Source organism: Homo sapiens, chromosome 5, assembly GCF_000001405.40.
Source record: "Homo sapiens chromosome 5, GRCh38.p14 Primary Assembly".
Taxonomy (NCBI): domain Eukaryota; kingdom Metazoa; phylum Chordata; class Mammalia; order Primates; family Hominidae; genus Homo; species Homo sapiens.
In genome coordinates, this window is record NC_000005.10 from 147,545,591 (window position 1) to 147,833,948 (window position 288,358).

Below are 288,358 nucleotides of genomic sequence, written 5' to 3' on the forward strand. Positions count from 1 at the left end.
AGCCCCACCTTCATGCTCTTTGCTGAGAAAGCTGCCTGGGTGGGTCAAAGAGAGGTTCATGAGATGGAGTTGACATTTTCTCATAGTACTTAAAAACTATTTTTATTTGGAGCATGCTGGATAACTGGCAAATTCTGTTCCAATTAAACTCCTTTTTCTGTCTTCAAGCAGTTGAAAAATTTGTCAGCCAGTTCATTCCCATTTTCACTTTTAAGCATTGAGTTTCTCAGTTTATGAGTACGCTATAATTTATCTATAGACATTTACTCTTTTTTCATGTTATTAGAGAAAGGAGCAATAAGTAGATGCAAGTAGGGAGTGAAATGTTTTTGTCATTTAGCTAGTGACATTTTCCCCTCACTCAATTTATTGACTATTTATAAAGGTAGAGAAAAACAAGGGATAGTTTGAACTACATGTTGGAAAGAACAAATACACTGCTGAATATTAATACAATATGGACAGGTGTCCCTTCACCTATATGCATTTTTATCTGAGAAATATTTCCCCATATTGAATAGAAAATGGAGAAATCTATAACTGGTACCTTTGTGATGAAGAGAGAACAATCATGTTAGGATTAGAGATTACTCTGCTGATAATTTTTTTTTTTTATTTCAAAGGCAATTAGCTAAGAAGCTAAATATTGGTTAAAGAAAAAAATGAGATTCTGAGTAAGTTATTTATCTGTGACCCACTTTTCTCATTCTTAAAATGGGATTAATAATAATAGCAATAACCCTTCAGGTATTTGGATGATTAAATGAGTTACTGAATATAAAATGCTTAGTACAGTAGTCTGGCACAAAGTTGCCCATTCTATAATGGGAAAAGTGATATCCTGACTGATAAATTCTAATGTTAAATTTAATTCATTCCAGTTGGGTGCAGTGGCTCATGCCTGTAATCCCAGCACTTTGGGAGGCCGAAGTGGGCGGATCATGAGGTCAGGCGATCGAGACCATCCTGGCTAACACAGTGAAACCGTCTCTACTAAAAATAAAAAAAATTAGCTGGGCGTGGTGGCGGGCACCTGTAGTCCCAGCTACTCGGGAGGCTGAGGCAGGAGAATGGCGTAAACCCGGGAGGCAGAGCTTGCAGTGAGCTGAGATTGCGCCGCTGCACTCCAGCCTGGGTGACAGAGCAAGACTCCATCTCAAAAAAAAAAAAAAATTTAATTAATTCCTCACTCCCTTACACACACACGCACACACATATACATGCATATAACACACACTGTCTTACAATGCAGGCATATGAGTGTAGTTTTTATCCTACCAAGTTTCTATCTTTGTATATATACATATGTGCATGTACATATTCATATACTATTTATGCTTTTTTTATTTAGTAAAAATTTAAATGAGATCTAATTAATAATCCTGTTCTGCAACTTGATTTTTCTTCCCACTTAATGTTTCCTGGCCTTTATTCTAAATCTATTATAAAAATCTATTTTTAATGTTTTTCTTAGGATTCTGTTGTGTGAACATGCCATTAACTTAACCAATCCTTTATGAAAAGGTATTTGAATTCTTTTAAATTTTTCACTTTACTTCACAGAATAATAAGCCCTATTAGGATTTTAGAAGCTTCTGAAATACTCAAGAAAATGTAATGAAGCAAGAGCCCACAAATTCTAGTCTTTGTCAAGGTCATTTGTTGTCATTTTAAGGGTATGGAAACTGAGTCTCTGAGACTACCTAACTTGTCTAAGCTGACAAGTACTGAGATAATAATCAAACCCAAGTCCCTTACCTTTTAGTACAATAAGTATTTATGGACCAGGCGTGGTGGCTCATGCCTGTACTCCCAGCACTTTGGGAGGCTGAGGCAGGTGGATCACCTGAGGTCAGCAGTTGAGACCAGCCTGACCAACATGGAGAAACCCCATCTCTACTAAAAATACAAAACTAGCCAGGTGTGGTGGTGCATGCCTGTAATCCCAGCTACTCAGGAGGCTGAGGCAGGAGAGTTGCTTGAACCCGGGAGGTAGAGGTTGCGGTGAGCCGAGATTGCACCATTGCACTCCAGCCTGGGCAACAGGAGCAAAACTCTGTCTCTAAATAAATAAATAAATAAAGTATTTATGGTAGGGTTAGAATTTTGGAAGAGGTACTGGATTTGGAAGAATTCGATTTCAATCCTAAAACTGAAGGCTCAGAGATGATATGTGACTCACCCAGGATTGCACAGTTAAAAAGAGCTAGAATAAGGCTGCCCTTTCTAATCTTGAGCTCTCACAATGAGTTCCAGGATGTTATCTTCTGGGACACCAAAATCAGTATGGAACACTACTACTATCAAGTTGGCTGAGTCCGATGACTCAGGCTGCTGGGAAACTGCTCCATTTTCTCTAGTTTTCCTTTCTGGAAAGTACAACTTAGCCCTGTGACTGATGGTTTCTATTCTCGTTGGCAGCTAAAGAGAAGAGCCGATGGGCAGTATTTGGTGTGTCTGCTGTGACAGTTATCTAAATATATCCTCCTTATTAGTCTGCCAGGTTTTCTGGACTTCACACATTAGCTTAAGTAGCAGAGTTTTTTTTCCTAATATGTGTATTCATAGAGATAGTCATTAGGCCTTTAAAAAATATAGATGCATACCATATTAGTTTTAAGACAGCAGAATGAGAAAGAAATAGGACAGAAGATAGTTAATTTTGTTGGGGAAGAAGAAAGCAATTTGAATTTTTGGACATAATGAGAAAGAATGTTATGGATAGCCAAGATCATTGATTACATGCCTAAGTAGAGGGATTGTCAAAAGGCAAAGGAAAAGAGGTTCTTTTTTCTTCTAATATAATAATTTTTTGAGATACAATTCAAATACAATATGTCACCCATTTAAAGTATACAATTCATTGGTTTTTAGTATATTCGGAGTTGTGCAACATCACTGCTACATGGGAGGAATAATGCAACATCACCACTGTACAAGAGGAAAAATTAATTTTCCTCAACGACTTCCAGGTTCATGGCTGAGGCACCTGTAAGAAAAAGGCAGATCAACAAGAAAAAGGCACACAAATTTATTTAATGTGAGCTTTATGTGATATGAGGAGCTTTGGAAATGATAATCCAAAGAAAAAGGGCACGTGTATGTTTATGGTTAGGTTTGATGAAGAGGGGAGAGTTGTGGAGAAATATAATTAGACAAAGAGGGTGTGATCTAATGATAATAAGCTGGGGGGAACTTAGCAGGGCATGTTTGTTCAAATTCTTCTGTGTTCATGTCTTTCCGTGATAAGGATGTTCCTTTTCTCTACATATAGAAGGGACACCTCTGGAATGAGGGTCTTATGACTTGCTTCAGGGAAGAAGGGCAGGAGAAGGTGAGAGAGTGGCTTTCCTGCTTCTGCTACTTTCTCAAATGCCAAGCTGTCATATTTGAGTGGCAGTATGCCCAGAACCCCATCACCACAATCAATTTCAGAATGTTTTCATTACCCCCAAAGAAACACTATACTCGTTAGAAATCACTTCCTATTTTCCTGCAGCCCTTGCATATGTAGGCAACTACTAATTTACTTTGTTTCTACAGATTTGAAGCCAAAGTTCTTTTTGTTTTGTTTTTCAGTAGAGTCTTGCTCTGTTGTCCAGGCTGGGATGCAGTGGCACAATCTTGGCTCACTGCGACCTCCACCTCTTGGGTTCAAGTGATTCTCCTGTCTCAGCCTCCTTAGTAGCTGGGATTACAGGCGTGCGCCACCGTGCCCAGGTAATTTTTGTATTTTTAGTAGAGACGGGTTTTGCCATGTTGGCCAGGCTGGTCTTGAACTCCTGACCTCAGATGCTCTGCCTGCCTCAGCCTTCCAAAGTGTTGGGATTACAGGCGTAAGCTACCCTTTTTCCTTCCCTTCCTTTTTTCCTTCCCTTCACTTCCTTTTTCCCTTCCCTTCCCTTCCCTTCCTTTATTCCTTCCTTTCCCTTCCTTTCCCTTTTTCCTTCCTTTCCCTTCCCTTTTTCCTTTTCTTCTCTCTCTCTCTGCATTAACTAATTTTAACTGACTACCTTATTGTCAATAGTTGCATGCACATTGCTGTAAATGTTCTGTCTCTATGAGTTGGACTACTCAAGTATCTCATATAACTAAAATCATATAGTATTTGACTTTTTGTGACTGGCTTATTTCCCTTAGCGAAATGTTTTTAAGGTTCATCCATGTAGCATATATCAGAATTTTCTTTCTTTTAAAGACTGAATAATATTCGATTGTATGTATATACCACATTTTACAAATCTATTCATCTGTCATTAGACACTTGTTTTTTGCTAAAGAAGATAATGCTGCTATGAACAAATATTATTTGAAATCCTACTTTTAGTTATTTGCAGTATATACCCAGAAGTGGAATTGCTGGACTATATGGTAATTCTATCTTTAATATTTTGAGGAACCACTGTACTGTTTTCCACGGTTCCAATTTCTCTACATCCTTGCTGATACTTGTTATTTTCTGTTGTTGTTGTTGTTTTTTAATAGCCATCCTAATGGATGTGAAGTGAGATCACATTGTGGTATTGATTCATGTTTCCCTAATGATTAGTAATGTTGCATCTTTCATCTGCTTATTGGCCATTTATACAGCATCTTTGGAGAAATGCCCATTCAAGTTTTTTGCCCATTTTTAATTTGGTTGTTTATTTTTTTATTGTTGAGTTATAAGAGTTCTCTATATATTCTGACTATTAATCCCTTATTAAATATATGATTTTTGAGTATTTTCTCTAATTGCGTGGGTTGCATTTTTACTCTTTTGATATTGTCCTTTGACATTATAAATTTTTCTTTTTTTTATTGAGATGGTGCCCTGCTCTGACACCCAGGCTGGAGTGCAGTGGCACAATCTCAGCTAACTGCAACCTCTGCCTCCTGGGTTCAAGCAATCCTCCTGCCTCAGCCTCCTGAGTAGCTGGGATTACAGGTGCATGCCATCATGCCTGTCTAATTTTTGTATTTTAATAGAGATGGGGTTTCTCCATTTTGGCCAGGCTGGTCTGGAACTCCTGACCTCAGGTGATCCTCCCACCTCGGCCTCCCAAAGTGCTGTGATTACAGGTATGGCCCACTATAGCCAGTCCCTGATATTTTATATTTTGATGTAGTATAATTTGTCTGCTTTTCCTTTTGTTGCTGTGCTTTTGGTGTCATATCCAGGAAAGCATTGCCAAATCCAATGTTATGAAGTTTTACCCATGGGTTTTCTTCTAGGAATTTTATAGTTTGAGCTCATACATTTAGGTTGTGGTCCATTTTAAGTTAATTATTGTATGTGGTGTAAGGCAATGGTCCAATTTCAATCTTTTGAATGTGGATATCCAGTTTTGCCAACATTATTTGTTGAAAGCAAAAGAGATTCTTAAAGAAAAATTTGATGTCTTATTTTGAGTTCCATTGAAGCAGAGCCTGAGACAACTTATTTACAGATAGTTTATTTGGGAGGTGATCTCAAAAATAGGATGAGAAAAGAATGAGAAAGAGAACAGCATGCAAAAGGATAAAATTTCAGGAAGGTCCATTATGAAGGTCACTGCCACAGGTGACAGGGGCTTAGTTCTGCCAGAATATTTGAGGACTCTCTAGAATGTGTCTCAAATTGGCCCAGCTAAAGACCAGAAAAATGAGGCACTTATGTCCAGTTTCTGTCTCCACTGGTTGACCATTACCCTTGTAGAGTGCTAGCTCTCTGGCACCTCTGAAGGGTATGTGTGTGTGGCGGGAGCGGTGTGGGAGCGTGGAGTGGTCTGCTGTTACTCCAAAGAAGGTTCTTATTTCTGGTACCCACCTGGAGATCCTGTTGATGTGGTTTGGATTTATGTCCCCGCCTAAATCTCATACTGAATTGCAATCTTCAATATTGGAAGAGGGGCCTGGTGGGAGGTGATTGGATCATGGGGGCAGATCTCCCCTTGCTGTTCTTAAGATAGTGAGTGAGTTCTCATGAGATCTGGTTGTTTAAAAGTGTGTAGCACCTCTCCCTTTGCCCTCTTCCTTCTGCTCTGTTCATGTAAGACAAACCTACTTCCCCTTCACCTACTGCCGTGATTGTAAATTTCCTGAGGCCTCCCCAGCCAAGCTTCCTGTGCAGCCTGCACAACTGTGAGCCAATTAAACCTCTTTTCTTTGTAAATTACCCAGGTAGTTCTTCATAGCAATGCAAGAGTAGACTATTACACCCAGCAATGATGCTTCATCTCACAAAGAATTGTTCTCGATAGCTTACACATGAGATGGCAGCCAAGGACTGTGATGTGAACCACTGAAAAGATATGCTATAATTAGTAACCAAGAAATAAACTTCCTGTGCTTCAACATTAAGTAGAGGGACAGCTCTAGGGCCAGGCCTGTGCCTGTGAGCTATTGTAGGGTAAGAAGCAAAACAGTGATATTTGTTAGTTGAGCACCTCTGATATATAAAGATATAGGTAGTAGGTTATAAAATGGGTCACACATTGCTTAAGAAGTTATAGTTTAATAGAGAAGGTATGGCAGCTGTGCACATCAGTCCTCTAAAAGAAATGATCATCGCTGTGCAGGAGATTTGCACGGGAGAGGCACTTTCTAGTAATGGGTGATAAAGGCTTCACCAGAGAGGTCATATACAGACTGGGTCTTGAAAAATGGGATTTATTTATTGATTCATTTATATATATATATATATTGAGACCGAGTCTCACTCTGTCGCCCAGGCTGGAGTGCAGTGACGCGATCTCAGCTCACCGCAACCTCCACCTCCCGGGTTCACGCCATTCTCCTGCCTCAGCCTCCTGAGTAGCTGGGACTACAGGTGCATGCCGCCACGCCCGGCTAATTTTTTGTATTTTTAGTAGAGACGGGGTTTCACCGTGTTAGCCAGGATGGTCTCGATCTCCTGACCTCATGATCCGCCCGCCTCGGCCTCCCAATCAAAAAATATTTTGATTGATTTCCATTTGTGCCAAGCCTTTGTGTGGTGAGCCAATCAGAAATGGTTACTGCCCTCCTTATACTGTAATGGAGACACTCAGACAATGAAGTTATCAAATAAATAAGCAAGATAACAAGGAAACATAATAGAACAATTTGATAGCATGCTGAGGTGGGATGGGGTAAGGGAACTACAGATGGAGTGGTCAATAAATTCTCTAAAACATTTAGAGAAAACATTTGAGCTGAGGCCTGAATGGCAATGAGAAGGCATCAACCCCATAAAATCAGAGGAAACTGTTCCAGGAAGCGTAAGAGAAAATGCAAAGGCCAGAAGCAGGGAAGGGCTGTACACGTTTAAGGAATGGAAAGAAGGCCAGTGATTCTGGAGGGTAAGAGCCAGAGGTGAGAGAAGGGATACAAAATGAGGTAAGATAAATGAACACAGGCCAGGCCACTTAGGACCTGATAGGCATTATAAGGTCTTTGGACTTCATCTATGTGCCAGGAAAGTCACTGAAGAGTTTTAAACAGGGGAGTGACCTAATACGATTTATGTTTTTAAAAGATCATTCTGACTTCTGTGTCAAAAAACAGACCATGCAAGACAACAGTGTAAGCACCAAGCCCAGTTCAGAGACTCTCGGAGATGTTATCTAGATTGGCCCTGGGGATGGCTTGATCCAGGCTGGCGGCAGTAGAGGCCAGATTGGGATTCCGTGTTGCAGATGGACTTGAAGTTTGCTTTGGTTATTGCTTTCCTTATAAGACTCTTTCTCATCTAACATTAACATCCTTTTTCTTTCTTTTTTTTTTTTTTACGCAGAGTCTCACTCTGTCCCCCAGGCTGGAGTGCAGTGGCACAATATTGGCTCACTGTGAACTCCGTCTCCTGGGCTGAAGCGATTCTCATGCCTCAGCCTCCCGAGTAGCTGGGATTACAGGTGCCCACCACCACACCTGGCTAATTTTTGTATTTTTAGTAGAGACGAGGTTTCACCATGTCGGTCAGGCTGGTCCCAAACTCCTGACCTCAAATGATCCACCCGCCTTGGCCTCCCAAAGTGCTGGGATTACAGGCATGAGCCACTGCACGCCCCGTCCAACACCCTTTTTTACTATCATAGCTGGGAGCATGGACAGGGGTGTTAATGTCAGATGAGAAAGTGTCTTATAAGGAAAATAAGCCTTTTTCTCCTTGAATGAAGCTTAAGGTGTCATTGACAATGGCGTAGAACTGGCTTTGAAAGAGATCAAGTGAGGCCAGGCATGGTGGCTCATGCCTGTAATCCCAGCACTTTGGGAGGCCAATGTGGGCAGATCACTTGAGGTCAGGAGTTCGAGACCAGCCTGGCCAATATGGCAAAACCTCGTCTTTACTAAAAATACAAAAATTAGCTGGGCATGGTGGCAGGTGACTGCAGTCCCAGCTGCTCAGGAGGCTGAAGCAAGAGAATTGCTTGAACCCAGGAGGTGGAGGGTGCAGTGAGCCAAGATTGCGCCACTGCACTCCAGTCTGGGCGACAGAGCAAGCAAGACTCTGCCTCAAAAAGAAAACAAAGAAAGAAAAGAAAGCGATCAAGTGAACTCTGAATACTGTGCAAAGGAAACAGACTTAATTCTGTAGATGACAGTGAGTAGTTGAAGATTTTTTTAAACAAAGGAGTAACAGAAACCAAATTCAAAATGGATCAAAATCTAAATGTAAAAGCTCAAACGTCATCACCGGGCTAAAAAAGCACATAGATTTAGGAAGGAGAACAATAACAGTGTGTGTGTGTCTTTAAGCAGAGAGAGTGAGAATAATTTAGACAGCAAAGCCAACAGACTTGTTCTTCAGAAGTTCATTTATTTCTCTGTTTATTGACGTTGCTATGGGGATGCTAAAAGCTAGCCAGGAGGACAGAGAACAGTCGACTGTCTCTGCACTTAATAATCTGATTTTATGTAAGACATCGAGAAAGAATGCAATAACTCAGGCTCTTTGCTTCGAGCATTAAAAGAAACCAGATGAGGCTGAGCTCACATTCTTCTCAGCCATACCAGTCCCCTCCTTAGGTACAGGATTTCAGGCCCAGCTGTCCTGGCACTACCCAGCCTGACATTTGGAGGAACTCACCCTGCATTTTCCTCCTCTTTCCCTTTTACTCCCTCAAACCAGAATATTGCAAACAGCCCGCAAAGTGAAATAAAACCCCAAGGAAATGGAAAAGGAATTCTGCCTATAAAAGGGGCTTTGCAAAGGGAAGCTAGTTCCATTGGTGGACAGAAACTACTCCCTCCCGGAGTATTAGTTGATATGGCCTGGAGCGTGGGTCTTGGAGAAGCTGCAGATTTTTATTTAGATTTGGATTTTTCCACTTTCTTTCAGGAAGTCAGTGTTTGGAAACTGGTGGTCAAGGTATTTTTTTCCCTAATGAGAAACATATTATTTGTGTTTGTTGTTTAGGATAAAACCATTGAAATTTTCACTTTTCTCAGTGTCAGAGTAAGATTGTGGAGTCTAACTGGATTTTTTGATGTGATGAGTGAAAAACAAAAAGAGATCTTTCATTATTCTGGATTCTAAGCCCTGGAATCCTCGATTTTTAATAATATCCTTACTCTTTCCATAAATTTTGAACCTCTTCTATGCGCTGGACACTGTAATAGGTGCTAAGAATATAGTGATGAGTACATGGCCGCTTCCCTAACTACCACAAAAGAGTGCTAATAATGATGGCTAGTATTTAAAAATCTTTGCTACATACAAGTAATTGCGGTTAAATCTGTTACATGCATTGCCTCGCTTAAAACCTCTGGCAATTGGTGAAAGTTAGCATTATCCTAATCTTATAGATGAGGAAGTTGAGGTTTCACTGTCTGGCATGGAGATTGACAGATTATTATGGTATTAGGAGTGGTGTGATTTGAGGAACAAGAAGAGAAGCCACTGACATTCTGAAATAGCCGAGCCTGAATAGTGTGTTCTTTGGGGCTAAGAGTGAGATAAGAAATAAACCACCGGGCACAGTGGCTCACGCCTGTAATCCTAACACTTTGGGAGGCCCAGGTGGGCGGATCACCTGAGGTCAGGAGTTTGAGACCATTTTGGCCAACATGGTGAAACCCTGTCTCTACTAATAATACAAAAATTAGCTAGGCGTGGAGGTGCAAGCCTGTAATCCCAGCTACTCAGGAGGCTGAGGCAGGAGAACTGCTTGAACCGGGAGGCGGAGGTTGCAGTGTGCCGAGATCGCGCCTCCAGCATTGAGACTCCATCTCAAAAACAAAAAAACAAAAAACAAAACAAAAAAACAAACACAAAAAGGCCGGGTACGGTGGCTCACACCTATAATCCCAGCACTTTGGGAAGCCGAGGCGGGCGGATCACCTGAGGTCAGGAATTCGAGACCAGCCTGGCCAACATGGCGAAACGCTGTCTCTACCAATAATACAAAAATTAGCCGGGCGTGGTGGTGCACGCCCCTAATCCCAGCTACTCGGGAGGCTGAGGCAAGAGAATCTTTTGAACCTGGAAAGCAGAGGTTGCAGTGAGCCAAGATTGTGCCACTGCACTCCAGCCTGAGTGACAGAGCAAGACTCCGTCTCAAAACAAAAAACAAAAAGAAAAAAACAAAAAACAAAAAAAACCAATTAAACCACCATTAGTCCTTAATATCTTTGGCCAAATATCTCTCTAAAATTATTCCCAGCATGGCAGGTAGCAGAGAACCATTCTCTTTAGGAATTAAGCAACCCTCCCTCAGTTTTCCAGTGTGGGCTTTGCTTTATGTACAGCCCTCACTCAACAATTGCCAAGGGATTTTGCAATGGCTGAGTCTTATTTTACCACTTCTCTACTGTTTCCATGATTACATTCACTTAGGGCTCATTAGGGTATTGCCAAGGTCCTTGCTGATATTGATTTACTTTATATGATATGCATAAAGTTTTCTTTTCCTCAAACATTAGAAGATTTCAAGGATTTTGCAAAGTAAGTTTAATTCAACTTTGTAGCCTTGACAACCATAATTTTAGAAAATAAGAGCTCCCTTCCCCCAATCTGACCTCTTAAAATCACCTTATCCACAGCACATGCTAAAACTGGGTTCTGAATCAACTCTCTCTCTCTCTCTCTCTCTCTATATATATATATATATATACACACACACACACACACACACACATACATATATATACACTTGTATATATATACACAACACTATATATGTGTATATATATACACACGTATATATAAACACAACACTATATATATGTATATATATACACACTTAAAATCTGAAAAAACATTCTAAGAATCAAAGACTAATAAATTTATTCAAATATAGTCCAGAGTATTTTTAAAGATAAACTAAGCAAATACATTCACATTTCATCCACTCTGGGTTAATTTTCCAATAGTAAGGAAAAATACTACTCATCATAATGAAACTTCTACTTCACCATCCTCTGTTACAATCTAGCACGAAGGGACTTTTTTTTTTTTTTTTGCCCAGACTGGAGTGCAATGGCACGATCTCGGCTCACTGCAACCTCTGCCTCCCAGGTTCAAGCAATTCTCCTGCCTCAGCCTCCCAAGTAGCTGGGATTACAGGCGAGTGCCACCATGACCGGCTTTTGTATTTTTAGTAGAGACAGAGTTTCTCCATGTTGGTCAGACTGGTCTCAAATTCCCGACCTCAGGTGATCTGCTCCCCTCAGCCTCCCAAAGTGCTGGGATTACAGGCGTGAGCCACCATGCACAGCCCATGAAGGGCCTTAAGATTAGCATCTTGAAAAATACATGCATGGCAAGAAGCAAAATGCCCAGTTTTAACAAGAGTTGAAAGGAATATATTGACAATTTTAAGATGCTCATTTTAGAGTTCTTTCTTGCCTAAGTTCAAGAGCAAGACATTGGGAAGTTACTGAGCAGTTTGCATAACACCAGCTGCAGGAGACACTTGTTGAAGTCCTGGGTGGTGTCCACTGGCTTAGTGAAGAACAAATTATGGCAAAGTGGCTTCCTTCAGTGGTATTATTAAGTCTCAACTTCAATATTGTATCTCTTTCTTATTGACTAACACTTTAGAATGGGCTATGTCCCCTAGTATATCTACATTCTCAGCCTATAACTTCGATTCGTAGCATTTGTCACAAATTTAATTTAAGCAAATATTTGTGTAATAATTTGTATGATGAACTCCTTTGTCATTAGAACATAAGGTCCATGAGTTGATTTTTTTTTTTCACTTTTGGAAGAAATACAAATGTTTAGCTCAATGCTAAACATATATGAGGATCTCACTTAGTTTTTGTTGAATGAATCAAAGGAAGGGAAAATAATTTACCTGAAATGATGAACAAAAACAATAAAAAGTTTGATTTCATTAGAAGTGAACCTAGTTGTTTCCAAAATTTGTAGATTAAAAAACGGCCCTTTTAATTACTGCTTATTGAAAAATTATGCAATGAGTTACAAGCCCCCATGAATTCTGTCGTGCCTTTCTAAGACCTTGCATTTTGTTGTAAGTCCATTTACATATACTTGGAAAATAATAGGGAGTTTCTGTATGTGACACATGATTTATTCCACCTGCAGGCAATGCCGCAGACAAGCACACACACTTGGTGTTCTGTTCCACCGTTCTTTGGATACCAGATGACTGTCACTGTAGTTTGGAAACTACTAAGCTAATACCCCAAATTGCACCCTATTCTAACATTCTGAGGTTTATTCAGTGTTTGGCAACAAGGTGAATAAGAAAACCTGACATTTAATAATTAGCACAAAACAACTGTAAAATCTCAAGCATGCCTTTTAGCCGTCAGCGTTGCGTAATAAGTTGGTAGTGCTATTCTTCTGGGGCTTCTTTAAGATAACATAGGTATCTGGCAAGGAAGTGTCTACCTCTGTCTTCTCCTGTTCTCTAATCTCTTAATTGTTACTTCCCAACAGATGCCAATGGGCCAGAGAGCCTGTATGACACAATCCAAAAACATCAGCATCTCAAGGCACAGACTAACTCAGAGAAGGGGTTAGAATGGATCCAGAGGGAAAATGTTGAGCAACCAGCACAGCAAAGAAGCTTATCTTTGCACACTTCACAGTTTTTAAAGCACTCAGAAAATCTTCAAGGCTGCAGATTGAGAAAGTGACAATGGATGAAATAGAGGAGCAGAACAGTTAAGTGACTTGCCCAAGGTTTAACAGATAGTAGGAGGTATTAATAGAAGCGGACCTTAGCAATCTGAACCTTGTGTCTAATGTCTTTGTTGTGTATATCCTTCCCACCTTTGCCCTCCCTCCCCAAACACAAGAATGTTCTTGTAGATGGAAATCTTTTGGTGCTATGGCTGAGCAATGTGGGTGGTTTGTGTTCTGTTTCTTTTCTGTTTATTTGGGGATTTTGCCTCTGTTTATAAAATATTATCTCTCGGTGTCTATAGTATTTTGCTGTTGTTGTTAAAGTGCCCAGAATCTCTCAGACCTTGGTGTAGCTGAGTTGTGGCCAATATGATGCCTGATTATTCACACTGTGGGGGAAAAAGAGTAGGCTTTTGTAAACTTATGGAGGACTGCCCCCTGGGGGCCAGAAGAATGAACCCCTCCCTGGACATGAGTAGAGTAGGTGCAGGAGGCTGATAAACACGGTGAACCCTATGTGCCCATTAATATCCAAGAAAACCTCAGTAGTGGCATTCTATTGGGATCACTCATGCCAATTCCCAGATTTCTCATGCATTACTTTTCTCACCCCTTAGCAAGCCAAATTTAGTAAAGATTACTGTAGAAAACCTAACTTTTCAAAATTAACAGGTGTTTCTAAAAGAAAACTAGAACAATGAAAAAAAAAGTAAGGAGACAAGATTGCCTATCATCGCATCACCAGAGACAACATTTTCTCCTAAATCTTTCTAGCCTTTATTTTCTGCATGGATATATATACCTATTATATATATAATTTATTGTAACACTTTGGGAAGCTGAGGCAGGTGGATCACTTGGGTCTAGGAATTTGAGACTAACTCGGGCAACATGGCAAAACCTGGTCTCTAAAAAAATACAAAAATTAGCCGGGCATGGTGGTGCACATCTGTGGTCCCAGCTACCCGGGAGGCTGAGGTAAGAGGATTGATTGAGCCTTGAAGGTTGAGGCTGCAGTGAGCCATGATTGTGCCACTGCACTCCAGCCTGGGTGACAGAATGAGATCCCGTCTCAAAAATATATATTTTAAAATAGAATTATTCTGTACCCTCTGTTCTCTGGCTTGCTTTGTATCCTCTATAGTGTCTTAATGGCATAGATTTTTTTCAAGTTCACACAGAGCTTTTCTCAGCTATTTCATAGCCAGAATAAAGCTGTGGCTAGAGAGGAATGCCCTCTAGCTGGAGAAGGCAGTATGATGGAATGCCAGCTTCCCAAACCAAAACGTGCTTATGAACCACCTGGGGGCCTGCTTAACATGCAGATTCTGATTCAGGAGGTCTGGGGTAGGACTTAGGATGCTGTATTCCTACTGTGCTCTCTGAGGATGTGGATGCTGTTGATCTGCGGACCACACTTTGAGAAATACACAGGTGACAGCTGTGGTGGAAAGAACTCCCATCCAGGAATCAAAACATGTCTTCACATTTTGGCCATGGAACTTGGGGTAAGTTTCTAAACCTCTTAATCTTTGTTCTTTTACATATAGAAAAAGAAATCATAAACATCTGAACATGCTAAGCTCAAAATATGGGTTTATTAAAGTATAGCTGAACTGAAATCCAGTCATGATAGAAAGACTAGTTGAGGAAAGAATAATTCTATCTCATATCCCCTATTCTCCCCTGTCACTCCAGCAGAAGAAAAAATCTGCCATCAGAACAGGAAAGAAAGCTCACTAAATAGCTTATTTGCTAAAGAAGTCCAAGGTACTGAATTTAGACAGGTAAATTGATCTATTTTGCCTTTTCAAAGCATTAAATAAAAAAAGAACTATAACCCTAATGGACGGGATCCCCTAGCTGTCTCTGCCCACCCTACAGCAGCTTGAAGGCTGATTCGTTTCTTTTACAAATACATGAACATCTCAAATATATGTCCAAACTTCGAGAAATCTACTTTTCTTATTTCTGTTCTTTTTCTATTTTTTTTTTCTGTCTAAGCGCCAGACACACACTGTCTCTCTCTCTCCCAATCCTCCTTTCCATTGCCTCCCCATCTTGCTGGTTTCAACTTCTTTTCCCTCCTAGACACAGTATTCCCCTCTGGATCCCTCCACATTCCTTCCCTTTCTAAATTCTTGGCTTCTCTAATTCATGTGTTCACATACATTTCCCTACTCAACACAAAGGCTCCTTTCCAGGAGTCTGGTGGGACCTTGCTTTTTCCTTGACATATTATTATTATTTGATTTTTTAAAAAACTGTGATTCAAAAGCAGAAGAGCATAAAAATTAGACTTGCGTGTTTCTCTTTTCAGCTAGGGAAGTTGCCAGCTACATCATCTTGTAATTCCCAACTCCTTTTCTTACAAGGGCAGACTCTTAATCACTCAGCTTGGCTTCTCTTTCAAAGGTAGGAACAGAGGGAACCATGAGAGAAAGGACTGATAGAAAGGACTCGCCCACTGCCTGAGGAGCCACCTGAGACAAGGATAGTCAGTCTAGTTCTGTGAGGGGGAGTAGATGCTGGGCTGAGCCAGTATGATGCTTCCTTGTGTTCCAGGAAGTTCTTTGTATAAAAACTGAAAGAACTGCTTTTTAAGGGCTGTTTGATTCTGGACTCCTGTGATTAAGTTCTGAAGGCCTCACACTGAGACCAAAATTCCCCAATTATATTCTCTTGAAGAATCACCCTGGGTGGGCTCAGCTTGGGGGTAGAGAGTTGTAACTAGGCAAAAAAAAAAAAAAGAAAGAAAGAAAGAAAGAAAGAAAGAAAGAAAGAAAGAAAGAAAGAAAGAAAGAAAGAAAGAAAGAAAGTGAACTAATATAGTTTAATTTATTGCCCACATCAGGCCAAGATAAAATTTCTGAGATTTACATGTCCAGATATTTAATGAGCAAATGCTTTCCTTTACTGAGATTTTTTGGTAGTTGTATGTAATTCACTTTGTTGCAATTTCCTTGTTTATTCCCATGGAGCCTAACATAGTCTCCAGCTTCTTAGGGTAAGGGCAGCAAATCCTTCTCTGCATACCCACAGCAATAGAGTAGGGGAGAGGATGGAGAGTTTCTTTGTTGTGATCTAGTCACCTTTCTCTCAGATTCCTGATTTTATGTAATAATTGTGTATGCGTGCGTGTGTGTGTGTGTGTGTGTGTGTGTGTGTGTTGGAGACATATGGTTTAGTGTTAATTTAAATTAATATGAGATTACCCAAATACTTTTTAGAATAATTTGAGTATACTTTATTTATTTTTATTTTTTAAGACGGAGTCTTGCTTTGTTGCCCACGCTGGAGTGCAGTGGTGCGATCTCGGCTCACTGCAACCTCCACCTCCAGGGTTCAAGAGATTCTCCTGCTTCAGGCTCCCCAGTGGCTGAGATTACAGGCATGCGCCAACACACCTGGCTAATTTTTTTTGTATTTTTAGTAGAGACAGGGTTTCACCATGTTGGTCAGGCTGGTCTCGAACTTCTCACCTCAAATGATCTGCCCACCTTGGCTTCCCAAAGTGCTGGGATTACAGGCGTGAACCACACTGTACCTGGATGTTACTTTTGTTTTGAGACAGGATCTTGCTGTGTCACCCAGGCTGGAGTGCAGTGGCATAGTCTCGGCTCACTTCAGCCTGTACCCCCCAGTTCCAAGTGATCCTCTCACCTCAGCCTCCTGAGTAGCTGGGACTACCGGCATGTGTCACCATACTCAGCTAATTTTTTAAAAGAATTTTTTGTAGAAACAGGGTCTTACTGTAATACCCAAGCTGTGCTTCTGATATAAATTGTAAGTAGAGTCCACTTATACAGCAGGGAGTATAATGCAAGAGTGAGAAGAAAATGGACTAATGGGAGAAAGCTAGCCCAGAAGACATGTTGGTATATTTTGGAAAATAACGAGTTAATTTTGAACCAGATTAAGGAGTTTGGGTTTAAAGAAAATAAAGTTCTGGGTGAAATTGATGGAGATTACAAGACATTTCATGAATGGTGAGGACAATATTCTGCAGTCATCTGGATAATAATCCATATATAGTTAGAAGTTCTTACCATCTTGGAACGAAGCTTCTCACCCCCCGAGTCATACTTTGCATTTATAAAGTAGCTTCCACTTATCAAGCACTTGCTATGTAGGAAGTACTGTTTCTCAGGGGTGCAGGGTTCCAATCAGTGAGCAGGTTTATTCCCACCATCTGGTAACTCCTCTTGGTTACACAGAGAATTGAATGAAAGGAAATTCAATTGGCAACACTGCAGACATAGGCTTTGCTAGTTGGACAATAGCACTCCTGCCTGGAGAAGTGTGGACCTCAGTAACCAGTCTCCATCTACAGGAACAATATTCGGTGACCATTGTTTACTGGGCAGTTCCGAGTTTTCTTTTTCTTTTTCTCTTTTTTGAGACAGGGTTTCACTCTGTTGCCCAGACTGGAGTGCAGTGGTATGATCATGGCTCACTGCAGCCTCAAGCTCCTAGGCTCAAGTGATCCTCCCACCTCAGCCTCCCAAGTAGTTGAGATCACAGGTATATGTCCTCATGCCTGCTTAATTTATTTTATTTTATTTTATGTAGAGATGGGGTCTCCTGATGTTGCCCAGCCTGGACTCAAACTCCTCGGCTCAAGTGATCCTCCCACTCGGGCCTCCCAAAGTGCTGAGATTACAGGCAAGAGCCATCATGCCTGGCCTAGTTCTGAGTTTTCTCTGCCAAGTTCTTTCTGCTGGAGGCCAGGGAAGTATGTATATGCCTCTATAAGTTAGAATATCAGGCTTCCAGGTGCACCAGGGATAGTTGTCATGTTTGATACATGGTCGGTAGCAACTACTATACTGGATTTTAAGCACTACATGCTCCTGGATTTTTTGTTTTTGTTTTTTAGTGTGGCATATGGCTAAAGCAGGGAGGAGGAGAGTTTAGGGCTCTTGGATGGGAGCGGAGATGAGAAGAGTTAATGCATCATCCATGGCTTGATAGTGAAGATTCTGGCTTCCAAAGATGAGCAAAGTTTTTCCACTTCCACAGCCCTTAGGCAGAGTAAGTCATTTAATCTTCATAAAACTTGTGGCTGTATTTTCTCCACTTTTTCAGCTGAGAAAAACAAGTCTCAGAGAAGTAATAACAACTTGATCAAGGGCACATAATGTGAGCAAAGAAGAGCTAGGCCTCAAACCTCAATCAAATAACAGCAGAAGTCCTGTTCCTTATTCCTGCACACTTCTGCCTTTCCAAAATACATCACTCACCTCCACTCCCAACTAGGGAGAGTAACAGGATGGGAATAACACTGTTCTGCCATTCTGATAATTACTCCTATGTGGTTAGCAGTACTCTCCATCCCACTTTTCAAAATGTATTTATTTATTGGAGATGAGGGGAAGGTTCTGTTTGTCTGCCAACTTTTTGTTCTCCAAAATTGATAGATCTTGGGATTTCAGTTCAAACTTCAGAGTGGGGAAATCTGAGCCCAGTGAACCATGCCATGGCCATATCAGGGTGGGTTTTTTTTCTTTCTTTCTTTTTTCCCCCCTTAGCCAAGCTGAGGCTGAATGACCAGGCTCTTGGCAACCTCATCGTATCTATTATGTTCTGATCATTATTTAAACAAATGGTATTCACTGGGGTCCAAGTCAGAGGAACAGGACACAGAGAAGGCTTTCTATCAGTCAGCTGGACTGCTCTTCCCCTTTCACAGGTCTTTTGTGCTTCGTGAGGATCCTTCAAGTGTGGAACAGCTCACAAAGGAAAAGATGGACACAGCCTTTGTCTGGGAAGGGACATTCAGTCAGCCCCCTTTCCCCGTGGAGATGTCTTGATCCTTTTGGGTATTTTTTTTGTCTCTATTCAAATCAAAAAGTGCTAATAAAATACCCAACACAGTGTTAAGGCACTATGGCAGGAGGAGTAGAGTGATATGCAGGTTTTATGCATGCCCAAGTATGATAAAGTATCAAGAAGGGACAGGCAAGGGTGGGCTTTAGGACATGCACAGCTGAGAAGGAATAGTTGTGGAAAGATGCTGGCTCTGCAGACAGTGTGCCTCGGTTCCAGTGATTATTCAAGTGATCTTGAAAAACACCTTAACCTAGCAAGACTTAGATCTTTTATCTGCAAGTGGAGATAGTCATCATAGTTATTTTACAGCTTTGACTTGTGGATTAAATGAAAGATTGCATGCATTGTGCTTATTGGCAAATTTTTGAGTTTTTATTAAATTTTCACTCGTATAATTATAGTTGAGAGTGGATTTATAGAGGGAGGTCGCTTTGGGTCTTGAAAAGGAGAAAAATTACAGAATGTGTTAGACCCAACTCCAGGGAGTCATGGTTTTGGAAAATAAAAAAATACATCTACAATTTACCTTTTTCACTTTAGGGTACAAAGTTAGTAAAAAAAAAATAAAAAAAAAACCAAAAAACATATTTGCCAATCTGAATTTGCCAATCTGAAATGTCTCAAGTAAGCTATCCTTGTTAGCACATTGAGGCTTGAACATAATTTCCCAAACCACAGATCCACAGGCAATAGTCTAGGAATTTTTTTTTTTTTGAGATGGAGTCTCGTTCTGTCCCCCAGGCTGGAGTGCAGTGGCGCGATCTCGGCTCACTGCAAGCTCTGCCTCCCAGGTTCACGCCATTCTCCTGCCTCAGCCTCCCAAGTTGCTGGGACTACAGGCGCCCACCACCACACACAGCTAATTTTTGTATTTTTAGTAGAGACGGGGTTTCACCGTGTTAGTCAGGATGGTAGTCCAGGAATTTTTTATTTTAAGTTGCCTCTTTAAACCCTGTAAAAAGAGTTTTTTGGTCAAATACATTTGAAAAACTCAGCATATTTGGAGATTCATAATGACCATTTGGATAAAGGTACTAAGCAGGCCTCTATGAAAATAACATCTTCCAGTGTTAATCAAATAAATGTGAACATAACGCATTTTTGTCATTGTTTTTGCTGCTGCTGCTGTTTGGAGTACAGAAAGGTGCACATATCAATATCCTGAAGAACACAGGTCCATGGATGCAGTTGACTCTAAGCTGACTCACCCAGCTGTCTGCTGTTAGCTCTAGTAGTGTTTGCATGCTGGGTGTCTAGTCATCAAAGAATGTTCTTCACATCAATTATGCTGACACCAGGCATTGTTCTAAAATAGTGACTCTAAAGAGAAGTAATTCTGTAGACCAGGAACTTAGTAGTTGTATCTGGTAGAACTAAGGCTGACTTATCTTGGGGGAAGCACTTTATCATGATATTGGGAACTTGCAGCAAAGTTTTGACTGGCCTTCAATCAGCTGAGTTTCCAAGATGCTTTTGTTATCAACTTGCTTCTGAAAACTTATTAAAAACTTCATTCCATCCTTCTTTCCTCTCAAAGTGTACAGAGTATATGAAAGGCAGAGTATTGGTGGGACCAAGAGGATACAGGTGTATGAAAAGAACGTGAGGGAAGGGAGAAAGAGAGGGAAAGAGAATGGTGAATGGTGATGCTGTGGTCTCTCAATTTGAATCTACATAATATGCAATATATAGATTAAAACATTACCCTTACCTGTATCTATACATATAGTCCGTTTTTTTGTTTTTGTTTTTTTCCCCGAGAAGGAGTTTCACTCTTGTTGCCAGGGGTGGAGTGCAATGGCACGATCTCGGCTCACTGTAACCTCTGCCTCCTGGGTTCAAGCAATTCTCCTGCCTCAGCCTCCCAACTAGCTGGCATTACAGGTGCCCACCACCACGCCCAGCTAATTTTTGTATTTTTAGTAGAGACGGGGTTTCACCATGTTGGTCAGGTTGGTCTCAAACTACTGACCTCAGGTGATCTACCTGCCTCGGCCTCCCAAAGTGCTGGGATTATAGGCATGAGCCACTGTGCCCAGCCAATAGTCTGTTTTTTGGAGAGTGGAAAAGCACTATACATAACCGATAACATTTCCAATTTTCATTTATGTATTTGCAGCTATATATGTGTAAATTTTGCCTTAATTTGGGTATGCCTAAATTTATGCCTTCTGTGAATTCCTTAGTATCTCACAGTTTGTGGCACTGTGTGATAAGATCTTCTGAATGCCTAACCTTTTTGGCCTGAGCCCACCCACTCTGTCTAATGCACTGTGTCTCTGGAAAATCTCTTTACCTTTAGTATTTGTCTCTGTAAACTGAAAATAATATCTCTGTTTCTGTTTTTTTTCTTTTTCTTTTTTTCTTTTCTTTTTTTTTTTTTGAGATGGAGTTTCTTTCTTGTTGCCCAGGCTGGAGTGCAATGGTGTGATTTCGGCTCACCACAACCTCCACCTCCCAGGTTCAAGCAATTCTCTTGCCTCAGCCTCCTGAGTAGCTGGGATTACAGGCATGCACCATCACGTCCGGTTAATTTTGTATTTTTAGTAGAGACAGGGTTTCTCCATGTTGGTCAAGCTGGTCTCGAACTACTTACCTCAGGTGATCCACCCACCTAGGCCTCCCAAAGTTCTGGGATTACAGGCATGAACCACCGCACCTGGCCCTGTTTCTGGGTTTTTATGAAGTAAATAATATAATGAAGTCATTCTCCAATACTTATCCATACATATATATGTGTGCCTGTATGTGTATGTACGTGTGTGTGTATGTGTGTGTATCTGTATACTGGACTAGGCACATAACAAAGTTTTTATAAGCCTGTAGTAAAATAAGAAAAATAAGATAAGTGTGAAGAGTGTTAAGTTTTACGCAGTTAGAAAAATGAATCCCAGCACTTTGGGAGGCCGAGGCGGGTAGATCACGAGGTCAAGAGATAGACACCATCCTGATCAACCAACATGGTGAAACCCCGTCTTTACGAAAAATACAAAAATTATCTGGGCATAGTGACGCACGCCTGTAGTCCCAGCTACAGGCTGAGGTAGGAGAATCACTTGAACCTGGGAGGTGGAGGTTGCAGTGAGCCAAGATTGCACCACTGCACTCCAGCCCAGGTTGACAGAGAGAGACTCTGTCTCAAAAAAAAGGGGGGGGGGAGTTTTTTCCATTCTTTTTGTTAAAAAATGTTACTTTACAAAACACCTTTTTGAGTTTTTTCCCACTATTTTACTAGTAAGGGAAATCTCAAAGTCCCAGAACCAGTGAGCTGATGATACAGAAATACTGGGCTCAACACAGATGTGAGTCAGTGTTCTTGTGAATTTTGCTATCTTTTTGAAGTTATCCCTCTTTTGATGTTAGTGGCATGTTGGTTTGCAATTGTTTGTCCAGCAACAAAGATAGAGAGTGTTCTTCAATTGTAATTATTTTTGGTGCCAGTCCCTCTTGAAAACAGTGTTTTTGAATGGCTGCCTTATAAATGCCATTGGTGCCTGTGGATCCAAGCAAGGTGAATTGCCCAAGGGTGAGGACCTCCTGGCTGTGGTCTCATTAGCACTGAGCTCCTGCAGGTGGCAACAGCCAATAGAACCGGTAGACAGCCACGGAATTTTCTTATCCAGATGTCTCTGGCCACATCACAAAGCCAAGTATTACTGCTCTCCTGTGAGTCATTGTTTGGCATTTTCTGTCTCTTCTCTCCCCTATTTATGTTAATTGTTACAGATTCATTTCTTAATTCATTTGACAGGCATTCACTGGGGTTCATTGTTTGTTAGGCATCATGCTGAGCACTTTAAATACTTTATTATCTCATTTAACTTACACAACAATTTAGTGAAGCAGCATTATTTTAATCCCTAATTTTCACAAATGAGGGACCAAGGCTTGAATGGCGATCTGGTTTGCAAGTGCCATTTCGCAAGCGAGTCACCTAGTTAGGTTCACATCCAGGTGTCTCATTTTCCAAAGGTCACAGTATTGATTATGGAAATACAAGGCGATTAGCAGACCCAGGAAGCCTTACGGTGGAAACGTTAAGAGCAGGGACTTTGGAACTATAAAGACCTCAGTTGTTGTTGCTTACGTTTTTAGTTTATTTGGAAAATCAGGATAATAATTGTGCCTAATTTTATGGTTCTTGTCACGATTCAATTATATAACGTATACAAAGCCCTAGAAACATACTAAGTTTTTTTCTTGTGAAGTGGTGTCTGTCAGTAACAATGTTAACAATAGTAATTGGACTGTGCTGTGGGCTGTATGAGACTTTGCCGAAGATGAGAAAATAAATCACAATGTTAAGTAAAGCAGGATGTTGAGGAGGAGGGTTCAGAGTTGGGTGGAAGCCTTGAAGGGCTGTAATGAGAGGCATGAAGGTATCTGGGCTCCAGTGTGGGAAGGGCTTCCTTGTTGAGTCCGTTTTGCCTGGTGGGCCCGGGCAACCTCACTGATGCAGGGTCCTAGCATGTGTCTGGCTGCCAAGTACATAGGGATTTGTACTTTTACACCTGCCAGGGAGGGATATGACCAAGTGAAGAATGAGGTTCATGCAGCCGAGACCCTGAGAAATGAGTCTGTACCGAAGAGAAGCTGGACTTGGCTCTCAAGGGGAAGCCCTCTACCCTGCCTGTCTGGCTCTTGTTGAGTAGTGGAGTCGGTCTTTGATGACCTTGGCCTAAAACTCTTCATAATAGTCCAAGAACTGAAAAATTAGGATCCTTTGGCAGCTGCTGGCATGTTCTGAACCATAAAGTTTGCATTTACTCCATGGCTGGAAACCAGCTGCCCCGTGGAGTGAAAGAGGAGGGGGTTCTCTATGTGTAAGAACCTGAAAGGAGAAAATTACTGTGGAAGGAAATGAAGTAATGACATAGCCTTTCTGCCAGACTGGGGGATCTTAGCCACGATTTAGATATTTCCAGAGACTAAAATCCACCGTTACGGTGAATATTTAGAAGCTGGCAAAATTTAGGGAGTGTGTCATGTTTATTTATCATTTACTTACATACATTTTCAATGTAGACAAGATGTCTAAGGAATTATAACTTCTCTAGAAGATGATTCATTTCTCTTGTTTTTCTTTGTTTGTTTGTTTTTTTGAGATGGAGTCTTGCGCTGTCACCCAGGCTGGAGTGCAGTGACGCAATTCCTCTTCGTTTTTATCTTGGGTGCTTATGTCTGAGAAGTCTGAGCAACAATGGGCTTAATTTGAGTGATTTTTTGTGTAGTTCTTGTTCATCTATACGTATACATATTCCCCACTACCCTTTTACAGTTACGCCCATCCCTTCCCTCCATAACCCCTGGCAACCACCAATTTGTTTCCCATCTCCATAATTTTTGTCACTTTGAGAATGTTATTGTCAATGAAATCATACTGCAGGTGATTTTTTGAGATTGGACCTTTTCACTCAGCATAATGCCTTTGAGATCCAACCAAGCTGCATGTATCAGTAGTTAACTGTTTTTTGTTTATTTGTTTTTTGAGACTGGGTTTCACTTTTGTTGCCCAGGCTAGAGTGCAATGGTGCCATCTTGGCTCACTGCTAGCTCCGGCTCCCAGGTTTAAGTGATTCTCCTGCCTCAGCCTCCCAAGTAGTTGGGATTACAAGTGCAAACCACCACACTGGGCTAATTTTTGTTTGTTTGTTTGTTTGTTTGTATTTTTAGTAGAAACAGGGTTTCACCATGTTGGCCAGACTAGTCTGGAACTCTTGACCTCAGGCGATTCCCCTGCCTCTGCCTCCCAAAGTGCTAGGATTACAGGCGTGAGCCACCGCCTGGCCAGTTCACTGTTTTTTATTGCCAAGTAATGTTCTATGGTATAGACCAGTTAGTTTAAGAATTCCTCTCTTGAACAGACATTTTCGTTGATCCATTTTTGGAAATTACAAATAAAACTGTTATGACCAATTATGTACAAAATTTGTTTGGATATAAGTTTGTATTTCTCTAGGATAAATGCCCAGGAGTGTGGTTGCTTGGTTGTATGGTAAGTGTATTTTCTTTTAAGAACATAAGACCACATATTTCATGATTTCATTTATATAAAACCTTTCCTTTTGGTCAGGCATGGTATGTTCCCGCCTGTAGTCCCAGCACTTTAGGAGGCCAAGGTGGGAGGATCACTTGAGCCCAGGAGTTTGAGACCAGCCTGGACAATATAGTGAGACCCTGTCTCTACAAAAAATAAAGAAAAACATTAGCTGAGTGTGGTAGCAGGAAGCTGTAGTCCCCGCTACTCAGGAGGCTGCAGTGGGAGGATTGCTTGAGCTAGACAGGTCAAGGCTGCAGTGAGCTATGAGCACACCACTGCACTCCAGCCTGGGCAGCAGGGCCAGACTGTGTCTCAAAAATAAATAAATAAAAATTTTCTTTTAAGAGAGTATCATACTGTTTTCCAGGAGACATATCATTTTGCATTGCTTCCAGCAATGTATAAAAGACCCAGTTTCTCCAAATCCTCATTAGCATTTGGTATTGTCAGTATTTTTTATGTAGTGATCTCTCAATCATAGTTGTTTTTTTTTTTTTTTGAAACAGAGTTTTGCTCTTGTCGCCCAGGCTGGAGTGGAATGGCACGATCTTGGCTCACTGCAAGCTCTGCCTCCCAGGTTCAAGCGATTCTCTTGCCTTAGCCTCCCCAGTAGCTGGGATTACAGGCACCTGCCACCATGCCCAGTGAATTTTTTTTGTATTTTTAGTAGAGACGGGAGTTTCACCATGTTGGCCAGGCTCGTCTTAAACTCCTGACCTCGTGATCCACCCGCCTTGGCCTCCTAAACTGCTGGGATCACAGGCATGAGCCATCGCACCTGGCCCAAGAGTTCTTTATGTATTTTAGATACACATGTTTCTTATCAGATATATGGTTTTCCAAATTTTCTCCTAATGTGTGGGTTGCCTTTTCACTTTCTTGGTAGTGTTCTTTGAAGCACAAAAGTTCTTAATTTTAATGCTGTCTAGTTTATCTATTTTTTTCTTTTGTGGCTTTTGCTTTTGGTGTCATACGTAAGAAACTGTTACCTTATCCACAATCATGAAGATTTAGACCCCCTTTCTAAGAGTTTTAGCTTTTACATTTAGGTCTGCGATACATTGTGAGTTGATTTTTGTATAGAATGTAAGGTAGATGTCCATATTCATTCTTTTACATGTAGGTACACATTGTCCCAGCAGCATTTGTTGAAAAGACTCTTTTCTTCCTATTTGATTGTCGTGGCACTTTTGTCAACAATCAGTTGACTGTATGCCATATTTTTTATAGTTGTTTTTTCCTATCTCAAATTTCCGGTTCCTGAGAACTGAATAAATGAACCTTCCAAATGATTAGCTAAAGCTGGATCTAAAGCCCCAGGGGCAATGGTTGTTTTTTTTTTTTTTTTTTTTTTTTTTTGAGACGGAATCTCTCTCTGTGGCCCAGGCTGGAGTGCAGTGGCGCGATCTAGGCTCACTGCAAGCTCCGCCTCCCAGGTTCATGCTATTCTCCTGCCTCAGCCTCCCGGGACTACAGGTGCCCGCCACCATGCCCACCTAATTTTTTTGTGTTTTTAGTAGAGAAGGAGTTTCACTGTGTTAGCCAGGGTGGTCTTGATCTCCTGACCTCGTGATCCACCCGCCTCGGTCTCCCAAAGTGTTGGGATTACAGGCGTGAGCCACCGCGCCCAGCTGGCAATCGTTTTCAATGCTGTGAAGAGTTACTTGTTCTTAACCTTAAGCGAGATCCAGACACTTTTTAGAGAGCAACTTTGGATTTGGAAGAGAAAAAATAGAATCCATTGGCTTTGGCAGTTGGAGGGGAGAAGGGGACTAGGAGGAAAAGGTAGAGAATATATGACAATCCTAAAGGTTGATTTTCCTTCTTTTCAGTTATATTTTTAATTATTCTTGGGTTTCGTTTGTTGGTGTGGCCTTCCTCTATTCTCCAGAGAGTATAATATAGCCTCACATTAGACAAATACAGGTTCAAATTCTAGATCTTTTTTTAACCTGTTTGATTTTTCAATCTTCAGTTTCTTCTTTTGCAAAATCAGGATAATCATAATATATACCTCAAAGGATTATTATGAATTTTAAATAATAAAAATAAATCACTTGGCATAGTGCCATGACATATTAAAAATATTAGCTATTATTATTTTTCCTATCCAGTACCAAAAGTTATATGTTGTGTGTTCCATTCCTTTAGTTCTTGTTGCATGAAATAAAATAAACTGCTAATCTGATTTTTAAAAAATCCTTACTAATCTCTTAGTAGGTATGAAATATTTTTCTTTTGTGGGAGTAGGGAAGATTTCAATTCCTTTTAAGCTTTAATTTCCTGAGTGTGTTACAAAGTGCATTGAATTATATTTGACATATGGAGGTTCTAAAGCCATGTCAGGCTTCTATTAACATATGATAATAGAAAGCAATAGGAAGTCCAGCAATCTGTGAGATCCCATGGCCCTTCCACTTCCTCCCCATGGCTGTAGGCACACCGCCCATCTTCTGTGAGCTTCACTTTCACCACTCCTAAAATGGGGATGAAATATCAGCCTGGACTGTTGTTCAGATTGCTATGACACTCAAAGGAGGTAAAAACTGTGCTGAGTTTTTAAAATTATAAAGCTGGCTAGATCTGTAATGTGGTTTAGCTCATTACTGAAATATTTAGCAAAGTAAACCCTGTGACAAAACATCAAAATTAACATTTTAATTTTTTATTAATACTGTATTATCATATTGGTGGCCTCGAGATATAGATAAAAAGAGGACAGTGTGGTCAAAAGCTTCAGCTAATGAAACAGAGCAGGAAGTCAAATATAAAAAGCCTAGTTGTCAATCAAGGTTCTAAGGCATTTTGAAGTTAATGTTCAGTGTTTTTGCATTTTTTTTTTCTGAAACCTTAGTGGGCTGAATCTCTCAATGCCTCCTTTCTTAGCGCTATGGTCTCTGAGAACAGGAAATACAATAACTCAACTTATAATTTTAAAGGCCTTAATTTTAGAGCCAAAACATGGTCCCACAGGCTCTGGTCTCATCATCTATGAAATCTGATACTCCACTGTATGGGTATAAATATATATGTGTGTGTGTGTGATTTGAAGTTTACTGATTCTTACAGTTTAACATCAGGTTCTTCTGTTAAGTTCAATTAAATTATTTACATGTATTTAAAAATAGAATCTATTTTGGAACTCTATTTCTCTAAAAGTAGCATCAACTCTTTCCTTTTCTATCTGTATATGTACACCAAAAGATGTCTAGAATGCTGTCCACCTAATGATAATCACGATTATTTCTGTGTGGTATGATTTTGGGGCAAACTTTGCTGTCATCTACGTATTTTCCTATATTGCTTGAGGGTTTTTTAATATAGCTTTTTTATCTTAAAATAGTTATAAACTCTACAGTAAGTTGGCAAATTAGCACATAGTGCACCATACCTTTCACTTAGCGTCTCCCTATGGTAACAACTTAAGTAACTAGAATAAAATGGCAAAATCAGGAAACTGCCATTGGGACCGTGCAAACTGCAGACTGTATTCAGATTTCACCAGTTTTTCCATGCACTCATTTGTGCTGTTACTCCACCTTAACTCTACGTATTCCTTTGTAGCCCTGCTATGAGGGGTGGGGTTGGGTAGGGAGCATATTGAACTTGACAGGGATAAACACACACCTGCTTTGAAAAGTCACACTGTTTGTCATTGGCCGGAAGTAACCTCATCCTTCCAAAATTATTGGTAGTGATGTGCCTGAGCTGGCTTGTGTCAGTCCTGGAGGCCATTTGTTAAATATTTAGGAATTTTGTCATTGGTAGTTTGAAATCAGCTATGGTGAAATAATTACCTTGAAGAAATCTGCAGAGTATAAATCAAGCCCCCCACCCTCGCTTCCTAGAGCCTGTTTACCAACACAATACTCTTGGTACGACATTTACAGTTGTCCTGGTTAATCCCCGTTCCCCATGTGCCTCTCATCTGGGTCTCTCAGTAAAACATATTTCCCTAATAGGACATTCCCTTATCATACATGATGCTTCTTTTCCTTTCAGGGTTTCCAAATAGAGCAGCTAAATAATTTAGTAAAAAGGCAAGGCTTTCTGTTAATGGATTCTAATATCTTATTATATGATCCTTCTGGGTAAATTACCTCCATTTTGCCCAGGGACTTCCTGGAATATAGATACATATTTAACTCCAAGACGACATTTGAGGATGTGTGTGTTTGCGGGGGTAGCGATTGGGTAGAATCCTTTCAGCCCCCCTCAGTTCCCACCAAGCAGGCAGCTGTTGATCTCACGCACACTCAGGGGCCTTCACTCCTCCTGGTCCTGTCCCTTTCCTTCTAGAAATGCCAGAAATGCAGGGACTCACTGAGTCCCTTCTGTTGAGGCAGATCACGGGAACTGGGAAAAGAACCTTGGTTTAAACTTGAAAAGGAAGTAAAAAACCTTAGGGATTCTTTGTGGATAACAGTGTGGATTCATAACCTTCTAGGTAGTGAAGCGCCATATCCTTTTGTCTTTAGTGAGAAAGACAGAGCAGTGAAAAAGAGGGAAGTGAGCTATGTTCCCTCTTAATCCTTAGTACATTAATTGGAACAGAAAAAGAGGAAAACAAAAACAAGACAAAACGTTCCTATTCTCTATCCTCCCCTTGTCTAAAAGTGTTGCTAACATTTAATAGATGTGTAGATTAGCTCTTACATGTGTAGCCTATTCCAGGTGTAGCCTGTTCCAGGTGCATGGAGGAATATTAAAGACATTTATTAAAGACATTTATATTAAAGACATTTATGTCTGGAGGCAAAATTACACTGGCAACATAATAGTGAAATGAACATAAGCTTTGGAATCAGATCTGAATTCGGATTCTGACTTGGCCACTTATTGGCTGAATAAATCTGGGCAAGTTACTAAACTTTTATTTGTTACTTTCTTCCTTAGTAAATGCAAATTTGTTAGGAGCATGAATGATAATGATTGGGCTTCTACCCTGTACCAGGCATTTTATGAATATTTTAAATAATGTTTTAATTTAATTTAATTCAATCCTTACCATAAGCCCAGATTATATTATTTTTATTTTATGGATGAGAAAATTGAGCCTCAGAGATGTTCATTAAGTCGATCAAGGTCATATAGCTAATGGGGAACAGAGCTGGGATTCAAACATAGTATTCTAAAGCCTATATCCTCAGATCACTCTAGAGGCCATATAGCCAATTTAAAAATGCATGAAAAATTTTTATACATCGTAGGGACTCAGTCATTGTTATATTGTTATTTATTTAATATATAGTGAATTATATGTTAGTTATATTGATAATTATATTAAGATATATTATATAGGATTATATAATAAACTTTAATTATTAGTAGTAGTATTATTTTTTGAGACTGGGTCTCACTCTGTCACCCAGGCTGGAGTGCAGTGGTACGATCTTGGCCCACTGCAACCTCTATCTCCCGGGTTCAACTGATTCTCGGGCCTCAGCCTCCCAGATAGCTGGGACTACAGGTGCCCACCACCATGCCCAGCTAATTTTTGTGTTTTTAGTATAGACAGGGGTTTCACCAGGTTGGCCAGGCTGGTCTCGAACTCCTGACCTCAAGCGATCCACCTGCCTCGACCTCCCAAAGTGCTGGGATTACAGGTGTGAGCTACCGTGCCTGGCCGGATTATATAATATAAATTAATTTTATTATAATATAAAATAATTACATTGTTATTTTTAGGGAAAGTTCACTAAACTTGAAGTCAGATGATCTGACCCAGGTCTTGGCTCAACCATTTAGTAGCTCCACCAGTAGGCAAGTCACTTACACAGTATTCTCTCTCTCTGTTTTTGAGATGGAGTTTTTGCTCTTGTCACCCAGGCTGGAGTGCAGTGGAGTGATCTCAGCTTACTTCAACCTCTGCCTCCCGGGTTCAAGCAATTCTCTGGCCTCAGCTTCCCGAGTAGCTGGGATTATAAGGCTGTGCCACCACGCCCGGCTAATTTTTGTATTTTTAGTACAGACAGGGTTTTACCACGTTGGCCAGGCTGGTCTCAAACTCCTGACCTCGGGTGATCCACCAGCCTCGGTCTCCCAAAGTGCTGGGATTACAGGCATAAGCCACTGCACCCATTTTTTTTGTTTGTTTGTTTTGTTTTGTTTTTGTTTTTGTTTTGTTGCTCAGGCTGGAGTGCAGTGGTGTGATCTCGGCTCACTGCAACCTCCACCTCCCAGACTCAAGTGATCCTCCTGCCTCAGCCTCCACAGTAGCTGGGATTATAGGCGCTTGCTACCATGCCTAGAGACAGGGTTTTGCCATGTTGGCCAGGCTAGTCCAGGCTGGTCTCGAACTCCTGAGCTCAAGGGATCCTCCTGCCTCAGTCTCCCAAAGTGCTGGGTTTACAGGCTGAGCCATGGCGCCTGGCCCACTTACATAGTTTTCTCATTCATATTCAGGCATGCCTGCCACATTGTAGTTGTTCAATAAATGTTTGGTAAAAAAAAAAAAAAAAAAAAAGAAAGAATGAAAAAATGAATATTCTTAAGGTCCTTTTCAGGTCTTAAAAAATGACTCCTGTTGTGATAGTGACACACGAAAAATTAAACAATTGATGATCAAATGAAAAGTTAATTGTCAGTGATGTCTGAGAGGCGCCCCAAACCACAGCGGTTTTTCTACAGCGACGCCCTGTGGTGTCGGTGAGTACTGCGAGGGCTAGCTACTGCAGGGCCTGGTTCTCGGCATTTTTGCCTAAGATTTGTTTGTTCTTCCTCTACAAACTATTAAGCCAATCCTGAACAGGAAGACTTTTTTTTTTTGGTTATTTAAATAAATCACTGCTTATTTACTCAACGTTGCAGTGCTCTTGGTGATGATGTTTTGCTTAGCTTTTTCAGAGAGCACCAGGAATCAGGGGAGGATGATGAAGGCAGGGTGTCTGGGTAAGAGGCATCCTTTCATGCTCCTGTTTTTTCAGGCTTTATACGCTCGTATTATCCTTCTGCACTTTATCCCTTTATACTAACAGATGAACTGAACAACATAATTAATAAAAGTGTGATTTATTGAGCCTTTACTATATAGCACACATTGCAACTTTTTGTGTGAATCCTGTTACATATCTTATTTAATTTTCTCAACAGCCTGACAAGGTAAATGGTATGATTATCCCATTTGGGGGCAGATTTAAAATGCTCAAGTCGCTTCTTCAATGACACATACCTAGTGGCAGAGATAGAATTAGGACCCAGTCCGTATGTCTCCTATATACATATTGCCTCTTGTAACAGAATAGAAAGAAAAATAGATCAGAAGGAGTAAAAGCCAGCATCACTGGATCTCTGCTTAATTTCCATTTGTAATTAAAATAAAATTAAAGCACCTGGCTTATTTTGAATGGCGCTTTCCCATAGCAGCCCCTAATAACTGAGGAGGTACAGCACTAAGAAGCAGGGATCCTTGGTCAATTACCGAGTGACTTATAAAATGCCGTTTATGGTTAGGAATGGCAGACTAATGAAATAAAAGCTTATCTAGCTAATGTTTTGTAAGAACAAGAAGAAATTATTGCTGTTTTTTCATTCTTGGGATTCTTGGGCGGTAACTTTTTGTTAAATTGTCTTTTTTTTTTCTTTAAAAATCCCTTTAAGAAACATAAAATGTTCCGGCAAAAATATTTAAAACATTAACAATATTATTTTAAAAAATCAAGGTCATCCACACAATGGGAAAAACTCTAGACACAATAACATACCTTTGCTTGTCGGTTCTCTGGGGAAAACTTGTTTCAGAGGTGGGGAATTAGGGAGTGAATCTGATGAACTGCCTTGACCTCTTTTATCTGGCGTCTGACCAAGTCTGAAACTATTTGGAGGTCGCTAAGTTTCGCTGGGTCTTTGTATTTGGAAATGAATTTGCTGCCTGCGGCGAAGAAAGCAATCCAGCCTCCCTGAAATAAGGAGAGGCTACAAAACCCGAGATAGTGAACAATCATGCCGGAGGAATGGACAAAGCAATGCTTATGTTTAGGTTATTACTTTCATATGGATGTGGGGAATTGAAATGCAAAACCAAGGGGCATCAAAATATCACATAAAATCAGCTTTAGGTTTTCCTTGAGCTCACACTTTTTTCCCTGGACTTGTGGAAAAATGCTACCCTCCTGTGGTCAGACAGTAGAATACAGAAAAACAGAGACCTTTGACCAGGAAAATAAGGTGAAATTGAACAGGGAATGTGGTGATCTATTCGTAAGTGTTTTCTGAAGAGCTTATGGCTTATCAAAAAGACACCTTCAGAAAAGAAAAAAAAAAAAAGAACAACAGAAAGAAAGGAAAGAATAACAAAACAAACAAAAAGCTAAGAATAACAACAAAATTACTTTCCAATAAAATGGCCCAGTTAACCTATTTCCACCTTCATGGGGACTTCTCTGAGCATTCAAACAAGAAGCAATTGCTCCCTCCACAATTCAATACATAAATACTAGAATTAAAATAATACACCAAGACTCTGCTGTGTGCTAGGACCTGTGCTAGGTGCTGGGAATGAAAAGCTGACAAAGGAATATCTCTTCCCTCAAATAACTCAGATTTCATGGGGCATTAAGTGGAAAGGGACAGAACAAGTAACTTTATTTATTTATTTATTTATTTATTTTTGAGACAAAGTTTCGCTCTTGTTGCCCAGGCTGGAGTGCAATGGCACGATCTTGGCTCACTGCAACCTCCACCTCCCAGGTTCAAGCAATTCTCCTGCCTCAGCCTCCCCAGTAGCTGGTATTACAGGCATGCGCCACCATGCCCAGCTAATTTTGTATTTTTAGTAGAGATGGGTTTTCTCCATGTTGGTCAGGCTGGTCTCGAACTCCCGACCTCAGGTGATCCACCTGCCTCGGCCTCCCAAAATGTTGGGATTACAGGTGTGAGCCACGGTGCCCGGCCTGTAACTTTAATATACATGGTAAATAGCATGATAGGTACACATAGAGTGCGAGATCAAAGAATATTTTGTTCTGCTCTTAAAGAAGATGATGGCTGAGTCTTCCAGTAGCAATAAGATTTAAACAGGTAGCTGGGCACGGTGGCTCACGCCTGTAATCCTAACACTTTGGGAGACTGAGGCGGGTGGATCATGAGGTCCAGAGTTCGAGACCAGACTGACCAACATGGTGAAACCCCCATCTCTACTAAAAATACAGGAGTTAGCCGGGCATGGTGGTGGCACACTCCTGTAATCCCTGCTACTTGGGAGGCTGAGGCAGCAGAATCACTTGAACCCAGGAGGTGGAGGTTGCGGTGAGCTGAGATCGTGCCACTGTACTCCAGCCTGGGTGACAGAACGAGACTCTGTCTCAAAAAAAAAAAAAAAAAAAAAGAAAAGATAAAAAGATTTATCTAGACAAAAAAATAGGAAAAACATTTCTAGACATAAAGAGCAGCATATAGCAAAAAATCCACAGCATGAATTTGCCTCAAAGCCTGCATAAATACCAGCTCTTTTGACCTGCCAAGGTCTAAGTGTATGTGTGTGTCTGTTTGTGTTGGAGAAGATGGGACAGTGTCACCTGTGTGTTGCGGGAAGTCAGGGACCCCAAACAGAGGGATCGGCTCAAGTCGCAGCAGAAGAGCATAATTTGTGAAGATTTCATGGACATGTACCAGTTCCCAAAATTAATACATTTATAATTTCTTACACCCGTCTTTACTGCAGTCTCTGAACATAAATTGTGAAGATTTCATGGACATTTATCACTTCCCCAATCAATACTCTTATATTCCTATGCCTGTCTTTACTTTAATCTCTTAATCCTGTCATCTTCGTAAGCTGAGTATGAATGTCACCTCAGGACCCTGTGATGATTGCATTAACTGTACAAATTATTTGTAAAACGTGTGTTTGAACAATATGAAATCAGTGCACCCTGAAAAAGAACAGAATAACAGCAATTTTCAGGGAACAAGGAAAGATAACCATAAGGTCTGACTGCCTTTGGGGTTGGGCAGAATAGAGCCATATTTTTCTTCTTGCGGAAAGCCTATAGATGGATGTGCATGTAGGAGGAATATCGCTGAATTCTTTTCCCAGCAAGGAATCCTGGGGAAGGAATGCATTCCTGGGGGTAGGTCTATAGATGGCCGCTCTGGGAGTGTCTGTCTTATGCGGTTGAGATAAAGACTGAAATACGCCCTGGTCTCCTGCAGTACCCTCAGGCTTACTAGGATTGGGAAATTCCAGTCTGGTAAATTCTAGTCAGATCGGTTGTCTGCTCTCGAACCCTGTTTCCTGATAAGATGTTTATCAAGACAATGCATGCACAGCAGGACATAGAACCTCATCAGTAATTCTAATTTTGCCTTGCCTTGTGATCTTTATTGCCCTTTGAAGCATGTAATCTTTGTGACTTACTCCCTGTTCATACACCACCTCCCCTTCTAAAATCTCAAACAAAAACTTGCTGGTTTTGCGGCTCGAGGTCACCATCACGGTCCTACCAATATGTGATGACACCCCCGGAGGCCCAGCTGTAAAATTTCTCTCTTTACACTCTCTCTGTTTCTCAGACCGGCCGACACTTAGGGAAAATAGAAAGAACCTACATTGAAATATTGAAATATCCCTCCATACCTGTGTAAGGTAAGTGTCCCAGGACATAAATGGTCATGCTGAGGAGAGAGTTTGACTTTATTTTCTAGTGCTGGATTAGATAAAACAGTATGCTTGTGTTTCATTTGGCTAAAGTCTCTTACTCCACTCCTAAATCCCATATTTATATTAAATGCTTAGTTCCCATAAGTATCTGAGAGTCAACCACAGGTGCTAATGGGAATGGGAAACAAAGAAGGAATTTTAAAGAGGAGAACAACCTGGTATGATTTGCACATGAAATCAAGCTGAAAACAATGAGTAAGGTGTATTTTAAGGTGGCAAAACTTGAGTTAGCTAATTTAGGAAGTTGCTGCAAGAGTTGAGGTGAAAAACTCTTGGAAGTGATGAAGAATAGAGGATAGATTGCAGAACTAAAATAAATAGGACTTCGGAAGAATTAGTTGTAGAGGGTGAGGGAAAAAAAGGAGATGACAATTAAGTTCACGAACCCACCATATTTCCATCTAACATCTCTCAGTGAGTTGGGGAAGGTAGCAGAAGGTGCAGGTCTGGAATGAAAGATTCATTCAGGATACTTAGTAGCTTGTGGTATCCTTATGGCTTTAACCATCCTGTGCTGAGTTCTACTTTATTGTTACAGCTTTATCTGTCTGACTTTACTGTAAGGTCACTGAGAGCAAGGACTAAGTCTTCTCTATCTCAATATTCCTTAAAATACATTTTGAAAAATAACTCATTAAGTTATTAAAAATATCATTCTCAAACAAACATGTATCCAAATGTCATATACCTTGTTAATTAAAGGAACCAGTAGAATGACTGAGCTGGTTTGAGAAGAAATTGAAGGATGGGGTAAGACCTGCTGAAATGAAAGCTGTATGTTAGAAACAAAAGTAGTTAATGTGCTTATAGGACAAAAACTCAATCTTTATTTGCATGGTTTTATTTTTTCTATCAAGTTGAAAAACGCATCATACCTTATCATTTTTCTATGAATTAGCCTCTACCTTGATAGAATTGTAAAACTTCTGAGCTCTCTTGAATCATTGTATTTCCCCAATTGGAATATTATAAACTACAGAGAAACTATAGAGACATATACTTCTTATTTGCCTTATGTCTAAGTTTTGAATATTTTTTTCTACACACATTTCTGTGGTGGCTCTAAGAATATTTAATGTGCATTTTTTATATTGAATACATATCTTATGACTGTACAAAAAAGATTTGAGGTAATGTAAATTAAAGGCAAAATCAAAGCAAATGAAAGGCAAAACAATAAGGTCGATAAAATAAAAAAGGCTGGGTGCAGTGGCTCACACCTGTAATCCTTGCACTTCGGGAATCTGAGGTGGGAGGATTGCTTGGGCCCAGGAGCTCAAGGTTGCAGTGAGCTATGATTGCATCACTGCACTCCAGCCTGGGCGACAGCAAGTCCTCACTGTAAAAAAAATAAATAGGCCGGGTGCAGTGGCTCATGCCTGTAATCCCAGCACTTTGAGAGGCCGAGGTAGGCAGATCACATGAGGTTGGGAGTTCGAGACCAGCCTGACCAACATGGAGAAACCCCATCTCTACTAAAAATACAAAATTAGCTGGGCATGGTGGCACATGCCTGCAATGGGCTGAGGCAAGAGAATCACTTGAACCCAGGAGGTGGAGGTTGCAGTGAGCCGAGATCATGCCATTGCGCTCCAGCCTGGGCAACAAGAGCGAAACTCCATCTCAAACAAATAAATACATAAATAACAATAAAATAACAAAGAAAATAGAAAAAATTGATTAGATGTCACGATTAAATATAGATATGTTTTTGCATTTGTTGGCAGTCAGGGCAAAATGGGAACATAGTAAATTTTCTCTTATCACAAGGGAAGAAAAATCTGGCTCCTGAGGTGGTTGTTATTTTTTTTGTGTTTTTCTTCTTCTAAATTCTAAAAGAAAGTGTCATGTGGGGCTTCATATAAATGACACAGATGTCATAGCCCTTTTTTTCAATATTTTTATGGTAATTACAGGCACAAATTACCAATGACTATTTGTTATAGAACTTTTTGACCAAAAATTTACTTCATATTTATAAATATGTGTATGCACAAACATGTTTTGGGTTAAAAACAGAATTTTTTTTCTCTAGAGGATTTTCAATGAGGAAAAAAAGCCTTCACTATTTACTTTTGTATTTCATATGTAGCTACAAATTTGCTTAAATAAAATGAGCATTCTTTATCAGCCATTTGGCACAAATCTTAACCCATGGGGTAGGTAGGAATTTGACTATATCTCTGCACTTCTGCGACTGTACCTGTAGATCAGAGGCAGGGCTATGTCATGAGCTGGTGGGAGGAATTCCTTTGTGTGGGTTTTGTATGGGCCTAGTAAATGTTTCCTTGTCTCACTAGCACTGTGGAAGGAAGTGCCTGCCGCCCACTTTAGCATCTCCAAAAAACACTGGGGTAATTTTCTCTGGATCTAGAAGAGGCCAGTTGAGTTGTTGACATAACACATTTGAATTATATACCAAAACTGGAGTTAATCAAAACAGAGCTTTTCTTTTATAAAGTTATACAGGACCCCATAATAACTGCCTGTTTTATGGCATGCTGATACGTAAGGTACCTTTCTCATAGAGACTCAATTGTTGTAAACCATCATCAAATAATGTAAATTGTGATGTCTTGAGAGGTGGGCCTATGTGTTATTCTTCTCTGTGTTTAGAATTTGATATAGCTCCTGGCATATAAGTGCTTCCTATGAATGAGTGACAGAATACAAACTGATGAGTGACTTTTTTTTTTTTTTTTTGCTAATAAAGATGAAGAGGTTACAATTAAAAGAGGAAACCTTCTTGACATGGATCTTATTGAGCCCATTCCAAAATACTAATTTTTCTTTGTTTCTTTGAGACAGGGTCTTGCTCTGTTGCCCAGGCTGGAGTGGAGTGGCATGATCATAGTTCACTGTAACCTTGAACTACTGGGCTCAAGTGATCCTCACCCCTCAGCCTCTCAAGTATCTGGGACTATTGGCACTCACCACCATGCCCGGCTAATTTTTATTATTATTTTTTAGTAGAGACAAGGGTCTTGCTATGTTGCCCAGGCTGGTCTCAAACTCCTGGCCTCAAGTGATCCTCCCGCCTCAGCCTTCCAAAGCACTGTATTACAAGTGTGAGCTACAGTATCCTGCTTAATATTACTTTTGATAGTTCTTTATCTTTTTTGTTTTGAAAGTTGGGGGTCTTGCTCTGTTGTCTAGACTAAAGTGAAGTGATGGGATCACTGTAACCTTAAACTCTTGGCCTCAAGTGATCCTCCTTCCTTAGTCTCCCAGTAGCTCTGACTATAAGCATGTTCCACCATGCCAGGTAATGGCATGTAAAAAATTTTTGTAGACATGGGTTCTTGTCACGTTGCTCAGGCTGATCTTGAACTCCTGGCCTCAAGGATACTCCTGCCTTAGCCTCCCAAACTGCTGGGATTACAGGTGTAAGCCACTGCACCTGGCCTATTTTTAACAGTTCTTCATGGTGACTTACAAAGTTGTACCTCTATTGTGTCATATTGGTTTCTTATTTGGTTCATGGATACAGGGATTGTTTCCCACATGAGACTGTAAGCTCTTTGAGGGTAGATCCACATGTACATAAGACATAGGAATGTGCACATGATCAATGCTCACATAACACACACCTGTTAATTTGCTATATCTAGTGGGTCTACAAGGTAGAAAAAAAGGTAGATGGATAGAGTAGAAGAAGTAATATTCAGAATAAGGATGGAAAATAGCAGGCAAGATTCTCTCCCAAACTATGTTCAGAACAGAGATGCTAATGATGATAGTTTTTTCCTCAGGGGTGTAAATTCTGCTTTGGCCTCCTTATCATAGTGCCCATAGCACACACAGTAACAAATGCAGAATGGGAAGACAAGAATAAATCTATTTACTGTCCTGGATATAGAGTTTATTTCCCTACATTACACTGATAGCCCTGATTTGCCTCACCCTGTTTTTCAAAAGTAGATTAGAGGAAGGGCGCTGTCGCTCATGCCTGTAATTCCCAGCACTTTGGGAAGCCAAGGCTGGTGGATTGCTTGAGCCCAGGAGTTCGAGACCAGTCCGACCAACATGACGAAACCCCATCTCTACTAAAAATACAAAGAAATTACCAGGTGTGGTAGTGCACGCCTGTAGTCTCAGCTACTTGGGAGGCTGAGGCAGAAGAATCACTTCAACCTGGGAGGCGGAGGTTGCAGTGAGCCAGTGAGCCGAGATCGCACCACTGCACTCCAGCCTGTGCAACAGACCAAGACTGTCTTAGAAAAAAACAAGTGGAAGAGTTCATTAAACAAACAGCTATAAACAATGAAAGATAAAGTTTTTAAAAAATGCAGCTTGTTTTATTTTTATATAAACTAAAACACCAGAGTTCATCGATTCCTATATTAAATACATAAATTATAAAATAACCATTCATAAAACTTTACATACAGTAAGTTGATTCCAATCTCTACGGTAATACATACAGTACATGTACATATTCGGTGTACTTCAGAGGATCATTCTGGTGAAACTCAGTCAATTTTTATTTTTCTTTCATTAATAAACAAGCACTGAAGTGATATATGGAGTCATGCTAATGAGATGGAAAGAAAGAACCCCAATTGAGGCAGTTGATTGAATGAAAGCTCTGTGAAATTGGACCCTTGGCTACATTAACACAGTAAACACCTGGGGAATTATGTATTCAAACACATTAGCTCTATACTTGAGTCCCCAAAGTATTGGATCTTGAAGGCTAAAACATGCATGAACCCTGTTGAGATGGAATTTTTAGCTAATAAAGATATGGGACTTTTGGCTAATTTTAATACTGTAGATTGTGCTGAACTTTCTGTTGCTCTTTCAAAAAAAAGAAACATCAACCAACCAACCAAACAAATAAAAAAAACCTATTTGCTGGTTTATGGGCCTGGATAATTGAAAAACCGAGTGGTCTCTGCCTCAGTCAACAATTGGAAATAATAGTAGTGAACAGAAGGTGGGGTAAGGGAGAGAAGAGGTAGTCAAGGATGGGAAGAGTTCAAACACTAAATGCTCGACAAAAACATGAGTTCCCAGCAGAAGCAGCAGCAGCGCAGAAAAAACCTTTCTTGAAGTCCTGCATCCTAGAACAGAAGTACACGTTTAGTAAGCGCTCACACCATCATACTATGTACAGAATATATCTGTGCATATATTTACATCACATATTTATAAAAATGTTTGGATTTTGATCTGCCTCATTGTGGGAAGTTGCTATGGTTAATGGCTGGTATAGGCACAGTCTGTGAGATGTCAGTCAAATAGAAGTGTTGTTACTAACAGATGCTGGGGATCTGTTTTAGTTGGAAAATTGCATCATCCACTCTTTAGTAAGTTCGTGGGATCTTGATTGTGGGCAAAATTGGGCTCAAAGTTGTTTAACTTTACCATTCTCACCCTACAGAACTTTGCATATAACAAGGATGAAAATATAAGCATGGGTACAAAGACCGTAATGCAGAAAAAAACAAAAACAGGAACCCTCACCAAATCAACCACGTGTATCTCTGCCACATTAATTTGAATATAGGAAATTATAATCCTATTTTTGCTACATTGCCCCTATAAGTATATCTTTAGTAGTTTTTTTCCTCTCTCCCTCTTTTCTTTCTTTCTTTTTTTTTTTTTTTTTTGAGATGAGGTCTCACCATGTTGCCCAGGCCGTTATGAAACTCCTGGGCCCAAGCTATCCTGCCACCTTAGCCTTCTGAGTAGCTATCTTTAGGAATTTTGATTAAGCATTGGACTTGGACTCCCAGCAAGAGATTTATTTAGGAAGAACTAAACCGCCAAACTAATGACAGCAAAGGATTGTGAATCTGCCCTGCCCCATTCTGAAATGGAATAATAGAATTTGGCACTTGAAGAGGCCTTACAGGGATTAGCTCCAACTTTCCATTATGTCTGTATCTTCTTGCCAATATGCCTGAAATTAGATCTCAAGATACTACATTATATAGAAATGACAAGGCAGTAGAACACAATGACATCTTTCCTCACTTAAGACCTAGAAGTCTGCTTAAAGAGGGGCTTGGGTCCATATTGGAAGCATAAACTCATGACATAAACAGTCATCTAAGATTTGCTTTGAATGTTTATCATTCAAAAGTTATATTGAATTTTTTCAATGTAATAGATAAATCTAAATTAGTAAAATGATAGAATTAAACTGCCAAAAGCTGTCATTAATTACCAAAACACTGTTATGAAAATTTCACAAAAGGCAACAAGCAATGCAACTCCCAAATTACAGAGCAAATTTCTATTGCTCTGTGTGTGTGTGTGTGTGTGTGTGTGTTTGTGTGTGTATTCTGTGCCACTCTTTGACAGATTGAAATAATGCAATTAAATATTTTAAAAATAAAATTTCTATGCTGTCCATCTATCTTGATGTAATATAACACAGATGATCCAATTATTTAAACATCAACACAAAACCAATGAATATTCTTTTTACAGTTTCTACAAAAACCTAGGCAGGTTAAAAAGACGTGCTTCATTTTGAAACAATGAACTTGTGAATTATGTTAAAGCAAACATAAGAATTACACAATGGGTTTACAGGAAAATTTGACAGTCAATGGGCAAAAAGGAACAAGTTTGCCAGAGATTTATTTAAAATTGAAAGCAAAGTTGAAACAAAATACTGCAGCAAAATTTATTTGGCAAACTTTATTTCTCCTATTACTAGTGGAGAACACATTTGCTCTCTACCTAAGTGATAACCCAGGCCTTCTATATCAGCTCTACCTTATGGACTTGGGAAGACACATACAACCTGTATGAGCAGTTATTTGTGGGCCAAAAAAAAAAAAAAAAATTAAATCAAGATCTATTCTTCCACCCCTAAAACCTAACTGTTGGTAATAATTTAATTTATATAGCATAAGTCAGAAGGGTTGTAATTTTTTTCAGCAAATTCTATTTCCTAAAAGTAGGGTGGCATTAAAGAAAAGTTTGACATTCAATTTAGTAATAGATGCTTTTTAAGTATGATAGTCAAAGATAGTCTCTCTATGTTTTTCCCCTCTTTCATGAAATTTTTCTATCCTGAATAACTATTTAAATTGGGTCTTTTATTTATCTCAAATTATCTTTAGTAGTCAGTTATGTTTATTTTCCAGGGTATGAATATTTTATTGAGAAAAATTAAGTTAATGAACCCGGAAGAATGCTGTTCTGACTGCTACAAACTCAGTAGCCAAATGCATCTCGGTAGTACAGATGCAGAAGTGGGGCCACAGGAAATCTCAGTTATTGATAACTTTTTTTTTTTTTTTTTTGCTATTGCTGAACATCCCATCCAAGGGAAGCATTCATTTAAACACGGTCCATTTCCATGGATCCATGAGTGACTGGAACACATATCCACAATTTTGCTGATGCTTTTATAATTGTGAAAATGGATAATAGAGAGATGTATCTATTGAAATATTTATACTTTATTCAAGGATATATTCATTTTGAGGCTCATGAGCAAGAGTTGGTAAAAATTACAGTTCAGTCTATAGTCTTGAGAAATTTGCTAATCTCCCAGATCTTAAGCAAAAAGAAAAAACAAGCAAACCTTTTGCCTGGCCCTAAACACATCTAAAGCTGCTTGGACAATCATCCTAGCTGTTGTTCTCATATGACTTATAGCAGATAAGCAGATTAGGTATATAAACCATACCACTTTTTCAAAAATTTTCAATCATTTAGAAATAGTTACTCATGGAAATAAATTTTGACTTACAAATTTCTTGGTGGGTGGGAAAGCAAAATTAAGAGAAGGAAGGTGTGTGTTGGAGCAGACGGAATATAGATTTACTCATATGGGCCCTGCAACAGAAAGTGAAGAAAAATGGAAAAGTCTTAGATATGTGAGAGTAATTTATCCTCTTCCATATTTTCTGACTCAAGTTGGCTAGTGTTGGGTCACCAACACTGTAGAGGCACCCTCTTTCACATTTCTTGCCTAATGAGCATATGGCTCATATTTAATCTGGAACCTACCTAGTTGAATAAAGAATCCAGCAGGAGGCCGGGCACAGTGGCTTACACCTGTAATCCTAGCACTTTGGGAGGCTGAGGCAGGCAGATCACTTGAGGTCAGGAGTTCGAGACCAGCCTGACCAGCATAGTGAAACCCTGTCTCTACTAAAAATACAAAAATTAGCCAGGTGTGGTGGTGTGCACCTGTAATCCCAGCTACTAGGGAGGTTGAGGCAGGAGAATCACTTGAATCCAGGAGGTGGAGCTTGCCATGAGCCGAGATTGTGCCAATGCACTCCAGCATGGGCAACAGAGCAAGACTCCATCTCAAAAAAAAAAAAAAAAAAGAATACAGCAGGATAGTCTGTTTTGTATCTTCCCAGTAGGGCATACCACCTGGCTTTCCTCCAGAATAAAAGATAATCAAGCTAATTATGTGATACTGTCAGTTTGCTCCAAGCCTTTGTTTAATGACTGGCTCTCCTGTGGTAAAAGTGGGGTTCTGTATGATGGCATGCATATGCAATCAAGAGAGCTGGGAGATGCTTATCATAGAAATGACACACTCTTCTATCTTGTTCAATAGCATGAGATGATCTATTTCCTATAGATTATTAAAGATCCTGGTTTTGAATCTCTCAATTTTTATTGCTAATAATGTCCCAAGTAGCTTGATAAGCAAGCTTCAGTGCTATAGTGCTTAAATTTAACCAAACTGAAGCACTATTTTATTACATGAGGGAATCTTTTTGTCAACAACACAAGAAAGTCAAATAATACAGCACTTGTAATAATTACAAAGCACATTGTGCTACTTTAAGCACCTCTTGTTCTAAAATTGCAAATAAAACTTTATGAAAAAGCATTTTAACCCCATTTTGCAGATGAGGAAACTGAGGCACAGAGAGGTTAAGTGACTGGGCCAAAGATACCTGGGTCAGCAGTAAATGTAAGAACAAAAAGTGGGACCCCAGCATTCTAGTTTTTATTGTACATTCTTCAGTTATTGTTCTGGCTTTGCAAATGCCAGTGCTAAAACTGAAGGATGATAGTGAACCCACATATGGAAAGATTTGTATAGCATTTCATAGAAAGAGTTTCTGGCTCCCTACACATATTCTCTATGCATGGGAATTCTAGCCCCATAAATAAAACTTCAAAAATTTGAAAAATTGAGGTTGTTCTGTTATCTACAGTAAATGAGGTGTAAAATTAGCTTTTCAGGAACATACATTTGCTCTCAGAGATGACTCCAAGACTCAGTAATACACAACTTAGGAAAAGTACCAGTCCTCTAATTGTCTCTGGTAGAAAATGACCTTGTCAGTAACATAATGTTATTTCCATATAAAAAAGTAGAGCTATCTTGTTGCTGTCATCTGTCTGGGAAAAAATGTTATCACTCTAAACAAGAAGAGGTCAGAATGCTCTAGGCATGTGAGGATTCTTTAAAAAATAATAGTTTAGTTTAATATTCACATCTCTGTGGCAAACCCGACTCTTGGTAGAAATTTACTCATTGATTCTGCTGTGTTTTTGCCCAAATCATATAGCATATTCATTTGCAGGCAATTTTAAGCAGCCATTTGAAAAACAGTATTTTGGAAATGAAAGATTCAGAGATGCTCTCTGGCCCATGTTCCCTATAGATGTTGGCGTTCTAAACAGAACTAAGTCAGGGAGCATGTGATTTACAGTATCATCTTCTTAGTTTTCAATATGAATGAGATCAGTCCATTGTTGATAGAGGAATGCAGATGTGAGAGTAGGACAAGGAAGCATCGAATCTGCTTTTATTTCACATGTCACATTCGCTCGGGTCCTTTGACTTCGTTACCAGTTTTGTTGTGGTCACTGTGATCCACTTCTCATCTGTCGTCTGTGGAATGAATTCCACAAGCTCCACCTTTTGCAGAAAAACAAAACAGAGAGTGTTTTTCTTCCCATTTACGATGCGGATGTCTCTGTTCCTGAGTTTAAAACAATCATAAAGACAGAAAAGCAAATCCCTGTAGTAAGAAACCAGACTTTTCAAATGAAACATTTTATTGTAAATAGCTCTTCATAGGTATTCCTCGTGCTTCACTCCCCACCCACCCTTGTTTTTTTTGTTTGTTTGTTTTGATCTTTTAAAATGATGTTTATTATCAGGACTAGTGTTTCCATGGGGTGTGGTGTTACATTAAAATGACCCCCCTGCACAGCAGGGGTTGAATATTTCATTGTAACTTTGGTTCCATGCCCAAGACACATCTTTGCTTGATCTGCAGAAACTAGTTCCATTGCTGAACTTTTTCTTTACACAATATATGTTTATAGTTCTTCTCTTCTGATTTGACATATACATGTTTCATTAAATGCAGCATATATTGTAGATTTTCAACAGGGTTGTGTAGGAACTGTCAAGTAAGAAACCTTGAATAATGGCTTTAAAATACACAGTTGTAGTCCTGGCTACAGGGTAGTTCTTAGCTTTTGATCTCCCTCTCACTGGTGTAAACAATTTTGCCATCTTTGAAGGTTTAGAAGCACTTGTCTTCCTGGGATCTTATCCATGTTTTCGGTTACTCTGCAAAACAGAGGAAAAAAATTATTTATATATCAATTTTGTTAATAGCTGAATCATAAAAAACAAACTTTAAAAAAAGACACAAATTTTTTATTCTTTACCACTGCTTTGATGTGTATGATCTTATGCAAGTTACATCTCTAAGCTTAGTTACTTTAATTTTAAGGGAGAAAATAGAAGTCTCTATGTCAAAGGTTGTTGCAACACAATGCATATAAAACAATTAATGGTTCTTGTCTCAAAGTAAGTTGCCTGAAATATTATTATCATTACTGCTTTTTCCTCTGAGGCCTTCCAAGGTGATAGCTAAGAAGTTAAATTGAATAATCATGCCCCAACATATCCATTTAAGATGTTATTTTATTTTTGAAACTTATTTTAGATTCAGAAGGTAAATGTGCAGGTTGGTTACATGGATATATTTCATGATGCAGAAGTCTGGGCTTCTATTGAACCCATCACACAAAAGTGAAAATAGTACCCAATAGGTAGTTTTTCAAACACTGCCACTTCTCTACCTCCCCACTTTTGAAGTCTCCAGTATCTACTGTTTCTGCAAGATGTTATTTTAATAGCAGACCTGTCTATTCCCTTCAGTGACTTAATTCTATGTCACATTTCCTCCCCAACAAAATTGTAACCATTGGCAAATTGTCTCCACCTAAAGTCCTGATTGAAGAACTCCCTGGGAATTCTGCCACACAGGTTTCTTGGTTGGCCCAGAGATGTCCCTGAAAAGGTGCTACCCTGGGGATGTGCCAGTCAGGACTCCTAGCCCTGTTCCTCTGTAAGTCCATATGTCTGAGTTTTCACTTGTGTAGAAGTCTAGGTCGTAATGCTGTCTTCCAATGAAAGCCAGAAATAGCACAGAAGATGTGCTATGAGGTTGTGCTATCATGTCCTACTTAAGGGAATGGCCTTTAGGGTCTGAACAACATGGATAGAGAAAATGGGATTTCTATTTTCTTGCTGTATGCCCAAAGCTAATTTATTTAACTTCTCTAAGCCTCAATCTCCTCATCTATAAAATAAGGATACTGATTCTGTAGAAAGACTTTACTATTATTCCAGAAATGTTAAATCCAAAGTTAAATGTTAAAACCACAATCTAAAGTGGAGGAAAAGGAGGCACTTAGTACCCCAAGGATACTTCTAGTCTACCAACCAGGGGCAACTTAAAGATCCAAAGGCATATTTGCAGAGCCATTTTGCTCCCAAGACAAGGTTAGACTGGGATGGAAGAGTGACAGAGTCACAGAGGAGAACCTGTGGGAAGGAAGTACAGTGGTCGGGGAGAGATCACACTGAGGGAATGAGGAGGAGGTACGAAGAGGCGTAAAGATATTGATGGTGGATTCACAGAGGCATACTTGCCTCCTATTGCTCAGACATAGACTTTCTCATCTTCCCTTGCTTATATGTGAGCAGAGAACTGAAGAGTGATGACAGGGCAGAGACAGGCGCTACAGCGTAGTTGTCTCCTTGCTCCACACTCCATCAAAAAGCTACCTCCTTAGCAAAAAGCTGTGGGTTGCACCACCAACGAAGGGAGCCAGTGAGGCAGTGGAAGAGTCTGGGCCTTGGCCAGACTGGGAATAGGGCAGTGGGCATCCCCTGCACACCCTTCTGAAGAATTCACACATATGTTGCCCAGAATGGCCAGCCTTTGGTCACCTCTCATAGAAAAGATATCAAGTGTTGGTCAACAGTAGCCAAAGAAACATCTGCAATCACTGTCAAAGGAGCTGAGAGGGAGAATCCTTTTCCCTCTTCTTCCTCCCTGCTCTCCAGAACGGCTGAGCCTTGAAGAGGAAGAGAAGAGGAAGAGTTCTCGTAGAGTCAGACCCTGAACTACAGCTCCATGGGGGTACTTGGCTCATGCCTAAGGGAGGATAAGGGAAGAAATGAGAATAAAACAGAGTCTGAAATTGAACTTTTAAACTGGCTTAAGACTTTTGAGGATTGAAAGTGACTGAGAAGTTGGGGGACCAACCTAATATTTAATTAAAAGATGAGAGAGGGAAATAAGACAGAGCCTGAGTGAAGAAAGCTATGATTTGAGAAAATAGATTGAGTACATATTTACATTCCACTGGGATGAGAGCCCCAAATAACTAGTTACAAACACAACATTCTCCTATTCCATGGTAAATAAGAGAGTTGATCTGAATGTATATAAAAAATTCTTCAGGGATGTATTTTTGTTTGTGTGTTTTTAAATATAGAATAAATATACAAACACAAAAAGTCTTTTACTTGCAAACTTTCAATGTATAGCATATCAAAGATTAAATCCTATATATTGTGTCAAAGCATGTATGCATCATTTCCACCTATCACAACCGAGGTAAAACCCCTCATTTGAGTAAACACATGTTGGTTTTAAAAACCAATGGACTTACAGGCAGTCCAGGCAGTCTCCTGGAATGTTAAGTTTCTATGAATTGAGAAGTACTTGTAAAAGGAACTATTATTTCTATAGTGAAGCCAGATTTATTCAAATTAGCATTCTGAGTTATTGCAGTTACCCAGTGGGTAACAGGAGTTCTTTTTAACAGGTTGCATAACAGTGCTACAATTTAGTTTCCTCATCTGTGGAAAACAGCAATTGCCACTATCATTTTTGAGACTTTACTGCATGCTACAAATTCTTTTTTTTTCTTTTTGATACAGGGTCTTGCTTTGTTGCTCAGGATGGAGTACAGTGGTGCAATCTTGTCTCACTGCAGCATCGACCTCTGGGGCTTAAGCCATCCTTGCACTTCAGCCTCCCAAGTAGCTGGTACTACAGGTATGTGCCCCCATACCCAGCTAGTTTTTGTACTTTTGTAGAGATGGGATTTCACCATGTTTCCCAGGCTGGTCTTAAACTCCTGGGCTCAAGTGATCCACCTGCCTCAGCCTCTCAAAATGCTGTGATTACAGAGCCACTGTGCCCAGCTAATGCCACAAACTCCAAGTCTTGAGTACGGTGATGTGGCTTCTGACTTGTGGTTGTAGCATCTGTAAGGGCACCACCGTTTAACCAGTTACACCATCTAGGAACACAAGGGCCATCTCTGACACCTTCCACTCCTCACCCTTTATATGCAATTTGTCATAAAGTATTCAATAAATGGTAGCTATTAATATTACCTCCACAATACAGATGAGTACACTGAGACTGAAGATTATTAAATAATTGGTCCATAAAAATCCTGGTAGGGAAGACATAATAATATTGTATGAAATGTAACTGAAGCTGGAGGATCAGGGAAAGCTTCCCTGATTTTCCACTGAGACGGGAAGGATGAATGGGTATCAACCATTTAATGGTGATGTGGGAAATGTGGTCCCAGAAGATGGAAGCACATCTTGAAAGGCATGATTCAAGACAGAATGCTTGGTATGTCTACAGACTTGACCTTTAATGAGCCTTTCTATGTGCCAACTACTAAACTAGTTGCTTTACCTGTATAATATTACTCAATCCTCAGAAAAATAATGGGTGCTATTACTTGCTAATTTTTTATATTAGAAAATTAACGTTTGGAGAGTGCTATATTTTGAATGTTTTTGTCCCCTCCAAAATTCATGCTGAAAGTTAATCCCCAGTGCAAGAGTATTAACAGGTGAGGCTTTTAGGAGGTTATTAGGCCATGAGTGCAGAATGGATGAGGGATTAGTGCCTTATGAAAGAGCTGGAGAGAACTAACTTAGGCTCTTTTGCCCCTCTGTTCCTTCTGTCCTGTGACACAGCTTTGCCCCCTCCAGGGGATGCAACAACAAGGCGCCATCTTGGAAGTAGACACCAGGCCCTCACCAGACACCAAACCTGCTGGTGCCTCGATCTTCAATTTCCAGCCTCCAGAGTGGTGAGCAATACATTACTATTACTCATAAATTACCTAGTCTCAGGTATTTTGTTATAATAGCACAAATGGACTAAGACAGAGAGTTATAATGGTCTCCATTATGCAGAATTGTTGTAAGTATTACATAAAATAATAAATATAAATGTACCTTTTGAACTGTAAAGCAAGTTGTACTCTCCTTCCTTATTGAAATATCATTAATATTATTTTAAAAGTATTTATTGATTGTTGACTATGTGCTAGACACTGTTGGTTATGTGCTAGGTATTTGGTATACAAGGTTGAACAAAATTATATGGTCATTATCTGCATCAAGCTTATTTACAATGAGAAAGAGTGACATTAATTAAAAAAATGTGTATTTATATATATATTTCCCCAATGTATGTAAAATTTGTTCAGAAAGGAAGTCAAGAAAGATGCCCTTGTGGGAATCACAACTGAACTGAGATCCGAAGGATAGGTGAGTAGTAGGTGTTTACTAGTTAAAGCAGAAGGGAAGCATTCTGTGCACCAAGTCAGCTTGGGCAAACCCTGTGGAAGGCAGGAAGGCACATGGTTCATTAAGGGAAACTGGAGCAACAGGAAGCCTGAGAGATTGCCCGTGTGGTTAGACCATGCAGGGCTTTGTTGGCCAAGTTAAAAAATTCAAATTTGATCTTTTTTTTTTTTTAACTTGTTATCAATAGATTGGTTGAAGGAACTTGATCCTAACACAGTGATATTTTCCTAGGATGGGGGTCAAGGTAAGGTTTGCCTTTCTAAAACTCACTCTAACTGCTGTGTGGAGAATGAGTTATAAGAATGTCTATAGTGGAAGCACTGAGCCCAGTTAGTGGGCTACTTCAGCTGTGGAGGAGGGGATAATATATTTGTTTATGTCCTCTTTCCTTTGTCAATGCATTCTTTAAGGTAGTCTTCAAATGGTATATAAAAAAACAAATTGAATATGAGTTATCTTTGAAAGATACGACAACTCTATTCATGGTTCTGATCTAACATATCCCAAATCTGCTTTCATATTCATTTTCCCAGCTATTCATTCATCCATCTGCCTCTCAGTTCATCTGTCAATCTGAAATTTATTCTGCACCTAGGATAGATAAGGCACTGTTATAGACACTAAAGATACAAAGATGAATAAAACATAACTCCTACCCTATGCTTTATTAGTACAATTTGTGAGACAAATAGGGAAACAATTTATATATGACTGGATAAAGCTAATGGATATATTTACACAAAAAGGAATTACTAACTGGCATAAACTGATTCATCTTAGACTTTCCTTATCCATGTAAAAACTAAGGAGTAAAATTTTCCTACTAATACTTTATTTTTTTGGTGGGGGGATGGAGTCTTACTCTGTCACCCAGGCTGGAGTGTAGTGGTACAATCTTGGCTCACTGCAGCCTCTGCCTCCTGGGTTCTAAGTGATTCTCCTGCCTTAGCCTCCCAAGTAGCTGGGATTATAGGCACGGACCACCATGCCTGGCTAATTTTTGTATTTTTTTTTTTTTTTTAGTAGAATGGGGTTTCATCATGTTGGCCAGGCTGGTCTCGAACTCCTGACCTCAGGTGATCCGCCTGCCTCAGCCTCCCAAAGTGCTGGGATTACAGGAGTGAGCCACCGCGCCTGGCCGATCGTACTAATACTCTAAATGACGAATATAATAGAGACTGGTCATGTGGCCATTTGTTTTCCCCAGGCTACCTGAGTAAATATTTGCACGTTTTAACAAATAATACAGTACTTAATTTTTCTTAAGTTTTTTTCCATTAGAACAATAACATAGTATTATGTGCCTTTTAAAATTTTTCATGTTATTAGACAGGAAGTAAAAATATTGGGCTGTCAAGTTCAAAAATTTATGGTTAACACTGGAGAAATATCATTAAAATTTATATACATATATCTCCAAATGCATGTAAAATTTGTCCAGTGGGGGACAGTAAAAATGAGCTAGGCCAGTGTATGTGGATAAATAATCATGATCACCTGTTCTGTGGTCCTCCCAACTTCATAATGAGCAAAACTGGTGCTGTCATGTTCTTCATTATTTCATCCTTGCTCAGAAAAGGAGGATTTTCAATGGGTCATTGCAACCTGGGTATAGCAGCTAATCTGGTGATAGCTATTTTTGTATTCCTCTAATTTTTTTCTTTCCTTTGTCTCCCTGTGTAACCATGTAATGTGACACAATGAGTCGTTGCTATGGCTTAAATGTGTCTCCCACAAAGCGTGTGTTAGAAACTTAATCCCTAGTGCAACAGTGTTGGGAGTTGGAACCTGATGAGAGGCCATGAAGGTGGAGTGAATGCCTAGTAACTCCAGGTCCTTCAGCCTTTGGACTCTGGGACTTGCACCAGCAGCCTCCTGGGGCTCTCAAGCCTTTGGCCTTTGACTGAGAGTTACACCTCTGGCTTCCTTGGTTCTTGGGTCTTCTTATTCCTTTTTTTTTTTTCTTTATTTTTTGAGATGGGGTCTCATTTTGTCGCCCAGGCTGGAATGCAATGGTGCGATCTCAGCTCACTGCAACCTCCACCTCCCAGGTTCAAGCAATTCTCCTCCCTCAGCCTCCCAAAAGTAGCTGGGACTACAGGCGCCCGCCACCACGCCTGGCTAATTTTTGTATTTTTATTAGAGACGCGGTTTCACCATATTGGCCAGGCTGGTTTTGAACTCCTGACCTTGTGATCTGCCAGCCTCAGCCTCCCAAAGTGCTGGGATTACAGGCGTGAGCCATCAGCGGTTCTTGGGTTTCTGATTTGAACAGAGCCATGTTGCTTCTCTGGTTCTCCAGCGTGCAGATGGCTTACCATGGGACTTCTCCACCCCCATAACCAGGTGAGCGAATTCTCTTAATAAAGCCGCTCTCATTTTCATCTATCTATCTATCTATCTATCTATCTATCTATCATCTATCTATGTATCATCTATCTATCTATCTATGCTATTGGTTACCTCTCTGGAGAACCTGACTAATACATTGATATGCCATTCGTTTGGAAAACCAGAATGCATAGCCAGATAATATCTTCTGGAACTACTTGGAGTCCCCTTGTTTAAAGTAAAAGTCCTGATATAATCCATGCAGTTATTTAGTCAATGCCAGCACTGAGTCCAGTAAGGGTGCCTTCTAGGGAGCGTTCGATGGCTTCTATATCATTACTGACAATAATGACTTAGGCAATTACTAAAAGAAAAAAAGTAGGAGTCTCTCCATTTTAAGGAGGACTTTGTCATTTAAGCTAGTCTTGGGTTTATGAACACAATACAAATCATTAATTTAGTATGGAAAAAAATTTATCGTAATTTGCAGTAAGCTTTCACTACCTACCAATAAAGAAGCACTTTTTCCCTTACTTCTTCCTATTTCTATCTTGCCAACTTTGGAGACATAAGTAGCATTGATCAGTTTTCAGTGATGTTTTATTCCCTAATATTATTTAAAGCCAGATTATTCCCTGAGAAGAGGAGATGAAAAAGCAACTATTTGTTTGGGTTTAGGCTGAAAACTACTTGGCAGTACTAGAGGTTATAATTTTGAATTTAGTATAATTTTGTATACTAGAATACTAGTATAATTTAGTGTAATTTTGAATTCAGTAAATGTGGTAGCTAATTTTTAAATCTAATAATAGCTAAGAGTTACTGATTAATGATTTTCCAGGCACTGTTATGCCTTTGACATGCATAACCTCGTCTCATTCTCTCAACACAACACCCTGCTGTAGGTAACATGATTATAACCATTTTGTGGAATAGGAAACCTAATCTTGGGTGGATTAAATAAACTGCCTATCATCACACAACTAGTAAATGGCAGGACTCAAGCTTTAAATTATATCTGACTTGTAAGCTGTGCACTCTAACCTCTCAGCCATTTTACTGCATATGCAATATATTTATTGCCCAGATTCACTGTCACATTCATCGGCTATATTATTAATTATCATTATAGTCATTCACTTAACAGACAATTACTAAGTGTCATTTATGTGCTACTTTGGAGGAAAAACATCAAATCTTGTACATCCCTCAAGGAGTTACACAAAATGGGAAAAGGTACAGAGACGAGCACACTGTAATTTCAAAAGCCAGTAGCTAAGTAGTACTATACAAATAGATGACGCTTCTGATGAGGATACATATGAACGCCAATGTTGCTTGAAACATGGGAGAAAGGCCCTTTTTTACTTGTGAGGCAGTTTGGTGGTTAGAAGTGGATTCTGGGCTGAGGCTGCCTGGGTACAAATTGGTAGCTGGATGGTCTTGGGAAAGTCACATGCTGTAGTTTCTCCAACTACAAATTAGGGATAAAAGCAATACCTATCCCACAGGGGATTTCATGAGGATTAAATGTATCTATTACTTAGAACAGCTCCCAGGACATAATCAGCTTTGGCCAGCATTGATGTTAATGCTGAAGCCTATCCATTTTCTACCTAGTACTTACAAGGTTTGATATTTCTTCTGTAAACCACCATGTATTACTTGTCTCTTACTGAAATTTATTTTCCCTACTTTTAAAATTTATTTACTGTTTTTTTTTTTTTTTTTTTTTTTTGGTGGGGGGAGGCTGTTTGTTTCCTGATACTCTGGTCATTTTGATCCTTTACTAGTGAATCTCCCTCCACTTCAATTTGGATATTCCCATTCAATTTAAGAGACTTAGTCCTCTTCTTTCCATCCTACAAGGCTGTCATCTTTCTTGACAGACAAAGGATAGTGGTCAATCTGAAAAGAAAATATTTTGGAAGAAAGAATATAGCCAGAGAGTGAGTTATGAGTTCATATATTTTCTGAGCATATCTACTTAACTCTTTGCTTGTATCAGGTTATTCTAAAGCACTTTTACTTGTCTGTTCCATATCCAGGTAACAGATCTCATACCTATGGAGGGAGAAAGTGCCTCTCTTCTGTTTTCCAACTTGCTGTAGAAAATGTTAAATCACCTGAGGTCCAGGAAAGATCTCAGGCTAATATAATTTAATAGGATAATCAGAGTTGACATGAACCATGATAAATGGATTTAGAATAGCCGCTGGCCCTTCTTCTTTTTGAACAGTGGTATTGAGATTTGTGGTTTCCCTATTTGGCCGGCCATCAGAATCACATAGCGTGCTTGTTAAATACAGACCAGTCCTTGCTCTCATCTCTCCCACCCTCTCTCTATCTCCCTCTATCTCCAGTGATCTGACTCAGCAAGTCTGAGGTGGGGCTTAAAAATCTATATTTTTAAGCACTGGGAATCACTAAGATTATTTATGCATGTATTCATGAGACATGGACTTAATAATAGTAATTATAAGACTCTCCTTTTTGTTTTCTATATTGACATTGAAAAGTAACTTATTTGAAAACAAGATCCACTTAGCCTGCTTTCTTGAGTTTTAATGAACTCCCTAGTCTCTACTGGGGAAAAGGGGTGAAAAAAACAGCAGTCATTACTAGCTTGTTAGATTAGCAGAATCAGAATTTTCAAGCTGAACGCAACACTAAAGATAACGTCATTATTTATTCACTTTGCAGATACAGATGCAACTTTCTGCATAATGGGAGACTATGATGAGAATGCTAACAACCACAGACATTGTGACTTCCCAAAGTAATACAGTTAACTGGAACAGATTCTTGATTCCCAGAATATTTGGTTTCTTCACTTTTCTAATAATCACCCAAATAGACTGGATCTATTTCTCAATTTATGGCATTTATGCTAACCAAAGCAAGTGTGTTTGTATTTTAAAAATATAGCATAGTTAAAATATATAGACCAGGCCTGATGGCTTGGTCAACACTTTGGGAGGCTAAGGCAGGAGGATTGCTTGAGCTCTGAAGTTCAAGACTACCCTGGGCAACAAAGTGAGACCTTGTCTCTACTAAAAATAATAATAAAAAAAAATTAGCTGAGCATGGTGACACATGCCTGTAGTCCCAGCTACTCAGGAGGCTGAGGTTGGAGGATCGCTTTGAGCCTGGGAGATTGAGGCTGCCAGTGAATGATCTGATTGTGCCACTGTATTCCAGCCTGGGTGACAGAACAAGACTCTGTCTCAAAACAAAACAAAACAAAACAAAACAAAACAAAACAAAACAAAACAAAAAACTAAAGAAAGGCATAGTAACTATAGGTAACATCCTTTTTATCAAATACCTCTTAGAACCACATTTTGAGAATTAAATGGAATCTTACCTTTAAGAGGCACCTTGACATCAAGGCCATAGAATAAAGGCAAGAGAGAAGAACAAGAATAGAAACAGAAACTGCAGAAGAAAAAGAAGAAGATTATGTAAATCTGAATTTCTGTAGTGCCATTCAGGTAGTACAAAACCTCAGCTTTTCCATATTGCTCAAGTCTAATCACTTCACACATGAACATCAAGCACCTTTTTGTTTAAAAAAATCCACACCTTTTATGTAGCTACTGACAGAGTATCAGTGTTCAACTAACATTGATTCATACATTTTAGAATCATGAGGTGGTCTTACGAACAATTGGTCTAAGCTCCTAATTTTACAGATAAGAAAAATAAGCACAGAGCAGTAAATCAATAGTTTAATTTCATACAATTTTATGGCACAGTGAGGGCTAAAGCTTAGCTAGCCTGAATCCTACTTTATTATATATCACTGTCTCTTTCATGCACAAGAGGGTATTTCAAAAACACAAAATACGATCAGAACATACACTTAATCATGCAGTACTATCTTTTTTGGTTACTATGATAGGTTTTAGGATTAAGGCACAGCTGGGAGAATATTAATCTGTAGGCTAAATATATACTTAATTACTCACAGTGGAACATTTCAGAGAGAGAAATGGACACTGTTAATAATTACATTGGGTTGATGGGTAAAAACTGGGTCTGTCCTAGGCAAGTGGGGACATCTGGTCATGCTATTGGTATAAAACCTGCTTCTGCATCAATGGGCATTTCACATAATAAATGCGTGATGTTGTTCCACCTCCAAGATAGACTTCTTCTTATTTGAGTCATGGAAGTTAAATGGAGTCTGATTTGTTTCTCTTCACCAAATTTTTCACTTGAGAAACAGATAATTGGATGGACAAACAGTGCTTGAGTAGCACAGGTATATAACTAACCGTATACTAACTATAAAAAGTCATGGGTCAGGTCAGTTTTAAAAAAAATAATTGATTTCCTTGGTGGTTTTATTTTACAGAGTAAGTCTTTTACTTGATTATCACACTCCAGGAACATACCGTTGGACACATCTGTGAATAAGGGTTATGTCTGGCATTCTCATATTGTGAATGTTATTAGCATATTTCCTTTAATGCTACTGCTTATAAGGTTCTTGCTTCACTATGGCTAAATTCTATAAACAAGTTATGAGTATGGCTCTAAGAGGCATGTATTGGTGGCTAGTCTATTATTCTGAAAAGCAAAAACTGTTGCTTTTCTTCATTCCTTGAAGGTAGACTTATAGCAGGAGAAGTTCGAGAATGAGAGTAATGGACGAATTCCCATTCCTGCTATTTCTATGAGAAGATCAGATATCAGAGCTACCTCTTTGGGCATGAGGAGATGCCCATCACTTAATCTGTAATGAGAGTCTTAATCCCTGCCGTGTGGTGGGCAGATCATGCCATTTGGAGTCAGACACCCTGACCTCTGGTTTTGACTTGCCATAAATTGGTTATATAATTTTGGGCAAGTTGTTTAATTTCTTTGAGCCATTGTTTTATTATTTGTATAAAAGGGGATCATAACATCTGTAGTGTCTGTCTCATAGAGTAATTATGAGAATCAGATGAAATGATGGCAGTGGAAGTGCTCTAGATATGGTGCATACAGATATTATGCTCTAGATAAGTGCTGCACACAGCTGAAGCAATTTTGCTAGGTTTGTTGTTACCAACTGATTCACTGAAATAAACAATAAAGAGGGGATATTACATGTACCCTGAGTGGGTGTTCACGTACCACAAGGGAAGAATGAAGAGTATCTCTGGCATACAGGATCTTTAGCCTTTTTACTAGACTTAAGGGTGAGGAGAACTGAAGTCCAATGAGTAGAAGGTGAATCATAAACCTCATCTCTAGTCAAATATCTAATCAGAAGTCAACTGGATTGTTTTTGAAGTGGTTGAATTTGCTACCATATGTGAAATATGCAAGGTTGATAATTAGATCCTTATTTTCTTTGAAGTAAGATTATTACCCCATTATCATAAAAGTTCAGGAAGTTCAGACCCGTAAAGTGTACTGAGCAAAAGAATTGTGAAAAAGTTTACATTGAATTCCAACAATGAACATGATCTTAATCTCCCTTCTTCCAAAATTTTTGAGGGTTTTATTTAGAGAATGGCTAGGGTGATGACGTTGATAGATTTTGTTTTCTCCCCTTTTTGTTTTTTTTAAACCTCAGCTGGATGGGGACTGAATGGGTATCATCGAGTTTTGGGGGAAGAATAGCCTTAACTTTGACTTCTTCCTTGAGCCAGCCCTAGGGTAGCTTATGAATTAGCAGAGAGAGAGAGCTAAGAGCTGGCCATTCACAAGTGTGGAAAATGGAAGATATTAAGTGTGGTCTTTGACAAACAGGGAAGCTGAAAGCAATCCCTGCCTTCTGTGGGGCTTCCTGCCAATCACTGGGAAATTTATTGTATGTTATTGTTGCCTCACTCAATCCTGCAAAACTAAATAGCCCCTTCTGAAATGTGAGAAATTCAAATTTAAAATTTTGCAGAGAATGTATACTTTGGGTCAGAAATTTTAAAAATTACACTTTTAGAATTTGACTTACACATTTTTAGTGTTTCCTTTTTCACATAAGTGACCTCATTTGTTCCTCATGGAACCCATGGGAAGAAGAAGGGACAAGTGTTATCATCCCTGTTTTAGAGATATGGCTTAGACAGAGGAGGTGAAGTTATTTACTTAAGGTCAAATGAGTACCTGAAGACCCACCCTATATAAAAATCTGGATGCCTGGTGGTCTAGCTACTTGAGCCCACCAACTCCCTTTAACCTCACATATATGGATAATTATAGAAGCAATCTGGGATTAACCAAATTTTAACCATTATTGCAGGAAGGGCAGATAGTTTGCTACTTTCTTCTTGTGTGCCTATGGAAGCTATTATAAAACAGCCATAACATTTTACCATACAGGGATTCAGGTAGCTACTTTCAGTCAATCTGATTGGAATTCCAGAGAAAAACCTCTTTGGCATCCTTGCTATTTCCCTCAGCAGAATATTCCTGGTGTCTTGGGCCAGACATTTTATTATTATTATTATTATTATTATTATTATTATTATTATTATACTTTAAGTTCTGGGATATATGCGCAGAACGTGCAGGTTTGTTACATAAGTATACATGTGCCATGGTGGTTTGCTGCACCCATCAACCCGTCATCTACATTAGGTATTTCTCCTAATGCTATCCCTCCCCTTGCTCCCCACCCCCCGACAGGCCCTGGTGTGTGATGTTCCCCAACCTGTGCCCGTATGTTCTCATTGTTCAACTCCCACTTATGAGTGAGAACATGCAGTGTTTGGTTTTCTATTCCTCTGTTAGTTTGCTGAGAATGACTGTTTCCAACTTCATCCATGTCCCTGCAAAGGATACAAACTCATCGTTTTTTATGGTTGCATAGTATTCCATGGTGTATATGTGCCACATTTTTTTTTTTTTTTTTTTTTTTTGAGACGGAGTCTTGCTCTGTCGCCCAGGCTGGAGTGCAGTGGCATGATCTTGGCTCACTGCAAGCTCCGCCTCCCAGGTTCATGCCATTCTCCTGCCTCAGCCTCTCCAGTAGCTGGGACTACAGGCTCCCACCACCTCACCCGGCTAATTTTTTGTATTTTTAGTAGAGACAGGGTTTCACCGTGTTAACTAGGATGGTCTCGATCTCCTGACCTGGTGATCCGCCCACCTCGGCCTCCCAAAGTGCTGGGATTACAGGTGTGAGCCACCGGGCCTGGGCCTGTGCCACATTTTCTTTTTCCAATCTAACAATCATGGGCATTTGGGTTGGTTCCAAGTCTTTGTTATTGTGAATAGTGCTGCAATAAACATACGTGTGCATAGGTCTTTATAGTAGAATGATTCATAATCCTTTGGGTTATATATCCAGTAATGGGTTTATAATTTATAATCCTTTGGGTTATAAATCCAGTAATGAGATTGCTGGGTCAAATGGTATTTCTAGTTCTAGATCCTTGAGGAATCACCACACTGTCTTCCACAATGGTTGAACTAATTTACACTCCCGCCAATCATGTAAAATCATTCCTATTTCTCCACATCCTCTCCAGCATCTATTGTTTCCTGACTTTTTAATGATAGCCATTCTAACTGGTGTGAGATGGTATCTCATTGTGGTTTTAATTTGCATTTCTCTAATGACCAGTGATGATGAGCTTTTTTTCATGTTTGTTGGCTGCATTATGTCTTATTTTGAAAAGCGTCTGTTCACATCCTTTGCCCACTTTTTGATGGGGTTGTTTGCTTTTTTCCTTGTAAATTTGTTTAAGTTCCCTGTAGATTCTGGATAACAGCCCTTTTTCAGATGGATAGATTGCAAAAATTCCCTCCCATTCTGTAGGTTATCTGTTCACTCTGATGATAGTTTTTTTTGCTGTGCAGATGCTCTTTAGCTTAATTAGATCCTATTTGTCAATTTTGGATTTTGTTGCCATTGCTTTTGGTGTTTTAGTCATGAAGTCTTTGCCCATGCTTATGTCCTGAATGGTATTGCCTAGATTTTCTTCTAAGGTTTTTATGGTTTTAGGTCTTACGTTTAAATCTTTAATCCATCTTGAGTTAATTTTCGTATAAGGTGTAAGGAAGGGGTCCAGTTTGAGTTTTCTGAATGTGGCTAGCTGGTTTTCTGAACACCTTTTATTAAATAGGGAATCCTTTCCCCATTGCTTGTTTTTGGCAGGTTTGTCAAAGATCCGATGGTTGTAGATGTGTGGTGTTATTTCTGAGGCCTCTGTTCTGTTCCATTGGTCTATATATCTGTTTTGTTACCAGTACTATGCTGTTTTGTTTACTGTAGACTTGTAGTATGGTCTGAAGTCAGGTAGCATGATGCCTCCAGCTTTGTTCTTTTTGCTAGGATTGTCTTGGCTATATGGGCTCATCTTTGGTTCCATATGAAATTTAAAACAGTTTTTTCTAATTCTGTGAAGAAAGTAAATGGTAGCTTGATGGGAATAGCATTGAATCTATAAATTACTTTGGGCAGTATGGCCATTTTCATGATACTGATTCTTTCTATCCATGAGCATGGAATGTTTTTCCATTTGTTTGTGTTCTCTCTTATTGCCTTGAGTAGTGGATTTTAGTTCTTCTTGAAGTGGTCCTTCCCACGTAAGTTGTATTCCTAGGTATTTTATTCTCCTTGTAGCAATTGTGAATGGGAGTTCACTCATGATTTGGCTCTCTGTCTATTATTGGTGTATAGGAATGCTTGTGATTTTTGCACATTGATTTTGTATCTTGAGAGTTTGCTGAAGTTGCTTATCAGCTTAAGGAGTTTTTGGGCTGAGACAATGGGGTTTTCTAAATATACAATCATGTCATCTGCAAACAGAGACAATTTGACTTCCTCTCTTCCTATCTGAATACACTTTATTTCTTTCTCTTGTCTGATTATACTGGCCAAAACTTCCAATACTATGTTGAATAGGAGTGGTAAGAGACAGCATCCTTGTTTTGTGCCGGTTTTCAAAGGGAATGCTTCCAGCTTTTGCCCATTCAGTATGATATTGGCTGTGGGTCTGTCATAAACAGCTCTTATTATTTTGAGATATGTTCCATCAATACCTAGTTTATTGAGTGTTTTTAGCATGAATGGGTGTTGAATTTTATCAAAGGCCTTTTCTGCATCTATTGAGATAATCATGTGGTTTTTGTCATTGGTTCTGTTTATGTGATGGATTACGTTTATTGATTTATGTATGTTGAACCAGGCTTGCATCCCAGGGATGAAGCCAATGCGATCGTGGTGGATAAGGTTTTTAATGTGCTGCTGGATTTGGTTTGCCAGTATTTTATTGAGGATTGTCACAACGATGCTCATCAGGGATACTGGCCTGAAATTTTGTTGTTGTTGTTGTGTCTCTGCCAGGTTTTATATCAGAATGATGCTGGCCTCATAAAATGAGTTAGGGAGAAGTCCCTTTTTTTCTATTGTTTGGAATAGTTTCAGAATGAATGGTACCAACTCCTCTTTGTACCTCTGGTAGAATTCAGCTGTGAATCCGCCTGGTCCTGGGCTTTTTTTGGTTGGTAGGCAATTAATTACTGCCTCTATTTCAGAACTTCTTATTGGTCTATTCAGGGATTTGACTTCTTCTTGGTTTAGCCTTGGGAGGGTGTATGTGTCCAGGAATTTATCAATTTCTTCTAGATTTTCTATTTATTTGCATAGAGGTGTTTATAGTATTCTCTGATCGTAGTTTGTATTTCTGTGGGATCAGTGGTGATCCCCCCTTTATCATTTTTTATTGTGTCTATTTGATTCTTCTCTCTTTTCTTGTTTATTAGTCTGGCTAGCGGTCTATGTATTTTGTTGATTTTTTCAAAAAACCAGCTCCTGGATTCATTGATTTTTTGAAGGGTTTTTCGTGTCTCTATCTCCTTCAGTTTTGCTCTGATCTTAGTTATTTCTTGTATTCTGCTAACTTTTGAATTTGTTTGCTCTTGATTCTCTAGTTCTTTTCATTGTGATGTTAGGGTGGTGATTTTAGATCTTTCCCACTTTCTCCTGTGGGGATTTAGTGCTATAAATTTCCCTCTAAACACTGTTTTAGCTGTGTCCCAGAGATTCTGTTATGTTGTGTCTTTGTTCTCATTGGTTTCAAATAGCTTATTTGTTTCTGCCTTAATTTCGTTATTTACCCATTAGTCATTCAGGAACAGATTGTTCGGTTTCCATGTAGTTGTGTGGTTTTAAGTGAGTTTCTTAATCCTGAGTTCTAATTTGATTGCACTGTGGTCTGAGAGACTGTTTGTTATGATTTCTGTTCTTTTGCATTTGCTGAGGAGTGTTTTACTTTCAATTATATGGTCGATTTTAGAATAAGAGCTATGTGGTGCTGAGCAGAATGTATGTTCTGTTGATTTGGGGTGGAGAGTTCTGTAGATGTCTATTAGGTCTGCTTGGTCCAGAGCTGAGTTCAAGTCCTGAATTTCCTTGTTAGTTTTCTGCCTTGTTGATTAGTCTAATATTGACAGTGGGGTGTTAAAGTTTCCCACTATTAACGTGTGTGAGTCTAAGTCTCTTTGTAGGTCTCTAAGAACTTGCTTTATGAATCTGGGTGTTCCTATATTGGATGCATATATATTTAGGATAGTTCGCTCTTCTTGTTGCATCGATCTCTTTACCATTATGTAATGCCCTGCTTTGTCTTTTTTGATTTTTGTTGGTTTAAAGTCGGTTTTATCAGAGACTAGAATTGCAACCCCAGCTTTTTTTTTGCTTTCCATTTGCTTGGTAAATCTTTCTCCATTCCTTTATTTTGAGTCTATGTGTGTCTTTGCACATGAGATGGGTCTCCTGAATACAGTACACTAATGGGTTTTGACTTTTTATCCAATTTGCCAGTCTGTGCCTTTTAATTGGGGCATTTAGCCCATTTACATTTAAGGCTAATATTGTTATGTGTGAATTTGATCCTGTCATTGTGATGCTAGCTGGTTGTTTTGCCCATTAGTTGATGCAGTTTCTTCATAGCGTTGACGGTCTTTGCATTTTGGGTTGTTTTTGCAGTGGCTGGTACCAGATTTCCTTTCCATATTTAGTGCTTCCTTCAGGAACTCTTGTAAGGCAGGCCTGATGGTGACAAAATCCCTTAGCATTTGCTTGTCTGTAAAGGATTTTATTTCTCCTTCACTTATGAAGCTTAGTTTGGCTGGATATGAAATTCTGGGTTGAAAATTCTTTTCTTTAAGAATGTTGAATATTGGCCCCTACTCTCTTCTGGCTTGTAGGGTTTCTGCTGAGAGATCCACTGTTAGTCTGATGGGCTTCCCTTTGTGGGTAACCCGCCCTTTCTCTCTGGCTGTGCTTAACATTTTTTTCCTTCATTTCAACCTTGCTTAATCTGATGATTATGTGTCTTAGGGCTGCTCTTCTCGAGGAGTATCTTTGTGGTGTTCTCTGTATTTCCTGAATTTGAATGTTGGCCTGTCTTGCTAGATTGGGGAAGTTCTCCCGGATAATTTCCTGAAGTGTGTTTTCAAACTTAGTTCCATTCTCTCCATCACTTTCAGGTACACCAATCAAACATAGGTTTGGTCTTTACACATAGTCTCATAGTCTCATATTTCTTAGAAGCTTTGTTCATTTCTTTTCATTCTTTTTTCTCTAATCTTGTCTTCACACTTTATTTCATTAAGTTGATCAATCTCTGTTATCCTTTCTTCCACTTGATTGATCCAGCTATGGATACTGCATGCTTCACGAAGTTCTTGTGCTGTGTTTTTCAGCTCCATCAGGTCCTTTATGTTCTTTTCTAAACTGGTTATTCTAGTTAGCAATTCCTCTAACCTTTTATTAAGGTTCTTAGCTTCCTTACATTGGGTTATAACATGCTCCTTTAGCTCAGAGGAATTTGTTATTACCCACCTTCTGAAGCCTACTTCTGTCAATTCGTCAAACTAATTCTCCATCCATCCAGTTTTGTTCCCTTGTTTGCAAGGAGTTTTGATCCTTTGGAGGAGAAGAGGCATTCTGGTTTTTGGAATTTTCAGCCTTTTTGTGCTGGTTTTTCCTCATCTTCATGGATTTATCCACCTTTGGCCTTTGCTGTTGGTGACCTTCGGATACAGTTTTTGCATGGTTGTCCTTTTCATTGATGTTGATGCTATTGCTTTCTGTTAGTTTTCCTTCTAACAGTCAGGCCCCTCTGCTGCAAGTCTGCTGGAGTTTGCTGGGGGTCCACTCCAGACTCTGTTTGCCGGTTATCACCAGCAGAGGCTGCAGAATAGCAAAGATTGCTGCCTGCTCCTTCCTATGGAAGCTTCGTCCCTGAAGGGCACACGTCAGATGCCAGCCAGAGTTCTCCAGTAGGAGGTGTCTGTCGAACCCTCCTGGGAGGTATCTCCCAGTCAGGAGGCACGGGGGTCAGGGACCCACTTGAGGAGGCAGTCTGTCCCTTCACAGAGCTTGAGCGCTATGCTGGGAGATCCACTGCTCTCTTCAGAGCCAGCAGGCAGGAATGTTTAAGTCTGCTGAAGCTGCACCCACAGCTGCCCCTTCCCCTAGGTGCTGTGTCCCAGGAAGATGGGAGTTTTATCCATAAGCCCCTGAATGGGGCTGCTGCCTTTCCTTCAGAGATGCTCTGCCCAGAGAGGAGGAATCTAGACAGGCAGTCTGGCTACAGCAGCTTTGTGGCCCTGTGGTGGGCTCCACCTAGTCTGAACTTTCCCATGGCTTTGTTTACACTGTGAGGGGAAAGCAGCCTACTCAAGCTTCAGTAATAGAGAATGCCCCTCCCCCCACCAAGATCGGGCACCCCAGGTTGACTTCAGACTGCTGTGCTGGCAGGTAGAATTTCAACCCAGTGGGTCTTAGCTTGCTGGGATCCATGGGGGTGGGATCCGCTGAGCAAGACCACTTGGCTCCCTGGCTTCAGGCCCCTTTCCAGGGGAGTGAACGGTTGTGTCTTGATGGCATTCCAGGTGCCACTGGGGTATGAAATAAAAACTCATGCAGCTAGCTCAGTGTCTGCCCAAACAGCCTCCTAGTTTTGTGCTTGAAACCCAGGGCCCTTGTGGTGTAGGCACCTGAGGGAATCTTCTGGTCTGTGGGTTGTGAAGACCATGAGAAAAGTGTAGTATCTGGGCCGGAGTGCACCATCCCTCATGGTGCAGTCCCTCATGGCTTCCCTTGGCTAGGGGAGGGATTTCCCCGACCCCTTGCGCTTCTTGGGTGAGGCAACACCCCACCCTGCTTTGGCTTGCCCTCCGTGGGCTGCACCCATTGTCTAACCAGTCCCAATGAGATGAACCAGGTACCTCAGTTAGAAATGCAGAAATCACCTGCCTTCTGTGTTGGTCTGGCTGGGAGCTGCAGATGGGAGCTGTTCCTATTCAGCCATCTTGCTCGGGAATTCCAGGCTTTGGCTTTTTTTGTTGTGCAAGCCTGTGTAGCTCGCTGCTGCTTGTTCAGCATCCCAGCCTGAGCTCTGTCTGTTCTCCCACCCCACACGCATTTCCAAGTGCCCTCTGTAAGAGCCATGTTGTTATATCCCTCAAAAACACTGGCTGACTTGGAAGAAGCAGCCACTCTTTGAGATCACTGGGGAAGTGACAGGACAACATGATTATCATATATCAACCCAAGTTTCTGAATTTACTGTTAAGGTGAAACTGCAGCACAAGGATGAAAGGTCTTTTTATGAATGATAATGGGAAAGGTAAAACAAAGGTGCTAAAAGATTTTTTTAAAAAAAGAGCAAAGTAGGGTAACAAAACTTGAAGAAACTTTTGGAAAGGAAATGAAGATAAGGAAGGGGAAACTAAGGAAAGAAAACACAGAAAAAATAGGAAAGCAACACAAAAGACAAATATGTGAAGGCTGGGTTACTGATGGCAGACGCTTTGCTGGCATTCTGTTTGACTGAAGGTGAAAGCTAGGTTTACTGTAACTATACCTGCCTCTGCAAGACACACAATAACTGAGAAGCCAGGAAGAAAATACAGTGAGCAAAATCAATATTGCTTTCTGATTAAACAAATAATAAGATAGTTATTGAATTTGACACCTACCTTTTCTTCTAAGTCTTTTATTTGTCTTTTCTGGATGTCTGTTTTATCTTCTAAGTCACGAATTCTCTGAAGAAAGAAAAGAAAAGAAAGAAAGCATCAGTAGGTGGTAAGTTGTGCGGAAAAATAATTTACCAAATGAAAACACGAAACTTCCTATACAAACCTGAATATTTGTACAAGCAGCTGGAAACATCGCATGTATGTTTTCCCCACCCAAAAACATGTTGCATGTTTCAGAAATTATCTATGTTTGTGGTAGAAAATCATTGCTACTGATTAACTTTTCAAAAAATATTTGCCACCTTTTCTACTGAGCCTATCCCTGTAGACCCCTTCCTAGTGAGGTGTAGATTCCACACCACTGACATTGAGTTTGGCAAAGAGACTTGTTTTGGCCTGTGGAATGCAAGTTGGAATAAGATTTGGGAATATCAAATCCTTGTAGAGGGTGTAGTATATCTCAGAAGTAGACAGCAAGAAACAAGCTTTGTTATGAACCATTTGGATTGAGATTTTGATTGTTTGTTACCACATTAAAGATGGTTGAGGCTGACTCATATAGATGTAAACAATCCAATTGTTCTTTCTTAACCTTTTTATCTTAACCCCATTTCAACCCTGTTTCAGGATAGAATTTTCTCACAAAATAGAATTGGTAAATTCACAAAACAAAGTAGAGATTACACATCAACAAACATTCCCAGGAGGGAACTGGTAAATTAGGAAAACACCAGAATATAACAAACATAACACAAGTAATCCTAAAGATGAAAAGTTCCAAGACTGTCTTTGAACTTACCTCTCAATTATGTAACAAAATTCCACTAATTTAAACACCGAATATTTGAAATCAACATTACATAACAACTATTTACAAGTAAAATAAAGTCTTCACATTTATATCTGGCAATCTGAAGGTTTTTTTGTGTTCATGTACATGGTTATATAATGCAGGCTTCTTATTTAATACCTCTGTAGGGAATAATTAGAAAATAGAGAAATGGAGTCTATGGAGAAAACACTAGAAGCCAAATGGGATGATAATATAGAAAGAGAGGTTTTTATAATGCAATGGTAGGAGAAAAAAAGGGAAGCTAGAACAAGGGGTACTTGAACTTGGAAAGCATATCTCCTTCTCTTTAAAAGAGTAGATCTCAACTGTTTGTCTCTCCCTGCCCCAGCCAGGGACATTTGGCAGTTCTGCACATTTTTTTAAAGTTAGTTAATATGTTTATTTATTTTAAGTTGTGTAATTCAGTGGTTTTAGTATATTCATAAAATTGTGCAACCATCACCACTATCTAAATGTCTTGACATTTTTGTACTGTCACAACTGGGAGTATGTGCATCTAGCATCTACTGAGTAGAAGCCAGGAATGCTACTAAACATTCGATAAGGCACAGAACAGCCACCCCTCCCCCTAAAAAAGAATAAAGAATTATCTGCTTCAAAATTTCAGTAGTGCTGAAATTGAGAAACTCTTCTTTAAAGTAAGGGGGCTAAGGTTTGTGCAACAAGAGATGGTGTGTTTTGGTCAGAGTGAGACCATAAAGGTTAACCTTGAAATTATACCATAATGAATGCCGGAGAAAGGGATGGAACTGGAATGTTGATGGTGTGTTTATACGTGTATGATTTGTGTGCTGGTGTATATTTCCATAGTGCTGTCAGTGCTCCATAGCTACACAGTAAAAGAATAAATTTGCTAGATATTTCCACCTTGAGTGTTCACGTAATTCCTTGGCATGTCTGCTGGATATGGAGGCAAGTACTATATGGACAAAATCATGAATATGTAAAATTACTGCAGTATCCATTCAGCCATCACATCTATGCTTGTTGGGCACCTCCTTACATGCTCATGACTCTGCTGAATGTAATGGACAATACAGATAAGGCACCAGTTAGTTCCCAGTTTCAAAGAACTATCAGATCCAGATGGAATAGCAAAACTAAATAGAAAAGGTAAACAATGGAAAAAAACTGAATAACTTTGTCACCCATCTCCAATTCCTAGTGCAGTGTTAAGCATGGAGAAGGTGTCCACACATATTTTTTTGTCAAATAAATGTGTTATGCTACATCATATGACGTATACTTGATTTCTTTTTGCTTCCCATCCCTTTGCCATCCACCCAACAGAAAACCTTGCTGGATCTAAAACATTCCTTTTCTACCTACTTCTTTTTATCTCTACTGATACCAAGTTCACCAAGTCATTGTCTTCCCTTGTCAGGGCTGGTGTGGCAGCTTCTACCTGCTCTTCCTGCCTTTTATTTTGACCATCTTACTCCATCAATAGCAGCCATTGTGAACTCTCAGAATGTAAAAATGATCTCCATGGTCCCCTGAGTTTAAGCGGGTGGGGAAGAAAAGAAGGAAGAGTTAGTTGAGTTGTACTCAGAATAAAACTCAAACTCCTGCAAAGCCCTGTGTGATGTGGCCCTTTCTTAGCTCTGCAACGTCTCCTCCTATCAACCTCACTCTGGCTCTGCGTGCTCCTGACATTCTAGCCTTTGCTCTGTTCCTTGACTATTCCAAACTTATTCCCATGATAGGGACTTAGCCCTTGCTGTCCCTGTCTTCTGGGACACTTGGCCAAGATCTTTGTGTGGCTCATTTCTTGGATCGTAGGTATCTTCAGAGAGGCCTCCTCTGACCAGCCAACCTAAAGTGGCCAATCCTACTCCCAAACTCACATACACATTGTATACGTTTCTGCATAGCACTTATTGCCACTCTCAGAAATTGCCTCAGTCATTGTTCATTTGTTCTGTGGCTCTGCCCCTGTCCCTCTGTGAGATAGATGAGAGTAGTGATCTGTATGTCTTTGCTTACCATTATACTCCCAGCACCTGGTACACAGCAGGCCCTCAATAAATGGTTGTGAATGAGTGCATAACAGAATATAGAATGTAGATATCTTGAGCAGTATGTGGTTCATTTTTAAAATTTTCATCAGGGAGAGGATCCTGAATGGGTTGGATCTTAAACTGGGACTGGAAAAATGAGAACACTTGGATCAATGCAATGGAAACTAATGGACACTTTAGGATGAGCAATTATGCAACAAGGGCTTAGAGGTGGAAAATCACAGCACAAGTGGGACCAGGATGTTTTGCATGAGTGGAGAGGGAAGTATGCTCTGGGGTTGGGTCAAATCTGGTTTTGGAGGGCGGGGTAGTCAGCTACTGAAGGACCTGAAGAGACCTGCGTAAGACTCTACTCAACTGGAAATTGGATCATGGAGGCTTTGAGGCAAGAATGTACCATGAGGAAAAATGAGAAGAATCTGTGATGAGATGTGTGTTGGATTGAAAAGGGGAGAGCTAGAACTAGGTCCTCATGGCACCTGCATGTACTTTTAAAAATGCTATTTATTATGATATATCATAATTATTTTTCTTTGTGTTGATCATTTTATAACCATCTATGGGTCCTTCGTTTTGTGAAGGCAGGGTCCACGGTGAATTCTCTGTCTAGCACAGTACTTAGCACCTAGGAAAAACATTTAAAAGTTTGACTGAATAAATGCATAGATGATGGAGTCAGATTCACACAGAGAACATTTGGCAGTACCTGGAAGCTGGTGGAATAATGAAAGGTCCTGCACGTGCCTGGGGTGACAAAAATGAACAAAATGGACCAGTATCAAAAACATTTCAGGGGAAATGCCAGTTGGATGTGGTGCTGTATTAATGCTTACAGGGAAAGAACAGAGAAGACTCCAGTGTTTCTAGCCGGAGTGATTTGAGATATGGTAATTCTACTGACTAAGACAGGCAGATGGGGAGAGAGAAGAGAAGTAAGGATAAGAACGCATCAGTTCACTCTTAAACATTCAAGCAGAACGGTGTAATACATGGTTAGTGATATACTTTAGAAGTTAGAGTGTATTACATAGTTATATATAAAAAATCCTGGCCAATATCTTCTGGAATAATTCTATGAAACTCAGCTATTAATTAAAAGGGAAGAAGAAGAGTAAGAAATAACTGGGAAAGGCATATTCTAATGAACATTTGTTTAGAAGATGGATGGAAAATGTCAATGAAACTCCCTGAGGTTCAGAAATGTACTATCAGCACTACTGGATAACTTAAACAAAACCAACTCTTTCAGAGGTGAAGTATCTTAGCTAAATGGTTAAAGAAATACTCAAATGGAATACAGTTTTTATCATAAATAAATTTAGATAACTATGAGTCCATCTTAAAAGTAAACACTTCAGTGTTTCCATGACATAACTCCCAATTTGTTGAAAGTAATTACATGCTATTGCAGCACAAGAAATTTGTGCAGAGTACATTTTTATCCCCTGCTAGAAGAAAAGAATGCATGAAGCAATGCAATGATGGCATAGAGTCTATTATTAAAGACTTTAAGAAGTCTTTCCATGGGTCAAAACTCAAACTTTTGTGATGGAATCTGAAGGGGCATTAATAGGAACATGTAGGTATTTATCATTTCTGGGACACGTGGCTTCAGAATTCTCCACCTACTTGGGTAATCTATTAGCCTATAAAATCCACAAAGCTCCTGCCTGCATCTGAAGTGTGCTAAGTGTCATGTCCCCCATGAATTGTTTTTATTTGCCTCATAAAAGAACCCCTGCCTCTTTTCCACTTACCTTGATTGCTGATGACCACACGATTCTTACCGCCTATTCATACCATCTGAATTTTGTACCAGTTGTTTCTTATAGCTTCTGAGGATTGAATACTATAACCTGACACTTTCAATGCTGGAATCCTTATTGAATCTGTATTTTGACCAGGACCTCAGCCCTCAACTGTCAGGCTATGGCATGAATAAAGAGTTACAATTAAAAATTTTTGCTGGAAATTAGTAGTGGGTGCCTATTTTGGACCTTGCTGATGAATCACATAAGTCATGGATGACGGTACAATACAGTGGTTAGACACACTGACCTTGGAGTTCAGCAGACCTAGGCTGTCATCCTGACTGTTGCTTACCATCTGTGTTATCTTGGGCAAATCACTTAAGCATTCTTATCTACAGTATTGTTATCTCCAAAATTGAGATAATAAAAATACTTACCTCATAGGGCTATTATGAAGATTAAATGAAATGATGTAAGTAGAGTCCTTAGTTTAGTTACTGACATAAAGCAAATGTCAGTAAGTAAACAGCAGCTGCCAGGCTTTGTTGGTGGTGATGTTTGTAATGTGAACGGTCCTTGCTCTCTTTTACACTATTCGGATTATTATCAGGCTTGTTTACGGACTGGAGTGAGCAATACATGGGAAGCACTATTTTTGCCCTGGAGAGTGTCCTGCTTCCCTGCATAAGGCAGATAATCAGACACCATGAAATTCAAAGGGTATTTCATGAAAACGTAGTTCTAAAAATAGTAGCAGTATTCAGTCCTTCTGAAATGCCAATTTTCTCAAGATTGAATTATTATAAAACTGTCATTTTTGTATGTGCATGAAGGTAGAAAACAATGGTTATTTATTTTACTCTCTGAAAATAACTTGTATCTCCTGGGCTTCTCCGTACCCATACTCAATACCGTGTACCTAGTACTAAGTTCCATTTGCTAGTACTAACCCTACGCAGAGGCAGTGACTCAGTCCTCACCTGATGGGCTTGCTGTAAGAGCTCCATTCTCTCCTGAAGAATCTGACAGTCATACTCTCTGCTCTTCCTCAGCATTTGCCGCCGTAACTTTTCTACTGCCGTCCTCAGCTCCTCTTGCTGTTTTTCACTTAATAATTCACCAAACTTGATAACAGTTTCTTGCTGTAGAGCATTGTACAAAGTAGCTTCTAGTTCCTGGATTCTCTGGCAAATAGAATTAGAAAAGTCTAACTTTGGAACTTGGCATTGATATCTGGTGTGGGAGTGTATGCTATGTATGTATATGTATATGGCTGCCAACTTTAGGCTTATAGGATCTTAGCAAGAAAATAATTTTAAAACTTCTCTAGCCTAATTACACTTCTGAAAATCTCCTTTTATGAGATTCCATAAGGGTCATCTAGCCAATTCATGAACTTCTCTAGTGAGGGAACATTTGTTCTTTCTTGGGACCCTGTCCATTTTATATACTTTTCCTAACTGTAGTTCCTATCCTAAAGTGTAGCTGAGAATAAGTGTGTTCTCACTTCTACTTGACAGCTCTGGCCAGGCACGGTGGCTCACACCTGTAATCCCAGCACTTTGGGAGCCCGAGGCAGGCGGATCATCTGAGGTCAGGAGTTCGAGACCAGCCTGGCCAATGTGGTGAAACCCCATTTCTACTAAAAATATAAAAAATTAGGTGGGCGTGGTGGTGCGCACCTGTAATCCCAGCTACTCTGGAGGCTGAGACAGAAGAATCACTGGAACCCGAGAGGCGGAAGTTGCAGTGAGCCGAGATCACGCATTGCACTCTGGTCTGTGCAACAAGAGTGAAACTCCATCTCAAAACAACAGCAACAAAAAACAAACAAACAAAAAACAACAAGACAGCTCTTCATACATTTAAAGACATCTACCACGGTGGCCATACTTCTGGAAATAAATAGTCTAAGTTAGAACAAAATACTGCCCCCGTTTTATTAATACATGACAAACCTCTGGTACTTGAAGATGGCTTTATGGTCGCCATATTTTTTCTTGAAATAAAATTGAGAAATAAAATCCAAAAAATGACCTAAAGTTTTGGAATTGGTCTGTTTTTAAGTTCTCTGAGATTTATGGCTGCTCTCATTATAATATTTCTCTGAGTCTTTCTTTTGTAGATGAAGGATGCACTGCCTTCATCTTTTTCTTTCTTTTTTTGATATGCTTCAGATAACAGTTGCTAAAATCTACAATCTTATCCCTTCTAAGTTTGACAGAAGTGACCAGACATGCTTTGGTGAGAAATATTTTCCTAGCTCTTGTCCTGGGCTAAGCAGGTCTCATCTTTTTAAGGATAAATATGGTTTTCTGAATGAGTACTCAGTAGTCTCGGGACCCACATAAACACACAACTTAATTTCGTATAGGTAGAAGAGGCAAGGGTGAAAGGTAGAAGTGAAGCAAAACTCACTTCCTTCTCTGTCTCTAATTAGCATCAAATACCCATTCTCTTCTTTCCCCATCAAACAAGCTCAGAATCTCTTACTCATTTTGGAATGCAAAGACAAGTTCATCTTTGTTACAAGCAGGGACTAAGTGCTTCACTCTTTCCCCAAAAGTGACTCAAGCTGCTTCCAGGAAAGCATTATAAAAACCTCTGCTAGGAATTCTTTGAAATGTTCCTTTAACTTGCTCTTTTTCTTTTGATTCATAATTGTGAATTAATGGAGGGTGGAGCATAAGGAGAGAAGAAATGTGAGCTGTAGTTCATTATGAAGAAGCATGCAATAGGAATTTGGTAGAGGGGAATGGATCACATGTGCTCCTTAATCAGCATAATCTTCTGTGGGAGACAAAAAGGCACAGCCCATTTACCATGGAAGCCTCAGTTACTGTGGCTGGATTATAGTAGGCCACAGGATCTGGAGTCAGATCTACACACTACCTATTTATCAACTTGGGCAAAGTTCTTATATTCTCTAAATCTTACTATCCTCGTATGTAAGATATGAATAATAATCTTACCTATACCTCACAGAGTTGTTGTAAGAGATAAATGAATTAAAAATATGCATAACAAACATTAAACACATTATTCCACCACTAGATCAGACTCCCAAATGACTGGATTTGGTTTAATAAAATTTCTCTTTAATCTACACTGCCATCCAAACTGTTCTTCATTTAATATTATCCAACAACATATATTTAATTGTTTTTGTTTTATTTTGTTTTGAGACAGGATCTTGCTCTGCTGCCCAGGCTGGAGTACAGTGGCACGATCACAACTCACTGAAGCCTTGACCTCCCAGGCTCAATGAATCCTCCCTCCTCAGCCTCCTTAGTGGCTAGTACTACAAAGTGCATGTCACCATGATTGGCTAATTTTTGTATTTTGTATTTTTATTTTTATTTTTTGGAGATACAAGGTTTCACCATGTTGCTCACGCTGGTCTTGAATTCCTGGGCTCAAGGGATCTGCCCACCTTGGTTTCCCAAAAGTGCTGGGATTACATGCATGAGGCACCACGTCTGGCCTTTTAATTGTTAAAAAATGAAGTATAATTAAATATTTATTAGGTATTATAAGAATATCTTATAAGAATCTTAGAATAAGTAAAGAGCTAGGAATGTATTTGTTATAAAATTAGATCTGAAAACCAGTAAATGAATGAACTGCATGTCGTGATCTATTCAAGTACATAGCATGGAAAATTAAAAAGGATACTTAATTCCACAGTGCATAACTGTAAATACTGCGGGTGTCTCTATCACTTGTTGTACCTACCATATATGCTTGGTCAAGAGCTTGTTTTCTGTAGTCTAGTTCTTCCTCCAGATAGCCTTTTATTTTGCAGAACTGTTCCTATAACAAAGGGCCATATTGATAGAGTCAGCTTAGTTAACTAGAAAGTGACGTACAAATGGTATTGATTAATGTTTCCTCTAATTCTACCATAAGACAAATCACTAGTATTTGTAGAGTCATAAATTTTGTCTGTTAGGGAAATAGTTCAACTCTCATAGTCTCACACAGGAATGTGAAAATCAATGGAAAGCAGCATAAAAGATATAATGAAAAATCCACATAGAATGCTCTAAAAGATTTTTAATCTGAGAGCACGTGATTAAGTATAGATTTTGACTAGTGTTTAATAATAATAAGCCTATCTATGTAAAAGTATTATGATAATATATTTTTGTAAGAATGTGATAAAATGTAACATAGCTGGGTTGCATAATCAACAAGTTTAACTGATTCAAATTCATCTGTGTACAACTAGCAAACATAAGGACAAAAATAGCAACTTAAAGAGTGGGAGTGATTCCACCCACACTGCTGCTTAATGAGTGGGTGTCTGCTTTTGCCACAAAGCCAGTGTGAGCTGGGAAAAGTCAATCTGATGTTCCCTCTCTTGTTCTCAGTTTCTGTGTGCTTCTCATATTATCAGCATCTTGCCATTAGCACTTAAAACTATATTTTGGGTACAACATAGTCCCAAGCACAAGTCAATTGTTTCTTTGGGTGTTTAACTGAAGGAACAAAGACTTCTTCCAACTCTGAAGAAAAACTCAATGGTGTTGACTTTTGAGAGATCGTGTATCTGTATGGAGTAATTTTGCTGTTGACTTTGCTGGTGACTGCTGAATTCCAGTACCTAGAACAGTGCCTGATACAGACTAATTGCTTAATTAATATTTGTGTTTTTAAAGAGCTTTCAAGGGTAATTTTGAAGAGAAATTGTTCATTTGGAAAGCTTTCTTGGCCAAATATAAAAATAAAATAAAATAACAAACTGTTCTTTTTACATGCTTTGACATTGGAGCCTAACCTCTTAGTAAAATGTGAGCACTGTATAAAATATAAGCAAATTATAAGCTATAATGTGCCACACAAATGCAAGTTGTTTTTATAGGATTCCCTCATCCAATAGGAATCCACGACGTTTTCTAGTTATAATGATAACATTAATCATAATCTTGTTATAAATTTCTGTTTTTTTTTTGAGACAGAGCTTCGCTCTTGTTGCCCAGGCTGGAGTGCAATGGCGCGATCTCGGCTCACTGCAAACTCCGCCTCCTGGGTTCAAGCGATTCTGCTGCCTCAGCTTCCCGAGTAGCTGGGATTACAGGCATGTGCCACCGCGCCCGGCTAATTTTGTAGTTTTAGTAGAGATGGGGTTTCTCCATGTTGGTCAGGCTGGTCTCGAACTCCTGACCTCAGGTAATCTGCCTGCCTCGGCCTCCCAAAGTTCTGGGATTATAGGCATGAGCCACTGTGCCCAGACGAATCTTGTTATAAATTTCTATGCATTGCTGTAAGTTAATAATAACCAATTTTTAGACTTGGTGAGTAAAAAGAAACTTTTAAAATTGTGGTAAAATGCACATAACATTTACAACCTTACTCATTTTTAATTCATTTTTGAGTGTATAGTTCAGTAGTACAAAGTATATTCACATTGTTATCAACCAATGTACAGAATTTTTCATGCTGCAAAACTGAAACTATACCCATTATACAACAGCTCTATGTTTCCCCTTCTCACCTTCTGGCAACCACAGTCTACTGTCTGTTTCTAAGTTGGATTACTCTAGCACCTCACATGAGTGGATTCATATAGTATTTACAATTCTGTGAATAGCTTATTTCACTTAACGTAGTGTCCTGAAAGTACATCCATATTGTAACTTGTATCAGAACTTCCTTCCTTTTGAAGGCTAAATAATATTCCATGATATGTATACACCACCTTTTGTTTATCTGTTCATCCATTGATGGACATTTGGGTTACTTCTACCTTTTGGCTATTGTGAATAATGCTGCTATGAACATGGGTGTATAAATATCTCTTCCAGACTCTGGTTTCAATTCTTTTGGATACACACCCAGAAGTGGTATTGCTGAATCACATAGTAATTCTATTTTGATTTTTTTGAGCAACCACCATACTTTTTTTCATAGTGGCTGTACCAGTTTTACATTCCCATCAATAGTAAAGAAGGGTTTCAATTTCCCCTTATCTTTGCCAACACTTGTTTTATCTTTTTGGTTGTGGGAACACAGGGTCTTGCTCTGTTGCCCAGGCTGGAATGCAGTGGTACAAAAATAGCTCACTGTAGCCTCCACCTCCTGGGCTCAAATGATCCTCTTGCCTCAGCCCCCTGAGTAGCTGGGACCACAGGCACGTACCACTATGCCCACTAATTATTTTTTGTAGAGATGGGTTCTCACTATGTTGTCCAGGCTGGTCTCCAACTCTTGCGCTCAAGCACACTTCCTGCCTTAACTTCCCAAATTGCTAGGACAGGTGTGAGCCACTGCACTAGGTCTTTTGTTCTACTCTTTTTTTTTTTTTTTGATAAGAGTTATTCTAATGGATGTAAGGTGGCTTAGGGATTTTTAAAATCAGAGTTACACCCTCCATTTCTGTAATTTTTCCTTGCTAATTAAATAAAGTGGAAAAATTATTTAGCCTAAGAAAGAAAACATAAGAAAACTCAATTTTCTTCGGCATTAGTTTTGGATATTTTCCAAAAACTAACATTTTTTGGGGGGAGAATATAGCCTGAAATTGTTTGGTACTTCTGGTAATTTTTTTTCCATCTTCTGTACATAAAATAATAATGGAAAGATGACAAACTTTCATCAGTGCCAGATAAAACTGGTAGAGGCAACTTTAATTTTCCATTTGCCTTGTAAGTTTTTCTTAATTTTTACAATATCTCATCTTGTACTTACCATGTCACTTTCCAATTCCATCATTTTCTGGTGTAGGGCAGCCTCAGCTCCTTCAATCTGCTGGATCCACTAAGGGGTTAACAAGACAAAAGTGTTTGACATGGCTGCTTGATATGGTGTATATCTGTGTGCCCCCATGAGGTGCTCCGTCTCCTCCCCTTATATCTCAGGAAGAAGACTGAGAACTGAAGCAAAAACAACACCTTTTTTTGCTTGTTTGTTTGTTTTGTTTTTGAAACGGAATCTCGCTCCGTTGCCCAGGCTGGAGTGCAGTGACGTTATCTCGGCTCCTGCAACCTCCGCCTCCTGCTTTCAAGCAATTCTCTGCCTCAGCCTCCCGAGTAGCTGGGATTACAGGCGCCTGCCACCACGCCTGGCTAATTTTTGTATTTTTAGTAGAGACGGGGTTTCACCATCTTGGCCAGGCTGGTCTTGAACTCTTGACCTCATGATCCACCTGCCTCAGCCTCCCAAAGTGCTGTGATTATAGGTGCGAGCCACCGTGCCTGACCCACATTTTTATCTCATAGTTCAGAAACAAGACTACAGTCTTCCTTGTATTCATTCATTCACCCATTCAGCAAATGCATTTATGGATGACTAGCAAGTGTCAGGTGCTGTACCAGGTCCTAGGGCTGCAGTGGTGAACCAGATCAACAAGACTCCTGCCCTTATTGGAGAACACCATAGGAGGCTTTCTTGTGAGTGATAATTGCACTGGGGTCCAAAGAATGGGTGAGAGATGACTGGGAAAAAATGAAGAGGAAGTTCCAAGTGGAAGGGACAACATGTCCAATAGCTCTATTGTTGGAGGAAGCAGGATGAGAGAAAGAAGGCCAGGTACACTGGAGAATTGGGACAACGGTAATTTTTCAGTATATAAAACTGATTACAGCAAAGTGGGGAAGAATTATTTTTGTGAAGTGGAGGTGTTCTAAATCACATAAAAACTTATCTTTCCCAGTACTCAGAATATATGATATTTATGTTAGCATTGATAAACACTCTGAATGCAGACTTTGAATAATGTGACCCTACCATATACAGGTTTTTATAGAACAAATTATTATAATGAATCTCTAGCAAGTTAAATGTCAGCTTATATTTTAGGGAAGCAATTGGGCATAATAATTAAGTGGGTTCTGAAGACAGACTACCTTGGCCGTAATTTCAATTCCAGCTTTTCATGGGTGGGTGGCATGGAAAGGTTACCTGATTTCTCTAAGTCTCAAGTTTCTTGTCTGTCAAATGGGATTAACAATAAGTAAAGATTAAGGAAGTAAAAAACATGAGGCAGTATCCATTGTGTATTGGATGTACTAGTGGTATCTCACTACAAGGTACTATTTATTTATTTATTTATTTATTATTATTTTTTGAGACAAAGTTTCACTCTGTCACCCAGGCTGGAGTGCAATGGCACGATCTTGGCTCACTGCAACCTCCGCCTCCAGGTTCAAGCGATTCTCCAGCCTCAGCCTCCCAAGTAGCTGGGATTATAGGTGCACGCCTCCATGCCTGGCTAAGTTTTTGTATTTTTAGTAGAGACGGGGTTTCACCGTGTTCCCCAGGCTGGTCTTGAACTCCTGAGCTCAGGCAATCCAGCCACCTCGACCTCCCAAAGTGCTAGGATTACAGGCGTGAGCCACTGCGCCCAGCCCCAGATAGTTCTTTCTAGGTTACCTGTGATAAATTATGCAGCACAGCGAGACTTTTATACACAACAGCCTTGATACTTACAAGGGGATACCATGTTCAACCACTCCTTGGCTGTGGGGAACATGGTGAAAGAAAAGAGGCATGCCGAGACTGGAGAGGTGCTAAGTTCTTTGCACATACACATGGTTTCCCCTTGAAACAAATTTCTGTCAATCATGGGTTTTGTGTAAATAGACTCATATTGCAATTGTACCCATCCAAAACCTAAAATCCTTCATCTTGCTTGCTGTCCATTTGTTATCAAGAAACATATTTTTTAAAATCATGTTTTTAAGAGTACTGTGAACTAAAGTCATTATATCATGAGCATTAGATATAGATTTGTGTGTTGGTTGCTGTTCCTTCCTACTTGTGTAATCCAGGACAAGTTACTGAATATCCCAAGCCTCAGTTTCCTCATGTATAAAATAAAAACAATGGTACCCCAATGTACATTATTTGGGCGGTGGATACACTAACAGCCAAGACTTCACCACTACACCATGTATCCATGTAATAAAAGTATACCTGTACTCCGTAAATTTATACAAATTAAAAAATAGTGACAGCTGTAGAATGGTTGTAAGGAACAGTACATAAGTACATAATGTACTTATGGCATTGAGTGCAGTATCCAGCCCCTAATATGTTCTCACTCAAGGTCACTGCCATTATTTTTAATACAAAGTGACAACTGGGTTTGCTTGTTGGAATTTTGTCTAGGCTCAAATTCTGGCTAAAGATCATACTCCCATATAACAGAGTGCTATTCAAATTGGTAGTCTCAAGACATTCATTGTTGTTGTTTAGAATTACTTGGATGTAGAAACTTTTATCTGTGAATCCCACAGACAAGAGATAAATTTAATCTGTGCTTTGCAAAAGTCTGCACAAAAGGCAGCTGAACAGACCATGAGCACTTTAGGGAAGGCTTGTGTCTTGTTCATCTGGTTCCTAGCTTTCTACCACAGTGCTAAGCACAGAGTCATCACCCTGTATTTGTTCAACTGGTCCCTATACCTTTCTTGCAAAAAAAGTAAGCAGAGGCATGGGCTAATTTGCCTCAGCTCCGACAGCCCAGCTCCCATGGGGTCTGCAAAGCCTATTTCCCACAGGAGGAGGAGTTTGGTGCAAGACGTAAGATCATGGGCTTTAGAACCAGACTCCTTGGGTGTGAATCCTGACTCCATCAACTTCAGGCTGTGTGACCTTAGGCAGTTATCTACCTTTTTTGTGCTTCAGATTCCTTGTGTGAAATAAAGGTCACACTAGTACCTAGTCTCCAGCAGTTAGAAAGTGCCTATCTCAAAAGGAGCACTGCGCAAGTCTTGGTTCTGATAAGCACAGTTGTTGGTTCTGATAAGTACAGTTGTACTGCACCCACACAGGGCAGGGAGCAGAAGATATTTCTCCCATCAGTCTCAGTAAATGTGAGACACACAAGGCTGTATTTCCTTTCTTTCACCTCCTCAATCCTCATCTTCCATAGAATCAGCCCATGTTTTGTTTGTAGCCCTAAACCCAGGCGATTTTTTCTTGCAGTAAAGAATTGCAGCCCTTCATGATTCCAGCTGAATAAGGCTCTCTTGCTATCATTGCCAGATGATAGCAGCACTGGAGGCACAGACTGTGTTTTTTTCATCTTTGTGTTGTCACTGAAATGGTGTCTTATGAGCATTCACAAATTCACACCTTTGCTCCTTCAGTTAACATTTATTCATGACTTACTACATGTGCTGGACTAGTGTGAAAAGCTAGGGCAAAAAACAGGGGGTGGGGAGTGGAGAGACACAACTATTTGTCCTCATGGGCCTTAGAGTCTAGTGGTAGTTAGATGGGGCCATATGACAAATGCAAATGGACAGTGTAATGCAATTGTCAAAAGCCATGGGAGCAGTAGCACAGGCCACTGTGGGAACATAGAGCAGGAACACCTAAGGGGGCTTGGATGAACAGGCAGGCCTCCTCATTATGGGGAAGTCTGATGCTCAAGATTTAGCCAGGCAGAGGTAGAAAGGCAAGATGGGACTATCTTCCAGGTAAAAAGATCAGTGTAAAGGACCAAGAGTGGAGAATGGAGAGAGAAAGAGAGAGAGAATGGAGGGAGAGAAGGGAGAGGAGACACTAGAGAAATAGGTAGATAAGACTCAAATCCCAGAGGGTCTGTATGCCAAATTCTAAATTTGGACCTTCTGTTAGAGATAATGAGGCATTTGCTGGGGAGGGATCAGAGAAAGTGATTAGGTCTGTAATTAAACTGTGTAGGAAGTAAGTTTTTTTAAAAGAAAAAATTCCAGCTTTCATTTTATTTCACATGTAAATACTTCAATGTGTATCTCTAACAGATAAAGCCTTTCTGTAAAAAAAAAAAAAAAAAAAAAAAAAACCCACAAGGTTATTGGTACACTTTACAAAATTAACATTAATTACTTTTGTCATCTGATACCCAGTCCACATTAAATTTCTCCAGTTGTCAACAAAATGTCCTTTTTAAAAAACACCTGGTTAAGTGTCTTTTTATTTCATAGCTATAGTTCTTTGTTCTCCCTGTTTTTTATTTCATTCTTTTGTTTGAGTAACTTAACTGTTATTTGGCCCGTAGAATTCCCTCATTTCAGATTGGAGAGAGCTGATTGCTTGCTCTCATTTTATCCAACCATGTGCACATGACTCTCAAGTATTTACTGGTACTTTTTTTTTTTTTTTAAAGGAGATGGAGTCTCACTATGTTGCCTAGGCTGAAGTACAGTGGTTACTCACAGGCATGATCATAGTACACTATAGCCCCAAATTCTTGGGCTCAAGTGAGCCTCCTCCCTCAGCCTCCAAAGTAGCTAGGACTATAGGTACATACCATCCAGCCAGGCTTTATGCATTGATTCATGAGGTACTCTGAATACACCAATTTATCTGGCCATTTACCAGGTTTAGACACAAGGTGGAGCCAGAGCTCAGTCAGTGTTGATTTTCTCCTGACAGTCTCTATGTCGGACTTTCTGAATGAGAAGGCAATGAGCCCCTACTAAGCCACAGGATCAGTTGGGAGCAATGGTAGGTACACACCCCAGGATAAGTCTATGATAAGAGCAATGCTCCAGTTTATCATCGCCCCGCAGAATTCTTCTTTGTGGTTTCCCAGCTTGGTAGGGATTGTGTAAATAATGTAATCTAGAAGGTTTTCTGTTTTTAAAAAATTATATATATTTTTAAGGAACTTCAAAGCAAAAATTAGCCACCCATCCCAAATCAGTGTATAGACTTTTCGTTTGGGTGTTCTCATTCTATCTGGGTTGTACTACCCTTAAAAATAAAATGTGTATTAGGTATTCACACACAGTCATGTGCAGAGGGAATGTCCTTCACACCCTAGTCTGCTCGTTCAGTATTAAGCCAGACACCGAGATGATTTGAAATGTTTGTACGGCTCATTACCTTCTCTGCCAGGGACAGCACAGTGCTGGCCTGAATTATGGCCACTTGTTCTTCATTTCTTAAATTCTGTAAAAAATAAGAAAGGCCGTCAGCTGAACATACTGACATTATTTACCCCAAAGAAAATACTGTCTGACTGACTGCTACAGAGCATTCTGTATAAGCCTGTATAGAAACTTAACAAATTCCTATTCTGTTTAGTAATAATTCTGAACAAAGAGTTAATCAAAACCCGGAAGAAGTATATTAAACGTGATTTTTTAAATATCTCCTTAACACCGATTTGATTTTGTGTCACTGGAGGCATACTTTATTAATAGTCATGTTATGAGAAAAACAGAAACCAAAATGGAATAAAAAACAGTCTCTTCATAGAAGTTTTGATGTAATTTTACTAATTCTGTTCTCTCCTTTGATAATTTTTCAAGGGAAAAACGGTGATTCTTTCAACCTACAAGCACCAATCACATAGTATCACAATAAATGGTCCTCCCACTGAATTAATGTGCCTTGACCCTGTCTGGAAGATGTTTTCGGAAAGAAAATGCATTATAGCCTCCTGGTCCATTTTTATGGCACTGCCAACAACCCTAGTATTTAGCAGCCTTTGCAAATGCGTGACTGATTAATTTCACACTGGATGCCTTTGAGCTAGAGTCAGACAATAATTAGCTTTACTTATTGGAGATGTGGTCGACATTCAAACCTGAAACCTGCCCGCAAAAAGCACTTTACCAGGTCTCATTTCTGCTACTACCTTCCAGAGATCCTTACAACCCCTTAGCCAAGTTGTTTGATAAATTGTATATTCTTCCCAAGGAGCAACATCCTTAAGTGAAATGGCATCTCACTTGCTCTTACTTTACACATGATGCATTGTTAAGTATCTCTTGCCTCTGTTTAGGCAAATTCATATCTATACTAAATCAATTCTTTACTTACCCCATTATCACCCAAGATATCAAGCTGCTTTATGAGATCAGGGATGTTCACATCCTGCAAAATCAAGCAGAAACTCATGTCAAAGACAAATGTGGCCTCCTATTCCATCAGTGCCTGAACATGAAGTTAGAGGAAGACATTTTAGGGCCTGAACTTCCTTGGGATGTTTTCAATCTGGCACACCTAGTTTTAAGTTTCAATTTTGCTTCTTACATGCTGTGTGAACTTGGGTCAGGTACTTAACAGATCATTCTTAATTTTGCTAGTTGCAAAATGGAGATAATAAATTCCTACTTCATAGGCTGAGCTGATCTTCAGGATAAACAGACTGTGTATGAAAGAGTCTAGCATGTAGTAAAAGACTTGGAATATTCTCATTAACTTTCTTCTCATGACTGCCAAATCTTTTTTTTTTCAATTGTGATAGGCTTTCAGGTATAAAAAAGTAATAGGTAATAAATATAAAGAATCAACCAATTTTATTCTAATTAGCAAAATTCTGACCTGATTGAATTTTGACTGCCATGTAGAAAACTATAGTGCAGTACCATTTTTTTAAAGGTGGTTAGCATTAATTTCATCTATCTTATTTTTACCCTGTTCCTTGAGTCAGTTTGAAGCAGCTGAACTCCATTCGAAAGAGTTCATTGGATTAGGTTGTTTGTGATTTATCTGAGAAAAAATGCATCGAAGGAAAAGGCAAAGTAAATTCTTTTCATTTAATTACAGTGAAATCCAAAAATTGCTTTGGTTGACAAATTACCATGCCACCCAGGAAGGCCAGAAGTTTAAACACCAGGACAATGGTTTAAGATGGAAGGCAAGGAAACACAATATTACCACCAAAGTTTTCTCCACTTTTTACCGTATTAGTACTATGTTCTCCTCTTTCTCATGTTCAAACAGCAGTATAGTAGAGCCCTACCACCAGGAAAGGGAAAGTCTAGCTCAATCTCATAAGTACAGAGAAGGCAACTGAAGCAAGTATATTTGGCAGCTCAGAGTGGGAGCAGGAAGGGCCATGCAGAAGGTAAGGAGAGACCAGGAATAGCAGGCAGCATCCCAGCTTTACCCCAGGAACAGATATTCACAATGTGATTTCACTGAAGGACAATATATTTCCCCGGGGGAAGAGCTACCTCAATTCAACTCTAATACTTAAAATATATCCAGTAGCACTAAAAAGATAATTATATTCTATTTAATATGCAACCTGTTATAAACCCTAAGCCCTTCCAAAAGAGGAATCCTCCCTAAATTAAACACATCAAAAGAGATGTTGGACTAGATGACTTCAAACCTTTTCTAACTCTGCAATTCCATAATTATGAATTCCATAGCACCTAGAATGGCTCAACAAAGGGACTCAAACTTTTCTATCTGGCAGACTTGAAATATATTTCTTGAAGTATTAAATCGAATTCACATTTCTCCCAGGTAATTAAGGCTAATTTTGATGCAGCGTCTTTCTTCATATGACTCTGTTCTAAATAATCATGGATGCCTCTGTTTCTTCTGTTATCATTTGTATATCTGTCACACATTAAAAAACATTCTGTTAATTTTCTAGTAGAAGTGACTATTTTCAATTCCTACATAGTTTGTATCAAAATGATGACATCCAGTGACTGAAAGACAAAATAGTCGTAAGTAACCTCCCCTTTTCCAATTCCCAGTTTTTCTAATTTCTACAAACATAAAAAATGAAATATCTGCCTACCTTAACACCTTCTTTCATACAGTAGATCTGTAGAGCACTCACACCATCTGAGAATGGGTGAATTTGGAGATTAAATGGAGGGGATCGTCTCTCTCTCTCCTTGAAACACAGTGAAGAATATATGGAAATTAAAAACAAAACTGATTAATTAAACACTAAACCAGTGGTCTCTTTATGCTATTTCAGCAGTTTATTACTGTCATTTGGCAAAAAGAAAAAAATTCAATCTCAAGATGTTCATGATTAAATGTGACGGAAAAAGCTGACTAGTCAACTAAGAGATTGAGAAGAAGAATTTATAGATGGTGTCATCCATTCTTCCAAATTTTTTGATCAGGGAAATGCAGGAAGTGGAGCTCCAGTTTAAACTGTATGAATATTTAGAGCTTTCAAATATCTCAGCGTGGTCTTGCCATGAAGTTTTATGGCCGCTAACAGCCTTTTGCATATTCAATCTATTCAAGCATTATGAGAAAGATATGTGGGCTACAAAAGAATGACTCTTCTTCACTGAAGCCTACTAACACCTAACTTTTTATCCAGACCTAATTCAAAATAGCCTAAAGAAGAACTAACTGGCAAAATAACAGAAATCAAATGGGAATTTTTCTTATACTTTATATATCAACATACACTGAACCAGATCCTAAGTCAGATTCTGCAGGATACAATCAAAATCTGATGTTTCCATGTTTTACTTGCAAAATAAAAAACAAACACCTGAAATTTGGTCAGATTAATCAAGGTATTTTCTAAGACAAGTTACCTTGCTTCTTAGTCTTTTTTTTCATAAATGCATTAGGGACTAAAACGTTTACTTATAAATTCACATTTACCTAAAAAATATTTTTTATATAGCACATTTTGAAATATAAGTATTGAAGTAACATGTTTTAATGAGTCAAAATTTAATTAAGGATGGACATGAGTATTTAAAAACAACGAATGTTGAGGATGGTTGAAATCTATTATTTAACTTATTTAAAAATTATTTATTAGTCTTGCTCATAAAAGATAGTAATGTTGAAAAGCACAGTATCTAAGTAGACAGTTTTGAGTTGCATCAGAGCTTTACCACTTACTAGTCACAGGACTTAGGCAAGTTAGTTAATCTCAGTTGCCTCCACTATATAATTTTGAGGGTGATTGTGAGGTCCAAATGAGAGTATGAATCTGAAATGCTTAATACAGCGCCTAGCTCCTCAATGTGCTCTGTGCATGTTAATCATTACGATTATTTTTATTATTATCATCATCATTTCCTTACTTCTAGCTCTAGGTTTCGAAACTCCAGCAGCTCATTCTGGTCTCTGGCGTCCTGTAGTTCTTGTTGTAACCGGTGATTTTCTGCCTCCTGTTTTTCTATCTAATAAAGTAAATCCTGAAGTTAGGTAAGCATTGAGAAAAGCACCTACAACTTTGCAAAGCATGAATAGTGTTCAGTTTACTCAGTGAATAAGTCTTCCAGACCATGAAAAAAAATCCCCAAATAGATGTGAATAAAATAAGTATTTGGCTTTGGCTTTCCTTCTAGTTATCCTTCGGTTGAGTTTTTTGAGTCACAGAGAAAAATGCCAGAAGACATCTCTGTTCCTTGGAATTAAAATCTAGGAATTCTGTGAATAGTGAATCTGAGAATACTCACTTTGCCCTTGTGATGGGTCAGAGACAGTCTACTAGAACCAAATTTAATGGTATACATAAGAGGGACTGATACTTCTCATTTCTCGAGTTATATTTGTTACAGAAATTTTTTTTAACAGCTATCATCATACACAAAACTTTGCTGAATTTCAATTACTACAGAAGAAACCAGCTCTTTAACACTGAATTCAAAAACCTTAATAATCTGATTACCACCTAGCTTTCCAGTTTTAAATATTATCACTGTCATCTCTGCACAAACACACCCACACATGATCATGCAAACACTAGAATCTAGGAACTGTGGCCTACCCAATGAACTGACTACTCCAGGAACTCTGTAGCTACTCAGCTCTGCCTGAAAATGGCTCACTTTATCTCCTTTGCTATGTGAGCAAATTCTACACTTCTTTAAACACCTTAAAGCTAAGCTCTTAAGCATTAGCACTTAAATAAGCTCTAATGTCCATAAGAGCCTTCCCTAGTCAATCCATTCAGAAGTGACACCTCTCCTTTTGTTTTCCTCTAGACTTTCTTATAGGACCTCTAGTATAACTTGAGGAAGCATGGATTTCAGTTAGCTGTGTACAAATGCACCTTCCCCTGTAGACAGGGTTCATGTCTGAGTTATCTTTGGATTTTTTTTTTTTTTTTTTGAGATGAAGTCTTGCTCTTGTCCCCGAGGCTGGAGTGCATGATCTCAGTTCACTGCAACCTCTGTCTCCTGGGTTCAAGCAATTCCCTTGCCTCAGCCTCTCTAGTAGCTGGGACTACAGGTGCCTGCCACCAGGCCTGGCTAATTTTTGTATTTTTAGTAGAGACAGGGTTTCACCACGTTGGCCAGGCTGGTCTTGAACTCCTGACTTCAGGTGATCCACCCGCCTCGGCCTCCCAATGTGCTAGGATTACAGGCGTGAGCCATTGTGCCCGGCTGTCATCTTTGGCTTTTAAGGGATCAGAAAATCTTTATGAAGTACAATGGATGTTGAGCTTCCCTTGATATTAGCTGTATAGGTGGGCATTACATACAGTAACTATTTAAAATCTTGAATTTAGAAATACAAACCAGGGCCTTTTTACCATAGCACGAATCTTACTTTCCCAAGTATTTACATTTGAAGTTACCTATTTAGGTTCATTGTCAGTTCTGCCATCCCTTTATTTTGTTTATTTATTCTTAGAAGCCTGAGCATAAAAATTCCTCCTTTAGCCCAAAAAGATTAAGACTAACGGAAATCAGATAGAAGACGTAATGGGATTTTTTTTATGATAAAGAAATATAATAACACTTATTACTGGGCATCTCTGAAACTAATAGGAAAAGAAAGATAGGGAAATAGTGAGAAATTATGTGACATTAATAAATGTAGTCGAGTTTTCTACCCTAGATATTTGTGGCCTAGTAAACTTTCAAAAGTTTGTAGAAGTTAACTTAACATTATAAAGGAGATTCTACTTCCTAGAATCTTCTACTGAATCAATGGTGGAATATTTCGAGAGATTGCTGGTTCTAGTGGTTAACGAAACAATTAGATCAGTGGTTCACAGACTGTAATTCATTCAATGCCAACAAAGTTTCTTTATAGGGTCGCTTAACCTTCCTGAAAGCACCAGTTCTCGATTTTTGAATACCTGCCCACTCTGTATATAACATATACATCATCTATACATCTATGTGATGAACACATCAGCTCTGTCTCACAGCATGCAAAGCATGAGATAGAATGTCTTCACTTTGCCAGACTAGAGGGGAGGTAGGACAAGCATCTTTTTCCTCCTTCTCATGCTTACCAGCCAGGATGTTGTGGTTAATTTTTATTACTTGTCAGGGATAAGAAATATTCATAAAAACAATTCTAAAATAATTTCTGCATAACTTTGGATTGACCTACACAATTGTTTCCCTTACACAATTGGGCTTTCAAATTCTGTTTTTGTCAAACATAATATGAGATTATTTTGTAATTTAAATTAGTCAGATGTGGTGGCACATGCCTGTAATCCCAGCTACTTGGGAGGCTGAGGCAGGAGAATCGCTTCAACCTGGGAGGCAGAGGTTGCCGTGAGCTGAGACTGTGCCATTGCACTCCACCCTGGGCAACAAGAGTAAAACTCCGTCTCAAAAAAAAAAATTATTTTGAAATCTTTCACTAGATTTGTAGAAGGTAAATATCAAAGGAAAAGCCACCTTTGAACTGAAAATGTGTTATGTTTAATTGACTCTATGTTCAGATAACCAAAATTAATTATATCTATTCAAGCCTAAGCCATGTTTTTGTTTCTTAATTTGTTGAGTAATTTCCAGGAATACTGTTTTATGTTTTAAAAACAGTATTCATCTAAAAAAAATCTTTCATTAAAAAAAAAAGAAAGACTCAAGCTTAATAAAAAGACTAAAAGTGGGAATCTAAGCCTATGCTAGGTTTCGGCATGGTCTTGGAGTCATACTCTGTCACTTCTTCTCACAAAATAACAAGTTCTATTCATAGAGGTTTCTTTGTTTTGTTTTGTTTTGTTTTTTGGAGATGGGGTTTTGCTCTTGTTGCCCGGGCTGGAGTGCAATTGCGCAATCTCAGCTCACTGCAACCTCCGCCTCTTGGGTTCAGATGATTCTCCTGTCTCAGCCTCCTAAGTATCTGGGATTACAGGCATGTGCCACCACATCTGCCTAATTTTTTGTATTTAGCAGAGACAGGGTTTCACCATGTTGGCCAGGCTGGTCTCAAACTCCTGACCTCAGGTGATCCACCCACCTCGGCCTCCCAAATTACTGGGATTACAGGCTTGAGCCACTGTGCCTGGCCCTCATAGAGGTTTTGTTGTAGATAAACAACTACACAGGATGTGCACGTGTGTGTGTGCGTGTATGTATATATATATGTACAGTATATATACAGTGTATATGGTTAGCAAATCAGGAGGTTTCAGGGATCACATCCTTTCAAGTCTGCACAATGCCCAGCGCAGAGCCATGCACACGTGCCACTTCACTGATGGTGATGGCGGTGACAGGGATGCGGTTGAGCACGCAGCCGAGGACAGAGCAGTGCCGGAAAAGCCTCCCCTTCCCCTGGCCCCTGTGCCACTCCTGAGAGCACCCCCTGCTGCTCCTGGATCTCTCATGATTTTCTCCTCTGCCCCGCTAGGGTGTTGTGCCCAACATACCTTTTCTAAAAGCTCCTGGTTTCTCTTAATGAAAAGTTGTTTATCTTCTACCCAGTGTGAATCCTGTTTGACAAAGAATATCGCGCAGTCAGCATTTCAGAGTGGCACGAAAGAGCCTGTGTTGTCAAACCACTTTGCCAGAGCTGCCTTCTCCCCACCCTGTTTGTTTGCCTGCCAAAGACTGGTAAGTAGCACCCACCCCTGCCAGCTCCTTCAAAGAAATTGGGGCCAAAGTTGCCGGGAAAATTTAACCCCCTTTTCATCATCACTCCCTATTTCTACCTTTTCCAGTTTGAATAATCCAGGACCAGCCTTCTGGGGACTCAGAAGTGACCACACAGGCAAAAAGTGAAAAGGGTCAGAATGCACACAGGCTAGATACATATGGATGGAAAACATTAAAATGCAGAACCATAAATGTAGCATAGAGGCAAAGAACGCAGCTGGAGGGGTGGGTCTTGGTCTTAGCAGCTTATGACAACTCTAGGCTATTTGTACAGGGTTCCTCTTCCTCTGGCATTCTCTCTCTTGCCCAAGCTCATTCACTGTTGTGGCTGGGTTCATACTCTGGCCAGAAAAACACCAGAGACAGAAGTACAGAGTTGAACATTCTAACGCAGTTCGAGAAAGATCACTGTGGAGAGCCAAGCTGTGTCCTGGGTGCGGCCCATGCACAGGTGAGCTACAGGAAGGTCAGATTGAATTGTCTGCATCTGCAGAAGAGCTAGCAACCAAATGCCTACCTGCCCTTTCTGAGCCAGAGTCGCTTCCAGGTCTTCAATTTTGGCTTTATACCTTAGCACCTCTGCTTGGAGCTGTTCTTGAGCCTGGTGAAACCAAAATTCCAGAACTCAGCAAGTAAAATGGTTATTCAATACCTTTCTTGACTAGAACTCAACAAGTAAGAGAGAGAGAGAGGAAAAAAAGAAGAATTTTCTATGACAAAAGAATCTTTCTGATCTAAATTCTTGTTTAAAACTCCCTGTAGCATTCTTTATTTTCAGGTTAGTATTCAAACTCGTTAGCTTGGCATTCGAGAACTCCCATTATATTTCCAATCTTTTCCTACTACTCATCAGCCTAGAGCCAAACCCTCACCTGCTGGCATAATTCTTGTTTCCTAAATATGCCTTGTAACTCTCCACTCTTCTCTTTATTTGAATGATTTCTCTTTCATGAAAGCCTTGTTCCATTTTGCCTCCCCAAATTCTTTTGATTTTTTTTTTTTTTTTTTTTGAGACAGAGTCTCACTCTGTTGCCCAGGCTGGAATGCAGTGGCACAATCTCAGCTTACTGCAACCTCCGCCTCCTGGGTTCAAGCAATTCTCCCGCTTCAGCCTCCCAAATAGCTTGGATTACAGGCACCGGCCACCACGCCCAGCTAATTTTTGTATTTTTAGTAGAGATGGGGTTTCACCGTGTTGGCCTGGCTGGTCTCGAACTCCTGACCTCAGATGATCCACCCGTCTCCGCCTCCCAAAGTGCACCCGGCCTTTCCATTCTTTCAGAGCAAACTTTGTGCCTAAATTTAAGTCCCTAAATCAATTTCTCTCTGTCTTTCTCTTTATATATCATATTTTGTGTGTCTGTGTGTGTAAGTAGTTTTGAATACTAATCTTGTATGGAGCAACTTTGTTGTCCTATGTGATTTAGCTTAGTAATTTGTTTCCTGCCTGTAAACCCATTTTTTTGTTGTTGTTTTACAATCTGGATAGGTTTTTTAGTACAAAGTTGAATAAAAACAGCGATGAAAGATATCCTTATTCATTGTGAGGAGAATAATTCTTTTGATTGTTAAATATTACATTTACCTCTATCAGGTCCAAAAAATAATTAATTTTGCTAAGATTTATTTTAACTGTGAATTGATGTTGACTGTAACCTATTTTTTCTTGTACCTAATTTTATCTTTTGTTTTCAACGATGCTTTCATCTGTATTATTTTTTAATTTCTAGTCTCTTTAAATTTACTCTGTTGTTCTTTTTCTAACATCTTTATTTCTTGTAGATTATTTTTCTAAGAATGGTAAGTTTTCCTGACTTTAATGGTCAGAGAGAACGCTAAACCTTTATTTAGGTAGAAGAATTAAATGACACAGGGAGGAATCTCCAAAAAGTAAAAGAAGTCTCCTTTTTTTGGAGGAATCTCCAAAAAATAAAAATAAAATAATATGCTATTATTTTAATTCCCCAATCCATGTTGGTAAGAACACTTAACCACAAATATTATAGCACTGGGGCATATATATGACAGCCTACAGGCACATTCCTTTGTAATGATTGCTTGCCTGTTCTAAATTGGTGTTTTTTAAAAACCTGCTTATTTACTTATATATGTGTGTGTGCATGCTACTGTTGAAAAATGTATAACTGCGTTACATCTACCCTTTCCCACTGAACAATAGTAGTTCTACAAAACTCCTCAGTGCATTGTAGACCCTCCAGAAAGAAAGTAGGATGAAATCACTGGGTGGTCTCGGTGGTCATGCTGCCTTTTGGCTCATGTAAATTTACCTAGGAGGCAATTATAGCCTGGTGATTATGACTGTGAAGTCACAAGGCTAGGAAACCTAGGTAAACCTAGGTAAATAATTTAACTTCACTAAACTACATTTAACTTCTACTAAGCTATTATTTCCTCTTCTATAGAAAGAAGATAATAATCATATCTAGCTCCTAGGGTTGTTTTAGGATTATATAGATAATGTGTGTAAAATGTTCAACACAATGCCTGGAACACAGCAAGCACTCAATAAATATTAAGAATTAGTATAGTACATGTCTATCTTTTCTTTTTGTTGAAATAGGCTCATGAGAGGCAGTTATGATATAAAGGAAAGAACATTTGACCCAGTAAGACTTAAGTTGTAATATCAGCTTTGCCATTTACTATTTGTGCTATTTGGGGCAATTCAATTAACCTCTCTGAGTGTCAAATTTCTCTTTTATAAAATATCTGCCTTAGGGGACTGTCTCAAGGGTTAAATGAGATAGTGTCTGTGAAAATTCTGGTAAGTTGTCATACGTAAACGCTGGGCACTTATTAACGAAGAGAAGACACTGGCTCACTATTGCTTTTGAAAGATAAAAAAGTTCTTTTTCTAAGCAAGAAACTAAAAAATGGCTTAACAAAATCCAATATTGTCTAGCTTTGAAAATGTATGTTTTCAAACAGCAAGAACAAGAACTATGTACTCAACTATCTTTAAAAGAACAAAAGCATTGATCTAAGCTGGTTCTAATGTTTCTAGAGTCAAGGTTTGTTGACATAAAAGCTATAACAATTCAAAAGCTGCAGAGGAGAGAAGAATACAGGGAAAGCTGTCTTATTGATATTTTTATGTCCACAGTGCTTTTATGCTGTGACTGCTGCACGCTAATTCAGAGCACTCTCACAGATACACACTAACCTTGGCTTCTCGTTCAGCGTCGATGATGCCTCCCGTCTGCTCCTGTAGGAGGGCATATGCTCTTTGGAGGGCCTGATATTCTTTTGTTAATTGTCGAAATCTTAGTTCAGATTCTTCAGCTGCTAAACTCTTGAGGTTAAGAAAAAAAGCCCCAAAACAATTGTGTTATGTTCAGGTCCTGTTTTCAATGTGAAATATTAACATTTGCCCACTTTTTACAAGAAGTAAAAGGTTGTTTAACAGTCTATTTGATTTTATTTTTAGCTCTGAAGTGTATATACGGGCACAAATACTGTAATACTTTCAAGATGGACACTGCAGAAATACATAAATATTTATTTTAGTAAAAGAAGCATTTAGCATTTGATACATTTCTCATTGTTAATCATTTGAGCTTAGAATGTAGTCAATTTTGGATCCAAATAAGAAAAAGTCATATCCAGATTTTGGACCTAAATTTGAGGAAATGATACCCTAGAATTTTCTTATTTCTTTTCAGTATGTTCATCTCCAGCAACTTGTTTTTTCCCCCAGATAAATCATAAAATCTGTTTTATTGCATTACATCTTAAACTTCAGGACATAACATAATCAGCAGGGAATTTTGGGAAACAATGCAGACTGGGGTGTTTCACTCCTAAGATCCTGAGTCAGGAGTTGCATGGTAGAGTCCAGGACTTTTCATTGTAACTGAGCCCTCTAGATCATTCTGATGAGGATGGTCCACAGAACACACTTCACTCAACAGTGTCAGACCACATCCAAAAGCCTGCTAAGGCCTCTTGGGTTCCTACCTTCCCTAGATAAAGAATATTGGAAAGTAACTTTTATTTTGAAAGAAGTCTTCAAATTAGAGAGTTGAACTGGAGAGAAATTTCTAAAAGGTTTACCTGCTATAAGTGAAGCTATTTTTCAAGAGATAATAAAGTGCAGCCTCAAAATTGTTTACTATTATGAGATCACTTTGTGCTGTTTATATAAAGGAGATGAAAAGTGAAATCCTTTTTCTTCCCCCTTAAATCAAAGATTTGGTGACAATATCACCCTAGGCTAGAGAAGTAGAAAAGCTTACTTCATCCAAGTCATCATCAGGAGTAGCTGGTGTTCTGTCTGTTCTAAATGAGGCCATGGATGATGTCTCTGAATCCATAGAGTCCTCATCATAGCCAATAAACGGGTCCAAAACAGGCCTCTAAATGGAGGGAAAGTACCTATTTACTGACATAGCTAACAGTAGGGAAAGTTGAACGTTAAAATACTGTCAACTGGCATACGTGTAAGTGAATATAGAAGACATGGATCCTCTATGCTTCTTTGTTGAAATAAAAACATTAGGCATGAGCATAATTCCAATAAGTGTTTCTCTCATATTATTTCACTTCTGACATCTTAAGAAAAATTCATAATATGTAGCTTTTTTCATAGAAACACTGAAACCTCTTTCATATTACATTTTATATCATGATGAGCTAGTGTGGTTTACTCTTTCCTGTATTTAAACTATGACCAAAGGATTTTGAAAACTCAGGTATCTATGTGATGGAGATGATCAAATCTTAAGCCTTGTCATCCAAGTCCACATTAAAAACCAATGGTATACTTGGTAAAAACCAAAATAAAAATCAAATAGACAAACTGAATAACAAAACTTTGTGGATTATAAGAGGCTATACAGATATTGATGGATTGGGAGCATTGCTATCAATAAGATTGTCTGAATGAATAATGAAAATGTATTAATTGTCATAAGTGGGAGACATCAAATCATGTGCATTTCTTGAATATGACTCTCCAACTTGTCAGGTAATCCTTTCTACATCAAACCTAGGGGCATCTCCATTTAGAGAAAGTTATATTAAAGCAAACCCCTTTCAGGTTAAAATTTACAACATAATCATTTTTAGACTTCGAAGAAATGTCAACAGAAAATATTTTCTTCTAGCAAATAATGCCCATGGTTTGCTGCAACAGTTCTGGAACACCTGATTCATCACATCTTTGTAGGAAGATTCCATGCCAAGCCTCATCTCTCTGGCTGTTTGTGGCAAATGCCTGATAACTTTGATTTCTTATTACCTTAATTGGCTTGGAACTTCTTCTATGCTTTCTTCTACGGATGAGCTTTTCTCGGTCCTGGAAAACAGATGAAAGATTTTCAGATCCAGAATTGGTAGATGTTTCTTTATAGTTTTTTGCAAAGACAGAGTGTTCTTTCCCATAAGGCATTATATTTGGAATAGAATAAGACTTTGTTTTTTAAATTTTGGCAACTTTTGGGATTGATACTTAAATATATTCAAAACAAGAATCTTCTACAACTATTCCTGATGAGTTATGTGGATCAAGGAGCCTCATGATCAGAAAGTGTACTGTGTTCCTAATCAGAATCCTGTTTTATACTTGAACATCAAGTAGCTATGAAAATAGTTACTTATATTCCCCCAAAGCACAGTACTTTAGTTCTCCTAGATCCAAAATTACTTTAAATTTGTGTTAAAAATACAATTTCACAATAAAGTAAAACCGTATTCTTTTCATTTAGTCATTTGAAATGCATAGAAAGCTGTCTTTGGCCTATTTTTGCATCCTTGTTCTCACCTGCAGTCCCTGAAAATAGGACAGGGAACAGAGTAGCTAGCGGGTTGGAGCCATTTAGTGTTTCTGTTTTGTCTTCAGTTTTTAAAAAATTTTCTGGGAATCTCAAAGAATGCCTAGAAATATTGATCAATTTCATGATTTATTGTTGCTGTGAATAGAGATATCATGGGAATTTGGGGTTTATTCACTAAGCACTCCATGTATTTACTGTAAAAATTTAAACTAGATAGAATGTCTTTTGAAAAGTCCGATGAGTGTGCCTAAATAGCCCAAAATTCTATAAAAAATTTACAGCTTAATCTCAGGATACTCAAAGCCAGGCAAATTCCTGGGCTCATGAATTTGTAAAATGTATGAGTTATTAGGATGTGAAAATGAAATGAGGAAAACAGGGAGTAATGAGTAATCTTGTTTAAGCCAGTGGTGTTCGGGCTTTTTTTTTTTCACCTTTATAAGTAAAAATGCAGCCTCTATATATGAGACTTTTACAATTTACACATTATTGTGATGGTTAATATTGAGTGTCAATTTGATTGGATTGAAGGATACAAAGTATTGTTCCTGGGTGTGTCTACGTGGGTGTTGCCAAAGGAGGTTTAACGTTTGAGTCAGTGGACTGGGAAAGGTAGACTCACCCTCAATCTGGGTGAGCACAATCTAAACAGCTGCCATCACAGCCAGAATAAAAACAGGCAGAAGCACGTGAAGAGACTAGACTGGTTGAGTCTCCCAGCCTACATCTTTCTCCTGATTCTTCCTGCCCTGGAACATCAGACTCCAAGTTCTTCAGCTTTGGGACTTGGACTGGCTTCCTTGCTCTTCAGCTTGCAGATGACCTATTGTGGGACCTCACCTTGCGATCGTGTGTGCCAATACTCCTTAATAAACTCCCCATTATATATACATCTATCCTATTACTTCTGTCCCTCTAGAGAGCCCTAATACAATTATATATTTAAATTACCTTCCTAATCTAATGTATTCATTGTAACATATAGTCAACATAGAAATTTTAAAAAGGATGAATCATAAGTAATTATAAACAGAAGCTATAACCTTTCTCTGTCTCAGTGGCAGTGAATCACTTTTCTCACCTCACTCTGGAGACTATTGCCTAACTCCCTCCTTGCAATTCAAGTCTTTAGGCCTTGACTTGGTCCTGAAGTGAGAGCAACCAACGATGTCATTCACAGAACACAGATGGAGAGGCAAAGAAGAAAACCCAAAGGCACCTAGAGGTCTTAGTGCATCCTTACTAGCAACACAAACCTCAGCCAAACTCTGATGGAAGTAATAACTGCTCTACCCACTCAGTAGGTACTGAAGTAATGATCAGAAAATCTGGGCTGAAATTTTAGCTCTGTTATGTAATTATATTGTTGCTGTTCATCCAACAAATATTTGTTGAACTGTAACTATGTGCTAGACACTGAATTGAGACCTGGGAAACAAGGTATATATGTGATGTTGTTAGCATAGACAACATATTAAATCTCTGAGCCTCGGGATCCTGCTACTGGAAGGCAGTTACAAGACACACCCAACCTACCTACAAACTTATACAACGAGGCATTTAAAAGTTCTTTTAATGTGCTTTGCTGTTATTATTTGTGCTACCAAATTAGTTAACAAAGGGTTATAATTTAAAAGGTGTAAAGCAGTTGAACAATATAAAATATTGGAATACAGTCTCTAGAACAAAATTACATATTTAACATATGAACTTGGGCCTCTGGGGTTAAACTAAAATTAACTGCTTTCAGTGTATATTTTGTTGGCTACTTGTCCTTGGGAACAACTTAGGGTTTACAGATTGATTGACACGTACCCTTGTGAGCTCATCAATAATGTTCTGTTGCTCAATGACCTGAAGTTTTAGAAACTCTGTTTCTTGTTCTTCATTAGCTTGGTCGAGGTCATTCAGAGATTTTAATTTCTTCAGGGGTGGATGGGATGTTATTTTTTCTCTCTGGATTGGAAAAGAAGAAAGTACAGGTGGAGACTTTAAAAACCTCAAACTTTGGTTGTTAACATAAAATATCTGTAGAAAGTTTATGAGGCTCCAGCTAAATTTGGAAATTGCCCAGCCTGAATACACATACACCAACTAAATCCTCAAGCACATTTTATCTGCCATAATAAGTCATTATCATTGGGGATTGTCAAAGATCTCTATAGATGTATTGAAAGTCTATTAAGGAGTACATTATCATTTCACTTGTCCGCATATAACACAAGTAATGGTATCTATTTCCCAAATATCATGCACGATCTTAGAAGACAAGGTGTGCCTGGGGTATAGGTCTGTAAATAGCATGTTAGTGAAGTCATGGATGGTTTCTGTGGCTAAGTTATGTCAAAGCTTTCCTTCTCCATTTCCAAGCTTTGGAAAGTGTGCAAATTCCTGGAAGCACTCCTACAGTTTTGCAAATATAGAAACCTCATAAAATTCAGAGCCAGCAACCTTCTCTTGCTTTCTTCATTAAGGCTTCCTTGCTTACATAAGGAAAAATCCAAATAGCACTGTATTTTTAAAATAAGCTGAGAAATGGCAATAAGTCAGGTTATTAAGGTAATATAATCAAGGAAGCTGCAGTTTTGCAGAGTCTGTGATACACACCATTTCTGAATTTTCCTTGGTAACGGCTTTTAGTTTTTCTTCCATGCGCTGCAAGGACACCATCAGTTCATCGTTTCTCTTGGCGAGGCACTTGTTCCTTTCCAGGAGAGGTTTACATTGCTTTTCGGTTTCCCGCACACGTTTTAACTGGGAAGAAATAAGTGAAGATTTGTGTCTTGCGTTTGGGGGACGTGGGGGCAGGGGAGTAAAGTGGTGGGAGTGAAAGCACCTCTGGAGACAGCCTTGTCTCTGCTTCACTATGTGGCTGAGGACTGACCACTGACATTTCAATCCTTCATTTAACAGACTGTTTGCTTTCTTTTCAGTTTTCTCTAACGGTTTTTCATCACAGCCTTCATAGCCTTATATCAATCCATTGTCTTAAGGAAAGTACTCCAGAGACTGGTTTTGGAAATGCTCGGGAGGACGCGCTCTCCTTGCTTTCTTTCGCTTCCCCGACTTGTTACTCCACCGTGCTCAGCTGCAATCCCTGCACCTGGAATGACCTGCATTAGCTCAGAGATAAAGGAGCTCACCCAGACCACACGGCCACTAAGTAATGCGACCAGGAGCTGAATCCAAGCCTGGTTATGTCCAAAGGTCATTCTTTCAGAGACCTTGTGGAAATCTCCTGACTCGCACTACAGTTGTTATTTTAAAAGAAATTTTATCGAGGGGAAAAAAACCACACGTAAGTTTGAAACTCTGTGGATGTTTGTGTAAGGATATCAAATTCTCCCCAAGCTTAGTAAAGTATGATTGTATTGTTATCCACCCATAATTAAGAGTGAGCATACTCTCATTTGCTTGGTTAGTCTAAAGCAGGGTTTCTCAGTCTCGGCGTCTGTGACATTTTGAGCCGGATGTTTTTTTGATGTAAGGTGTCCTGTGCAGTGGAGGATGTTTAGCGGCATCCTTGGCCTCTGCTGGCTAGATGCCAGTAACACTCTGCTAATTGCGACCATCAAAAACATCAGATATTGCCAAAATCGCCTGTAGTTGGGAACCACTGGTCTAAGTTTATGAAAATTGTCTTGAGGGGATTGTCAATAGTCCTCCCCTTTACTTTTAAAACACTCCTTTTTGTATATTTCATGATCATCCTATACATTATAGATTTTCATTTTCAGCTTCTCATGATTAGCTTATTCTTTTCTTACTAATGATTCTGAATGTGAGTATGTATTGGGAGAAGAGCAAGGAAAAAGGAGGGCTGTATTCGAAATATTTGAGAAGACTTTTTAAAGTGCGCACTACTGTTCTTGAGATTCTAAGATTTTGGGAAGTGCTGAGGTGGAAGACTTAGCTAATTATGAATATTTGTAAAATCTCATCTTACGATTCTTAAACAGCACTTCTGCAAATCCATCTCAATCTCAATTTCGTATTAAAGAAATAACTCCATTTCATATTAAAGGCCAAAACTGGGTTTATTTTTACAAATAATCTGACTTAGTCCTGAAGCATTAATGCCTTAGTCCTTAGTGCCTGAAGCATTAATATTAAATATTGCATACATATAAGGACAATAAGTTATTCTTATTTTTTAATCTGTCTCTTCTGAAGGTCAATGATGTGAGTTTTAAATATTTAAATTTACTTATTAATACAATTCACAGAAAATGCAGATATACATAAAGAAAATATCTATAATTCTATCACATCATACATCAATAACCATAGTCCCACAATACCCAACAAAATGTTCCTTTTAAGATACACCTTAAATAAAACACAGAAAGGTTGGAAAAAAGTGTGTTTGTGTGTGTATATATGTATGTGTAAATATGTATGTATATATGTATGTCTATATAGTTATAAATACATATATATATACACATACACATGTATATGCACACTAACACTAAAACAAAAATCTGATGTAGTTCAACTAATAACAACGACTTTAAGCCAAGAAGTATTACCAGAGGAAAAAAAAAGCATAATGATTAAAGGGTCAATACACACAAAAAATATAACAAATATTAATTTATATTCATCTAGTAACATAATTTCTAATATATTATAAATACATATTATTGTTCTACATATAAAGTTAAATTTAAAGAACTAAGAAGGATATAGACAAATCTTTTGGGAGAACAAGCAGACAAAAATATCAGTAAGAATTGAAAAATTTTAAACAAGATTATTAACAAACTTCAATCAAACTGCAACTAATAATTACAGAGTATGCCTCCTTTTCATGTAAACATGTAACATTGCTAAAATTGACTGTATGCTGAGGTCATAAAGCAAATCTCAACAAATTTTGAAGGAATGAAATATACAAAGTACATTCTCTGACTATAGTAGAATTAAGGTAGAAATTGATACCAGAAAGATAACTAAAAAAATCTCTAAATGTTTTGAAATTAAGCCATCTACTTCTAAGTGACCCATATATCAAAGAAAAATTACATGATATTAGAAAAATTTTTGAATGAAATAACAATATATTAAACTAAAGCAAGGCTTAGAGGGTCAATTACAGCCTAAAATGCATATATTTGAAAAAAGGAAAGGCTGAAAATAACTCTTATATGAATAGCTCTATTAAAAACAAAAACGTAAGCCATAGAGCAAGATATTTTAAATGCAAATGTACCACAAGTGATGATAAAAAAAATCCTAATAGTAACTGAAACAGTAAAGGCAGCATAACAGAAAATGGGCAAAAGGCTAAGGACAAATTATATCTGAAAGACTAGTAAATATTTGAAAAGTTACCCTACCTTCTTAATAATGAGGAAAATTAAAACCATAATGTAAGGTGTAAGAGTATGCCCTACATCCACCAACATGACTAACAATTATTTTTGTATGTTGGAAAAGATATGGAGAAACTACCACTTTCATTCATTATTGGTGGGAATTGTGACAACTCACTGTTTGGTAATAACTATTGATGCTGACTACATCCATACTCTAACATCCAGTAATTCTACTCCTCTGCATATTCCACCAGAAATGGGCATATTTTTTCAGAAACGACATGTAGAAGCACTGTTCTTCTCAAAACAGCTCAGAAGTTTTAAGAAACAACATAAATGTCCATTAACAATAACATGGATCAGTATATTGTGATATATTATTTGAATACTATAGAGAAATGAAAATGAATGAATTCTACATGCAACACAATGGATAAATCTCACAAACAAAGCTGAGTGAAAGAAGCAGAAGAAGTCAGACAAAAAAGAGAAAATATTGTATGATTTCATTTACAAAAAAATGTTTAATGGTGATAGACATCTATGGCGATTGAAGTCAGAATAGTGGTTAAGTTTAACAGGATGCTAATTGGGAGGGGTCACAAGAAGCGGGGGTGTGAGATGCTGGTAATCTTCCATTTATTCATCTGGATGGTGGTTTTTTGAGTGTGCCACTTTGTGAATATCTATTGAATGGTATCTTTATTATTTGTACACTTTTCTCTATTATGGTACGTATCTATAACATAGTATGTAATTCTGTAACATAATGCTTAACAACAACATCAACAAAAATTTTTAGTATATCTCACCAGTTCATTTCGTTCATCTCCAAGCAAGGTATTCCTGTCTTCTAATTTTCTTATAGTGGCATTCAATTCAGCTATTCTCTTTTGATTTCTTCGCAAATCCTACAAAGAAAAATTAAAATGGGTATTTCTTCAACAACACTTTTCACAAAGTTTGGGAATATCACTTATTATTCATAAAAGTAATAGGCTCAGTTCTCTTATCTGGCTCCTGAAGTGAGAATAAAATATTCTTTTATCCAAAGAGTAAATATTTACCCTTTTATAACTCTCAATATTCACCACTTGGGTTGAAGACCACGCCAGGTTGTAATTGCAAATGAATTCCATGTGGCAGATACTCCCTGGATCCAGGACTCAGGGCAGGGAGAGTGCAGAGGGTTGGATCAACTTATCAGAGCTGTGTGCTGTGGGACCAAGGTCATGATGTGATTACATAAGGTTCAAAGGGCATCCCTTGTGTCATGGCCACACATTGCTTCCCACAGCTTAGACAGCTGTCCTGGTATTACCATTAGCCACAGAGGGGAGAGAGTAGGAGGTAGGGATTAATATTGTCAATTCCTTCATACTCCTGAAGAAAAAGGTCAAGGTGAGAAAATGTTGATGTATTACCTTCATGTATAAAGGTCAGTAGTTTATAGGATAGGCCTGACTAGTATATTCTGCCCAATGCAACTGGCTTCTCCACTGGCAGAATGGCTGTGAATCACCTTACACAGGGCATTCATGGCTTAATTTCATGTTGTAGAGTTATATAAGACTGTTATTATCATATGCTAACAATTATATTATCATCTTACATTTTGATAATGCTGTACTGTTGACAAAGTAGTTTCAAATACATTATATCCCAGCATTCATAATATCCTAAAGGATTCAGTAGAACAGGTAAAATTCAGATAGGTAATAACTCCTTTAAGGTCTTGTGGCTAATGTCAAAAGATAAGTAACTAATATGTATTAAATGCTATGTGCCAGACACCATGCTCAACATTTTACATATTATCTCTTCTAATCTTTAGACCAGCCATATGAGGTACTACTATAGCTTCTATTTTACACATGAGGAAACTGAATGGTGAAGTGGTTTGCCTAAGGACACACAGTAAATGGCAGATTTGGGATTTGAACCAAAGAGTCTGACTCTAGAGCCCATTCTCTTGACAACTATGCTATATTGCGGGTACCTGTCAGTGTCAGAACTAAAACTTACAGAAACTGCTAAATCCTAGATAAGTACTCCTTCCACCACCTACTAAGATTATATACATATATATATATATTTATTCTGAATATCAATTCATAAATTATTCATTACTTAGTTCTAAGTAGTACTTTGGAACCCATCTCTGTTCCTAAATAATACATTTCCATTATTATAGCAGCAAAATAATTGGAAAGGTATAAGAGTTATAGCCAACTGCATATAAGCCCATTTCTATTGCGCACTTCCGAAAATAATTTCTCATATAAAATGATGAAAATTCATGGAAATAAGTGGTAAGTTCAATCAGACAATAAGTCTTCAGATGAAGATTAAAAATGGTTTTGTCTTTTATGCAGTTATACATTTTGACCCCTGTAGATGACAACCATCTTTATCAATTTCCAACCCAATTGTTCACAAAAGGGAAAATTACCAGTGTAGGCAAGAGGCAAAATATTTTCATCTAATTTATGTTTCTTATAATAGACTTAAGTTTGGATAGGTATTGCCTGGCTAGAAAAATTCTAGGAAGGATTTAAAGAAATCTATCTCATGTGATCTGCTAATGTAGTGCAGACCACTTAGTTGTCTATGAGTTTAGAAAACCCTGTTCTCAAGATACTAGCTGATTTTATAGTAGAAGGTAGATTGATTTCTTTGTAGTAAACAAGAAAAGAGCTTAAGTAAAAGGTAAAACTTGGGAGCTAAATAAAAGATGACTTGTGCATTCTTAACTTCAACTAGAATGGACTTACAGGACTGCTGCAGTGTTCGGAACCATCACCTGCCCTTCCTGGAATTTCTCGTTTTGGGCTGCTCATGTTGCACTCAGCCTCCTTGACCAGAAAGAGTTGTTCGTCCAAAGCCTCCTTCTGAAGTTGGAGTTTCTGTACATAGCCTGTCTGGGTCTCCAGTTCCTTTTCCAGGGAAAAGATGATCCTGTCCTTGGCTTTGATTTCATCCATCTGAATTAAATGAGACCCAGGACATTTTATTTAACAATGCTGTAAAGAAATACATTTTTACAATGGTGTAGGTTTAACTTCTTTTATCTGATTGATACAGAAAAAAAATCACGGATTTGATAAGTGTATTGGTTTCATGAGTAAGATGAGGCAACATTGTGTAATGAAGAAGTATCCTGGGTTAATTAGGTGTCAAGGAGAGTAATTTTTTTTCTCTCTAGTATATCCTGTGAAGATGTTTTGACTCAATATATTGTTTGAAATAGTCTGGGTTGATTAGATATGCAAAGGACAGTCTAACTTTAAAATAGCCATTAATTTTAATAAAGATGAACATTAAATATTCCACTCTAATGTTTCCTAGGACATTTTTTGATGTCACTTCTTCTTTGGGCAAATGGGTATTCAGATTCAATCAAAATAGCTGTTGCTCCTGTTAGTAGCTGGTCATTTGTAACTGAAGAAACTTCAGACTTCCCAGTGGCCTAGTCATTTTTCCAAGACTAACATGCTTGCATTCAGGTGATGGATTTGGAGGGAGGTCCTTCCACGGTTCATGTGTTATATCTCTTTCTGTTCTCACTTGTATTTCAGAGCAGCCAGTTCTTAGCAACCATTTTATCATTACTATAAGAAAATCATGGTTGGGATTAACAGGAATAGAAAATATCTGGCAATATTAACCACTATTTTCCCTCCCACATGTGTGAGATATATTTATTGATCCAAATATGCATTTCTGCTAAGCCTGGGCATGGCCTCAGAAGAATTTCTCAACTAAAGGCCACAGGCATTCAATACCAGTTGATTTGAGTTCCCTTGGAATGAAACCTTTTTGCCATCCTAGGATGAGGGCTAATGAAGTGAATGTCTATAAACAATTTTTAAAGAGAGCATAGCCATTGGGTGAAACCTTTCTTATCGTTTCACTATATTCTATGTGTACATTCAAAATGGAGATAAGGAAAAGACATTTAATACAAACAACATTACGCTGTTTTGCTTTTTCTAAAAGTGTCTCCTTATACAAAACAATACTTTTGTATAAATTTTTCTTTGCTGTGTGCTCTTAGACCAGAAAAAAAAAACCTGCAACAGAAATGGTGTTACATAGTCACGTATTTTCCACATATAAATATCTGTGAGCTACTGCCTGTGAGTCACATGCTTAAATTTTAGGTCAATTCTGAGAGAGCTTTGGGCTAAATTCTGCATGATCTTGTAATATCATCTGATAACTTGGTAAGAATTCAATATTGTCCCGTTAATTGGGAATAATAGCATTGTCTTTGGTTTCCGTCTCCTTGTAGAAGACTTGAGACCTGTGTTTTTCTTAACTGAGCAGCATGTTCATTTGTCAGACTTGTCAACTGGAGCATTACTTTTATTTGCAGGTTAACATAGCTCTAGTTACTTTTCATGAGTTGACATAGCTCTAGTTGTTTTTTATGTACTCACCTTGTTAAACTTGTCGAGAAATCATTCTATTACTGCCCACATTCAGCCTCATTATCACCATCATCACAGCTGAAATTTATTGATCTTTCACTATATTCAGGGTACTATACTCAGAGCTTAATATGCCTTATTTTATAACAATCCTATTCAGTAGGTTCAGTCGTCATCATTTTACAGGTGATGACTGAGGACCTGAAAGCTTAAAAACTTGGTCATAGTCATATGTCTAGTAAGTTGTGAAGCCGTATTTTTAATGGAATCTTCTAACTATAGAGCCCATTCTGTTAGGTACTATGCTATACTGGCTTTAAGATTATTCATATACTTTAAGCATTTCCCAAAGTGGTTTCCTGTGGGATATATAGTAATTAGCATTGAGAAAGCTTTATTGCGTAGCAGTTATGAGCATGGACTCTGATCTCAAAATACTGAAAATCAACCAAAGCCCTACTTAGATGGGAAAGGGTATAAACCAGAATTCTCTGGGGAAATTTTCTAGACAGAACAACTCCCATTTCTCTCCCTTTCAGTTCCAAAAATGGAGCTTGGGGTAGGGGTAGGCACAGAGTAAAAAGAAGGAAAAAATGAAGATGAGTATATCTGCGCTATCAAAAAAGTTTCCTATGTTATTCTGTGTTCATGCAGTTTGTGAACTACTCATAAGGTGGCTCAGATTTACTTTTTAAAATTTTAATGTTTATTTTACTTTAAGTTCTGGGATACATGTACAGAATGTGCAGGTTTGTTACATAGGTATACATGTGCCATCGTGGCTTGCTGTACCTATCAACCGGTCCTCTAGGTTTTAAGCCCCGCATGCATTAGGTGTTTGTCCTAATGCTCTCCCTCCCCTTGCCCCCACCACCTGACAGGCCCCAGTGTGTGATGTTCCCCTCCCTTGTCCATGTGTTCTCATTGTTCAACTCCCACTTATGAGCGGGAACATGCAGTGTTTGGTTTTCTGTTCCTGTGTTAGTTTGCTGAGGATGATGGCTTCCAGCTTCATTCATGTCCCTACAAAGGACATGAACTCATTCTTTTTTTATGGCTGCATAGTATTCCATGGTGCACATGTACTGCATTTTCCTTATTCAGTCTATATAATTGATGGGCATTTGGGTTGGTTCCATGTCTTTGCTATTGTAAATAATGCTGCAATAAACATACGTGTGAATGTGCCTTTTAGTAGAATGATTTATATTCCTTTGGATGTATAACCAGTAATGGGATTGCTAGGTCAAAACGTATTTCTGGTTCTAGATCCCTGAGGAATAACCACCCTGTCCTCAACAATGGTTGGACCAATCTACATTCCCACCAACAGTGCAAAAAGTGTTCCTATTTCTCCACAGACTCACCAGCACCTACTGTTGCTTGACTTTTTAATAATTGCCATTCTGACTAGTGTGGGATGGTATCTAATTGTGGTTTTGATTTGCATTTCTCAAATAATCAGAGATGATGAGCTTTTTTTTTTCATGTTTGTTGGCCGCATAAATGTCTTCTTTTGAGAAATGTCTGTTTATATACCTTGCCCACTTTTTGGTGGAGTTGTTTGCTTTTTCTTGTAAATTTGTTTAAGTTCCTTATAGATTCTGGATATTACACCTTTGTCAGAAGGGTAGATTGCAAAATTTTCTCCCATTCTGTAGGTTGTCTGTTCACTCTGATGCGAGTTTCTTTTGCTGTGCAGAAGCCCTTTAGTTTAATTGGATCCCATTTGTCAATTTTGGCAATTGTTGCAATTACTTTTGGCGTTTTCATCATGAAGTCTTTGCCCATGCCTATGTCCTGAATGGTACTGCCTAGGTTTACTTTTAAGGTTTGTATGGTTTTGGGTTTTACATTTAAGTCTTTAATCCATCTTGAGTTAATTTTTGTATAAGGTGTAAGGAAGGGATCCAGTTTCAGTTTTCTGCATATGCCTAGCCAGTTTTCCCAGCACCATGTATTAAGTAGGGAATCCTTTCCTCATTGCTTGTTTTTGTCAGGTTTGTCGAAGATCAGGTGGTTGTAGATGTGTGGTGTTATTTCTGAGGCCTCTGTTCTGTTCCATTGGTCTATATATCTGTTTTGGTACCAGTACTATGCTGTTTTGGTTACTGTAGCCTTGTAGTAGAGTTTGAAGTCAGGTAGTGTGATGCCTCCAGCTCTGCTCTTTTTGCTTAGGACTGTGTTGGCTATATGGGCTCTTTTTGGTTCCATATGAAATTTAAAGTAGTTTTTTTTTTTTAATTCTGTGAAGAATGTCAATGGTAGTTTGATGGGAATAGTGTTGATCTATAAATTACTTTTGTCAGTATGGACATTTTCATGATGATGATTCTTCCTATCCATGAGGATGGAATGTTTTTCCACTTGTTTATGTCCTCTCTTATTTCCTTGAGCAGTGGTTTGTAGCTCCCCTTGAAGAGGTCCCTAATGTCCCTTGTAAGCTGTATTCCTAGGTATTTTATTCTCTTTGTAGCAATTGTGAATGGGAGTTTATTCATGATTTGGCTCTCTGCTTGTCTATTGTTGGTGTATAGGAAAGTTTGTGATTTTTGCACATTGCTTTTGTATCCTGAGACTTTGCTGAAGTTGCTTATCAGCTTAAGGAGTTTTGGGCTGAGATCATGGGGAATTCTAAATACAGAATCACGTCATCTGCAAACAGAGATAATTTGACTTCCTCTCTTCCTATCTGAATACGCTTGATTTCTTTCTCTTGCCTGATTACCCTGGCCAGAGCTTCCAATGCTATGTTGACTAGGAGTGGTGAGAGAGGGCATCCTTGTCTTGTGCTGGTTTTCAAAGGGAATTCTTCCAGTTTTTTCCATTCAGTATGATATTGGCTATGGGTTTGTCATAAATAACTCTTATTATTTTGAGGTTTGTTCCACCAATACTGAGAATTTTTAACCTGAAGGGATGTTGAATTTTATTGAAGGCCTTTTCTGCATCTATTGAGATAATCATGTGGTTTTGGTCATTGGTTCTGTTTATGTGATGGATTACATTTATTGATTTGCATACATTGAACCATCCTTGCATCCCAGGGATGAAGCTGACTTGATCATGGTGGATAAGCTTTTTGATGTGCTGCTGGATTTGGTTTGTCAGTATTTTATTGAGAATTTTCACATCGATGTTCATCAGGGATATTGGCCTGAAGTTTTCTTTTTTTGTTGTCTCTCCTAGGTTTTGGTATCAGGATGATGCTGGCCCCATAAAATGAGTTAGGGAGGAGTCCCTCCTTTTAAATTGTTTGGAATAGTTTCAGAAGGAATGGTACCAGCTCCTCTTCGTACCTCTGGTAGAATTCAGCTATGAATCTGTCTGGTCCTGGGCTTTTTTTGTTGGTAGGCTATTAATTACTGCCTCTATTTCAGAACTTGTCATTGGTCTATTCAGGGATTTGACTTCTTCCTGGTTTAGTCTTGGGAGGGTGTAAGTGTCCAGGAATTCATCCATTTCTTCTAGATTTTCTAGTTTATTTGTGTAGAGGCATTTATAGTATTCTCTGATGGTAGTTTGTACTGCTATGGAGTTAGTGGTGATAGCTCTTTTATCATTTTTTATTGTGTCTATTTGGTGTGCTCTTTTTTTCTTTATTAGTCTAGTTAGTGGTCTGTTTTGTTAATTTTTTAAAAAATCCAGCTCCTGGATTCATTGATTTTTTGAAGGGTGTTTTGTGTTTTTATCTGCTTCAGTTCTGCTCTGATCTTAGCTATTTCTTGTCTTCTGCTAGCTTTTGGATTTGTTTGCTCTTTCTTCTCTAGTTCTTTTAATTGTGATGTTAGGGTGTTGATTTTAGATTTTTCCATCTTTCTGATGTGGGCATTTAGTGCTATAAATTTCCCTCTAAACATTGCTTTATCTGTATCCCAGAGATTCTGGTACATTGTCTCTCTGTTCTCATTGTTTTCAAAGAACTTCTTGATTTCTGCCTTAATTTTGTTATTTACCCAGTAGTCATTCAGGAGCAGGTTGTTTGATTTCCATGTAGTTGTGTGGTTTTGAATAAGTTTCTTAATCCTGAGTTCTAATTTCATTGCACTGTGGTCTGAGAGACTGTGTGTTGTGATTTCAGTTCTTTTGCATTTGCTGAGGAGTGTTTTACTTCCAATTATGTGGTTGATTTTAGAATAAGTGCCATGTGGCATGAGAATAATGTGTATTATGTTGATCTGGAATAGAGAGTTCTGTTCTATTAGGTACACTTGATCCAGAGCTGAGTTGAAGTCCTGAATACCCTTGTTATTTTTCTATCACATTGATCTGTCTAATGTTGACAGTGGGGTGTTAGCCTCCCACTATTACTCTGTAGGAGTCTAAGTCTCTTTGTAGGTCTCTAAGAACTTGTTTTATGAATCTGGGTGCTCCTATATTGGGTGCATATATTTTTAGGTTAGTTAGCTCTTCTTGTTGAATTGATCCCTTTACCATTATGTAATGCCCTTCTTTGTCTTTTTGATCTTTGTTGGTTTAAAGTCTGTTTTATCAGAGACTAGGATTGCAACCTCTGCTTTTTTTTGCTTTCCATTTGCTTGGCAAATTTTCCTCTGTCCCTTTATTTTGAGCTTACATGTGTCTTTGCATGTGAGATGGGTCTCCTGAATACAGCACGCTGATGGGTCTTCACTTTTTATCCAATTTGCTAGTCTGTGTCTTTTAACTGGGACATTTAGCCCATTTACATTTAAGGTTAATATTGTTATATGTGAATTTGATCCTGTCATCATGATGCTAGCTGGTTATTTTGCACACTAATTGATGCAGTTTCTTCATAGTGTCATTGGTCTTTATATTTTGGTGTGTTTTTGCAGTGGCAAGTACTGGTTTTTTCTTTCTATATTTAGTGCTTCCTTCAGGAGCTCTTGCAAAGCAGGCCTGGTGGTGATAAAATATTTGCTTGTCTGGAAAGGATTTCATTTCTCCTTCACTTATGAGGCTTAGTTTGGCTGGATATGAAATTCTGGGTTGAAAATTATTTTCTTTAAGAATGTTGATGGCTGGGCACTGTGGCTCACACCTGTAATCCCAGCACTTTGGGAGGCCGAGGCGGGTGGATCACAAGGTCAGGAGATCGAGACCATCCTGGCTAACATGGTGAAACCTCATCTCTACTAAAAATACAAAAAAATTGGCCGGGCATGGTGGCGGGCGCCTGTAGTCCCGGCTATTCGGGAGGCTGAGGCAGGGGAATGGCATGAACCCGGGAGGCGGAGCTTGCAGTGAGCCGAGATCGCGCCACTGCACTCCAGCCTGGGTGACAGAGCGAGACTCCGTCTCAAACAAAACAAAACAAAACAAACAAACAAAAAGAATGTTGACTATTGGCCCCTACTCTCTTCTGGCTTGTAGGGTTTCTGTTGAGAGATCCGCTGGTAGTCTGATGGGCTTCCCTTTTTAGGTGACCTGGCCTTTCTCTCTGGTTACCCTTAACATTTTTTCTTTCATTTTGACCTTGGAAAATCTAATGATTATGTGTCTTGGGGTTGATCTTCTAATGGAGTATCTTAGTGGTGTTCTCTGTATTTCCTGGATTTGAACGTTGGCCTGTCTTGCTAGGTTGGAGAAGTTCTCCTGCATAATATCCTCAAGTGTATTTTCCAACTTGATTCCATTCTCCCCATCTCTTTCAGGTATTCCAGTCAATTGTAGGTTCGGTGTTTTAACATAGTCCCATATTTCTTGGAGGCTCTGTTCATTCCTTTTCATTCTTTTTTCTCTAATCTTGTCTGCATGCCTTATTTCAGCAAGATGGTTTTCAAATTCTGATCTCCTTTCTTCTGCTTGGTCGATTTGGCTATCGATACTTGTGTATGCTTCACGAAGTTCTCGTGCAGTGTTCTTCACCTCTATCAGGTCATTTATGTTCCTCTCTAAACTGGTTATTCTAGTTAGCGGTTCCTGTAACCTTTTATCAAGGTTCTTAGCTTCCTTGCATTGGGTTAGAACATGCTCCTTTAGCTCACAGGTGTTTGTTATTTACTGACCTTCTGAAGCCTACTTCTGTCAACTTGTCCATCTCATCCTCCATCCAGTTCTGTGCCCTTGCTGGACAGTTGTTGTGAACGTTTGGAGGAGAAGAGGCATTCTGGCTTTTGCGATTTTCGGTGTTTTTTCCTCATCTTTGTGGATTTCTCTACCTTTGATCTTTGAGGCTGATGACCTTTGGATGGGGTTTTTGTGGGAGGGTCTTTTGTTGATGTTGTTGTTGCTGCTTTTTTAGTTTTGTTTGTTGTTGTTTGCTAGTTTTTCTTCAAACAGTCAGGCCTTTCTTCTGCAGGTCTGCTGGAGTTTGCTGGAGGTCTATTCCAGACCCTTATTGCCTAGATATCACCAGTGGAGACTGCAGAACAGCAAAGATTGCTGCCTGCTCTTTCCTCTGGAAGCTTCATCTTAGAGGGGCACTGGCCTGATGCCAGCCAGAGCTCTCCTGTATGAGGTGTCTGTTGGCCCCTGCTGGGAGGTCTCTCCCAGTCAGGAGGCACAGCGGTCAGGAACCCACTTGAGGAGGCAGTCTGTCCCTTAGCAGAGCTGGTGCGCTGTGCTGGGAGAATCTCCCTTGTCAGGATCAGCCAGTATCTTCAGAGCCAGCAGGCAGGAAAGATTAAATCCGCTGAAGCTGCTACCACAGCCGCCCCTCCCCTCAAGTGCTGTGTCCCAGGGAGATGAGAGTTCTGTCTGTAAGCCCCTGAATGGAGCTGCTGGATTTCCTGCAGAGAGACCTTGCCTAGTGAGGAGGACTCTAGAGAAGCAGTCTGACCACAGCCGCTTTGCTGTGCTGTGGTGAATTCGGCCCAGTCCAAAAATCTCCCAGTCGCCTTAGCACAGTCAGGGGAAAACCACCAACTAAAGCCACAGTAATGACGGTCACTCCTCCCCCCACCAAACTCAATCATCTCAGGCTGACTCTAGACTGCTGTGCTGGCAGTGAGAATTTCAAGCAAGTGTTTCTTATCTTGCTGGGTTCCATGGGAGCATGGGAGTGGGACTGGGACCCGCTTGTGAGACTGCTTGGATCCCTGGCTTCAGCCCCCTTTCCAGGAGATTGGACGGTGGTCCTGACTCATTGGAGTTCCAGGCATCGCTGGAGTATGAAAAAAAAAAAAAATCCTGCAGCTCAGTGCCTGCTCAAACAGCTGCCCAGATTTGTGCTTGAAACCCAGGGCCCTGGTGGTGTAGGCTCATGAGGGAATGTGCTGATCCGTGGATTGCAAGTGTCCATGGGAAAAGCGTAGTACCTTGGGCAGGTAGCACAGTCTGTCACTGCTTCCCTTTGCTGGAGGAAGGAGGTCACCTGGCTGCGTGCACTTCCCACATGAAGCGACGCCCCACCCTGCTTCTGCTGGTTCTCTGTGGGTCACACCCACTGCCAAACCAGTCCCAGTGAGATGAACTGGATACCTCGATTGGAAAAGCAGAAATCACCTGCCTTCTGCGTTGGTCTCGCTGGGAGCTGCAGACCTGAGCTGTTTCCATTCGGCCATCTTGGCCCCTCCCCTTCACGTTGTTATTAAAAGGGATTTCATGCCTACTTCAGCAATATGCCGGTGAAAGGAAGTCGTGCAAAAATTAGCAGATCAAGTGGATATACTTATAGATTTTATATTGAAAACCATCAACAAATGAAAATATTTAATGCAAAGCTGCCTTTTCATTGAATATTTACCTGCCAGCTCCAGAGTTCGAAGTCCTGATTCTTTCTTCATCAGTCACTGTCGTTTCAAAAACCAAAGGCAGGGCAGAGACCGATATTTCTGCACTGTGTTTGGTCTTTATTGTCAAACAGTGCAATAGAATGAGTTGACATAAAGAATTCAGAAAATGTGGCAATGGCAATATTTTACAGTTACACTCTATTGCAGTATAAAGAAAAATAAACATTAACTTTTAAAAATGCTCTATGGTAACCACCTTGAACTTAAAATTAAAAGCCTAGAGATATCACCCGAGGAACATAATTAGAATTCTCAGAAAGTAATTGCTTAGAACTAGAAGACAAAAAAGGAAAAGTGTAGTTTTTCCTAAAAAAAGCCTTATTTCCGGAGAAGCATAAAGTACATTCTAACAGGCGATAGTTGATGTGATAACATTAAAGTAAGATGTAACAGATGCTAAACATCCGAATGCAGATGAATATAAAATTTTTTGGTCTAAAATAATTAAACAAGGTCAACCTAGGACATTCTAATTTTCAGATGATAATTATATTTGTATTATATTTAAGCATAGTGAGAGGCCTACCTGGTTTTTGGTCAAACATGTTAGAAGGAAAGACCAACTCTGTAGGGGCTGAGGTAAGTCTTGGAAACTATAAATAGCAAACAACCTACTTAGGGATGACATCCAATTTAAAAATTATAATGGCTCCTGTTTTAAATGACTCCTGTATACTTTGGGAAAAATATCTATGTTTAAAATGACTAGGGATTTTATCATTTTGTATCTTTTTTCAGTCATGGTTTCTGGAAGAAAAGACTCAAGATGTTCTCAGTAGCTGCTGTTTTCAGACATCATGAAAGTCTTCTCCTACCCTCTATAAAAACAAACAATAAAACTCTACAAAGGAAAAGCCCACAAAAACATGCTGACTTTAGAAGAATCCATGATTTAGAATATTTTTATAAATATCTAAGAAAACAGGAGTCCTTTCCATATATATGGTCCTTGGAGATACTTTCCATATATATGGTCCTTGGAGAATCCAGTTTTTATGAGAAAGGTGATTTCCAAAATCTCTTACACTTTACAATTTCAATTTTGGCCTGAGCATATCTCTCGATTGATCTACCTACCTACATACTGATCTATCTTGGATAGAGCACTGGACAAAAGGTAGGCACTGTTTACAATCCACTGACAAGAAAACACATGAAGAAGCAAACCCCACAGCGCTCTGAAACCTGGAAGAGATGGGTTCTACATGGGTCTGATGGGATTACTGTACTAACCAGCCTCCGAATATCCCGCTCCGACTCCCACTTGATCTTCGAGATGGCTTCTTGGTGGGACTGATGCTCACTCCGAAGGTCCCCAGCCTTGATTTTATCTGCTTGGATCATATTGCTCAGAGCCTCGTCCACCTGCTTCTTGGCCGTTTTCAGGTCCGCAATTTCCTGTAAGAGCTTAAGGCGCTCTGTGTCAAACAGTTTCCGGGCCTCCTCCCGGGCCTCAATGGTGAGCGCTGTCCTTACTTTGTCACTGCTGCCGTCGCGGAGAGCACAGAGAGCAGACTTGAGCCTCTGGATCTCTCCATCACGTACCTTCACCGTCCTTGACATTTCCTGCTCGTGCTGCTTGATAAGGTTCTCCCTCACAGCCTGCAGCTCCTTCATCTTCTCCTCATGGAGCTTGGCTTTGAGTTCTGTCACCAGCACCGTGTGCTTGCGCTGCTCCAGCTCACGAATCCTCTTCGCTTCTTGAGTCTTCTCTCTTTCAAGCTTTGATACCTAAAAACAGAGAGGCGAAATGATGAAGAGAAATGAGCCTCAAAGGACGGGTGTGCTCCTAGGCAGGATTTGCAGCTCAGGCCGCTGTGATCTCTTAATTCCTCATCTCTTTTCCAATTCCAGGCCCTCTGAGAAAAAAGAACTACAGGCCTTGAAGCTGGGAATACAGTGTGTAAGAGGAGGAAATACCTGAGGATATTTATATTACTTTGTTCAGATGAATATTTGATGTTCTGGGGCCTTACTATGCAATGTGTGGTCTGCAGACAAGCAGCCTCGGTATCACCCAGGAAGCATGTTAGAAGCACAGAATCCCTGGCTTAGCCCCAGATCTATGACTCAGAATTTGCATCTTAACAAATCCCCATGTGATTGGTATACGCCTTAAAATTAGAAAGTATCGCTATCATGGTTTTTCCCTTTACGGGGAGGACTGCAAAACAGATCGCCTGGAGAGCTTTTTAGACTACACAACCCTAGCTAGATCCAAACTGATAAATGTGTGTCTTAGAATAGCTCACAGTTTGATATTGTGATAAGGCTAATAAATTAGTGCCTCAAGTGATATTATTGAGCATCCGTCTCCCTCTTTTCTTTTCTTTTTTTTTTTTTGAAGAGATGCTGCTGCTGCCAAGGAGGTGAAAAATGAAGACAGTTGATAATAGCCTCAACCTTACCTTTCTTAGTATGGCAGGTTAGTTTCATCCCCAAGTTTTACACACACACACACACACACACACAAACAAAAAACCACCACCAACAACAAAACTGCAGATCATTGGGTCCTCTCTCTGATGAAGGACTTTAGTGACCATTGTTATTTCTGAATGTGCCATGAATGTCTCTTTGAGTCCCTTTTCACTCTCACTCCTCCTTCTCCCTTCCTGCCCCACAAGCCAACACTCCAAGTAGTTTGATAAAATATTTCGAATAAGCTTTTTACCTCTCAGGAATTCCGGTTTAAAACTATTCTATGTTTTGCTAAATTTCCTGTGATAATATAGGCCTCCTTGTAGATTAGCAATGGCACTACCTATTGATCTAATCTGGCTGTGAGTCTCTGATTCAGTAGATCAGGTGGGGCCCAGACATTTGTGTCTCGAAAAAGCCTCTCCGTGATCCTGTTATGCTGTCCTCCTCCCCCACTTCATCTCTGCTGCTTGGCTCTGTCTCTGTCTTCTCTCTCTGTCTCTCTCTGTGATACACACAACCCCCGCATGCACACACACACATACACAGAGTAACCTAGAAAAAGGGGGCCGGGTGCAGTGCCTCATGTCTGTAATCCCAGCACTTTGGGAGGCCGAGGCGGATGGATCACCTGAGGTCAGGAGATCGAGACTAGCCTGGCCAACATGGTGAAACCCCGTCTCTATTAAAAATACAAAAATTGGCTGGGCGTGGTGGCAGGCACCTGTAGTCCCAGATACTTGGGAAGGCTGAGGCAGGAGAATCTCTTGAACCCAGGAGGCAGAGGTTGCAGTGAGCCAAGATTGCACCATTGCACTCCAGCCTGGGAGACAGAGTGAGATTCTGTCTCAAAAAAGAAGAAAAAAAAAAGAAGAGAAAAGGAAGAAAATTGGGGAGTCCCAGGAGTAATAGCTAGTTGAGTGATATCGAGTCTCCACCATCTGTAAAATTGGAAGGTTTTACAAAATAATAGTTAAGAACCTTTCCAGTTGAAAAATCTTAAGATTGAGACTCCATATTTTAACCACTGTAATATAAAGTGTCTGTGATGGCTAATACTGAGTGTCAACTTGATTGGATTGAAAGATGAAAAGTATTGTTTCTGAGTGTGTTTGTGAGGGTGTTGCTAAAGGAGATTAACATTTGAGTCAGTGGACTGGGAAAGGCAGACCCACCATCAGTCTAGGTGGGCACATTCTAATCAGCTGCCAGGGAAGCCAGAATAAAGGCAGGGAGAAGAAGGTGAAAAGACTAGACTCACTTAGCCTCTCAGCCTACATCTTTCTCTTGTGCTGGATGCCTCCTGCCCTTGGATATCAGACTCCAAGTTCTTCAGCTTTGGGACTTGAACTGGCTTCCTTGCTCCTCAGCTTGCAGACAGCCTATTGTGGGACCTTATGATTGTGTGAGTCAATACTCGTTAATAAACCTCCTTTTATAGATACATCTATCCTATTAGTTCTGTCCCTCTAGAGAACCCTAATATACAGTGTCTGAGATTTTACTCACCTTAATAGTTAACCTACCTTTAGCTAGAACAGTATTTTCTAAGTTTGCATAGTATTTTGTGAACAGTTTATTTTTAAAGGCGCAGCAATTATTCCCATGATGGTTATTCTAAAAGAGCTTGGGGCACAAGGGGATTTGGTGAAATAAGCAGCCAGATATCCTCAAATAACCATCCTCTGATCTCACCTCCAGCTTACACCTACGGTCCCTTCCTGGAGGCCTCTTCTTTCTTAGGCTCTAGACTTGTGCTTGTCCTATGTGGCATCCGCTAGTTACCATACTGCAAATTTGAAGTGAGATTTTCTCTCCATGTAAAATATACTCTGGATTTCGAAGACTTAGTGCGAGGTAAAGAATGTAAAATATCTCCTTTATCGTTTTTATATTGCTTACATATTGAAACTATAATGTTTTGGATAAATTATTCTAAACGATATTATTACAACTGATTCTGTTTCTTTTTACTGTTTAAAATTGCAGCTAGCAAGAAATTTTAAATTCACAGATATGGCTTGCATTTGGGATTCACATTATATTTCTCTTGGACAGTGTTGCTCTGGAGTTCTTAAAGGTTCATTTGGTGAACCTAGCTTTTCCCACACTCCTGGTGATATTCTCTTAGTAAAGCTCAGTTCTGGTTTTCCTTACGTATCTGCTCAAAACCACCCAGGCTCTTTTATGTTGTGGAATAAAATCTCAACAGCCCAGCTTCACCTTTCAGGCTCTCAGGAAGGTTTGGTTGGATTTCCAGCTCCTGCTTCTCCCTCTCTGTCTCCTCACCTGTCCCGTGCTCTAGGTGGGGGGGATTATGCTATTTTCTGCACATGCCTGCATCTCGTACCCAGATGCCACAGTTTCTTCTTCCTGACTTATTCTTCCATCAGCTCCTTTTGGGATCCTCACATTCCTCATGGCCTGGCTAGAGGTCATCCTCTCCTGTCATGCCACCCTACTCACCCAGGACAAAGCTCATTTCTCCTACCTTTGTCTTCTCAGTATACTTTTGAAACACCTCCTTAGTAGCGGTTTTCACAGTTTTCTTTGCATTTTTTTGCCCACTTGTCTGTCCTCATCACCTCCTCTTCTACCCTACCGCAGGCTGGTAACTTTTAGAAAGTTGCCAATGAGCCATCCTCATCTCTGTGTACCCAGTGGCTCCCAGAACAATATATAAGAAACCAGGTGGCATGTGTAGAACTAAGGATGTATGCTGTTATATCTCTCTGGCTAGGCCCCTAGCCAGAGGCAAGAATAATATTTTCTGTCATACAGTTTAGAGAATACAGGCTTGCAGGGTTACCAGATCAGCCCCTCCTCAACCCCTTCCCAGTATAAAATGACAACAAAACAAAACCCTAACATATAAGAATTCACTTCCCTCTGCTAGGTGTTTCTCTTGGTGCTTCAATAAGGACAATCTAGATCTTACTCTCCATCTTTCTAGAGTGAATGGAAGTGGGCATCTTCTAGATTGGGGTGGGCAAACTACCACCCATGAGCCAAATCCATCCTGCTCCTGTTTTTATAAATAAAGTTTATTGGGACACAGCCATGCCCATTCATTTACATATTGCTTAAGGCTGCTTTCATGCTACAATGGAGTTGAGTAGTTTCACAGAGACTGTCTAGTCCACAAAGCCTAAAATATTCACTATCTTGCCCTTCACAGAAAGAGTTTGCTGATTCTTATTCTAGATAATGCATTTTTTGAAAGGAAAAGCCTTGTTTTCTATTGATTTAGAAACTACGACAATTTACCTTCCATATAAGACCTTGGGAAAGTTACTTCAGCTCAAGTGATAGGAATTTAGTCATCTTCAATTTCTGCAGGATGCACTTACACTAGGCATCTGGAACAGTATCATGACTGCAATGGCTGGTGGGTAACAAGGGAAACTTTTAGCCATTCTTCTGAGAACAGTGAAAAACTGTACTAAAAGTGGACAAAGGGTAAGAAATTCTGGGTTTTTATTCCTGTTTCACTATTTGCTATCTCTAAGAAAGTTGCTTTATCCTTCTGAGGATTTTTGATTACACTTAAAAATGTCTGTAACTGGGTTATTTTTAGGGTTAAACTAGATTGTGTACGGAAAAGTACCTTGAACTGTAAAGTACTATGAAGTGTAAGGTAATATTATTACTGGATATAATAGGAGATACTCCTTGATCTAAAATTATTTATGTCAAATTCTCTGGAGGTGCATCAAATTGTATCTTCCTATGATTCTGTCATTTACCCCAAATTATCAACTCAAAGCTTTTGCCTGAGAACTGAAGAGGAGATGAAGGAAATTATTTTTAAAAAAGTAAAAATACAGGTGCATGAAACATGTATTCCAGCCTGAAGACAAAAACAAAAACAAACACTGTCTATCCCTTAAAATAATCCATGAAAACTAGAGAAAATTCAAAGGAACTGAGTAACATTTGACATGTTTTTATGTTTACTTATTTTGGTTGTCATGAAAACTGACATTTTTTTGCAGGATTTCTAGTTATGGCTTCTTTTTAAGTCTGGAAGAAGTGTTTTATTCTGAAGAAAAGCCAAACAATGTGACTGAAATTTTTGGGGAAAAAGGCCAATAAAAATTTTCTGAAAATTATTTGCAGTGCAGATGGCACCACTAAGGATATAGATTTAAATCTTAATATAAATCTTAAAATGAATATACAAAATTATAAACTATTCCTGAGTAACAATGAAAATATAAAGATGATAATACTTTGAAATGAAGAAAATTATTTAGTAGAAGAAAGAAACCAATTTTGATACATGGAGATGTTTTACGGAGAAAAATTTCAGCTCAACCATATAATAGCTAGCATTTATTGAGGGTTTAATATGAGTTAGGCAACTTTCTAAACAGGCTTTACACACATCAGTCCATTTAACCTCCCGGGCGGCTCTATGATGTAGGAAGTCTTTGTTTCATCACAAGTTGTGATAAGAAAAGTGAGAAACAGTCTTTACATAAGAACAATGTAAAGAAGACTCACTAAAGTACATTGTGGGCCAGGAGCTGGCTCCAGGTAAGTTCCTACACCTCCTTGTTTGCTCTGAAACCTTGGACACCTCGTATTTGCACCTGAAACCTTGCTTCACCTCTGTCAGCCTCAGTTTTCTCATCTGAAAACTGGGATTGTCGATATCATTCTCTTACGGCTATTGTGATGATTGATATAGGCAATGGATCAAAAGCTCTTTAGAAAAGCTGGAACACATTAGAGATTAATAACTATTAATACATGGTGGATATTATAATATAATTTTAATAAATACTGTGTATATATTAATATTATACACTATTACATTAATACCAACAACATAAATATAAAAGTACCCATATCATCCTGATAAGACTAACATTACTATATTACATTATTAAGATGGTAACTGTTTTTCCAACAGAAAGAGATGTTCAAAGATAAAGCTGAGTTTCTTCAGTACGTATTGTGTTCTCTGGCATTGGCAGCATCTAATCTTGACGTGGAAGACACTTGGGGTGCGTATGGGCCTAAAGAGTGGTGCGGGGTGGGGCAGGGTGAAGGGGAGAGCACTCGGTAGGGCTTTGAATGATGGGTTTCCAAATCCTTTCTACCCTAGAGGTTCTATGGGAAAAAAGATCATTAGAAAAGTTTAATCCTACCAAGGAAAGGTTACACTATGACAGGGAAAAAAGAATTTATGACTATCTTGCACAGACCTCATGTTGTATTTTTCTATTCTGTCCTACTTCTGGTCTAGCCTTTGCAAAATGCCAATGTAAATTCTGCCAAGAGAAAGATAGTGATGATTTGAGCTTCAAAAGTGATCTTAGAAATGTAGGATTAAAAATTGGACAGCTCAGTCAAAGGTAAGGAAAAGGTTGAGAGGTTATCAAGGCAAGCTAAGCTAACATAAACTTTGGCCTGGATTATCTGCATTGGATGTTCCTGGAGGAACACAGTAAACTGGCAGGGATTTTCATGGGCACAAAGCAACTCTCAGAGAAGAGGTGTGAAGGAGTCGCTCTAGGAAGATTGCTTACAAGGGAAGTCCTATACAACCTTACACAATCCAGTGCAAAGGATCCTATTTTTAAAATTTCTTGTTTTCAGCTACTTATGCTTCCTGAAAATAGAACTAAAGGAGTAGATAGGAAAATATACCCCATCCCAAATTTGGTACCTGTATCTGGAGGCTGTGGGGACAGTCACTCGAGGATAGAAAATGTTGGTTGATTTTCTGAGAATGCCCTAGAGGCAATAGATGCCTTGAATCAGACAGTGAGCATTACCTTGATCACCACCATCTTACAGAAGACAGGAATTCCCATCGCGGCTCCTCCACCAGCTGTGTCTCTTGGAGCAAATGAGTTAAACAGTTTGAACCTCATTTTCTTCCTCAGTGAAGGCAGAATAGTAATTGCACCCTGTCTTTGTCACGGGCTTGCTCTGATGGTTGTGAGGCTCGATGTGAAAATGCTTTGCAGTTTGAAGGGCTGTGCCAATGGGACAGCTCCTGTCTGGAGCTGATTATTCTCAGTCTTGCAACCCAGGCCTGTTGCCCTTCTGCCTCTGCCCTGAGAACCCTGTTCCCTGCTCCTGTCCATTCATTCCCTCTGTCACTGTGCCCATGCTGTTCACGAAACCATAGTTTATCTCTGAGGGAGAGTAAAAAGCCCTGGGGCAGCCCGTGGCATGTTCATACACACTAACCAATGGATCATGCACTCATGGTGTCCATAGAAGAGACAAATGGGGCAAATACCGCAACTTAGTGGCTCAGGGTGCTGCTCCAAGAAGCAGACAGATCTGGGTGGAAATCCTTTCTCTACCCAAGCCTGGAGTTCTCACCTAAGTGAGTACTGTAACGGTACTTATGCCACAGGGTTTGGGGGAAAGCTGTTAAAGAGAATCATGTGATTTCATTCAACAAGTAATTTTGAGCACCTCCTACAGGCCAGGAAGTTTCCTCATCTGTAAAGTAGGGATGACAATGCCCACCTCAGCAGGTGGAAATGAGGATGGAATGAGATAATGGCATGAAAGCACTTAACATGCTTGACACAAACTAATTGCTCAAAAATTAGCACTCACACATACACCCTTGTGAGGCAGATACTATTATTGTCCCATTTGACAGATGAAGAAGGAAAAACACAGAGGGGTTTTATAACCTTCTCCAGGCCAGTCAGGTGCTAGTGAAGCAGCTGGGACTCTGGCAGGATGAAATGTGCTTATCAGCCCATGACAGATAGTAAACATTCAATAAGTTGTAGCTATTTATATTATCAGCCCAAAGGTCTTAAAATTTGGCTCTATACACAATGGCTGTTCTGTAAATATCAGTGGGATTATTTGTCTTGCTGGATAAATGAATACTGCCCCATTACCCCAAAGGTTTCCACTTTTTAACTTATCCATTCCCTAGTAGCTGAACTGTCATTTTGTCATCAGAGCCTCAGAGCCAACCTGAGAGTATAAATTCACACCTTGGCATTGTTCATATTCTCTCTCTTAAAGCCTGGCCCTTTGAAAATACAATCCTATTTATTTATAATAAAAGTGCTTTATGACTTGTTTGCCCTCTAAATTCCCTTTGCTCTTTGGCGAAGGATGCTGACAGGCAATGAGACTTCCCTTTAGCTCCTGAGCTGGGACCGTAATTAACTGCCAAGGAGAGGGAGCCAGGCAGGGGCAGCCAGCAGAGAAAAGGACGAGGCTGTGTGCTCTCATTTAAGAGGCTGGCTGCCAGTCAATTGTTAGAGGAAGGGGAGATTATGCTTGGCCTGCGGGCTTAGACAACGGTGCCAGGCCCAAGATAAACAGGCAGCCTGGTTCAAACTTGAGAGTTACCCATTTTAAAAGGCTTGAATATGTGGAGTATTGGCAGTGTTGAAGTCCTCAGAGCCTCTGTTTCTGAGAATCTCATCAGTTTGTTCTCTGGAAAGCAGTAGCAGTTTAGGGTTCCCAGTCTCGAGATTGACAAGCTTCTTCCTAGGAATGTAGATTGTCATCCTGTCATAACTGCAATTAAAGGAGTCTGCCTCCCTTGAAGTGTGATGTTGCTGCAGGGAGAGTTAAGGCCAATGAAATGTTCAGAGATTGTCAGACCTGGATGGAATCTTACAGCGAGTGTTTGTCAACACGAAGGCTGGAAGTCATCTGCATCTGTAGTCCATCAGAATTGCCAGGGCTGCTTTACCGAATTACAAGTCCTGGTTCTCACCTCACTACTTTATCAGAATTCTTGGATTGTGGCCTCAGGAATCTCGATATTTAATCAGGTCCCCCAGGTTATACCATTGCACAGTGATGCTTGACAAGCACAAATATGGAGAAGCAGATTCAGTCATCTGAATTACAGATAGAGACACTGTGACATTTAAATTCATCTCCAAGGAGAGATAAAGACAAATAATGCCCCGTGTCTTCTGACTCCCAAACAAATGCTGTTCTAAAATGACATCATGTTCCCTTTGGCTTCAAGGAAACTAAAAAATTTTCTTCACAAACTTTACATTACAGTCTCTTTATCTAAGGTCAAGGCTTAGCTAAGGCAGGGAGCAAGAGGCTTTGGCAGATCCAAAGGCCACTTATTATTGTTAAAATGAAGAGAAATAGATTTTGGGAGAAATAACAAATTAAAATTTAATAATGATGTCAAGGAAGAAGAGGTAGACAAAAATGGAATAAATATATTTGTTGGCTTGTGACTATTGCTTATTGATCAAGAATGTTTTCTTACTGTATAATTATCTAAATAAGGCAACTTTATGCTGTCATGGTGGTCTCTGGTTTGCAAGGAGCGAAAACATCTTATGAATGCTGGAGATTTCAAAATGCTTTCCTAGACATGACCCTCTCTGATATTCATACCACCTTGGTGAGATGTGTGTTTGCTTGTGCATTTAGGCGATGGGATTGAGAGAAGTAAAGAGACTTCTAAGTCTAGTTAGCAACTGACTTAAATCTATGAATATTAAAAAGAATACTAATATTATAATGTTTTGCAAGTTTATTATGTGTCAGGCAGCTCTCTGAGCACCTGACGTAAATTTTTTTGTTCAATCCTCATAAGCACATAATATACTTATCTAATTCATACCTCAGTACAGCTGTGATGTGATGAAGAAACTGAGGTATAAGGAATGCATCATCTTTAAATTATTCCTCTATTCATTCAACAAATACATATTGAGATTTTAAGTTCTGGATATTATTTAGGCTCTAGGGACACTAAGTAAACTGAATTTCTGCTTTTGTAGAGATTGAGGAGTGACAGCACTAAACAAGTAAAAAGCAAATGTATGAATTACTATGAAATAAGCTAAGAATAGGCTATGGGGAGTACCTGACAATGGGGAAGTGTTCTGTTTTAGAGACTGTGGTCAGATGCTTGATGGTTGAGCAGACATCTGAAAGAGGTGAGTGAAGGAGCATGGAGCTGTCCAGGAAGAACAAGTGCAAAGGCCCTAAATGTGATTGGGGTCTCTCTCTTGATCCAGCAAAAATAGGAAACAGAATGATCGAGAGAGAGAAGTGGGAGATGAGTCAAAGAGGGGGATGGAGCTAATATCCTGTAGTGGTAGAGAAAGTCCTTTGAGTCTAAGAGAGATAGGAAGCCCTTGGAAGGTATTGGGCAGTGGAGTAACGTGATGTGCTACATTTCAGAAGGACTTCTCTGAATGCTCTGGGAGTTAATAACCTATAGAGGGCAAGAGTGGAACTTGCCCAAGGTCATGCAACTATTAAGTGTTTGGCGGTGGTAAGGGACACTGTCTGAATTTTCATATCTGGCTTCCTGAACCGGGCTTCCAGAGGAGGCTAAGATCTGTCTAGTGAGTATGCTATTTTCACTTTCTGTGTGTCCTGTGCTCAGTTCCCTCCTGCCACATGCAATAAGCTCTCCATGTTTACAGGGGACGTTGCCCTCTCTGGCAAAGGGCAGGAGTCCACTGGGGTAGGCCAGCAGGCAGAGCTGTGCTCGCTGCATGTGGACACAGCCAGAGCTGCTCTTAATGCCACGACCTCAGGTAGCCCTCGCTCACCTTGGACTTCTCTTGATGCAGCTCTATCTGAATGTCTGTGAGCTTGGTCCTGAGGTCTTCATTGGCAGCTTGAAGGGCAACAATGAGTGCCTCGGGCTTCTCGCCCTTATTTCGCCCTTTCTTGGACATTGTTCCTTTCTAAATGGAGTCTGTTGGTTTTTAATTTCTTTCAAGCAGGTGCTGCCATGTTACTGTTTCTTATCCTGGAGTACGATGTCTCAGCATCTACTGTGTGGTGCTCCTTGGTAAGGTCTCCTCAATCGCTGCCCTGGAAGCCCTGAGAAGAGGCAGAGATAGTAGTTATTGTTTTGGCAAAGACCTGGTCTAAGTGCCAGTCAGTCTACTCTCAGCCTGAGTTACCTGTAAGAGCCTCCTCCTGAGGCTCTCCTATCCTCAGTATCTCCTGTCCACTTGTACGTGAGTTTAGAGTGATTTTTTTTTCAAATAGCTAATTTAATTATATCAATATCTTGCTTAAAATCCTTCACCTGAAGCATAAATCCTTCATCCTTCACTCTTTCATGTCTTGGAGTGTTCTTTTTACCTGAAACTGCTCGCTCTTCTATCCTCATCTCCTCCATGTCACTCACTGATACTCCAAACATAAGGAACATGGTCGTTAAAGGAAGTCACCTATGTGATGACCTCAAAAGGCAGAGAGACCCAACTTTAAGAAAAGCCAATGTATAGAGACAGGATTACATGTAATAGCTAAACTGTGAGAAGTGGGGAATAACTATAAATGAATCACCGGATTAACTGAGTCACTCATATATTCATTCATTCATTCAATCAGTCAATATTGTTAGAGCTCTTTCCATATGCTGTGCTAGGTATAGAATTTGGAAATAGAAAAATAAGTCAGCCTTCCAATGGGAAAAAATTTATCTATCTATCTATCTATCTATCAACGATCTATCTATCTACGTCACCATCCATAATCTGATAAGAGTTTTTTAAAAAATAGGCATGAATTGTTTCAGAAGTATAAACAGTAAACTGTCTTTCCACCTGGGTTGAATAAGAAAGGCTCGCTGAAGAAGACACCGTTGGCTTGGAACTTGAGGAGTGGGTAAGATGATAACAGATGGAGAAACAGGTGAAGCATCCTGGGCAAAGAAAAAAGCAGGTGCCGAGACACAACAGAGAGAAATCACAGTGACTATTTGTGGGAAGAAATAGGGCCTGATTAATTACACCCCTAAATGTGGTTGATGGGCACTAATATTGGAAAGGTTTCCTGGAAAGGATAGATGGCGGGGAGGCCTAGAATTCCAAGCTTAGAATGTTGGAATCTTTTTTCAGCAAGCAATGGGAAAGCTATTGAAGTTCTTGGCAGGTGTGTGCCCTAACAGAGCAGTACTTTGGTGTGGTTATTCTGGTGGCAGAATGGAGAGAGAATGAATGCAAGAAGACCACATAGAAGGCAACTGAATTTGTCCAGGTAAAGAATGATGAAAGCCTAATCAGAATTGTGGCAAGAGGAGAGAAAAGGGGTGGGGGAAGGCAGATGTGTCTTGATTTACAAATTCTTGAATACTTCATAGGAACAAGGGGCCCAGAAAAATAGGAATACTAAATCATTAAAGTCAATGGGAAAAACATGACAAGATCCTAGAGAAAGCTTCTCTTGCAACCTTTCAGAAAATTGGGCATTGTGTATGTTGAGGAGCTTCAGTCCAGAGCTAAGGGGAACTCCTGCTGACCACCCATATGTTCCGGCAGCTGCTGCTCTCTTAAGACCCTTGTATCTAGCACTGACAAGCATGCTGGGATCCTGGGCTTTGTGCCATCTGCTCATGAGCACTGAAGCTATGCTCTTTGGAGTGTGTCCCTGGGGGAAGGGGGCAGGGAGAGGTTAGGAGACAGGAAGGATGAGACTGTCGGCAGCAGTCATAGAACTGTCCACCACATTCCATCCTGTGCTAGATGCTGGAGTTGTCCTTCACGCTTCCTTTGCAAATCTGGCCAAATTATTAAAGTGCAGGGCTGCGAGGTCTCTGAGAGGCCATCTTTTTTTGCTTTTAGTCTTGGAATGAATTCAGCAAGCACATATTGAACATTTGTGTGACCAGCACCAATAGGCAAAAGGATAAATAAGATAGTACTTAAACTCAAGTAGGTAGTGAGTGAGTAAATTCACATATATATATATATATCTATCTAACAGGTTTCTCTCTATATATTTGATTTCTAAATGTTGTTGTTGTTCTGGGCTTTTCCAGAGGACCTCCACCAGCCTCCTACGTAGTTATGACCCACAGTTCTATATCCACAGCCCCGACCATTATGCAAACACTAGACTTGTATATACATACAACACCCCATTATGCAAACACCAGACTTGTATATACATACAACACTTTACTTATCAAATCCACTTGAATAGATCTGATTGGCATCTCAAAACTAGCATAACTAATGCAGATGTCTTTGTTACATTAGTCCCCCCAAACCTTATTCCCCCCAGGTTTTCCTAGATCATTAAATGGCAAAACCACATGTCCAATTGTCCCAGATATAAGCCTAGAAATTATATTTTCTTCTATTTTATTCCTTGTTTCTCTTATTCAGTTCACTAAGAAGTTCTGCTTGCTTTGTATATAAAATCTGATCCGCTTTGGCCAATTTCCCTCAAATCCCTAAAGTGCTGCTGGAACACAGAGTAAAAAAGGAGCTTGGGAATAGCTTCATAGTCCCTTCATTGTTGTCTTCTTGAATGAAGAATAGGCTTTTCTAAATGCAGATATGAAATGGTAGAGGAAAGAGCTTAAGCAAAAACCTGAAGCCACAAATTTGCCTGGTGTATTTAGAAAAGGTTGTGAAATGGAAGAAGAGAGACGAGGTGAGATTTCGAAGGTTGTTGCATGATAGGCTAGGGAGTTTGGAGTGGATTTTACAGGCATGAGGAAACATGGCAGCATTTGAACATATGTGTAATAACAATAACAGCTGCTAGAGACTGACTGCTCACAACGAGCCCATCATTGGACGAAGGGCTTAACATACTGTTCTTACTTAATTCTCACAAAGTTTAGGGAAATATGATTAACTGAAAGATTAGATAACTTAACTAAATTGACCAAGGTCATTGGTGGTAATGCTCAGATTCAAATCTAAGCAATCTGAGACCGGGAACCAAGCTCTTTTTCTCTGGACTGCACTGCCTTGTATTTGCATTTTAGGAAGGTAACTGTCAGTATTATGGAAGATGGTGGAAGAAAGTCAGTTAGGCTGATTTAATGGTCCATGTGAGGGGTAATACAGCCCTCAACAGATAAAAAGAAAGTGGCAACTTTGACACATGGAGTCACTGATGGAATCGTGCCCAATTTTTAAACGTTACTATTGTTTTGAACATTCTTCTCTCCCATTGTAAATAATGACTATGAGTTCTACAGAATTGCTTGTAGCAAAAATGTGCAAAGGGACAGATACAATAGATACATTTTACATCTTAATTTATAATTCTACTTCAAAATATAATATTATGTGCCGGACTTTATATATTTTTAGCCTGGGAATTATTGTGAACTTAGTCCCACAAAGGGTGAGGAAAAGGAAAAGGTGAAAAAAAAATAGATGCACATTCAGAAGAGAAAAAAGCATCACAGGAAGTTATTGATAGCATCAGCCTATGGGTGCCTTAAGGTGAGCAACTTCATATCCATGGTCCTATACACCCCTCTGGTGGAGGAGAACTTTCCAAACTCTTCTCCAGTTGTAATGGGTGCCTGGCAATCTCATGATTCTCATACTCTAATTTTACTGCATCTCTTTTGTCTCCTTGTGCTGCTTTTTTTTTTTTATTTTCACAGCTTCTTTGAGATATAAGTCACATACCGTAACATTCACATTTTTAAAATGTACAATTCAGTGGTTTTTAGTATATTCACAAGGTTGCATAAACAGCATCACAATCAATTTTAGAACATTTTCGTCACTCCCAAAAGAAACTCTATACCTGTTAGCCATAATTCACTATTCCCCACGCAGCTCTCTCAGCCCTAGGCAACCACTAAGTCTATTTAGTGTTTTGTCTCTACTTAGTTTTGTCTCTGGATTTGTCTGTTCTGGACATTTTGTATAAGTGGAATCATATGACATTTTTTTTTTTTTTTTTTTTTTGTGACTGGCTTCTTCCACTTTAGCATAATGTTTTCCAGGTTCATCCATGTTGTAGCATGGATTGATACTTCATTTCTATTGCTGAATAATATTCTATTGTAGGGATAAACTGCATCTTATTTATTCATTCATTGCCTGATGGATTCTCTTGCTGCCTTTGTGTAAGTGGCTTAAGGTCAGGCTTCTACAGAAGCTGCCAGCCATCACAAGGGACATCACTCTTGAGTGCAAAAAAGAGAGTGCCTGGACCGGGTGCGGTGGCTCACGCCTGCAATCCCAGCACTTTGGGAGGCCGAGGTGGGCGGATCACGAGGTCAGGAGATCAAGACCATGCTGGCTAACGCGGTGAAACCCCGTCTCTACTATAAAAATACAAAAAAATTAGCCGGACGTGGCGGCCGGCGCCTGTAGTCCCAGCTGCTGGGGAGGCTGAGGCAGGAGAATGGCGTGAACCCGGGAGGCGGAGCTTGCAGTGAGCCAAGATCACGCCACTGCGCTCCAGCCTGGGCGACAGAGCGAGACTCCGTCTCAAAAAATAAAATAAAATAAAAGAGCGTGCCTGAAGGTATCACTGCACACAGGTGGAATGTTTCCGGACACTCCGAGAGTCCTTGCCACTGATGATGTCTGACCCAGCAGATTATCCGGAGGAAGGATAGGAGCCTTGTTCCATCCACTAAGGGCCAATCTCTACAGGAGCTTTACAACATAAAAAACTTGAAGGAACTTTAAGTGAACCCTAGATTTCTAGCTCCTAGCTGCATGGTCAGGCAGCAGTAGCCCCAGGCAACATTGTGAGGCATCAAATATGTGAATTTTAGCTTACTCTTCAGGCCTTCCACTATCCCTAATCAGGCACCTCCTACAGCCTCTGAGGCTGAGTTTCTCTGTAATGGTTTCTATCTCTGATAAAGATATTAGAGAAGTTAGAGACAGCCTCTTAGAAAGTTTTGCATTTTGAAGATCATTGCTTAAGAGCACACCTTTGTGGAGGAATGGATCATTAGTGAAAGAATTACAGGCATCATTCCTTCATTTATCAGACATTTATTGAGAAGGAAATATAGTGTAGTATTTTAGAGGAGGGCTTCCTGAATCTTTGGTCTAGTTACATCAAAATCTACTTGAGAGCTCTAGTGATAAGAAGCTCCACTTCTGGAGATTCTGATGTAGTAATTGGCACATGATTCTGATACACAGGCATCTCTGAGAACATTTGATTAAAAGTATGGGCTACGGAGTTAGACAAACCTGTTTAAATTCCACCTCTGCCTTTAGTAGCTGTATGATCTTAAATCACTTAATTCTCTAGGCCTCAATATTCCTCATCTTTCAAATGGGGTTTGGAGGGACGGGGATATGTAGTACCTATGACACTGGATTGCTTGGCAATTAAACAAACGGATGTAAGTGATGCTCTTGCACAGCTCACGACGCAAGAACTAACCATTTATTGAGTGCTTTCTATCTCTACTGTTAGCCACAGTGGAGGAAATAAAATACCCTATAAGCGCTGTCTTCAAGATGCTTAAATTGAATAAGAATGACAGGGGATGTGTAAAATTATTGATAACTCAAGTTCTACACTTACAGAAGACTTTATATATTAAAAGAGCCCTTTATTTAGGAACTGGCACAAAACTCTTGAGGGAGAGAAGCCACTGAGAGAAGAGGAGTGACATCAGCAGAGGCAAATGCAGCCTCTGTCCCTTCTCACCAAGGTTCCTCCTGGCAGGGTACTTCTGGAGACCAGGAGTGGGATGCCCCATCTGAAATCATCTTGAATCATCTACTCCCAATATAGTCCTTTTACATCTTTTAGTGTTTAGGCAGCTTCCAAATCCATTCTTGATAAACAAATTTTCAGGTCTAAAAATTCCCATTCAGCATTCTTCTTTTTTAATTGACAAAAAGTATGTATTTATGGTGTACAATATGATGTTTTGAAATATGTATAATTGTGGAATGTCTAAATCAAGCAAATTATCATATGCATTAACTCACATACTTTTTTTGTGGTGAGAACACTTAAAATCTACTTTCCTAGCAACTTTTAAGTATACAACACATTTCTATTAACTATACTCACCATGTTATACAACAGATCTCCATCCAGACTTACTCCTCCTAACTCACTGAAATTTTGTATCTTTTGACCAACATCTCTCTATTCTTCCCTCCCCACCTGCTCCTCACCTTTTTTTTGTTCGTTTGTTTGAGACGGAGTCTTGCTCTGTTGCCCAGGCTGGAGTGCAGTGGTGCGAACTTGGCTTACTGCAACCTTTGCCCCCCGGATTCAAGCATTCTCCTGCCTCAGCCTCCTGAGTAGCTGGGATTACAGGCATGCGCCACCACTCTCGGCTAATTTTTGTATTTTTAGTAAAGATGGGGTTTCACCATGTTGTTCAGGCTGGTCTCGAACTTCTAACCTCATGAACTGCCCACCTCAGCCTCCCAAAGTGCTGGGATTGCAGGTGTGAGCCACCACGCCTGGCTACCCCCTGGCCCGCTTAATCACCATTCCACTCTCTGCTACTGTATGAGTATGACCTTTTCAGATTTTCCATATAAATGAAATCATGCACTATTAGTCTTTCTGTACTTGGCTTATTTTACTTAATATAATGTCCTCTGGGTCCATCCATGTCACAAATGAAAATTTTCTTTGTTTTTAAAAGCTGAATAGTACTTTATACCACATTCTCTTTATCCATTTATTTGGTGATGGATACTGAGGTTGATTTCATATCTTGGTTATTCTGAATAATAGCATTATTCTTTTTGAATGACAAACACTGCAATATTAAAATCAAGAAATTGGAAACATCAAATCAATTTATAAGTATTTACAAATAATGATTCTAGGAGTGTAACTGAGTTGCAACTCAGAGGAGAAATGCTTGAGGGGATAGATATCCCATTCTCCATGATGTACTTATTTCACATTGCATGCCTGTATCAAAACATCTTATGTACTTCATTTATGTATATACCTACTACATACCCATAAAAATTGAAAATTAAAAAAAAACTTTTCAGAAGAAAAAAATGTGATGAATTCATGCTATCAATCTTAGGTTATAATCCTGGTTGTATACTCTGTGCAGGAAAGTAAAAATATCCTAGAAATACTGTTTTGATGTCCAACTACATTTTTATTTATTTATTTATTTATTTATTTATTTATTTATTTAGTATGGAGTCTCCCTCTGTCACTCAGGCTGGAGTGCAGTGGCACAATCTTGGATCACTGCAACCTCGGCCTCCCAGGTTCAAATAATTCTCACGCCTCAGCCTCCCGAGTAGCTGGCATCACAGGCATGCACCAACATGCCCGGCTAATTTTTGTATTTTTAGTAGAGATGGGGTTTCTGTATGTTGTCCAGGCTGGTTTTGAACTCCTGTGCTCAAGAGATCTGCCCACCTTGGCCTCCCAAAGTCCTGGAATTACAGGCGTGAGCCACCATCCCCAGCCTCCAACTACATTTTCTACTGACTCTCACATCATAAAATACCACACAATTCTTTGTCAGAAATGTAGCCACGTGGTCAAGAAAATATGGCCACTATTTACTGAGTACTCTTCTTAGCTTTTGGTAGATGTTAAAAAGTGTACCATTCCTACCTTTAGGTGGCTTCCAACCTAGAGAGGAGACAAACACCTGCAAAAAGAAAACTAATTCTAGAAAGCAGGGAATAGTAAATGCTATGAATGTAGCTCAGAGTGGAGTGATAAAGCATGAAGACTTCATAAAAAGGATGGCATTGAGCTGAGCCTGAATGATATTACCTACCTTAATGAAGCTCCTACTCTGTGCCAGGCAATGGCATTAACTCATTGAACTATTCCAATTAAACTTTGCAGACATTTACTTTTATTAGTTTTTAGATAGGGAAATTGAGGCTCAAAGAGGTTAATTAACTTGCAAAAAGTTACACAGTTAAGAAATGGCAGAGCTGCAACTCAAATACACATGTCAGTCTCCAAAGCGGCTTAGCTATAATAACACTTTCCTAAAGAGAGGGCAGGATTCAGCTCTGGTTGCCGACAGGCTACAGAGGTGGCAAAGGTGTCAGCTGGGATGTGATAAAGAGAGCGATTTCATACACTAGGAGAGTGTATGAAATAGAATGGTACAAAATAGAATGGTGATTAGTAACAGTTAAGAGTTTGGAATTTGAAATCAGAAACTGGTTTTGAATAAAATTTCCTAGCTGTATATTCTTGAGAAGTTGCTTAAACTCTCTAAGCTTCTGTTTCCTCACTGTAAAATAGGAAAAGTGCTGTATTTACCTCATTGAGCTGTTTCAAGGAATAAATGAGTTAAAGTATATAAGATAACTAGCAAATTATTTTTATCATTGTTATATTTCCTTTTTTATGACCTAACTATCCACTAAACATCATCTTAAATTTAGAGGGAATAGGAAACTGATTTATCACCTATTTGTGTTAAAAGGACAGGGTAGAGAAAGCACAGAGATCCCTGAAGAGACTAAAGAAATCCATGCTTCTGCTTCTGGGGAAATACGACCTACATTGACAGGGTCAGTATTCCCAGGGGTCTTGGCTTTGTAGCTGGTTCTGCCCCAAGCTATAAGCTGAATAAAGTCATTATTAATCTCAAGGTTTCCAATATGGCTGTTGCCACTGCAATGTGATGTGAAAGCAACTGTTATATAAAATAGTTGCGTTCACATGTATGAAGCTAAATGCTTCAACCCTTCTCTATAATTAATATTTGGATATGTCAATTCTAACAAAGCCTTCTTAGTTCTTCTAAGCCTCCCTTCTTTTCCAAAGATGATGCTTTTCAATGAGATGCTATTAGTGTTTAAAATGAATGAAGTAAACTTGCATACTTTATTCCTGGTCACCTGCAGTGACATCCTGTCACTTGTTAAACCCTTCTCCATGCAGGAAAAATGTCACACTGTGTATTCATAAATTTGACCCAAAAATTTAATGTAAAGGAGAGAGGGCTGCTATTTAAGCCAGTCCAACATTGAAGTTCTACCTTCTCTTAATAAAGGGAATGTGGTGGCATGGCTATAGAGTCAAAAAGTTTTAATCCATTACATGTCAGTTAGAGAAAAATGAATGTGAAATATTCACATTCAGCATAGTAGCAATTTTGCATCTTTTGGATTGTAAATTTCCAGGTTTGTATGACTTTTGGTTTGTTTTCTTTCTCCTAGTGTATGAAATCGCTGTCTTTATCACATCATCATAATAGTAGTTGTTACAAATTATTTAATGTCAATACACTGTTTCACATGAAAAGAATGCTATATAAATATAACCAAAAAGTTATTACTCATGATAAATAAATAATTTGGATCTCAGGTTTAAAACTTCACATTTGAAATATGCTTCATAAAGTATGGAGAGAAAGCACTCAGCACACATACAAGAGACATCCAGCCTCTTTAAGGGGGACTGCCAGGAAGGCTTGGTAGAAGTAATGTCTAAGTTGAGATCCAAAGCAAGTAGTATTCATCCAGAACTGATCTACTAAGCAAACCCTTGACTTTGCTCATGCAATTCTTTGTTTGATTTCCCTTTTCCTCCCTCAACTCCCTGGTGAACTCCATCCTACTCATCTTTTAGGGCCAGATCAAATATCATGTCATACCACTTTTCTTCATACCTCTTCACCATACCCCGGGTGGAATAAATTATTCCTTCATCCGGGTTTTCATTTTCACTTTGAAGATATTTCTTACAGCATTCATCACTGATTCTTCAATTTATTAACTCACTAAAATACAAATATTCATGAAGTGCCTGGTGGAGGACATGTGTGTGCTAAGCAAGAGAGACAGCATACTTGCCCACCCTAGGGGAGGAATCAGCAATTTAATACAGTGTGATAATCATACAGAGGACAGGAGATGGGCATCATAGGAATCTCAGTGAGTCAGGAAAGATTCCTTAGGAAAAGTGACATACTGGCCAGGTGTGGAGGCTCACACCGGTAATCCCAGCACTTTGGGAGGCCGAGGCAGGTGGATCGCTTGAGTCCAGGAGCTCCAGACCAGCCTGGGCAACATGGAGAAATCTCATCTCCACAAAAAATACAAAAAATTAGCCCGGCATAGTGGCAAATGCCTGTAGTCCCAGCTACTTGGGAGGCTGAGGTGAGATCACTTGAACCTGGGAGGTCAAGGTTGCAGTGAGCTGAGGTCGTGCCACTGCACTCCAGCCTGAGTGACAGAATGAAACTCTGTTTCAAAAAAAAAAAAAAGAAAGAAAAATAAAAGTGACATATGTAACTAAGATCTGTAAAATAAGAAGGAAGGAACCAGTAAGCAAAGGGTTATGGTGGGAAAGAAGAATATTCTAGGCAGAAGGAATGCTAAGCATGAAGACCTAGAGGTAAAAGAGAATAAGAATGATGCTCTGGAGAGACATACTGGCAAAAGTTTTGTGAGTGAATAGAAAAATGGCAAGAGGTCAGCTTGGAGAGGTAAGCAGTGGCAGATGGTAGAGGGTAGTCTAAACCATGTCAAAGTTATGGACTTCATCCACAAATCAATGTGTAGTCACTGGAGGATTTCACATAGGGGAGTGACTTGATGAAATGTTGGTTTTAGTAATATTCCTCTGGCAGTAGAAGGTAGAATGAACTAAGAAGGTGAACACAGGTATACAAAGAACAGTTAGGAGAATGTGGCCATAATCCAGTATATATACAGAATGATAACTATTCAATAATTATTATTCAGGTGACTGAGTCCCAGTTAAGAGTAAAACTGTGTGTTATTCATCTTTGTGCTCATTGTACCTGTCAACAATGACTACCATGAAGTTCAATCTAATTAACATTGATCCAGATCCAAGGAAAACACTGAGATTGAATGACATATTTTGTAATTTCTACAGAGACCATTTATAATAAGCTTTATTATGGGAAATTTCTTTTATTTTGCAGGAGCCCTTGAATGGCTGTTTCAGGTAAAAGTTAAAGCTTGATGTAACACTAGAATAAACAATAAAATTAAATGTATTTTTCTTTAAGCCACTTGCTGACATTTCTTAATCCTTGCCTCCATCCATCATAGTAACAAGCTTAATTTCACTCCTCAGCACTGGGTAAGTCATCTTGTATTGTACTCTTTTGTCTGGATTTAGAAGGCTTTTGCTAGGATGAATTTAACAAAGTAAGTCTTTAAGTGTCATATAGTCTTATTTTATTGTATTTTTTCTCTGGATTCAAAGTGTTTTACAGCTGTTGCAGAGTAAGAAGTGTCAACTTCATTGGACATGAAGGAGAAATCTCAAACAGAGCGGGAAGCAATTATGTATTCAAGGTCAGGCAGAGCAAGAAACATGCATCAGAGCCCCCACCTGAGGCAGGTAATTGCTGTATATGTGCACAGTTACTAAAAACAATCTGGCGACCAGGTGTGATGGCTCATGCCTGTAATCCCAGCACTTTGGGAGGCCAAGGCAGGCAGATCACTTGAGGTCAGATCACTTTGAGACCAGCCTGGCCAACATAGTGAAACCCCATCTGTACTAAAAATACAAAAATTAGCGGGGCGTGGTGGCACCTGCCTGTAATCTCAGCTATTCGGAAGGTTGAGGCACGAGAATCACTTGAACCCGGGAGGCGGATGCTGCAGTGAGCCAAGATCATGCCACTGCACTCCAGCCTGGGAAACAGAGCAAGACTCTGTCTTAAAAACAAAACAAAACCAAACAACAACAACAACAAAAATCCCTAGCATGTAAAGTTAAAAAAAATGCCCAAATTATTGGAGGGAGTGGCTTTCATAGAACATATTTATAACTGACAGCAAGATTTTCTATTTTAGGCATAAGTGAAACATATATAACCTATTCTGTTGTTTCCTTGGTGACTGTTTTCAAAGGTCTTGAATTTTTTTAAAAAGCTATCATAAAGCCACCTTTTCAAGGTGTCAGACATGAGCAGAAATGTCTATATATAGGAGAATAATGTGTGCCTGCTACTTAAAAAAGGCAGAACAATTTCAATATAAAGATGTATACAGATTAATATTACTTAAGTAAAAGTACATGAAGGTTGGATAAAATAGCTTTCGGATATATTACATAGTTCTATTATAAAGAATTGCATTTAATTTTCCATACTTTACATAAGAGAAACTGGCTATTAGTATTTTCCCTATGTTATACTATGGTATCTATAATATAGGAATAAATTACAGAGCAATACAGATCTGTTTTTAACACTGAGGATTCTTTTTTGAGTTTTGTCCCAGGGGTCAGTGCTCACCTACATTTTCTGTCCAGTTGATGGGATCTTAAAAGCAAGACCGTTAGGTTGACTAATGGAAGGTAGTCAACGTATCCACATAGGCCAAATTCCACAGGAAAATCACTTCAGGAATCAGACCATCAACTAACTTTTAGACCATAATTATGTGCAAGGCATTGTGGTAGAGTTAAAGATAATACAATATGTATCTACCAAAAAAGCCTGCATATTCTAAGTGCCAGAGAACACACACACACACACACACACACACACACACACACACTGAGAACAAGAGGAATTGTATCATGAGGCCAAGACTATATCTGGCTCCCTGTTAAATCCCAGTGTCTAATATAATATTGGGCATAGGTAAATTCTGAAAAAATACTTCTGAATAAATAGATGACTTCACCAAAACAGAAGATTTTATGATTAAGGCTGGGAAATGAAGGGTGAATAGGAGGGATTGAGGAAAGTTAAAAAGGTAGGACAAGTGGAGATAAGTGTGAGGAATAAATTGTAGATCACTGTGTTTGGTATGGAAAGTTTAATCTGAGAAACCAATAGGTGTGCAGTTAGAAAAATAAACTGGAGGCAAACTATGTATGTCTTGCCTGCCTAGGTAGTGAATTTTTACTTGGTTTAATAATTACTGGGAATGTGATAAATATTTTTAAGAGAAGAGGCACGCTCTATTTTTTTTCTAAGAAGGGCTAATCTTGAAGTTATATGCAGAGCAGAAGGGAAGAGAAAGAAATTAGAGGCTGTAGGTCCTGATAGAAATCTATTGCAAATGATCAGAGATAAAAAATGAAGCTTGGATTATGATGGAGGGGTAGAAGAGCTTTTCTCTTTCCTAAGCTAAAGGAACTTACTCATCTCACCATTATCATTTTCTTCATCATTCCACATCTTCTCTTTAGAGAGCACTTAGTGTGTGCTGACCACTGTACAATGCAGCAATTTTTGTGCATCCTTCCATTTCATACTTAAAACAAGATTATGAGATACATGGAGTTATTATTTCCCTATAACTTGAGTTAATAGGAGGTCAATCCCTTACGCAAAGTCACAGTGCTAGCAAAAGACATAATTAGAATGTGTTTGAGCCTGAAGCTTCTTAGTGCTTCTCTCAAGCTAGTATGTAATGCAGAAAAAGTCTGTATAATGTGCTCATTACTAGGCAATAGTCAAAGAGAGAAGGAAAGGTTGAAGATGATACCCAACTCTCAGTAAGGGACATTGGAAGAATGTAGGTAACATCAATGAACTCAGTAAGATCAAAGAAGTCACCCATGTGTTTCAAAATAAGAAAAGCTAATATTTTCAGGGGGCTTAGTATAAGCTAGGCACTACAGTAAATGATCTATATTAACTATTATATTAAGGAAAAAGAAGCTCAAAGAAGAAATATAGATTGTGCAAAATTGTAGGTGGTAAATAGCAAAGGCAGTGCATAATAACATGGCTAGCCTTACTCCGGAGCCTATAAGCCCAACTGTACCAGAAATACTGTACTAGAAATACTTCAGTTTGTTTTTACAGAAATCATATTTGAGGGAAAGCAGTACCATCTTCTTACTATTTATTGATTTACCTACTTAAAAAATTTATTCCACAACTTATTTGAAAGCAATTTCTAAGCACTTTATAGAAATAAACTTCAACATAATGTGATGTAAGGCATTTAAAATGAAGTAGATAGCATATATGTTTATATATATAAAGATAGGTGTTCAAATAGCAGTAATTTTTTTTGAATGGCAGATGATCAGAGATCTTAATTTAAAATAATTGAGGCTTTTCTTTTCCTTAAGGTTTCTATAATTGTATAGCTTCTATAATCAGAATAAAATAATGTTTCTGGCATAGCGCAGGGTGGCGGATATGGTGGGAAGCAAAACACAGAATTCAGTGAGGACAAGTGGAGCAAAGGGAAAATAAGGTAGACAACCAGCTGAAGCTAGGAGTGAGGCTGGAACACAATGGCCATGCTTTTGGCATAACATCATGAAAAGCTGGAATTAATGCAAACATAGGGACCTTGTTCCTAATCTGAAATGCTTTGGGCTCTAAAGTGCCTCTCCTCTTCATTGAACAGAGAACCAGCCATTAGTCACAGCGAGTCACAGCACAATTGTCCACGCTGCAAAACCTGACTTAATTGGAATCAACAAGGCCAGAACAAACTTCTGAATGTATGCCAGTCTCTTTTCATGAAGGGACTGTGCAGTCAGTTAGATTGGAACTTGAATAAATCGTTTTTTTGGAAATCAGTGTTGGTGGGGGGGCACTGTTTTCCATCAAATCTACCTTTCTTGGGGAAGCCAGCCTCTCTCACGCATATCTTACCAAACTCACGGGTACAAATCACTCAAGGAAATAAATTGGATACCCTATAATGTTCACTTTTTTCCCTTCAATGTCTCTATCACATATTTGCTCTATAGAAGCAGGGATTTCCCTGGGCCTGTTCACCACTGTATCCGCAGTGCTTAGCACAGTGCCTCATAGTAGAAACTCTAAAATGTTTGCTGAAGGGGTACCTGAATGGAGCCAAAATGAACTTATCATTGGCAAGAGTAAAGAATTCCTTAAACCCGCAAAATTTTAATGTTGTTCTTCCAAAGCACAGATGACTACAGCATGAAGTGTCACTTACCATTGAGTAAACCTAATGATGTTTTATCCACATTAAACTCTGTAGTATATTAATTGTATTTATATACTTAAAAATTGAGCAATATATTTCCAAATGTAAGAAATTTATATTTGAGAAACACATTTTCCTCCCAGCATTTTCTTTATTACCTGGCACATGAAACTAGGAATTATAATTTCTCATTTTAAGTTTTAAGCTATTTCTATAGACAACTTATTAGGAAAAACAAATCTCCAGGGCTCATAATTTTTTCTTATATATCTTAAAATCTCAGAAGATTCTGGGAGCCATTGTTTTCTTTTTGTATAGTAAGCAATCTTTGATATTCCAAAGCCCTGGAGTCCTGGCCTATAATATTCTAGATCATCATAGCACTTGTAAAGATAATTACTGTTCTTCATCCACTTACTCACCTCCTACTGTGACAGATGAATACTACTACTACTACTGCTAATCATCATCATAATTGTCATTATTGACCATTTACTACTGCTGGTCACTGTGCAAATCTATTTACATGCATTATCTTTTTAATGCTCTGAGGTGAGTGTTAAAAGTCATCTTCCAGCCTTGAACGTATGATTTATGAATCCTCTCTACAACTCTTCCCCACTGGGAGAGACCAACATGTAAATAATGAACTGCAGGCCTGAAGATGTAATGAGTGCTGAAACAGAGAAGCAAACGAGGCACTACTGGTACTCAGAGGAGGAGCTCCAACTCCCTGGGAAAGACAGAGAGTGTGTCTAACAGAAGGGATGGCTAAACTGAGTCTTGAAAGATGAGAGAGGATTTGCCCTGTGGTCCTGGCAATAAAGAAGAATTGAGTAAATATTATGTAAGAAAATTTGGTAAGAATTATGGATGTATCAAGACTATTGATTAGCTTGGAGTTGCAGGTAACATGCAGAAGGAGGAGAGAATTTAGAAAGGGCTCATTTTTATATCTGATATTAAAACTGGTCTATTCTTACCCTTCACACGACAGGTAAAACATTTAATTTGGGAGAAGACAATTCTATTTTCTCAACTGCAGAATGGAAATAAGCTATTTAATAATAACTCTATTGCAATCTTTCTACATGCCAAGCACAGTATTTACCACTGTACATGTATTAACTCATTAAAACAAATTCATGAAGTAGGTATCATTTTGCAGTTACATAAAACACAAAATGAAGACTTTTAAATTTGCCCAATGTCATGCAACTTGTATGCGTAGGACCCATTCATTGACTCAGTTAATGTTTTTTGAGAGCCTTTGATGTGTCTGACAAAATTTAAAATCACTTCAGCCTGATTCCAAAACATTTGTTTTAACCGCTGCATGGTCCTTGTCTTTCTCTTAGGACCAGAAACACAACACTCTTTTTCATATCTATTATTGCCTTTAGAACTCTCAGATGACTTACAAAGAAGTCCTGTTCTATAGAAGTCAAAGTGTAAGGCCACTAAACACATTTGCTGTCCAGAGCATTATGAAGATTTAACACAAGGCTATGTATCATTCATTGTCATAATGTTCTGAGCACTGATTGAATTAATCGCTTAGGGCTTTTCACTTAGAAATCCCATTTTTTAGGGTGGTTATAAACTAGCAGTTAATATTTTTCCTATGTGAAATAGGGTTCAGGCAAGGGAGTGCTTTAATCCTGCAAAACCGTATGCACAACATAGCTATTGCATTGTAAAATGATCACATGAGATAGATAATTAAATAAAAGGGGATTTGGTGCCTAGATCTAGGGTTGTGGTTGAAAAACTTCTTATGATGTTGCACTGGTTGCTTCATAGAGTCTGATTAAATGCAACTAATAATAATAAATAATAGTCATTAATATTTCCCTTTTAATCATTCACATAACAGAGACTTAGTGAAGATAAATAATTGACCTTCTGCTCAGTGTTGGTAAGCAATGGAGATAGGATTTAATCTAAGCTGTTAGACTCTAGGGCCCATTCTCTCAACCGCATCACTATAGTCCCACCCTTAAAGGATGGTGGCAAAAGATACATGGAATAAGGCCGGTAAAGCGTTTCACATGGTATGTGTCAAATAAGTGCTCTGTTCTAAAATCAGCTTCTTCAACAAATATGTATTGAATGCTGCATAGCTGCCAAGCACTGTACTTGGTATGGAAGATACAGCAGTGAATAAATAAAACAGACATACATCGTTGGCTCATGGAGCTGCTATGTTAGTTGGAGACCCACATAATAAGCATGCTAAGTAAATATACTGTGCTAGATTATAATAATAATGTGTTATGGGAAAAAATAATACAGAACAGAGGTCGACAGGAAGGATCCAGGTGGTGTTGTGATTTTAGATCTGAGAAAGCCTAAGTAGTTGCTATTTGATTAAAGGCTGATGCCTGGGGGGGAAAGCGTGCCAGGGTAGTGAGGAAATAGTACAAGAGCTCCACAGTGAGCACAGACGTCCAAGTTCCAGGAACTTCAGGGAGCCGGGGAGGCTGGAGGAATGAGTGAGCTAGGACAGCAGCCAAAGAGAGGGCAGACAGTAATGGGAGGGCAGTGTGTGCAGACCATGCTGTGCTTTTTAGGCCATTTTGCATTGATTTAAGCTTTTACTCAGAGTGGGTAGGAAGCCACAGGAGGAGTTGAGAGGGGCAGTGCCCTGATCTGACTTAGCTTTTAACATTTTACTCTGACTGCTCTAGTAAAAGGAGAAGACTGAGCATAAGGGTGGAATTAAGCGGACTGGTTTGGAGGTCACTGCAAAAATCCAGCTTGGAGATGGTAGCGGCTTAGAGAGTGGAAGCAAGGGAGGTGGTGATAGGACTAGATGCAAGCTGATGGTAATCCTTTTTGGGTGGATGTTTCATCAGAATCATGGGATCAGTAAGTTGAGCTGAGATGCAGAGCCACGTTGATCTGATGATGTATTAAACAGTACACGTTACTGTTTGTTCCTAAAATGTATAAAGCTCTCACTCTAAGCAGGGCATTGTGCCAGGCACTGCAGCTAAAACACTCTGAGGGTGTCCATGCCCTCAGAGAGCTGTCCTCCTATTAAGAGGATAATAGTTACACCATAACTATATGTGGCTGCAGAATATGGCTATAGCACATTTGTTCAATGAATATTCACTGCATACACAGTTTTAGGGGCTGGAGATAGAGCTGAGGATAGAATAAACAAACATCCTTGCTTTCCTGGAGTTTATACTCTAGCAGAGTGAAACAAAAATCAGCAAGATAACTATGTAAGTTACATAGTATGTTAAAAGGTAATAATGAGAGACTTCATGACGATCTAGCCCACACCTGTGCAACACTGTCATAGTGAAAAATTAGAAACAATGCACTGTCCATGTAAAGGGGAACAGCTTGGGCTGGACACAGTGGCTCACACCAGTAATCCCAGCATTTTTGGAGGCTGAGGCGAGGGGATCGCTTGAGACCACAGGTTTGAGACCAGCCTAGGCAACATTGTGAAACCCTGTTTCCACAAACAAACAAACAAACAAAAATTGTTAGGCATGGTGTTTGGGAGGCTAAGGTGGTAGAATCACTTGAGCCCAGAAGGTTGAGGGTGCAGTGAGCTATTATGGCACCACTGCACTCCAGCCTGGGTGACAGATTGAGACCCTGTCCCTAAAAAAAGCTTAAAAAACAAAAATAAAAAAGGGACCAGCATAATAAAGTGGTATGTCCAGTCTATAAATTACTATGCAATAGTTTAAAAACACATAGGAAGATCTACATGAACCAATGAGGCTAGTTGCACCTCAAAACATTTAAAGAGCAAGATGACGAATGAAGTCCAAAGTATAATGTCATTCATGTAAAAAACTAAAGAGATTATATATATATATATATATATATATATATATATATATATATATATGCACATATGCACACACATCTATGTGGACCTATAGGTACATACATGCATAAAAACATTTTGGAAAGATATATGAGGTAACAGGGTCCATCTCACTGAGGGATCAAAAAGTCTTCCTGGATGCCTCACATGGTTCATTGCAAACCCTCTGGGGAATGTGTCTCAGGTGAGTGTGTAGCTCCTTCTCCAGTGCTTCGTGGCTATTGCATGACGCATACTGTGTGGCCCTCTGCTGGATAAACCTAACCTTGACCACAACTCTGACAAATTATATACCTGGATCTGTTGCTGGAAATGCTGAGACCCTTTGGGTACACAGGATGGGTCCTGGGAGAAAATGGGATTTCTCCTCTCTCCCTTGTCTCCAACACCTTCCTGGGGGTAGGTGCCTGAAGCTCTATTCTGGTCTCCTTTTCCTCATGGGTTATCTCACCCACTCATTCAGCCTTCTCAAGATTGGTTAATGTGACGGACTACTCCAGTCAAAGTGCTAGCAGATAGGGAGGTTGGTATTTTAAAACTCTCTCATCCCCCAGATACATGAGTTTTATTTTAAAAGTGGGATAGGAGACACAAGCATTGCATAAGATTGTATATGAGAAAACACTGTTACCCATAAACCACTGTAAACATATTCCATTATTAAAATGATTAATATTTGTTCTCCCACCCTCTCCATTGTGCACAGATGAAATGTTATTGTTACTATTAACCTTCTCACCTCCTCCACGGTACACAGACTGGGGAATGCTATTAATAGTTTCCCCCCATCCCCCACCCAGCTCCTTCTGTTACTGTGAAGTAATTTGGATGAACTATGCTAGGCTTAAAAGGCCAAGGATTTTTCATCTTCCCTATTCCAAGTAGCATTCTTTCTCCTTATTGTTGAAATTTACAAAGTACTTGAATACGATGCAGACGCTATACTCACCTCACCTTTTATATGAAAAAACTGGGGCTCAGAATCATGCACTTACCCAAGGCTGCACAAAGCTGGGATTTAACCCAAGCCTTCTCCCGAACCTTGTGTTCATATAGCACAACCCAAGCTTTGGCCCTGAAGGATTCTTTACCACATAGACTTTCTCTCCTAAAGTCTAGCCCAGAAGAGAGGAGTGTTTGCTTCTCTTTTGACTCAAGGGCACATGAGGGTGCTGGCTGGTCAGTGGAGGTAGACCTGGAGCAAAGGCGATGTGATGTCCACGCCTCATGGGAGGGGAGTCTGTGCATGGGAGCGGTTAAGCAGCGCCGTGGGTGACTCCTTGAGACTTTTTGCTCCTGTGTTTCCCTGTGCATGTGTTTGTCTCTGTGTCCTTCTCTCAAGTCTTTAAACAGGATGGTCCTTCCTGTTTCGGAGACTTTACCTGTCCCATTCCCTTTGCAAAGTCCTGTCTTCCATAGATTCTAATCATCTCAGCTCCAGTGTCATTGACTCAAGGAAGCTGTTGTTGGTTGAGTCACGTCCCTCAAAAGATATGTTTAAGTCCTAACTCCCAGTACCAAGGAATGTCACCTTACTTGGAAATAGAGTCTCTGCAAATGTAATCAAGATGACTGATGTCCTTTTAAAAAGGAAAATTTAGACACAAACATACAGATATATCCAGGGGAGAATGTCATGTAAAAATGAAGGCAGAGATTGGGGCATTGTGTCTACAAATCAAAAAACATCAAGGAATGCCAGTGACTACCAGAAGCTAGAAGAGAGGACGGAATAGTCTTCTTAGAGCTCCGGAAAGAACCAAGCTTGCTGACACCCAGTTTCAGACTTCTGGCCTCCAGAACTGTGAGAGGATACATTTCTGTTGTTTTAAGCCACCAGTTTGTGGTAATTTGTTACAGCAGCTCTAGAAAATAAATACAGATCTTCCTGAGATTTTCAGATCAGGCCAGGTTCTTCTAGTGCATGTTTTCACAATATCAGCTATTTTTCTAAATAACATGTATCACAGCTTGTGGTTATAAATTTGATTTTTTAAATCAATATTTATCTCTCCCACTAAAATGAAAGACTTGTGAAAGTAGGGAGGGTGTTTGCTCATATGACTAATATAAAAACAGTATGATAAACATTTTTTAAATGAAAGAGAGTAAATGAATGAATGGATTGATGAATGACAAGAAGAGAGTGCAGCACTTGTAATTTTGACCTGGGGACATGCGGAAACGGTCCATTTGAAAGCATAATAAAGCTCGCTCTCTCTTTCTCCATCTAGATTTGAACGATGGTCTTTTTAAAAGTCTATGGGTAATAATAAGATTGACAAAGCAGTTCCTAATATCAGGGAAAACTGTCAACACTAACACTGATGATAATTACTGTAAAACTGTGAAAAATGAGAACAAATCATTTCTGTTAGAGAAAATGAATGCTTTTTATCTTATATCTTATTATCAACCAGCACAATCATAATTATGTGTGCCACCAATTTTGTATATGACCTAAAATTGTAAACAATTTTTATTTGAGGGAAACAGTAAAATTATACATTTTTTCCTATCTTTAAAGTTAGCTCTTTATAAATATAATATGATATTCACATATCATAAAAATTACTGGAAGAATGATGTTGCTTTATGCTTAAGGACAAGAACTCTGGAGTCAGACCCTAGGCTTAAAGGCCAGCTCTTATCTCTTACTAACTGTGTGACCTTGGGCATGTTACTTAACATCTCTCTGCCCAGCTTTTAATTTCTCCCTCACAGAGTAGTTGTTTGGATGCATCTAATAAACTAATACTGTTCATGTAAATACATACCAAAGTAATAAGCACATTGTAAACCTCCATACATTTTCACCATTAATATTATCAGACATGTGACATTTGATGAGATCATGGTGAGTAGTCATTCAGCTTTTCTCACCTACTTACATCAGAACTACACATTGCAAATCACTTTCCCTTTTCATCTTTAAGAATCAGACAGCAATGAACAAAATAGGTGAGTGATGTGTGGGATTACGGGTGGCAAAGAGATATCACAAACACATTTTTTAATAAAAAAAGGGGCTGAAAACATAAATGTTTTAATTTGTGGCAAGAGAGTAAGAGGCACAAAATAAAATGTTACAATAAAAAAAAAATTGGAATTAAAACTCCCTGCTTTCATTCTTTTGAAAGCATTAATTTATTTTATAGTAGATTTTTAAGTTCAAGTTTTTGCACTTTCGTTTCAGTCCTGTCAAGTCAAAATTTCAAACGACTGTTAAAATCTTATGTTAACTGAATGGTTTAAATCCTTAGAATTACAATTAATTTGGGGGTTATACTTCTGATCAAATAAATAGAATTTCATAAAATCAAAGTAATTAAGCATATCTGCTGTGGTGGCCCCTTCTCAAATAAATCCTTTCTACTAACAACATTTTCAAGAACTTGGTTGTTGAAGTTCCAGATAGGTGAAGTTTACGATGGACACTGGATTAATAGCTTCTCTTAGTCTGCAGCTGGGCTACATCAATTCCCACATCTCCTCTCCTAAGAGAGCCAATTAATATTTTTAAATTGGTATCAGAATAGCCAGGCTAGAACCTAGCTCTTGTCCTGGTGTCAAATGTGATCACTCTCATTCAACCTCAGATTTAATGTTGACTTGTCTGCTGGAAATCTCTACTGCCTACACTGGGAAGATTCCAAGTTTTTTTAGAAAAAACCCCTTTAATGATCCATTTTGGCTAGAGAGGATAAAGTTGATTTTCCAGGGAGATGTCAGCAGCTTGCGCTCTTTTTGGGTGTCTCTCATCTTGTCTTTGTGGTTAATTGTGGAGTCACAGTCATATCATGGGCAGCTAAAATAGGAACAGGACTCCTTGATGGGCTGTCTACACCACAAGCAGTCATTACCCCGGGTCAGGACTTCCTGAGAAATAAAGAGGGTATACAGGAAAATGAACAAGGCAACAAGATTCCTACAGATCCTATAATTGTCTAGTGAAATTGATAGGCTATGCTTGTCAAAGCTGCTGTTTGGCATTCTCCCTTCCTGTCTCTCCCTCCCTCCTGGTGACTGGCAATGTCCATCTGCAGCTTTTACAATTTGATGTGTAATTTGGCCTCTCATGTCTCCCTGAATGTGCCTTCATGTCACTTCTACTTTTGAGACTGCATCTTTCTTAAACTTATCTCTTGGTATTTTTCAGATTCACTCTTCTTTGCTGTTGAATAGCCAGAATTCATCTTTGAAAAATTTACTGTGAAAATAAAAACAACTGTCAAATGAAGAAAATAAAACACAGAGTACTCAACTGTTTTGTCAGGCATAGAAATTAAATTTTAAGTCTGTTGTACTTTTGATGAAAGTATGCACATATGGGCTCAGAGCTTATCAAATTGTGACAAATTTTGTGTTTGTTTAAGGTTCCACACTGGAGGCTGAGTAACTTGGAGGCACAGGATAATAAAAGCACATGCAAGCGAGCCAATTTGTTTTATATGTAACCATTTCAGATGCAGGATCAGAAGGATTTTCTCCCTTCATTCTCAAATTTCTGCTAGGCATGAGTATTTATGATCAAGCTAGACTCAAAACAAACTAACAATGCGTTAAATATTAACACCCAGGACTCTTATGGAATGATTTTTTTTGTACTAAGTTTGGCAGTTTAGGGACAGTTGCCAATGATCCAACTAAATTAAAGTGCTGTTGAATACACGCTTAAATAAAGAAAAGCCTATTTAGTAGTTGAGAGGCTAAAAAAGAAAAGAAAATTGGCACCAATTGCCCGGCTTCCTTCCACAACTACCTCTAAGGTAGAAGACTCTCAAGGATCCAGACTTCCTTTTCATAGACTCCAGATAGATGAGGTTTATGATGGACACTGGATTAATGGCTTCTGTTAGTCTGCAGCTTGGCTATATCAGTTCCCACATATCCTGTCTCGAGAGAGCCAGATGAATAGGATTCCTCCTTAGGGCATTATTGAATGGCAATGGCACTTCTCCAATAGTAGCATCCCTAGCATGGGCATCAGGCCCAGATATTTATTATATGTTCTTCCATAGCTTCTGACCAGCAAGTAAGGTTTGCATTTCTCATTTCTTCCTCTATTGTTACGGAAGTGAAAGGTCTGTGTGTGTGTGTGTGTGTGTGTGTGTGAGAGAGAGAGACAGAGACAGAGACAGAGAAAGAGAGAGAGAACAAGTGAGCAAATTCAGAAACTTTTCCCCCTCATTTATACTAATTTTTAGGTACTGATTGATAGAAATTGAGATTTAACTCTTGATGTAACTGCTTGACTTAGACTGAGACCTAAGTTATATATAATAGAAACTTTTTTTCTGGCAAAATTACATAGAATAACACATAGTTCTATTATATTATACATTTTAAAGCCCACAAAGATGAAGTGTTTAAAGTCTGAACATAATATTCTAATATTTGCTTTCACTTTAAAGGAGAGACAAAAATACAACAATATTTTATGGAGATCTTTCCAATTACAGGCTTCTACCAGCCTTAACTTTCCTTATCTCAATAAAGGTTAGGACATCATATCCCTTATGGAGGTTGGACAAAATTTAGTAAACATATACTGAGTGCCAACCATATTTAAGATATTGCTCTATATAAGGTTTACTGAGACCGACATGTTGCAAAACTTCAGGAGATGCCATTCATGTATACTTCTGATATGGTTTGGCTGTGTCCCCAGCCAAAACTCGAATTGTAGTTCCCATAATCCCCATGTGTCATGGGAGAGGCCCAGTGGAAAGTGATTGGATCATGGGACAGTTTCCCTCATGCTGTTCTCATGATAGTGAGTGCATTCTCACAAGATCTGATGGTTTTATAAGGGGCTTCCCCATTTGCTCGGCATTTCTCTCTGTGCCGCCATGCAAAGAAGGATGTGTTTTCTTCTCCTTCTGCCATAATTTTAAGATTCCTGAGGCCTCCTCAGTCATGCAGAACTGTGAGTCAATTAAATCTCTTTCCTTTATAAATTACCCAGTCTTGGGTATTTCTTTACAGCAGTGTGAGAACAGACTAATACAGTAAATTGGTACTGCAGAGAGTGCCATGCTGGTATAAGGATACCTGAAAATGTGGAAGCAACTTTGGAACTGTGTAACAGACAGAAGTTGGAACAGTTTGGAGGGCTCAGACAAGACAGGAAAATATGGGAAAGTCTGGACCTTCCTAGAGACTTGCTGAATGGCTTTGACCAAAATGCTGATAGTGATGTGGACAATGAAATCCAGGCTGAGGTGGTCTCAGATGGAGATGAGGAACTTGTAGGGAACTGGAATAAAGGTGATTCTTGCTATGCTTTAGCAAAGAGACTGGCAACATTTTGCCCCTGCCCTAGAGATCTGAGGAACTTTGAACTTGGGAGAGATGATTTAGGGTATCTGGCAGAAGAAATTTCTAAGCAGCAGAGTGTTCAAGAGGAAGCAGAGCATAAAAGTTTGGAAAATTTGCAGGCTGATGATGCAATAGAAAAGAAAAACCCATTTTCTCGGGGAGAAATCTAAGCCTGCTGTAGAAATTTGCATAAGTAACAAGGAGCCTGTATTAGTTCGTTTTCACACTGCTAATAAAAACATACCTGAGACTGGGAAGAAAAAGAGGCTTAATTGGACTTACAGTTTCACATGACTGAAGAGCCTTTAGAATCATGGCAGGAGGTGAAAGGCACTTCTTACATGGTGGCAGCAAGAGAAAAATGAGGAAGAAGCAAAAGTGGAAACCCCTGATAAACTCAGCAGATCTCATGAGACTTATTCACTATCATGAGAACAGCACAGGAAAGACCAGCCCCCATGATTCAATTATCTCCCCATGGGTCCCTCCCACAACATGTGGGAATTCTGGGAGATAAAACTGAAGTTGAGATTTGAATGGGGACACAGCCAAATCATATAAAAGCCAAATGTTAATCACCAAAACAATGGAGAATATGTCTCCAGGGCATGACAGAGGCCTTCACAGCAGCCTCTCCCATCACAGGCCTGGAGGCCTAGAAGGAAAAAATGGTTACATAGGTTGGGTCTAGGGCCACCCTGCTGTGTGCAGCCTGGGGACTTGGAGCCCTGCATCCAAGCTGCTCCAGCTGTGGCTAAAAGAGGCCAAGGTACAGCTCAGGCCATGCCTTCCAAGGATGCAGATCCTAAACCTTGGCAGCTTCCACATAATGATGAGCCTGCTGGTGCATAAAAGTCAAGAATTGAGGTTTGGGAACCTCTGCCTAGATTTCAGAGGATGTACAAAAATGCCTGGATGTCCAGGCAGAAATTTGCTGCAGGGGCGGAGTCCTCATGGAGAATCTTTGCTAGGGCAGTGCAGAAGGGAAATGTGGGGTTGGAGACTTGACACAGAGTCACCACTGGGGCACTGCCTAGTGGAGCTGTGAGAAGAGGACCACTGTCCTCCAGACCCCAGAATGGTAGAGCCACCAACAGCTTGCACTGTGTGCTTGGAAAAGCCGCAGACACTCAACAGCAGCTGTGAAAGCAGCTGGGAGGGGGGCTGTATCCTGCAAAGTCACAGGAGCGGAGCTTCCCAAGGCCATGAGCCCACCTCTTGCATTAGTGTGACCTGAATGTGAGATATGGAGTCCAAAGAGATCATTTGGAAACTTTAGGGTTTAATGACTGCTCTATTGGATTTTGGACTTGCATGACCCCATAGCCTCTTTGTTCTGGCCAATTTGTCCCATTTTGAACAGGTGTATTTACCCAATGCCTGCACCCCATTGTATCTAGGAACTAACTTACTTTTGATTTTATAGGATCATAGGCAGAAGAGACTTGCCTTGTCTCAGATGAGACTTTGGACTTGGACTTTTGGGTTAATGCTGGAATGAGTTAAGACTTTGGGGTACTGTTGGAAAGGCATGATTGTGTTTTGAAATGTGAGGACACAAGATTTGGAGGGATGGGGGTAGAATGATATGGTTTGGCTGTGTCCCCACCCAAATCTCATCTTGAACTGTAGTTCCCATAATCCCCATGTGTTGTGGGACGGACCCAGTGGGAAGTGATTGGATGATGAAGATGGTTTTCCTCATGCTGTTCTCATGATAGTGAGTGAGTTCTCACAAGATCTGATGGTCTTATTAGGGCTTCCCCCTTCACTCAACACTTCTCTCTCCTGCTGCCTTGTGAGGAAGGACGTGTTTGCTTCCCCTTCTGCCATGATTGTACGTTTCCTGAGGCCTCCCTAGCCATGTGGAACCATGAGTCAATTAAACCTCTTTCTTTCATAAACTACCCAGTCTCAGGTATTTCTTCATAGCAGCATGAGAATGGACTAATATAGCTTCCTAGAGTTGCTCAAAGTGGAAAGTGGTTGTACAAAAATAATCTGGATTTTCACTGGTACTCTGTGGGCCATAGAAAAATGCCACCTCCTCAGCTCTGAAAGGCTCTTCACAGTCTGGCTTGAACCTCATTTATCACAATCTACGTTATCTAAGATTTGGCCATATAAGATCTATTCACTGCCTACCTTTTCCTGTAATTTGTCTATGCTCTTCTATCCCCCAGGCCTTTGCTCATGCTATGATCTAATCAATAAAAGAGAAAATATACACCCATCTATTATTACATACAGTAGGAAAAACACTAAAGCATATCACATTTGAAATGTAGGGTAAAGAAAATTTAAAGAAAATAACGGCAGTTAAAGTTCTGATTTGGTAGGTTGAAAGAATTGCTGCTGGCTTGAGTATGTGTTGACATGAGCACAGTTGTGTTCAAGTAAGTCAAGATGGGTTACAGTAAGAAAATGTGTACAATTGTTAAATAAGACAGAATCAGGCTCTAGCCTGGGTGGAAATGGTGAAGAACAGATGTAGAGAGAATTCCAGGGCAAGAAAAAGTAATTGAAAGATCTAGGGAAGTTGTTTACATTGGTGAAAAAAAAACAATTAGAGAGGGACTCTTTAAATAACAGCAAGACCTCAAGAAAAGAGGGTAGGCAGAGAGGCAAGTGAGGTGGGATGAAGGCTGAGTGGCTTGGGGAATAGAGAGGAATTAAGAAACATTTTTTACCCCAGCCATAAATGAACTAGTTTTCTTGAACATCTTACTCATAAAAAAAACCCTAAAATTTCTGGATTAACAACAATAGCAAAAGCCAATCGCAGAACAAAAATAGAATTCCAGAAATACAAACACCACAGATGGCTCTATCCTTACAGCATCAGCTAAAATGTGATGCCTATTGTACACTGGGGATAGGCAACAAATGCTAGTGTTTCAAGAGTAGGACTTTCTTTGTATGAAGGAGTTTGCATAAAATTGGGTTTCCAAAGAGAACTAAAAGCAACCTGCCCTTCCTGAAGAACACCAAGGAAAACTGTCTATTCAAACTTGGTGCTGTGTGAAGCAGAAAATTATTCTCTGGCATGAAGCCTCACGTCATCCTTCATGGTGGTGTGTGACCTAAATGTACGCTATCTATGTTGGTTGAAAGCATATTGGCTGAAAGGCCAGTGCTCCCAATGATCAAAGAGAAGCAAATTCAAAACCTCTTTGGAGAAACACCCTTTTAACACAGACCTCAAAACATTTCCCCAGATAAAGTTCTCAAGTAGAAAAGTTCATGGAGTGGAGGGAAACAGAAATAAAATCAGACCATTAGAGATTCAAATATTGAAATTATTAGTCATAGAGTACAAACTATACTAAAAATAGTTAAAAATATGAAAAATATTAAAAATAAAATAAGGGATATAAACAAAGAACTAGTGGCTATAAAAATAAATCAAACCTTTAGGATGGAGAAAAATAATTATAATTGAAAATTAAATGGATGGTAAACATTAGGTTAGATACAGATAAAGAGACATTTAGTGAACTAGCAAATAGATCTAAAGAAATTATTCAATAGTAGGAACAAAAAGACAGATATTTAAAATATATATACACGGTTAAGATAAATGGAAATCAGAGTGAGAAAGGCTAATATATGTCTCATGCAGTTTCTAGGAGAAGAAAATAGGCAAACCTGGGACAAGTATACTAATATTTGAGGAGATATAACAGCAGCTTTAGAATTTAGCTGTCTTTAAGTGTCTCATGGGAGAAATTCAGCTGTGTATTTGTTTCCCCATTTTGTCACTACTAAAAGCTTTGATCAGAACCAAGTCTAGATTCTCAGCCCCTAGCCATAGCCAGGAATTAGCAATCTCTGAGGGAAAAAGCAACTGCTGATCTTCAGATCACCTCTGGAAGTTTATTGCCTTTCTGGAATTTTAGTCCCCCTAAACTTGCTTTCTTTTGTAGCTCTCAGATGCCTTTAATATAGAATTTTTGTAACATATCTGGCTTTTTAAATTGTTTTCAGTGGAAGCATGGACCTGTCATGGGCTACTTCATTCTAGCAGAAAGTGGAAACTAAGGGTGGTGTCTTTGATATTTGAGCATATTCATTTGGTTGGCATATGTATGTGGTTGGAGGAAGGTATAATAATAAAGAAAAGTATGGGAGCTGGGAGTGAGATTATGTAGAGTCCTGTAGGCTATGGTAAGAATTTGTTTTGTAAAAAAAGCTGTAAGGTCAAAATATGCTGAAGACCAATGCCATAAAGGAAAAAGTCTCAAAGGAGAGAAACAAGATAAATAAAAGGAATATGATTCTGGAAAGGGAAGAGGGTATCCTGGGATTAGACTCAAGAAGGATGGATCCAGAGGCAGTGAAAGAAGTTAAATTACTTTGTGATCAGATACTGGTTTGTGGTTGATTAGTGGAGACAGAATATTTTAAAGATAAAAGGAGTGCTGATTCCTTTTCCTTACCCTCATAGTTAGTGCAAGTAAGATGAAAAGCAGCCTCTACTTGAAAAGGAAGGAAGGAATCTTCTTGTGAGCAAAAGTTACTTGTTATGGTCTGAATGCTTTTATCCCCCTAAAATTCATACGTTGAAATCTAACCCCTACAGTTACAGTATTAAGAGGAGGGGCCTTTGGGAGGTGAGTAGGTCACAAAGGCTTGACCCTCATCAATCTTTGATCATTGGGAGCACTGGCCTTTCAGCCAATATGTTTCAACTAACATAGATGGCATACATTTAGGTCACACACCAGCATGAAGGATGACTTGTGGCTCCATGCCAGAAAATAATTTTGTCCTTCACACAGCACCAAATTTGAATAGGCAATGCAACAAGTGCCATTATGAAAGAGGCCCAAGGAGGCTTGTTTGCCCCTTCTGCCATGTGAGGATGCAGCAAGTAGGTGCCATTTATGAGAAATGAGCCCTCACAAGACACCAAATGTGCTGGTGCCTTGATCCTGGACTTATCAGCCTCAAAACTGTGAGCAATAAATTCCATCATTTATAAATTACCCAGTGTAAGGTATTTTCTTATAGCAGCTAGAATGGACTAAGCCACTAGTGACCACTCATTTTGCTTGCACATTATCTCTCCATTCTTCTGATAACAGAACTGCCTTTGGGGAAACATCCCTTCTCATTCTGAGTCCATATGATTTTAGTAGAGTCAGCTGCATTTTTCCTTCTGCCTCTTTCTAATTGCCTGACACAAAAGTCGAAACATGATCCAGAGCAACTGCTTACAGCAAACACACTTTTGTCTAGTGAAACCCAATTCTAGAACTTTTGATGGAACTATTTTACTGGGGTTGATGGAATATTAATCTGAACCTGCTAGTGGCTACCTTGCTAACACAAGGGAAGAACCAAAACAGAAGAAACAGCTAAGCTATGAGGATGCAAGGGCATAAGAATGATACAATGGACTTTGAGGACTAGGGGGAAAGGGTGGAAGGGGGGGTGACGGATAAAAGACATTGAGTACAATGTACATTGCTTGGGTGATGGGTGCACCAACATCTCAGAAATCAACACTAAAGAACTTATGTACCAAGAAAGAAAGAGGAAGGAAGGAAGGTAGGAAGGAAGGAAGGAAGGAAGGAAGGGAGGGAGGGAAGGAAGAGAAAAGAGGAAAGGAAAGGAAGACAGGAAGGAAGGAAAGGAGGGAGGGAGAGAGAGAGAGACAAAGAAAGAAGAAAGAAAGAAAGAAAGAAAGAAGGAAAGAAAGAAAGAAAGAAAGAAGGAAAGAAAGAAAGAAAGAAAGAAAGAAAGAAAGAAAGAAAGAAAGAAAGAAAGAAAGAAAGAGAGAGAAAGAAAGAGAAAGAAAGAAAAGAAAAGAAAAGAAAAAAAAAGAGCAGAAGCCAAGGGGGAAAGAGACTGACAGGCAGCAAGACAGAAGCTGATGATCCAAACATGGTTGAGTATGGCTCTATTTCTATACTTTCCATTTATATGAGATAAATTATCTTTCCTGCTTATGTCAATTTGAGTTGTGTTTTGGCAAACTGCAAAAGAAAGACTCCTCATAAATATACTTGGGAAACTCTGCAATAAATGGGATTTGTTTCCAATAGGAGTTTAACAAGACATTAAAAATCCTATAATTTCAAAGAAGTAAAGAATCTCAGAGATAAAGAAGATACCCAGGGAAATGTTTTGACTTGCCCCAAGTCCCATAGTGAGTGAGTGGTGGATCTAGTGCTAAAATCCAGGTCTCCTATACTTTTCTTCTCTCAAGAAGAGATAATGATATACAGTCATGTGTAATTTAATAAGGGAGATATATTCTGAGGAATGTATCTTTTGGTGATTTTGTCATCCTGTGAACATCATAGAATGTACTTATACAAACCTATATGGTAAAGCCCACTATACACCCAGGCTATATGTTATAGCCTATTGATCCTAGGCTACAAATGGGTACAGCATGCAACTGTACTTCATACTGTAGGCAATTGTTAAGTCATAAGTATTTATGTATCTAAACATACTTAAACATAGAAAAGGTACAATAAAAATACAAGATGAAAATAAATGGTACACCTGTATGGAGGGAGTGCAGCTTGCTGGACTGGAAGTTGTTCTGGGTGAGCGAATAAGTGAGTGGTGAGTGAACGTGAAGACCTAGTCATCACTGTATATCACTGTAGACATTATAAACACTTAGGCTACACTAAATTTACATAAAAGTTTTATTTCTTCAATAAGAAGTTAACCTTAGCGTACTGTAACTTTTTTTTTTTTTTTTTAGTGACAAGACCTCACTATGTTTCCCAGGCTGGTCTCGTGCTCCTGAACTCAAACAATCCTCCTACCTCAGCCTCAAAGTGCTGGGATTACAAGCATGAGCCACTGTGCTTGGCCTTTACTTTAACTTGTTTACTTCATAAACTTTTTTTTTACTTCAACTTTTTTACTTCATAAACTTTTTAATTTTTAAACTTCTGACTCTTTTGTAATAACAGCTTAAAACACTAATATTTTTGTACTGCTATACAATACATTTTCTTTTTTATATCTTATTCTGTATACTTTTTCTATTAAATGTTTGTTTTTACTTCTTAAATGTTTTGTTAAAAACTAAGACACAAACACCAACCGCACATTACCTTAGGCCTGCACAGGGTCAGGGGTCAGGATCACTAGTATCTGTCTTCCATCTCCACAGCCTGTCCCACTAGAAGGTCTTCAGGGGCAATAACATGCATGGAACTGTCATCTCCTATATTAACAATGCCTTTTGGAACACCTCCTGAGGCTGTCTTACAGTTAACTTTTATATTTAAGTGGAAGGAGTATACTCTAAAATAACAAGGAAGTATAGTATAGCAAATACATAAGCAACATAGTCTTTTATTATCATTATCAAATATATACTGTGCATCATTATATGTGATATACTTTTATAGACTGGCAATGCTGTAGATTTGTTTACAGCAGTAATACCACAAACACGTGAGTGATGCATTGTGCTACAACATTACGACTGCTACAACGTCACTAAGCAAAACGAACTTTTCAGCTCCATTATAATCTTATGGGATGGACCACCATGGTAGATGTGGTCCATCTTTGACAGAAACATCATACAGAAACATCATTTTGTGGGACATGGCTGTATGTTCCATTTCTCTCCTGGCCTCCTTTTACTGGGAAGTTTGGTGTTAGGGAAGAGAGGAGGAGGCTCCAACATTAGAGGCAGAGCAAGGTAAGAGGAAAGACAACCAGGGAGTGAGGAATGATTCACTCTCCCAGAAGATTAAATTAGCCATTATTAGCTTCTTCATGGAAAGCCAACTGGATTCCCTCTGGTAATCAATTGCCCCAGTCATTACTCAAAAGTCAAGTCAAGCAGAGGTTTCACTTCCTTAACTTGTAAATATCTTTGGCTGTCAATAATCATTTCTACTTGATACTGTGGTTATTCTGATTTTGCAGAAAGGCTCTATGGTGGAGTTAGGAAGAAGCTTCTCCAAAGAAGCACTTTATTTGACTGTGTTTGAAGGTAGGTAGTCATAGGCCCACTGGAGCTGTTTTCTCAAGGATGCAGCATTTTACAGGAAGAGAAAATAGCACTAATAATGTAGCAGAGTATGAATTACAAGGTACAAGCAAACATCTGCACACAAATCAGCCAGGATAATTTTATCTCATCAGATGCCACATTCAGGATACATGAGTGAAATCTCTTTGGAATATGTTCGTTGTTGCTGCAAAACAGAATGTTCTTCGCTTTAAGAATAATTTTCCTCTGGTTTCTTAAAATGCCTTTTACATCAGTTAAACCCATTATAAGTGTGTGAAAAACTTGTGTTGATCAAGCTGAGTTTGAACCCTCAAATTCTAACAAAGTCACTTGTCTTCTGCATCATAAGCAGTGGATTATTGGAGCCAGGAAGGGAATTCCAGGAACCCCTTCACTCAGAGACAGTGAATGGTCAGTTGTTAAGTAAACAATAAGGCCGGGTATGGTGGCTTATGCCTATAATCCTAGCACCTTGGGAGGTCGAGGTGGATGGATTGCTTGAGCCTAGGAGTTTGAGACCAGCCTGTGCAACATGGAGAAACCCCTTCTCTACTAAAAATACAAAAATTAGCCGAGAATCATTTGAGCCATGAGAATCATTTGAGCCTGAGAGGCAGAGGTTGCAGTGAGCCAACATTACACCACTGCACTCCAGCCTGGGTGACAGAGTGAGACCTGTCTCAAAAAAAAAAAGTCTGAGGTCCTGTGTGACTTTTGGCAACACCCCATCATCTCTACCTTGGGCGTCACCTTTCCGATATGCAAAGCAAGTGAAATATAAGGTTACTTCCAGGGCAGAAGTGCTCTGACCTTCTATCCACAGGATAAAGTGTATGGCTGGGAGACTGGTTATGCAGTTTGTCATAAAACATTGAAAGAAAGCAAAGCCTTCATATTATGCATAATTAAGGACTTACCATTTAAAACTATAGTTCTATTTTTTATGTATAAGATGAATAATGTGTTTTAAATGGACTGTTTTGATGTGGATGTGGGGAAACACTCCTGTGTTGTAGTGGGAGTATAAAGTAGCACAAGCTTTCTGCAGAGTAATCTGGCAACATATTTAACAATTGAAAATGTAAGTAGCCTTTGATTTAGACACTCTGCTAGGAATTTATGTTATAGGTATACTTGAACATGTGTGAAATGATTTTTGTATATGGCATTATGCAATTATAGTATTGCTTCAGGTAGTGAAATGCTGGAAATAACCTAAATATTAGTATCTATAGTGGAATAGCTCTACAGTGGAATATCATGCAGATATCGGAAAATAAAATTTAGATCTGACAGGAAAACCTTAAAATATATTAATAAGGAAAGACTCTTACAGAAGTGAATTCCCTCGGTTCACTGATTCAAGAGAGGATCAGAAGGGATACTGGTTTTTTCCATCTTCCCCAAGACTGGAGAACCAGCAACTGCATTCTAACAACGTGTTGACCAGCAATGCTTTTCAGTCAAGGCTGGCAAGGAAGAGGCATGGGGATTCTGGCTGAAATATTGAGATATTCAAACTCCTGGACTCAAGCAATCTTTCTGCCCCAGCCTCCCAAACAGCTGAGACTATAGGAACGTGCCACTGTGCCCAGCTACAAATTATTTTCTTAACACTTTTTATGGTCATCTGGCTTAACAGATATCTCTTTAAAAAAGAAAGCAAAAAATAACAATAATACTGTAATATTGAGTACCTACTATGAAGTAGCACTAGAAATCTTTGTATATTCTACCATTTATCCTAAAAATTATGATCTACCCAAATATTACTGATGGAGTATTTCTAATTTGAAAATCCAAAATCTGAAATGATGCTCAAAGGACATGCTCTTCAGAGCATTTTGGATTTCGGATTTTTTGGATTAGGGATGCTCAACCAATATACTGCAAATACAGTGTTCCAAAATCTGAAAAAAATCTACAATCTGAAACACTTCAGGTCCCAAGCATTTCAAGTAAGGGATATTCAACCTGTATCTCCATTGGTCAGATGAGAAAACTCAGACTCAGGGAAGCTTAATGATTTGCCCAGAGAATGACAGTCAGTAAAGAATTGAAATTAGTATTTAGTTCTTTCTGCTGTCAAAGCTAATGTATTTACCTGTGTGTTATACTTTCTAGGCCTTTTTTTGAGGGTTATGAATCATAAACTTTTTAATACAGGCAGTTAAACAGGCACTATGATGTAAATATATATTAAATAATTCTAGGTACTGTGTTAAGTCTTCACCAAGTGCAGCCACCATGTTGAGTCCCAGAAGGGACAGAAATGAACACGTGCTCTTAGTAATGCCTGGGGTCTGTGTTAGATGTGCAACCAGTATTAATAAGTGCAGTGTTTCTGAAACCTTAGGCATGTTTGTAGCATCCTCGCAATCTTCACCATATCCACATGCCAACTTAACGTTACTTAATTCATTTCTATGTAAATTAACTCATTTCTTTTCCTTAAAGTCCAGCTATTTTAGCCTCAGCGTAAGCACCATATCTGTTAAAAGTTGCGGTATGTCAGTAATATTTTCTAGTACATGCTACAATAAGTATATCACTATGGGGAAAAATCCATTCATGTGCCATCAACACCACACTCTGGGAAATACTAGATTAATACCACATTATCTCAGAGTGACGCAGCCCCCTCCTAGGCCCCATGAGATTTTCTTTCATAACTTTTATGATGTTGTTGCTCCCAGAACTGAAATATGTAGCTACCAGTGTTTCCCTAGCATTGGTACACTCTCCCTGGTAACATATCCTGCTCCAAAATTGATAGATATATTCATTTTCCATCATGCACCACCCTTCCTAAACATTTGACTGACTGTGGATGTAATGCACAACAGTGGGTTTTGATACTAAATTTACGGTGAGTCAATGACTGATATGCAAATGAGATCAGCAATAGTAAGTACAGAGTCTTCTTAGCAAAATGAGTTGAAATAGGAGATTAGGGAGGAGTCATGATTTGAACCAAATGCTTCCACAGGACAGAATATAAGTGTTTTGAGGCAGGCTACATCAACTTGTCTGAACAAAGTCAGTTAGAAAAGACCTTAAGCTGGATGTGATGTCTCAGCATTTTGCCCAAAGATTGTGAGAGAAGAGGGCAATTTAAATTGGTATTTTATATTTATCAATAAATATTTGCCTATTTTCTAAAAGATATCCTTAGGAGACATTCTGGGAAATGTGCAACTATTGAGTCAAAGATTATGAAATTATTTTACACATTTAAATACATATGGTGAAGACTAAGATTTAAGTGACAATGGAAAAATAGTGTTGACTTCAAAACAATAAAGCTAACAAAAAATGAAAAACAAAATCAAATGTAAAGAAATGTGGACCGAAGAAAGATTCATACTTCCCTCAGCATTGAGTCTCAGACATTAACTCTCAAAACTTGAAGATAACCCATATCACCTGAGGAGTTTGTAAACCACACAGCAATTAGGTTCTACCCATATAAATCTGAACTGGAAGCTCTGAGATGAGGACTAGGCATCTTCATTTTTAGGAGGCTCCCAGGTCATTCTGATGCACACCACATTCCAAAACACTGACTTAATTAACAGCTAGTCACGTAGAAGGAGAAACAGGTTGGAATTATAATTACCAACACTTACATGTTAATTATGATTAGTTTAATAATCTACAGAATAAATAGTTCTGTAACCTTGTTATTTTTCATTCACAGTTTTAACTTCTGTTTATTCAATTCTAATGTTAACTTTCTGCTCCCCCTACCACATTTCAATGTTCCTGAAATCGAGATGCTTTTTAAAATTGATGTATGTTTTTTTCCTGAAAAGACGGTAGTAAATCAATGTTGCAAAATGCAATGAATTATGTCTTAATCAAAGAAATTCGACAGTTATGAGAGACCTCAAAGATTCACAACATGAAGCCCTTTGTAACATTGTAGGTTCCTGGGTTCAATTTGTGAGGACTCTGAAGCCAGTATGCAGCTGAGTTTACCTCCTGGGTGTGAACGCAGGCCATTACACACCATGGCAAGTTGGCCTTACTCTTTAGAGATGCAGTGACTCTCCTAAAGTAAACAACCACCTCAACAGCACATTTTGTTTCCTTGTTAAAATCATCCTCTCAATGTATCCAGTTGTTAGTGCTGGTGATGGAAGTGAAAATGTTTAAGCATGATAGTTTAATCTAAAAGCAAGTATTTTGAATAAATCAAGGAATTGAACTGTGGTAATAAATTTTACTTGCTTTGTTCACGTTTACTAAATAAATGACATAAATAGATTTACGGAGCTGTCCAGTGTTTAAGTGATATTTTATAACTGTATTATGAAAAATTAAATTACATTAGCAGAATTGAGACGATCTCAGTATCCAATGAGAATGTTATGGATTTGTATTATGAGACTCTTATACATACTTGCATGTATTTGTGTGTGTAAATCCAGACACACTTAGAAATATTTATGTGGACATCTATACTTACATTCATACATGCCAACTATTACATATAAAAATATTTCTATATATAATAACAAAGATCTATAAAAACACCTATATAAATATGCACACGTATATATACTGATGTATACAGTATATGTTTTAAGATATTTAAAAAATGGAATTAAGTATTTTGTATATCGATGACTTACTGTGAAGTCAGTATAAAGAAAGAAAGAGGTAAAAATATCATTCTAGGCCGGGTGGGGTGGCTCACGCCTGTAATCCCAGCACTTTGGAAGGCCGAGGCGGGTGGATCATAAGGTCAGGAGTTCAAGACCAGCTTGGCCAAGATGGTGAAACCCCGTCTCTACTAAAAATACAAAAATTGAGACAGGAGTGGTGGCATGCATCTGTAATCCCAGCTACTCAGGAGGCTGAGGCAGAGAACTGCCTAAATCCGGGAGGCGGAGGTTAAAGTGAGCCAAGATCATGACACTGGCACTCCAGCCTGGGCAACAGCGCAAGATTCCATCTCAAAAAAAACAAACAAAAAAACAATCGTCCTAGTCTTTCTTCTTTTGTTCTCCTAATCGTAGTCTTTCTTTAAGGTGCCATTGTCCTCTGTATTTCATTTTATTTATCAATGTGCATGCCTCATGTCTCTATTAGGCTGGAAATTATACAAAGGCAATGATGTTCTACTTGTCTTTGAAATTCTTCAATGCCTAATAGAGTGATCAGCCTGTAATAGGGGCTTAAAATCCGAAGGAGTATTGATGAATAAATGAGTCAGGAAATATGAACAACACTATGAGTTCTTTTATTAATTACCTTCTTGAACACAGGCAAACCATTAATTTACTTGGAATCCAGTTTACTCATCCTTACAATTACAGGGTGGATTTAGTTATTCTTCAAGGTATCATACAGATTTTTTGTTTCACATATTAAAATTTTTTCATATTATAAATGCTTTATAACATTATTGTGATATATGGATTCTGCTGAAACATACAATTTTATCACTGCTTCCATCAAATATATTAGCTATCAAAAAAAGAAAGTTAAAAAGACTAAAATCAGGAGGTATAAATTTTATATACAGCAAAATGTCAGGGAGAAGAAAAAGATTTAAGGAGCACAGGCTTAAAATCAGTAGTCCTAGAATCTAGTCTGGGCTTTACGACTTACTAGCTGAGTGATCTTCACAAATAAGTCAATTAACTCCTTAGGCTCCATTTCCTGGTCTGTAAAATAAAGATTATAATACTTGCTTTATCTCCTTCTCAGGGTTGTTGTGAGGTCCATTAAGATAATATATGTGAAAGCAGTTTATATAGTGCTGCATAAAGGAATGTTGTAGTTTTACCCCTCAATACCAATGTTTTAATGGCATTAAACTATGTATTGTTATGGCACAATGAATTCAAAATTCACCAAGGCTCTGCTAAAGAAAAACATAAAATGATAGATGTGATGGGAAACAGTTCTGAAATCTTAATTACATTATGCAAATGTGAGGCAATATTATTTTATATCTTGATGCAGATTTCTGAATCGGTTATAGGGATGCATTCCAAGTAGTAAAGTGTCTAGGTAACAAATGAATGTTTCTCAACAGACAGAGGAATAAAAATCTTTCTACTATTTCCTATTTAAACCAAAAGTCTTAGGCTTTTAAATCTTTCTAAACATTATTTACTATTGTTGAACAGGTAACATGTTAAGTGCAGTAGTCTGCAATAGTAGAGACATGAATAGATCTACTTTAAAAATTAACTTTTTAATTTTTACTCTCATGAAAACTTTGAGAACAAGGACTTAATGGCAAAAGCAAATATGACCATTACTGCCAAGAAACAGATGCTTGTGTCTAGTATAAGGGGAAACATTCATCTAACCCAGAGCCTTAAAGTCATAATGAGGTTGTTGTGGCTTCTTAGAGTCATAATGAGGTAGTTGGCAAGTCCACGGGAGTGATGGTAAAATGCCTTACTCTATTAATTTACTCATTTATTAGTTCATTCAACAAGTATTTATTTTGCATTGGGTACTTTGCTTGGAAGTGAGACCTCAGTAGTGAATTACAGGGATAGGTTTATTTTCTTGCCAGACCTTTCAATCAGGCAGAGAAAACAAATATTAAAGAAAAGGAAGGCAAAGGGGGCATATTGGTTAAGAGTATAGACAGCCTAAAGAGAGAGGCACTTATGGATTTGGGGGCAACCTAATTTTATTAAGCCTCAGTTTCCTCATCGATAAAAACAGAATAGTGTCATCACTGATCTCATGGGTCTTTGAGGAGATTAAATGAAGCAACGAGTGTAAATCATAGTGTGTAACCCATAGTAATTGTTGTTGTTGTTTTTTGAGACAGAATCTCGCTCTTGTTGCCCCAGCTGGAGTACAGTGGAGGTATCTTGGCTCACTGCAACCTCCACCTCCTGGGTTGAAGCGATTCTCCGGCCTCAGCCTCTCCAGTAGCAAGGATTATAGGCGCACACCACCACACCTGGCTAATTTTTCTATTTTTGGTAGAGACAGGGTTTTGCCATGCTGGCCAGGCTGGTCTTGAATTCCTGACCTCAGGTGATCCACCCGCCTCGGACACCGCGCCCAGCCCATAGTAAATTTCCAAGAAATGTAGACTTCATGGTGTTGATAAAGATATCTTTATCAATTATACAACTTTAAACCAGTTAAATAGCCTTAATGCCATGTTAGAACATTCTACAAGGAATCTTGCTTTATTCATGTCTTAGAATCTGAATATTTATGCCATGTTGTACTTTGAACTTTGTTTTCAGATCCAAATATCCCACATTCTCACCTTGGCTTTGCCGCCTGTCTTCTGTTCTGGCCTGCCCTTCTTGTCTACAACCCACAATCACTCACAGAAGTCATGTTTTCCAGCCACTCCAGGAAATAACTGCACAGGCCACCTGATCAAGGTTCACATGGGAGTTCGTCAGCCCAGGGAAAGGATTCAGCCAATTTTCTTTTTTGTAACGAAGCAGTTTACCCTCTCTAAATCTCAGTTTCTGCATTCACTAAATGACAGGATTTAATGTGATAGTGCCTTTTTAAAATCCATTGTTTTATAAATTCTTGTTTCTATTTTTGTAAAATTTATTTTGGTGTGAAAATGATGACATTTTACATACAGGACTCTTCTAAAATCATATGAAACCCATTGAAAAAATAGGAGCAAATAGGCCAGGGAACAAATTTTAGAGCCCTTCCACTAACAATATTACGGAGGGCTGCATTCTCATCTCTTCGTGTGGCTTTCACACATTATAAAATTGCTTTGCCAATATTGCTTAGTGGAGGTGGGGGAGGGGATATTTTAAAACTAGGAATTGGATGTTTCACTTGGTTGCTCCCTCATCCATCTTAATTTTGACATCGTAACCACACAGCACCCAGCACCCACCCCTTCCACTCTGATGGAAAGAATAGCTATGCCTACGAATGCTTAAAAGCAAAAATGGAAGGGCATACATTTTACTGCAAACACAGACGTTTCTCTTCCTCTTTCTCAAGTAAAAGCCTAAGTAGTAACCTTTTAGAGAATGCTAAGAATTGAAATAAATTCTTTGTTGAGTTCATAAATCCAAGTAATTCTAGTAAGTCAGGGTTCCTTTAAGGAATATGGATAACGATTTAAAAATATGTTAAGGGAAGGGAGGGAAGCAAAAGTAAAAGGAACTGTTAAAACCAGCAACCTCCATAAATAAGCCACATCCTGAATATTAATAACGTATTGTGTAAAATTCATTAGATACATTTTATGTTTCAGACATCTATAGCCAGCAATGATACAATGGAGCTAGACCAGATTTTTTTTTAACTTCAAGGATCACAGAATTAGTATACCTTAATTATATTAATACAAAATTGCTTAACATTTGTTTAATTTCTTTGACAGTTTATGAACCAGGAAGACTTTTTTGTAAGTGTGAGCCTTTCACTAACATCAAGGTTCCATTTTTTTACGTGAGACATTTTTTAACAAAAAGTGACAATATTAGAAAAAACAATAAAAGCTAAACTTTATTGAACATTCACTATATACCAGGTACTATACTTGGGGCTTTAAATGGATCAGTTTACTTAAAACAGCATAATGAAACAGGTAATCCCCTTTTCAATGAGTAATAAAACTGTAGGAAATGATACAATTTTAAGTACATATGAAATTCTACTTAATTAATGGCAGACTGGGTAATTCTGGACAATCGCCAACCAATAAAGACAATTTAAAAGGCTAGGAGAAAAACTGCAAATTTTAAAAAGCATTAAAGAACACATGAGATTATAAAGAATTACCAGGCTGAGATCTGAGGGTAAATAGGAGACCACAGCCAAGAACATAGAGCACTCAGGGACTTTTGCTCTGGTGATATTTGCTGATCCAGGAGAAATGGCTAAGAGGCTGAACGGAGGTTTTGGCAGACTAATGGGGGCTAGATGGAAATAGCTGGTGTCTAGGTAAGCTTGATTATTATTCTTGTTTTTGGGCTGGGACTTCAGAGTGCCACATTCTAACGGCAAAGGCAAAGCAAAAGTAAATGAGTACTCATGACGACTGCAGCCCGACTGTAAGTCATCTGGGTGACCTAGACAATCTGAAACCCTCTATTTAGATTAAAGTAATTCCAGATTGCTATTTTGCCTACAAGCCTGGAAAAAGCAAAAGACAACTGACTTGGGACACTCAAATAACTTCTACTAGCAATAATTGAAACACCATACTTCACACACAATAAAAGGTAACCAAACACATGAGGAGATGAGACAGCATGAGTAAGAACCAGCAGAACCAAAAGACAACAGAAACACACAAAGACTTCAAATACTGTAGCCATTACAAAGGTTCTGTAAAACAGCCATGCCTACTTCAGGGGATAAAAGTCATGCATGAAAAATTTGAAAGGCAACCTGAAAATATAAAAAGTGATATTATATAGGAAATTTGGGAAAGAACAAAATAGAAGTTATAAAACAGAAAAATATAACAACAAAAATTAAGAAATCAATTGATGAGTTCATTGGAATTTAGGTGTAACAGAAGAATCAGGGAATGAAAAACAGGTCGAAAGCATGGAGAGACCAAAAGACGGAAATGATGCAAGAAACAAAAGAAAGTAAAAGGCATAGAAAACACAGCATGGAAGTCTGTCATATATTCAATAGAGACTTAAAAGAATCCAAGAGACAGAATGGGGCTGAGGCAATGTTGGAAGAGCTAAAGGCTAAATTTTTTTTAGAATTGATGAAACATATCTATCCGTGGAGTCAAGAATCCCAGTGAATACCAGCAAGAATCACAGACAACGAGGAAATCTTAAATGCTATCCAAGAAAAATAGATGACTGGCCTATAAAAAGATAACAGTTACACTGAGAGCTGACTTCTCAACAGCAACACAAGAAGCAGGAGACAGTGGAATATTTTTCATAGGTTGAAAGAAGGTAACTACCCAAATTTGAATTCCATACCCACTGAAAATGTCCTTCAAGAATGAAGGTAAAACAAAGATGTTTTAGATGCACACTGAAGAAAAATCTAAAGGATGTTACTTATACAAAAGGGAAATGATACAGAAAAAAATGAGTGAGTAAAAGTGATATCTGGGCAAATGTAAAAGAACATGGATTATTAACAATATGAAAATATACATAATTATAATCATAAAGTGATAGCATCTAATTCTGTAATTCAAGAACAGCAGATATGGTTTTAAGGGCTAGAAGAAACATAAATGTATGTATTACAATTATTCTTTGATAAGAGAAGAATATGTTACAATTACTAGAATTAACACAAAGATTAGTCTATAACTTCTAAGTTAATAGAAGAAATTGAATGATTAAAAAATTTCCTGTCGATTCAAAATAAATCAATAAAGGAACGAGGAAGAAATTAATGTAGAGCCATTTGGGCAGACAAAAAACATAATGAGGTAGTAGATTTAAATCTAAATATCAGTAATTGTATTAAATTTAGATAAATGAAATATACCAATTAAAAGATAGAAATTGGCATACCAGGAAAAAATAACCAAACAGAAATCCAAAATTCTATGTTCCCTAAAGAGTCTTTCTATTAATATACACATATAAAATAATTAAATATATATGTATTACATATTCATGTTACTATATTATATATAACATAAAAACAAAATTTAAAGCAGCCTGTGACGGCTGTATTAATACTAGAAAAAAAAGATTTTACTAGAACAAATAGGATAATTCATAATGATAAAATTCCATTTCTCCTCGGAAGACATGCCAATTCTAAATTTGTATGTATATATTAATACAGCTTCAAAAAACTTAAAGGAAAAATTGACCAAATTTTAAAGGGAAATAGACAAGACCATAGTCGTAGTAGGAGTTTTTTCCTAAAACATTCATCTCTGAGTAAAACATATCCCTGCAAGATATAACATACATCATATCATCTCCAATGATATTGTTTTAAAATTATATTTCTTTTTTTTTTTTTGGCCAATTTACTTTCTTTTTTTTTTAATTATACTTTAAGTTTTAGGGTACATGTGCACAATGTGCAGGTTAGTTACATATGTATACATGTGCCATGCTGGTGCACTGCACCCACTAACTCGTCATCTAGCATTAGGTATATCTCCCAATGCTATCCCTCCCCCCTCCCCCCACCCCACAACAGTCCCCAGAGTGTGATATTCCCCTTCCTGTGTCCATGTGATCTCATTGTTCAATTCCCACGTATGAGTGAGAATATGCAGTGTTTGGTTTTTTGTTCTTGTGATAGTTTACTGAGAATGATGTTTTCCAATTTCATCCATGTCCCTACAAAGGACATGAACTCATCATTTTTTATGGCTGCATAGTATTCCATGGTGTATATGTGCCACATTTTCTTAATCCAGTCTATCATTGTTGGACATTTGGGTTGGTTCCAAGTCTTTGCTATTGTGAATAATGCCGCAATAAACATACGTGTGCATGTGTCTTTATAGCAGCATGATTTATAGTCCTTTGGGTATATACCCAGTAATGGGATGGCTGGGTCAAATGGTATTTCTAGTTCTAGATCCCTGAGGAATTGCCACACTGACTTCCACAATGGTTGAACTAGTTTACAGTCCCACCAACAGTGTAAAAGTGTTCCTATTTCTCCACATCCTCTCCAGCACCTGCTGTTTCCTGACTTTTTAATGATTGCCATTCTAACTGGTGTGAGATGGTATCTCATTGCGGTTTTGATTTGCATTTCTCTGATGGCCAGCGATGATGAGCATTTTTTCATGTGTTTTTTGGCTGCATAAATGTCTTCTTTTGAGAAGTGTCTGTTCATGTCCTTCGCCCACTTTTTGATGGGGTTGTTTGTTTTTTTCTTGTAAATTTGTTGGAGTTCATTGTAGATTCTGGATATTAGCCCTTTGTCAGATGAGTAGGTTGGGAAAATTTTCTCCCATTTTGTAGGTTGCCTGTTCACTCTGATGGTAGTTTCTTTTGCTGTGCAGAAGCTCTTTAGTTTAATTAGATCCCATTTGTCAATTTTGGCTTTTGTTGCCATTGCTTTTGGTGTTTTAGACATGAAGTCCTTGCCCATGCCTATGTCCTGAATGGTAATGCCTAGGTTTCCTTCTAGGGTTTTTATGGTTTTAGGTCTAACGTTTAAGTCTTTAATCCATCTTGAATTGATTTTTGTATAAGGTGTAAGGAAGGGATCCAGTTTCAGCTTTCTACATATGGCTAGCCAGTTTTCCCAGCACCATTTATTAAATAGGGAATCCTTTCCCCATTGCTTGTTTTTCTCAGGTTTGTCAAAGATCAGATAGTTGTAGATATGCGGCGTTATTTCTGAGGGCTCTGTTCTGTTCCATTGATCTATATCTCTGTTTTGGTACCAGTACCATGCTGTTTTGGTTACTGTAGCCTTGTAGTATAGTTTGAAGTCAGGTAGTGTGATGCCTCCAGCTTTGTTCTTTTGGCTTAGGATTGACTTGGCAATGCGGGCTCTTTTTTGGTTCCAGATGAACTTTAAAGTAGTTTTTTCCAATTCTGTGAAGAAAGGCATTGGTAGCTTGATGGGGATGGCATTGAATCTGTAAATTACCTTGGGCAGTATGGCCATTTTCACGATATTGATTCTTCCTACCCATGAGCATGGAATGTTCTTCCATTTGTTTGTATCCTCTTTTATTTCATTGAGCAGTGGTTTGTAGTTCTCCTTGAAGAGGTCCTTCACATCCCTTGTAAGTTGGATTCCTAGGTATTTTATTCTCTTTGAAGCAATTGTGAATGGGAGTTCACTCATGATTTGGCTCTCTGTTTGTCTGTTGCTGTTGTATAAGAATGCTTGTGATTTTTGTACATTGATTTTGTATCCTGAGACTTTGCTGAAGTTGCTGATCAGCTTAAGGAGATTTTGGGCTGAGACAATGGGGTTTTCTAGATATACAATCATGTCGTCTGCAAACAGGGACAATTTGACTTCCTCTTTTCCTAATTGAATACCCTTTATTTCCTTCTCCTGCCTAATTGCCCTGGCCAGAACTTCCAACACTATGTTGAATAGGAGTGGTGAGAGAGGGCATCCCTGTCTTGTGCCAGTTTTCAAAGGGAATGCTTCCAGTTTTTGCCCATTCAGTATGATATTGGCTGTGGGTTTGTCATAGATAGCTCTTATTATTTTGAAATACGTCCCATCAATACCTAATTTATTGAGAGTTTTTAGCATGAAGGGTTGTTGAATTTTGTCAAAGGCCTTTTCTGCATCTATTGAGATAATCATGTGGTTTTTGTCTTTGGCTCTGTTTATATGCTAGATTACATTTATTGATTTGCATATATTGAACCAGCCTTGCATCCCAGGGATGAAGCCCACTTGATCATGGTGGATAAGCTTTTTGATGTGCTGCTGGATTCGGTTTGTCAGTATTTTATTGAGGATTTTTGCATCAATGTTCATCAAGGATATTGGTCTAAAATTCTCTTTTTTGGTTGTGTCTCTGCCTGGCTTTGGTATCAGAATGATGCTGGCCTCACAAAATGAGTTAGGGAGGATTCCCTCTTTTTCTATTGATTAGAATAGTTTCAGAAGGAATGGTACCAGTTCCTCCTTGTACCTCTGGTAGAATTCAGCTGTGAATCCATCTGCTCCTGGACTCTTTTTGGTTGGTAAGCTATTGATTATTGCCACAATTTCAGATCCTGTTATTGGTCTATTCAGAGATTCAACTTCTTCCTGGTTTAGTCTTGGGAGAGTGTATGTGTCGAGGAATTTATCCATTTCTTCTAGATTTTCTAGTTTATTTGCATAGAGGTGTTTGTAGTATTCTCTGATGGTAGTTTGTATTTCTGTGGGATCGGTCGTGATATCCCCTTTAGCATTTTTTATTGCGTCTATTAGATTCTTCTCTCTTTTTTTCTTTATTAGTCTTGCTAGCAGTCTATCAATTTTGTTGATCCTTTCATAAAACCAGCTCCTGGATTCATTTATTTTTTGAAGGGTTTTTTGTGTCTCTATTTCCTTCAGTTCTGCTCTGATTTTAGTTATTTCTTGCCTTCTGCTAGCTTTTGAATGTGTTTGCTCTTGCTTTTCTAGTTCTTTTAATTGTGATGTTAGGGTGTCAATTTTGGATCTTTCCTGCTTTCTCTTGTGGGCATTTAGTGCTATAAATTTCCCTCTACACACTGCTTTGAATGTGTCCCAGAGATTCTGGTATGTTGTGTCTTTGTTCTCATTGGTTTCAAAGAACATCTTTATTTCTGCCTTCATTTCGTTATGTACCCAGTAGTCATTCAGGAGCAGGTTGTTCAGTTTCCATGTAGTTGAGTGGTTTTGAGTGAGATTCTTAATCCTGAGTTCTAGTTTGATTGCACTGTGGTCTGAGATATAGTTTGTTATAATTTGTGTTCTTTTACATTTGCTGAGGAGAGCTTTACTTCCAACTATGTGGTCAATTTTGGAATAGGTGTGGTGTGGTGCTGAAAAAAATGTATATTCTGTTGATTTGGGGTGGAGAGTTCTGTAGATGTCTATTAGGTCTGCTTGGTGCAGAGCTGAGTTCAATTCCTGGGTATCCTTGTTGACTTTCTGTCTCGTTGATCTGTCTAATGTTGACAGTGGGGTGTTAAAGTCTCCCATTATTAATGTGTGGGAGTCTAAGTCTCTTTGTAGGTCACTCAGGACTTGCTTTATGAATCTTGGTGCTCCTGTGTTGGGTGCATATATATTCAGGATAGTTAGCTCTTCTTGTTGAATTGATCCCTTTACCATTATGTAATGGCTGTCTTTGTCTCTTTTGATCTTTGTTGGTTTAAAGTCTGTTTTATCAGAGACTAGGATTGCAACCCCTGCCTTTTTTTGTTTTCCATTTGCTTGGTAGATCTTCCTCCATCCTTTTATTTTGAGCCTATGTGTGTCTCTGCATGTGAGATGGGTTTCCTGAACACAGCACACTGATGGGTCTTGACTCTTTATCCAATTTGCCAGTCTGTGTCTTTTAATTGGAGCATTTAGTCCATTTACATTTAAAGTTAATATTGTTATGTGTGAATTTGATCCTGTCATGATGATGTTAGCTGGTGATTTTGCTCATTAGTTGATGCAGTTTCTTCTGAGTCTTGATGGTCTTTACATTTTGGCATGATTTTGCAGCGGCTGGTACCGGTTGTTCCTTTCCATGTTTAGCGCTTCCTTCAGGAGCTCTTTTAGGGCAGGCCTGGTGGTGACAAACTCTCTCAGCATTTGCTTGTCTGTAAAGTATTTTATTTCTCCTTTGCTTATGAAGCTTAGTTTGGCTGGATATGAAATTCTGGGTTGAAAATTCTTGTCTTTAAGAATGTTGAATATTGGCCCCCACTCTCTTCTGGCTTGTAGGGTTTCTGCCGATAAATCTGCTGTTAGTCTGATGGGCTTCCCTTTGAGGGTAACCCGACCTTTCTCTCTGGCTGCCCTTAACATTTTTTCCTTCATTTCAACTTTGGTGAATCTGAAAATTATGTGTCTTGGAGTTGCTCTTCTCGAGGAGTATCTTTGTGGCGTTCTCTGTATTTCCTGAATCTGAACGTTGGCCTGCCTTGCTAGATTGGGGAAGTTCTCCTGGATAATATCCTGCAGAGTGTTTTCCAACTTGGTTCCATTCTCCCCATCACTTTCAGGTACACCAATCAGACGTAGATTTGGTCTTTTCACATAGTCCCATATTTCTTGGAGGCTTTGCTCATTTCTTTTTATTCTTTTTTCTCTAAACTTCCCTTCTCACTTCATTTCATTCATTTCATCTTCCATCGCTGATATCCTTTCTTCCAGTTGATGGCATTGGCTCCTGAGGCTTCTGCATTCTTCACGTAGTTCTCGAGCCTTGGTTTTCAGCTCCATCAGCTCCTTTAAGCACTTCTCTGTATTGGTTATTCTAGTTATACATTCTTCTAAATTTTTTTCAAAGTTTTCAACTTCTTTGCCTTTGGTTTGAATGTCCTCCCGTAGCTCAGAGTAATTTGATCATCTGAAGCCTTCTTCTCTCAGCTCGTCAAAGTCATTCTCCGTCCAGCTTTGTTCCATTGCTGGTGAGGAACTGCATTCCTTTGGAGGAGGAGAGGCGCTCTGCTTTTTAGAGTTTCCAGTTTTTCTGTTCTGTTTTTTCCCCATCCTTGTGGTTTTATCTACTTTTGGTCTTTGATGATGGTGATGTACAGATGGGTTTTTGGTGTGGATGTCCTTTCTGTTTGTTAGTTTTCCTTGTAACAGACAGGACCCTCAGCTGCAGGTCTGTTGGAGTACCCTGCCATGTGAGGTGTCAGTGTGCCCCTGCTGGGGGGTGCCTCCCAGTTAGGCTGCTCGGGGGTCAGGAGTCAGGGACCCACTTGAGGAGGCAGTCTGCCCGTTCTCAGATCTCCAGCTGCGTGCTGGGAGAACCACTGCTCTCTTCAAAGCTGTCAGACAGGGACATTTAAGTCTGCAGAGGTTACTGCTGTCTTTTTGTTTGTCTGTGCCCTGCCCCCAGAGGTGGAGCCTACAGAGGCAGGCAAGCCTCCTTGAGCTGTGGTGGGCTCCGCCCAGTTGGAGCTTCGAGGCTGCTTTGTTTACCTCAGCAAGCCTGGGCAATGGCGGGCGCCCCTCCCCCAGCCTCGCTGCCACCTTGCAGTTTGATCTCAGACTGCTGTGCTAGCAATCAGCGAGACTCCGTGGGCGTAGGACCCTCCGAGCCAGGTGCGGGGTATAATCTCGTGGTGCGCCGTTTTTTAAGCCCGTCGGAAAAGCGCAGTATTCGGGTGGGAGTGACCCGATTTTCCAGGTGCCGTCAGTCACCCCTTTCTTTGACTCGGAAAGGGAACTCCCTGACCCCTTGCGCTTCCCAAGTGAGGCAATGCCTCTCCCTGCTTCGGCTCGCGCACGGTGCGCGCACCCACTGACCTGCGCCTGCTGTCTGGCACTCCCTAGTGAGATGAACCCGGTACCTCAGATGGAAATGCAGAAATCACCGTCTTCTGCGTCGCTCATGCTGGGAGCTGTAGACCGGAGCCGTTCCTATTCGGCCATCTTGGCTCCTCCAGGCCCTTAAAATTATATTTCTTTCATACTAAAGTGTGGGAGGAAATATGGGTATCACCTTCCTGGCGATTTCCCATGGCTGGGACCTCTTAGGAAGCAGTCTCCCTAGAGTATTTCAAAATAATTATGAAATACCTACTTCCTGTCGAAAGGTGTCCCTCCTATTTACTCTGAGTTTTCATAAATAATTTACAATACAAAAGTATTTGATGGTGTGACATTTTAAAGACAAGGAACAGAATGATTCCTAAAGGCTCCTCCATATCTATAACATTTTAAAAAATCAACCGATTGCTGTTTGTAATCTCTCCCTGATTTTGCTGCAAATGACTAATCTTAGTATTTTCCTTCTTGTTGCAGTTCTCACCTTGATGATTTTATAAATACCTGTGCAATCATTTAAGGATGCTGTTATAACTTGCTATCACAGGATTCAGGTTTGTCTCTTGCTCTTTTTAGTTATTCCTCTCCCCGTCTTTTCTCCTTTTAACTCCCCTTCCCTACTCTTTTCTTCTTTGTTTCTGATTACCTGCTTTGCACGTGTGAGGTACCTTGTGTAAGTAGCAGCTTTTTCCTAAAAATTCCTCTTCATGATTTCCCAAATCTCTAAATCTTGGAGGATTTGCACCAATGAGTTCCAAAATGTCACAGGCTATAATTTATTTATATTTTGTCTCATTGAGTGAAGAGTATTTGACCTGTGGTTTTAAAATACATGACTAGCCCCAGCCAAGTGTAGCTAACGAAAGAGTTGCATGGGACAATGTCAGTCATAGAAGGAAGGTGATAATATTTCGGTATTATTAGAAATGAAATGAAGAAAAAACTAAATCATCTGATACTGAAGATGACAAGTTTGGTGTTTTGTTCGATGAAACAAGACTACCTATCATTTACTGTTCTCTTGATGCCAAGGTAATTAATGTTCTTAAAAAGTTATCTAACTTAAAAAAATTAGAGATAGAAAAGAAAGTTCATTTCCATTCCATCCTCTTTTTTTTTATCCCTCTGCATCCCCATTTCATGTGGTTATTGCAGGAGAGAATACATTGCTTTTATAAAACTAGTATAGTTACACAACATCAGCAAAGCATTTTTGGGGGATGAAAAATAAGAATATTATGTTATTAATTACATTTTGAATTTCAAAAAATTTAACCACGCATCATCAACACTGTATTGCAACTAAAGGAAATAGTGGAAAATTTAGAATACTGTATATATTTTGCATTTCACTAGTAGGGTTGGCTTTCCTAAGCTACTTGGCCTTTATGTCCTGTTCATCTTATTTTAATATAAGATTAGAGAGAATACCATATATCCTACGTTATCAGATACAAAAAAATCTAGATATACGTATATTTTTGTAAATAGGTTGATTTACCTGGCATTTGGTATCTTAGCCCTCTCACATATGTTAAATGGAATACTTTTCAAACTAACATGTAAAGATCATGCCAAATAACTCTTCCAAAAATAAGAAACATTTGTATGATTAAAGACATTTTTCAAAGAGAATGGGGGGAAAGTTTAACACAATGACTTTGTACATTCTCGATGGTATGTTCTATTACAATTTTTTGTTTGGGCTATTAACATGAATTTTGTGCAATACTATGAGGGGAAGATTGGTTACTTTTCAAAGAAACCACTTATTTTCTCTCAAAACTGAGTGTCTAATCAAAGGCAATTTTTTAGAACAGGTTATCATTGGTCAAATGTAGTAAAAAGTTGATATTCCTCTTCAATATTCACAAGATGACTCTCTTACTCTTCTGTGTCTTTCGACATAGTTATTTTTAGCAATTACAGCTCTGCCTTTGTCTCATTTACTATGCAGTCTGTATAACCATTATTAGACATTACAGGAAAGAAAGCCACATGGCTTAAAAAGTACTCATTCTGTCTTATCCACCAGCCATGGCTGTCTCTTTACAGTAGCCTAGGGAGAGTAACCCCAGACACATTAACACTTTACAAAATATAATGAATGTGTAAAACCCCCAAAGAGAGATGTATAACGTACCTGAAAATACTGTGGTGAAATGACCTAATAATTTTTCACTGCCCGTGGGAAAGTATTCTCACATCTCCAGAGGGGCTTTAATACAATCAAATTCAATATTCAGAAGATGCTATTTATTATAAAGAGTAATTCACTTAACCAGACACTTCAGTGAGGACTTATTTTGTGCCACTGAAAGAGGATAGGGCTACACAGATAAGAAGAAAATTACATAATTCTTTTATTAATAAATCTACATTTTTGAATATTTACTATTTGTCAAGCACTGAGTTAGGTCCTGTGGATACAAGGCACAAGACCTTAAATTTGTTTTTATTCTAGAGTACTTATAATGCAAGGTAGTTTTCTTCTACCATCTAAGGTGCCATATGCTTACAAATGATGCCCTCTGTAAACATTCCAAACATACATTTTCTACCACCATTATTTTTGTTGTCTTGCTCTTATTAATTGATCCCACCTGCAGCTTGATAGAATATGGCAAGGTGTTATATAGAAATATCTTCTTACGTCTTTCTTGCTCTTCTTCAATAACATAATAACAATAAAAAGACAAACTGTAATGTGTTATGTACTTGTTGTACCCAGCATTGGTCTAAGTGCCTTATAGGTATTGTCCCTAAAATCCTCTAAAAATTGATCAAATAAAAACCATTATCATTTTAATGTAATGAGAAGAAATTCTGGTTCAAAGTGACTCACTAAATCCCTTGAGTTAACCAGGCTAATAGGAGGCTCAGCTCAAACTCAAACTCAAACTCAAACTCAGGTATATTAAATACAATGGTGATATAGAAGGAAGATCTTACTGTACCCACCCTATCTTCCTTCACAAAGTCTTCCTAAATTGGGTAAGTTTGAACTGGTTTTAAAAGAGTTAGATCAGGAGATTGATGTTTTCTTTTCCTTTTTAATCACTGTCTTCATAGATAGATAAAAAACAAGGAAGGAAGGAAGGTGTCAGAGGCATTCAAACCAGAACAACTCCATCTTGAATAGGAGCTGGGTAAAATAAGGCTGAGACCTACTGGACTGCATTCCCAGGAGGTTAGGCATTTTAATAACAGATGAAATAGGAGGTCAGCACAAGATACAGGTCACAAAGACCTTGCTGATAAAACAGATTGTGGTAAAGAAGCTGGCCCAAACCCACCAAAACCAAGATGGTGATGAAAGTGACCTCTGGTTGTCCTCATTGCTCATTATACATTAATTATAATGTATTAGGATGCTAAGGGACACTCCCACCGTGCCATGATAGTTCACAAATGTCATGGAAACATCAAGAAGTCACCCTATATGGTCCAAAAATGGGATAAACTCTCGGTTCCGGGAACTGCCCACCCCTTTCCTGGAAAACTCATGAATAATCCACCCCTTGTTTAGCATGTAATTATTAAAGAAGTAATTTTAAGTATAAACAGGTGAGCAGCCCACACCACTACTCCGCCCATGGAGTGGCCATTCTTTATTCTTTTACTTCCTTAATAAGCTTGCTTTCATTTTACTCTGTGGACTCATCCCGAATTCTTTCTCGTGCAAGGTCCAAGAACCCTCTCTTAGGATCTGCACTGGGACCTACCCCTTTTTGGCAACATGTTCTTGGCAACCACGAAGGGACTATCCTGAGGAGATCCCTGACCCAAAGGAAATAGACTGCAGAACCAATTGGCTGACTTTGGGTAAGTGGTGGGGTAAACCTTACCCAGTTAAATGATGGTATTGGGTTAGAGTACCTCCTAAGACAGAGAAGGTTAAAGGCCCCTCTTAATAAAAGGCAAGGATGCTTGACCAAACTTGGGTTCCAGCCCCAACTTAGGAAGGTTAGAGTCCTTCCTAAGATTTAGAGGTTTAAAGGCCTCTCTCAGTGAAGTCCCTCTTGGTTAAAAATGGATTTGGCATAATGGGATGTTAATTGCTATTCTCTTTGGATTAATCTGCCTTGCACTCTTTGCTGACAGCTATGGGTGACAGGACTAGGCATGTACACGATAACTGGACATGGGGAGCTTTTTTTCTCTGGAAAGGGAGAAACTCGAGAGCTGATGGGACAGTAGTGAAGATTCCTTCACTATTGACAAGTGGTGACCTGAACTTTTGATTCAGTGTTGCTGCAATAAGTGGGTCTTTCTCTGCCTCTCTTAGCTCCTTGCCTTCCCCACCCTGCCACAGACAATGCTTTTCTCCTTTTCTCTCCTTTTATATCTTTTCTGTTACTCAGGGCGACCATCTTGCCCAGACACCACATGCTGAAACACTTGGTCGGAAGGATCATTCCACCCCACTTTGAGTGGATCAAAGATGACAAGGCCCAAGTAGGGGCAAGTTTGAGCCTGGCCAGTTCAATATTGGGTGCTAACTGGAGTGGCTAATGTCTATGTTTTGTCACACGTATTTTGCTCTGCTCAGAATGGAAGAAGATGGTTTTCCTTTGTGTTGCGGTTTGGCCCCCAGGGCTGTGGTGTGGCGAGCCAAGTCACTAGGGCTGCCCAAGGAAAGGGAACACAGAAGCCTGGCGTGCTGGCAAAAGGGTGGGAATTTCTTACCAGTCAGGCTTTGGGCCTCCCTGTGTGCATAACTGGTTGAATAAATGGCAAAAATAACTGTTCATCCCCTCTGTAAAGTTTTGATTAATGGGAAAAGAATTTGTGAGGTACGTCTGAAGCTGTAGCAAATCTGGTGTACTTTGTGCTATAAATTTATCTTCCTGTATTGTACTGCCATAAAGAGGAGTACCTTAGGATAGAACATGGGCTTAGGACCCCATAAGCCCACTGTTAAAGCCAGCCTGGCAAGTTGGTCAGTAACAAACTTTGCTGCAGGTCCCTGAAACAAACAAGCAAAAACAACTGAATGAAGTTTCCTTCTCGTCTTGTTTTATGTCCTTGGAAGCTTGAGCTTGTGACCATATGGCAGTACTTTCTTTTAGTCTCTGCTTATCCAGAGGACAGGAATTTAGGGGTTCATGTTGTAGTTAGCCCCAAAAATTACCTCAAGCAGTTAAAAGCCTTTGCAAGCTCAAAATTGGCTGCTCTAGACTCCCTCTGGGAAGAGCAATGGAAATTGCCCAGTGCTGTGGCTTAGTAGCTAAGGCTTTGTCTTTTCACAATGACGGCCTGGGTTCAGGGTTCAATTCCCAGCTTAGGGAATGGGTCCTTTCTGGCTTAATATCTGTGTGACCTTTACCATTTGTTGATTCTCTTCTCCTCCATGAACTACTTCTGGCTTCATTTCTTGAATCTTCCTTTCTCTGAGCTACCTGTGGAGATTCTAAATCTTGTAAAAACTGCTAACCACCTCTTTGAAAAGAACTTGTCCATTCATGGTCAAATCATAACCTTAGTTAAGCCTTATTGGTTTCACCTGTGAGTTTATTTTTGGTAAAGTTTAAAAGCCAGAAATATTGGCTGTTTTGCCCAGCTAAAGTAGGGTGTATTTGTCTGGTTTTACACTGATATAAAGAACTTCCCTGAGACTGGGTAATTTATAAAGGAAAGAGCTTTAATTGACTCACAGTTTGGCATGGCTTCAGAGGCCTCAGGAAACTTACAATCATGGCAGAAGGCAAAAGGGAAGCAAGGAACCTTCTTCACATGGCAGCAGGAGAGAATGCAGGAGGAACTGCCAAACACTTTTAAAGCATCAGATCTTGTGAGAACTTACCGTCATGAGAACAGCATGATCCAATCACCCACCACTAGGTCCCTCACTCAACACATGGGGATTAAAATTCAAGATGAGAATTGGGTGGCAACATAGAGCCAAAACATCTCATAGGATAGTAATAAGAGATTTAAAAGGATTTTATTTTTTAAGGAGTACTACGGTTAAAAGTCAGCTCAATTAAAAGCAGATATTCAAGCTATAGGTATATTTTAAAGGCCTTTATGTTTTATTCTCTTCTTGGATTGTGTTTTTCTGGAAAAAAGGTTTTTTTCTTTTCTTCTCAGTAGACTTAATTGTTTTTCTCCATTTTGTCTTCTTGCTACTCTTGATGCACACATGAGAGGACCTAAGATAATACAACCTGGGACTCCTTGGGAAAAACAGAAGAGGGGCCACAGACTGCGTTTTGGGAAAAACGTCTATTTTCCTCATGAAACCCCAGGGATTAAAAGCAGACAGATCCCTCTTAAAATCTAAGGCTCTGTTCTGTTTTGCTTTGCTTTATCTGACGTTTTTTGACTTTTTAGGGGTATCAGAAATTACTTCGCAGTATGTGAGAATTTTGATTTATAATAACTAGGTAGGAAATATACTTTTAGGGGTGGCTAATGGCAGTCATGAGAGGATACTTGGCTCTTTGCACATTTGGATTGGGAGAAGCATGCTCTTGGCCATCTGGAAGGTATGGAAAAGTCTCCACCCCTCCACTGAGAGATAAGGCTCCCATCAGGGTGGGCTAATCACAAAATGAGTTGATTGGTTTTGGGTTGCCTTGCAATAAAATGCATGGTAAAATCTTTGCATTGTCTTGTTCTGTAGTGTCCTTTTGGGATTCAAGATGTAATATAAAAATGGGATCCTTAATTTTGGGAGATCTGTTTTGTCTTCCAGCTGTGCCACATTATTAGGTCCTAGAAACTGTGTGTTTTAAAGAGAAACATTAAAAACTGGCAAATGAAAAAAACTTACACGTACTGAAACTATTTCTGTCTGTGTATTTATATTTGTTGTGTGTGTGATGTTTATATATGAAAGAGCTCTGATTAACTGGCTGAAAAATAATAAGTGCTTAAATCAAATATTGTCAGAAAAACAAAAACTAATGCCTTTTAGTTCACATGACTTAAATAATCTTTGGGAAATAAAGACAATTATAAGATTATTGGTAAAATTTGGAGATTTGACCTAAATTAGGCAGGTCAGATATTTGGTTTGCTAAATGCTTTAAGGTCATAAACTGCTTCTCTGACTTTTGAAAATTGTTCAGCTTACCTGCTTTAGAGCCATTAGATCCTAGATACGGTATGGGGACATGTGGAATTAGCCATTCCCCCTAGCAATGCTGGAAAGTGTCAGACCTTATCTGCACTTCTGTCTGGTGTCCTAGGTGCCACACCTGGTACATAATTAGAATCACTTGCTTACCAAGTTTTTCACCAAAAATAAAAGTGGCTAAGAGTTAACATTGTAACATGTAATTGAGACTACTGAAGAAACAGTTTTACATGCAAGGTGTGTAAGGGAGAAGGGAAGGAAGAGGAGAGAAGGCAGGAAAGAGGGAAGGGAGGGAGGAATTTCTCTCTCACATAGTGTTAGGATGTCCCTGAATTAAGAGTTGGCTGACATCAGTTTTTGTCACAGATGCATGACCTTGGCTAAGAATTTAGCCCTTTCATGACTGTTTTCTCATTTATAAAGTCATAATCCCAGCCTTGCCTAGGTCACCTCCTCACTTCTTGAGAATAAAATCAGAGGATGCTCGAGACAGCCCTTTGAAAACTAAAAGAAGATGCTTAGGTGTCATCAGTAAACCCTGGGTGTGGGGCAGGGGAGGACAGAAAAATCACTAAGCCTTATGTCTCTAAACCATTATAATTTCAAAAGGTTAAAGCAAGGTTAGATGTTGTCACATAAAAAGCTTTGTTCTGGCCAGGAGCTGTGGTTCACGCCTGTAATCCCAGCATTTTGGGAGGCCGAGGTGGGCAGATCATGAGGTCAGGAGATTGAGACCATCCTGGCTAACATGGTGAAACCCCGTCTCTACTAGAAATACAAAAAAATTAGCCGGGCGTGGTGGCGGGCGCCTGTAGTCCCAGCTACTCGGGAGGCTGAGGCAGGAGAATGGTGTGAACCCAGGAGGCGGAGCTTGCAGTGAGCCGAGATCGCGCCTCTGCACTCCAGCCTGGGAAACAGAATGAGACTCTGTCTCAAAAAAAAAAAAAAAAAACTTTGTTCTGTGAAATATTTATTCCCTGCAAAACTTTCTGAACAAAGCAGAGGAAACACAAGAGTCAAAGAAGATGCAGCTGAGTGCTATGGTTAAGGAAGCAGACACTGAAGTCAGCTCAGCCTGGTTTGAAATAAGCTTGGCCATTCATTATCTACAAGACCATAGAGGTTGTTTAACCTTTCTAAACCTCACTTTCCTATCTGTAAAATAGGAAGAACAGCCATCTGACAAGATGATTCCAATTATTAAATAAAAATAATGTAAGCAAAGAGCTTGGCATTGTTCCTGGCACATAGAAAATGCTCAATAAATGGTCTCTGCAGAGTCTGGCACACTCGGTGATTTCCTACCAATACACTTACATTTGTTTAACCGTGGGTGAAGCCTGAGTCATTTCAGGCCAGTTAGAAGGTTGATAAAGAATGTAAGCAGATTCAAGGTTTTAGAAACTGACAAAGATTCTTTGCCTGGCCAAACTTTCATCAGGGTCCTAAGTCCATCTGTGTATGTCCTTGTAAAATTCAGGTTTAGCAAAGAAGCTGCTAAGTCAGTTTGGCAAAAAGCCTCCACCCTCAACATCTGATCACCCTCAATATATGATTAGGTTCCTCATCCTCCACTGCCTCCCATGTGATATCGGATCATCTTGCCCTATTTTTTTTTTTTGTTATTGTTTTTTTGAGGTGGAGTCTCGCTCTGTCGCCAGGCTGGAGTGCAGTGGTGCAATCTTGGCTCACTGCAACTTCCACCTCCCGGGTTCAAGTGATTCTCCTGCCTCAGCCTCCCTAGTAGCTGGGACTAGAGGCACACGCCACCATGTCTGGCTAATTTTTGTGTTTTTAGTAGAGACAGGGTTTCACTATGTTGGCCAGGCTGGTCTTGAACTCCTGACCTCATGAGCCGCCGGCCTCAGCCTCCCAAAGTGCTGGGATTACAGGTGTGAGCCACCACACCCAGCCCATCCTGCCCTATCTTAAGCCAGAATCCTATTAGTTCAGTTTAGTCAGAATTTCCCTTACCGCTGATGTTTGCTGTTGGTAATTTTCCTTCCACTGACCCTCACTCTGCTTCTTGGCTATACATTCCCACTTGCTCATGCTGTATTAGGAGGTGAGCTCAATCTCTCTCCCCCACTGCAAGACTGTCACAGTGGTCCCTATATTTATCATGATGGTCCTGAATAAAGGATTTTTTTTTTAACCATGCTTTAACAAATAACATTGAATAATTTTTTCTTTAACAGAAGAATTGAGGCCAAGTTGTTAGATTGGAACAAAATGAATGGGCAGGAAATGAAAGTGAGTGTCCCCGGCCAGATTCACAGAGGCAATGCAATGCAGAAACAAGGGTCACGTCAGTTCTATTTTGGATGGACAAGGGGAGAGATTTCAATGAGACCACGACGATCTGGTTTGACCATAAAAGGCACTGCTTGGAATTTTTAGAAAAAGAAATCATGAAAGATGAAATAAATCCTTTGGGGGGTTGCGAGGTAATTTACACTTCTGGGTAAAGCAATGGTAATATTTCAAGTAGCTCACGAAAGACTAACTTTACACCTGCTGTCCTGGTACGACTATTAGCAGTGTTCTAAAAGTGCCCAGGTCTGGACAATAAATTATACATAATACTCTTACTTCTGAAGCCTTGGGAATAAATGAGGACTGTTTGGAAGGATTCTCAATGAGGCTTTTGCAGAAGTTGTGAAAGTAGCAGTTTCTCAAATAACATACTTAAGTTCGTGATCTCTTAAATTAATGGTCATGTTTTTCTAGGAAGAAGACCTTTGGATTTACAGTCCCAGCAAGCACAGCAATGCCTTATTCTTTTTATCTAGATTATTTTCCTTTAAATTAATCGTCATGTTTACCCAGGAAGACCTTTGGATTTAGAGTCTCTGCAAGCACAGCAATGCCTCCTTCTTCCTTTTATCCAGATTATTTTCTTCCAAGACAACTGCAACAAAAGTTTTGAAAAATAGGTCACCTAGATTTCAAAACTATTTTGTTTCCAGCCATCTGGGGCTGAGGATGATTAGCTGTTCTTGGTATCATGGCAGAAACCCGACGCAACACATTTATTTGCACATCTCCCAGTGTTGCAGCATTGTTCTGGGTATTTGATATTCAGACGATGTATCAAGAATTTGAGCCTTGGAGAAGAAAACCACTCAGCATTTCAATTAGAATCAGTGTGTTGTGCATACAAAACATCACTACAGAAAATCTTGGAACATGTTGTATTATTACGTGGGTTTTTAAAACTAAATATTGCCAAGTAGTTGCAAGGTAAATTCTAATCTGCATGGGTGATCTCTTTTCCATCCCTGAGTTTTCCTCAAAGAAAGGTGGTAAATACAGACTCCCGGTTTGCACTTCCAAATTTTTACCCCTTTAGGTTTCCAGTCTATGTTTAGTGAATTCTTCTCAGCACACTTAATAGACTCTGTATAAAGCTTTGATTAAATGGCATCTAAGAAAGCATCCCATGTGAATCCATGTATTTCTTACAATGCCCAAAATAACTATAAAAATGTTTAGTGGCTTCATTTACAATAATTGCCATTTTTGTGCCCTTCCCCCATCTTGCTGGATAGATTCTTAATGTTCTTCTCTTTCACCATGCGTTTGTGGAGCTGCCAGCGTTCTATTCACAGCTGCTAATTATCAACACAGAAAACAGAGATGGCTCTATCTCTTGTAAGAGTATGTTAGAATTTAACTGCAGCTATTTCTCCTTGTCTGCCTCAATGGTGGATATAGGAGAAAACATAAGGCTAATTGTATTCAGATAGTAATAATGAGGTAATACTACTATTAAAATAATAATAGCAACTGTATATTGAACATTTACTAGGTGCAAAGAACTTTATTTGCATGATGTCATTAATCCTCACAAAACCCCACAATGTAAGTGCTTTCACTATATTATTTCAGTAAAGAAACTAAGCCTTAGAAAGGTTAACTAGCTTGCCCAGTGTCTCACAGCTGGGATCACACGATTTAAACCCAGGTTTTTCTGGCATTTGATTTTATTCTTAATTTCACGCTGTGATGTTTATCTTTTATGGTATTATGTTCTGAAATATCTAACACCATTCTGCCATTTGATCTCAAAGCATTGTATTAGAATTCTTCTGTCTTCCTGGCACCTTCAAAGAAATATCCAAAATTAAGATCCTTATAATGCTTACAGAATTTTAAGTTGATAGAGATTGGCTGTGCAAAACAACTTATAATTAACTCATGGTTTAGGTGAGGATTTTTTCAATCCATTAAACTCTGAAATTCTTAAGGAGAGAGATGGTATCAATCGTTTCATCCTCATTGATGAGCACAATAGTTGACAGGTAGTTGTCATCAGGAATGCTTATTGAGTAAATGTGGACAAAAAATAGACAAAAATGTTACTCATGATAATATAATTCACTTTAGATGTGAGAGCAACTCAGATACAAAAGCTGAAATGGACAATTTCAGTCCATGCTGAGCTGTGCTCAAAAAGGGATGGAATGAACAAAGAATGTCTTTATGTTTATGCTGTTACTGAGCTGCCTCATTCTTGCCTTTCCTAATTATTATCCTTTTGTGCTGGCACTTTCCACTTTGCTCCCTATGCCTTCTGGTCAGGCACTTCACTCACCCTTTGGAGAAAGCAATTTTTAAAAATATTTATCTTTTTTTATTATACTTTAAGTTCTGGGATACATGTGCAGAACATGCAGGTTTGTTACACAGGTATACATGTGCCATGATGGTTTGCTGCACCCATCAACCCATCATTTACATTAGGTATTTCTCCTAATGCTGTCCCTCCCCTACTCTCCCACCCGCTGACAGGCCCCGGTGCGTGATGTCCCCCTCCCTGTGTCCATGTGTTCTCATTGTTGGACTCCCACTTATGAGTGAGAACATGCAGTGTTCGGTTTTCTGCTCCTGTGTCAGTTTGCTGAGAATGATGGTTTCCAGTTTCATCCATGTCCCTACAAAGGACACAAACTCATCCTTTTTTATGGCTGCATAGTATTCCATGGTGTATATGTGCCACATTTTCTTTAACCAGTCTATCATTGATGGGCACTTGGGTTGGTTCCAAGTCTTTGCTATTGTGAACACTGCTGCAGTAAACATATGTGTGCAGGTGTCTTTATAGTAAGAATGATTTATAATCCTTTGGGTATATACTCAGTAATGGGATTGCTGGGTCAAATGGTATATCTGGCTCTAGAACCTTGAGGAATTGCCACACTGTCTTCCACAATGGTTGAACTAAATTACCCTCCCACCAACAGTGGGTGAAGGATATGAACAAACACTTCTCAAAATAAGACATTTATGTGGCCAATAAACATATGAAAAAAAGCTCATTATCACTAGTCATTAGAGAAATGCAAATCAAAACCACAATGAGATACCATCGCATGTCAGTTAGAATGGTGATCATTAAAAAGTCAGGAAACAACAGATGCTGGAGAGGATGTGGAGAAATAGGATGTGGCAAATATACACCATGGAATGCTATGCAGCCATAAAAAATAATGAGTTCATGTCCTTCCCAGGGACATGGATGAAGCTGGAAACCATCATTCTCAGCAAACTAACACAGGAACAGAAAACCAAACACCACATGTTCTCACTCATAAGTGGGAGCTGAACAATGAGAACATATGGACAGAGGGGGGAACATCACACAACGGGGCCTGTTGGAGGGTGGGGGGGCTAGGGGAGGGACAGCATTAGGAGAAATACCTAATGTTGATGACGGGTTGATGGGTGCAGCAAACCACCATGGCACATGTATACCTATGTAACAAGCCTGCACATTCTGCCCATGTATCCCAGAACTTATACTATAATACAAAAAAAAAAAAGGAACGCCTTTTTGTTTTTGTATTTATTTGTGATAAACTTTCCATCCTTTCATTTACCATTGCTGTTTCAGCACTTTTGCATGTAAGGTTATTGACAAAACTGATTGTTTTCCAAGAAGGACAACAGGAATTGATTTTGGGGTAAGATTTACAAACTACACGTAGATCATAACAAACTGCTAATAAACTGCCTTCTGTTTCTAGTGGGTTGTAAACAAAGTCTGATTTATCCTCTGTGTAAAGTGGACAGATGGAGGAGGTATCCCGAGGCCCTTGTAGACACCTATTTAAGAGTGAAATGCTCTACTACTGCAGGAAGCAGAGTAAATATCCTTTCAGTAGTTTTGCAAGAATGCAAACAGAGGGTCAGACAGGAAACACCTGAAAGTGGTATTCCTGCGATCTGCATATGCTGGGTCAGATCTCTGCTACTGAGGTGTCTCTATTTCTATTTGTTTCTCTCCTGCCAGACTTCAGTTTGAGTGTTAGCTTTACCAACAATAAGACCTTGGCCAAATTACTTAAACTGTCTTAGTTCCCTCATTTAAAGAAAGTGCATCGTGTGAAATTCAAGTGAGACAACTTACAGAATGTGAAAGTGATTGTCAAATGGTAAAGCGCTCTTCAAATGTTGCTTATTGTATTAGTCTGTTCTCAGGCTGCTAATAAAGATATACCCAAGACTGGGTAGTTTATAAAGGAAAGAGGTTTAATTGACTCACAGTTCCACATGGCTGGAGAGGCCTCACAATCAAGGTGGAAGGTAAATGAGGAGCAAAGTCATGTCTTAAATAGTGGCAGGCAAGAGAGCTTGTGCAGGGCAACTCTGGTTTATAAAATCATCAGCTCTCGTAATTCTTATTCACTATCATGAGAACACTAAAGGAACTGCCCCCATGAGTCAACTATTCCACCTGGCCCTACCCTTGACACGTGGGGATTATTACAATTCAAGGTGAGATTTGGGTGGGGACACAGCCAAACCCTATCACTTATCATTATTACAGGCATCATCTTTCAAAAGTTTCCACTAATTGGATGATGAATGATTTATTGTTAATGATTAGCCTTCTTTCATAATTGGCCAGCTCAAAGTTCTATTTATTAGGCATAGTATTTAATGTTTTTTAGCTGTTGTACTTTCTAGCAAACACTGCTATTGGTAGCTCAGTGTAGGTTCTATTTTTAAGAAATAAAGTCAGCACAGTGGACTAGAATGAATGCTGGTTTGAAGTGAGTAGTTTCATAGTTCTGGTCTCAGGTTGGAGTGCAACTTGTTACCACTCTGAGAAAGTCATTCAACTTGTTACCACTCTGAGCAAGTCATTCTCCTCTCTGAACCTCAGGACAGATTAAATAAGGCAATGCCCATAAATCAACACTCTTTCCTACCCTTCATTTTTCAACTAGCTCAAAAAAATACAGTGAACTGTTTTTCACCTATAATTCTCAAGAGTTGGGGTTTTCTAGTTTATCTATTTCCTGATTAATTAAAATTAAAAATTTGGGGGCCGGGCACAGTGGCTCACACCTGTAATCCCAGCACTTTGAGAGGCCATGGCAGGTGGATCACTTGAGATCAGGAGGTCAAGACCAGCCTGGCCAACATACTGAAACCCCGTCTCTATTAAGAATACAAAAAAAAAAATAGCTGCATGTCGGGGCACACATCTGTAGTCCCAGCTACTTGAGAGGCTGAGGTAAAACTGCTTGAACCTGGGGGGTGGAGGTTGCAGTGAGCCAAGATTGCGCCACTGCACTCCAGCCTGGGTGACAGAGAAAGACTCTATCTCAAAAAATAAATAATTAAAAATTAAAAAATTAAACTTTTCTTTCAATCATTGCCAGAAGCATTTTAGGAAGACTAATCCATATCACTTAAAGAACATTATCTATTTAGGGGGTATCATAGAGTTTATTTAATCAAAACCCTGTACTTTTATGAGGTTGGATATTTATATGTTGGATATTTATAAGGGGTATCATAGAGTTTATTTAATCAAAACCCTGTACTTTTATGAGGTTGGATATTTATATGTTGGTTTCAACATATAAATATTGAAACCCTATATTGTTTCAATACTGAAGATATTCAGGTAACTTATGGCAATGTACGGAATTTAGGGTCAATCTTCACATATATTTGCTAAGTATTACTATTTCCCAACTGAGTTCCCAAATTAGGGAAGAAGAGAGAGGTTTTCTACAATAGACATTGTGCCTGATAGGGTAAGATTTGAGTTGTGCTTAGTTAGTAGTCATGCATGAGATATATAATTTATAAGATCACAAGTGTTCACATATGCTTCTTACTGTAGGGCTGACTATCTGATGTCAGGCCCAGCAATCTCCGTTCAAGAACACAAATTTAGAGAAAAAAGCCAGAATATTTCCAGAAATATTTATTGTAATAGAAATTTTGAATGCTGTAATATTTTAATTCCTGAGACTTAAGTATTGCCTGATGTGGCAGAATGAAAATACTTCCCACTTTAATGTCAAAATGTCTCTTAATAAAACTAACTATACAGCAGAAGCATATGATTATCACAAAATTTTCTGTGCCCTGTTCTAGTCTTGTTATAACTCTGCTCTTGCAGTGTTATAAATCAAGACTATAAATAAAGATGTAACTTTTTATTTTCTCAGTTTTAGACCAAGATATTCAAGTACTTTTTCCTATAGACAGAAATGAAGAAAGCACTTACTAATAAATAGCACTGAGATTTTTATTTTCCTCAACCAAAATGGTGATGATATAAATTTAGAATTGAAATCCTCAAAGGTTGGAAATGTTACACTGAGTGGGATCTTCCCAAAACTCTCCTACTTTTGTAATCTTTAAGGTATACTTTCTGACAATGAAAGCAATCAAGCTGTGACAGACCTCCAGGTTTAGCTATTTAAAATAATATTATTGGAAAGTAACATTCTCACTAAAGGTGGTCAGAATTCTAGATTGATTAAGTTGGGTGGTTTAAGTGTCTGAGTTACAAGTGTCTTATTGAGTGCAATATATCGATATACTTATTTTTCAAAATGTTATAATGGGTTTAAGTATCAATACCTTGCAGACAAAAGAAATTTGAGATGTGTGCTTTATAAGAAAATTCACAGCATGGAAATTTAATATATAGTTCAGGAAATTTAGTTCTGAACACTACCTTAGAACTTCCTTTACAGAACGTTAGATTTAAGATGGTAAGTGTCTTAGTAAATATAAGTTGATGATTAAGAGCTTGGGCTTTGGAGTGATAAAAGCCCAGAATCAGATATTGGTCCTCCCACGTAACAGGTGTGTGAGCTTGAACCATTTACTTTCACAAGTTTTTTTTTTCCTTAAAAGAAACAATTTATTTAGAATAAAACAAAAGCAGCTCAACTGTGAGCACACGTTTGAGAGACAGCTACTCTTAAGCTGTATGAGCCATAAAAAGGGTTTTTATTTACTTTTCCAGAAATCTTGTGTACACAGCACGAAGCAAAGAGGTCATTTTTTTTTCCCACTTAAAACACCAGCATTGGAATCACAATAGCAGATACACAACTTTAAGCTGCCATTTTAGTAAAATGCACAAATACTAAACATACTAGCTTTCTTCCATCAGAGCCCCATATAAACTCCACATAAGCCACAACTTCTCTTCAAAAAGGTCCATTAGAGCTTTGAATTCCATATCTTCATCCGCTGTTCAACCAGTTTTGCTTGTGGCGTGGGGGAGAGAAAGGTTATTCAGTACAAATGTTTACAATATTAAAAATATATGTATTTCCCCTATGTCATTATAGATGAACATAACATTAACAAGACCTTCCTGGATAGTTCACCTCAACTTCAAAAAGCAGCAATAGTACCCACTGGCATAAATCTTGAAATGAATTTACTGTATGAATAGACATATAACAAGACTGCAATTGCAGATAATAAGACTGAAAATACCCTTTATACTCGTGTAACTGAGTAAGCATGCCAAAAAATTCAGAAAAAAAGTTTCACAATCAATTTATAATTTATCAATATATTCTAAATATAACTTAAAAAGTGAAACTACAAAAAGGTGAAGTTTAGTCAAACTTTTGGCCCATCCATCTACTAAGTTTTTATCTTCCCATAAGAAAAAGAGTGATAAAGGTGGCAGCTACCTCCCATGATTGTCACTAGGATTTAATGAGATCACGAGATAATCACAGTCTTTACTAAGACCCAAGATATAACAGATGCTGTAAATCAAAGAAAGAAACTGGATTAAAATGTTTTGAGAATCAGTTTCATAACCCTTGGGCTCTTCATCCAAGGATCTTTAAACAAGATGTAGGATACAAAATTTTTGCGGGTGAAATGGAGGAGGGATTTGTTTAAGTGATTTGGGGCAAGAGGGTTTGAAGGACGGTAGGTCACACCTGCTCCTTAAGCCTCACCAAGGGGAAGGGGCTCTGCTCACAGCAGCCTGGTGAGGGGCTTGAATGAGCCTGCTGGGGAAAGCTTAATATGGGTCTCCCAGAACTTTAGAGGCAACAGACTTGAGTCAGACTCTCACCAAGAAAGATGGAGGGCAGCAGAGAAATGCACGAGCGGCTTTCCTGGGAGGGTGGAGGCGAGGTGCTGCGGCATCTGCAGGGTAACTGCATTCTCTCTCATTTCTCTAGCGGGTCAAAGAATATGTGAGATTCCCCACACATTTATGCCACAGGAGGAGAAAAGCCTGCCTAGGGGTGTTTTAACTTATGCCCAGAAGTACCACCTGGAAGAGGCAACGAGACTTTATTCATAAGAATCTAAGTGGAGCATTCTCCCAGACAACCAGCGGCGGAGCAAGGAGGGGCTGGCCAAACAGTGACGTTGACTGGTGCATGAGACGAACAGAGGCTCACAGAAGAGCCTCTGAAGAGCCCACAAAAAATGTCCATAAGGTAAAAGAGTCAGCTTTGAACTTATTTTTCAGTAGGCAACAGAAGCTTCACAGAAGAGAGCTTGAAGCTCTCTTGAAGCAGCATCATGGTTCAAGCAATACCTTCTCGGTCACACTGTGCCCCTTCCCTTTCCAGTGCTCCAACTTCAGTGAGGGAGATAGAGGGTGAGAAAAAAGACAAGAAGACATCCTTTCCCGCTTAAATCAAGTTCTGAGCTCTGATCATCCTCTGGGACTAGACAGCCTAATTTCTGAAGTTAGACTGTCTGTGATTTAAAGAGATTGCAGGACTTTCTAGACTGATCAGAGAAGTCACAGCCCCTGCCCATTTTCCACCTAGGGTCATAGAAAGACTATGTCTAGTATGCACATTTTAAAGACAGCAATGGAAAATGAAAATAAAGGGTTTTGGTTCATGTTCCATGAGCTGAATTTATTCAAAGTACAACTGATTATTGGTATAAACAGCTCTTTCTCCTTTTTAAATCAACTGGAACCTCACTTGCTGGACACAAGACCCTTATTTGTACAAGCAAATGGTTTCTTTTTTTGAGTCACACTTCTAACCTGCCATCCTGGCTTTAGCCAGATGCCACCAGGAGTGCTTGTTAGACATACCCAGCCCAGTTTTATATAAAGCCAAACAATATGAAAAGTGGGAATGTAGGCAGCAATAAGATGTAATGTCTAATTATAGAATCAGAATGCAAGACATACACTAATCACAGATATAAAGAAGAAATTGGGGACTGATTGCCATTACATACCTAACAAAAATCTATTGATTATCAGCACACTGTGAAGCCAGACTGCACATTGCTGGAGGTTAGGGAGCTGTGACAAAAGGACTGGTTATAGCCTTGTTTCTAAAGGACAACCTGATTTCATGCAATTTCTTTTAACAGTTGATTGAGAGCCTTGCCCAGGCTGGAACCTGGTAGTTGTGCTGATGAACCTACCCTACAACCCAAGGGCCTTCCCCATTGCTACTCAGCACACTTGAATTTCCATAAACTTTTGGACAACTTAGAAGCAGTGTGGAGGGGTCTTAGCAAGCCCGTCATCTTTGTCTTGAATGCTCTTCTCTCATCTTCCTGGAATCCCCTGGCATAATGAAAACTAAACTTGAAGCTCCAGTGTCAGGCTCTGTCTTCATAACCAGAGCTTAGCATAGTGATTGGCACTTAGTATGTGCTTGATAAATGATAGCGTGGGTGGGGGAAAGGGTCTTATTTTCATTACTGCAATCCATCTTGAAGGGCAAACCTCACACAAAGGGTTGGTGAAGAGGAATATTGTCTCCAAAATGAGCTGTGGCTTTCTTTTACATGGGGAGGCATTTTTAATATGATCATAGATCGCTACAGCTGGAAGGTCCAATAAGATAATATATTTCAGCCCTTCACAGTATCCTAGACCACTATCGCCTCATATCATATTGGCCCAGCTTCTTGGGATGAAGCCGATCAGTACAGAGATCATCCCTGTCCCTTCAGGTCTGGAAGTGTATTACAGACATATCCTGCTGCAAAACCCTGATCAACTAAAATATAAGCTCGCTAAGGTAAATTAGGTGTTAGGATACCACTTGATTAAAAAAATGTTTTACCTTTTACCTAAATACTAAAATAATTTCAGTATTTCTTCAAATATAAATTAATAGTTGCACAGAGTACATTTAAAATAACTCCAATGATAACTGCATTGCAAAAGAAAATCAGATATATACTTTTCAAAAAAAGAAATTTTCCAACTTCAGAATGTGATATATCAAAATGCTCTTTCTTTGAGAGAGTACAATCGTGTGGTATTTATTTATATGTCTATTCCTTTGAGTTGCATTACCTTTATATACATATAAAATGAATATATATAACTTGTTTAATATATAAGAAGGTAAAAGGTATAAGTATATACTTTTTCCTAGAAGCAAGAAATTTTGCTTACTTTTAAAATTCACCAGAATATTAAGAAATCTTTGTTTTACTCTGATTTATCCATTGAGCTTGGTAGTAAATTTGTTACTCAATGAAAGAAACTAATTATACAGAAAACTGGTAAAGATGGGTAATATTCATTCTAGGTTTTAACTAAGGGAAAAATTTTCCTTCAGCAAAGCACAAGAAAGTGTTTTCTTTCTAGCTCTAGGGAAAGCCTGTAAACTATAATTAAGTATTGAATTAATGCTACTAGTTTAGAATCAACGGTCAGTATAATCAATACTTGAGCCTTCATAAAGTATGGGGACAAGCATCAGCAAAACTGCTGGAAAAAAACAGAACTCAAGAATAACTCCATTTGCTGCTCTATGTCCCAACCTTAACAATAAAGGGGACAATAGTATTAATGCTGGACAAATAGAAGGTCCAGCTTAAGATTTTATTTAAACACACACACATGAACTCTATATTAAACGACAAAAGCTTTGCCACTATAAAACCACTCTGCTAACTAGTGTAATATTATTTATATACTTTATATATAATAGCGTACTATTATTTGCTACTTTGATATTGCTTTATCTGTGACCTTCTTTCTTTGTTCCGCATTAGCCCTGTGGATCATTATATATATATATATATTTTTTTTACTATTGTATTGTATCTTTCAGTGGATTTTTTGTGGGACTTTGGCTGGGTTGCAATATGCTCCTTAAGATAACGAGAGACATCCTGAGCTGTCACAAAATCCCTGATGCTTGTTTATTCAATGCAACTAAAGTGCAAGACAGTCCCCTCTCAATGCTTGCCTTCCAGGATTACGCTAACATTCTGCTCTGTTTATAAGTCAACTCGTTGGGCTCTTCTGTGGCAAGGAGCAAGTTGTTCTCATTCCTACCTTCCTACATAATCATTCAAGAAATATTTGTTAAGCATTTACTATGTGCCAGGTCTATGGGAAACAACTAACGAAGTCTAGCTCCCATGAAGTTTGCAATTTTGTGAGGGAAGACAGGCAATAATGACAAAAAATAAATTAAATAAATTTGAAGGCTAGCAGGTGACAAGTGCTAAAAAGAAAAAGTCCAGCAAGATAAGGGAATAGAGAGATGGGGGTTAGTTTATGTGGTATGATGAAGAAAGTAGATTGTTAGTGCTCAATAAATGCTTATTATGTATGTGAATGAACAGCTGTTCATAATCCTACGTTTGTTATGTCAGCTGGTCCTTCAAGAAATGATGCTAGTCCTTCCTCCAGGCATTTCTTTTTTAACTTACTGAGTTGTTAATGATCCCTACACTATTTCGGTGTTAGAATTGAAGAAATTACTGAAATGTAAGTACTAATGACTTAAAAAAAAAGTCTAGCACAATTCTTGGCACATAGTAGATATTTTACAAGCCTCCTTGATTTACAGCATTGGAAACCTGAAATAGAACTGAGTTTTGACTCACCTTAGAATTCCATACATTTTCCTAATCTGCAATGTTAGGCTTTTTCCCTGTGAGAAACTTTCCAAATAGTACCTGTAATCATAATCAACTTTACTGAGTACTTATTATGAGAAATAAATGAGTTTGTTCCATGTTAGTTCTTTAAGTCATCATCTTATGAATCCTTACACTGACACTGAGAGAAGTACTCATGTGGATCCTTTTTTCTTTTTTTGGATTGCAGGAGGTGCGACAGGCTTCAAGCCAAGGCTGTCTGACCTGAGACAAACCAATGATCACTCTCACACGCATTATCTAAATAAAACTTATCCACTTAATTTGAAGTGACTTTTTTGTAGAAGGCTGGTTAACCTGCTAAAGATACAAAAATTGCTGATGGTACTTGAATAGTAGTATTTGAGTGGGTGTTTGTGGAGGAGAAATCTTTTAATTAGAATCTGTGCATCCCTCACAATAAAATGCAGGCATTAGACTTTGATCTCAAAGGAAACTTATAGCCCTGTTATTTTTAAAATATCTACTGTTCACTAATGGGATTAGGTTGAGGTTTGACACACAGAAACCTGGATTAGTAATTTATCCTTATTGTCTCTCCATTATTCAGAAAATAATTCACAGATAGGCTGCTTGATTGGACAGTTCAATGCTACTTTGAGTTTTTATTTGTGAATGCTCCACAGTAGTGAATATCCTAATGAGTATAAGGATTCTGCCAAGGAGATTTGTCTTCCTCCTCTTGTTTTTGGTCTAGGGTATTATGTTTTGAGTTGGCTCTGGTTTCCTTGTGAATTCTCCAGAGCTACCAGAAGGCCCTTGAAGCCCTTAACCTCTTAATGATGTTCTTCTCCAAAAGGCTCAGCCCTGAAAAACAGAATTGAAATATGCTCCTCTGTGGAGGCTGGCATTTTTCCAAGGCTAATCAGAAGGCTGAATCCAGTAACCCTCCCCTGCAGCACTCAGCTAGCTAGCCAGCTTTCTTTCCCCTCCCTCCCTCCCTCCTTCTCCCTCCCTTCCTTCCTTCCTAACTTCTTTCCTTCCTTCCTTCCTTCCTTCCTTCCTTCCTTCCTTCCTTCCTTCCTTCCTTCCTTCCTCTCTCTTTCTATTTTTCTCTCTCTCTCATTAAAGCAAGTTGCTTCATTTGTTTCTTAGGGCAAAAAATATCAAATAAATGAACGAACACAGCAAATTGGCCTGTTTCCAAAGGGCAGCTAGAGATATTGAGGAGAGGACCCAGGATGGCTCTTGAATTATTTTTCCAGCTGTGCTTACCAAAAGAAAACAAGTCTTCTCTGGCCAGCTGTGTCATATTTAATGATGACAGGGGGCACTATGTCTATAAGAAGCCACCAGCTTCCACATGACCCTTTATGTGACACCATTAAGATCACACCCAGACTCTTAAAAGTTCACTGAACTTCTTTGAGGTTAATAAATAAATTGCCAAAGATTCTCCAAGGCCAAGTAAGGCTTAGGCCACTTCTATTTTGGAGCCTCCAGTTGCATTAAAGATGAATAAAAATCCAAAAGAATTCTCTGAAAGTTGTTACATATTTTAAACCTATTAAACCCATTAATACTGTTTTAAAGCAAAGATACAGAGCAATATCAGTGTGCTCCTTACAAAAATAATTACAGCATTTATTATATAAAATTAATCATAGTTTACTATAAGCTGTTTAATGGTAAAAAAATTAAAGATTGGTACAAAAATATAAACATTTAAAATGGGTGATGGATGTCTTTCAGTCCTGTTACAGTATCTCTGTGAGTGTACCCAGATCCTTGTGTGGATATAGTTTAAAAGTTAGGGCCAGGCACAGTGGCTTATGCCTGTAATCCCAGCACTTTGGGAGGCCAAGGTGGGCAGATCATGAGGTCAAGAGATTGAGACCATCCTGGCCACGATGGTGAAACCCCTTCTTTACTAAAAATACAAAAATTAGCTGGGCATGGTGGTGCGTGCCTGTAGTCTCAGCTAGTCAGGAGAATGAGGCAGGAGAATCGCTTGAACCGGGGAGGCAGATGTTGCAGTGAGCAGAGATCATGCCACTGCGCTCCAACCTGGCAACAGAGCTAGACTCTGTCTCAAAAAAAAAAAAAAAAAAAGGAAATAAGGTCTGGCCTCAGCACCTATTGTAGATTCTGTAAGATGCCATTGAGTACTTCTTGAACACTAGAACCTAAGGGAAAACATCAACAAACCGACCTTGGCGGATGCAACTTAGATCTACACTAAGAAACACTTTACCAATGATCTGAGAACAGCATGTCAGCAAAATATTAACCAGTGCAAGAAAATCTTATTTTAAGACTAAGCTGTCTTCAAATAATTTGGAGAACTCAAGATCTATTATTTTAGGTTTCCAAACCTTTGAGTTTTGTTGGATTCTGCTTGATTAACCACTCCTTGCTTTATTAACAGAGAATGCCAACAGTAACAAAATCTTGACTTGCTATCTCTGTATCATCACTGTAAGAACTAGTGATTGTCTTTGGTTTCACTTACCTAGGATTGTCTTAGGATTCATCCAGGAGGACAAAGATACCCATCCTGCCCTAATCACTCCAGACCACCATGGAGGTTTTGGTTCTGATATTTGATTTTTATGGCCTTTTGTACTCTCCTCTTTTGTTGTCAGCAATTATATTTATCACATCTGCCACTGAGCCTGCAAAGAATAGACTCTCATCTGCTCCGTACTTTCTTATTTCTTGGGAGATTAAAGATTAAAGAACTAACTTTGTTGACTGTGTCTTAGAAAAAGACACAGACATCATTAGGACAATGTTATTATGAATACATGATACATGGCATTAACTTCAATGTTTGGACTTTAGTTAATTTATTTTTGTACTTTTACTTTGTCAGAGACTCTCTGAGTCTCAGATTCTTCATCCATAAAATTATACACAGAATTTTGGTGAAGATAAGTGTATTTATATAATGTAATAGAATAGATGTCATGGTTTAATAGGAGTACAATATTATATATAATTACACTTAACTGATATACACAAGTATTTACAATTATTATTGTTTCTGATTATTAGTGGTGTTGAAGATAGAAGTTTCCAGACAACTGAATTCTGGGAAGATGAGATCAAAGTTTGTAATTTTGAGAGAATAGGATCCAAGTTGGAAAAATCCAAAAGTAAATATGCAGTTAGAAAGAACTGGACTTTTGCATGCATCAGACTCAGCCAGAGGAAATAGGTATATTTAAGATTCTTTTGAGCATCCCTGCTATCCTGGCATAGCAGGGCTTTACCATACTTCCAGAAATGCTTAAAGGCCTTTCATTCAGACATGCCAAGTAGAGGTATTCCCTCATCAAATTCTCTCCCAGAAAAAGCTCGATGACCTGGGTTGTACTCATGGACGAAAGACGGGAATAGAGTTAACACAAAGATAGAACTTCAGAACAATTTTCTGTGGCCAATTGCCCTTCTGGGACTTTAGGTTCCCTTATGCATTATAAACTAGAGTTTATATATAAACAAATGAATATATGTAAATATAATATACAAAACATAAATAGCAAATATGTAAAATAAAATATATAATTTATAAAATTTTCTATTTATATATCATTTATCATGGAGTCTGAAACATGGAAAGTACTCCAGAAACATAGCTTGTTCCATTACTGTAGAATTAAATACTCACCAAAACATCAATCAATTATACAGCTTTGTGTTTTCCTCTATTTTTATACAGTATCCTCATTCATTCATTAGTATTAAAATATACACTTTCATTTTTCTAAAAATGGTTATTACTCAGAAATTCTCATATATGTAACATTGGAAACATTACTACTATTCACATATTTAACTTTATAATTGGTGACCTAGTAGTCCACTGGTTTCCTTTAACACAGTTTGTTTAATGATTCCTATAACTTTGAACATTGTTAAGCTATTTATTCTGCTAATTAAAAAACGAAGTCACCAAATAAGCCAGTGCCCATAAGTTAGTGCTTTAAGGCAGGAGAGTGAATTTTTCTCCTAAATTCTGGGACCAACCCTCCATGCAGAGAAAGCTGTTTGTATGTCCAATGCTTACTGATGATCAGGTAAGCTCGAATGTCTTTCACCCACTCTCCCACATACCATAGTGCTTTATTATTATTATTATTTTTAACCCAATGAGTCATGAGGAGCTTTTTTGAAAAACCAAGATTCCTTTAAACTTTGGCAGTGCCACGGTGCAACCAGAGAAGGCTGACCAGTACTAAGCCATTCCACTGAGCTTGGCCAGGCAATCAACCCACAGAAATGATCTGCTCTTCATTTCTCAGTGGGGGATAAAGGTGGAAATCATCACACATATAAACATCCCTACAAGAAAAATGCTTAAAACGTCACTTCTACCTAGCCAGCAAGAGTGTCTGTTCTGAGGGTAAATTAAACCAGTTAAAGATTAAAAATTACAACACGGGCACAGCTGGGCCTGAAAACATGAGGATTCAAGCAATAACAATTGGTAACTGTCAAAGATATAGCTAAATAGAAAGAAGCTGACTCTGATCTGATGCAGTCTCAGGGCCACTTGGTCTACCTCAGGACCCCATTATAAGTCACATAAACAAATTCCATAGCTGGCTACTAGTCTTCTCCTTCCCAGGCTCTTGTGTCCCGCAGACCATCTTCCAGGTGCCATCAAAACTACTACCTGAGAGACTGTCCACTCAGAATCAGTAAGAATGTAAGGAATCACCAGATTCCATACATTTTATTTAAACTGCCCCAGCATTTCACCTCAGCCTACCTTTTTTAGGCTTATTGTTCCAGACTACTTCCCTCATGCTATGCTCTAGCCAAATTGAACTCCCACTGTTCTCTCCTATATGCCCTGTGTTTTCCTGCCTTTGTATCTTTGCATAAGCTATCTACTTTGTCTAGAATGTGTAAACACAAAAATCCTCTCAAAACTTTGGTTGCTTAACTATTGACTTGCTGGCATATATTCTTCAAGGTGCATCTCATCTGCTGCCTGTTCTGAGGGGCCATTTTTCCATACTTTATTATTGATAACAATAATTGGGAACATTGACTGAATGACTGAATGCTGAGACTATTCCGAGCACTCTGCTAAAGGTTTCATAGACTTATCTCACAAAATGATAAAAGTATAACATAATGTTGTAGAGTACAGAATGCCAGGGTTCAAATCCTGGCTCTACTTCTTGTTGGCTGTATGAGCTTGGATGTTTATTGACATTCTGTGTCTTCACGTGTGAAATGTGGATAATGATAATACAGCTAATACCAAATAGAGTTACTATGAGGAATATGTGAAATAATATATATATATAAATCCCACAGAACAGTTTCTGGCCAATTCTAATTATAAATACCTGATGCTGTTATTATAGTACCTCACAATATGCTACAAGGTAGATGTCATCATTATTCCTGATACAGGAGGTAGAAGGAAATTATTTAGGTAGATAGCGAGGGTAAAAGAATCCTCGGCAGAATTTCCCTTTTAACAAAAAGCAGCCCCAAATCATTTCTTTTCTAACAAAGAGCAGCTTGAAAAATTGAGCTGCAGACATAGATAAGCAAGCTGGAAGTTTGCACAGATGAATACTGGCAGCTGTGCCAATAGAAAAGGGCTACCCGAGGGCCAGGTATGTTCAACATGGAGATGCTGTCTTTCCTTTTCTTTGTCACCACATGTACAATAAAGAAACAGGCAACCTGGCACTGGCCAGGTAGAGAACCCATCTGCAAAATAAAAGCTTAGGGTGGGGGTGGCCATGCAAATGGCACACCTAGCCCTAACCAGTTTTTCATACCTTATGCAAATAGCACACTTGGTCTGACCAATCTTTTGTGCCCTATCTAAATCAGACACCACCTCCCCAAGCTCATCCATAAAACCCCTTGCATTTCACTGTGAACCAGAAGACCTGCTTGGGACTCCTCTCTCTGGAAGACAGAGGTTTTCTCTTTCTTTTGCCTATTAAACCTCCACTCTTAACCTCACTCTTCGTGTGTCTGCATTGTTGGTTTCCTTGGCATGAGACAACGAACCTCGGTTATTACCTCAGATGAATGATGCCGCTTCATTCCCACTTAAGAGATGAGAAAATTGAAGCTCAAAAAGGTTGAAAACATGTCCTAAGTTACATGGCTGATAAGTGACATCTAGAACACACATATAAATTTGTCAATTTGAAGCCTCTTATTTTCTGCAATATAGACAAACTGGTTGTCTTTTTGATCTAGGAATTTTCCTTAGGGCTAAACAATAACAGCAAAAAAAAAAAATTCACTAACATTTATTGAATATTTACTATGTGCCAGGCATAGTACTCAACACTACTCATGCATTATCCTACTTGATTCTTACAGCAGAATGAGCAAAAGGAACCCTTTTTAATCCTTATTTTATAGAGGAAGAAACTTTGCTTTAGAGAAACTTGTTCAGTCACACAGCTTACATGTGACAGAGCTAGAAGTCAAACCCTGGCTCTTACCTAAAACAACATCCTGCCTAGTGGAAGCTATTCCCTTACTCTTCTTTTCTTCCAGTTCTCTTAGTGGTAGCTACTTCTGTGTCACTTGACACTCTGTGAGTTGTGCATATATCACACACTCCTGCTAACCTGCCAGTCACCTGAAGAGTAGGACCCTGCCCTATACACCATCGCCTACCTAGAAATGTCTTCCAAGTAGTGGATGCCTAATAAATGTTGGACTGAATTCAATGTCACATTGGAAGTTGGATTATAAAGAATCAAATGGTGCATAAAAATATTTTGCATATATGCTAACACTTTAAATTATAATGGCAGGAGGCTTGAGTCCAGTTCCTTTATGGATGAACAATGAATGAGAAAAAACTGTTGCAATAGTTAAGAAGCTCAGCCCTGAAATTGGATTGAGCTGATTATCTTGCCCCATACTTATAAATGTTTTTGTTTGTTGGTTTGACTTATCCATTCCAAACCAGTTTCCCCATCTATAAATAGAAGATAAGAATAATATTTCCCTTTTAGGTTTGTTGATAGGATTAAAAGAATATTCATGAAAACTACTTGGGATCATGACTCATACATGGTTAGCACTCAGCAAGTTTGCTTCATAAATAAAAACTGATTTTTAAAAAGTCAAATAATTACAGAATAGCTCCTTATCATCCCAGCAATTACACGTCTAGATCTAATATCTTCCTCAGGAAAGATCACAACCATTGCGAAATAAACTTAAGTGAAGATGAGGGAAGAGAAAATAAAACACTCACTTGGGAAAGGTGCTCTGAAAGGGCCAAGCATGTGAGAAATGGCAGGAAGGAGGCCATTTTGTGGTAAACAGCTGCGTTCTTAACCCAAGGGACACAATCCTCATATGACGCCTTTGTGTTGTTAAGATGTGTGATAAAGGCCCCATGGGGAGGGTTTTCCTTTGTTCTCCAGTCTCATGGAGAGATCACATGTTATACTCACTTATTTAGAGACTCTCATCTCTAATTTGTTAAGAGCTGCAAGATTAAGACTGATGTAAAGTCTGAAGGCCAATAAGAAAAAATGAGTAAGCACACCCATTTCCCAAGGAAGATATCACTCATGGTGCCAGAAAATACACACACACACACACACACACACACACACACAAAAGAAACCTATATTACATGAAATTGCAGCATTTGAAGGTTTCTATTATGAACTGCACTGTGTTTTCCCAAAATTTATACGTTGAAGCCTTAACCCCGATCCCAACGTGGCTGTATTTGGAGATAAGAAGGTAATGAAGGTTAAGGAAGGTCTTGAGAGTGGGATTCTAGTCTGATAATATTGGTATCCTTATCAAGAGAGGAAGAAACACCAGAGATCTCTCTCCTAGTGCACAGAGAGGAGGCCATTGGCAAGCCAGCAAGAAAGGCCTCACCAGAAACCAACCCTGTAATTACCTCGACATCGGACTTCCAATCTACAGAACTGTTGAGAAAAAAATTCTGCTATTTAAGCCACCCAGTCTGTGGTTTTCTATTGCGGCAGCCCAAGTAGAATCATCCACTAACATTTGTATTAAATTCTTTCCCATCCACCTATACAAGTGATGGTTATATTTTCCCTGTTAAAAGTCAGAATGACTTTTTTTTTTTTTTTGAGACGGAGTCTCACCCTGTCGCCCAGGCTGGAGTGCAGTGGCATGATCTCCACTCACTACAAGCTCCGCCTACCGGATTCAAGTGATTCTCCTACCTCAGCCTCCCAAGCAGCTGGGATTATAGGCTCGTGCCGCCAGGCCCGGCTAAGTTGTTTTTTTGTTGTTGTTTTTTTTTTTTTTTGTATTTTTAGTGGAGATGGGGTTTCACCATGTTAGCCAGGATGGTCTCCATCTCCTGACCTCGTGATCCGCCCTCCTCCGCCTCCCAACGTGCTGGGATTTCAGGCGTGAGCCAGCATGCCCGACATGGATGACTTTTAAGAGAAAGGACTTTTGTATCTCTTTCAAGTCAAGTGGTGTGTTTGGGAGATGTAGTTTGGCTTTCCTACTTTAAACAAAAAGAAAAATTAATTACTCCCCCTCCCCCCACCCCCTTCACATAACCCTTGTTTTGTAAAGTGTCTTTATTAGGAGTCTCTTCCATAAGTACCTCCCTCTAGACATTAAGCAAGGGCACAGGGCCACAGGGAGACAAAGACCAGCTACACAGCCAAAAGCAGTGTGCGCTCAGCAATAACACAGGCTCTTTGTTAGAGGAATTTTACTCTTTTTCCTTCTGAAATTCTTTCTGGTCGAAAAAGTTTTTACAATTCCATCTCCTTAGGCCAGCCACACTTGGCACATTTGGGCAAGGAGGGTGGCATAAAGGTGTGGCCTGCCCTGATGGATGAGGTTCTGTAGGACTGCAGGCTTAAGTGGTGCTGTGGCTTACACTGATAGAGAGTACTCATCTGTTTATTCTCCCTTCCAAAAAGTATTTTTGAGGATCTGGGTTAGAGCAGTCAAGCAATAGCCAAAGTCTGCCGTCAGCTTATAAACTAGTATGAAAATACAGACTACCATATAAAAGCAACCAAATTAATAAATAAGAGACTTTCTGATGATGGGGAGTACTACAGAAAAGAACATAAAATAGAGGAATGGATGACTGTAAGTTGTCATTTGGAATGAGTCTGCATTGGGATCAGGAAGGCTTCTCTCAGGGATGACATCTGATACATAAGGAGGAATCAGTCATGCTGAGATGGGGAAGGCGAATTCCAGGCAATTAGTACAGAGGCCCTGTCAAGGGAATTACCTCGTTTTGTTTAAAAATCTGGATGAAGTATGGAGTGCCTGGGGCCAAAAGGGGTGCTGGATCAACTAGGCCATGCAGACCAAACTGAGTACTGTAAACTTAGTGCCTGAGAAATCATTGCAGGGGTTAGAGTTAAGTGAGTGACATGACCATATTTCATTTTAACAAGGATCACCCTGACTATAATACAATGACCCACAGGCCAAATCCAGCCTGCAGCCTACTTTTGTAAATAGTTTGACTGGGACACAGCTATGTCCAGTCATTTAAATATTGTCTATAGCTGCTTTTGTGCTACAACAGGAGAGTTAAGTGGTTGTGACAGAGACCTACCTTAAGGCCCACAAAACCTAAAATACTTGCTACTGGGCCTTTGGAGGAAAAGTTGGTTGCATGGCAGCAGGAGGCTGTGCAGTTATCCTTGGTGGAAGTGATGGTGGTGATGATGGCTTGGCCCATGGTGCGGGGTGGCACTATAGATATGGGGAGATGGAGAGATCTAGGACATGATTTGCAAGAAGAGACAACTAAATTTGCTGGTGAATTAAACATCAAGGGAGATAGAGGAGAGGATTGAGAGGACTCAAAATATTTCTAGCTTTTTGGCTAGAACAACTGAGTGGATAAGAAGGCCATCTGCTGAGATGGGGAGTTCTGGGGGAGGGGCAGCTTTGTGGGAAGAGTGAAAATGAAGGACTGCTGGAGAATGTTCAGTTTAAAATGCCTTTTTATAGGGCCTCTCTGTTGTTATTTTCTCAGTCCAGCACAAGAAATTGCAAAGCAACCCAATGACTTTTATCTCCTCCTCATTCTATAACACAAACAAAAGCCATGTGACCAATGGCATTATAGCTGGCACTTCCTTGGATGCTAAACCACAAACTCTCAAGGCAGGGACCATGCCTCTAATTGCTCAAAATTAGATTTCCGTCTCTACCCCAGCACCTGACTCATAGTAGAAGCTCAATAAATATTGGTTTTGAAGTGAAGAAATAGTAACCGGTTACTGAGAACTTACAATGGCATCAGGAACTGAGTAAGGCACTTAATACAAGTTACATTACTTAATCTTTTCAAGAGTTCCTCAAGCTAGTTGCTGCTATATTAATTCTACATACAGATTTAGAAACTGAGGCTTAGAGGAAAGGATGAAAAGCACAGATGCCTTTCCTACAGGGTTGAGTCAGGAAATATGAATGTGTGAAGGGGACCATGTACTGAATAATGGTGACTGGCAAGGCAATGACCTTCCTTAAGTGAGCAATGGCTCCTCAGCTGCCACCGAGCGTTGCTCTGTGCAAATGCAACCACACGATATGGTCAAGTCTGATTTTTCAAGAGAAATTGAAAATCCAGTTTATTTGATAAATATGAAGTTTCTCCATTAAACATAAAATAAATTCTTTAATGCCTGCTCATTGTTCTAGATCAGGCATTAAAGAATTCGGTCTTAGCAACTACCACTCACACATTCCTCAGTGTACTAACCATCTTCCTTGTGGTAGAAAAGCTAATCTACCCCTTAGTAAATATTATTGGTGAGTCTGGTGTAACACATTGTGCCTATGTGCTCAGCAGAATGTATTTTTTTTTTTTTTTTGCTAAAGATGTTTCTTATAATAGCTAAAGGTTCCACTAGGCACTTACTTTTTGGTCTGGAACACTGTAGCCATTTTCAGATGATGACCAGAGTGAAACTCCAAATCATATTGTCTGAGTGGCTAATGAATTCCTGTAGTCCTCCTAACGCAATGATGCAACTACACTGACATCACTGACATCACTGTGCCAACAAACCATGTGATTTTAGAATTAAAGATATTAAATGCTTCTCCTCCCCCTTTTTAAAGATTCAATTCTTGTTACTACCTTTGGTTTATGGTGACAGGTTACTCTACTGATGGTTCCAACTTAAATAATTTCATAAAAGGGAGATTAAAATGCTATCGTTGGCTTATCTTTTCAATTTTCAGCACAACAACCTCTAATTTGTAACAAGGAGAAACATTTAAAGCAAGAGGATGTTTGAAGTGTCCAACAAATTCAATCTGGTGAACAATTAATGAATGACTATTATATGCCAGGATGTGTCCTGGGCCCCAGGATACAAAACAAATAAGCCATTGCCTCTGCCCAGGAGCACTATCTTTCCAGTGGAGGAGGAAGACCCATAAAAATAATATATCGAGACACATGCTATAATAGAAGGATTACAAAATACCCTGGGAACTAAGATAAAAGGATGATTAACAATGAGGACATGGTGGCAGAGCTGAGAGAAGTCTAGCTTAAGGAAAGCTACAGAGGAAAGGTTACAACTCAGCTCTCACTTTAAGGATGACTAGAGTTTCAGAATTCAAGTCATAAGAGTTGCATTTTGGGTGATACAAGCAAACAGCTACTAAAAGTTTACCGTGAGTGAGGTATTATTGCACTCATAACTCATTCCTCACAACCCAATTAAGATTGGGTTTTCAGTCTCCACTTTTCATATTAAGAAAGTGAGGCCCAGAAAGGTGAAGTAATTTATCCAGGGCCTCATAGCTAATTATTGTGAAAACTTATATTCTATTCCAAGTCTATATAACTTGAAAGCCTGGGCTTTTAAACAGTAAATGCTATCACAAGGTAGGGTGAGCAACATGTGGACATAAAATATTGTGGTTTGAGGACTACAGATTAGGCCACTATGAGTGGAAGAGAGCTTGCATCAAGGAGCTTTGGGGGTAGGTGTGCACATGAAGAGCAGCTGTGAATATTTCAGTGTAAGGCTTGCAAAGTAAACTGGGTACAGATTTTATGACTATAGAGTTGGAGCGTTATTCCATAGGTATCAAGGACTTTTGGGATGCTTGTAAGAATCAGAATAACAAGATCAAGAATGAACTCATTAGACAAATCCAAGAGTTTTGAACAAAGCTTTGGAGAAATTAAATGCTGGCAAATCTACTAGGAGGTTATTGAAACAATCCAGACAAAAGACAACAGTCTTAAATAAGGATACTGGCAGTGAGGACAAAGAAGATTAGGATGTCCCCCCTTTTGGGACTGAACCAATGTATATCTTATACATATTGATTGATGTCTCATGTCTCCCTAAAATGTATAAAATGATGTCTCCTGTCTCCCTAAAATGAATAAAACCAAGCCGTACCCCAACTACTTTGGGCGCACTTCATCAGGACCTCCTGAGGCTGTGTCACGGGCTCATCCTTAATCTCAGCAAAATAAACTTTCTAAATTGATTGATGCCTGTCTCAGATACTTTTGCGTTCAGACATAATAGCAACACCCACAATAGTGATACACGGATGTTAAAAATAACGTTTAATTTGATGTTAGGCACCATTCTTCCAAGTACCTCTGTAATTTGTATTTGTTAATTGGTGAAAACTAACCAAGGCAGATTAACTTTTATTTTTAATTTTTTTTAGAGATAGGATCTCGTTATGTTGCCTAGGCTGGAGTGCAGTTGCTACTCACAGGAGCAATCATAGTGCATTTCATAGTGAACTCCTGACCTCAAGCAATCCTCCCACCTCAGCCACCGGCATAGTTGGGACTATTGGTCCATGCCAATGACCCAAGCTCTTTTTTGAAAGTAACTAGTCCATACACAAATAATGAATGACTAGGGGTTTCTGAGCATTCCATGATACTAGGATATAAGTCAATTAAACACACACCCTTTGAAGAGCCACAATGAAAATTGAAATCATTTAATTTATTCTGCATATATATGTATATCCTGTATTGCTCTAACAAAAAGAAACACAGGTTATTTGCAAATATCCATGTGAAAGCATGAGAAATAAATGAGCATATCAGTGCAAAGGGAAGGGACCAATAGGAATATTTACATTCTTTTCAAAAAGGAATATTCTCTTTGATTACTAATAGTTTGACTATAATGAATTAAATGGAAGTACAATTATTTGAAAGAATTATTATTCCTTTCAAAGCACCTTATAGATTCATGTCGTGACTGAAGCATCAGAGAGAAGAATTCTATCAAAGACAACTTGTATTTGTGTTGTCTTTACAGGAGAAATCATTTAAGTCAGTAAAGGTCAGTTTTAAAAAAATGATAGGGAGGCACCTGCCCTCACTCCTTACTCTGGTACACACACAAATTAGAGCATTCTAACCACCCAGCCTTAGAATTATTGCAGACGTTACCTTCTGAGCTATTCAAAAAGCCTTTGTTCATGAAAAGTTCTCATGGTTATAAGACATTAAAACAGGAAAGACCTTGCTCGGCATGATGTGTTGTATTTATATTTCTTTTTGTTTGAGGAATTCAAAAAGCTTTACAAACAACATCCAGTAAATCTCTTTAAGACTGTTGCTCATGGGAATTCTTTTCCACTCAATGCAGACTGGGACAGGTAAAGGGAGAACAAACACTGAGAGAAGAAAAGGAGGGTGGATGGGTAGCTGCAGATCTCTAAAGTCACCAAGAAGGTGCAGGGCTACTCACATTTATCCTCCTACAGGGCCTGCCAATATAAACAGCCTGTGCTCTACCCTTCCCATGTGGTAGCTGCTGTTTCCAGATTTACCATCTGTTAACACAGGTGCACAACAGAGAACAAAACAGCAGAAGTGCAGAGTAGGGAGGTAAAGAACAGAGGACATGAAAAATCAACAATTACAAAGTACTGTCTGTGTTCTGTAAACTGTGCTAGATGCTGTCATATTTTATAGTAGGTGCTCAATAAATGCTTATTTTCTTCCCCTTCACACAATTTATGCTATCTGATTAAAAGAAACTAGTTTTTTTGGTAGAGAAAAGGAAGAGAGTCCCTGTGAATTAATGTTGCTGATCATGAAATAAATGAATGTATGCATGCATGGAGGCATAAAGGGAAAGGGAGGCATGGTGTGGGGTCATGATCTGTTTACATGGTCCATACAGTGATTACACCCAGGTAGGACCCATTCCATTTGTAGGAAATATGACTATGAAAAATAACCCAAAGGATAGAGGTAGCCACTGGGACCAAAAATGCAACCTTCCTGTAAACTTTTTTTCTAGTAAAGTGGACTATCAAGGGCGAGGGAGAACCCTTCACAGGTGAAGTCACTATCTTAGTTCTTGATGATGGTAGCAGAGCTGAGACTGTGATGTGGCATTAGGGAAACTCTTCTTACTCTCTCCATCCACATGATTAAATGTGGTCCTTAAATTTTTATAAATATCTATAAAAAGACCTTCGAGAAGTAATAGCTTTCATGAAACAAGAGAGCTACTCAAATCAACTGAGTCAGGGATGGGATCCCACTGGTTCTGGAGTCTAATCGTCCTTGGTGAGAATCCAGCCTCTGTTCTTTAACCTGGGCCCAGTGATGTTATCTCTGGACCCTAGTTTCCTTATTTCTGAAAGGAGTGATCATAATGATATGTAGAATAACTGACTTTCAGAGCCGCTGTGATAATTATTAAATGAGATAATGCGTGTGGACATTTAGCACAGTATCAGACATGGTAAGAATTTAACACATATTAATTGATGTTGGTAGCAATTTTTTAAAAATCCTGAAATGATAATGCAGTTGCACCTGAGGCTCCGCATCAATCCACAAATTTTTAAAGTATTATGATAATATTTGATAGAAATATGATGAAAAATTTGACATATATGGAATCAACTTCAATCCACAGGTTCTGTTTCTTCTTTTTTGTCTCTTCGGAATGTGTCAAGTACTAATATTGATTAACCTGATTTTGACTTCAAAATATGAGCCATGACATTTTTTAAACTCATGCATAAGCTGTATCATGTGCTATTTAACTTACAAAGGATAAATTTGTCTATTAAAAGTTTATTCATCATGGATTTTATTTTAGGTAAAATAGTCAAATGTAGTAACACACGGTTTAGTAAAGATTCAGAAAAATAATGAAGGTCTCTGAGGTTTAATTCCTCTAATGAGAACATGTAAATACTACAGTAATCAGAATATTGTCCACTAGTTTCAAATTTTACAACTTTATGTAAACAGTTACAGAAAAGTCTGTGGCAATGTTGCAACTAAAAAATTTAAATAATTTCTGTTGGTAACGAAAAGGCATAGTGAGCAATAGCTAAATGCAAATGAAGGCTAATTTTTAGGAGAGGTAAAAATAACTTCTTTTAAAATACAAATCGAATGTTACATAGAACAAAGAAAAATAATTTGGAAAAACTTACATAATCTGTAGTTTATACCATATAACAAAACAAGCTTCAGGCTGTTTAATGAGTTAACTATGACCTTCAAATCATAGAACAAAACTAACTGAAAATGGACTATCAGATCTTTAAAGAGGCAATAATTCCAAATGTTTGAAAATAAAACAGTAAATCACAAAGAAAAAGTTCAACATAATTGAATATAAAAGTGTTTTGTTTTGTTTTTTGACATGGAGTTTCACTATATTGCCCACTGTGGCCTTGAACTCCTGGGCTCCAGGGAACTTCCTGCTTCAGCTTCCTGAGTGGCTGAGACTACAGGTGTGCATATCATCATGACCAGCTAAAAGAGTTTTATACAATGAAATCCCCACTAGAACATACATAAACGTATCATATATGCATGCAAAACTAAGTCAGAAAACAGCAAATAAAAAGTCCCAAGAATGCAATTTATTGAACTATGTATAGTGCAGGTGCATTGTTTAGGGTGCACTAGTGCCTCTACCACTGACCCATACACTAAGGGACATTAGTCCCTCTATTACTGGAAAGTGTCTGCTCTTACTCTTAGAAACCTCTCTTGTGACCTTCTTTTATTTTTGATGATAAAGACTTTAAGAGGTGGAAAGAGAGGCAACAAATTTTAAGGGTTATGTCTTATCTTTTGATCCTATTTCCATGGCTGGGTAAATTGTTTCCAGAAAATAATTAAGAGGAAGAGTAAAAATACATGCCCATACCAGAAGATGTTCTTATCAGTGTTATCTAATAATGAAAACAAAAGAAAATAAACAGAGGCAGGTAGAAGTTGGAAAACAGAAAAGAAAAAAAGGAGGGAAGAAAAAGAGAAAGGAGAAGGGGAGCAGAGAGAAAAAAGAAAAAAGAAAAGAAAATGAACTGAATGTCTAAAAAATGAGATGGCATATCAATTCGACTAATTATCATTTTTTAAAGATAGTTTTGTGGACCATGCAGTCACAAGAAGAAATGTTTATGTGAACTCTGATCTAGAGCATTTATGCACAAATTTGAGCATCTACTCTTCAGGCACTGTTCTAGGCTTCAGGGATATGAAAATGAACAAAGAGAGTGCTAGTGGTGGACAAGAAACAAACCAACAACTGAATAAAATACCAATCAATGATAAGTGTAATATAGGTCATTAAGATGGTGTGAGGTGCTGGAGAGCACCTGGTGGCTCCTCTAGACTGGATGGTGAGAGAGCCTCCCTTAAAACAGGACACTTAAGCTGCAATTTGAATGACAAGAAGCAGCTAACCTAATAAGGTAAGGAGAAGTGCAAGTCAAGAAAAGTGTGTCTGATTAACAGGAAGAGGAAGACATGAGGAAGAGATCAGGAGAGGAGTCTGCAAAGTCAATTCGTAGGATTTGGTAATTTTGACAATATTTAAAAGGGTCATTGTGTTCTCTGTGAGGAGAATTTACCATACAGGGGAGAGAAGCAGGTAGTCCCAGTCGTGGGTTACTGAGGTAGTTCAGGCAGGGGAAGATGGCAGCCCTACATGGGAAGGTGGCAATAGAGATGGAAAAGTAAACAGATTTAGGGAATGTTTTGAGGTAAAAGCAACAGGATTGTTAACAGATTGAATGAGAGTTATAAAGGAAAGAAAGAAATCAAGGACAGCTCTTCAAATTGGCTTTAAAACCTAATGCCATTTACTAAAATGGAGAGAAAGAAGGACACGTTTGTGCTGGGGTGGAGCATGCATATGAGTAAAGAAGTCTACTTTGCCCCTGTGAAGATCGAAAGACTTGTAAACACATTAGTGGAAATGTTAAGTCAACAACTGAGTGTGAGCCTGGACTTCTGAGGGGAAGTCAGGACTGCAGACTGGTGTTATCCTAGAGATGCAGATGCATGAGATTACCTGGGGAGAATGTAGCCAGAAAACAAGGAAGTCAAGCACTGAGCCTTGGTAAACCCAAATGTTTAGAGATGGAAAGCAGAAGAGGGACAAGAGAAGAGGCAGTCAGTGAAAAAAAAAAAAAAAATCACTCAGTGTGTAGTTATCAAAACCATGAAGGGAAAGCCATTAATAAGAAAAGTGTGGTCAACAGTTTTATCTGAGAGGTCAATATAAGAAAAAGAAAGAGAAAAAAATGACTTTAGAATTAAGCATCAAGGGACATAGTTTGTTAAGGATTTGACAGATGCAGTATCATTAGAATGATGACAATGGAAGCCCAACTAGGGCAGCTGTGGATAAAGTGTGTGGTGAGTAGGTGTAGACAGCTTTGAGAGAAGACTTTTTCAACACACATTGCTGTAAAGGGTAGAATATAAATGGAATAATGATTGAAAGGGATGTTAAGCTCAAATAATTTCTTTTAAGATGTGAGGTATGACAGCCTATTTATATGCTGATGTGAGTGATACAGTTGAGAGGAAGAAATGGATGATTCTGGAGAATGAGCAAATAATTGCAGGAGGAAAGACCTTGAGAGGTGAGAGGGGTGGGATCCATAGCCCCTAGGTTTCTCACTGGTCTGGAAAGGTACAGGGACACTCTCCCATTGGGAAAAGTATGAGGTTCCTATACCAAGACACATTAATTCTATGACCTCATATTTGTATTAGATAGACTGGGAAGAAATGCAAGTAATTAAAAACAGTTAAATAAAGACACAGGGTGAATCTTCTTTCTTTAATATCTCTTAGTGTCTGCTTTTATACTAAATAGAGTTTTTGTAAAGTAACGGATTCTCAAAAATGCTTCTAAATCAAGGTGTTCCCAGCAGTTGTACAAGAAAAGCACTGAAAATATACAAAACCCCTGAGCTATTATATTTTGACAATGTAGTTCTTCTGATGGTAATCCAGCTCCTGTATTAATTCTTCATATAGTTAATAAATATCTACATAGTCTTCCTATGTGCCAAAATTGTTATAAGAATTTTATAAATAATGTATTTAATACTGAAAATAATATTGACTATGTAGGGAGCATCACCTTTTCCATTTTACACATGAGGAGTCTGGGGCACAGAGAGGTTAGGTACCTTAAGTCCACAGCCATACAGCAAGTCAGTTACCTGAGATTCAAACCCAGGCACTCTAATGGCAGACTCCTTGCCCTTAACCTCTCCACTGTGTTTTGGATTTATTATCTAACTTTATCTTACAACAAACTTACAAGAAAATATAATTATTCTATATTTAACAGCTGAGAAAAGTGGCACTTAGAAAAGTTAGGTGACTTTCTCAAGGTCATGCTAAGTGGCTGGGCAAATATTCAAATCTGGATCTTTCTGTAAGTGTGTATTATTGGCACTTAACACTAGACTAAGTGTCAGAAGCGGAGAGTAAAAATGTTACATGTTTCATCACTCAAAAATGCTAAATAAATATGACAAATGGTATAAAAATGGAACTTTTAGTCATGGGAAAGAAAATAGTTAAATTATCATAATAATAAAAGTAATTAAACATTTAATGATATTATAAGCATGGATTTATAGGATATTGGTAGTTACTAAGCTCAAGAATTTTACAATCTGAATAAGTTTATTACATTTGAAAGGCACTTTTAAAACATGGGATAAAAATACATATGTCTTATGAATATTTCCAAAAATAACTCATGTTCATTGGGAAAAAATAGGCTTCACAGACAAGTGAAAAAAGAAAGGAAGGAAAGGAGGGAAAGTGAGAAGAAAGAAGAAAACTATATTTAGGAAGGATTTGAGGGTTTGTTTGATGTAATTCTTTGACACTTACATATATGCACACATGCACAGATAAATATATTTGTATACAAACAGGATCATTCTAGTATATTTTTTAGTTACCTCCTTTTCTAACTAAAATCATATTGAGAGCATTTTCTATAGCAATAAACATGATGCAAACCCTTATTTTTTTATAGTTACATTATATACTAATGTTAGATTGTACTCTTATTCGTGTAATTTTCTCCTATTATTTAATGATTGGGCTGTGTATTAGTTTGCCAGGGCTACCATAACAAAATACCATCAACCAGGTGGCTTAAGCGACATAAATTTATCTTCTCACAGTTCTAGGGGCTTGAAGTGCAAGCCAAAGTGTTGGAAGGTTTAGATTCCCCTGATGTCTTTCTCCTTGCCTTTCAGACAGCAGCTACCTTCTTGCTGTGTCCTCACATGGCCTTTTCTCTGTGGTGCACAATCTGGGTGTCCCTTTCTCTTGTTATAAGGACACATGTCGTATTGGATTAGGACTCAACCCTTATGACCTCATTTAACCTTAATTAGCTCCCTAAAGGGCCTATCTCCAAATGCAGTCACATTGAAGATTAGGGCTTCAACATATGAATTTGGGGGTAAAGGGACATAATTTAGTCCATAACAGGTTGTTTCCCAATTTCTGTTGGTATAGATCATTTGATGATAAATTATAAAGTGATTTTTATTCAATTATTTCCCAATGATATAATCCTAACAGTGTGATGTGATTGCTAGGTCAAAGGGTGTGTCATTTTAAGGCTTTTGATATGAATTGACAAGTTCATATCAAAAATCTTCTGGAAAGTTTTTTCCCTTTAAACTTCTGCCAGGAGAGTTTGAGAATGAAAACACAAGCATTCTAAGGAACAATATACATGTGGTGTAGAATTCTCTAACCCGGAGCTAAATCTTTGGTCAAGCCATCACCTCTTGACTGCCTATGACAAAGGGTGAGTAGCCTGAGACTACTCCAGTTCCAAACACCAGACCACAGGCAGCCAGTTTGTTCACTCCTGAGTTCCATATGAATTTTGGGGGAGTAGAGGAGAAATTGGTAAGGGGTGAAGAGTTAGAATAGCCTGGATAGATGAGTTCAGACTGTTCAGACAGTCTTTGTTTTCTATATTCTAAATTACCCCCTTTCAGTTCTTCACATGGCATTAATGGATAGATAAAACTCCCAGTTCATCCCATTGACAAAGAGAAACACAGACAGAAGACAGGGAACGTTCTGGTTCATTTGGGGGCAGCTATAGGCTGTCTTTTTCTTCTGGCTACACGCACACTGTTGAAGGAGAGCCTTTTCCTACTCAGCATTCTTTTCATAAATAACTCTGTTCTGCTGTCTCTTGTTGGGGTCAGGTTACTACAGGCTTTCGAATATCCTAGATGCATTGCAGGAAATTAAATATGGAATCATTGCTTCTTCTTCTTTGCATTTTGTCTCTGGAGACTGGTACTTCCACAATTGGGTAAATATTTTAATTTAGAGGTGGAGAGGAATCTGAAACTGAAATATAGAGAAGGTAGGTTCTTTCACCCAGGTAATGGAGAGGGCTTAACAATAGTTCCTGGTAAACAGGAGTAGTTTAATGAATTAGGCACTTTGAGCTTTAATGTAGTTTTATCTTCGGGAAGATACCAAGAGAAGAATGAAAACTTGGCATGAACAGGGAAGGCCATTTAAAAGCAAATAATCAAGAGTTGGTTATATTTGATGTTTGCTACCACAAAAATTTACCTCAATTATGTTAAACCAAGCAAGAATAGACAAAATTAAATAACGTTGTAAATGAGCTGCCACATTAAAGTCACCTAAGGATCACCCAGCCAGACACCATGGGGGAATGGAAAATACTTAGAGACCAAGAGACAGATAGCTCTGTGAGTAACCAGCTGCATAGCTTCAGGAAAATACACAATCTCTCTGTTTCATTCTCCTCTCATGATATATGAAGGTATTAATACCAACTTAACAGAGTAATTGTCAGGCTTAAATGAGAGAATACACAAAACACCTAGCATAGTACATGGCACACAGAATTTGTTCCTCAAACAGAGGTGTCCTTGCACTTCTGGGAGCAGAAGGAGGATTGCAGATATTTCAAGGGCCTTTCAATCTTGATGTGGAATCTCGATGTTCCAATGAGAACATGTGAAACAAGGAGAACAATTATGCACTGAACAGTACCATAGTGACCACAAGTATGACAGGAATTCAGACAAGGGAGGTCTGAATGTGCTGGGCTACTCTGCCAGTGAAAGATTCGTCTAAATGTTGGGTCATAGATACTAGGGTTCCAGGAAAAGCAACATTAAAGAAGCAAATTGTGCAAAGAGGATATTGAAAATGGGCGGGGTGGGGTGGGATGCTGGAGCAAAGACACAAAAAATGGTAGGGATATTGAGTTAAGTAAAAGAGATTTAAAAAGCTTTTCAAGTGATCCATAATCTATAGAAAGAGCAATTCGGCTAGGGGCAGTGGCTCACGACCCTGTAATCCCAGCAATTTGGGAGGCCAAGGCGAGAGGATCACAAGGTCAACAGATCAAGACCATCCTAGCCAACATGGTGAAACCCTGTCTCTACTAAAACTGCAAAAATTAGCTGGGCATGGTGGCACACACCTGTAGTCTCAGCTATTCAGGAGGCTGAGGCAGGAGAATTGCTTGAACCCAGGAGGCAGAGGTTGCAGTGAGCCAAGATCATGCCACTGCACTCCAGGCTGGTGACAGAGTGAGACTCTGTCTAAAAGGGAAAGAAAGAAAGAAAGAAAGAAAGAAAGAAAGAGAGAGAGAGAGAGAGAGAGAGAGGGAGAGAGAGAGAGAGAGAGGGGGAGAGAGAGAGAGAGAGAGAGGGAGAGAGAGAGAGAGAGAGAAAGGGAGACAGAGAGAGAGAGAAAGAAAGAAAGAGAGAAGAGAGAAGGAAGGAAGGAAGGAAAGAAAGAAAGAAAAAAGCAATTCATGCTCATAATAGATACATTAAAAAAAATAATTGGAATGACCAAGGAGGATTACGGTATGAGCATGTACTGAATAAATACTAATAGATGAAAATAATGGTTTATCACAATTCATTTTGGAAATAAGAAAAAGATCTGGGAATATAAACCAATTGGTCACACACTTTCCAAAAAAGAAATGACCCCAGTATTAATTTGTATAATGATTAGTAGATAGGACATGAAGAAAGCTCTTTTTTCCAACTGATGGTGATGATGTAATTACTTTGGTCCACTTGACGTGACACCATGGCTTTCCCTTCAGTATCATTACAGTTTTAATCACAGCAGGACAGCCCTGCTGGTCTTCACTTGGCTTGTCTAAATCCTAGGGTTTTCATTTCCTGCATATCTTTATAGTGAATTCCTTTAATTCACTCATATTAAAATAAAAAAGACCAAGAGAACAAAGGAATCACTTGCTTTAAAGGTGGAAAAAATATGAGGCTCACTTTCCCCTACCTAATATCCATCAGGGACTTCCTAATGTTCAGGTAAAGACAACTTCTTGAAATTCTTTTTGGTTTGTCCCTTTTCACATTAACCAAGTAGTATGTGTTCATTGGCAAAATCTTGGGAAATGCAAGTCAACAAAAAGAAAAAAAAATTCACCTGTAATTCTACCACCTGAACACTTTTTATATTTTTATATTTCCTTCAGGTCTTTTTTTCTATGCACATACAAACAAATTTTAATAGACACAGTGTTTTCAAATCTACATTTTCATTGAATATATTCTAAACATCTTTGAGTTCATTGCCATTTTTTAATCTGTGATACTTGTTTAAACATTTATAACATGTCCATCTTGTGATACTCTTTATATCTTCATTACATTCCAACCAGTCAAGGCAATTTTATGCAGTTTTATACTTTGTAGCTAGATATTAAAAACTTAGAGGTTAAATGACTATGCATTTTTAAGGCATCTGCTATTCCCTCACCCAACCTTGGGTTATGATCTACTCCTTAGGGTTGTGTTTCCCCCCATCTTTTCTCCTTCTCCCTCTCGGCCTCACTTCCCTCAAAGAGACACTGTAGGCCAATGGGAGAATAAGTGAAGTCCATAAATAATTGTAATCACTACCACTGGCAAATAAAAAGACTTTGGATTCAGAAGAGGATTTCTTCAATCAGCTTGCAAACATGCCTACATATCTGAAGGCAAAGGAATTAAGAGACTTTTCTGTAGAATTTTTTTTTGCTTGTTTTCCTTTTGAAAGGAGGAAAAAAATAAGTGATGTTTTTTATCTCTCTCTTTTAACAATTAACAAAACAAAAATCCAGAATGGACAGGATGCATGCTTATGTCATACAATCAGCTGGTAGCTGAACAAATATTAAACTCTGACTTCTGATTCCCAAATTTGTGCCTTTCCACTGTGTCACATTGCTTTACTCTAAACAAATCAGAGCTGGGATAAGTGAACTTGGTACCAAAATAACAACTGTGGGAAAAGAACACTTGTCAAGTCAAGGGATTCTCTGTTTATGAGATATTCTTCTGACTCCATATACAACAGCAGTACATGCCCTGAGAGATGGGAGAGAAGGAAAAAGATAATCTTTTATTTTTTTTCATTTGATTTTTCCTTCTAAGGAGAGCTATATTCATACTTTGATTAAAATATCACACATATGGGTAAGCTGGCTTCCAACATGGCCTCTAAAAAGGGAAAGCTAGACAGTGGCTTCCTGAATGTGCAAGTGCAAATATTTTGCAGAGCAGAGAATGCTCTTACCTTGGGGGTCCACTTAACACAGATTCATAATGCTGAGTGGAAAGTGGCCGTAATATAAACTGATAAAAGCCCTTAAATAAACCAAAAACCTCTCAATGAGATCGGCCAGTCAATCACTCATTTTCTGCTTGCACATTGGCCTTAAGGATGCAGTATCTGGGCTGCAGCAGAGAAAACAGTAGTCAATTCCTTTATGCATTGGATTGAATAGTTAGCCTGGCAGCATACCACATTATATGCACTGTTTGATGTACAGCTTGAATTTAATGACCTGTTGGCTAAACTGAATGGCAACATTGTGTGTGCACACGCGTGCACGCACACACACATATACACAGAGTGAAAGAGAAAAATGACAATAAGCTGATATTGCCTTATTACCTTGAGAAGCATTTACTATGACAAAGAACTGACGGAAAATGTGATGGACAGTCACAAAGTCATAAACACATTGGCTTATAGCTGGATGAGTCCTTGTAGAGAATCCATCTCAACACTTCCTTTTCACTTAAAGGAAAATAAACAGTTTAAGGGATTTGCAATAGTTGTACAGGTTTCTGGCTCAGTGGCATTTGACTACACACCAAGAGAGAATTTACAGATTACTTAATACCAAGGTTGGAGTACTGATAATCATAGCTCAAAGAAGAAAAATCCAAAGTGAAGGCAGGCAAATCAGAATCAATACTCTCATTAAGTACTCAGTGACCTTTTTCCCTCCAGGTTTATATTTTTCTCACTTTCTGGGTTGATTTTTATGTATTAAATACAGAAAAAATAATAATGAAAGAGTCCCTTGACTGTAACTGAAATCAATGTATCTAATGTGTTTTCCAATATTTCTCATGCATATGCCCTCATTAGATTCACATGCAAGAAACGGTTCAAATTGGAAAAAAATCTTTAAAAAGCCATTCATAATTTTCCTCGTAGGATTTAATAGTCATTTCTTACTTCAGTCTTATACTCTGTTTTCTAATAGTTACTAAGTGATGAAGTTTCAAGCATGCTGAAATTGAGCACAGCAAACCATTCAGTCTGCAAAGTGATCTGTTTGTGTTGTTTTGTTTGCTTTATTTTAAAAATCCATTTTCTTGCATTACTCCCTGAATCATGGCCATTCATGGCTTGATTCCATGTAACTAACATTCTTTTTTAACTTTAAGGCAAGACAGGTTACAAAACCCCTACACACACACACACTTTCAGGTTTGTAAACTCAATTTTCATGCATTTACTGTTTTTCTTCATTCATGTGCCTTGATTGATGTTCTTAAGTTTTCTTGTATAGATTTTTACATATTTGATACTCAATTTGTAAATGTTCTTATGTTCTGATAAAGGCCTCTGGGTCTCTCAGCAAAATTTTAGTGCCTCAAGGCTTACAGCTTACCGTGCTTTTAGGATTAAGTTTTATTCATCTTTGTAGGTTCCCTACTCACTACTTACTCCCCTACACATACGCCTAACTTAGAAGAACCCATCGTAGCTGTTAGAATTATTTCTAAACTTAATTCTTCATTGTATTACAATCAAGACCACAAATTTCACAAATACCTTTTTGCATTCAGCTTAAAATATATTTTTCAGTTCTGTTCCCATTCAAAATGTTCAAATATGCCTCTAGTTCCTAATTGAACAGGTTTATTAGGTGACATCATTTTAAAAAACAGATACTCTTTGGTAGTAATTTACATAAAAATAAGTCATGTGAGTTATTTTAACATTCATTACTGAGATGGGTTTGGTCAGACAGTATTAAAATATACTATCTAATGGACAGCATTACAATGCGTAATAAACAGCATCAGGAAGTAGGCACTATAAAATAATTCACACTCTGCTTTTACTTCCCCAATAAAGAACAAATATGATTTCGCTTAAATAAGACTTTATATCTTTATGGCAAATGTTAAAGTATTAAAATTTTGTTTGAGGCCTGGTCCTTTTGTGGCTGAATGGGAGACACATACTGTCACAATGTTTGTAATGTTTTATTGTTAACTTTTTTGTTTATAGACTTGTCTTCCTACATAAGCCTTTTGAGAATAGGATCCTGATCTTTATCCCATACACCTAGTATGAAAACAAGCATGAAGAAGCCATTTGGCTAACCATTTATTAGCTGGTTGAATTTGGGCATGTTCCTTAACATTTCTCTGTCTTAGTTTCCTCAAATACAGAAGTTAAAGGGGAGTAGAGTAGTTCCTGCCTCAATGATATCACGGTTGTCAAATGATCAGAACTCCGCCTGGCACACAGCAGGTGCTCATTCAGTACTCCTCCTTTGTACAACTCAGGGAGGTGCCACTCACACAGTCCTCCCCGGAGTTGTGCCCCTCTGGAACCCACCCTCAAAGTGTGAGATGTCATAATCATCTTCCTCATCATCATGATTATTAGGCCCAAGAAGAGAAAGATTTCATTTCATCTAAACTACGGAGAGGGCGGCAAAAGTGTAAGCAGATCCTTCATGATAAGGATGACTGTGCCTACCTCCTAAAGGGAAAAAGCTCAGAATTCTGCAGAATGTGTATGGATTTTTGTCCTGTCATGTAATAATCCTTGTTAGAGCTTTTCAATAAAAATGGATTATGACTGAGCCACATAGTATTAAACTTGGATTTTTGTCTTATTACCATGTATTCTAATAATTACTATGAACTAAACCCACTATAGACTAATGAAAATAGGATGCTGAATATCCCAGTGACAATTGAAATTTTTAGTTTTTAAAGAAATTAGGTATACAGAATGTCAATTGCATTAATTATATCATTGGGTTTCAAACTATTTTGAGACAAGATCTTTTTTTTTTTTTTTTCAAAATATTAGGACATCAATGGGTATTTTGTGTAGAGCGCCTGGATCCTATCCTCCTTGCCTTTTCCTTCTGTCTAGGGCTCAGCAGAAACACTGTGTTTGTCTCTGTAAACCAGATGGAACTGCTGACCCAGGTGGAGCAAAACTGGATAGTCAAATATTTGGGTTTGTAGATGATTTAAACATTTTGATATCAACATCTTTCCTTAAAAATATTTACCACATTTTGTTAAAGATGTAAAATGCATTTTAGTAAATCTGGAAATCAGAGAACTCAAAGAAAAATTTCTCATAAACTTACCACCTACAACGAATTCCTTTTAATATTTTCATTTGCACTATTTTGGCCCTTTAAAACGTATGTATATATGTTTGTGTAATTTTCTTTTCACAGAATTGGGATTAAATTCTATCTTTTGATTTTTGACTTTTTTTTTAACTTAGACAAATCTTACATATTTTTTCTATATCACTAAACATTTTTCTACAACATACTGTTTAAAGGGCTTCATTGCATTCCACATTTGGGATAGGTCACAATTAACTTATCATATATATGTGATCCATATATCTGTATATTTGACTATCTACAGTGACTCCAAAGGACTTCTGAAAAATTGCTCCACCTGGGTCAGAGGTTCTAAATGGGTTTACATAGACAAACACAATTTCTGGTGAGCCATAGCAAAAAGGAAAAGAAAGGACAATAGGATCCAGGCTGTCTACACAAAATACCCGTTGGGTGTACAGACAGACAACCAAATCAAAATTTCAGTCTCTCATCCAAACCTATTCTTGTTATAATTCCTATTTACTGTAAACAAAAAATTTAAACAAAAAAGCCTCGAGTTGCGTGAATTTACACCACGTAAATGATAAGACCACAGAAACTATATTGTTCATAGCGTTAAATTCTGAAATATGTACTGCCCAGTCTATTTTGCAGTTGGGGATTTATCCAGAGGTGAAATTCCTGTGAAACTGCTCTCTGGATCTGGAGGAAAAGAAAATGTTTACAGTTTAAAGAACTGTCAAAAATACAGAACAAAATTTTTGTCTTTCTTATTTATTGCTTGAAAAAAGTAGGAAGGAAAACTAGATAATTTTCTTTTTAAAAATATATTTAATGCCTATTTACATTTTTGTTTTAAAAAGTGAATCCTGGATTACACTGTAGAAATACACAGAACTCACACAAAATCTCTTAATAGTTATTTAAACACAAAATCTCTGAATGGTTTATTTTAGGACTGGGATTCATTCTCCCCTTATTTTCTTTTTTTCACTGAGGAAAGTGTGTTTATGTGGGCTTTGTTCTTGAATGTAGATTTAAGCAGAGCGTTGCTGTCCTTTTTAGCAAGAATTGTGTCTTGATGAATATGTAACAATAACATTCAAATATATTTGCCTTTTTCTTCATTTACTTTAATTTTCAGAATCACAATCATGTTTTCATTAAAAGGGGAAAGTAGTTTAGCTTATTTGTTAAGAGCAACTTTGCAGTCAGACAGAATTAAGGTCAGAATCTCGTTCCATCAGTCATTAGTTGGATGATCTAGAGTAAGTATTAAGTTGCTTGACCTCAATATGCCTTAGTTTAATTATGAATAAAATAAGAATAGAATCACTTTTTTCAAAGTGTGATGGTAAAAGGTATGCAACAAATTTAGTGCAATGCTAGTATCTAGTAAGAGTAGTAAAGCAAAATAAAAACCAACATAAAACAAAAACTAGCATTAATATCAAATATGTTTTGAAAGAAACCCTTAGATATATTTTAACCTGGATTTAGTCCAAAAAGTAAACTGACACATCTCAATAGTTCCTATTTGCTAATATAAACATTATTATATTTGATTCATCAAATGAAAGATACCTGTTGAGAAGAAAGGGAGGATTAAATACTGATTCAAAGCATTCTCATCACCGTATGCATTCATAGTTTAGGGCCATTAGTTACAAGCCACAGAGATCAGTTCACACAAATAAAGACTTGGACAGGGAACTGTAGTGCTACTTATGTTTCTCCTGTAATTGTTACATGCATTAATATTCCATTTATATTTGGCCCTTTATCCTTTTAAAAACAAAAGTTCCTTTTGGACAGGGACCAGGGCTAACAATTGGAAGCCTATAAATATTTTCTATTTTGAGGGTCTTCAGTGAAGCTTTTGTGGTATTGCTGCTGCTGATAATAATATACTTGCAGGAACTATCTATTCATATTCTTCCCCCTACCACCAAAAAGAAAAATCTCTTGGTTTATTTTGCTGTTTCCACATACAGGAACCATAGATTTGCTGGCACAAATTACATGTGAATGGAAAGATCTGATGAGGATAATTAAATGACCTAAGATATACATATTAATATATAATATCTGCCCTGTCTTTATTCTTGTGAGAATGTGAAGTATTAAAAGTTTTTTTATAACTTGAAAAATAAAGTATTAAACATATGTAAATTGTGAAAAAAACGCCTTAGTCTACTAATTATGAAAGACGTAAATAATTGCTGGGACATAAGGGAAACATTTGAAGCTGCAAATCATACTGTTGAAATGTCATTGGGATTGCCCACAAACCAGATCTAAAGCATTAAATTTCATACAGATAATTCATTTTTAGCAAATGTTTGTCTGCAGGATTATTTCCTGTATTCATGATTTTCAGCTTCTATATGAATGAAAACTGAATGTGTAACTGAAGAACAATAAATATCAATTATGAGGGGGTGGTGGGGGGCAGGCTAGGGATTTGAAGTAGCACAATACCCATCCAGAATACCCACAGTTCAACTCCAGATGCCATGAAGAAAGGTGGCCCTGGTGTTGCCAGATTTTCTTTTTTTTTTTTCCTAAGAGGAGAAGATATTTTAATATCTCCTGAAATGTCAAAATTATAAAATTTGGATAAAAGTGTGTTTTAAAAAATATTGTGTTAGGAGCATATATTGCTTTGTACTAACATTTCACTCAGGTTTACAAACACTTTTCTTGAGCTGGGTCCAGTCCACAAGGCTCCAGTTTGTAACCACTGTGCTACATAATCAGACAGACTTTATTTCCATCTCAGTTAAAAAAATCGCTAATTGAATGGCTTTGGGTATAACATTTAACCTATCAAAGCTTCATCTTTATTGGCAAAATGGGAAGAAAAATGCCTACTTCACCAGCCTGCTGTGAGAACTGCAAAAACAGGCATGGATGAAAATACTCAGCGTACTAGATGCATAATAGATGCTCAAAGAATTTAGGTCTTTTTCTCATTTTCTGGATAACTTTAAAAAGGAAGTTGTTCTGTTTTGTTCCTTTCATACTTGCTATATTCAGAGCATATCAGATATCCTTGTTATTAGGAAGGTCAGCGCTAACGCATTAACTACTGGAATAAATAGTTTTACTTGAATTATAAAGAAAATTCTAAACTATGGGTCTCTCCACATCTTCTAAAGAGTAAAGATGAGTCAGCATCAACTCTGAAAAAATTTTCAAATTTACCTAGGGGGAAGTGCATCTTTGGCAAAAGTCTGCCTTGAACGAAATGCTCTTCCACTGCTTCATCGGCTACTCTCTGTCATAAGGATCCTTTCGTTGGTCAAACAGCACTTAAGCACCACAAGGCTATGATTAGTGATGGCACCACGTGAACTGAGAACTGATCAATTCTGCTTAGATTACAGTTGACTACACGGCCAAAGATCAATGTTTCAAAGCAAGAGGATTATACAAAATAAATGTAGACAGTTCATGTTTTCAAACTACACATGTTAGTGAAAGTTCAGCAAGCAAATGACCAGCGAGTGGCTAGAAATATTAATTCTTGTCTCTTTACTACATTTCAGGGGCCTCGACTAAACCATGTAGGCTTGATTTCAATAACCGTACGTAGGATGAAAGGAGAAAAACATAAAGTCACATACCATAGTTAAAAGAGATTAAACAGTATATATGTAGTCAAATCTGCCCATGTAAGAGTGTTAGTATGAATCAGGCATGTTTAAGTGTGCATTTGGATACTGGACTCTTAAACCTGTAGAGAGCAAAAACCCAAAGGTCACACTCAGATGCAACAATCGATTTCCCTTGTCGTAGGCTAATATTTTCCTTTCTCTTGTTTCAGAGTGTGGCATTGCACCCTGTAGGTCAAAAATGTGGACAATCTGGCTAAGAAGAGAGCAAGACAGGTAAAGCATTCCTTCTATGTGAAATTGATTGGGGGAAGGCATTCCTTTCTACTTCATTTTTAAAAAGCTGAGACTTATTTTTCATTATTGCTAAACATTTTAAGCATCTGGCTCAAAATACTCTGTATTCTAAATTTTATAGATGATTTTATTTAATGAAGTCCTTTAAAAAGAAGTCAAAATTCAAATGTTTTCCATAATATAGCTAAAAATAATATATTCTCTAAAATACAAAACCTGTTTTATAGTTAATTAACTACAACTTAAATTACTCCTTAAAAGACAACAGGAAACAGAGACTGACCCAGTGGTCAAAATAATTCCTTCCTTTGGGTTTAGGAAACTAGAACTGAGAAGATGATGGAGAAACCCCTGTAATTCCAGAGTACCCATTTTCATAATCTGAATTACCTAGCAAATCCATAAGAAAGCAAGTTGAGGGCCTATAATATCTTCAAAACATCTAAGTCCTTCTCTCTCTGTTGCCAATGTCAATTAGCAGAATTAGCAGCTTGTGAATTCTCAGCATGGATTTTTTAATATAAATTCTCCAAATTGGTTATCATCATATAAAAATTTGTTGACTGTTTTGCTCTTCATTTAATGGCTTATTGGTAGAATGAGACAATAGCCTAGATTTTACAGAATGGTACTTATTTAAAATATTGTCAAGTTGTTTTCATGAGTATTCTTGCACTTAAAATACCTAATAATTTCATTTTGGAAAATAGGTTCAAATTAGGTATGCTTGACCTATGAGTAGGTTAAGGGCCTTAAATATACGTCAGTGATGACTACGGAGTAAGAGCTCAGTTTATTTTTGGAATGTACCTCTCTCCATGAAGTGCTACATAAGAAAGAGCCAGGTAAGAAATGCGGGTAAAAAACAATTGCCTGGTTTTTACTGTGGTTATAAGCATTTTTCAGGGGAACATTTCCAGTTTGGAAAAGATGGCATGATGAAAATATCACCCTCTTCTCCTAAGCACATGCTCAGAGGCTTTTTTAGAGTCATAATAATCTCAGCAAATTTCCCTTCTTGAAAATAATACCGAGTGGTTTTCTGGCCACATAGTGTCAGCTAAAATTTGTCAGATTTAGTTTTCCATGCATATTCTAACTGAAACTGGACTCCAGAAATTCAAGAATTGCAGTAAGTGCCATGATCTTGATTTAGGTGCCAAACAAAGAAAGGCAACAAAGGCTTTTTCCTCATACTTAAGTTACAGCGTATCAGCAGGTTAGACACCCGTAGAAATCACTGTCCTCAGTGGTTCAAAGGCATGTCCGTGTGTCTGTCAAGCTAACCCTCTTGTACAAGTCACTCTTTTTATATTTGATTTCAAAACTCTCATGAAAGCAGGATGCTGCCTTAATTTATCTTTGGAGTGAGATGCATTTCTGATTCAACTTAATTTTTGAATGGAGATAGGATGGAATGATTTGTTTATGATTAGTGAATTTGGTAGAGTAGCTTTCTAAAATAGCACAATAGCTGTGAGTGTGTATCATATAACTTGCTGCTTATAATAATTAAATTACTAACTTATTTTAATAAATTAGTGAATTAAAAGGTATTCATTAATGATGTTACTATTTCTGACTTGCAATTCAATTTTTAAAAGAAAATAAAAAGATCCACGGAAGTGTTCATAATCTTTCTTACTTATATTGTAGCATGTAGTGAGCAGTCTTTAATGATGGATTGTTAAGTGTTATGATATATTACCTTTAAGAATATGATTTTGCCTTATCAAAATCATAACATCCTGAGGATGTGAATGCAATTCATTTTGTTTTTACAGTCAAATTAAAAGAATGAGAATCACAGTTGAAAGAGCTACTAGTTGAAGTCTTCTACAGTCTTAGGCCAGGAGCCCTTTAGGGGACTCTCATTCTTTCATTCATTCAGCCACTCAGTCAAACAGTCTTTATTGAGTATGCATTTTGTACCAAGGCATTCGTTACAATTGGTGAACAACACAGTTTCATTTTCTGCCCTCATGGAGCTTACATTCTAGTGAAGAGTAGGGAAAGCAAATAAATAGCTCTGTAATTACAACTTTTGATACGTATTATGAAGGAAACACACAGGTTGCAGAGAGTAAAACGGGATATATACCTAGGGAATTTTCTCCAAGGTATTATGTTTAAAGCTCAAAGTTTAAGAAGAGTCAACCATTCATATTTAAAAAAGAGGAAAGAGTCAGATGACTGGGGTTTTATTTGAAAACTATGATATACATGAATTCATTATGAAATAATGAATATAGTGAAAAAAATAGCAAAACTACATCTTGGTGATATGGTTTGGCTGTGTTCCCACCCAAATCTCATCCTGAATTGTAGTTCCCATAATCCCCACATGTCGTGGGAGGGACCCAGAGGGAGGTAATTGGACCTTGGGGGTGGCTTTCCCCATTCTATTGTCATGGTATTGAGTAAGTTCTCACGAGAGCTGATGGTTTTATAAGGGGCTTCCCCCTTCACTCAGCTCTCATTCTTTTCCCTCCTGCCACCATGTGAAGAAGGACATGCTTGCTTTCTCTTCTGCCATGATTGTAAGTTTCCTGAGGCCTCCCCAGCCCTGCAGAACAGTAAGTCAATTAAACCTCTTTCCTTTATACATTACCCGGTCTTGGGTATGTCCTTATAGTAGTGTGAGAACGGACTAATACACTTGGTTTATTCTGAGAAGTCGTTTAAATATCTTCCCATAATGGATTTGAGTTGCTTAACCAAGGTTAAAACTACAGGACAGGCTGGGCATGGTGGCTCATGCCTGTAATCCCAGCACTTTGGGAGGTCCAGGCAGGCAGATCACTTGAGGTCAGGAGTTTAAGACCAGCCTTACCAACATGGTAAAACCTCGTCTCTACTAAAAATACAAAAATTTGCCAGGCACGGTGGTGAGCACCTGTAGTTCCAGCTACTCAGGAGACTAAGGCACAAGAATCACTTGAATCCAGCAGGGGGAGGTTGCAGTGAGCCAAGACCATGCCACTGCATTCCAGCCAGGGCAACAGAGTGAGACCCTATCTCAAAAATCATAATAATAATAAATTAAAAATTAAAAAATAAAACTACACGACATACCACTACAACACTGGGGAAAACTAACATGAATCTGAAACAGATGTGTTTTTGTTTTTGTTTTCTAATTGTTGCTGATATATGCACCTGGTGAAACTCCTAGTGACTCAAACAGGGATTTCACTGCCTTGGATTCAGACCTCATTCATTATCAGCAGACAAAGAATGACCAAGGTTAATTTAATACCCATTGTAAGATGCAGTGGCAGGTCAGGTTAACAGAGTTCATATTTCCTGAATATAATGCCTGACTCACGACTGCTTTAAATCAAGCAGGATCTATCTGTATCATAAGAAGTATTTAAAAGTAAAGTGTGAACACTCTCAAGTGGGGGAAAAACAGCTTGAATCGTCAAGAAAAATGCATGCGGAAATTTAAAATTCAGTAGAGACACATTTGTTGACACGGATAGATGGCCACTATACATAAAGCAGAAGCAATATAAAACAATGCATACAGTATGGTCCATGTATGAAACTGTGTCTGCATGTGTCTCTATGTGCATATACAAAAAGATCTAAAAGGAAATATTCCAAAATGCTAACAGTAATGATTTCTTGATGGTAGGCTTATGAGCGGTTCTCATCTTCCTTTTACACATTTCTGTATTATCATTTTTCCATAATGAGGATGTGTTATTTTTAAATATAAAAAAAACTTTAAGCAACAAAATTTACTTGTAGTAATGAATAATGATTTAAAGAATAATTTTTTTAGTGTGACAGGTCCCATTTTTACTGCAAGCTAATTAATTATAAAGGACACTTTTTCCAAATGTAGAATACAGTTCAGACGCCATGATTTTCTATTTGGCCAGGGCTGAATTACCCAATACTTACACCAGTATGTGCCTAGGGCATTAATAAAGAAAAAGAGACACCAGAAAATTAGAATATTTGAAAAACAAATAAATATTTTTGATAGTTCAGAAAAATGTAGGAGAATTTGTTCAGAGAAAATATCAGAAAGTCGTTGAACTGATGCACACTTATTTTATGACAATATCATTTTTACTTTTAAGAATGTGTAGGTGGAGAGATAATTAGGACATATAGGTAGGAGGTGGCATAACTTTTTTCAAGATTCAGGACCTACAGGAATTTTAATCAGATCCTAAACACGGAAAAAAATGGTCACCTCCCAACCTCTATGTCATTAAAAACAAAAACAATATTTATCTATAAAATAAGTGCATATTAGCCCAACAAAGTTCTGATTTTCACCCAAACAAATGCTTCTACGTTTTTCTGATATATCAAGAAGCCTAGATTTTCTCTAAAATGCTTTTTGTGTGTGTGAGCCTTTTTTTGTTTTGTTTTGCTTTGTTTTTGTTTTTTGTTTTTTTGCCTGATACCCTAAGCACATAGTTAGTGTATTTGGCAATTAAATATGGCCAAAGAACAAATTTTGGTACCTGAAATATTCAAATAAAATGAGCCACACAACACAGATTAGTAAATTGAATTAAAATTATCTTACCAATTAAAATTCAAATTGGTAAGATAATTTGCTACCTTTCTACTGTTGTAGTTTGTGCTCATGAGACTAGGGATCCAGCCTGTTACACCACTCACCAAACACAAATTTGGACAAGTCTAACCTCCCTGAATCTGTTTCCACTTATTTTAAATAATTATTACGACACTAGCTTTGCTGATAATGATAGAATTGAAATGATAGAATATAAACTGAAATTGATAGAATATAAAATGAAAAAGAATGGAAAAATGACAGAATCATAAAAACTTGTAATAATATAAGGTGAAGTGATGGTACTAATTACAACTATATTGTTTTCAACATTAACTGTTTCATGGATGTATATCTTATATTCTCCAAGGAAATTCTTTCTTGCTAGCATACGCAAATGCTGCTAGTCATATAAAACCTCTACAAATAGTTGTTAGTCAATTTATTAATTTATCCTGCTTGAAAGCACATTTTCCCTTGATAGAATAATAGTGGAATGTGTAAACAGGGAATTGCAACACACTTCACAGAGTAACAACCAAGTATAAACCTAATTTATGTCTTTCAGTAAAAGACCATCATTGCGTTATTTATGTTAAAACTTCCACAGTAAGCTCCAACCATGAGAAACAAAGCATTGACTTTTCATGAACCAAAAAGAAATGTAGAAAACTGTTAGACTCTCCAAATATTGCCTAAGTCATCCTGAAGCGGACTTGTAGCAGGCACATAAAATCAAAATATGTTCTGATGTCACTTGAAATAAGAAACATCCTATTACAAAGTGAGAAATTAATTAGTGTGTCTTAATTAAAACAAGTTTTACTAAAGACTTACATACCAATCAAAATATTTAACTTTAATATTCTAACATGAATGACATTTTTAAGATAGCATTTGAGTGGAAGATTAGTTTGTTAAACAGCACATTTAAACATTAATTTGTATATACCTTTCATATAATTTGTTTTTTTAAAAAAAACAACTTGATGGCCCTTGAATTACTTTGTACAAAGACCCCATTAAATAACACAGTACATTTTTCAAAATTAACTATACAATATGAAATAATTTTAATATAGGTATTTGACATCATACTCCATAAAGCTGCTGAGAAAGAAGGGCTCTTATGAACAGGTAAATGTTCAGTTTCCTGAATTCTGGCAGGATTACATGTAAATTTCTCTAAGAAGATGATCAGCTGATTTCTTTACAAATACCTAGAACCTGTAATTTAGAAGTCAACTACAAAATGGAGTCTTACTGTTATAACCTAGAAGTGTCTTATCTTAAACAACTAATGTACTCTCTCAAATAAATGACTCACTCTAGAAAAAGCAAGAGAAGTTCTTGAGAAGGAAATCTAGTACATCCTAGACAAATGCATATCTAGGTCATACTTTTGGAGGTTTTGATGAGAGAAGAATTCATTGCTTTATCTGATTAGCCAGTTGACTACTCACACTTACTATGAGGAACTTCTACATTTGCATATTTCTCATCTTCATAATTCCTCATAAAGTTGAAGCCCATTGACTACATTTGAGGTTCCAAAAAATAGCAATAAGCAATGTCCTGTGCTTATGCCCCATGCTTAGCTTATCTGAAACAAACGATTGCCATATTTCATTTTTCTCTTCTCTAAATGAAATGATCCTAGCTTTTAAAAATCTTTCCTCAGAGAGTTCAACTTCTAGTGCTTGAAACACACTTCACTTTTCTATGGCCCCTTAGCAAAGGCCATATAATTGTCTTAAATAGTGGGGTCAAAAGCTAGACCTGTATTTCTATCAGGGTAATAGCTGACACATAGCTGAAACAGGCTATCTACAAGGAGTTTTAAGCACATGGCCTAAGGGATTTGCCTCTGTTCAAACTGTACCAACTTTGCCTATAAAACCACCTCCAAATGAAAACTCAAAAAAAAGAAACAAAAACAAAGCCCCAGGATATCTGCTTTCATTGCATGAAATGGGGTCAACTAGTACAAATCTTAATTTTTTAAGTGTGCTATAGGCATATCTAACATTTTAATTTTTGGAAGTCAAGTGTTATCACTAAAAGATTCAGGATGCAATGTGTTATACAATTTGTTATAACATACAAGCCCAGTACCTCTTTCCTTGCCCTACTTCATATAGTTGTTAAAATTAGGCACAAAGTAGCATGAGTTTACAAAGCTATGGATCTATAATATATAACATGCTATGAGCACATGCACAATTGAGTCACCAAGGGCCCTTCTCATGTATAAACCAAATAGAACAATTATTCTCAGCAAAATTAAACTATAAACCTGGTTCAAATACATGTGAAAATTATAAATGTGGGGGGTGTATGTAGAATCAGATGCAAGACTAAAGACCCAAACAATTGTTATTTTACATTGTAAAAAATGTCTGTACTGACAATGATATTGTTAGAGAAGAGAATAATGGATAAAACTATAATAGCCCATGTGGTAAATGTAATATTACTAATACACTTTACCTACATAATTTTTTCTGGCTTTAATTCAATGAAATCCATTATCCTGGGCGGGAATGGAACCTCCTCATCTCACGCATCTTTAGTCTCCTGAACTGCCTTAAAGCCTTGACATAATAAAAGGTCAAGCAGATCCCAGTAAGCATTTGTAAATTACAATAGACCCCCATTTCAGCTACAAGCCACACATTCTCCTGCTCGCTTTGCTCACTCTCTGGTTTCATTTCATTGTATAAGCAGACTAATTTGGAAACGGCTGGGCTAGGGTGCTTGGGAATACCTAGATTTTCAAAACAATCCTACTTTCCTACTTAATTATTTACAGAAGGAGACCCTTAATACAACATCTGAGAGAACTGTGAAATGGTTCCTGGATACTGAAGGAATGAACATCAGATAGCAGCACTATTAAATAAAATGAATACATTTCACCTTCCAGCTTAGCTGTGCTTCCTGGGACACAAGGCACAAACATGAAAAGGTTGGGGTGGCATTTCAAGAAAACTGATTTGCTTCAACATTGATTTGGTAAGATGCTAGACACAAAATAATACCACAAACCGCCTCCCATTCCCATCATTGTAAATTCAGAGTCCTCAATATCATCCCCCACAAACCCAATTAAAAATAAAGAGGCAGGCTACAAATTTGCATCTAGTTCTATGACACAGATCAAACGATAGGCATCTGTTCCAATCGGTCACAATGAAACTAAGGGACAATAACCAGAGTAAATTTCACATTAATCCAAATAAAGCCAATGAATAATAATATAAACCAGAAGCATAGTTTCAAAAACATGCAATTACTTCCAGGCATGCAAGGACATATGTAACCCATAAAAATGGTTGCAAAGCACACCCTACATATAAATATGCTTCATAAATGCAATATAAATGCTAAGTGACATGTGTATATATGATCTGTATATCCATAAGATATACATGTGTAAGTTCACAGTCAAATCTACGTATAAAATAAAACTGGGTCTTGCAAATGATTTCTCAACAAGAGTATATTAGAATATAAAATAAAATGTCAAATTCTGGGGCCACTTTTTCTAAGCAATCAATAAAATAAGCAAAACCACCTTATAATGAGTCTGGTAAGCTTATGAGACACCAAATGTATTTCTGAAGAAGGCCCAACCCTGTATGTGAGAGCTGCAAATGAAATGATTCCTTTCAATAACACCCTCTTCTTGTTGTTAGCTCTTTTTCCAACCCCTGATGCTGTTGCTAAGCTTAGGAAAAAAGGCACCAAGTGGCTCAGTCTGCATTCTGAGCCAGTTAGAGATAAAATCAGAACACCATTTTTTTTTTTTAAACACAAGAGGTTGTCTTCTCACTTCTCTCTTCCTGGCAAGCTTCCTCTCCCTCCATCCTCATCTCTGTCTCCACATCTCCCCCTTCTAGTCTGAGGCACGGGAGTCATTGTTCAAGTTCAGGCCAGAAATGTATACACAGGTCAAATAAGAACACTCTAAACCAAGAAGGGAGCCCTACTGTTTCCTACTCACCATGCTGAGACCCGGAGAAGCTGTTTAAAGGAGGGAGAGATGCAAACTGAATCCATTTTCCTTGTGACCGAGTCGGATGCAGCCTCCGAACCCAACATCAGCAGTGGCTGCCGGTTTTTTTTTTCCCTCTGTCTCTGGTTGGCGATGGTGCGAATAGGAACCACCCTTCCAGCCCCACTAGAGTATCAGCAATAGAGGCGGCGGCGGCGGCAGCAGCAGCAGCAGCAGCATCACCAGTTGGGCCTCCTCCCTCTCGGAGGATGGGGTGAGCTCGGAAGCAGCCAGGAACTTGCAGCAGACACCTCCTCTGGCTCCTCCTCTCTCTCTCCCCCTCCCCCAGTGCCCCACCCCTGCTGCGGTAGAGGCTGCTGGCCCGGCAGCTGCTGGTTGCCATGGCAATGACCAATGATAAGCGACCAAGCTCAGGGGGAGGGGAGATGGGCGAAGCAAGCTGCAGGGTCTGGAGGGGAGTGAATTTGTGCTGCTGCCCTCTAGGATGCTCTTGATGTCTCCTACCCTGAACTCCAGGTCTTTTTAAAAATGGGGCAAGGGGGGCTAGGCACGGGGAGAGAATAATTAAAATTTAATTGAAATCTAGATAGAAACATACCAACGGCTTAGCTATTTTTTGCATTTTCTGTGGTTTTCCAATAAAAAGTATGAAATTTATTATCAGAAAAATAACAACAAATGTGGAGAAAATTATGTCGCATAATAGCAGATTATTATTACTTCCAAACGTGTTCGTCCTTTATAGCATCTTTTACTCAATACCAGGCAACAAGGTTTTTAGAAAGCAAACGGAGTGGCTGGACTTTGTAATAAATTAAGAGTCTGGTTGATTCCTTTGCACTACTCCCGGCTTGTTCTCAGGTGAGTTACTTGGTTTCACTGTTTTTCCAGCTACCCTTCTGAACAGGACTTGGAGGTAATTGACACATCCCTGAGGAAAAGTAAGTTTGGATAGAGACCGAAATTCCTTTCAACAACCACTATTCTCGGTAGCACAAGTTGGTGGACAGTTCCCAATCTTTTTAGTGTCAAACTCCTGGAGCATTCAATTTCCTGCAGGCAATTCCTGTCGTTTTCATGGATGCCTTTTTGGAGTTCCGAAGTCAGTTGGCAGTCAGGGTGGTGGGCAGGAAAAGGGGGAAGTGAAATCAGCAATGTCCAGTTCTAGGCGAGTTCTGTTTCTAACTATAAATTATAGATGACACCAGTATTTATCTCGTGGAGGGGTTGTAAAGATTGAATGAGATAATGCACTAAAAGCACTTGGCATATAGTAAGTGTACAATAAATATTTACTATTAGCAGCATAGTAGTACATTGCAGCCATCTCTTAATCTAAGGGTTTAAGGGGAATAACATGGCAATTTCAGGTAGGAGAAAAAATTAAGATGAGAAAATCCAAAGTACGTAATAACCATGATGATGATGGCAAAGACAGAGAGGCCCTAAGAGATTAAGTGTTCTCTACATCTTGATATTTGAGGACATTGTAAATCTCAGAGGAGTTAGATACATTTCCCAAATTCACAACTGATAAACGACAGAACCGGAATCAAAATGGACTCTTCTAACACTTACATTTGCTCTCCTAACCACCACACTTTTCTGCCACTCCTCCATAAAATGGAAATAATCTTTGTTCTTAATCCACAGAGTTATTTACAGGTTCAAATGGGTTTAACACAAGTTCCAGAGTCAGACGATCTAGGCTCCATTCCTAGCGCCAGTATTTACTATAGGTATAATCTGGAACATATTTATTAACTTCCTCAAATCTATGTTTCTTCATCTGTAAAAAGAAATAATCACAGAACCTCATGAGTCATTACAAAAATTAAACTAGATGACGTGTGTAAAATGTACGGTCTTTAGCAGATAGGAAATGTTCAATAAATGTAGCTACAGTTACTTGTTACTCATTTGTAAGTAACTAATATTAAAACATGAGAAGACTTTTTCCTGCATGGTGTCACTCTTAATGTCAGGGGCTTCTTCTAATAAAACTGGCTTGAAGATAACTAGGTGATGAGGAAAGAGTTGCAGCAGTTCCCCAGCACGTGACACTGGCTTTCCATCCACTTGGTGGGAAAGCCTGCAACCTCCTTTGTGCAGCTAGTGTCCCCTGCCTTCTGTCAAAGTCTCAGCAGCCACACAACCTGCACACACTTCCAAGTCAGCATCACCTATGTGTAATGTGTAACATAAAGGAATGGGATGTGATCATCTCGCTTCTTTTTGTATTCCTGTATTTTATCTTCTGCTTTCTCTGCAGAGATGTTCTTGTAAGTAAGCAGACCAGGAAGCTGCAGGCTGTAGAAGTTATGACACACTAGATGACAGAACCCTCCACACTGTCCTCGGGACAGCATTTCATCCTTAGCGCTAGGAGCCAAATGTCTAGGGGTGGGTGATTCTAGTTTTTCCTCTCCTCCCATCAACATAAAACAGCTGGTCAAGAGTCAATTGGTAAGAGAAAAGTTTGGTGTTTCCTATCTGAAGAAGTATCCAGTTTAACCATTCAAATACAACTTACTCATTTGTTTTTGGTCACGTCCAGGCAGCACTGTTATCATTATTTAATAATAGTTTTCCCTTATTTGCTTTAATTATTTATGATTTACTTGATTTGCTATTTATTCATTTTTTAATGAAATGTTTCTCTGACTTCAGCAAAACATAAATGAAAATTGACATGGTAAAGATAATGGACCCATATGAAGGAAACGAAAACAAATTCTTAATTTTTTTAGTAAAACAAAGACTTCAACTTTATTTATAATAATTTTTAATTTAAAAAGAAACATTAAAACTCTCACCTCTCTATTACCATCCCCTCTCATACCATGTTCTATTTTTCTATATACTATATATAAAATTAATATGAATAATATACTATGGGATAATATAACATTGCTTAATGTGGCATGCTATACTATAATGTGTACTGTATTGTATATTAGTAATATACTGTATTATTCCCTATTAGAATGTAAACTACGAGAGGGTAGGGATTTTTATTTCTGTGTTTTTTTGTGAATGGTGTCTGGGCCATATTAGGTGCTCAATAAATATTTGTTGAAGAATAGACCAGTAAATAAATAAAAGAATAACTATCTGCATTGAATCATGGCTCTGTAATTTATATATATATAAAAAAATAAAATAATACATATAGTATCATTTGTTCAGATATATTGTTGATATTTCTCATAATTACTTAGATAATTATACTAATTACCTCATCTAGCACACATGCATATTAACGTAATGTTTATCTGACACAGATTTTAAAAATACACAGTTATGAAAGTAAACATGTTTGCTCACGTATGTTCGAAGTCATCTAACATGTCCTCAGTGGGTAGGCATGGTGTTCTTTGGGAAACCCTGATTTTCTTCTAAGAGCTTCTTGGCCAATAGTACTAATTATGACCAAACTGTCTGCCTCTCCTGGGACTTTTACAACTTTGACTTCTGAATTCTGTGGGATGTCTGAAAAAGTACAGGGTATGGGTCTTGGCTCCAAAAGTGGCATTAAAATTTCAGGAGATACCACAGCATAATGGGAGGAAGCTGCAAAGTGTGGGCTCTGGAGACAGACTACCTGGATTGGGTCCAGGCTTTACCATTTCTTTTCTGAGTGACCTTGGACAAGTTGCTTTATTCCTCTGTGGCTCAGTTTCTTTATCTGTGTGACATGATAGCAGTACCTACCCCACTGAATTATTGTTCTGAGGGATTTGTTTGCACCTTGAAACATCATTTATTATCTCATAGTGTTTGTGGGGCAGAAATCTGGGAGTGGCTTAGCTCAGAGCTTCTGGCTCAAAGCCTCTCATGAGGTTGTAGTTTAACAGTTGGCTGTGGTTGCCATCTCATATGAAGGCTTGGCTGAGTTAAGTGAGTCCAAACTCACTCCTAGGGTTGTTGGAAGTCTTTGGTCCCATTGAGTCGTTTTTGAAGTTTTTGTGTGCAAAATGTTAAGGAGTACCTGGCACGTAATAAATGACAAGTCATATCAATATGGTTATAAACACAATTTTATTAACTATGGTTATGCCTAGCACATTTTTCTGGATGTTTCCAAAGCACTCAGATCACTTGGGGTTATTCTACAAGCTTGCTGTTAATGGCTGCAGACCAGCTGTCAACAGATAATGAGGAATTCTGGAGACGCTTATGTCACACTTAGTCAAAAGCCTGATTTCCCCCAAAAAGGGGGCAAAAACAAAGGCATTCATAAGTGACTGTTGTTTATCCCCTGCCTCCTTTATAAAGGATTATTAATATAGTATACATTTATATTAATATAGTAATACATTTACAGAGAACATTAAATGTAAGCAGTAAGGGTCTTCTTGAGTTTGCTAAGAATAAAGGATCTCATTCTGACCTCACTGTATGTCCTTTATCAATAGTATCAGTAAGCAAATATATTAGAAGAACTCTGCTATGAACTCTACACTCTTATGGCCAATGATCTTACAGATGACTCCTTGCATAACAAGTAGACACTTCTGTGTTTGCTCAGTCCATTTCCTCTTGAGGTTCCTTTGTTGCCTCAATTCTTCAACCTTTAAAATGTATCCATCAACTCCTTCAGGGGATCTTCACTGATACCAGGGTTAGCATTGTACTGTGACACATCCTAACTACACTTAACACGGTGAATGGTAAATATTCTTTCCTTTGTCTTTCTTATTTTAGTGCAAGCCTTTGAGGTCAAGGTTAAAGTTCATCCATTCATTTAATGTTACTTAATCTAAGAAATGTTTATTGCTAGTTTCTATTGTGTGCTGTTACTAGGTACCAGAGATGTAGCTGTGAGTCAGGTAGCATGAGAACTCCCCTCATGGAGCTTATAGTCTAAGAGGAAAGAGAGATTACATAATTACTTAAAATAAATTATGTTGAGCACTACAATAGAGAAAATCAGGCAGCTCTGACAGCAGATAAAAGAAAAGTATAATGTAGTTTGGAATCCCAGGGAAGATATTACTGGAGAGATTGTGGGGTGAAATGGAAGCAGGTGATATGGAATACGCATGTAGGTCCTGATATATGAAAGAATATGGCATGCTGCTTAAATGTTGTTTAATCCTAATACCTAGCACAGAACATGGCACCCATTATGTGCCACCTACATGTTTGTCAAAATAATCTGGCTTCTCCATCTCCCAACACACGTAAACACAGAACTTCTTTCTTCCATTTTTCTTCTGTTAATTTACTAAGGGGATTAGGGCTTGTCAATAGCTATGGAGCTGACAAGCTGTATGAGATAAGAATGAATGAAAACAGGCTGAAGGATTAATTCTTCTAACAGTAGAAAAAGAGGTATGATGCTCACAGTAACTACTGCTGCATTACAGATTTATTAAGTAAGATTTACATGATAATACAAACTTTTGCTCTGAGGCTGAAATGAGAAGCAGTTTTTCCCTTTCAGGTCCTGGACAGTTGTATATTACCATGGGAGATAACACATGGGCTTAGGTTACAAAAAAATCAGGGACACCAAAGAAATGAGAAAACTTCTGTTTCAATGACCTTTTCCAAGATTTTACAATCAGAAATTCTACAAATAAAAGCCAGTTTAATTTCAGTGTATGTATAAGTTTTATTGTAACTTTAGTTTTTATTTTTAGTCATTTATGGGAAGCACCATAATTTTCATAATTTTTACAATGCTTAAGGACTCAAAATGTCTTATTACATCACTGGGAGTAGAGAACATGAGCCAGAGAGTACAATAAACACATCATTGCACAGAGAAAAAACAGACATAGCTTTTCCCCTGTGGAGCTCAGAGTCAAATGTGTGGGATAGCCAAAGAACAAAAATCAAATCACTAAAATAGTAGCAAATTTTCACAAGTACTATGAAGCAAGGAAAGAAAGGATGAAGAAGGACTGAGGGTAGGGAAAATGAGAGTGACTCACTGAGGAGTGACATTCAAACTGAGAAATGACATTTGAATTATGCCAATCACGTAAGAGCTGAGAAAAGAGAGTTTCATGTGGATGGATGAGCTCTGAAGAGAAAGTTAGGAATGAGAAATACTTTTGAAGGCTGAAATATGGGAGCAAGGGTGAAATTGGCATGAGGGGAAGTTTGGAAGGTGGGCAGGGGTCAAATCATTCAGCACCTTGTAGCCCACTGTAAGTTAATTGGAGTTTCTTAATTGCAATGAATAGCCATTGCAGAATTTAAATTTGGTTTAAAGCATTGTGGAATGAACTGGTGGTGGGTGAAAGTGGATGCAGTTAGCATGCTACAATAATCTAGGCCAGAGATGATACCTGTTAGATTAGGGTGGATATGGAGAAAATTGGACTGTTTCAAATGCATTTTAGAGGTAGAATTCTGGGGATTGCTGAGGGATTGGCTGTTAAGGTTGAGGGAGAGGGAGGTGTCAAGGATTACTTCTAAGTAGACAACTAACTTCTTTCATTTGGAAGGATACGCTGTCAAGGTTCAGTTATTACCTTCTGTAATGAGTAAAGGCCTCAGAGCACTGGCTCTGGGAAAATGTGGGGAAACTTAAGGGTGTTCTAAATGCTCAACTTGTGGGACTCCTTTTTGTGCCTCCCCAGGTTTAGTGCTTTTGAGAATCAGGCATGAACAATTTGTCAGTGGATCAGGCAAACCATCACTGAGCTTATGCTACTGCAATGAAAGCAACTTGGCTAAAAAGGGCAGGTGAGGCCCTGGATTTTCGTTCAGAAAATTCCCAAGGACCTTAGAAGTGGGTTGCCATAGGAAACGGCCTTCCTCTATCCACTCAGAATGCATTTTCTCCCACAGCTAGCTTGGCCTCTTCCTCGATCACACTCCTGATCCTGTTACCTTCTAACCATGAGACCTCGTAACTATATCTTCTGTGCCTCATTGTCCTCATCTATGAGGCCAGGATAATAATTGCCTTTGCTATTAAGCGGAGATGTAAATGAACTATGTTTGTAAAGACCTGAGCACAAGTCTGGCATGTAGAAGGGTCTCTTTAGTGCCAGCTATTCTATTACATAATGCCCTTCCCTGGATCTGAATATTTCTTATGAAAGCCTTGAGGGCCTTAGTCTTTTCCTTCAGGACCCCAGGTGTTCGAACATTTTTCTTAATACCTCCCACCTCAAGACCCCCAAATAATCTTTTAGGTACCTCAAACAGCTAAGTACTTATTTTCCTTTGAAAGACATGCCAGGTACAGAGAGACTGATGGACAAAAGGGTTGCCGGAATGTGGCATTTACAGATTTCATGATCTGTCTCACATGTTTATGAGCCAGCTTTCTGGCTGATAAACTCATATCCTGTATTTACATTTTATTACTATTTGATTTCTTTCTTACAGTTGATCCAAAGTGTGAAATTGGGAGCCTGGAGCTTGCCAACACTTCCATGTTAGAAAAAATGTACAATGAAAGAGTTTGAGTTTTGTGTTTTGTGTTTTGTGTGGTTTTTTGTTTTGTTTTGTTTTGTTTTCCCTGCCAAGGACACAAAACCTTGTGAGCTAATCTCTGAGATCTCTGTGTCCGCTCGCTGCCCCACTGCCTCCTCATGGGACATTTTGCTTAACATGTCCTTGGCTTTAGCTACTGCTACAAGCTGAAGGTCTTTCTCATGAGATGCCTGAAACTAGTGGGTTTATTCCTGAATTAAGGCTTTGGAAGAAAGGCAGGGCCAAGCCAAGAGAGAAGGATTTAGACTTCAGGGCAGCAGATTTCCTCATATTAACTCTTTTAAACCTCTTTTACCCTAAGTCCAAATTCCTTCTTGTTTCTCATCATCCATTTCTCTTTCTAATACATTTCTGAATTCTTAATAAAACTCCAATCCATTTCTCAAATAAATCTATTAAACTCTTAACTCTGGCTGAAGTATAATTCTCAAAATGGCACTACCAGGATCCTTAGGCAAATGCAAAATGAACTCATGTCAATTATTTTAATTAATTAATTAATTAATGAGGTGTTAAAACTGACCCAAAGTACATTTGAGAAATTAGATTTTTATAGAAAATGTACAAATAAGAGGACAAGAGCAAGTTTACTTGTACAACTCACTTGTGCTTCAAGCTTGAGATAAAATTTTATACGTATGATTGATCTAATTTACGACTTTGAATAAACTAAGCCAGTGATTGACTTTTTGAGGTCATGATAGCCAGCCTTTGCATCACCTGAATCAACAGATTAATGAATATTCATCTCTTTTCTTATATCTGTGAGAAACCTCACACTGGATGTTAAGGACACTATTATCTGATCCTGAAGTCGGAGAAATACAATTTCATACCCTTTCTTCTAACTTTCTTTGGACTTGCCAGATTGGGTTTTAAACCCATCTGCTGAAACACAATATGGCCAAAGTTAGATATTGGAGTTCTTGTTTCAGCAATGTTCATCTCTCACAATATCCTCCCATCTTACAGCTATATATTTATGACAAAGAGATACATAACCAAAATATAGAGGGCAAAAAAGGATAATGGATGTAAACAATGCTTTCAGGTAGACTATGCACTGGACCCTGAGCCTCTCTTGACCCAGTGACACTGGGGGGTGTGAGGCATGCTGTACTCTGTGTGGAAACTGAAAGATCCCTTCTATTCAACGCATTCACACACTAGGGCCCAAGAGATCCTGCTTTGACAACTCTTCCAGAAGAAGGTGAAGAGGATTGTTCCTACCTCACTCACAAAGGTTAACATACAGAGGAAAGAGCTTTCTCCTTCTCTAAAAGAGCATAAAGTAGAGGTGAGAGTGAATTCTTTTTACCTTGAAAGAGACTGCTAAGCATTTTGATCTGACAAGGACTGGGGACATTGGTGGCCAGGGTGAATGGGCCGACCACTGTGACATGGAGGAGATGAGGACTCCTGCAGGGTGACAGACCATGTGTGAGGTGCTTGAGAAGCAACAGCAGCTGCGTGCTTAGTGGCGCCGAAGAAGGGCAGGTCCTTACACGCAGAGGCCAGAGGCTGCTGCACTGATTCTTAAGCTCATATAATAAACTTCTTGGGGACTTTAAGAGAGATATCGAAGTGGAAGATGTGGAGGGCAGTTAGGGAATATATGCTGCAGGAATGTGGTCTTTCAGTGTGAATATCTCCTTCATTCATCCAGATGAATCAGGGTTTGAGATATGAGGTTATATAGCAAATAGTTGGGTTTTTGTTTTTTGTTTTTATAGACAGGGTCATTCTCTGTCACCCAGGCTGGAATGCAGTGGCACAATCATAACTCACTGAGGCCTTGAACTCCTGGACTCAAGCAATCCTCCTGCCTTAGCCTCCCAAGTAACTGGGACTACAGGCATGCACCACTGTGCCTGGCTAGTTTTTAAACAATTTGCAGAGATGGAGTCTGACTATGTTGGTTAGGCTGGTCTCAAACTCTTGGCCTTAAGTCATCCTCCCATCTTGGCCTCCCAAAGTGCTGGGATTATAAGCATGAGCCACTCAAATAATTCTTGGTTAAATTCCTTATCCAATCTTTTATATCTTCCTTGCCAACAGGTAAGCCAAGTGTGCTGTAGAAACAGCGCAGCGCCGTGCTACATCCCTATCATTTTACTTTTCGTGCTTCATTGCCTCTATGTTAGAGCGCATTGGGACAGTGGCAGAAAATACAGACGGTTTTATTTGTACAATTTGCTCATGCCTATATTTCCTGTTAATCCTATGGTTTGTCTTCATAAAAGAGAATTTCTTGAAACAGGAAGAAAAAGGAATTTTTGCTTCATAAATTCCCCTTGATTTGTCTAGAGTTGTCTGGCAGAGGTCTTCACAGCTCAGTGCTCAGAACTTCATGCTTCTCCTCTGTTCAACAGAACTGTAAACTCTGCAGACCCTGCTTCTCTAGGGTCCCTTCCAGTGGAAGCTCCTCTTGCAAAGCCTAACACTATGTAGTCATTTTTCTCCACAGAGTTATGGTGATTGTGCTTTTGGGCAACGCAGAGAATCAGCAGACTTTACACTACAGAGAAACTCTTGGAGTCACTTACATCATCCCAACTCCATGCATATGGAGATTTTATATTATGATGTAAGAAATTGGGCCAGAGCCTTTTCCAGAGTTTGGAATACTTGGCTTTCAATATGGGAGCAGAGTATCAGTGGTAAAATTCAAGACTCTTTGGTTATTTTTATTTATTTATTTTTGAGACATTGTCTCTCTCTGTTGCCCAGGCTGGAGTGCAGTGGCGCAATCTTGGCTCACTGCAACCTCTACTTCCCGGGTTTAAGCGATTCTCCTGCCTCAGCCTCCTGAGTAGCTGGGACTGCAGGCGTGCGCCACCACACCCGGCTAATTTTCTTGGTATTTTTAGTAGAGACGGGTTTCACTGTGTTAGCCAGGATGGTCTCAATCTCCTGACCTCATGATCCGCCCGCCTCGGCCTCCCAAAGTACTGGGATTACAGGCTTGAGCCAACGCATCAGGTTGACTGTTCTGTTATTACACCATCTTCTTATCTCCTGAAAGGCCTCGTGTGTAATAATGCTATGAATAGTGAATTTACCCTTCCTTTTCAGCCTACCATATTATTCTAGGTGAGGCTTTCAAAGTCACTATATTAGGTGCAAATTAACACTGAGTGAGAAAAATGTCACTGCTTTCTGCATTTCCAAACAGCTCAATTTCCAATCCTTCCTTATTTTACATATAGTCACTGAGTAAGTGGAGACCCAGAAAGGAGGAATAGGTTACATGGCTTCATTACTATTTTCCCCAGATTCCCAGAAGCTGTGATCTGCCTTTGTAACATGGAACAATTTTTTTTTAGCATTTTTATTTTATTTTATTTTATTTTTTCTTTTTTTTATTATTATTATACTTTAAGTTTTAGGGTACATGTGCACAATGTGCAGGTTAGTTACATATGTATACATGTGGCATGCTGGTGTGCTGCACCCATTAACTCGTCATTTAGCATTAGGTATATCTCCTAATGCTATCCCTCCCCACTCCTCCCACCCCATAACATTCCCCAGAGCGTGATGTTCCCCTTCCTGTGTCCATGTGTTCTCATTGTTCAATTCCCATCTATGAGTGAGAACATGCGGTGTTTGGTTTTTTGTCCTTGCGATAGTTTACTGAGAATGATGATTTCCAATTTCATCCATGTCCCTGCAAAGGACATGAACTCATCATTTTTATGGCTGCATAGTATTCCATGGTGTATATGTGCCACATTTTCTTAATCCAGTCTATCACTGTTGGACATTTAGGTTGGTTCCAAGTCTTTGCTATTGTGAATAGTGCCACAATAAACATACATGTGCATGTGTCTTTATAGCAGCATGATTTATAGTCCTTTGGGTATATACCCAGTAATGGGATGGCTGGGTCAAATGGTATTTCTAGTTCTTGATCCCTGAGGAATCGCCACACTGACTTCCACAATGGTTGAACTAGTTTACAGTCCCACCAACAGTGTAAAAGTGTTCCTATATCTCCACATCCTCTCCAGCACCTGTTGTTTCCTGACTTTTTAATGATTGCCATTCTAACTGGTGTGAGATGGTATCTCATTGTGGTTTTGATTTGCATTTCTCTGATGGCCAGTGATGATGAGCATTTTTTCATGTGTCTTTTGGCTGCATAAATGTCTTCTTTTGAGAAGTGTCTGTTCATATCCTTTGCCCACTTTTTGATGGGGTTGTTTGTTTTTTTTCTTGTAAATTTGTTTGAGTTCATTGTAGATTCTGGATATTAGCCATTTGTCAGATGAGTAGGTTTTTTAAATATAAGAGCAAAAGAAGATATAGCATACTGAGAGTCATGCAAATTCCACTGTAATTCTAGAGATTTGCTAGCCTTCACAATCAGGCGTATATTTTTATTCTTCCTTTTGATACAGTGGTGTGTCTAATGACTATCTGGTTCAAACACCTAATTATTGGAGTTAAAACAGTGTGAATCAGACGCAATGGATCTAATATTTTCTCCATTTTTCCAACCATTTCTGTCTTGGCCCTGGGATATTATAGCATAGAGAAGTCACAGAAGAGAAAAGTGCTTTGCATTATACAATGCCCTAATTTCCCAGAATTTTCTGGAAAATGGCCTGGGTCTGACTTTATGCAAAGATCATAAGTACGGAGACAAGAGTATATTTGCTTTATGTACCTTCCCTGAAGGAGAAATCTTCATGTCCTAGATCTAAGTATGAGATATCAGACTTAGAAAGAATAATTTATACCTAATTACAGCCTCTGTGACTGAATTAGACCAAGTCAAAGGCCTGGTCTTTTATAGATCATAATAACAATGTCTCCTATTTCTTGAATCAAAGGTTGTAATAAATATTAAATTCTGTTTTTTGAGCTCTGTCCCACAGATTATCCTGAGTAAGGTGCTATAAATGAGATTTTAGAAGCAGATTGTATGAGACCAAGATAAAGCAGCTTCAGGCTTAGGCTACTAACATCTCTTGTGCTTCCCATTTTTAAAAAAATCTAAGCCTTAACTAATCTATTACAAACTAATTCTGTGCTTCATTCAGTGTCCTCAACCTTCATACTTTCCTCCACTTGACACCCTATTTTCAGATCAGAGAAACCCCTGTATAAAACAGAGGATGAGAAAATGAAGATGATTGAGACTAACAATTCCAAGTACATGATAATTCTTAGTAATGTCTTACTAAGATAATTCATAGTAATTTCTTAATCCAGGGACTAGTTTGAGGGACCAAACTTAAAGGGGAATCCTAATGCTATTCCTCTCCTTTTCCTTTAACATGTATGTGAGTAATGTGTCACTGATATTCCTACCGTCCCCTCCTCCATCCACACCTTCAGTAGAGAAGTGGCTCCATGACTGTCATCAGGATTTCCGTAAAACCCTCAGTTTTGGGGAACTGCAGTTGGATGTGGATGAGAACTGCAACTGGAAACTAGAACTGCACCTTTCTTCCCCAATGAAAAGGCTTTAGAAGACATCTCATTTAAATCTTTTCTCCAGTTTTGCTTCAATTAAAAGTTCATCAATGAAATGCTCAGTCTCACCTCTCCCAACACTGTCCCCAGAACTTTATAAGTCTAACCATCAAGGCCAGGATCTTTTCAGATCATGCCTTCTCACAGGACCTTTACTGTAGTCAAGAATCATCTCACTGAAGACAGGCCACAGAGGAATAATAGAACCATTTGCTTTTATCATATACATTTTCATCTCTCCAAGATCCATTCCCACTCTAAATTTTCTTTGTGGCAAAATTTTAAGATGCAGTCTTTAAAGGGAGATTTTTTTTTTCATTGAGCCACCTTTGAGTACCCTAGATGTGCTTAGAAGAAGTGTCAATAATCCAAAGCTTATTATCAGGGACCAGTCTTTGAGACAAGGCTTCATGTCTGTCTTAGAATTTGTAATCTGATTTGCGCTGACCCTTCTTTTTATGTCTCCCATATACATTTGGGCAGATGGACAAAGTTTACTGGGAAACACTTAGCCTGCCTTCTCTTAAAAGCTACAGGCGGAACTTCACTCATAGGTTGCCACACTGAGGGGAGCCCTTTGGTGACATCTAGTCACCCTGTGCCTCCACTTTTATGTGGCGCAGTGAATGCTGTCTCTTCCTAGATCCATGTGAGTCTGGTCTTCATGACTAGAACAGATCATTGGGAATTGTCTTATAAGATCAGATTATTATAAAAATAGCTTCTGTTGATGAGGTTGTGGAGGAACAGATACTCATAGGTTGCATGTGTGAACAAAAGTTGGTAGTGAGATGGGGGGGTGCAGGAGGAAGAGAGAAAGCGAGCGAGAGAGAGTGAGATTGCTGACATGTATATGCCAGATCTGTCTGCTCAGAGGGCCTGGTAGCAATGACACAACAATATCCAGAGCATGAATTCTAAAGGTCATACTTCATTAAAAGAAAATAAATCAGGACTCATTGGACAAAATGGCTGATTCCAGATCTGTGGCAATAAAGATAAAATGAGCCTGGAACATCTTGCTGTTGTAGAAAGTAAAGAAGTACTTAAAGAAAGATGGAAATACTTCAAAAGTCAAAGGAACCAGCTTGAAAGGAGTGGCATTCACAAAATCTGAAAGAGTTTGGGCATCAAAAGATTAATAATAGTAGTGGAATGTAATTCATATAATAAAATTAGAATCCATGATTCCATTCTTTTATAAATAAATAAAATGAAATAAACAGGGAGGAAAGCTTTTTCTTACAGCAGAATGCCAACTCATAACTATAAAAGGAATGATCCATCATTTGGGAAATCAGCATTTAGCAAACATCATAGTAATATTCTAAGGATGAATCATCAATGCTAAAACTAATGGGTAAATGTTTGATGAGGAAGAGGATATTTATGGAGTGTCAGACTATATCTCTACAAGGTCCCCCTCCCATTCTTTACAAGGGGAAAAGGAATAACTTTACAGTGAAGAAACCTAGTTGGTACCAGAATTCCCCCTTATCCTTAGTTTTGCTTCACACAGTTTCTATTACTTGCAATCAATTGCAGTTTAAAAATATCAAGTTAGAAATTACAGAAATAAATAATTCCTAAGTTTTAAATTGTGCACCATTCTGAGTGCGATGATGAAATCTCTCATGTTCCTACTCTGTTCCACCTGAGACATGAATCATCCCTTTGTCCAGCATGTTCACGCTGTATACACTACCTGCCTGTTAGTAACGTAGTAGCTCTCTCAGTTATTAGATCAACTGTGACGGTATTGCAGTCTTTGTGTTCAAGTAACTTGTTCTACTTAAGCGATTAAACGTAGTGAGCAAGGCATGTCAAAAGCCAAGATAGACTTAAAGCTAGTTCTCTTATGCCAAACAGTTAGCCAAGTTGTGAATTCAAAGGAAAAGTGCTTGAGGAAAATTCAAATGATAAGAAAGTGAAACAGCCTTATTACTGTTATGTTATTATGAAGAAAGTTTGAGTGGTCTGGATAGAAGATAAAACCAGCCACAATATTCCCTTAAGCCAAAGCCTAATCTAGAGTAAGGCCCTAACTGTCTTCAATTCTACAAGGCTGAAAGAGGTGAGAAAGCTACAGAAGAAAAGTTGGAAGCTAGCAGAAGTTAGTTCATGAGGTTTAAGGAAAGAAGCCATCTCCATAACAGAAAAGTGCAAAGTGAAACAGCAAGGGCTTATGTAGAAGCTGCAGGAAACCACTCAGAAGATCTAACTAGCTAAGATCATTGATGAAGGTGGCCATATTATACTACAGATTTTCATTGCAGACAAAAGAGCCTTCTATTAGAAGACGTTACCATCTAGAACATCCTAAAGAGGAAAAGTCAGTGCCTGGCTTCCGAGCTTCAGAGGACAAACTGACTTGTTAGGGGACAGCAGCTGTGACCTGAAATTGAAGCCAGGGTTCATTTACCACTCTGAAAATGCTGGAGCACTTAAAGAATGATGCCAAATCTACTCTGCCTATGCTCTGCAAATGAAACAACAAAGCCTGAATGACAGCACTTCTGTCTACAGCATGGTTTATTGAATATTTTAAACCCAATATTGAGAATTACTGCTCAAAAAAGTGATCCCTTTCAAAATATTTCTACTCACTAATAAGGTACCCAGTTACCCAAGAGCTCTGATGAAGATGTACAAGGAGATTAACGTTGTTTTTCATGATTGTTAACATAATGTTCATTTTCAACCTATGGTTCAGGGAGTCATTTTGACTTTCAAGTCTTATTATTTAATTCATTTCACAAGGCTATAGCTATCATAGATAGTGATTCTTGGGAAGGATCTGTGTAAAGTGAAAGTCTCCTGGAAAGGATTCATTATTCTGGATGCCATGAAGATCATTCGACATTCATGGAAGGAAGTCAAAAGATCAACATTAGTAGGAGTTTTGAAGAACTTGATTCTACCCTTATGAATGATTTTGAGGATTCAAGACTTCAATGGAGGAAATAACTGCAGTTATGGTGGAAATAGCAAGAGCACTGGAATTAGAAGTAGACTCTGAAGATGTGCCTGTATTCCTGCTATCTCATGATACAACTTTCACAGATGAGGACGAGGAGTTGCATCTTATCGATGACCAAAGAAAAGTGGTTTCTTGAAATGAAAACTACCCCTGGTGAAGATGCTGTGAACCTTGTTGAAATAGCAGCAAGGCATTTATAGTATTACATCAATTTAGTTGATAAAGCAGTGGCAGGGTTTGAGAGGATTGGCTACAATTTTGAAAGAAGTTCCATTGTGAGTAAAATGCTTTCAAACAACATTGGTGGCTATAAAGAAATCTTTCATAAAAGGAAGAGTCGATTGTTGTGGCAGACTCCACTGTTGTCTTACTTTAAAATATTGCCACACCACTCCAGCCTTCAACAACTCCCACCCTGGTCAGTCAGCAGCATCAGTATCGAGGCAAGCAAACAATTATGACTTCCTGAATGCTCAGATGATCATTAGCATTTTTTAGCAACAAAATATTTTAAATTAAGCTATGCGCATTGTTTTTTTAAGGCATAATGCTATTGCACACTTAATAGACTGCAGTACAATGTAAACATAACTTTTATACGCACTGGGAAACAAAAAAAATTCCTGTGACTTGCTTTATTCTGATATTCACTTTATTGTGGTCTGGACCAAACCTGTAACTTCACTAAAGTATGCCCATATATAGGGTTCAGTACTTTCTGCAGCATTAGGCATCCACTGAGGCTGTTGGAACATATCCCCCAGATTAGGGGATAGAGGGGGCTACTGTATCTCTCTAATCAAGTGATCAAAGTTAACATCACCAAGAGTAGAATGAACAGACATCCTATATATCTCTCTCTCTTTGTTTTTTTGTTTTTGTTTGTTTGTTTGTTTGTTTGTTTTGACAGAATCTAACTCTGTCGCCCAGGCTGGAGTGCAGTGGCATGAACTTGGCTCACTGCAATCTCTGCCTCCTGGGTTCAAGTGATAAGTGATTTTCCTGCCTTAGCCTCCTGAGTAGCTGGGACTACAGGTGCATGCCACCACACTAGGCTAATTTTTGTATTTTTAGTAAAGACGGGGTCTCCCCATGTTGGCCCGGATGGCCTTGAACTCCCGACCTCAGGTGATCTGCCTGCCTCAGCCTCCCAAAGTGCTGAGATTACAGGCGTGAGCCACCACGCCTGGCCCTGTGTCTCCTTAACATCATGCACTCAAAAGGACACAGCATCACTTCTGAGGTATTTCTACCAAAATGCATAATCTGATTCTAATCAGATAAAATAAAAGTTTTGTTTCTGTAATTGGTTAACTCCCCCAAGAGGATAAAGCCAACCAATAAATGACTGAATAAAGAAAATGCACACAGTTAAGAGTAAATAAGTAAAGCAGACACTAGAAGAGATAGGAGATGAGATGTATGTTTTCTCCCTTTGACTCTGCAGGTCCTTCTTCATGGTTCATATGTGACAGGAGTACTCAGCTGAGTTTTTGAATGCCTGGGGTATCATCTTAGCCCTGGCCCTGGTCCAGCAACAATTTGCATTGTTGACCAAATTTTGATGTAATTATTTTCAGTAAAGTATAGTTCAAATGTCTTGTAGAGCCTACTTACATAAAAGAATTTAAAAAGAGCCAAACTCTGCATTTTCCATCCTCTTATAAATCTTACTGCATTGGCACTGATATAATTTTTAGACCAGTCCATGCTAAAAGGAGCATTCTTCAAGTATAGTGCAGTAAAGAGCATTTAGAATATGTTGTCTGAAATGGAGAAGAGTTTCCTACAAATAAGCACATAGGAAGAAAAATCCCAGTGAAAATGGCAGGGAGAGCAGGACTAACCAGTAGGTCAAGGCAAGCAAACACGGTGGGAACAAGTTAAAGGTAGGGGCAGATTGCAGGATCCAGGTTCTGCAATACCATCCAGACAACATTATGCAAATCTTTAAAAAGAAGCCTTTTAGTCAAAGTCTCCCATTGATATTTAAAGTAATCTCAAAGGCCTGAGAACCAGTATTTTTGACAAAAAGAAAATTCTCATATGCTTTAGTATAGATGCATCATCCCTGGTTTAAGCACTGAAAATTGGTAATTTTGTATTTACGTAATGGCTTTAGAAATACTAGATTTTATATCAAAGACTAGATTGATTTATGATCTAACATAAATAGTAACATAAAAGAGGTAACTTAAATAGCTCCCTCTTGTTCTAATGAAATATATTTTCCGTTGACTACAGACTGAGAGACATAGCAACAAGGAATGCAAACTCCTTTGATTCCATATGGTGAAATGAAAACCTTGGCTCATCCATCATTCTTTACCAGTTGCTTTGAGCAAATAAATGCAGAGTTCTATCCTAGGAGAAGTGACTCCAGTTTTCCTCGATTATCAATTCAAAATCCTCTTGTGTGTAGCAAGGAGGACATACCCATTTAAATTAAGTTGATCTGGGAGACCAATGTACATGTCTTAAACTTGGTCTGCCTGGGACAGCAGATACATCCAGCCACAACTACTGAGAAAACAGCAAGATAAACAGGTAAAGATAAGGATTTAGAAGCGGCATCAAGTGCATGCCTAAATGAACCTGGGACTTGGCAGTGAGAATTACAGACCTTAGCTGAGATGAAGGGAAGGGAACACTAAAAATAGCCTTGACCTTGATGTGAGTATGATGTGAGCCCGGGAAATCCTACCTGAATGCGTCTTTGTTTTACTGTGGCCCTTACCTTACATTTTCTGGCCAATGTTGTCCTTGATGGCCCTATATATGTGCTTTTCATTCTCTTACACATAAATTGATCTCTTCAAGTTCAGGGGGAGCAACTGATCCTAGGAATCCTTACGTATCCAAAGGCAATTGCTGATGATTGTCCTGGGGATGTTTAACCGGTTCCTATAAGGTGGAGGCATCATGCCGAAGAAACTTAAGTGTATACCCCTCTCTACTTTTTCATTTCCAAGGGGAATTAGACAGCTTGGGATTTCATGGATGTCCAAGGGTAGACATCAGAAGTCAGGAAGGACAGAGGCTGATGTTTCTATTGATGCTCAATTTTCTGTTTTCCTTTTCAAAGAAAGAAAAAGGAGTGGTCCCTAAAATTCTCTTATTCTGGTTAGCTGGTGTCAAGGCCACAGTGGGCATCATAAACACCACCAGGTCTTCCTGCCTAGGTCTTCTATGTTCTAAGAGTAACTTTGTGTTGGGCAATACAGGGCTGTCCAGGTTACATGGGTCATAGTGGAAAGGGCAGTGTTATCTGCTGGGTAAACTTCACCCCATCTAGGTAAATTTACAGGAAAGGGCAGAGTTATCTGCTGGGTAAAACTTCACCCTTTCTAGGTAAATTCACAATTTCCTCTCTTGAGACCAAAACGTAGACCTTCCCACTGCTAAACTAATTCTGCCATAGTGGCAAACTCTTCCTTAACTTTTTGCCTCCCACCTGAAACTGATCCCCAGATAATGCTATCTCAAGAAAGCAAGTGCTGCTCAGGGGTTTGGAGGCCTAACTCTCTGTCCTAGCCTGGCTTGGTGACACTCCAAGGGAGTATTTCACACATGTTCCTTAGAAGATGTTGAATTATTTCTCTTTTATCATTCATAACTTAATGTCATTGATACAAGTCTGTCTCCAGTATGTTTAATTGAAAGTACTTTACATCAGGTAAGTAACTTCTGGCCTTTGACTCTGAATGTTTGAGAGAAAAATTCTATCTAGATTTATAAAACTATCACTTGATAAGCCTCCTCCTTCCTAGTCAGATGGGTGAAATACTTATGTTAGTTCTTAAAGACACAATCTGTAGAGATGTGCTTCCCTCTCTTGCAATAGAACTGTAGCTTTACGTGGTAAGACTCGATAGGGAAAAGCAGGACTTACGCAGAGAAGTAACTGCATATGTTACACTGGGGCAGTCTTTGGAAGTGTGTTGGGAATAGAGATGTGAAATGAATGAGAACTGTACCACAGGAATGATATCTTTGAGAACAATATCTTCCTTGAAGATGACTTGCCCCAGTGCTTAAGCTTGCTTCCCCATGCCTTACGTGTTCCTCTGTTCCGGCCCTTGAGAAGCTCTGTTATATCACCATTCTATGGTATAAGCAGGAGATGCCAATAGACATCAGTTCCCAGTACCACATCCTTGCCTCTGTTGATGGCTGTGCTTTCTTTTTTAATGGGCAGTGGCCCTTTCTCCCATTCCACTGTATGTAGAATTTTATCTGTTGAACATAAGGAGCAGTTCATCCAGGGATCCCCTATGATTGGGACATTTTGCTGAGTTATGCTTATGATCAGCAGTAGTCCCATAGAGGAGGCTGCTGCAGGGTTGAATATCTTGGCACTCTATGCCTTTGGAGTCACAAAGGACAACCCATTAGCAGTAACAGCCAGGGTTAGGGAGTCTCTGGATGAGGAGAAGGCATCATTGGCATTCTTCTTCCTTCTCCAGACTTAGCATCCCCTCTTTGTACTATCTCACAGTTCCACCACATTCTTTAATTTTTCAACCTTTTTTTTCTTTCCTTAAGAGGATTCTGATTCAGCAGAGCAAAGAAGGGGAGTGGTGCTCCTTTTCTAGGATCCGTCAACACAGTAGCTTCATCTTCAGATAGGATTCTGACCCCTCACCCTCAGCTTGGACCAATAACTTGCCTAACCATCCCCTTCAGAGCTTCCCAGATTTGTATTTAAGTACCTATCCCTGGTACTTAAATTCCCAGATAACTAAATGATATGTGATAATTCCAAGTTAATTGAATTACATTTGAATTGCAGTTCTATAGACTTTGGAACTTCTATTCTTTCCATGGCAGGGGAATGTGCACAGATAATGATATGGTTTGGCTGTGTCCTCACCGAAACCAAATTGAATTGTATCTCACAGAATTCCCACGTGTTGTGGGAGGGACTCAGGGGAAGGTAATTGAATCACGGGGGCCAGTATTTCCTGTGCTATTCTCATGATAGTGAATAAGTCTCACAAGATCTGATGGGTTTACCAGAGGTTTCCACTTTTCTTCTTCCTCATTTTTCTCTTGCCACTGGCATGTAAGAAGGGCCTTTCACCTCCTGCCATGATTCTGAGGCCTCCCTAGCCATGTGGAACTGTAAATCCAATTAAACCTCTTTTTCTTCCCAGTCTTCTGTATGTTTTTGTCAGCAGTCTGAAAACAGACTAATACAGATCATGCTTATAATGTCTGGTAAACTAAGTTTTAGTTGTAGATTCAGATGTTGGGATAATGGGACTACATTGTCAGTGACCTTGACCATGGGAGGGAGATACTGAACTATGTCTCTCTGGGAATGGAGCCATAATACAGGGAGGGAGAATGAGTAGAAAAAAAGGTGCAAAATACTCTAGAATAATAGAGGTCTCATTAGAGAGTAGGGGAGGGAGAATGAGAAAGTGAATGAGAGAGAGAGAAAGAGAGATGTTAGAGAAGAGGGACAAAAGAAGAGAATAGATAGAAACATCCAATCCCTTATAGCAGTCAGACAGCCTCACTTCTATTGATTCTTTTTTTCTTAAACCATTTAATTTCATAAGCAAATAATTTGCATACTTCAGTTTACATAATTATTTTAATTCTTTGGACAAGCTTATATTCATTATTTCACTTTTAAGGACACTTACCCTGAAGGGTAATTTTAACTTGCCTAAGATCACATGACTGCTTTTTCATTGTGAATCACTGTTTCTCTGGGTGAGATGGTCAGCCCAATTTCCCAAACAATATTCCAGTCTAGCGTGGAAAATTGTGACTAGAAAGAGCAAACAACCTTGGAAAATAGTTTTATTACACATTATATAAATGAGAGATTCATATCTATGTCAGTTAGTGCCAAGCCCAGAAATCAGAGGTCATTCTAAATATTTCAAGCAAAGAGGGATTTAATGCAGACAATTGGTTACAGTGCTCTTAGAAACACAGAAAGAACACAAAAAAGAAGAGTGTTATAAAGACACTGGAAGCTGCGATTGAACCTGGACTGAAGCCTAGCTGCCCTTGCCCTCTGTCTGCTGGAGGTGCTGCCATTGATGCTGAAACTGCATCCGGGCAACTGAGCAGGAAAGTTAGGAGTTTATCTTCCTGCTGCTGCGGCTGAATGCATGACTGCTGCTTTTACAGCTGGATCCACACCACTGCAGCTGAGCAGGAAATGCAGGAGTTTATGATCCTGCTGTTGCTGCTGAATGCATTGCTGCTACTTCTTCAGTTGGATTCATACCATTGCAGCTGAGCAGAAAGTCAGGAGATTACACTTCTACTGATGTTGCTGCCACATCTTGATGTACCATTAATAATAGAAAATAAAATGGTTTCCCTCTTCTTTTATACTATATTCTCTCAGACTCCACTGTCAATGAAACCTGGAAAAAATGGTTTTCAGGCTCCCATTTCTGCCAGTTATTCAGAAAAGAGCATTACAGAGTAGGGGTAGAGCTGGCAATTAATAGACATAGAGTCAACATAGTTCACCTGCTGCTTATACAGTGTCCATTTGCCTCCCTTGTACCCTTATTTAAATTTCATTCAACAACAATCACAACAATATGGTGCTTTTACCTAACATAATTAACAATTTTGCATACAAACAGAAAAGCTGTCACTCTGGATATTCTGTAATTTAAACACTAAATTGCACAATAGCCATCATCCCACTTTATATGTAAAATAGGATAAGAAAGGGAAAGACGAAAAAGGAAACAGCTGATTAACATACACAAATATTGCATAACAGACGAGGAATAAATCATGTGTAACTGCAGTCATCATTTCTATGACTGGTTGTTAACAGATCATCAGCTTCTGGTGATAGTTGCAATTTCCTCTTCTGCTTTTCTATGCTTCCTTTTTTTTTTTTTTTTAACGATAGAGTCTCACTCTGTGGCCCAGGCTAGAGTGCAGTGGTGTGAACAACACAGCTCACTGTAACCGCAACCTGCTGGTTTCAAGCGATCCTCCCCCCCAGTCCCTCGAGTTGCTGACACCACAAGCATGCACCACCATGCCTGGCTATATTTTTAAATTTCTGTAGAGACAGGGGTCTTGCCATGTTGCCCAGGCTTGTCTTGAACTCATGTGTTCAAGCCATCTTCCTGCCTTGGCCTCCCAATGTCTGGGATTACAGGCATGAGTCAATGCACCCAGCCTCATGTTTCCTTTAATCTCAAGCAGGTCCTCCTCAGGTTGATATTATTTACTTAGTGGTGTAATTCAAACTTTAGTTCTTGAAGAGTCTGAGCCCCTAGTAGTCCTTTTGGTTGAGTTGCTATAGTTTTACATTAACTTTTATTACTGGAAGCACTTCAGAGAATCTCTTGGGTTCTATATGTTGTCAACATGTCCCATTGTGGAGAACATTGTATTTTCCCTTAATAGAGATCAGTTACCTCACCTTGGCTGTTGCTTCAGTGACATGAGGATTCCTCAAAAGGCCAGGTGATGGTCTTATCTTTTAGATCGATGAAACCATCATGTCATGTGGTAGAAGTGCTCTCCTTTCAGAATTAAGACCTTAAAAGAAGCAGAGTTTAAATTTATAGGGCCAGGAAATTGAAATTTTTCAAGCTGGTCATTGAGTATACTTCTAACCCCTGATTCCTGTAACTGTGAAATCTGGCAATTATTAAAAAAAATAGCATCATATTTTGACTGGTGGTTCAAAGAATATACCACATTCTTTGGGACAGCATCACATCTTTGAAGGATGTCTTTGTTTGTTTATTTGTTTGTTTGTTTTGAGATAGGGTCTTGCCCTGTCACCCAGGCTGGAGTGCAGTGGAACACACATGGCTCACTGTAGCCTCAACCTCCTGGGTTAAAGTGATCCTCTCGCCCAGCCTCCCAAGTAGTTGGGGCTACAGGCATGCACCACCATGCCCGACTATGTTTTTTCATTTTTGTAGAGACAGGGGCCCCACTATGTTTTCCAGGCTGGTTGGGGGATGTTTTCGGTCAGAAAGTAGTATGACTACATCTTCAGTAGGCCATTCTAATGCTCCGCAGAGCTGAGTGTTTCTGGATAATGGAGCACATGGCAAGATCAGTAAATTTAATGAGTGTCAGCCCATTGACCCACTTTATTTTCTATGGAATACATTCATTGGTCACTAGCTGTGGTAGGCTGAACAATGATGCCCCAATATGTCTACCTAGTAATCCCTGAAACCTGTAAATGTACTATATTATATAGCAAAAGGGATTTTGCATATGCAGTTAAGAATCTTGAGATGAGGAGAATATACTGGATTGTCTGTGTGGTCCCAATGATACAAGTGTTCTTATTTTTTTTATTTTTATTTTTTTGAGACAGGGTCTTGCTCTGTCACCCAGGCTGGAGTGCAGTGGCACTATCTCGGCTCACTGCAGCCTCCACCTTCTGGCCTCCAGCGATCCTCCGATCTTAGTTTCCTGAGTAGCCGAGACTACAGGCACACGCTGCCACGCCCGGCTAATTTTCATATTTTTCATAGAGATAGGGTTTCACCATGTTGCCCAGGCTGGTCTTGAACTCCTGGGCTCACACAATCTGCCTGCTTTAGCCTCCCAAAGTGCTGGGATTACAGGCGTGAGCCACTGCGCCTGGTCACAAGTGTTCTTATAAGAGGGGGTCAGAGGGAGGTACCACTACGGGAGAGGAGAAGGTGACATGATGACAGAAGTAGAGGCTGGAATGATGAACTTGAAGATGGAAACAGGGGTAGCAAGCCAAAGAACATTGATGGGCCACTAGAAACTGAAACAGGCAAGGTGACAGATTCTCCCCTCAGCTCCAGTAGAAACTAGAAACCAGTACTGCTGACATTGACTTTAGTTCAATGAAATAATTTTAGACTTCTGACCTCCAGAACTGTAACTGAATAAAATAGTATTGTTTAATGCCCTTAAGTGTGTGGTAATTTTTTACAGCAACAATAAGAAACTAATAAAGCATCAATGTTCTGTGGAATATGAAGATTCCAAATAAGTCCTTTGCAAGAGTATCTGTGAAGGCACTGTGTGCAGGAAAGGGGAAATCCATTTTCAAAATAACTATGTTTTTTAGTGATGATAAGTTACTTATCCTACCATTAGGAAAGGGGTCTAGTAAAATCAACCTAACACCAAGTAGCTGCCTAGTCCCCTGAGGAATGATGCTACTATTAGTAGAAGGACTCAGCATCAGCTATGGTCAGGTGGATATTCAGCAGTGGTGGTAGCCAGGTCAGCCCTGGTGAAATCCATGTTGTTGAGCCAATGCATAGCTTTCATCCCTACTGCCATGAACATTTTTAACCTCATCAGATTGAGTGACTGCTAGAGTGCTTGGGGAAAGAGACTGGCTGACATCTGCAGAGCATAGCATTTTCCATGTGATTACTGAGAACATCCTCTTCAGTGGGTACTCTTGAGTGAGTATTCACATGGAACACAAATATCCTTATATCCTATACTCATTCTGAGAAAGTTGATATACTTTCTCCCCAGATCTCCTTGTTACTAAATCTTCAGTTGTGTTCTTTCCAAGTGTCTGATGATCTGGCTAGCCCATGAAGTAGTATATATTAGTAACTTGAGCCAACTCTATCCAGAAAAAATTACAAAAAACAATCAAACTTCTAGAAGATATTCTAAAGGGGAGGCTCTCTTTTCTTCATTTTATAACACAAAAGCTTTTAATAGGGCTGTAATTCTGCATCATGCATTTCTAGCCTTACACCAGCACAATATGCAAAGCCATTTGTAATCACAACCCATTTATTTTTTTCTCTGTCAACTGAAATTAAAGAATTTCAGGTGAGGCCACAGGTGTATGCTTGAGGGAGGAGCATCAGAGCAAGAGGAGTAGGTGCTGTTGGAGTCCCAGCCATCTGCTCAGGTAGCATCCACTGCTTCAGCGCATGCTCACAGTGTCACTTCCAAAAGCTTTTTTATAAAAAAAAAAAAAAAAAATAACATGAGGCTGGGCATGGTGGCTCATGCCTATAATCTCAGCACTTTGGGAGGCCAAGGCGGGTGGATCACCTGAGGTTAGGAGTTTGAGACCAGCCTGGCCAACATGGTGAAACCCTGTCTCTACTAAAAAACAAAAATTGGCTGGGTGTGGTGGATGGGGGCCTGTAATCTCAGCTACTCAGGAGGCTGAGGCAGCAGAATCTCTTGAACCTGGGAGGTGGAGGTTACACTGAGCCATGATTGCACCATTGCACTCCAGTCTGGGCAACAGATTGAGACTGTCTAAAAAAAACAAAAACAAAAACAAAAACAAAAAACTAAAAACAAAAAACAAAAAACGAACAACAACAAAAAGTAATGTGAAACCTTTTCTAGGGAGATTAAACTTTCCAGTCATCAAACCTGGTCATATTACATCTACAATTATCCCCTACCTTCTTGCATCATCAATTTCTCCATCTTTGCCCAATATGAGTTCAAAAACATGCTTTGGAAAGTTCCAAAGTCCTCCATTGACTCCACATTTCCCTGGAGATGCAGATCCATTTCTCCACTCCCTGTCACAGTAGATTTCTTGAAATAGTTATCTTTACTCACTGTCTCTACCCCTTCACCTTCCATTCACTCTTCAGCTCATGCCATTCTAGCTTTTTGGTTTGATTTCTCCAAAATTGCTCTTGTCTCTGTCATTAATACTTTACTTGCTGAAACATCCCTCAGGTCTATATATATATACTATATATATATATAGTATTTCACAACTTCATATTCTCTTTATTTTCCTCACATTAAACTGGTGACTCTTTTTACATCAGTACAATGTATTTTCCTTGTCTATAGGACCGAGGCTCTCATCTTTACCTAAACTCGCTGCAGAGATCATGTTCTTCCATGGCTTTCAATACCATCTATATGCTAAAGATTCCTAAATGTATATCTCTAGTTGTGTTCTCTCCCCTGAGTCTCAAGCAAAAAGCCGATTAACTACTATTAACTGCTATGCATCACCACTCAAAATAACACACTTTAATAAAAATTAAATATTCATTGCCTCTCTTGTACCCTCAATTTATTCCTTAATTGATATGATCTAGCCAAAAACCTAGCAATAATTCTCCATTCTTGTCTTCCTCTTAGCTACCCACTACATCCAAATCAACAGTCCTACCATTTTTATGTTCAACACACATTTTTAACCTATTTTCTCCCCTCTATCTTCACAATCATTATCCTAGTCAAAGCCATGATCTATCAGTTAAACTAACTCAACAGCCTTTCAGTTGGTCTTCCTGTTCCACCATTCTATTATCCATTCTTCACAAAGTATCCAGGATAATATGTAAACATGTAGAAAGATCATATCAGTTTTCTTTTGAAAACCTGCTATAACTTCTCATTTTGTCTAGAATAAAATCAAAACCTGGTTCCACAATCTACAAGGCTCTACCTGATAAGGCCTCCCTTACCTCTGTTCCTTCATCTCCTATTACAGTGCTACTTTTCCCATTGTTTATCACACTCCAGCCACATGTTCTTCTTTCGGTTTCTCTTGCACATCTTCCTGCCTTAGGTCCCTTGCACTTGCATTTGCCTCTACCTGGAATCATGTCTCACGAACCTCTGCAGGGCTGGCTTCTTCCTGTTTAAACTTCTGCTCAAATGCTACCCACTCATGCATGTTCTCCTTCACCATCTCATCTAAAGTAGCTTTACCACCTCGGTCTCAGCTTCAGTTATCTATTGCCATGTAACAATTCACCAAAAGCATTGTGATTTAAAACAACTATTTATTTAGTCATGACTCAAGGGCCAGCTATTTGGTCAGGGTTTTGCTGGGATAGTTTGTCTTTGCTTCACATTTTGTTATCTGAGATCACCCATGCATTTGTGGTCAGTTGGAAGGAGCCCTGGAGCTGGCTCTCAAACGCCCTCATTCACCTGCCTGGAAGTTGATGGAATCTATCAGCTGGAGGGCCTTGATTTTTCTCCACATGGCCTCTCTAGCAGGCTAGTTTGGCCTTTCTTACAAAACACCTGGGCTTCCAGAGAATGAGAGCATAAACTAAAAGGCCTCTCGAGGTATTGCTTGAAAGTTGCACCATATCACCTTGGCCACAGTGTATTGGCCAAAGTATATCATGAGGTTAGCCAAGATTAATGGGTGAGAAATAGACTCTACATCCTGATAAGCACTGCTGCATATAATTTTTGGTGATTTCAAATCTAACCTGCCTCCTTTCCTGTGTCCTCCCATCAGTCTTTATCATATCTTCTTATTTATTTATTTCAGAGTTCTTAACATTATCTAAAGTTATCTTGTTTATGTATTTGTTTTCTTTTGATAATGAGTCCTGCTCCTTCCATTTCATATTTCTTTATTTTATAGTTCTTAACATTATCTAAAGTTATCTTGTTTGTGTATTTGTTTTCTTTTGGTAATGAGTCCTACTCCTTCCATTTCAGTGTGAGCTCTATGACAAGAGGCATCTTTTCTGACTTGGATATTATTGAAGCTCCAGGGATTAGAACAGCAAACAGTCCTTATTTAGCATATGAAAAATGGTCAAGGTTTGATGGTCAAGTGAATTAATGTATGAATGAATTCATGAATTCAGAATACCTGGTTCAACAGAAGACTAGTACTTACAGTGATTTGGAATTATTTCCCTTGAATACTCTCTGGGAGCTGAATGGACAGGCTGACTGAAGATAAAAGGTGAGAAGTCCTGTGAATGATGAACAGGATTTCGTGGCCTGTTTGTGTTCTGAGTAGGTTTTAGAACAAAATTAAAATGCTGCTTTATTTTCTTGTTCAAATTCTGAATAAATAATCACAGACAGCCCTTGCTATGCATTATCTTACTATCTTCCAATAACTGAGAATTAACTTATCATATGAAGTCCCATTGTAGCCTGCTTTCTGTGGAAGGTCCTATGTAAAGCTGAAGAAGGTCAACTAGGAATAGCCCCACATGATTTTAAGACAGCACCGAGAAAAAGAAAATATATCAAAATATTTTTTCAATTAAGATTATTTTTAAACTTCTATTTTATCACTACATTATATTTGGAAAAAATAGAATCTCTCTCTCCCTCCCATCTAACTGGAATTTGTTTTAAATTAGTCTGAAAGATAAAATTTCATTTTAATTTATGGATTTGTAGTTTTGGAGGACAGTAGTAGTATGGATGGATAATAGTAGTATATTTGGGGGACAGTATAGTAGTAAACTCAAAGTTATTCAGGAAAATGTAGGTCAATAGGCACTTATTGAGCATCCTGAAGACAAAGGCATGGATTAGACATATCTTCTACATTTAAGGAATTTTATTATAATGAGGGATAAAGATTACACAAGTGGATAATGAAAACATGAGGCATGCTGTGGTAGTGGTGTGCACACAGGGCCAGCAAGGCCATGGGAATTGTATGGCCCACCTTGTTCATCAGTGCTAGAAGATGGTGACAGAGAAGGAAAGAAATGTAGTAAATGAGCAAAAGCAAAGCGTGTTCCAAGCAATTAGAAGTAAGTCTAACCTGTGACAGGGAAAGAGTAGGGATAACTGGAGTTTAAATTAGCACCTATGCAAAAGCTGAATTCCAGCAGCTATGTCCTGTAACAGAGCTCACATTCTGGCCGGGCGCAGTGGCTCATGCCTATAATCCTAGCACTTTGGGAGGCCGAGGCGGGTGGATCACCTGAGGTCAGGAGTTTGAGACAAGCCTGGCCAACATGGTTAAACCAAGTCTCCACTAAAAATACAAAAATTAACAGGGCGTGGTGGCACACGCCTATGGTCCCAGCTATTAGGGAGGCTGAGGCAGGAGAATCGCTCAAACTCGGGAAGTAGAGGTTGCAGTGAGCCAAGATCATGCCATTGTACTCCAGCCTGGGAGACAGAGCAAGACTCTGTCTCAAAAAAAAAAAAAAAAAAAAAAAAGTTCGCATTACATCCTGAAGGCCACTGGTTTCCAACTTCTTTGCATATGCGGAACTCCCTAATGCCAAAAAATAAAACGTTTATTATCCATTAGTTAAGAAAGTGCACAAAGACAAAAACTTTAGTATTTTTTTAAATGAACAAATTAATATTGCCTTTAAATTTTTTTTTATGAATCAAACCCTCAAATATATTTGAACAATTTTGTTACCTATTTATAGGAGTAGTTTCCTTTGTCCACAAACAATGCATAGTCCATGTAGAGGTTAACTGAGCTCTTGTATTAAATTCACATCCAGAGACACTGCTTAAGACATAGAGGAAGCAGCATGGCACAATGAGAAGCACATAGCTAGGCATTCCCATCCTGCCTTTCCATTTACTTAGTCTTCAGTAGCAGACAATTACTAAACCTGTTGAGGTTCAGTGTCCTCATCTGCAAAATGAGAATAAAGACTTTCTTATGTGTATTTTTAAGGAAGTAAATATAAATGATCTTGTGATAGAGAGCAAGAGGGAGATTAGAAGCAAGGAGCTAAGTGTAAATTTCAGGTTATAGTTTGGGTGACTAGGTGAATGGTTGAGTCATTAACAGAGAGAAAGAGAGAGAGAGAGACAGACACAGAGGCAGGCAGGGGCACACACACACACATACATACACACACACACATACACACCCACACACACACAGAAAGAGAATGCAGAATGAATGGCCTGGATGATGAGAGTTCAATGGAGAGACAGGGAAAAGTTAGTTAGTAGTATGAGGACAGTGGGTACCCAATCATTACTGACGACAAACCTACTTCACCTACTTACATGTTCTGGCATAGTGAGAAGAGAGATATGAGAAGAGAGGGGACTATTTTCTAAGTTCCAGAAGTGGAAGGATGAGGGAAGACAGACAATGTAAAAACAGTGCCTAATTTATTACTGTCTACATCAAATGTTCAATAAAAAACAAATTAGAACATTGAAAACATTCGTAGGTTTATTGGTATTACAAGTCTCATGCCATTATAAGAAACAAATAAATGGGTTCAATTTGAAGTTCCATTCTCTAATCAACATCTACCAACAGTTATGGAGGTTAAGTCAAGTTATTCTACCAACTACCATAATCTCTTTTTCTATATACTACCCTCTTGTCTTTTTTCTCTCTTCTCTTTTCTCTATCAACAGCTGAGGCAAAGACAAGTGAGTTATTCATCACAGACTACTGAAAGTGAGAGGTGTTGAAAGGAGAGTACTAGATTTCTTGAGCCACATTCAATTTAAGGAAATGAACTGGGGAAAATATTATGTTGGTACCCAATGATGACATTATAATAATTAACATTCTTTATTTTACATGCAAGTATCCAAAAAAAGTTTCCAGTTGATCTTCTCTTCTGAAAATGTCTAAGGAGTAACTCTATGACCAGATTATCCTTGGCAAATTGAAGTATAGATTTGAGGCAGGTGGAATTCAGGACGTGCTACCAGAAAATATGGCACATTGGCATTTGAGAAAACCACAGAAAAAGGAAGGTCTCTCTTACCTTCTTCTCTCTCTTCTCCCCTGAAGAAGGTCATTAAACCCTCATTGGAGAGATGCCCTCTACATACCCAGGGAAAGCAAACATTCTTATATCTGAAGTCATAGACACAGATAAGAATCTGAATAAACAGGCCTTGCTAAATTCCCCCCATCATATTGCCATTAAATCAGACCTTCATTATCCAATTATACTTCTCACTGACTGACCACATTTTCCTCAAACCTAAGATTAAAAAGCACAAGTTTACCTGTTTCTTTGGGTTTTCATTTCTTTATGAAAGTTCCTTTGTCACAAAAACTTACATTAAATAAACTCGTATGCTTTTTTCTGTTAGTCTATCTTTTGTTACAGGTGCCACAGCCAAGAACCTTGCAACCGGTAAAGAAAACAATCTTTTCCTCCCCTACAAGGTGTATATCCTTGCTACATAGACACTTGCTTTTGAATGGACTGTTTGCAGCTACAGACTATCTTTAATCCTATGGCATCTGTAAAATTCAGCACAAAATATTGAGAGCCTTTTTCAACTAAATAGTTTATAGTTTTGTCTTGATCTGTTTTGGATTGAGATATTACCTATTTGGAGATTTTTCTTGAACCAATAGGTAGTAACTTCTTTGTATCTGTAGTCGTGGAAACAGAGCTTGACTTTAAAAACTATTAGAATAGAAAGCATAAAAATGTGGCTATTGATTCAGAGAAATGCTTGGATTTTTTCTTTTCTTCCTTGCTTTTCCCATTTTTTTTTAATTTTTCTTTTTCTTTCCTTTCTCCTGCTATCCTTCTCTACCTCTTTCTGTTCCTCATTTTTCTTTTCTTACTTCCTTATGCAATTAATACCATATCCTCTTTATCTAAGAACATTAAAATTACACTATTTTTTTTCTTTTATTCTTTCACCTTAAAATGGAGATATTAGCAAATAGTGCCAGAAAACAAAAATATGATGACATGGGAAAAAATGGATCTCAAATATTATAGAATAGTATACTATATGTATAGAAATGAACTCAAAAGAGTTCATAGGCCTAAAGATAAAACTATAGGCCAGGCGCAGTGCTCACGCCTGTAATCCCAGCACTTTGGGAGGCCGAGGTGGGCGGATCACAAGGTCGAGAGATTGAGACCATCCTGGCCAACATGGTGAAACCCTGTCTCTACTAAAAATACAAAAATTAGCGGGGTGTGGTGGCATGTGCCTGTAGTCCCAGCTACTCAGGAGGCTGAAGCAGGAGAATTGCTTGAACCCAGGAGGCGGAGGTTGCAGTGGGCCAAGATTGCGCCACTGCACTCCAGCCTGGTGACAGAGCGAGACTCTGTCAAAAAAAAAATAAAATTAAATTTAAAAAAGTACAAAGTTATATTAAGAAAGAAAGACCAAAATCTGTGTGACCTTGGAGTAGGCAATTTTTTTTAAATTTCTATTTTTAACTTAGATTCAGGGGTACATGTGCAGATTTGTTACAAGGAAAAATGTATGAAACATATATGTACAACTGATAAAATGAACTTCATTTTTATTAACATTTTTTGCTCTGTGAAAAACACCACTGACACAATAACAAACAAAATGACATACTGGGAGAAAATAAAGAACAGTCACAACTTAATTATATGACAAATAGACCAATTTAAAAATGGGCAAAAGATTTTAATACTTCACTGAAGAAATGCACAAAATGATTCTCAACATCATTAGTCATTAGAGAAATATAAATTAAAACTACAATGAAATATCACTATACATACTTGCTAAAATAGCTAAAGTTTAAAAGATTGACAATATCAAGTGTTGGTTGGGATGTGGAGTAACTAGAACTCCCATACATTGCTATGGGAATACAAAATAATACTACCACTTTGGAAAACAGTTGGCAGGATTTTTTTATCAAGTTAAAAATACACTTACAATATGCTTCAGCAATTGTACTATGTACTTACCTAAGATTAATAAAAATATATGCCCACACAAATATTTGTATGTGAATAATCATAGCAACTTTAATCATAATAGTTGAGAAATGTTAAAATAAAAAGTTGGAAACAACCCAATTACCCAACAAGAGATGAATGGATAAACAAATTGTGGTATCTTCAAAAATAGAATACTACTGAGGAAGAAAATAAGAATAAATTATTGATATATACAACAATGCAGATGAATTCCAAAAAATGATACATAAAAGAAGGTGAACACAAAAGAATACATAATGTTTACCCCATCCGTGTAACATCCTAGAAAAGGCAAACAATGTTTAGTGATAGAAAGCAGATTGGTGGTTGTCTGGAGTTGGAAGGAGCAGTGTTGACTACAAAGGAGCAAAGGGAACTTTTTGGGGTGATAGAAATATTTCATTTTTTCAAATTACGATGAGATTTCAAAAGCATATATCTTTGTAAAAACTCACTGAACTGTAGAATTATACAACATTTATATAAAGATTATTTCTTAAGAATGTATTATGGTGATATTTTCCAGCTGAAAAGGTGATTGCATTGTCATAATTATGAAAGTTTCTATAACTTATCATTCAGATCCTTGATAAAATTTAAGTTGTTTTCATTACAGATTATACACCCTATTTTTAAAGAGGGGTGTGATATATCTTCATAAATCTAAACAGTAGTCCTCTCCTGACCTTTATTTTAGAGTCTCTTGAGTTTTCAGACATGGAATTCAGCAGGTAACATAAGCAGAGTGGGGTTTATAGACAATTGGTTTATCTGCACTGGACCCTAAAAGAATTAATTCCAAAGCACTCATCATCTTGAATAGATGTGATATTCCGTACTATCAATAGCTTCTAATTAGCATTTTAAAAGCCTTCTAAATGAAATATAGCAGATTCCTTTTTCTTTTTGTTTTTTCTAATAGGTAAAGAAGAAAGATTTCTGATGCCTGATATTTGGGACACTAGAGAGAATATTATTTAACAGGAACAAAAACAAACTTAGTTAATTATTCTAGCACAGTAAAACTGTAGTTGCAAAGGTGAAATCTATGTTGGATATTATTTATGAAATTTTAAGAAATCTAATTTGGCTTTTGAAGATCATAAAAATACAGATACATAATACTCAGTGAAGTAAAAAATAAAAAATCAGCACTGAATTAGTAAAGACTTTTTTTCCCTCATGAACATGTTCCGATTCCTTTTCAGGGTTTTACTGTTCAAAATTTCATTACAACCTCATTAAATGAAAACATCTTGTTAAATTCTTTAAACATTTGCTCTGATCAATTTTCAAACAGGAATTTTCAGCTAATATGAAAGGTAAAACTTAACTCTTAAAAAATGTTCAATGCTTCAGTATTCTTGATACAGAATTAACTTTATTTATTGAGGCAGTATACTGATAATGTGCTGTGGTTGTATAATGCGGGATACAAAGATAATTATTTGGGAAACTAAAATAAACAAACAAATATGCACACACTTTCTTGTATTTCAGGTTGACTGCAATTACTACTAGAGAAGAAGCATCAAATTATTATGGGAATATGGAAGAGATTAGTTTGAGAAAGCAAGAAAAATTCATGGAGCACCCCACAGCTGAGTTAGGTGACAAATCAGTGAGCCTCACCTCAAGTCAACTGATCCAGAGTATCTGGAGGTTGTAGCCTATTCATCCAAATTGTAAAGAGGCTCTTCGGGTGATTCTCATGCATTCTAAAGTTTGAGGACCACTACTGTAAGTGACAGCACTTGTGCGTGTGATATTTATTGAGTAGGTAAAATTTTGATAGGTGAAAAAAGAGTGCATAAAGATGATTTAGCAGGAAAAATGCCTAAAGACTGGAACACTTGAGGTTTAATATTATTGAGGGCCTATATCACCAGAAGAGATTAGGACTTTCTTTAGTAGACAGTGTGTAGCCGTGACAGGTTTTTCATGACAGCACTACTGTAATTATTTTGTAGTTTAGAAGCATTCTGTGGTTCGGGATGAATTGGGATTGTTCAGTGGGGCGTGTAGGAGGATGCGTTAGAGGGAAGATGGGCTGAGTAAACTCGGGCAGGTAGAACCCCTGGTCTGTTACATTAAACCATGTCAGAAGAGGGTGAAGAAAAGAGATTGGATTGGAAAGACAGTATGTTTTAGAAATAGAGTCCATTGTCTAGATTCCATGGAAAATTTTGTTGGTCCTTGATTTTTATCTGCTAGATACCAGTTGATTTTCTCGTGAGCATGGGGTGGGGAAAGGGATTATAGTATTTGGATATATTTGGCTAAGAAGCAAATTTATTGACTCCATCCCAATACCACCCTTAGGATACTTAAAAAACTAAGAGAAGGGAAAAAGTTAGAAAAATTTGGGGAGTCCAGGTCTTCTGCAGTAGCAGAGATCTTAAAAAGACATTTCAGAAATTGGCAAACACAGAGACAGAGTAAAAAGTGGAAGGCACTTGACTCAGATGTAGAGAATTAATAAAGGGTCCCAGAGGAGGTTGTACCTGTGTTCTGCTAGCCAAGAAAAAGTTAGACAGATGGATCTGGTGTATGTGTTGGGGAATGCATGTGTTTCCCTGTGTGTGTTTGTATTGTGAGGAAGTAAAACAAAAAGGATGATTCAATCAGAGAAGTAGGACAGAGGCTAGAGAGCATGACATGTTCAGGGAACTTGGAGCAATTATTTTTCAAAGAAAGGGAGGTCATCAGTGCTAACTGTTACAGAAAGCAGAGGCAACAGCAGCAGTAAAGGAGCTTGACAGACAGTGTAACATCACGGAAGGGCCAAGGAGCTCTGCAGTTTGAGTGGTTCAACCCTTGAGGGAGTTAAAACCTCAGTTTTCTCATTCCTAAATGAGGATCCCAGGACTCCTTGTGAGGATGCATGGGAAATATTTAATACAGGATCTGGCACATAGAATTTTATCTAGAGGTTAGCTCCTATAATTTTTATTATTCTTTATTAACTTTCACTTTGTACTAATTTGCATCTTTAAGGTTTGAAAGTTAATCTTTATTAAGTCATTCTTTTAAGTATTTTAAAGGTCCCTAGAATATAAAAAAATTTCAAAAATGTAGATGTAAGCTTTCAAGAAAAGCACATAGAATTCTTTCTGTAAAAAAAGTGTTGTTTTTTTTTAAAAAAACCCTGAAATTTAGCACAAACATTCAAAATATAACTTATTGTGCATCTGTGCTTCCACAACCATATTTACTATAAATCTTACCAAAATTTCACGGTCTTTCTCTCTACTTCTCATTCTTTGTCTGTTCAGGTGTTTATGTCTACATTTTGTTTAATTTAATAATATGCATGGCTCTTTCTGCCTTTTTCCTTCTAATTTCCACAGTTACACATTTAAAGATTTTCTTTATTTCTAACACAACTTTTCCTCTGGTGACTTCTAATTCCTAGTTTTCTCTTATTTCTTCTTCTCTTCTTTTAACACGGACTATATGGAGCCAAAAAAGTACTATTTATTTTGTATTACACCTTTTATTCATGAATACAAATTAAATGAGTTGAATGAATTATCCATTATCTGTCAAAAATAAAGTTAAATCACAAAGAATTTTAAGAGTTTATTGTGAGTACAAAAGAATAGTTCATGAACTGGGAAACCTCAAGTTGAAGAATGCATGAAATCTCCATTTAACAGCAGTTCCAGCACAACTTATAGAGCCTGGAGGAGGAAGTATTTTGGCCTTTTTCATGATTAGCTGTCATATATTTGTTTTTAAGGCAACAGAGCCTGTTTAAGCTGATTTATCTGTAGCTACTGGTTTAATTTCATTGAACCATGCAGAAAAGGACAAAATGCTAATGTCTATGCTTTGTTTATGTTCAAGGTTAAGATTTCAGGCAAATCAGGATGATTAAAATTTTGGTTACATGGCTGTGGGCAGTTGACCACGTGGTAATCTAAATTGTAGCCTCCATTTTTATTTATTTATTTTGAACACATCTAAAAGGCACCTAGCCACAAATAGCATCCCAACCAAGTAACAAGGTTTTGACTTGATCTCCAGTCTATTTTGTTTGTTTTCACTATTTCTTGGCTTTTTAGTGACTTTTGATTTGTTTAAAAGGAAAAGATCTGCGTTATTCCGTTTTTGTGAACGTCATTTTGTTATATACATATTCCATATTTTTAGCTAAAAGTTAGCTTTTGTTTAAACAATGAAAGAAAACAAAGGATCTCTCTGCACTGGATTGTGAGAGTAAAAAAAAGCAAAATTGTTGGCAGTGCTAGGGCTTGGAAAAGTAAAAGCTTTGCATGTTTTTTAATTTAATAGCTTCCCTTGTTATGCAACTAAACTGTATTTGTACATAGGTGGAATAAACTAAAGTTTTTAAGGGATAAATTGGGTCAGAGAAATGGAAATAAAAGGACAATATTTTTCAAGTTCTTATTTTTCAAGAGGCTTAGTATAAATTATATTTTAAAATGTTTAATTTCAAACACATTTTCTTCTCCAATAGGACAATTTTTTTTGCTTGTTTTCAATACACTGTTCCTACCAGATAGCTTCATATTTCAAATGTTCTGAAACCAATAGAGGAAACTGTACAGAAATGTATTGGCCCTGTGACTATGCCCTCTTGGAGTTTACTTGCAGTTCTGTGGTCCTGTATTTAATGAGGATTATAGTTCTTTTTTTATCCAGGGATGGGGAATCTAATAGTGTGAGCTGGGTTTATTACCCTATTCCCTCACAGGGCTACAAAACCCTTCTTAGTCCACAAAATTCATCTTCAGCCATTACTCTCGAATTTCTATTTTGGAGGCATGGTTTGTAATTCTGGAATTTTTTAAAATTAAAAGCAGAGAGACTTTAGTCCAATCTTGTACCCATTTGAGGAATGTTTTCTACAAAATTATGCAACACATTATTACCTGAAGAAGTAAATAATGCAACAAATTATTACCTGAAGAAGTAAATAATGCAACAAATTATTACCCGAAGAAATAAATAATGCAACAAATTATTACCTGAGGAAGTAAAGTTTCTGTCATAGAAATGCTTATATACCAGGAGACAATTGGTCACTGTTTTAGTGAGCCCAAAGTATTATAAGATGAATAATAACAATAACAATAACTAATTATTCTTGAGCACATACTATATGGCAGGCATTGTGCTATTTGCTCTATGAGGGAATTGTTATTATTAACCCCTATTGGAGATGAGGAAACTGAGACTTTGAGAAATTCTCCAACTTCTCCCAGGACACAGGGCTTGATGGAGGCAGAGCCAGATTCAAACTCAGCCTCTCTAAATCAGAGCCTCTGATCTTAACCATTATAGGGTACATTTTCCCACCGAATGAAAATTAGTATCTCTTTAATCTCTACCCAATTAGTCTAAATTCTACCTTTTGGGGCCAACCAGATCATGTTCATTCCTCTTCCCCATTCACTTATGTACCAAAAAGAATATTAATTAAGTACCTCCTAGGTGTTTGATATTGTTTTGAGCCTGTAATACAGCAGTGAAAAAAAGGATAAAATTTCTGCTTTCACGGTGTTAACATTTTAATCCCTTAAATCTTTTGAAAAGACCCACCAACTTCTAAGGGTTTTCCTTTCCTTAGCCCAAATATTCCTGCTTCTTCCAACCACTCATCATGGAGAAAAATTTCAAATTCTTATCAATATTGGTAGTTTCCTTCCTCTAAACATATTCTGGTTTGTAAATCATCTCTTTTAAAACACAACTACCTGATACAGTTTGGCTCGGTGTCCCCATCCAAATCTCATGTCAAAATCTCCAGTGTTGGAAGTGGGGCCCGGTGGGAGGTAATTTGGATCATGTGGGTGCTAAATCTCTCATGAATCATTTAGCACCCATCCCTTTGGTGCTGTTCCTGTGATACTGTTACACGACTTCCTCCTCAGCTCTTCTAAAAACTGGGTTCTTGTCACACAACCAGGAAAGATCAGGCTTGTGGACACATAGAAGGGTGAGAAAAACGGAATTTATCGGGCAAAAAAGGAAAAAGAGAAAAATTTTCAAACTTTCAGTAGAGTGAGAAGGAAGCCTGTTATCCAGCTTCTGCCCCACCACACAGGAACTCAAGAGGTCGGGTTCCTCCCCTCTGCAAAGGGCATGAACTTCTGTGGCTCCACGTCATTCTCCCAGTTCAGGCTGGTCGGAGGTTCTCCAGGGAGCCCTTTTTACTTGACTGTCTCAGTAGTGAGTGAGTCCTCCTGAGATCTGATTGTTTGAAAGTGTGTAGCACCTCCCCTCTCTCTTGCTCTTGTTTGGCCTATGTGACCTGACTGCTCCCCCTTCACCTTCCACCATGATTATAGGCCTCCCCAGAAGCTGAGCAGATGCCGCATCATCATGCTTCCTGTATAGCCTGTGGAACCATGAGCCAATTAAACCTCTTTTCTTTATAAACTACCCAGTCTCAGGTATCTCTTTTTTTTTTGAGTTGGAGTTTCACTCTTATCACCCGGGCAGGAGTGCAATGGTGCAATCTTTGCCCACTGCATTCTCCACATCCTGGGTTCAAGCGATTCTCCTGTCTCAGCCTCCCAAGTAGCTGGGATTACATGTGCCCACCATCATGCCTGGGTAATTTTGGTATTTTTAGTAAAGATGGAGTTTCACCATGTTGGCCAGGCTAGTTTTGAACTCCTGACCTCAGGTGATCCACCCTCCTTGGCCTCCCAAAGTGCTGGGATTACAGGCATGAGTTACCATGCCAGGCCACAGGTATTTCTTTAGAGCAACGGGAGAATGGCCTGATAAACTACCATACATGAACATAGCAATCCACATGCTTTCTGATGGGTCAGAGAGAGAACAGAACCATTAAAGATAGACAATTTGGGTTAATGGGTTGCTTCTGCTTATAATCTCCAAGTCTTGTCTCTCCAGACTTGTAGACTGGTTCAATTGGACATGAAAATTTGTAGCATTCAATTATTTAATTTCTGTTTATCATGGCAAAGGTCCTTAATATTAGGGATGTCCTTCGAGTGTCCTCTAGCATCACAGACAAGTTGTTGGAAGCCATCTTGCATCCATAACTGCTGTTAGAGTGATATTTAATGAGAGCTGTTAGACGGCGGTTTGGCTGAGGCACTTGGCAGACTACAGCATCCTCTAGTGGTCAGATTTAAACCTCAAGACGTGTATATTCTGAATATCACAAGAAATTAACCTAAACCTTAGAGTGTCAGGCAACTGTGTTTGGCAAGTGTGCAATAGCTTTTGACTGATTATTTCTGATTCAATGGGTGATCTATTTCCTGCTGTATATTAGAAAACCTGCTGTTATCTCAGGCTCTGTTAGCTCTCTACCCAGTTTTCCATTCTAGGCTAGTTCTTCATGAGTTTGGGAATTCAAGCTGCTTTTTCATCTTCTTCCTCCACCTCCCCCTCCTCTTCCTCCCCCTGCCCCTCCTTCTCCTTTCCCCCTCCTCCTCCTCCTCTCTCTTCTCTCCTCCTCCTCTTTCTTCTTTCCTCCTCCTTTTCCTTCTCCTTCTTCTCCTCCTCTACCTCCTCTTCCTCCTCCTCTACCTCCTCTTCCTCCTCCTCCTCCTCCTTATTCTTCTTTTAATAGCTGTACATACCTTTTTTTTCTTTTGGGGAACTTCTTTAGTTTTATCTGATTTGCTTCCCTGAATATAAACACATAGTCCTTTTTAATAGGAAGGTGTTATCTGAAGTTTCTATAGAAAAAATAGGCAATGAGTAACTCACGTGAGGTGATTGTGGCTTAATGGAAGAAGCATTAGATTTGAAGTCAGTCCTGTATTATAATAAAAACCTAAGCCTGTCGCTTTGTTTGCTTGCAATATTAGGCAGGTGATTTCACTTAGTTCTAAGTTTACTCATAAGATAAGGATAATCTTATAGGGTTGTTTTGGCCCACACATAAACCAAAGTGTGCTGCACAAAGGTCTCTTGATCAGTTCATCCAGTCTATAGTCACTTTTTTCCTTGTCAGATTATCTTTTGGGAATGGTTTGATAGTAGAAGAGACCATTCCCAAAGTTAATCCAGAATCAGGCCTCCCCACCTACCTGCCTCAGGTTAGCACAGCACAAACCCATCAGGCCCTATGAAGCAGATCTCCCAGGGAAGCACAAGAGGAAGTCCTCCATCCAAGCCCCGGGTTATCAGGGACAACCACAGGCTCTACGTTACCACCATTCACCTTAGTAACTAATGGGGAACTGGCCCTGCTGGGGAAGAACTAAGGCTAAGTCCAGAAGCTGCTCCATAGCCTTGTTAAGAAAATGTACTTTTTTTGTTTGTTTTCTCAATGATTCAAATCTTTTTGAGACAATTATGTCTGACCCAAAATCTACATTCTGAGATAAGTGGAAAATCTCAAAGACTAAACTCTATTCCACCATATAGGCAGCTCTATGCCCATGCACGTAGACCTGTGCCAGCCACAATAGATGCTCAATCAAATCCCAAGGAAACCTAAAGGAGTTATTGCAATCAGCAGACTGTGATGGGTAACATGTTTCTGGACTGGGTATTTTCCAATTGTTCCTTAAAATAGTAGTCCAGTCCTCAAAGAATTTCTTGTATTCATGATCATCTGTGCTCTGCCATTTAATATCTGCAATCACATTTTCTAAGGCAGTGACCTCAGGATGTGAGAAAGATGAGGAAAGAAAAGGAATTATGAGGGAAACCCTGTCTGAAATTACAGGATTCCTGATGTTTTTAAAACTTGGTCTATTCTCAGTCTTACCAAAGTCCCCTGACCCTGGTATAATCAAACATACCTTTGAGGAAAAAGCAAATGGAAACAACAGGGGATATTCAGATACATTTATTCAACAATAAGGCCAGTCAGGCCTCGCGGTGACCTGATGGGATTTCAAAACCTTGGTTCTCAGCAAGGCCCAGATTTTTGAATGAGGATAGAAGTCTGGCGTTTCCTGCAGTAGAGATTAAAAAAAATATATCAGCTTAAACTTCACTGATGAAAAAGTGACTATGGGAGAAAAACAGGGGGAAAAATAACAGCTTCATTTAAAGTTGGAGAGGTTTGAGATTTATAATCTTTTCTCTGTCTTTCATTCATTTATACATTCACTTAGTCATTAATTCATCAAATATTTATTGATTACTGTTGAATACACTAAGGATACAACAGAAAGGAAAAATATCTGTCCTTACAGTTTTTACAGATCTCGTGGGGTGTTACAGTGAACCCCTGAAATTAAACTCAAAACTATTGTTGCATCTTTTGCTCCTGATGCCTCTGCCTTCGCCACCAGGTTTCCATCTCAGCTGATGCCTGAGCTATTGTTGGACCTTCTAATTGATTGACCTTTCATCTTAGAGCTCTGGGGATTCGTATCTGTGAGGTCTCACAAAAGTAAATCACATATTTATTCCACATGATTCCTGCCAGTTCTAAACATCCTCCCCTCCAGATAAAACCTCTCTGTTCGCCCCACACTACCATTACCAAACTAGTTTTCTCTTCCCTAAACTAAATATCTCTAAATTTTATAATTGTTCCCTAGAAGACTGTTTCCAGGTCTTTAATTTTTCTAACCATTTTTTCTTTGAATGTACGGGCTTACAAAAATTCTTCTACTTCTCTATTACTGAAGGACATCTGACTTCCATATACTTTTTTTTCTTTTTTTTTTCTTTTCTTTTTTTCTTTTTTTTCTTTTTTTAAGACAGAGTCTCACTCTGTTGCCCAGGCTGGAGTGCAGTGGTGTGACCTTGGCTCACTGCAGCCTCCACCTCCCGGGTTCAAGTGATTCTCCTGCCTCAGCCTCCCAAGTAGCTGGGATTACAGGTGAATGCCACCATGCCTGGCTAATATTTGTATTTTTAGTAGAGACGGGGTTTTACCATGTTGGCCAGGCTGGTCTCAAACTCCTAACAAAAGTGATCCACCTGCCTGGGACTTCCAAAGTGCTGGGATTACAGGCATGAGCCACCATGCCCAGCCAAACTCTTTAAGATTTTTTAATGCTTTCTTGTCCCACAATCATTAACTGCTCATTAATACTGATTTCCAAATCAGTTAGCATACATAAGCACACACACCTAAACAGAATAAACAAGAGTTGCTATGCTGTTCACTCTAGTTTCATATATTCACTATCCACATATAGCTATGTAAATGTAAATTAGTTTAGATAATATTAAATATTCAGCTGATCAGTTTTACTAGCCACATTTAAGTTAGTGTTAGCCACATTAAGGCTACTGTTTTGTGGCTAGTGGCTATGTATTAGACAGCATAAACATAGAACATTTCCATCATTATAGAAGGTTCTATTGGAGATGCAGGTTTATGGAAAAGAATTTGCCGGTACAGATTCCCTTTGAAGACGTAGAAGGAATAGAAAAAGTGTTTATTGAATATATTTGCCAAGCACATAATCACCAAAAAGACTGATTTGCAAGCCCTTGTTTGGTATTATCTACTTGTCTCAAACTAGGGTCAGCGTCTGGCTTTAGTTACTAGGTAATAAGTTTGGGACTTTTAATCAACAGTGAAAAAGGCAATGTCATACATTAGGAAATATGTTGTATTTGAGAAAGCAACATTTTGTCTCTAGACCTAAATTTTCTTATCTGAGAAATATAGGAAGAGAGGTCATGTTTTCTAGCATACAAATGTGCCTCCCATATTTACATAGTTTTGAACAAATAGAAAGAATAAGCAGAAACTCGGAGGTTTCAGAGGCTAAGCAGATAGGGTGTTCCAGCCCTCTACTAATATTTTTCTAATGTTTCACTGTAAATGTTGAGCGGCACTTGGAAATTTCCCAAGTCTCAAAGCTGTTGTTCTCTTGCTTTCTCCTCCCATTGGATGGAAATATGATGTTTGAGCTTAATGTCAAGAACATGGGTCATGAGAAAACTAACAGGTGGCTTCAAATTCTTTTTACAAGTCTTAATTATGGAAACAGATTTATTACAAAGTAGAATACCTAATGTTTTGGGTCTAAAACTTCAGGATATTAGACCTCTCATCCAGAGGTCCTATTTCCACAATACTTGCTAAACTCTGAGAATTTTCCAAAATGGTTTAAAACAGCCCAAGAAGAAGGTTTGCATTACAGAAAAGGGAATTTATGCAGTAGAATATAATGGAAATTTACACAGTCATTTGAGCCTGAGTCAAAGTCTTTAATATCAAGTCAATCTCAGAAAAACTAAAGTCACTCGTGGAATCCCTTTTATTTGCTTTGTTCATTCCACACCTTTATTTAACCTGGCATGCTCTTTTGATATTGCCAAAATTCAGAACTCTATTTAAATGGCATTCTATTCTTTTTTTTTCCTTTTTTTTAAGATGGAGTCTCACTCTTGTCACCCAGGTTGGAGTGCAGTGGCACAATCTCAGCTCACTGCAACCTCTGCCTCCCAGATTGAAGCGATTCTTCTGCCTCAGCCTCCTGAGTAGCTGGTATTATAGGCGCCCGCCACCATGGGGTTTCACCATGTTGGCCAGGCTGGTCTCAGGTGATCCACCTGCATCGGCCTCCCAAAGTGCTGGGATTACAGGAGTGAGCCACTGCACCCGGCTGGCATTCTATTCTTTTCATGGATCCTTTCTTGGCCCCTTTTAATAAAAAATATGTATCTCTGCTTCACTCCTGTTGCACTTTATTTACACCTCATCTTCTGGCATTTGCCCCAAGTTATAAGAAGCCATCCTATACATGCTCATGATGTTTTCTTAGTCATAAGCACAAGTAAGACAGGGAATATTAGCATGATGCTTGAGACATGCTAAGGTTTCAGTTGCTGAGTGAGATAGGAAATCTGTGTTGAATCTATTTCTCTGTATCACATCACCTACTTATGGTCACTGAGGAAATGAAGCTTTACTGAAACTGGCTTTCATATCCATAAGTAAAAATATATTTTTGGTTATATAATCTATACAATTTATATTTGCATAACTGAGGGCTTTAAAAAACACAATCATTGCAACCACTAATAATTTTTTTAATTAAAGGTATTTTGTGTGTACTTTATAAAAATCCAAGCTATCGACTATTTTGCTGTAAAAAATATAGGCTTTTATCATACAAGTGACTTCTAAAAAATAATATTTAATGCTAAATATATAAAAGGGAGAATAAGAAAGAGATAACTGTTTTTGGAAAAAGTAAATAGTTTGCTTTTCTCGGGGTGAGATTCATATTATCAGTACACTTGAAGATAACTAACTTAAAATATATAGTTTAAAAGAAACTCAAGTTTGTACTCACCGATTTTCAAAACATAACACGCATTCATTGGGATAAGTATTTCCATCAGTCCCACAGACAGGGTCATATATCTTGGTGCATCCATTAAGTTCATTGTAACATTTGGCCTAAAAATGGAATTAAACAGAATCATTTCCCATTATTCTCCATTCTTGAGTTCATAGCAAAATCTCTGAAATGGTTTTATTTCTCTGGGGAATAACTGTGATTGGGAGAATGATACTGTGTGTTGTAAGAGAAATAACCTACTATCTGGAGACAGAAAACCTTGTTTTAAGTCATGCCTCTGCTATTTCTAAGCTGTGTGACATTAGTAAGTCCTATGGCCCTTCTGAAACTCAGTCAGTTCATCTGCAAAACAGTGATGATATTACCATTTCCCACCTATCTCATAGTGTTGTTGTGAGATTTACATGGATGGGTGAGATAATGTTCAAGTTTGCAATTACTGCGGGTGCTGGCATCTCTCAGGTTGGCCACATCTTGGGGCACGTTCTTCCTTGTACACTGTAGTCCACACACACTGGTCTTCTATTAGGCACTTAAAGGCACTAGGCATTGTCGGGTGTTGGAAGTCTTTGCATTCTACTCCAGTAAGAGTTTATAATCATCAAATGATTGTCATTGTCCTAGACATTGTTCTAGTGCTTTTTATATATTATTCTGTTTAAACCTCCTAACTATCCTGTGAACTAAGTATTATATTCTTCTTCAGGTGAAGATAATGAGGCACAAAGCAATAAAATTAGCCAAGGCCACCCAGCTAAGGAATTCCTAAATTCAGAATTCAAACCTAGTCAGAGTTCCTGAGCTTTAGCTCTTAAGTACTTTATTCTACTACATCTCCCCACCAGTTTTGTTTTACTAACACTCATTTTTTTTTTTTGGCTCAAAATAACCCCTCAGTTACTTCGGAGCACCCTCCCTGATTTTTCTAACTAGGCTAAGTTCCTAACGGCAGCAGAACTTTTTCATAACACTTATCACAAATGTAATATTGCATTCATTCATGAACTTTTGGTCTATCAGCTGTCTCTGACTAGATATAAATGTACTGAGAACAGGGACACTTCTTCCTCTGGTCTCCAAATTTACTGAAATTACCTCTTAAACAAAAAAATATGAAAAGGTTAGAGTTAGAATATTTTTCTAGAAGGAGAACCTAGTTTATTATTTTCTGTCATTCATTATAAATTAGAGCCACACCTTGGTGATTGGGAGAGCTGCATGCCAACATGGTCAAACTGGCTGTAAGGAGGAAGGGCTACTTGGAGTGAAGTTGAGAAGGCTTCCACCCCAAATACTTGTCTACAGCTATCACTAGTCTATATAAAAACCCCTTCACAGCAAGCACTGTAGGACTATATGGAACTTGCTTATACATCAGTGAAATTGTCCTTCAATATACGCCTGTGGGTTGGAACTACTACTACCATTTGCATTTCTCACGTTAACCCTCCCTAGCATTCATACTCCTCTTAACTTCAGGCTAAACTGAAAGGTGACAGCAAGGCTGCATTTTTGTTGGATCAAACTGTTCCAGTCTGAGAAATAAGAAATTACAAATATCTCTTTACCTCTCTTCCCAGGGAGTCAGCTCCAGTGTTACCTAGAAATAAATCAGATATGGTAAGTTGGGTCCTAAATGAAAGAAGTCAGATCTATTCTTCATCAGAATTCTCTGCTTTCATTGCAGACTGTGACTTCTTTACTAGGCTCTTTCATTCCCCACCCTTTCTGATTTCTCTAATCTTCCAAAAGTATCTGACTGATTTTCCTGTACCCCTTCCTTGGCAAAACCTTAAAAAGTTTGAGTAAAACTTTGATTATGACCAAAGTATCTCGATTTGATGTTTTAGGAAGTTGATCTATTTCCTTGAAAACAGAAATTATGCACTTACTGCTGGAAATGAATCAGGCACTGAGCAAATTATCTTTTGAATACTCACAAACATTCTCAAAACCAGTTACTAGATCTTTAATCTCACAATTAGTGAAGTATAATTTTTATCTCAGTTTACAGATGAAAGTATGGAGAGTTTTTATAACTAGCTGTGAAACAGTTATCATAAGCAGTAACCAGGTCTTCTGATGCAAAGTTAGCTTTTTCAATTACATTTAAATTCCCTTTTGTAAGTATTGTTGAAAAAATAGAGTTCTTTTGCCAACTCACTATCAGTTCCCAAAGAGCTATTTCCAACAATTGCATCATATGGACTATGGGTCTAACTCACATTTGTTGAATTTACAGGTAGTCAAAATAGCTAATCTCTATTCCCCCAGAAAATAGCAGAGGTTTTGCTGACAACATATAGGAAATGATAACTGTGGATAAGTTCATGGAAGGGAAAGGGAACTAATATGATAGCAATCAAATAAGGAAACATTCCTGAAAATTAATTTTAATATCATCAATCTTTGAGGTGATCTGAGCAAAGAGGTAGTTCTTTGTATCTAAATGTAATGAAAATTAGTGAGGCATCTATGAGCTTGGAGAATTTCCCCCGGGATAGTCAGAACTTGATGTTGTTGGGGGCCCACTGGCTTTTAGAATCTAGTTGAGTCTAAAAACTGAAGAGCAGGTGCTCATCACAGGCATCTATTTGTATTAATTAACATGCATGAGGAGGGGGAAAGGGAACACTGACTGTTGCCATAAATATTCAGCAAATAAAACAAACAATATTCTTCCTCTTCTTAGCAAAGTGCTGATTTGGCTCTCCACAGGATCCTTCACTACATGAGAGGTGAAGTTGAAAATGTTAACCATTTCCAGTGATAAAAAGGAAACTGATCTTGGCTCTGCGGGTTCAGAGTTGTCTGTCAACATTGTCAAGATGCAGTTGGAGGTATATGTGCACCATCTATTCAAGCAGAATATTTTCTTTCAAAACATTCAAAATGTGTAATGTAAATACACAAAATGCAATTTTTGTATTTCCAGATACTAATAAGAAATACCAGGAATTGAAAATAAAAAATTCCCTTTATATCACATATATTAGCTATTCAGGGATAAATCTGACAAACTATACATGATTCAAGTACACTGAAACCTATACAATAAAAAAATAAATTTTTAATCAGTCAAATTATGCCTTTTATACTGAATAACTGGAAGCCATTTATCTATTTTATGCAATCCCATGAGAATTTAAAATTTGTAATTTGGCCTTACACATTTACAGAATGAGAAGTATACTTAAAGTTAAAATATTTTTACCCTTTTTTCTCTACCATATCCCAACAAAGGGTCAGCCACATCAATAGAGGAAAACCATTTTATTTCTGGGAATTTCTTACTAGTAGAATTGTTTTCCTTATAGTAGGTTAAAAATTCCTCTTAAAAAATAATTCTTACCTGTTGATTTTATTTCATCTCATTAGGTCCAAAACATCTCTCGAAGACTAGACTACATCAAAAGTCTAGAAGATAATGTGCTTCACAAAGCAACAGGTCAAAACAGTTTTATTTAAATTTGAAAAATATGCAACACTTACCAGATAGACTCAACAGGGCCAAGGCACTGAGAAGAAAGATGCCTGTTACCTTCATGGCTGAAGTTCTGCGTCCAGAGGTCAGTTGAAAACTGCACCGCACTTACCACGTCTCTTCAGAAGCCTGGGACTGGAAGGGTCATATGGCAGATGGCAGCAAGGCCCCACCTACTGGGCTATATCACAGATCTCCCTGGTTATTGATTGACTCTGTGTCATAGCCTGGCCTCCAGGTTCTGGGAATGTCACCTGTGTAAGAAAGGTGAAAGGAGCCAGGTGGGCCTGAAACATGCAAGGCAAAGATTCTGTCAGGAAAATAGTTCTAGTGGTTAGTTTGATCCCTAACTCCCTCTGTGGTTGTGGGAAAGTCATTCCCTTCTCAAGCCTGTTTTCTCACCTGTAAGATGAACTCAAAGATCCCTTCTACTCTGTAGTTCTGGATAGATGAGCAGGTATGGATAGCTACTAGAAAGAATTTTATTCCAAGTAGGGTAAAACCTCTCCATTCTTTTTTCCTTTCCTCCACTCTTCCTTTCTTATTCTTCTTTCTCTTTTCTCTATTTTTCCCTCACTCATTCACAAAACCTAAAGTAGCTGATGGAGTGGCAGATGAGAGGGAAAGAGAAAGCAAGAGAGAGAGAGGACTCAGTTCCCTAAAGCGTGTATTCTGGAGCTAGAGGGTGCTTGTTGGAGCCACTTTTGCTGTGCTTCTGTGTATTCATCTGGAAATTAAAATAATAATAACACCTAATTCAAAGGGTTACTCTTTCATCTGAGAATATGTGCTGGGTAAAAGAGAATATGTGCTGGATATCTACCATGTGTTATTAGAAGAGAATTCTCCATCCTCTCTCATGTTTTGGTGTGTCTTATGAGTAGAGGTACTGATAACCTTTGTTTCAGACTATCTTTTTAAGGGTGTTTATATAACAAACGACCTTAGAAAATACGTAATGTCTCCCTCTGCACCAAAAGGCAGGTTTGTTTACTGTTTAGTGTAATAAAGTTAATATCTCCTTCTAGGGCAAAGACCATGTTAATTGCCCTTTACAAAAGATTTCGGGTTTTTAAAAGCTTGGCCTTTCTTTCCTTTAACACACTGTACTTTCCCTGCAACTATCACTTGATGCCCCTTAAATTGGCCTGTGGAAATTGGGGCTTGGGAAACCAGAACAAATTCCAATACTCTGGCTGTTGCTATGGAATAATTAAGTCCCTTTTCTCTGAGCCAGGAGTCTGTGCCTTCTGCCAGAAACCATTATAATGTGGCAGGCTAACTTCTTAGCTTCCAAGTAGGATAAAATCTCAAACCCTTCCCAAGTCATGACAAGAACTGTATTTATCTCTTAAGACAGATCAGTAAATAAAAATAACAATCTCTGTCTTCATGGAGCTTCCATTGCCTTTTTGTTGAGGGAGGCAAGTGACAAAAAATAATAAGTGATTATAAAATATATCAGATAAATATTATGGAGAAAAGGACAAGAAGGATAAGGGTGCTGGAGGGTTAAGGAGATATGTATCATAGCGTAATCAGAGAAGGTCTTGCTTTTCAGGTGATATCACACAGAGACATGAAGGAAATGAGGATTTGAACTATGCATTTATTCCAAGGATGTGCATTCCAGACAGAGAGAATAGTAAGCGCAAAGGTTCTGAGGCTGACGCTGGTTTGACATGTTTGAGAAACATCCAGGAGGACACTCTGGCTTGAGCAAAGTGATAGAGGGCAAAATGGGAGATGAAATAATGGAAGCAGTGAGGGTCTAAATCTAGTGCAGTCTAGAGTAAGGACTTTGGTTTTTATCAAAGGGAAGCTTTGGAAGTGTTTAGTTCTTGAAATCACTATTTGGATGTTTTACAGCTACCTCAAATCTAATATGTTCCATACTACTATTTTGATCTTTCACCACAATATTTTTGTCTCTATTCTCCCTACAGCTTCTTTTCTTTCCAGTAGATCACTCAAGCCCAAACCTCGTTGTTCTCCCTGATATTTCCCTTTCCCCTTTCTATGCATCATCTTCCACACTTAATTTGCTACCAAGTTCTCTTCTTGGATTCATGTTCAAAATAACCTCAATCCTGGACACTTCTCATTAGCTTCCACTGTCATATCTAAGACAATGCCATCCTTTCCCCCTGGGTTTCTGCATTTCCTGCAAAGAGTTTCTCAATATTTGTTGTTATTTCTTCCTTAAAGCTGCTGCCCATAGAAAGGCCCATAGGGATCTTTATGGACTGCAAATTTGATCATGTATCTGTCCAGTTTCTCATTGTTCAGAATGCTCAGGAAGAATTTAGGTCCTGTATGACTTGGCTCCTTTCTATCTTTATTCCCCAAGAGATTCTTCCTTGCTCAATCTGGTCATTTCCTTGCTACGTTGGTCATTTCTCTGTTACCCTTTACTAGGACCAACAAAACAAAA

The 288,358-nt window shown here is 38.6% G+C and overlaps 2 protein-coding genes and 3 long non-coding RNA genes across 16 annotated transcripts in view, besides 7 other annotated features; 3 read left to right on the forward strand and 2 right to left on the reverse strand.

Annotated features, from left to right (window-relative positions):
- Positions 10,232-10,731: an enhancer, noted in NCBI's record as "H3K4me1 hESC enhancer chr5:146935385-146935884 (GRCh37/hg19 assembly coordinates)". NCBI's record gives its function as "activates a minimal SCP1, AML or CMV promoter by ChIP-STARR-seq in primed H9 embryonic stem cells {active_cell/tissue: H9 hESC(primed)}" and the evidence as "EXISTENCE:reporter gene assay evidence [ECO:0000049][PMID:30033119]".
- Positions 14,404-116,419, forward strand: JAKMIP2-AS1 (JAKMIP2 antisense RNA 1). The gene is made up of 4 exons (NR_038902.1): positions 14,404-14,547; positions 48,770-48,887; positions 49,850-49,950; positions 114,863-116,419. It is a non-coding gene; the product is annotated as a JAKMIP2 antisense RNA 1 (long non-coding RNA).
- Positions 15,203-16,132: an enhancer, noted in NCBI's record as "OCT4-NANOG-H3K27ac hESC enhancer chr5:146940356-146941285 (GRCh37/hg19 assembly coordinates)". NCBI's record gives its function as "activates a minimal SCP1, AML or CMV promoter by ChIP-STARR-seq in primed H9 embryonic stem cells {active_cell/tissue: H9 hESC(primed)}" and the evidence as "EXISTENCE:reporter gene assay evidence [ECO:0000049][PMID:30033119]".
- Positions 21,226-22,125: an enhancer, noted in NCBI's record as "OCT4-NANOG-H3K27ac hESC enhancer chr5:146946379-146947278 (GRCh37/hg19 assembly coordinates)". NCBI's record gives its function as "activates a minimal SCP1, AML or CMV promoter by ChIP-STARR-seq in primed H9 embryonic stem cells {active_cell/tissue: H9 hESC(primed)}" and the evidence as "EXISTENCE:reporter gene assay evidence [ECO:0000049][PMID:30033119]".
- Positions 22,126-23,025: an enhancer, noted in NCBI's record as "OCT4-NANOG-H3K27ac-H3K4me1 hESC enhancer chr5:146947279-146948178 (GRCh37/hg19 assembly coordinates)". NCBI's record gives its function as "activates a minimal SCP1, AML or CMV promoter by ChIP-STARR-seq in naive H9 embryonic stem cells {active_cell/tissue: H9 hESC(naive)}" and the evidence as "EXISTENCE:reporter gene assay evidence [ECO:0000049][PMID:30033119]".
- Positions 23,026-23,925: an enhancer, noted in NCBI's record as "NANOG-H3K27ac-H3K4me1 hESC enhancer chr5:146948179-146949078 (GRCh37/hg19 assembly coordinates)". NCBI's record gives its function as "activates a minimal SCP1, AML or CMV promoter by ChIP-STARR-seq in primed H9 embryonic stem cells {active_cell/tissue: H9 hESC(primed)}" and the evidence as "EXISTENCE:reporter gene assay evidence [ECO:0000049][PMID:30033119]".
- JAKMIP2 (janus kinase and microtubule interacting protein 2) lies at positions 39,848-237,138 on the reverse strand. Of its 7 annotated transcripts, NM_001270941.2 has the most exons (22): positions 236,866-237,138; positions 126,088-126,364; positions 115,358-115,855; positions 104,748-104,957; positions 102,786-102,884; positions 99,260-99,406; positions 98,468-98,608; positions 96,118-96,174; positions 95,114-95,233; positions 94,042-94,170; positions 91,375-91,458; positions 90,632-90,694; positions 87,090-87,188; positions 85,823-85,921; positions 84,103-84,156; positions 83,161-83,226; positions 78,031-78,099; positions 75,076-75,153; positions 72,321-72,524; positions 66,716-66,781; positions 56,151-56,221; positions 39,848-46,096 (listed from the first exon to the last, which is right to left on the reverse strand). In NM_001270941.2, the coding sequence occupies exons 2-21, from the start codon at positions 126,214-126,216 to the stop codon at positions 56,171-56,173; spliced, it is 2,463 nt and encodes an 820-aa protein (NP_001257870.1). In that variant the 5' UTR covers positions 126,217-126,364; positions 236,866-237,138; the 3' UTR covers positions 39,848-46,096; positions 56,151-56,170. The 7 variants fall into 7 exon arrangements, with proteins under 7 accessions (NP_001257870.1, NP_001269211.1, NP_001257863.1 ...); NM_001282282.2 differs by lacking the exon at positions 126,088-126,364; NM_001270934.2 differs by lacking the exon at positions 90,632-90,694.
- Positions 126,258-127,457: an enhancer, noted in NCBI's record as "CDK7 strongly-dependent group 2 enhancer chr5:147051411-147052610 (GRCh37/hg19 assembly coordinates)". NCBI's record gives its function as "activates an origin of replication core promoter dependent on BRD2, BRD4, P300/CBP, MED14 and CDK7 cofactors, with strong dependence on CDK7, by STARR-seq in HCT116 cells {active_cell/tissue: HCT116}" and the evidence as "EXISTENCE:reporter gene assay evidence [ECO:0000049][PMID:35650434]".
- Positions 175,861-176,651: an enhancer, noted in NCBI's record as "NANOG-H3K27ac-H3K4me1 hESC enhancer chr5:147101014-147101804 (GRCh37/hg19 assembly coordinates)". NCBI's record gives its function as "activates a minimal SCP1, AML or CMV promoter by ChIP-STARR-seq in naive H9 embryonic stem cells {active_cell/tissue: H9 hESC(naive)}" and the evidence as "EXISTENCE:reporter gene assay evidence [ECO:0000049][PMID:30033119]".
- LOC105378218 (uncharacterized) lies at positions 176,640-193,985 on the forward strand. Of its 2 annotated transcripts, none has more exons than XR_001742934.2 (3): positions 176,640-176,719; positions 179,852-179,990; positions 193,722-193,985. It is a non-coding gene; the product is annotated as an uncharacterized LOC105378218 (long non-coding RNA). The 2 variants fall into 2 exon arrangements; XR_001742933.2 differs by lacking the exon at positions 193,722-193,985 and adding an exon at positions 180,530-180,916.
- Positions 278,992-288,358, reverse strand: part of SPINK1 (serine peptidase inhibitor Kazal type 1) — a 14,615-nt gene continuing 5,248 nt past the window's right edge. For 2 of the 5 annotated variants that reach the window (NM_003122.5, XM_047417625.1), the window contains 4 exons: positions 285,933-286,178; positions 284,009-284,040; positions 282,432-282,538; positions 278,992-279,116 (listed from right to left, as the gene is read on the reverse strand). In NM_003122.5, coding sequence (NP_003113.2) covers positions 279,071-279,116; positions 282,432-282,538; positions 284,009-284,040; positions 285,933-285,987 — 240 coding nt within the window. In that variant the 5' untranslated portion in view covers positions 285,988-286,178 and the 3' untranslated portion in view covers positions 278,992-279,070. Of the gene's footprint in view, positions 279,117-282,431; positions 282,539-284,008; positions 284,041-285,932; positions 286,212-288,358 lie in introns of those variants that run through there. The other 3 variants (NM_001354966.2, XM_047417626.1, NM_001379610.1) reach the window with 2 other exon arrangements.
- On the forward strand, positions 284,915-286,021 carry LOC124901101 (uncharacterized). Its single transcript, XR_007058987.1, has 2 exons — positions 284,915-285,280; positions 285,819-286,021. It is a non-coding gene; the product is annotated as an uncharacterized LOC124901101 (long non-coding RNA).

What these genes read in the sequence shown, in the direction of transcription:
- JAKMIP2 (NM_001270941.2), bottom strand. Translation starts at nt 126,216, where the DNA reads ATGTCCAAGAAAGGGCGAAATAAGGGCGAGAAGCCCGAGGCACTCATT. An exon ending in TGCATCAAGAGAAGTCCAAG is followed by an intron (nt 115,856 to 126,087) that starts GTGAGCGAGGGC and finishes CTCTGTTTTTAG; the next exon opens with GTATCAAAGCTTGAAAGAGA. An exon ending in AGCGGGATATTCGGAGGCTG is followed by an intron (nt 104,958 to 115,357) that starts GTTAGTACAGTA and finishes CATTTAATTCAG; the next exon opens with ATGGATGAAATCAAAGCCAA.